Source organism: Pelobates fuscus, chromosome 5 (assembly GCF_036172605.1).
Source record: "Pelobates fuscus isolate aPelFus1 chromosome 5, aPelFus1.pri, whole genome shotgun sequence".
NCBI lineage: Eukaryota > Metazoa > Chordata > Amphibia > Anura > Pelobatidae > Pelobates > Pelobates fuscus.
Genome location: NC_086321.1, coordinates 39,231,660 through 39,520,017, shown reverse-complemented (window position 1 = coordinate 39,520,017; position 288,358 = coordinate 39,231,660). Strand labels below are relative to the sequence as shown.

Sequence of the window (288,358 nt, the reverse complement as noted above, 5' to 3'; positions counted from 1 at the left end):
TCCTTGCACCAGTCATGAGTTTATTGATTCACTGTACTGGGACTTTGCAAATTAATTGAAAGTCATAAACACATACTTAATATTTGCTCCAAGTGAGTGCTGCTGCTACCACTTTTGCGCTAACTACCCTATTACTGTCCAGGGCCGGCCCTTAGACCAGGTCTTAGAAGGAAAATTGAATATGAAGGACCGGGCTTCATAAAAATCATTCACATCTGGGAACCAAGGTTTTCTGAGGACAACTAGAAACAGCTCATTCAAGATCTTGATGAAAATATTTTCTTCCGAATGTATTTAAAGATCTGTGTTTTGCACTCCTGTCTTAACTTCTTTTCCGAGAACTTAGGAGTTATCGGTGATAGGCAAGAAGAAAGATTTCACCAGGATATCTGAACCATAGAAATACCAAGGCAGGTGGGATCCAGAAATAATTGGTGACTACTGATGGCTGGCTGGCTCAGAAGGAAGAAACCTCAGCACATAAAATAAAAAATTACTTCTAACTTCTGTAAAAGGTTCTTGTACGTTTTCTTTCTTTCTTTGCGTTTCAACATTATTTAATTTGTTGCTTTATATTTATTAGTCTATAATGATGTTCCTAATTTGTTTTAAGTTTAATCCTTTTTTTAATAAGTTTTAAGTTTCAATTTAATAGACATTTATGTTATGTAACATTTTCATTGATAAATGATTTAGGATAGGCATATATAGTCTGCAAATATGTATGAGTAATAGAAAGAGTAGTGACATAAAAAACTCAACACTACAGAAGAGGAAAAGTCGAGCATCACAATTTGAAATACAAAACATATACAACGTGTGGGGAGAGCATAAGACTATAGGGAGAGGGAGGTGAGTAAAGAAAAATTGGACAAAAAGCCCCTAAAGTGATATAGAAGTCACAATGCACACCAAGGGTGATTATTCCAGGGGCATGCGACTTGCACTGACACTACAAAGTCAAACTCGGGAGGAAGGGAGTCATAGGAGATGATAGAAGATTCCAAGAACCTTTCCCCTATAGAACCTACACATCGCCATAAGTATACTCTGGCCCTAAAAGACTCTATCAAAGGGATATCTTTGACCTCCACTAACCACTCTGAAATTGTAGGTGAGGATTCCAACTTCCAGTCTCTAGGAATGACCACATTAGCTGCATTAAGCAGGTGCTATAGAATAGATTTATTATTTATTTTGTTATATAGAGAAATAGGCATCCTAGTGTGGTGTAGGAAGATCGAGGCAGGTGAGGTGGAGGTCTTCCCTGCAAGACTTCTTTAATAAAAGCAAGTACACCCTTCAAAAACTCATTAAAGGACCACTATAGACACCCAGACCACTTCAGCTTAATGAAGTGGTCTGGGTGCCAGGTCCAGCTAGGGTTAACCCATTTTTTTTTATAAACATAGCAGTTTCAGAGAAACTGTTATGTTTATAAATGGGTTAATCCAGCCCTCAAATCCTCTAGTGGCTGTCTCACTGACAGGCGCTAGAGGCGCTTGCGTGATTCTCACTGTGAAAATCACAGTGAGAGCACGCAAGCGTCCATAGGAAAGCATTGATAATGCTTTCCTATGAGACTGGCTGAATGCGCGCGCAGCTCTTGCCGCGCGTGCACATTCAGCCGAATGGGAGGAGAGGAGGAGGATCGGAGGAGGAGAGCTCCCCGCCCGGCGCTGGAGAAAGGTACGTTTTAACCCCTTTTCTCTCCCCAGAGCCCGGCGGGAGGGGGTCCCTGAGGGTGGGGGCACCCTCAGGGCACTATAGTGCCAGGAAAACGAGTATGTTTTCCTGGCACTATAGTGGTCCTTTAACACAATGACAATGGAGCCATATGTGGGGGAAAGTTTGGCAAGCATATTGGTACCTCCAACACTTGTCGGTCATACGTGAAAAGTTTGAATGGAGTTTCAAAAGCATGTGGTACTATCTGGTAAGTATCTTATATTAGGCTTTCTGAAACTTCGATGTAAAGGCTTTCTGAAACTTCGATGTAAAGGAATAGTGTGAAATAATTTGACAAATGTCAACCACAAAAGGGATATTCGGATCTGATTCCCATTGCCTAATAATATATGGCTGGGAGGGTTCAGAGAATTTTGTGAGGGTTGTGTACACAGTGGACATGTTGAGTAGGTGCTGTATTTGTGCATACAATTTCAAAAAGAGTTAGGGATCTAAAGACAGAAGAGGAAGGGGTAATGGAATGGAGAAAGTGGGTTAGTTGGGCATACCTAAATTGTGTCATAGGGGACCCTCTTCATAATGAAAAGGTAAATTACATTATCAGAAGTGATATAGGTGATGCAAACTGGATTTGGGTGATAAAACTAGGTGGACAGTCAGGATTACCCAACAGGAGTACCATAGGGGACTGACCCTCACCATTCTCTATTCTGAAAGTAAGAGAGACAGACACATTTGTATTAATTTCATAAGTGTATTTATTGATATTTGAAGTACATAAATTAGTATTTAAAATTTTAAAAAACCTGTGCGTGCGCAATGCATTACGTGACAAACCTTTTGAACCCATGGGTGAATGTTCACTGAAGTTTTTGACTGTTAAAAAAACTCTTTACCTACATCCATTTGGTATAAGTTATTATATATTAGACCAGTGTTTGTTTATGTATTGTTGGTACCTGTCCAGCAGATGACTCTCTGTCCCCTGGGATCTCTAGTCTGGAGCTTTAAATTATACTGTATGTTGTAAAACTTCTAGGGGATCAATTGACATATGATTACCCAATGTCCCTTGATCAAATGATACCTGTCCGTTCAACTTTAGCTGGTTTGTAATTATTTGATGTCATATGAAATATCTGAGACCCGAGGACGGATCTCAGATATCTAACAGACGCCAGACTTGGTAACACAGTCTGGTTCGATCATTACCTCGTCGACTTCAAGCGGATCTCCACCCTACACAGACCTAGACAAAAACAATGGCGACTTAATGAGTCAGTATTCCCTGAGGCAGACCTAATTGGTCACATCAGGGAGGCAATAACACGATACTTCTCAGACAACACATAAAATAAAAACACATAACGGACCATCTGAAACAAATCAAAGAGCTCAATGCTAAACACAAACTCCACCAAGACCTTGGAACATACAAGGCCTTACTGGAAGACAACTGTGAACACTCCTGACCCAAAAGAACCATTTACAACAGAAAAGATTCTACGAAGAAAACAAATGTGGCCGCATGTTGGCCAGATTGCTGCAAAATTGTAAACAAAGATTGCATATCCCCAACATTAAAACACAGGGAAATAAAACAACCCCATTCCTGGCAGAAATCTCACAATCCTTCCATGCCTATTACACAGCTCTATACAAGCCAGCGGGGTCTCGAGAGGGGGATGTGTGCTAGGAGAGAGGCGGAGATGTTGGACAGGATCCGGAAACCCTTAATGCAGGAACAGACTGAAGTACTCGAGTTGAAATTCAAGATGGAAGAATTGCAGGTAGCTATACAGAAATCTAAAATAGGAAGAGTACCAGGCCCTGACTGGATTACCGACAAGTTTCGACATGAATGCATTTCGTGGTTTATCATTTAAACCAGTGCTTTCCAAGTGGTGGTCGGTAACATATATATTTATCGTAATTATATCTCCTTCAAGAGGGATCATTGATCATTCATATAATAATCTCATTAATATATGTTAAGCAATCCGCTATTATTAGCTTAGTAATACCCCTCATGCATTACCATCAAAACATCATTTTCTTCAATCACATTAATCAAATGCACTTCGATTCTCTTATAGGATTTGTATGAAACATATCAAATATTATGTTTTATACAAATAAATCTCTGCTCATATCATGGAACGGCTGAGTTTTCATTAACCCATTAAGGACACATGACATGTGTGACATGTCATGATCTCCCTTTTTTCCAGAAGTTTGGTCCTTAAGGGGTTAAAGGGACACTATAGTCACCTGAACAACTTTAGCTTAATGAAGCAGTTTTGGTGTATAGACCATGCCCCTGCAGCCTCACTGCTCAATCCTCTGCCATTTAGGAGTTAAATCCCTTTGTTTATGAACCCTAGTCACACCTCCCTGGATGTGACTTGCACAGCCTTCCATAAACACTTCCTGTAAAGAGAGCCCTATTTAGGCTTTCTTTATGGCAAGTTCTGTTTAATTAAGATTTGCTTATCCCCTGCTATGTTAATAGCTTGCTAGACCCTGCAAGAGCCTCCTGTATGTGATTAAAGTTCAATTTAGAGATTGAGATACAATTATTTAAGGTAAATTACATCTGTGTGAAAGTGAAACCAGTTTTTTTTTTCATGCAGGCTCTGTCAATCATAGCCAGGGGAGGTGTGGCTAGGGCTGCATAAAATAAAAACAAAGTGATTTAACTCCTAAATGACAGTGAATTGAGCAGTGAAATTGCAGGGGAATGATCTATACACCAAAACTGCTTTATTTAGCTAAAGTAATTTAGGTGACTATAGTGTTCCTTTAAGTCTAACGGATTCCAACTATCCAGTTTCAATGCTGTTTCAAGAGATACATCCTTGGGAAAAATCCGATGTCAAGGTTGGCACTTGTGAGACAACCTTGACATGTAATAGTTATCCCTCATTATGTCCACAATGCTAGTGAATATGGAATGTTGGTTGTGTGTGTCTTTAACAACAGAGGCATTTGATAAGAGATTGACCATCACAGAAACCTTTGCAGCTTCTATTGTGTAGAAAACAAGTACCTTGTATACATGTTTCCACACCTAATAAATAGCAAGATTTCTGCAACAAACAACACTCTCTATGGCTTTGACACCCTTTTTTCCCCCCAGCATGGCTTAATGTGTGAGACTACAATTTAGAACAGGGAATTTAGACATGATTATTTATACCTAGTTATGTCATATGTTCACAGTCTGTCCACAAATATCCTAACAAAGGACTACAGGCTCAAAAAGCCTCAAAAGCATTTTAGAAAATGGAAGCTATTTAGTTGGCTTACAGTTCTCAAGGTAAATCACTATCAGAAACAATTAATGCTCATTCCCCCAGAGCAATGACTAAATTGTCTACACCAGAAGCAATCTGTGGAGGGTCTACCTTAATTTCCCTTAACACATTTATTCGTAGACTCCTAGACCTCAGCAAAAGCATCACTTGGGTAAATAACATCTAATGAAGACAGGCCCCACTAGGGAGCTTGATTCAATGAAATTACTACAATTAAAATGTCACTTCGTTGGTAACTGAGAAAATCACATTAAAGCGGCACTGTCATGCCGAATCCCGTTTTTTTTTTAACCCCCCTCCCGCCTCCACTACATCCAATCGACCCCCTAGTCACCCCCAAATGCCCCTAAGCCCCCCACATTACCTCTTTTTAATTCTTTATCTTCTGCCCCGATCTTTATTCAGGGCGCCGCCATCTTTGTGTGGGTAGGTGAAGTCCCTGTGGGACACGTCATCTACCCACACTACACAGACTGTGAGATTCCCGCACATGCCCAGTGAAACATCTGGACATGCGAACGGGAATTTCATCTATTCATTCATTCATCAGACAGACGAATGAATGAATAGAAAAAATCAGATGAACAAACTAACACTGAGTATCAGTGTTAGTTTGTTCGTTCAGTTTATTACAAGGAGGGAGCTACCGGCGTGCAGCTCCCTCCTTGTAATATGTAACTATAGAAGCGGCAGGGAGCAGTGCTCCTCGCCACTTCCTAAGCCCCCCATGTCCCCCCTCACTCTATGGGGGTCAATATGACCCCCATAATAGGACAAGGGAGATTAAAATCTCCCCAATGCCCCTACTCGCTATACCGCGAGTAGGGGCATGTCCACTAAACAGTGAGCAGCCTGTGGCTGCTCACTGTAAAAAAAAAAAAAAAAATGGTAATAAGGGGGGGACCTACTGTCCCCCCGGCCCCCACCCCTGCGCGGTGGGTGGGGGCCCTAATAAAACAATAAGGGGAGGGGGACCTATTGTCCTCCCCCCCTGGCCCCCACCCCTGCGCGGTGGGTGGGGGCCCTAATAAAACAATAAGGGGGGGGACCTATTGTCCCCCCCCCTGGCCCCCACCCCTGCGCGGTGGGTGGGGGCCCTAATAAAACAATAAGGGGGGGGGACCTACTGTCCCCCCCCCCTGGCCCCCACCCCTGCGCGGTGGGTGGGGGCCCTAATAAAACAATAAGGGGGGGGGACCTACTGTCCTCCCCCCCGGCCCCCACCCCTGAGCGGTGGGTGGGGGCCCTAATAAAACAATAAGGGGGGGGACCTACTGTCCTCCCCCCCGGCCCCCACCCCTGAGCGGTGGGTGGGGGCCCTAATAAAACAATAAGGGGGGGGACCTACTGTCCCCCCCCCTGGCCCCCACCCCTGCGCGGTGGGTGGGGGCCCTAATAAAACAATAAGGGGGGGGGACCTACTGTCCTCCCCCCCGGCCCCCACCCCTGAGCGGTGGGTGGGGGCCCTAATAAAACAATAAGGGGGGGGACCTACTGTCCTCCCCCCCGGCCCCCACCCCTGAGCGGTGGGTGGGGGCCCTAATAAAACAATAAGGGGGGGGACCTACTGTCCCCCCCCCTGGCCCCCACCCCTGCGCGGTGGGTGGGGGCCCTAATAAAACAATAAGGGGGGGGACCTACTGTCCTCCCCCCCGGCCCCCACCCCTGAGCGGTGGGTGGGGGCCCTAATAAAACAATAAGGGGGGGGGACCTACTGTCCTCCCCCCCGGCCCCCACCCCTGAGCGGTGGGTGGGGGCCCTAATAAAACAATAAGGGGGGGGGGACCTACTGTCCTCCCCCCCTGGCCCCCACCCTTGCGCGGTGGGTGGGGGCCCTAAATGACCCCCCCCCATCAAGGTGACTAGGGGTCCCAAGCCCCTAGTCACCCCCCACCCAAAACAATCTATCCCCTACCTACCCCCCTCACCCTAAAAATAGTGAGGGGGGAATAAAATAACTAACCTGTAAAAAAAAAAAAAAATTAAACTTACCATTTGACGTCTTCTTTTTTCTAAATTCTTCTTACTTCAGCCCCCCAAAAGGCCAAATAAAAATCCATAAACCCGTCGCACTTTAAAAAAACAAAAAAAAAAAACCGAGCGCAAACAAAAATTAATCCATCTTCACCCATGGAGGGCACGCCGCGTACTGAGCTCCGCAGGGCGGGTCAAGGCTTATAAAGCCTTGCCCCGCCCTGCAATTAGGCTTAGAACACAATGATTGGTTGGTTTAAGCCAATCAGAGTGCTCTGTGTCATTTTACACAGCGTGGGAAAATTAAAAAGAACTTTCCCACGCTGTGTAAAATGACAGATCACTGTGATTGGATGGTTTTCAAGCCATCCAATCACAGTGCTCTGTGTCATTTTACAAGCGTGGGAAAATTCCAAAGAACTTTCCCACGCTTGTAAAATGACACAGAGCACTGTGATTGGATGGATTTCAAACCATCCAATCACAGTGCTCTGTGTCATTTTACACAGCGTGGGAAAGTTCAATTTTCCCACGCTGTGTAAAATGACACAGAGCACTGTGATTGGATGGCTTGAAATCCATCCAATCACACTGCTCTGTGTCATTTTACAAGCGTGGGAAAGTTCTTTGGAATTTTCCCACGCTTGTAAAATGACACAGAGCACTGTGATTGGATGGCTTGAAAACCATCCAATCACAGTGATCTGTCATTTTACACAGCGTGGGAAAGTTCTTTTTAATTTTCCCACGCTGTGTAAAATGACACAGAGCACTCTGATTGGCTTAAACCAACCAATCATTGTGTTCTAAGCCTAATTGCAGGGCGGGGCAAGGCTTTATAAGCCTTGACCCGCCCTGCGGAGCTCAGTACGCGGCGTGCCCTCCATGGGTGAAGAGGGATTAATTTTTGTTTGCGCTCGGTTTTTTTTTTTTTTTTTTTTTAAAGTGCGACGGGTTTATGGATTTTTATTTGGCCTTTTGGGGGGCTGAAGTAAGAAGAATTTAGAAAAAAGAAGACGTCAAATGGTAAGTTTAATTTTTTTTTTTTACAGGTTAGTTATTTTATTCCCCCCTCACTATTTTTAGGGTGAGGGGGGTAGGTAGGGGATAGAATGTTTTGGGTGGGGGGTGACTAGGGGCTTGGGACCCCTAGTCACCTTGATGGGGGGGGGTCATTTAGGGCCCCCACCCACCGCGCAAGGGTGGGGGCCAGGGGGGAGGACAGTAGGATCCCCCCCCCCTTATTGTTTGATTAGGGCCCCCACCCACCGCGCAGGGGTGGGGGCCAGGGGGGGAGGACAGTAGGTCCCCCCCCCTTATTGTTTTATTAGGGCCCCCACCCACCGCTCAGGGGTGGGGGCCAGGGGGGGAGGACAATAGGTCCCCCCCCCTTATTGTTTTATTAGGGCCCCCACCCACCGCGCAGGGGTGGGGGCCAGGGGGGGAGGACAGTAGGTCCCCCCCCCTTATTGTTTTATTAGGGCCCCCACCCACCGCGCAGGGGTGGGGGCCAGGGGGGAGGACAATAGGTCCCCCCCCCTTATTGTTTTATTAGGGCCCCCACCCACCGCGCAGGGGTGGGGGCCAGGGGGGGAGGACAATAGGTCCCCCCCCCCTTATTGTTTTATTAGGGTCCCCACCCACCGCGCAGGGGTGGGGGCCAGGGGGGGAGGACAATAGGTCCCCCCCCCTTATTGTTTTATTAGGGCCCCCACCCACCGCGCAGTGGTGGGGGCCAGGGGGGGAGGACAATAGGTCCCCCCCCCTTATTGTTTTATTAGGGCCCCCACCCACCGCGCAGGGGTGGGGGCCAGGGGGGGAGGACAATAGGTCCCCCCCCTTATTGTTTTATTAGGGCCCCCACCCACCGCGCAGGGGTGGGGGCCAGGGGGGGAGGACAGTAGGTCCCCCCCCTTATTGTTTTATTAGGGCCCCCACCCACCGCGCAGGGGTGGGGGCCGGGGGGGAGGACAGTAGGTCCCCCCCCCTTATTGTTTTATTAGGGCCCCCACCCACCGCGCAGGGGTGGGGGCCGGGGGGGGGGGACAGTAGGTCCCCCCCCCCCCATCTTTAACCCCCGCGCAGGGGAGGGGGGGTGTTTATTAGTTTTTTTTTGTTTTTTTTGTTTTTTTACAGTGAGCAGCCACAGGCTGCTCACTGCTTACTAGACATGCCCCTACTCGCGGTATAGCGAGTAGGGGCATATTATTTACTAATACTAAGTAATCTTTACTTAGTATTAGTAAATTTGGCTGAAAGACCAATTTAGGTCTTTCAGCCTTTTAGTAGATAGCTCCCTGATACCGTGGGAATTAGGGAGTTATCTACTAAGCGGCTGCAAGTTGCAGCCGCGGCAATGAATAGGATCGGAGTTTCATTCATTAGAATGAAATTCCGATACGAACAAAGTACCGAATTGCATCCTAACACCAATGGAGAATTCTGTTAGGATGCAATTCGGCAGTTTTGCCGGCGTTCTGTCTAAGTGACAGGACGTTCGGCAATACTGACAGGAAGCATTGTGGGAACAGGGAGGAAAGCTAGGGATCATGGGAAAATTGCTCTGACCAGCGGAAATGAAGCACACTTTGCTCCTCCGCTGGTCAGAGCTGGTCAAGCGGAGGAATCCCATAAGACAAAGAGTCCCTACTTTGTCTTATGGTTTTAAAGAAAACTAAAGAAGACAGGAAGAAAAGAAGAACAGATCCTGAGAGAGGGGGAGAAGAGGAAGAGATTGAGGAAAGGTAAGTTCGGCATGACAGTGCCGCTTTAATTAGGTTAAACATAAATAAAAGAAAAAAAAAGAGCATGAAGTGGGGGTGGGGCCTGACTCTCAAGCAGGCCAGACGTGTTTGCTTGGAGCTCCTGCAAAGAGTAAGCTTTAACCAGCTAAATCAACTGAAAAAACCCACAAAAAGCTCTAAACCAAGCACAGACCGCAACTAACAAAGAGGAGACATTAAGAATCCCCAAAACTTCTGCATGTACAAGCATAGTCTACAGTCTGGCCGAGTGACCTACCAGGATGGCAGGCCTGCGGCTTAGGAGAGGTGGCCAATCTCCAGCCAGGTGCCGAACATCCTGAATAGACTTCCTTGGTGCCCTGTCACCCCACCTCTTGACCGGTGGGGGATATCCCGGTCCCCAGTGGGATCACTACCAAAGCCCCTTGACTTTGCCGCTCATGAAGCTGCATGGAGACTCAAAGATGGCCGCCAGCCCGCCATTTCTGTTAAGTACAGCAAACCCAGAGACCAGGGACTGGGTACAAGACTTTGAGATGAGATTCGACAAGGTCTGCCAAGATTTCTGGACCCGCATAGCCCACCGCTCAGGCACCACTACCTTACCAGTCCGAGAACAGCAACGACGACCGAGCGTCCTCATGGCGGCTTCGCCCCAGCCTGACCCAACGCACCGCGGAACGAGGCAGAGCTATGTGATAACGGGTGCAGTTAATCTGTATGATCTGAATGCGGTGTCACATGTTTATCTATTTACTTTCCTTTTTTCTTCTAACAAGCTGAGTTATGAGATTATTTTGACTGGGTCTTGCCTCTAACAGTTAGACCTGTAAATTAGCCTGTTTCCATGTGCTGCCACCCAACTTCGCTGCTTGCACGATGGTACCTCCACTCATAGCTACTTATGATGAAAAATAGTCTTCATGTCATTTTACAAAAAAATGTGCATTACCTACTATGACTTCTATCACAAACTGACGTCAGCTCCCAAGTGGAGCCGAATGCGCGTGTGCGGCCAGAGCCATGCGCGCATTTAAACCGCCCATAGGAAAGCATTACTCAATGCTTTCCTATTGACGTTTTGCGTGCTCAATGCGATTTTTGTACTGAGCATCGGGTAAGTACCTCTAGCGGCTGTCTAGACAGCCACTAGAGGCTGGATTAACCCTGCAATGTAACATAGTAGTTTCTCTAAAATGGCTATGTTTAAAGCTGCAGGGTTAAAACCTGGGGGACCTGGCACCAAGACCACTTCATTGAGCTGAAGTGGTCTGGGTGACTATAGTGGTCCTTTAAAATATTGTATGGTTGGTCAAAATCAAGGCTAGGCTAAAATCTAGACATGAGACACTCAAAAGGTGTCAGTATATCAAATGAACGTATCACACACACCTTAAAAAACTCATAAGAGTTTTATCATAGCATCCCAACAAGGCAAAAACTCATGTTAAAAAGAAATAATCAGGGGCGGAGCTAGACCACCATGCGGACAAGTCGCAGCTAACCGGAGCTCTGATCAAGAGGCCGACAAATGCACCCAATTTGCAGCAATTCAGCCAAGTTAAACGAGTACTTCAACTACCCACCCTACGGAGCACCCAGTGGGAACGGGGCGAAGGCACTATGCACTTTCCGGGCGCACTTACCGAGGCACGTCCGACTTGGGACCTAGCAGTTGATGCGGGGCGGGAGATGCGGCCAGTCTCCCAGCCCCGAAGTCGTGCAGGACACCGCTGATCCTCCCCCCCCCCTTTGGACTGGCGGGGGTCATTCCAGTCCACCACGGCATCCACACAGCCCAGCATCTGCACACACGGGCCCTACCAGATGGGCAGGGCCGGGAGGCTGCAGAGACAATCCGCTCACCTAAGATGGCTGCGGCCACATGCAAAGCGGATCCCATATACTGCGGAGAGAAGCTGATAACATGCCTGGATAGTCTCTATACAGCACCCGAATGGCGGGAGCTGGAGAGCTCAGAAGCAACACCACTACAACAGCAGACCCCAGGGGGGCGAAAGCGGAAGGGAAAACCCCCTTCTCACTGACGGAAGGGAGAACACCGCAAGTGTTGGGGCAAGCACCGCTCACGAAAACAGGTCCAAAAAGCCAATGCACAGAACCAGCTGCCACACACCAACCCCAATTCAGCCACAACCTAGGACAGAAAGATCCAGCCTCAAGAGATGGAGTGGGGTGGAAAACGTGTACAGACCCTGAATGTATTATGATGAGTGTTTTTATCTATTAATATGTTGCAAGCTCTCAGCCACAGATCACCCCCTTATTTTTGCTCTTACCGCTCAGGGCTCCCTGTAGTGCAGTAGATAAGAACAAAGATGTTGTGGTTTGCCATGAATGTTGTACCCTAGCTGTGTAGATGTCTCAAGAAGCCTGTTCCTTAATCTTGTCTCCAAGCTAACGCATAATAAGCAAAATCAAACCTGCTACTTGTTTTAACACTATCTTATACCTATACTTACCATGTCTGATACAGCATAACTCAATATTTACCTCTCACTATAAAGCCTAGACATGAATTTAACGGGACTCTAAACTATGTTCTAAAAAAAAATGAAAAATGAAAAATGTGCAGCATACTCAAATGCCATACATATGTTAAGCTTTGTCTAATTGCTTGCTTGTCACTGCTGTTGGGGCATTGACAGGATGTCTGTAAATCAAATGCACACAAAAATAAATAATACAAAAAATAATTAAAAAAATAATCAAATTGACCTTTAAAATAGAGGTATCTAGCTAGGATAGACTCTCACAGCAAAACTGTTCTCGAAGATATTGAATAATGAGATAGATTCCAAAATTCCATTAATCAGAATACTATACATTCACTACAGCACCCGTGGCAGAAAAATGGAATAAAATCCAAATAATTTGTGATTGTAAATAATATTCACAATGATTGGTACACCCAATAAAAAGTTGTTGGTAGTTGGAAAGTTGCTACAATCAAAGTGAAGTGGTGAGTACTTAGATCTGATTAAGAGTTTAGGAAAATAGCTTAATTCTTATTTAAATAGAAAAAATTCAAAATTCAAAAACCACACTGTTACAAATCGCTATTTGTAACTGGCCCTTTAAATGAGAAATTGCCCTGCTTCCCTGGATTGTGGAGAAGCATGTTTGCCAGCCTCCTGCCTCATGACTATGGCCCCTGGAAGATTGTGCCCCTGAAAACTTATTAACATTTATTGGGTGTGTATGGCCCTTTAAGAACCGTCTGGGGACATATTGTGACTTTGCTGAACAATGTCCCTTTAAGACTATGTCCCCAGACCTGTAAAATAACTTGCCCCTGGCTTTCTCCCACTTGGTTCAGTAAATAGGGCTTACTGAACCAAGTACCACACAGGCGGACCACCCAGAAGCTAAAGTGTGCAGGCAATTTACCTCCCAGGCTGTGAGGTTACTGCAGGTTAATTGCCGAGCGCTGGGTGGCCGCCATTCGGCAGCCGAACACGTGGCGGTGGCCATTTTAGTCATTCGAATGCGGTCAGCGGTGTATGCTAAAGATTCTGTGGAACCAAAATCGGCTACACATTTTGCCGAACACCGCTGACCCTTACCTTCTCCCATACTAAACTTGCAGCTCCAGAGACTAAGTCCCGTTCGAAATGGGACTTAGTTGTTTTTCGGCATGAAATTGACCGGCCGCACAGCCCAAATCTATGGAACTGTTTTGGGCAGGAAATTGTGCTTGCGGTCGGTCATAAAGTACTTCCAGCTAACGTTTGATCCACTGGAGGGATTTGGCTGATTTTTGGAAGTGTTTATGTTTGATGTATGCTGAGTCTGAATATGCAACTTTTATTGAAATTGAATGTATGGTTTTAAAGTTACAGTATGGTTTTAAAGTTACTGTATTTTTATTGTATGTAATAATTGGTTTAACTGTTTATCTGAGGGGAGGGAATGTGTGGGCTGCACCAGATGTGTGATTGGTGATTTTATGCCTCCCCCTGGGAGTGTCCTATTTGCATGTAACCTCAATAAAAGCCAGGCTGGGTGTTCCAGCATCTGAGACCTCTTCTGACCCTCAATACGTAGCCTTGTCTCGTTATTGGAGGGAACTGCTATATCACACTGGGGATTGCTATGCTCTGCATATTCCCCTGAGCTCTTAATCACTTAGCTCTTTTAAGAGCTTGTTCCTGTTACGCTCTCCTGGAGGAGAGGTCTTTCCCACACGGTCCTGGAGGACAGAAGCCGATCCAGGGTGGACGGAAGACGGCGCGGCTCCAGTTAAGCTACGGCGGTTGTGGAGCCTGCGGTGGTTGTGGTGTCGTCTGCAGTGCTTGGAGTCCTCTGAGAGCGCTAGGAGCATCCATCAACGGAGGGTACTCGGTCGGAGTAAACGGAGCTCCGTTACACACACATTCCTTTAGTGAAGGTCTAAATTATGTAACGATTATTATTGCTGGGAAGACACCACCTTTGGAACAATTATTATTCCTGGGAAACACCACCTTTGGAACGATTATTATTGCTGGGAAGACACCACCTTTGGAACGATTATTATTGCTGGGAAGACACCACCTTTGGAACTATTATTATTCCTGGGAAGACACCACCTTTGGAACAATTATTATTGCTGGGAAGACATCACCTTTGGAATGAATATTATTCCTGGGAAGACACCACCTTTTGAATGATTATTATTGCTGGGAAGACACCACCTTTGGAACGATTATTATTGCTGGGAAGACACAACCTTTGGAATGATTATTATTCCTGGGAAGACACCACCTTTGGAACGATTATTATTGCTAGGAAGACACCACCTTTGGAACGATTATTATTGCTGGGAAGACACCACCTTTTGAATGATTATTATTGCTGGGAAGACACCACCTTTGGAACAATTATTATTCCTGGGAAACACCACCTTTGGAACGATTATTATTGCTGGGAAGACACCACCTTTGGAACGATTATTATTGCTGGGAAGACACCACCTTTGGAACTATTATTATTCCTGGGAAGACACCACCTTTGGAACAATTATTATTGCTGGGAAGACATCACCTTTGGAATGAATATTATTCCTGGGAAGACACCACCTTTTGAATGATTATTATTGCTGGGAAGACACCACCTTTGGAACGATTATTATTGCTGGGAAGACACAACCTTTGGAATGATTATTATTCCTGGGAAGACACCACCTTTGGAACGATTATTATTGCTGGGAAGACACCACCTTTGGAACGATTATTATTGCTGGGAAGACACCACCTTTTGAATGATTATTATTGCTGGGAAGACACCACCTTTGGAACAATTATTATTCCTGGGAAACACCACCTTTGGAACGATTATTATTGCTGGGAAGACACCACCTTTGGAACGATTATTATTGCTGGGAAGACACCACCTTTGGAACTATTATTATTCCTGGGAAGACACCACCTTTGGAACAATTATTATTGCTGGGAAGACATCACCTTTGGAATGAATATTATTCCTGGGAAGACACCACCTTTTGAATGATTATTATTGCTGGGAAGACACCACCTTTGGAACGATTATTATTGCTGGGAAGACACAACCTTTGGAATGATTATTATTCCTGGGAAGACACCACCTTTGGAACGATTATTATTGCTGGGAAGACACCACCTTTGGAACGATTATTATTGCTGGGAAGACACCACCTTTTGAACGATTATTATTCCTGGGAAGACACCACCTTTGGAATGATTATTATTCCTGGGAAGACACCACCATTGGAACGATTATTATTCCTTGGAAGACACCACCTTAAGAGACATGATTGTAAATGGAGATTTTAGCACAAAAATATATAGCCTCCCCTGTCCCCCCTCCTGTTTGCCCTCACCCTGGAACCTTTCTTGGAGGCGGTCAGACGGGATGGGGGTATAACGGGGGTTCGAATGGGCACGGAGGAACATAAGGTAGCGGCCTACGCCGATGATATGTTATTCTTTCTGGAACAGCCCTTGATCTCGGTACCCAACCTGCTACAGGCTTTCCACGGCTTCCGCCAAGTATCCAATCTGAAGCTCAACCTCGACAAGTCAGAAGCTATGCCGTTAATGGTGCGCTGGGAAGCTGCGATACCTTGGCACCTGGTTGCCGAAAGACCTGACACAGGTATACCAGCTAAACTTCCTACCTCTCTTCAGGAAAATACAACAGGACCTCCAACGCTGGACGACACACTACATCACCTGGTTCGGCCGTATTAACGCGGTCAGGATGAACGTGTTGCCGCGGTTGCTGTACCTCTTTGCCACCCTGCCAATATCAATCCCACAATCATTCTTCAAATTGGTAGATACGGCTGTACGCGGGTTCGTGCGGAACCATAGACCATCACGCATCCGTAGATTGGTCATGGAGCGACCCAAATGCAGTTGACGATAAGTGCACACACGTAGGCATAGGAACCAGAAGTCACACAGACAGGGGTCCTCGGACAAACCCAGACCCACAAACACAGCTAGCCGACCCGACACGGAACCCCACTAATACAAGACTCACAGGGGGCGACAAATATCCCCCCCCATTAATGAGCCTTTGACCAAACACGCTCCGCGAGGTATAGAGGCCAGTACCTAACGCTGTAACCCCCGCACGGACAGAGCTTGACCACAGACTAGCTTGACAAAGGCATCAAAGTACTAAGGAGATATCCTAGCAGAGACGAAACAAGAGCTTAGATGATGATAATAGGGGGGAGAGGGTTACATACCACCAATCAAAGGTGCACGCAATTGAGGCCAGGTAGACACCGACTGAGACCGACACGCAACAAAGGACAAGACGACCTAGCTAGAATTGGTTTCCTGAGAAACGTTCCTTAACAATGTTATAATTGCACACTTGAAGTAACCATGTTAGCACTTGTTACACACAAATCTCTGTCTGTCAATTAAGCTATGTGATATTGTTGATAATTTGGAAAATCAATAAAATATGATTGACAAAAAAAAAATATATATATATAGCCTCATATACTGAAGAAAATGCCAGGTATAGAATATAATATTTTGTCTTTGAATATTAAATAGAGTCCAATATATAATAGTATTTTCAATGTATCAACAATTTAACCATTTGAAGAAAATGTCAGCTATGGGATATATATAATTGCCTTTGAATATTCCCAATAATTAAAAAATATAATAAGATTTTAGATTAATCAACCATCCAGATATCTAATAAGAGGATGGGGCTAGATTTGTAAAGCAGTTCTAGGTAGGTACACTACAGTGGGATTGCCATTTGCAGAGTATAAAAAAGGTATAGGAAGAGGGTTATTAAAACCATGAGCTGTAGCTGGAAATTCTCGAGCATTATCCTGCTCCCCTGTACTACTTCAAGGCAGTCACGAATATTCACTGCATCCACACATACATACTGCCTCCTATGAATACATCAGTTAATGAAATTTAAAATCATATTATAAAGAAATGTATGAAATGAGAAAAAGCCACCAATATTAGTCAGAATAACAGTTTGTTTAATCAATTGTACAGTAACAATAGTTGGGGGGAGCGTGAATGTAGTTGTATCAAAGTTAAACAATTTCAATACTGGTCCAAACGGAATTTTGCCTAAAAAGAGAACTCAGGGAAAACAAAAATGAAAGGGATAGATCATAAACCAAAAATCCAAAAGGGATCCATAGACCAGAGTGCTGTATAATCCTAATTAAGCAAAATATAGAAGGAAAAAGAAAAGCCTTCATTTAAGTCAGGGGTGTCCAAACTTTTTTCAAAGAGGGCCAGATTTGATTGAGTGAACATGCGTGAGGGCCAACCATTTTGCCTGACATTCTTTGAACCATTAACATTTAATGCGAATGAACTATTTTATGCAAAGTTTATTGCAAACGGCATACTTTTCATTTCATCTCTTTATTCTGTCTCAGATCTCTTTCATTTTGTCTCTTTACTCTGTCCCTTCTCTCTTTATGTCCTTCTGTCCCCCTGCATTCTGCCAGTCTGCACCTCTGTACTCAGTCAGTATTCTGCCCCATCTTTTTTCTGTCAGTCTGTAATCTGCCCCTCTGTATTCTGACAGTATTTATTCTGCCCCTCTGTATTTTGCCAGTCTGCACCTCTGTACTGTCTGTATTCTGCCCCTCTTTATTCTGTACCTTTTTATTCTGTCGATTCTCTGCAGAGAGAAGGAACCAAATCCCGCGAATCCCATGATGTCCACAAGATCCCGTGACGTCCAAGAGATCGCAAGAACGAAGATTGAGGTCACGGCACGTCCATCTGCGTTCTTGCGATATCTTGGCCCCCCAGTGAATCCCCGTGCGCCACTCAGGGCCACGGCGTTCAAAGATCCAGAGATCCCAGGGGTCCTGAGCGGTGCTCGGGGATTCACTGGGGGCCACAATAGGTAGATTAGCCAAACTACCTGTGGGGCCGTATTAAACCATAACGCGGGCCGCAATTGGACCAGGGACCGGACTTTGGACATGACTGATTTAAGTGAAGGGTCATCAATCTATGGATCCATAGGCATTCACGTTGTCTCAGGAGTCTGTCAGTCTCTGCATCTCTCGACTCGTTTGACCAAATCCAGCCCACAAAAGCATAGCCCTTTTGAGTTCCCTTAATGGTGCACGCTCACATGTCTAGAAATAGGGGTCTTAAGACTGATTCTCTCTCTAAAGGGAAATAAAGTTTTTCCCACAATAGTTTTTTTCCCTTAGTATAAGCAGCAGTACATATATTCCCTCACTATATTTTGCAATGAAAATTTTATCCATGTTACTAATGTTTTATTTGATACAATCATTCATCCTTTTTCATTTCTCTGCCCGCTTTGAACTTTGAAATCCAGTAACAAGCTATATATTTTTTAAATATCTAAGAAACGATCATGCAAAAAAAATACAGCATGCATATTAATGAGCTTAAACCCGATCAAATGCATTAAACTGGTGTTGTCCAAAATACCCATTTAAGTATTTGGATTTACTTTGAGTTTTACTTTGAGTAGTGGCTCCCTGGAAGAGAAAGCTTATTTATTACTCGACAGTCCCAGGTTAAGCCAGACATGCCATCATAGCCCATTATCTCCCCTCTGCAAGTGACTTCTCTTTCTTACCCAAGCTGTCCTCCAATAGATGTCAAATGAGACCCACTGCAGCTCCACCTAAAGTGGTGAAGTCCATATGGCTTTCTGAAGCCCTAGCTACAGCACTACAGAACTTTTCAGCCCCCTTATTTCCCATTTCTATTCAGTTTCAAAACAACTAGCTAGGTATCTAGAGCTTACATTTAATTATTGTTGACATTCAATAAAACTTTGATTAATATAAAAAGGTAAGGTAGCCATCTCGTTGCAATCATTTGGTCGGATGGCTGCCTGTGTGGTACTGCAATAGTCAATGACTATTAAGCCATTTTTCTATATAAGATGCATAATATGGTGCTAAGCATTTTTCTCCCATTATCCAGGATGCTAAATCCCTGATACCCAACAAAAGTGATTTAATGAACATCAACCTATTCAAAACATCTTCCACAATCTCATTGAACACCAGATAATTTTTCAAAACTGGATTACTACGTTTTTAGGTGGTTTTGGAAGAAGGCGAGGTAAATTGGTACTTCCTGCTATCTGGAAAAAAAAAAAATGTAGTTTGTTTTCCTTCTGGAAAACTAGTGCACTATATGCCATTCAGGAACTGTACGGTGTCTCAAGATTACCGAACAAGTTTGGAAGACTAATGGTAGCCTTCAGATGAACATATATAAGTAGTTTCAATTGTTTGGACCATCACCATGAGACACGCAATATACACTGTATTTATACTATGTAAAAAACACTGTAATGGAATGTTTATATTGTGTATGATATATTATAGCTTCTCATTTAACCACATCACACCATTAGGAGGTGCAGTTGCACCCTAACTATACTGGCAGTTAGGATGCATTGACATGTCCTAATGTTTTGGTGTAAGCAGGGTTAAATCAGGGAGTACTAGATATTAAACAGTACCTCTGTCAGCTGGGGTTATTTTCAGTGGTCTCACACTGATAGATGAGCCGTATTTTGCGCTTAAAGCTAGCAATATATAAAGCCCTTTAAATGAGGATTTAAACCCCCACTGACTGCAATGCGGTTAGAGCAGGGTTTAGCTCTCACACTAGGAGACTACAATATCAATAGATGGGGGGGGGGGGGGGGGCATTTTAGTGGCCAGAGACTGACATACGCGCTGTATGCATAGTGCAAAGTAAGTGACGCTACAGCCATTAAAATTCAACGCTTGAAAGTTTGTGAGTAGGATTCAATCACTGCTCTCATAAGGGAGTCAAATGTATCATTAGATACTCAAACTGAGTGCTAAATAAAGCAATGAGAACGCCAATCGCGCTCATCAACAGCAATTCTAAGCTTGCAGCTCTTCAGTAGAACAGACAGGGTCATGTCATATATATCAGACAACTCTCTACAGTTGTAACCCTCTGCTATTATCAGTATTCATTGACAATTTTCTAAATGTTAGAGGTTGGGTTAGTGTTAGGGGTTAAAGTCAGTGTAGACTTGGTGTTATAGTGAGGGGGTTAAGGCTGGGTTAGGGATAGTGCAGGGTTATGGTTAGGGTAGTTATATGGTTAGAGTTGCTATAGCGTTCGGAGTGTTTGGTATAGGGTTTGAGTAAGCTACCAAAAATGTATTTAGCTCCTATGAGGCATTTACCAATCAGGACTGATTCATCAATCTATTCATTTAGTTCTACTTGATGTGTAGATATTATAATAAGCATAAATATGAAAAAAATAGAAATATATATTTATCCCCCCCCACATTTTTAACATGTTATTCACATGTAGTGTTGTGTTAGGTATACATACAGGATATTAAAAGAAAGACCAAAAAAAAAACCCAATATACAATATGTATGGGAGTCTTAAAGAGAAATCCTTAAACTACAATTAAACGAACATATAGTGCAAATTCCAGGTTTCAAGGGGTCAAAATATTCGTTTGTGCTGAGTACTTGTATACCAAAAAAACTCGCAATTATAGTAATATACATAATTCTTAGTTTGTTATGGTTTGTTCTTGTTCAGTTTCTTCCAGTGCTATAGCCCGTTTGAAATCACTATTTTGGGGTTCAAACACATCATAATAAATATTGAATTTGTCAGAATTCCGTCGAACATAGAGCAAGTCGTCCACCGAGTAGAAGTCATCTTTCCCTGCCCAGATGGTCAAGCGGTACCTGCAATGAGCACACAATTATTGACTGTAAATGCTGAAGCTGAGTTATTTGTACTGCCCTCTAAAAATAACTGCAGCTCAATAAGGCTTAATCTGAAATGCAATAAGTGTTCTAATCACACTACGGTCATCATTTTATACAGGTAAAAAAAATAAAAAAAGATTTTACTATATTTAGGGGGGGCAAGATAGTGTTTGTCTTCCTGGCCCTACAGTGTTCCTATAAAAATTACTGTGGTATGTTTACATTGCAGGGTTTATAGGCCTCTTTAGCGTGTCACTATATGAATAAAACCCTATGTTTGTATTCCTAACACCATAGTGTCCCTTTAAGATCACTCCCAATGCCATGAATACTGCTTTAAGTTTATCTGAGCATATCGCTTCTGCTCACAGTTTTAATATTGTTAATTTCTTAGTAAAAGATGGGCAACTTACCCTTCATGGCTCAGATTTGCATACAAGCTCCATAATCATGTTGCAGATAACTGGCCTATTGTCTTCCATACTGCGACTACTGCCATTGTCTGTTATTAAAGGGACACTCTAGCGTTGGGAAAGACTCCATTGGCTTTCACAGCCAAATGAACATGTGAGTACGGCTTTACATCCTTTCCTCTTGAAAGAAAAACCAGTGTACACGCATAAGATGTCCTGTACAATGGAGGGCAGGATTTGTTCTCATTGGTTACAAGTGGAAACGTAGTATTGCCTACTGTATCTCAGCTACTTCCTGGTTTTGGCTGAAACCTTATTATATTCTTGAAGGAGATACATTGTAAATCAAAGTGTTTCTTACCTATCAGATTTCTTCAGCAGCCAGTGTAATTGATCCCATGACTGGCGAACCAGGGCGGCCCTAACTGGGAATGTCACGGGTTGGCTCAGCGCCTTACAGATCTCCTCCATTTCTCTTACCATCTCCCAGCTGTAGCCTACAAAATGAGCACATTTACCAAAAAAGGTTACATTTTGCACTTATTGAGGTTCTATAAAAAGAGAAATTATTGTATGAAGTTCTACAAATTAAACGATCCCCATGGAATAAAGCACAAAAAAAAAATCTGTTGATTGCTCCACTGACCTACCACACAGAATTGTTACATTCACATAATCTACTATAAATATTGCACCTACCACTGTAAAAAAATAAATTCAATAAAACACATACAGAAAGCAACATCAATGGTCTAGCAAAGTTCAGCAAAAGTAGAAATGACAACGGTTTCCATGGTGATTGCTCCACTGTCAATATACTGCCCCAGGAAGAAGTCTGGCACATGGTGTAGTACGGTCACTGAAGGTTAGACACTTTCATCCTTCATAATGCAGGAGTGTAAATTTCTCTACACTGCGTGCAGAATTATTAGGCAAATGAGTATTTTGACCACATCATCCTCTTTATGCATGTTGTCTTACTCCAAGCTGTATAGGCTCGAAAGCCTACTACCAATTAAGCATATTAGGTGATGTGCATCTCTGTAATGAGAAGGGGTGTGGTCTAATGACATCAACACCCTATATCAGGTGTGCATAATTATTAGGCAACCTCCTTTCCTTTGGCAAAATGGGTCAAAAGAAGGACTTGACAGGCTCAGAAAAGTAAAAAATTGTGAGATATCTTGCAGAGGGATGCAGCACTCTTAAAATTGCAAAGCTTCTGAAGCGTGATCATTGAACAATCAAGCGTTTCAGTCAAAATAGTCAACAGGGTCGCAAGAAGCGTGTGGAGAAACCAAGACGCAAAATAACTGCCCATGAAATGAGAAAAGTCAAGCGTGCAGCTGCCAAGATGCCACTTGCCACCAGTTTGGCCATATTTCAGAGCCGCAACATCACCGGAGTGCCCGAAAGCACAAGGTGTGCAATACTCAGAGACATGGCCAAGGTAAGAAAGGCTGAAAGACGACCACCACTGAACAAGACACACAAGCTGAAACGTCAAGACTGGGCCAAGAAATATCTCAAGACTGATTTTTCTAAGGTTTTATGGACTGATGAAATGAGAGTGAGTCTTGATGGGCCAGATGGATGGATTGGTAAAGGGCAGAGAGCTCCAGTCTGACTCAGACGCCAGCAAGGTGGAGGTGGAGTACTGGTTTGGGCTGGTATCATCAAAGATGAGCTTGTGGGGCCTTTTTGGGTTGAGGATGGAGTCAAGCTCAACTCCCAGTTTCTGGAAGACACCTTCTTCAAGCAGTGGTACAGGAAGAAGTCTGCATCCTTCAAGAAAAACATGATTTTCATGCAGGACAATGCTCCATCACACGCGTCCAAGTACTCCACAGCGTGGCTGGCAAGAAAGGGTATAAAAGAAGAAAATCTAATGACATGGCCTCCTTGTTCACCTGATCTGAACCCCATTGAGAACCTGTGGTCCATCATCAAATGTGAGATTTACAAGGAGGGAAAACAGTACACCTCTCTGAACAGTGTCTGGGAGGCTGTGGTTGCTGCTGCACGCAATGTTGATGGTGAACAGATCAAAACACTGACAGAATCCATGGATGGCAGGCTTTTGAGTGTCCTTGCAAAGAAAGGTGGCTATATTGGTCACTGATTTGTTTTTGTTATGTTTTTGAATGTCAGAAATGTATATTTGTGAATGTTGAGATGTTATATTGGTTTCACTGGTAAAAATAAATAATTGAAATGGGTATATATTTGTTTTTTGTTAAGTTGCCTAATAATTATGCACAGTAATAGTCACCTGCACACACAGATATCCCCCTAAAATAGCTATAACTAAAAACAAACTAAAAACTACTTCCAAAAATATTCAGCTTTGATATTAATGAGTTTTTTGGGTTCATTGAGAACATGGTTGTTGTTCAATAATAAAATTAATCCTCAAAAATACAACTTGCCTAATAATTCTGCACTCCCTGTATAGTGGATAGAATTTGGGCTTTGCCAGACAGCTGCACAGGGCACAGGTTACGTAGCTGAGAGCACTAGTATTACCAGGCTGCCGAAGAGGGCGCTATCCTGGTTTCTGTCAACATGCCACCGCAGGAAATGTGGGAGGGGGGACAATTCACTATAATCACAATCGACTGTAAGGCCCAGGCAACAATGAATTTGCAGAAAATGTTGTGGTGGCTCGCCGTACATAGAAAACCACTGTTCTAGAATAATTTCTGAGCAGACGTGCTTCCTCTTGTTGCGTTCTGAAGCAACGTAGAGCTGGCTGCAAACTTGAAGATGGTGAATTTTGTTAATTACTCCAAAACTTTTTTTTAATTGGTTTGTGAATAACTCCCCAAATTAACCTTCAGAGTAAGAAAACCAAAAAAACAAAACAAAAAAAACACGCTGATTAATAAAGACATTTGTACAAGGGTCACTTAGAAGGTTCTGTAACTATTTTAAGCATGGTCCATTCGCAGACATCTCTAGTTTAACGGACTCTGTAGATTGACGTATTTAATAATGTAATATTAAACATATGACATGGAGGATAGGTAAACCAAAAGGACGCAATATAAAGAAATAGAAAAATAAATCTATCTTGACTGCTTTTATTTCCAATTGACGTGCATGCATTGCCATCACTATGTAAGCAACACACTTTGCAAGAATGAGAATGTCCTCCACAACATATTTGATAGGCGCCCTTTACAGTGTCAACAAGAACAGCAATTATAATACTTCAACCACATCAAGGACAACATTTGCCCTGTAGAAAAACAGAAAGAAAAGGAATATATAAAAAAATAAAAAAATAAAAAGGATGTGCATCTATCTACTTGTATTTATTCAGCGAATAACGTACACACTGGGGAAAGAAAATGAAAGTACAATTTGTTGTGGATTTATAAATTCTATAGAGGTCACATGACATAGCAAAGTATAAAATAAAATAAAAAAATGGAAACAAAGGGGGGAAAAAAAAGTCTAAAACCAGATAAAATAGGTAAAAGGAGTTCTCTAGTAAATACTACTCTGAAACGGATGTACAGGGATACCATATAAAAACAATATAGGCGTTATCTCAGATAAGAATCTAACTTGAACCATTGGCAAGTAGATGGTAAATTGGATCAATTGTACGACTTATTTCATATATAGTCACTGAAGGATCCCTGAAACAGATTAAACGTGTCCACTTCTAATAGTTCTTTAAATCAGATGTGGCACATCAGCCTAAAGATACATACACAAAAAATGCTACTTCCAGCAGTGACACAGACCACTAGAGAGTAACAGGGGCAATATGTAGTGTATCTAAAAAAAAATATCAAAAGAGATAGAAAACATCATGCTCTCCTTAAAATGTAACGTTTATTTTAAATGCAAGATTAAAAACATTTACAGGTTTTCTCTGCTAAGACTGTATATTAAGGAACTAAGCCCCTAGGTGTGGTGATTGCTCATCTGCTTACATTCTCCATCCCAGCCAGTGTGTGTAAACGGGAGTCTTTGATAAATCACTTACTTTAGGGATTCGCTTCCCAACTGGGGGTATGGGGTGCATCCCAAAATATTTAAAGGAACACTATGTTAAACATATTTTCAGTATTAGAATGTGTTCTTTTTCTCGTTTTGAATACTGCCCCTTTTTCTAAAATTAAATGAGGTGTGTTCTTTGACAGGTGGAAAAACGTTGCCATTTTGCATCAACAGAAATGTTTTACATTGTCGTAGTAAAGGGACAGCATATACACACCAAAACCACTGCATCATAAAGATAAACAATATATTTAGTTGGTTTTGCAGTTGTATATTTTATTATATCCTCTCCTGTGACATAACAGCTATTGTATGAGATTCTTGGGTGTTATGGGTTGTAACGCCCAACCTTCAGTTCAGCTTTTCTCTGATACGACTGACCTTGTGGACAATCCTCTCCCATAACCCTAACACTGTAGCTTCATTCAATTCCCATATTCCCTCAGCAAGTGTGAATCAAGTAGAGGAATATTGGTAATGGAAACGTGATCGCCAATGGAATAACTGTTAAAGCTACCGCACTCTATATGCATCTAACCTGAAGATTTTTGGGGAGTGGAGGAGGGTTGGGAAGATGCAGAAAGGAAAGGAAATATCATTAGATACAGGTTTTTTTTTCCGAGAATGGGACTGGAACTGTAGCTAACATAGGAAAAATGGAAAACAGGGCAATTAACTAGGAAATGATAATAAAAAACAAACAACCCCCCCCACCACCTCCCACAAATATATGTGTCAGTAGGAATGATACAACATAGGGGGGTTTAAGTTGAGGGGGTTTCAGGTAGAGGAATTAAAAGAAATTTAAGAATTACATTTAACCCGCATCCAAACCAGACAAGTAAAATTTACCAGAATAATGGGTAAAGCGGAAAAATCACTTTCCTCTATATTTGTGTCGACCAGAGGTCTCAGATTTTCGTAGCTCGATTTATTATTATTTTTAATAATAAGTACATTTGCATGCATTGCTGCTAGTGCAATGGATAAATGGCGCTTTTTGTATGTTTACATTAAGCTCCCATAATGTGTCCTATGACCGGTACACTATAAGCGAGTCATAATCACAAGTGATCTACTTTAAAAAGATAGCACTTGAGGGTAAACGTTTCCGCACCTTCATTATGTTTATCAGGATACCATTTGGTGGTCCAACCCAAAGATAAGGTGAAATCAGCGAAAAATGAGGTTACAGTATCTACGAATTCTTTGCTGTCCACTGGCTTTGCCCTTCCACCTGGTCCTTCAAGAATGTCAGCATTAATCCAAACTGGTTGCTTTATCTTCGGCTTTAAGGCTTGTAATATCTGCATTGATGGCAGCACAGATTCCAAACTCAAAAGAAGAAAAAAAAAAAAAACATTTTTTAAAAATTACAAAAAATAAAAATAAAATATAAATATATTGTCTAGTAGATTAAATTTATTTTGAAACGTAAGCTTTAATTGGGTACATTTATTTATTTTTATTTGATGCATCAGCTCTCCCACTCAATTCCGTGGATAGCTCTACCGAGTACTAGTAACTCCAGTGCTTTTTACTCTTAGTCTTAGAAGAATGTGGGCTGTAGTTTTGATCACAATTAAAACTTTAGAGAATATAGTGTTACATCATTTCTATTTAGAGTTTTAAGGCGATTTTCAAACAGATTAATTTCAAAAATGACATTTTTCTGTTTGACTGAAACTTTCACAAAAACACCTACAGTTTCTGCATCTCTCTCTGCAAAACGATTTCGTTCTGCCCACATATTCTTAAGTTAAGAAACCTGTCAACGGATTGAGATAATTTAAGAATAGAAGTAACAGTCTTTACAGCAATCGTCTCACCTTTGAATTTTCACAAAAAGCATTTGGATCAGATTTTATTTATTAAATAAGACTGCTGCCTAGTGGGATTTAAGAAGGTACGTATAAAAATGGAATGTACGAATGTACTTGGTAGTATGGATAGGAAATAAGAGGGTCTGTAAAGGTTAGTAAATTGCATGCTTACAGATAATAAGTTACTGAAAAGGCCATAACGCAGCAGCATAAATCCAAGCAATTTACCAACATTCACAGACCCTCTCATTTCCTCTCCTTACTATAGGAAAATACCAAGTACATTCGTACATTACATTTTTATATGAACCTTCTTCTTCACGATTATCAACATGAAAAAATATATTCTTTTAAATTCATTTTAATTCTGCGCTTTTGTTTTGGTCACGAAGAAAAAAAAAATATTTACTTAAAGGAACACTATAGTCACCTAAATGACTTTAGCTAAATAAAGCAGTTTTAGTGTATAGATCATTCCCCTGCAATTTCACTGCTCAATTCACTGTCATTTAGGAGTTAAATAACTTTGTTTCTGTTTGTGCAGCCCTAGCCACACCTCCCCTGGCTATGATTGACAGAGCCTGCATGAAAAAAAAAAACTGGTTTCACTTTCAATCAAATGTAATTTACCTTAAATAATTGTATCTCAATCTCTAAATTGAACTTTAATCACATACAGGAGGCTCTTACAGGGTCTAGCAAGCTATTAACATAGCAGGGGATAAGAAAATCTTAATTAAACAGAACTTGCAATAAAGAAAGCCTAAATAGGGCTCTCTTTACAGGAAGTGTTTATGGAAGGCTGTGCAAGTCACATGCAGGGAGGTGTGACTAGGGTTCATAAACAAAGGGATTTAACTCCTAAATGGCAGAGGATTGAGCAGTGAGGCTGCAGGGGCATGTTCTATACACCAAAACTGCTTCATTAAGCTAAAGTTGTTCAGGTGACTATAGTGTCCCTTTAAGTGTAAGCAACGTCTGAATTAGGATTTTTCATTTATCCTCTACAAAATTATGGGGAAAATGAAACACTGTAGTAGGTATACTTTACTTTTGCTCACATACAGTAGGCATAACAAAAATGGTTTAATGAATGGTCACCCTGCTGGTTGGTATTTGTAAGGGTCCTGATGTCATAACCACCAGTACAGCGTACTAAAAGTGAAAACACCATATAAAAAAAATAAATAAATAAAAATCAGCACTTGAGCATAATGCCTGCTTGCAGTAAATATAGGGGCACTTTAAGCACCAAAACAACTTCGTCTAAATTAAGTTGTTATGGTGCCAGGAGGCAGTCTTACCTCAACGTGTTAGACTGTTCTCGAACAATTTAATCCCATAGTTGCCTCCAGCAAACAAACAAACCAAAAAAAATATTTTCCAATTAAGCCATTTAAACTTCATTATAATTTTCCCCAATTCCACTTTCAGTGGATAAACCCAAACATTACTAAACACGACTGTAACTGTATGATCCAGAAACATGTTCCGTCAGGCAGACTGAGCATCATGGGATATGCAGTACACAGACCTCCGGAGTGCCATGATTAGCAGTCAGAGATCTAGATGTATATGTATGTTTACAAGCAATCGAACATTTTGAATGCTATATTTTAGTCTCCGTGAATGACTGGTGTTTTTTTCTATTTTAAATAAAGCTTCAAACCATATCTATCTAGATTTGTTTAGAGGAGTTACAAGCAAGTATTGGAGGCTACCGAATCACTGACCCTAGAGGGCTCAATAATTTAAGACTGACTGCGTTATGGAAATACACAAGGAGAGAAATTAGAGTACATTGCATATTCAAGTCAACTAAATTGCTACATTAAATATGTGACAGCTTGAAAGGTGGTTTCAAACAGTAATTTAATGAGAATTGTGAGAAGGTCATTGTGCCCTTATACTGTGCAAATTATGTGACCCTTTGCCATTAGGGGGTCAGAAAGAACAATTACTTTTTCAGACACATTCGGAAGACTCACATGACAGGAAAGAGTTTAATCAGCATACACTATTTGGCCCTGCTGCAGTTGCCGTGAGAACAGCCCAAAAGCATGGCTACATGATAAACTGAAGGGAAGCGTGTCATTTTTTTTTATATTTTGGAAATAAACTAGTTTAGAAAAAAATATATGTTTTTTTAATATTTGTTTCATAAGTGGAGTACAACAGTGCTGAAAAAAAATGCAATAAAAATAAATAAAGAGAGCGTGTTGTTTGGTATTATTAAATGGTTACTCCAAGCACCAAGACAACTACAGTGATCTGAATTGGTCATGGTGCCTGCAGTCTGTATGTGCGGCATTTCCATGAAATGCTGCACATGTTGAGTTTAGATCATATGCTTCTGTGGTGGGAGCCATAAAAATAATGAGGGGGGGACCTACTGTCCTCCCCCCCGGCCCCCACCTCTACGCGGTGGGTGGGGGCCATAAATCACAATGGGGGGGGACCTACTGTCCTCCCTCCCACCCCTACGCGGTGGGTGGGGGCCATAAAAATAATGAGGGGGGAACCTACTGTCCTCCCCCCGGCCCCCACCCCTGCGCGGTGGGTGGGGGCCATAAAAATAATACAGAGTGTCTGGAGGGAGTATCTGCAGTAACACAGTCTGGGGGGAGTATCTGCTTGTAACATTTATATGCACTGAAAAAATAAAATACAAAATAATAATAAAAAAATTGAAAAAAAAAATAAAAAATGAATGCAGCTTCCGAATGAATCTTAAATGGATGCTGTCCAGGAGGTGGGAGGGTCTGCTGCTGATTGGCTGGAATGTGTCTGCTGAATGTGAGGTACAGGGTCAAAGTTTACTCAATGATGACAAATAGGGGTCGGACCGAACATCGCATATGTTCGCCCGCCGCCGCGAACGCGAACACGCTATGTTCGCCAGGAACTATTCGCAGGCGAACCGTCCGGGACATCACTATTTACAGCTCACAGATGTCCCTCATTTGGAGCGACAGTCACAGTAAAGGTTCCATAAGGTGCTTAGAATATTTGGACGGTATCACAGAGCTGCACAGTAACAACACACATAGAAATGTGCATTTTGTGTAAGTATCACAGAGCTATTTATGTTTTGAGAGATCACCTTCCCCCCATCAGCAATGGCACTGCTGTATTCCATACAGTCTTGAAGCCAAGTATTCCGAAGTTGATTTACCTCCCAGCTGTTTTAAGATGATCCTTTAAATCATATTATATGCAGTTATGCACTAAAACCTTATAGATGACTCACTCATTATTGTGGCTTGCATTACTGTTCTTGTACAAGCGGCTCTTTTTTGGTTATTGATTTGATTGTTACCCGTGTCAAAATGTATAAACAAAATGTATAGTCATAAAGCTGTTCACTGGTCATATAATTAATCATGTTACTGCACGGCAAAAATTAAAAACAAACGTACACTTTGTACGGTTTTGTGGCATGTGGTGGTCATCTAATTAAAGGCTTATATGGTAACCCAACATTTAGCAAGAGAACTACATAAATATATATGTTTGGCAGCCCCATCTTTCAACTAAAGGTAATTCAAGAGGCAATCTAGCCAGGTGATTAACTGTGACCATCTTATACTTATAAATAAGAAATTAACAGTTTTGAGAGATATAAAAACATCACAAGAGCTATGTATATATCGAATTTAAAAGAACACAGAGCATCTTGTGAAAAAAGGATAACTCAAGTTATAGGCAATTTCCAATGTTCTATTTGATGGTGTAGATTCCAGAGAAGTGACAGTCCCTCATTATTATTATTATTATCATCGCCCTTTATATAGCGCCAACAGATTCCATAGCGCTTTACAATATTATGAGAGGTGGGATTTAACTATAAATAGGGCAATTAGAATAAATCTTACAGGAACGATAGATTGAAGTGGACCCTGCTCAAACGAGCTTACAGTCTATAGGATTATAAAAAAAGTTTTGAAACAAGGAATCAGTATCAGAAATTAGATCTTCACATTTTCTAATACTTAACTGTAAACTAAAAAAAAAAAAAAAAAAAAAACACTTAAAATGAGGGCATTGTTCGTGCACTACAGAAAGGGGTATCAACATGTAAGTTGGACTGGAAGCCCAAAAATGTAAAAATAACCTATTTTTATTATTTTCTCCAAGGTTATACCTTTTGAAATCAATCTTGATGCCTTTCTTAGTTGACGACACACCATCCAACCATTGCTGCAGAGTTATATCACTGTCCGTTTCCGGAGGATGAGCCATGATTGGTTCTTTGTTACCGGATCCACGCAGAATGACATCTGCTTCAATCATGTGAACGTCACCTGCGTAACAGTAAAACATTTTTTTTTTTAAATTTACAAATTTTTTAAAAAAAATTTTCAGGGCTCCTTTGAACTGGGAAATCCAATGACTCCACAACTTCACGTACTTTTGTAAGGATTTATGATAACTAGATGTTTAGAGGGCTCTAAAAACAACTTCTATTTGCAAAATGTATTTTCCATGTGTAGTTTCTTAAATTAGCCCAAATTCCAAATGCATATTTATAGCTTGGGTCTAAAAGATTTTTACCATCGTCGAACTAAGAGGAACATGAAAGTATACTTTTTTTTGCCTATAGCTCCATCTGCTGGACATTTGTGAACACTGTTTACTTGAAGGAATACTAAGAGCACCATTAACACTACAGCACGCTGTAGTGGTTATGGTGCCCCGATTCCCTCCTACTGTACATAGTCAAACTGTTTTGAATAATTTTACCGATTACCTGGGGTTGGCTGGCCGACACTCCTTACCGTACCACCACTACGGTTCTTGGTTGGATTATACCAGTAAGACGTGTTTGAACTCCTATGTTTATAATGCTCACCTCTGCGCCTCTCGGAAGCATGGCCTCCTTTGCGATGGTCTAATCCAACGTTCCTCAGAGAGGAGCATTGGGAACCTGATGTGCATGTGAGGCAAGTTTCCACGTCACTTAACGCGCCTCTAGTTGCCATCAGGAAGACAGACATTAGAGATGGATTTAACCCTGCAATTTAAACATATCAGCTTTTTAAAAGAACTGCAATAATTTAAACTGCAAGGTTATAAGAAAAGAGCCATATAAATGAAGTGGTCTGGGTAACTCTAGTGTCCCTTTAACTATACTAATACATGAATGCTGAAAGAAACGTGGTATAAACAGTTTGTTAGCTGCAGTTTGGCATCCTAACACCCACTAAATCACACATGAGGCGAACAGAGTTTTTCTAAAATTTACACCAGACATTCATTACTTCACCTGTGCTCCCGCTGGACCTCTACACAGGATGTGAAATAAATTAAAGGGAAAACCAATATCTGATGATGTGGCGGTATTGTTGTGGGGTGTGGAGCGGTGTGGCCACTTCAAATACATATTATTCAAAGTCTACAGTACGCATTACAATACTGGGGAAATCCTGTATACCTTCTTATGTGTTAACATGATACAAACAATCCAGTAAGTGTGCGGGGGGCAGGGTAACTTCTTCTGGCCGTTATGGGTCCGGGGGTCAGGGGACGGCCGCCGCCATCTCCCCCTTTTTTGTTTTTTCTCTTTCTGTCTCTCTTCTCATCTTCCCCTTCATATCTCTCCTCCTGTGCTGCCTTCCCTTTCCTCTCCCCTAAATTTATACTTAGGCTAGTGCTTTGAAGTAGGAACGTGGCAACTCTTATGACAATAGCCACAAATGGCCTCAAGATTAACTGATGAGTAAGAGAGGCATGATTGGTCGGGGCGACGTATAGGCAAACGTAGATGCACAGGACTTGTCTCCAACGACATCACCTGTGCATGCTGCCTACTTGATACGGCTGCCTGATACCTCCTAATATGCAGAAGATAAAGATCTAGTTGCCCAATGTTGATTGTTTGTCTATTCTAACACAACCCATGTATCTTGATTATCATTTTTACTTGCAATGCTGCATTATATTGTATATCTATCTTTTCTATGTAAAAAATAAAAACTAAAGATTGTCAAAACATTTTTAAAAAAATGATACAAACAAGGTCAAGTTAAAGGGTATTTTTTTTTGTTTTTGTAAAGGGCTGCAAACTGGAAAAAAATAGGAAATAAGTAAAAAAAAAAAAAAAAAAAAGAAAAAAAAAAAAAACTTACCCAACCAATACAATAACGGTTATAGCACAAACACACACATCAAGACCACTAAATTATGCTGTAAAGGTTTTGGTGCTTAGTGTCCCTTTAACCCCTTAAGGACACATGACATGTCTGACACGTCATGATTCCCTTTTATTCCAGAAGTTTGGTCCTTAAGGGGTTAAAAGAAGAGATTCTTAGACGAGACAGGCTACATTCTCCATATGGAAACTCCCTAGCCAACGTTGCTAGTACTGGCTAGGGAGTATAGTAACAGAACTTGCCCAACAATATTAAACAGAGGCCATGCTCAGATGTGAGGGCTCTTAAATTATTGAAGTGATCATAGTAAAACAATTTTAATATTTTAAAACAGGAGACAATCGTTATAAATATTCTACTTATTTATATTTCAGCATTTTCTGCTATATGCATCAACATTTCTTAGTAACAAAATAAAACCCTGGTCAAATATAGTTCTGTATGAATTGTCTGAAATTAACATTTCATATGATTAAAAAAAAAAAAAAAAGCATAGGTATTACAGATTTTGTTCCTTTTTGCAAACAGGATGAAGGCAAAGTGCAGGCAAAAGTAAATCTCAATTAATCTCTAATGCCACCGCTTCCTAGTCGAGACATAATGTAGTACATTTTTACTATTTTGGCAGAAGTGGCCAAAATAGTAAAAAAACAAAAGCTAGCATTTAGTAATTGTAAAAATAAATAAATGTAAAAAGAAAACACACAGAATGAGGAAGACAGACAGATCTATAAGATTAGGCAGAAAGAGGCTAAGCAAGTTATAAGAGCTTCCAAGTCACACACAGAAGAGAGAAACTTTTTTGAGATACATAAATGAGAAAAGGAAAGTATAACAAGGATTAGTTATATTAAAAACAAAAGAAGGAAGGTATGTAGAAGAGGTTAAAGGTCTAGCTGACTGCCTCAATGAATATTTATGATCAGTATTTACAGATGAAAATGAAGGAGAGGGATCTCAGTTTAAGGGACCCTCCAGGTACCCTCTTCCTCCCACCCCCCCCATCCCATGTTGCTGAAGGCATGAAAAACCCTTCAGTGACTTACCTGAGAACCCCAACCTATGTCTCTCGGCGGTGGTTTCAGGTCCGCCCACGCTCCTCTCCTAATGCGCATTAGACCTCTCCATAGGAAAGCATTGAAAATGCTTTCAATGTTTTCCTTTGGGGAACTGAGCGACGCTGGAGGTCCTCACAGAAAACCTGTGCTAGAAACCAGGAAGTGCCCTCTAGTAGACGGCCAGTAGCGGAAGAGTTAACCCTGCAATGTAATTATTGCAGTTTATGAAAACTGCAATATTTACAGTTGCAGGGTTAGGAGTAGTGGGAGTTGGCACCCAGACCACTCCAATGGACAGAAGTGGTCTGGGTGCCTGGAGTGTCCCTTTATGAAAAAAGACAAATGAATTTACAGAGGAAGAGGTTCTATTTCAACTGTGAAAAGTAAAGACAAATAATTTGATGGTGCCTGATGGGATACACCCAAAGCTATTAAAAAGCTTAGTGGTGTACTAGCAAAACCATTAACAGATGTATTTAACCAATCATTGTTAACAGGAGTAGTCCCAGACAATTGGAAGTTAGCAAATGCTGTGCCCATTCACAAGAAAGGTAGCAGCGAGGAGTCGGGCAACTATAGGCCAGTAAGCCTTACTTCAGTAGTGGGGAAAGTGATGGAAACCATGTTAAAGGATAGGATTGTTGAACATCTAAAAACACATGGATTTCAAGATCAGAGACAACATGGGTTTACTTCAGGGAGATCATGCCAAACTAATCTTATTGATTTTTTTGATTGGGTAACTAAAATTATAGATCAGGGTGGTGCAGTAGACATTGCTTACCTAGATTTCAGTAAGGCTTTTGACACTGTTGCACATAGAAGGCTTATCAATAAACTGCAATCTTTAAGTTTGGATTCCAATATTGTTGAATGGGTAAGGCAGTGGCTGAGTGACAGGTACAGAGGGTTGTAGTCAATGGAGTATATTCGAAGCAAAGTCGTTACTAGTGTGGTACCTCAGGGATCTGTACTTCTCTTTAATGTTTTTATTAGTGAAATTGCAGAAGGTCTTGGTGGTAAAGTATGTTTTTTTTTGCTGATGATACTAAGATATGTAACAGGGTTGATGTTCCAGGAGGGATAAGCCAAATGGCAAATGATTTAGGTAAACTAGAAAAATGGTCAGAGTTGTGGCAACTGACATTTAATGTGGATAAGTACAAGATAATGCATCTTGGACGTAAAAACCCAAGGGCAGAGTACAGAATATTTGATAGAGTCCTAACCTCAACATCTGAGGAAAGGGATTTAGGGGTGATTATTTCTGATGAATTAAAAGGTAGGCAGACAATGTAATAGAGCAGCTGGAAATCCTAGCAGAATGCTTGGTTGTATAAGGAGAGGTATTAGCAGTAGAAAGAGGGAAGTGCTCATGCCATTGTACAGAACACTGGTGAGACCTCACTTGGAGTATTGTACGCAGTACTGGAGACCGTATCTTCAGAAGGATATTGATACCTTAGAGAGTGTTCAGAGAAGGGTTACTAAACTGGTTCATGGATTGCAGGATAAAACTTACCAGGAAAGGTTAAAGGATCTTAACATGCATAGCTTGGAGGAAAGACGAGATGGGGGATATGATAGAAACATTTAAATACATAAAGGGAATCAACACAGTAAAGGAGGAGACTATATTTAAAAGAAGAAAAACTACCACAACAAGAGGACATAGTCTTAAATTAGAGGGATAAAGGTTTAAAAATAATATCAGGAAGCATTACTTTACTGAGAGGGTAGTGGATGCATGGAATAGCCTTCCAGTTAAAGTGGTAGAGGTTAACACAGTGAGGGAGTTTAAGCATGCGTGAGATAGGCAAAAGGCTTTCCTAACTATAAGATAAGGCCAGGAACTAATTAAAGTATTTAGCAAATTGGGCAGACTAGATGGGCTGAATGGTTCCTATCTGCCTTCACATTCTATGTTTCCTTGTAAATGCAAATTGTACAAAATACAAATGTTGCGGTCTTCTGTCCAAAAGTGTTCACCTAATAGGGTGTAACTAGTGACTTAGAAAGGTGTATTGCTCCTATTTAAAAACTCGTGTGTGGGTTCTAACATATAAACGGTATACTCACTCTGTAAGGCTTCTTCTAATTTTGCCTTGCTGTTTGCTGCGTGATACCAAGTTATTTCTAAGCCATCTTTCTTTTTTATTAGCTTTTCACCAAGAAAATAGTCCAAAATGTTTTCACTCCATGAGCCTAAAAAAATAAAGATTGTATTTTATAATCTATACATTGCTTTATTTACAGTCAGATGCAGGTTATTATGTTGCCTTAATTACAAAATCTTATAGATAGAAAATAACGCAGCCATATGTCCCAAGTCTCCCGGATCTAGTAAGACAGTCTCAGTGCGGTACCCGACGTCTTGAGTTGTGGTGTAATTTCTTTAGTATTCCGCTTCTCAAGAACAACAGATACAATTCCATACCTCTACATGTATGCCCCCTGGAATCAAGCGGTTTTCCAATGATGTATAGATGCTGTTAATGCACATCGTCACTGAACTGAATAACGTTGCGGTTTCACTTCTGCATTATCAGTACAAATCAATCCAAATTTGGACAGGAAGGATAAGCTGAAAGCACTGGGCTATCCCTTCCCCATAGTCATAGTCACCCTTATTGTTCAGATTTGTACGGACTTTCTAACTAAAGAGACAATGAAGGCACTATAACTATTTGACCTAATTGAATTGTTTATGGTGCCTGGAGTCCCCTGGTACTGCCTCTGCTTCAGTGTTACATTATTTTCAGCAGTTTAACACAGAATAAGGGTCCATGACTTCCCATAGCTCTGCCCCCACTAGAGGTGTGGCTAAGACAAAGATTATACACTTCCTTCTTGCCATACCGAGTCATGCTAGCAATGCAAACTGTGATAGGCTGATTCTGGTCAGCTGACACTCTCAGCCAATCACAGCTACCCATTGCTGCTCAGGCTAACGCTTCCTCATTAGCCTAAGAAACGCAGGTGGTTGAGCTGCTGCAAAAACTTGTACTAGCACTAAAACACCCTAAATGGGAAATTGGTGCAAGGGGTCTCCAGACACTGCACCACTTAAAAAAAGAGATGAAGCAGTTGCAGTGTCCCTCTAATTGTATATTAAATTAAATTGTTCATATTAAAAGCAATGTTCTAGTTTTGGACTCCTCAGAACACAGTATTCGTAAGAGCACAGACTTATAGGAGTTCATTTATAAAGTGCCAATATGTTTCTCTGTGGTAATCCAGAAAATCATTTATGATACAACACACAAATGCACTTGATTGGTCCACTGAAAATTGGTCACTGTGGGGAAAAAAAAAAACACTGTCTTTTCAGGAGGTCTGTGGGTTCCTGGTGGCTACATTATAAACACTTGAAAACGTTAGTTCATAAAAGGGCTTAGCTCATTGGCTGAGGGTGTCAGCTGATCGATCTCAGCCAATAAGCGCTCAGGAACACAAGTTCCTGCTTAGGAACATCCGGCTCTGTGGAAGTAGTAGTGGAGACAGGAAAAGGCGCCCAGTGGACCCTGATAAGAAATCAAACTATTCAGCAATGGGGCACTACTGGCCGGCACCATGGCATCTACACAGTTTAACTGGTTTTGGTGCTCTGAGTGTTCCTTTAAATTGGAACGGCAACTGTCTGGGGACTTTGCTGTATTTGCAAAGACCCCCAATAGTGACATTTTCGCTGGGGGGGGGGGGGGGGGGGGAGGGGAGTCCGGTGAGATTTACCTTTCTCAATCTATGCCTTGTGAGCGCAGCCATCTTGATCCAGCGGATTCTCTTCCAGGTAGACGTTAGTGCTGTATTCTCGCGCATGCACAATAGTACAGCATGAGGTCTATGGAGGATCTTACAAGACTGCGGTATCCTCCATAATCATAACCAATTCTCTGCAGCAGTCACTGGTGGTGGCTGTCCGGTTTGACACTTAGTCAGGCGGAGGAGAAATACAGAGACAAAGTAATCCCTACTTTGTCTCTGTAGGTCTATTGACTGGGATGGAATTTCAGTGAAATTCCAACACAGTTAAAATACAGGTGATACTCGAAAAATTTGAATATCGTGCAAAAGCCATAATCAACGCACTTATGACAAATCACAGCTTGAACTATCTTGCTTTGCATGTAATGCGTCTATCTCATGAATTAGTTTCCCCTTTTACATTGCATTATTGAAATTTTGCACGATATTCAAATCACCTGTAAGTACTACAAAACTTGACAAAGACCTATTGTTGGGTTGAAACGATGCTGGCTTCACGGTGTTCCATATAAACGTGCCTTATTGAGCATTGGAGTGCCTGGACCTTCTTTCTTCTACTTGAATTCAACGGTTTAGGGTTTGCGCTAGCCCCTGGTCACATGAATGAGTGCAGTTTCTTTACTATTTTGTGTTATAAAAATTCTACCTTTATGAAATACTCATTTTTCAGCGTGTGGGGAGTGACAGTGCCGCTTTAACACTAGTTATAGGTGATTTCAGAGTTTTATTCCATAGTGTAAATGCCAGCGAAGAGACAGTTCTGTTTTAAAATGTTCTGCTATAGTCTGCTCCAAACGGTTATTGTCCTGCTACGCAGAAAAAAAAATAAACCTACACCTGCCTGAATTAAAGCGGCATCACAGAGACTATTAACATGGGATTCAATACAGCAGGATCCTGTTTACCTGTACACATATTTGGATGTGAATCATCAATGGGTGGAACTACACACATACTCCTGGTGCCATAATAACTGCATTAGACAATATAGTTTTATAGTCAGATCTCACAGCAAGATACATTAGAAACAATAAGTAGAAATACTACATTAGTTTCCCATTTAGCATCATGCCCCCATGAAACCCCATATTAATATATATATATATATATATATATATATATATATATTAATATGTGGCTATTTTTATCTTAAGTTTACTTTTAAGTTCATCCCATCAGTTAGGAAAATAAATCAACAGGATATCACAGAAAGGAATCTGCCAAACAGGAATAAGCCTATACATACACTACAACTCCCACGATGCTATGCCAGCATTAATGAAGCTAAGCATGCTGGTAGTGGTCATTGTAGAATATCTAGAAGGATTATATAACATTCTCTCCATGTGTTCTATAAAGTAAAGCAGCTAGTTACTAACAGATCCAGCTTACCCCGGGTCCCCTCCATAGCTCTGCCTTCCAGATCTACACTAATCAGTAAGAGAAGCACAAGCACTCCGACTGCAAGGCTCACAATCCCCAGGAAAGGCAGAGAGCAACGACTACAGCTCCTGAGCCGAACCATCCACACTGATACAAAGTAACAAGCGTGGAACACGTGATCCTCAGGAAGAGGGAGCAGGCAGAACCAATCGTGTGATGGGTTTCAGTGATTAATCCCATACCGACCAATCACAGCACGCGTTACAGTCTATAGGAATGAGAGGTGTGCAGGTAAATGTATTGTAAGCACAGTCACTATCACTGTGCTGTATGGGAGCAAACGGGCATGAATTATATTGACCTGCTTAGTGTGGGGTGTTTATTATATAGACCTGCTTAGTGTGGGGTGTTTATTATATAGACCTGCTTAGTGTATGTGGAGTGTAATTTATTATATAGACCTGCTTAGTGTGTGTGTAGTGTAATTTATTATATAGACCTGCTTAGTGTGGGGTGTTTATTATATAGACCTGCTTAGTGTATGTGGAGTGTAATTTATTATATAGACCTGCTTAGTGTGTGTGTAGTGTAATTTATTATATAGACCTGCTTAGTGTGGGGTGTTTATTATATAGACCTGCTTAGTGTAATTTATTATATAAACCTGCTTAGTGTGGGGTGTTTATTATATAGACCTGCTTAGTGTGTGTGTGTGTGTGTGTGTGTGTGGAGTGTAATTTATTATATAGACCTGCTTAGTGTGTGTGTGTGTGTGGAGTGTAATTTATTATATAGACCTGCTTAGTGTGGGGTGTTTATTATATAGACCTGCTTAGTGTATGTGGAGTGTAATTTATTATATAAACCTGCTTAGTGTGTGTGTGGAGTGTAATTTATTATATAGACCTGCTTAGTGTGTGTGTGTGTGGAGTGTAATTTATTATATAGACCTGCTTAGTGTGGGGTGTTTATTATATAGACCTGCTTAGTGTGTATGTGGAGTGTAATTTATTATATAAACCTGCTTAGTGTGTGTGGAGTGTAATTTATTATATAAACCTGCTTAGTGTGTGTGTGGAGTGTAATTTATTATATAGACCTGCTTAGTGTGTGTGTGGAGTGTAATTTATTATATAGACCTGCTTAGTGTGTGTGTGGAGTGTAATTTATTATATAGACCTGCTTAGTGTGTGTGTGGAGTGTAATTTATTATATAGACCTGCTTAGTGTGTGTGTGGAGTGTAATTTATTATATAGACCTGCTTAGTGTGTGTGTGGAGTGTAATTTATTATATAGACCTGCTTAGTGTGTGTATGTGTGTGTGAAGTGTAATTTATTATATAGACCTGCTTAGTGTGTGTGTGGAGTGTAATTTATTATATAGACCTGCTTAGTGTGTGTGTGGAGTGTAATTTATTATATAGACCTGCTTAGTGTGTGTGTGGAGTGTAATTTATTATATAAACCTGCTTAGTGTGTGTGTGGAGTGTAATTTATTATATAGACCTGCTTAGTGTGTGTGTGGAGTGTAATTTATTATATAGACCTGCTTAGTGTGTGTGTGTGTGTGTGAAGTGTAATTTATTATATAGACCTGCTTAGTGTGTGTGTGAAGTGTAATTTATTATATAGACCTGCTTAGTGTGTGTGTGGAGTGTAATTTATTATATAGACCTGCTTAGTGTGTGTGTGGAGTGTAATTTATTATATAGACCTGCTTAGTGTGTGTGTGGAGTGTAATTTATTATATAGACCTGCTTAGTGTGTGTGTGGAGTGTAATTTATTATATAAACCTGCTTAGTGTGTGTGTGGAGTGTAATTTATTATATAGACCTGCTTAGTGTGTGTAGAGTGTAATTTATTTTCCTGGCTAATCATGGCAGCATCACTTATGGGTAGCTCCGCCCCAATCAGGAACAGGACAGGAAAAAATCAATTAATCAGACCAGGCTGGGTATAAAAGGTCCCTCCTCCTTCTATCCCACAGTCTTTTTTCCTGTCCTTTCAGGACATTTTATTTTGGGCCACCTTCCCATGTGTACCATGGGCCTCCAGATGAAGTTCAGCCTCTCTTCATCTGAAGAACTCAGTAAACAGCCTGCACGGGCAGGACTAACTGAGTTTAGTACAGATTAGTATCTGTACTATATGGGAGAGATCTATATTAGGAGATTATGATGTGGGGTCGGCTGTTGCCTTAAAAATTTCCCCTTATGACATCCACCCCCCCCACCTGATCTGAGGTCAGTGTTTTGGAGAAGCCAGGGTAAGTTTTTTACTTGTATATCTCTTTCTTATATTCTTATGGACTGGGAGAACAAGATCTGAGTCTTGTTCTAAAATATTCTCGGATCATCTATCTGTTTCCTCGGTCAGTTTGTCCTTACCTTCATGCTTCATTCTGGGTATAGATTGACTGGCAGGGACTGTGTCTTTCTCCGATCCTGCTCTTCTGTGTTCGGATTGCTGGCGCATGCGCAGAGCGGCCGCCGGACGCCGACGGTACTGCGCATGCGCGGGATAGTTGCGCGCTTAAAGGTATATCGCGCCAAAAAAACGAAAATTCTGAAATCACTCAAAATTGATCCTTGCTTCTTCCCTGATCATCTGGTAACAAGGAAAGCTGCCCTTTTTCTCCAGAATCTGGTTTTTAAGGTAAAAATCCTACTTTATTTTATCTTTAATTTTCTCAGTTTATTTTAAAATTGGTTCTGCAATAAGCGTATTATTTTCTAGATGGCTTCTCCCTCTGCCTCAAGATCTCGCTCTAGAAGACATAGGTGAGCCGCATATATTCTTTTATAATAAGGGGGGAAAAGAGTGCCACTACAGGCCTATAATATGTTTCATATTGGCCTCTATTTCAGCCCAGAAAAATCTCAAGAATTATCTCCCAGAAAATATCGAGAAAAATCTAACCGATGTACAAACTGCAACCAAGTGGCTCCTCCAGGGAATAATTTGTGCAGATCTTGCCTGACGGAAGCAGCGAAAGACAGTTCCCCACAGACGGACTTAAAGAAATGGATATCGGAAGCTATTGCTGAAGGGTTTAAAGCCTCTAATAAGACGACTATCTCTAAACGTCCCAGAGTAGAAAACTATGTGGAATCTGAAGAAGAGTCTGATATGATGGAAGACTATTCCGAGGAAGAGGAGGATGAATATGACTCAAAATCGCTGGATTCCAGGTCTGTAGATAAACTGGTTTGTCTTATCAGAGACACGTTGAGAATCCCTGAAGAAAGCAAGGAGAAGAAGGAGTCCGACAGATACTTTGAAGATCTGAAGCCTAACAGACCCTCTTTTCCAGTTCATTCGGCCATCAAGGAAGTCATTGCTGAAGAATGGAATAGACCTGAGAGCAAGGTAACTCTAAAGAACAAAATTCCTAGACTATACCCGTATGCTCCTGAGGATTGCAAACCATGGATGTCGGTTCCGAAAATTGACGCAGCGGTCATTCACATGGCAAAAAGAACGACTCTTCCTATAGACTCAATGGCATATTTAAGGGAGCCAATGGAAAAGCGATTAGACGCCGACCTGATTAAGGCATACCTGGCATTGGGATCAGCATTACACCCAGCAATTGCCCTTACCACCTTGTCCAGAGCTCTTAAGATATGGGTGAATAATCTAGAAGAAGATATCTCTGGGGGAGTCCGTAGAGAACGCCTATTGGAGGGTCTTAATGATTTAAAACTGGCCACAGAATTCTGTTCTGAAGCTTCCCTGGATCTCACTAAAATGGTAGCCAAAAGTATGGCGCTGTCTGTAGCCTCCAGGAGAGCATTATGGCTTCACTCTTGGGGGGCAGATTACGCCTCTAAGGCCTCTCTATGTGCGCTCCCTTTTCAAGGCGACCTTCTTTTTGGCAAAGTACTGGAAGATGCTATCCATAAAGCAGCAGATGGAAGAAAGGCTTTTCTACCTCAAGGGAAAAGAAGATATGGGGCTTCCTACGGGAAGGATAAAAAATTCAGAGACCGATCCTTTCGAGACGTCAGAGCATACAGGCCCGGAAGAGAATACTCCAGGAACTCTAATTGGAGAAACTATCAGTCAACTTCATCTAAACCGGTCAGAGGAAGAGGATCTAGACCAGCTAATAAAAGCTTCTGAACGTTTGCTGGCCCAGCCAGATGTTATAGGAGGCAGACTTCGCTTCTTTTATCCGGTTTGGGCCAGAAGTATTCAAGATTCTTGGGTTCTTTCTATCCTCAAGGAAGGATACAAGATAGCATTCAAAGAATTCCCATCTCTAACCTCCTTTGTCCGTTCAAGAGTGGCAAAAGGAAGAAAAGAAGTTGCTCTGAACGACATTATTTTACAACTACTGCGGGATCAGGTCATAGAGGAAGTACCTTACGAAGAACTTTACAGAGGCCTCTACTCTACTATATTCTTGGCCCCAAAACCTCAAGGGAAGTGGCGGCTAATTCTGGACCTAAAAGTTCTGAACACTTATTTAGTTCCAAGAACGTTCAAGATGGAGTCCATTTCCACGATCCTGCCCAACATCAAGACAGGGACCTGGATGACTTCCATCGATCTCAAGGACGCCTACTATCAGATTCCGATTCACATCAGTCATCGCCGGTTTCTGAGGTTTTGGATTTCGGGCAATCATTTCCAGTTCAAGGGTCTTCCTTTCGGATTAAGCCTGGCTCCCAGAACGTTCACAAAAATTCTAGTTTCTCTGGTGGCCTTTATAAGAACGAAGAACATCGAGATTTTTCATTATCTGGACGATTTCTTAATCGTAGGTCCTTCCAGCCAGATAGTAGAGGTCCATACGGCAATGACCATCAAATGCCTTCAAGATCATGGCTGGCTGATAAACCCCAAGAAGAGCTATTTGGTGCCTTCTCAGAAGATGATATTCCTGGGAGCAAACATAGACTCAGTGAATGGCCTGGTATCTCTGTCTTCAGACAGAAAAGATCGTATAATAAAAAAGATCAGAAGCATGCGTCAAAAGTCCTTTGTCACAGCAAGGGAATTCATGAGCCTCTTAGGGTCCCTTACGTCCACGATTGGCCTAGTAAAATGGGCCCAATGGAGGATGCGACCCATTCAAAGACACTTCCTCCTACAGTTCAAGAAAAGCTCCGAGAATTGGGATCAGAAGATTAATTATCTCCCGAGGATTTCGAAAGAACTACACTGGTGGACAAGAGAAGAACACCTTCTTCATGGGTTTCCCCTGGAAGAGCCGGTCTGGATGACCATAACTACAGATGCCAGCCTCCTGGGATGGGGAGCACACTTGAACGACTCAAGGATTCAAGGAGCTTGGTCATGGAAGGAGTCAAAACTTCACTCAAACTTAAGAGAAATGAGAGCTGTTCTCAAGGCATTAATAGGGTTCCGTCCTCTAATAAGGCATGCCTGGGTAAGGATACATACAGACAACAGAGCTGTGGCATCCTACATAAATCATCAGGGAGGCACTCGAAGCTATTCTCTACTGATGGAATTATCCCCGATAATGAGGTTTGCCCAACTACGTTTACTAGGCCCAAAAGCGGTATATCTTCCAGGACCAGAGAATCTTTTGGCGGATTACCTCAGCAGAACAAGGATTCTCCAAGGAGAATGGAAACTGCACCCGGATTTGTTTCACTTAATCACCCTGAGGTGGGGTGTACCCCAGATCGACCTGATGGCTTCATACCGGAATACTCAGGTGAGGAGGTATTACTCCCTTCATGCAGATCACCGAGCTGTAGGACAGGATGCCCTGTCTCTTCCATGGGAATTCGATCTGGGGTACGCGTTCCCTCCCCTACCTATGATTTACCGGCTACTGAGGAAAGTATGGAAGGAAGGCCTCAAGGTCATTGCCATTATCCCAATCTGGCCTCGCAGACCTTGGTTTCCCCTTCTAAACAAGATGAGCCTGGAACCTCCTTGGCCTCTCCCTCTCAGCCCAAACATCCTGACTCAGGGACCAGCAGTTCATCCCAACCCCAGCCAGCTGAAATTGGGGGCATGGCTCTTGAAAAGGAGAGACTTCTAGCTCAAGGGATCTCAGAAGCTGTGGCGTCTACGCTCCTTAAATCCAGAAAGGTATCAACCTCTTCCTGCTACCATAGGATATGGGAAGTATTCCGTTCCTGGTCTCAAGTTAATAGTGTGGATTTTCTTCAACCGTCTAACATCGATATTCTACACTTTCTTCATACAGGTCTGGATAAGGGACTGAGTCTTAGCACTCTTAAAGTCCAAGCTTCGGCTTTATCTGCTCTCTGCTACAAGTCCTGGGCATCTGATCCTCTAATTGCCAGATTCTTTAAAGCTACCATCCGCATAAGGCCTCCAAATAGGAACTACTCTCCTCCGTGGAATTTACCTATGGTACTGGAGGCGTTGTCTGAAAACCCCTTTGCTCCATTAGATCAGCTGGGTCTAGCCTTATTAACATATAAGACATTATTTCTGGTGGCTGTCACTACGGCAAAGCGCATGTCTGAAATTCATGCATTTTCCTGCGATGAAAATCACTTTCAAGTGTTCCACGACAGGGTGATCTTGAGACCTAGACAAGAGTTTCTACCTAAAGTCGTCTTGAATTTCCACATCTTACAGGAAATTGTTATTCCTTCCTTTTATCCTTCTCCTTCTACGCCAGAGGAAGTGAAACTTCATGATTTGGATGTCAGGCAGTGCCTGCTTAAGTACATAGAAGCTTCTAGTCAGTTTCGGAGGTCTCAACAGCTATTTGTTCTACCGATTGGATCCAGGAGAGGGGAGGCAGCCTCTACTTCCACCTTGAGACGTTGGATTTCCAATACCATAGTCAAGGCTTATCAGTCGAAAGACCTGGTTCCTCCTAGTAGGATCAAATCACACTCTACGAGGGCCTTAGCAACGTCATGGGCTAACTGGGCAGAGGTTCCATCTGAAGACATCTGTAAGGCAGCTACGTGGTCTTCTCCTCTCACTTTCATCAAACACTATAAACTGGATTTGGCTTCTTCCTCTACGTCCTTTGGTAGAGGTTTTCTGTCCTCTGTTGAATCTATCTAGAATAAACTTATTTCAGCATCATCTGGTTGGATGTGTTTGTTTTGTTTTTCTCCCACCCTATGGTGAAGCTTGGGTATTACCCATAAGTGATGCTGCCATGATTAGCCAGGAATACGGAAAATTTTATCATACTTGCCGTAATTTTCTTTTCCTAGCTATTATTCATGGCAGCATCAGCGAACCCCCCCTTGTTTTTGTTATTAGCTTTGGGACTAGACTGTGGGATAGAAGGAGGAGGGACCTGTTATACCCAGCCTGGTCTGATTAATTGATTTTGTCCTGTCCTGTTCCTGATTGGGGCGGAGCTACCCATAAGTGATGCTGCCATGAATAATAGCCAGGAAAAGAAAATTACGGCAAGTATGATAAAATTTTCCGTAATATAGACCTGCTTAGTGTGTGTGGAGTGTAATTTATTTTATAAACCTGCTTAGTGTGTGTGGAGTGTAATTTATTATATAGACCTGCTTAGTGTGTGTGGAGTGTAATTTATTATATAGACCTGCTTAGTGTGTGTGGAGTGTAATTTATTATATAGACCTGCTTAGTGTGTGTGTGGAGTGTAATTTATTATATAGACCTGCTTAGTGTGTGTGTGGAGTGTAATTTATTATATAGACCTGCTTAGTGTGTGTGTGGAGTGTAATTTATTATATAGACCTGCTTAGTGTGTGTGTGGAGTGTAATTTATTATATAGACCTGCTTAGTGTGTGTGTGGAGTGTAATTTATTATATAGACCTGCTTAGTGTGTGTGTGGAGTGTAATTTATTATATAGACCTGCTTAGTGTGTGTGTGTGTGTGGAGTGTAATTTATTATATAGACCTGCTTAGTGTGTGTGTGTGTGGAGTGTAATTTATTATATAGACCTGCTTAGTGTGTGTGTGTGTGTGTGGAGTGTAATTTATTATATAGACCTGCTTAGTGTGTGTGTGTGTGTGGAGTGTAATTTATTATATAGACCTGCTTAGTGTGTGTGGAGTGTAATTAATTATATAAACCTGCTTAGTGTGTGTGTGTGTGTGTGTGTGGAGTATAATTTATTATATAGACCTGCTTAGTGTGTGTGTGTGGAATGTAATTTATTATATAAACCTGCTTAGTGTGTGTGTGTGTGTGTGTGTGGAGTGTAATTTATTATATAGACCTGCTTAGTGTGTGTGTGTGTGTGTGGAGTGTAATTTATTATATAAACCTGCTTAGTGTGTGTGTGTGTGTGTGTGTGTGGAGTGTAATTTATTATATAGACCTGCTTAGTGTGTGTGTGTGGAATGTAATTTATTATATAAACCTGCTTAGTGTGTGTGTGTGGAGTGTAATTTATTATAAAGACCTGCTTAGTGTGTGTGTGGAGTGTAATTTATTATATAGACCTGCTTAGTGTGTGTGTGTGTGTGTGTGGAATGTAATTTATTATATAGACCTGCTTAGTGTGTGTGTGTGGAATGTAATTTATTATATAGACCTGCTTAGTGTGTGTGTGTGGAATGTAATTTATTATATAAACCTGCTTAGTGTGTGTGTGTGTGTGTGTGTGTGTGGAATGTAATTTATTATATAGACCTGCTTAGTGTGTGTGTGTGGAATGTAATTTATTATATAAACCTGCTTAGTGTGTGTGTGTGGAGTGTAATTTATTATATAAACCTGCTTAGTGTGTGTGTGTGGAATGTAATTTATTATATAAACCTGCTTAATGTGTGTGTGTGTGTGTGTGTGTGTGGAGTGTAATTTATTATATAGACCCGCTTAGTGTGTGTGGAGTGTAATTTATTATAAAGACCTGCTTAGTGTGTGTGTCGAGTGTAATTTATGATATAGACCTGCTTAGTGTGTGTGTGTGTGTAATGTAATTTATTATATAAACCTGCTTAGTGTGTGTGTGTGTGTGTGTGTGTGTGTGGAGTGTAATTTATTATATAAACCTGCTTAGTGTGTGTGTGGAGTGTAATTTATTATAAAGACCTGCTTAGTGTGTGTGTGTGTGGAGTGTAATTTATTATAAAGACCTGCTTAGTGTGTGTGTGTGTGGAGTGTAATTTATTATATAGACCTGCTTAGTGTGTGTGGAGTGTAATTTATTATATAGACCCGCTTAGTGTGTGTGTGGAGTGTAATTTATTATATTATTATTTATTTATTTATTTATAAAATATTTTACCAGGAAAGATACATTGAGATTTCTCTCGTTTTCAAGTATGTCCTGGGTCCACAAATCATTGCATTGTTACAGTTAGTGTACAATAAAATGCAAAATTAATATACAATATATACAACATTTATAAACATTTATAAAAACATAAACATTTATCATATATAAACCTGCTTAGTGTGTGTGTGTGTGTGGAGTGTAATTTATTATATAGACCTGCTTAGTGTGTGTGTGGAGTGTAATTTATTATATAGACCCGCTTAGTGTGTGTGTGGAGTGTAATTTATTATATAAACCTGCTTAGTGTGTGTGGAGTGTATTTTATTATATAGACCTGCTTAGTGTGTGTGTGGAGTGTAATTTATTATATTATTATTTATTTATTTATTTATAAAATATTTTACCAGGAAAGATACATTGAGATTTCTCTCGTTTTCAAGTATGTCCTGGGTCCACAAATCATTGCATTGTTACAGTTAGTGTACAATAAAATGCAAAATTAATATACAATATATACAACATTTATAAACATTTATAAAAACATAAACATTTATCATATATAAACCTGCTTAGTGTGTGTGTGTGTGTGGAGTGTAATTTATTATATAGACCTGCTTAGTGTGTGTGTGGAGTGTAATTTATTATATAGACCCGCTTAGTGTGTGTGTGGAGTGTAATTTATTATATAGACCTGCTGTGTGGAGTGTAATTTATTATATAGACCTGCTTAGTGTGTGTGTGGAGTGTAATTTATTATATAGACCTGCTGTGTGGAGTGTAATTTATTATATAGACCTGCTTAGTGTGTGTGTGGAGTGTAATTTATTATATAAACCTGCTTAGTGTGTGTGCGTGAAGTGTAATTTATTATATAAACCTGCTTAGTGTGTATGTGGAGTGTAATTTATTATATAAACCTTCTTAGTGTGTGTGTGGAGTGTAATTTATTATATAAACCTGCTTAGTGTGTGTGGAGTGTAATTTATTATATAGACCTGCTTAGTGTGTGTGTGGAGTGTAATTTATTATATAAACCTGCTTAGTGTGTGTGTGGATCGTAATTTATTATATAGACCTGCTTAGTGTGTGTGTGTGTGTGTGTGTGTGTGTGTGGAGTGTAATTTATTATATAAACCTGCTTAGTGTGTGTGTGTGTGTGTGTGTGTGTGTGTGTGGATCGTAATTTATTATATAGACCTGCTTAGTGTGTGTGTGTGTGTGGAGTGTAATTTATTATATAGACCTGCTTAGTGTGTGTGTGTGTGTGGAATGTAATTTATTATATAAACCTGCTTAGTGTGTGTGTGTGTGTGTGTGTGTGTGTGTGTGGAGTGTAATTTATTATATAGACCTGCTTTGTGTGTGTGTGTGTGTGTGTGGAGTGTAATTTATTATATAGACCTGCTTAGTGTGTGTGTGTGTGGAGTGTAATTTATTATATAGACCTGCTTTGTGTGTGTGTGTGTGTGGGGAGTGTAATTTATTATATAGACCTGCTTAGTGTGTGTGTGTGTGGAGTGTAATTTATTATATAGACCTGCTTAGTGTGTGTGTGTGTGTGGAATGTAATTTATTATATAAACCTGCTTAGTGTGTGTGTGTGTGTGTGTGGAGTGTAATTTATTATATAGACCTGCTTTGTGTGTGTGTGTGTGTGTGTGTGGAGTGTAATTTATTATATAGACCTGCTTAGTGTGTGTGTGTGTGTGGAGTGTAATTTATTATATAGACCTGCTTTGTGTGTGTGTGTGTGTGTGTGTGGGGAGTGTAATTTATTATATAGACCTGCTTAGTGTGTGTGTGTGTGTGTGTGTGTGTGTGTGTGGAGTGTAATTTATTATATAGACCTGCTTAGTGTGTGTGTGTGGAGTGTAATTTTATTTTCCTGTCTAATCATGGCAGCATATACACATGGGTTAGCTCCTCCCCTACAGCCGATAGGACAGGAAAACCACCAAGGTTTTAAAAGGAGGCTCCATCCCTAAGGTCCTTAGTCTTTTTCCTGTCCTACAGCCCTTAGGACGTGAGCAATTTGCTCCCTTTACTTACGGACATGTATGTTTTTTATCTTCATTACTTTATTTGCCTGTTTCACTGTAGTACATTAAGCAGTTGTGCTTTTATGCTGTGATGCATTTAAGCTTTGATATCTTTAAACTAGTGCATTATACAGCTGTACCTTATTTTTAAGATTGTGGTACATTATGCGGTTGTGCTTTTACTAGGAAGCATTTAGGCTGTGTTGCATTCATTTAAATTTGCATTTATTACTGTTTCATGTAATGCCGCAAGTCATTGGAAACTGCAGTACATTTGGGAAACTGCAGTGCATTTGAAGACTGATATATTGATACCGGAGAAACTGACGGAAGCCAAGCACAGAGAGATGGACACAGGTTTCTTCAGGAAGGAAGAGATTCTTTATTGGATCACCGATCGGGACTCAGAGGGACTAGCGTCACCAAAATACAGCAAGTTCTGAGCCCCGGACAATAGTGCAGGCTCCTTATATAGGCACATAACTCCTCCCATATTAAGCTCCACCCGCACATTCTCTTAACCAATCAACACAATAAGAATTAACTTCCTGCTTGACCGCATGGCTTGTCCAGCACAATGGAGGAGGGGAATACTATATCCTGTATTCTTGCACATGCTCCGTACACTACTGATCGTATCTTGCCTCGTGCAACCAACTGATCGATACGTCAGCATATGCACGTACACATGCCACGTGGTAATCTCGGCCTACTAAATTTATTTTTACCGAGATTCCACCACATTCCCCCCTTTGATGCCTCTTGATATTTTACAATTACTTGAGGCATCACTTAACCTTAGTTTTGCTTACACCGCAAGTTACCTTGAACCAGACCAGACTTATCTTATGATGTGAATCTTCAACATTCATCTTCTTGCATTGGTTCTCCTTGATCTAGAGCCTTATACTTATATATCGCCATTATCTGTGCAGCAGCCTTCCTCTCTGATATACTTCCTATCAGGCTTTGCACAGACCTAACTACTAAGGGTATAAGACACGGTAGGAGTAGACACAACAGTAAAATCAGTAGGACTCCACCTACCACTGCCTTAAGCCCTCCAAACCACTCATACCAGCTACCAAACCAACTACTTGGATTGTACCCTTTCCATACCTGAGTAGGCACATGCGCTAGTTTAACCATATGGCTAGTAAGCTCAGCTATTGCTTGCCCTTCGTCGTCTATTTGAAGACAGCAATTGCTTAGGTTAAACTTCCCACATACACCTCCCTCTACTGCCAAAAGGTAATCCAAGGCTAATCTATTTTGGTAGACTGCTGTCCTCATCCTGGTGTTATGCTTCGCTAGAAGATTGAGCGCTTGTGATGTTTCATTTGTGATAATCTCAACCACCGCCTGTAATCTTATAATACGGTTGAGCATATAAATAGGGGTTCTATAACCAAAGGTACCATCCTCAGCCCACGTGGCTGGCCCATAATAGTCTATGATACGCTGGGGAGGCCATTCATTATCTTCCCAGGTACCTATCTCTATGGGTCCCCTTTTCTTCCTATGATTCACATCATACACTTTAACACCTAAAGTCTCACCTGTTTCAATCGGTAACAAGAAGAAGGATGGTTTGAGCATACCCAACACACATGCCCCTTCCCAGTCCTGTGGCAGCTCCGAATAGGCTTTCTTACCACAGATCCAGTACAAATTTGCTGGGGCTCTCCAGGTAGATGTGATAGATCAAACCACACGTCCTTTAAATTGGCGTATCTAGCAAACGGGTTAGATGGTTCTGAGACATTTGAAGCCGACCACCAAGTTGTATTCTTTGTATCATCATCATAAGCTTTTTGCCCTAGACAAGTTAATTCTCCTACAGAAGTATTATACATTATTCCTTTCCTTGCTATGCAAACATAACCTATGATGGAGGTCTTTAATCTCCACTCAGATTTACCTCTAACACTCATATGATAATCGGCTTGTGTAGATATTAATTGGTCAACTGCCTCAGAACCGGACATTACCTCCTTTGCTTCCCAAGGCCATTGGTCTCCCATGTTAGTACCTCCACACACATAGCAGTTGGTAACATTGACTACCGGCAATACTTTCAGCTAGGTCAATGAACAGGTTTTTAGCATTATGGGGGATCTTGTTATCTATACTCATCTCTTCATAAAAGGAATGGTATACTTGATGAGTCTGGGAGGATACCGTATCAGTCTCTATCCCTATAAACAATAATGTCCCAGGATCTAAACCCGTCCCGTATATCTGAAACCCAAATATATTTCCATACTTATCTAGGAACTTGTCGGGGTTATTAATAAGTATATGGACTGGGTTGCATTCCATAGACTTACAATATGGGCTAGTCGGCAACTTAGTTACTATCATGTCTTTATCTACTGTCTGTCCCCAAGTCGCCCACCCCACACAAGACCAATATGGACAAAAGTTATAGTCTTTATTTGGGCATCTAGGACTCACATATTTATTTTTACTACTGGGACAAATGTATTTATCGTTAGACCCATACGTCCTCTCCCATCTAAGATCCCCACATACATTCCACGGCTTTCTACCACTCGATATCGCTTTACACGCATCAAATAGCAGAACACCCGAAGAATGTACGGATTCTAACACCGTCTTATTAATTAGGGTCCCCTGAGGATCTCCATTCCTGAGAGTCAACCAAATTGTACGAGGTTGATACTCTGGACTGAAGCACTTAGGTTCTCCTACTCCTAAATGGCACACACTATAATCTATATTTAAGTATCTACATCTCGATACATCTCCTTTACACTCGTATTGTGAATGCCAAATTAGGGTTTGGGAAATATGGTTACCTGTTCTCGTAGTCTTAATGCATACCTCACAGCTAGGAGTGTCGGTACCTCTACCTTCCTGAATATAAAAACACATATAAATAAACACAATCAAAAGCACATCTTTCGCCGTCATCCTCAGTCTTCGTCCGTGCGATGGAGCCTCAGCTTCCAGGATGTGAGGGCTGCAGGGAATGGAGTTCTGCTCGTCTTCACAGGTGTCCCTTCGAGACTTTCCTGGCTTATACACTATGTGATGGTAAGCGGACAGGCTTTATTATGGCCTTCTCACTCACACCTGTAACAATAAAATTTATAATCCACAATAATTCCTCGTTACTCCGACTGAGTAGTGCGTTTCAACCGGATCTTGCAGGGATTCTCTGGGTCTGCTGTAACTTGCCAAGAATCAACTGCTGCTGGTTTAACCCTGGAGTGATGTATCCACGGAGTCACTTCTGCTACTTTTATCGCTGTAGGGGTAGACAAAAGAACAACATAAGGACCTCTCCACTTGGGCCCTAACGGTACATTATTCCACTCTTTAATCCACACTTGGTCTCCTGGATGATAACTATGAACAGGGGGATATATATTCACAGGTAATCTATCTTGTACCCATTTCTGTACCTCCTCCATAGTCTTACCCAACTCTACAACCTGCTGCCGGGTAATTCCTTCTCCCAACTGACTCAGTACGGGAGGTGGTCGCCCATACATGATTTCAAAAGGAGAGAGGCCCATCCTTCTGGTAGGGGTACTGCGGATTCGCAATAGAGCTATAGGTAAGAGAACGTTCCACTTAAGTTGGGTTTCCTGACACATTTTAGCCAACTGGTTCTTTATAGTTCTATTCATTCTCTCTACCTTACCAGAACTCTGGGGTCTATATGCAGTATGAAGCCTCCACTTTATACCAAGCATATGAGTCAGTTGTTGTAGGCACTGATGAACAAAAGCTGGACCATTGTCCGATCCTATAGAACAGGGTAGTCCATATCGGGGTATTATTTCTCGTAGCAGGAATCTTACAACTTCTCCTGCTTTCTCTGTACGAGTAGGACATGCTTCTACCCAGCCTGAATAAGTGCACACAATTACCAGCAGGTAACGATGTCCACCCGATTTAGGCATCACGGTAAAGTCTATTTGTAGATCGGACATGGGGAGTCCCCCCATAAACTGGACTCCTGGTGGTTTTACTGGTCCTTGTCTTGCATTATTTTTAGCACACGTCACACATCTGCGTACAATGGCCTGAGTCAAGTTGGACAATCTTGGTATGTAGAAATGTTTCCTGAGAGATTCTTCAGTACTGTCTCTCCCAGAATGTGTCCCGTTATGATAATTTTGGACAATTTCTACCGCTAGCGATGCTGGTATAACTATTCTTCCATCTTCTAGCTGATACCACTTGTTCTCCAAATACTTTCCCGGTTCAGTCTTTAACCACTCCTCTTCTTGAGCTGTATAAACTGGAGTCCATTGGGACAGTGGAGTTGGTATAAGAGCAGCTATATGCCCCACATACTCCTGTCTTCCTGATTCAGCAGCACGCTTAGCTGCACTATCTGCCATCCGATTTCCCTTGGTTACATCACCATCTCCTCTCAGATGCGCTCGACAATGTATGATACCGACTTCTTTCGGCTCCCACACTGCTTCCAATAGTTGTAGGATTTCAGCTGCGTATTTGATTTCTTTGCCTTCTGAATTCAGTAGTCCTCTTTCTTTATACAAAGCTCCGTGGGCATGAGTGGTTAAGAACGCATACTTAGAGTCCGTATAGATATTCACTCTTAAACCTTCAGCCAATTGTAACGCTCGTGTTAGTGCTATTAACTCTGCCTTTTGTGCTGATGTTCCTTTCGCCAGTGGCCGAGCTTCTATCACCTTGTCTATTGTTGTTACTGCATATCCTGCATAGCGGATCCCTTCTTTCACATAACTACTGCCGTCGGTGTAATATTGAACATCGGGGTTCTGGATGGGAAAATCACGAAGATCTGGTCTACTTGAAAATACTTCATCCATTACTTCCAAACAATCATGTTGACTTTCAGTAGGTTGTGGCAAAAGGGTAGCTGGATTTAAGGTGTTTACAGTCTCTAAATGCACTCTTGGGTTTTCACACAACATTGCTTGATACTTGGTCATACGGCTATTACTAAACCAATGATTTCCTTTGTAATCCAACAACGTCTGTACTGCATGTGGGACTCGTACATAAAGTTCTTGACCCAGAGTGAGTTTATCGGCTTCAGCTACTAGCAGGGCGGCTGCAGCTACGGCTCTTAGACAAGGTGGAAGTCCGCTGGCCACTGCATCCAGTTGCTTAGACATGTAGGCAACAGGTCTTTGCCATGATCCCAAGTACTGTGTCAATACTCCCACAGCCATTCTTCTCTGCTCGTGTACATATAAGTAGAATGGTCGTGTGTGATCAGGTAGACCTAATGCTGGGGCACTCATCAAAGCCTTCTTTACATCTTCAAATGCCGTTTGCTGTTCTTGGGTCCATAAGAAGGGGTCGTGCTCTGTACCTTTGATGGCTGCGTACAGAGGTTTTGCTAGTATCGCATAGCTGGGAATCCATATCCTACAGAAGCCTGCTGCCCCCAAGAATTCTCGCACTTGTCTTCTATTCTTGGGTATTGGTATTTGGCAGACAGCTTCTTTTCTCTCTGGCCCCATAATCCTTTGACCTTCAGAGATATGGAATCCCAGATACTTGACAGTTGGCAAACACAACTGAGCCTTCTTTCTAGACACCTTGTATCCTGCCTTCCAGAGAATGTGTAGTAGATCGTGCGTTGCTTGCTGACAGATTTCTTTTGTAACTGCTGCTATCAACAAGTCATCTACATACTGTAACAATACACACTCTCCTGGGATGGACTCGAAATCCAGTAGATCTTGACTTAGGGCTGAACCAAATAGGGTAGGTGAATTTTTAAACCCTTGGGGCAGTCTTGTCCAAGTCATTTGGCGTTTTGAGCCCGTTACAGCATTCTCCCATTGGAAAGCGAAAATACATTGACTTTCTGCGGCAATTCGGAGGCAAAAGAAGGCATCTTTGAGATCTAAGACTGTGAAGTAAGTAGCCCCGCCCGGAATTAAAGCAAGCAGGTTATATGGATTGGGTACAACTGGATGTATACTAACAACCGCATCATTGACTGCTCTTAAGTCCTGCACAGGTCGATACTCATCTGTACCGGGCTTTTGAACAGGCAGCAATGGGGTGTTCCAGGGGGAAGTACAGAATTTTAGGATACCATACCGTATGAACTTATCCAGATAGGATTGGATGTTCTTCTTAGCCTTCTGCGGGATGTGGTATTGTCTTAGGCTTACTGGATAAACCCCAAGTTTCAGTTCAATTTTTATAGGTGGAATATTGCGGGCCAGTCCTGGTGGGTTGTTCTCTGCCCAAACTCCTGGTATGTTAAACAATGTCTCATCACTCCTAGGGTTTTGGCTAGTCAACACTGTATAAAGTCGCCACTCTTCTTCCTTTGGTACGGATAAAGTCATAATACCTGAAGGTCCATTAAACTTTAAAGATGTTGTTCCATTTGGTAGGAACGTAATCTGCGCTTGTAATTTTGATAGCATATCACGTCCCAGCAATTGGACTGGACATTCAGGCATATAAAGGAATTGGTGTTTTACTACGTGGCCTCCCAATGTACAGAGTCGACTTTTAAGAACCGGTCTTTCAGCACTTCTTCCAGTTGCTCCTATCACAGTAATAGTCCTTCCAGATGGAGGAGCAACCAGATTAGTCACCACTGAATGTTCAGCACCAGTGTCGATCATGAACGCACTCCTTTTCCCCCCTATTGATACATCGACCATAGGCTCCGCTCGACCAAGGGGGATGGAGCCCGGTCGGTATCAATAGTCCTCCATGACCGTGTCAGCCAATCCTACGAAGTCCCTACCTTCTCTATCGCGGGACCTTTGCGCTGCTGGAATATACCTGTCTTCCCTAACACTTCCTCTGTTCCCATTACTCCCTCTATAACCATTACTCCCTCCGGGGCCTCCTCTACCTCTCGCTCTGCCTCTAAAATTTCCGTAGCCTGCCCTGGGTTGGTCTCTCTCGTACTGCTCTCTTTGCGGACATTCGTTCCTCCAATGCCCTTCTTCCTTGCAATACGCGCACTGATCCCTACTCAAAGGCTCCCTACTCCATCTATTATTGCCTCTATCTGGGCCCCGTTTATCTACGCCTGCGATCGCTACCGCTAGCATATCAGCCTTTTTACGCATCTTGCGCTCTTCCTCTTTCTTACTTTCTGTATCCCTGTTCATATAGACCTTATTTGCTACTTCCATTAGTTGGGTGATGGACATACCTGCAAACCCTTCTAACTTTTGTAGCTTGCGCTTAATATCTCCGTATGCTTGGCTGACAAAGGCGGAGTTAACCATTCGGGAATTGTCTGCGTCTTCCGGATTAAAGGGGGTATACAAGCGGTATGCCTCCAATAATCGGTCATAAAAGACACTGGGCGCTTCATCGCTTTTCTGAATCACCTCAACTGTCTTCGACATGTTAATGGCTTTCTTTCCTCCGGCTTTCATGCCAGCAATTATAGCGTCTCTATAGGCTCTGAGTTGAACCATATCAGCACCATTTACGTTCCAATCGGGATCAGTGTTGGGATAATGTGTTGCGGCCCATGCTGCTGGATTAGCTTGGTTCAAAGCACGGGCTCTATCTTCTAATGCTTTAATGGCTGCTTGATTTATTCTTGTCCTTTCCTCATTGTTAAATAAAGTCATTAGTAACTGCTGGCAATCAGCCCATGTCGGATTATGCGTCTGTACTATTGAGGTGAACAGATCAGTCATGGCTTGTGGTTTCTCAGTATACGAGGAATTATGGGTCTTCCAGTTTAAAAGGTCGGTAGTGGTAAATGGGACATATACGAAGACTGGGTCAGCGTGTGCCATTTGACCTGCGGCATCGATATAAGCTGACCCGGGATTTAGGCGAAGAGGCATCTGATAGTGCTTTAATTGTTGGGCACCAGTCAACTGTCGGGTTTGGATAGGGCTACGTAGAGAGGCGTCAGTCATGGGTTCCGGTCGGGGAGAGATAGGGTATGGGGATGTGGGAGGTTGGTTTTGGGAAAAGGTCGTAAATAAAACACTTCGAGCCGAGCTAGATGAAGCTTGACCGGAAGTCTGAAGTGGCGCCAAATCAGGATATTCGTTTTTAATGGGGGTGGGTTCTGGTTCCGGAAGGGGAGATTTAGTACGAGGGGGGGTGGATCCTGTACTGGAGGAGGAAGCGGAAGTGGATGAGGGTAATGAGGGGAGGGGTGCAGGACTTCCTGCGTTTGCGTCACTTCCTCTTAACGGAAAGTAAGGGGGCGGCAAAGGGATCTCGGACTCAGGGGGCGTGTCCAAAATGGGCCTAACACCGGTCCTAGTGGACGAACAAGTCCTAGCTACCATGAGGCGACACTGCTCCTCGTGGCATGTCTGGAGCCATTTTGGCGAGTCATTTACGGCCTGTCTCCAACAGTCAATATAAGGAAACTGGCCGTAAAGTTCAGGCCTACCTGATACAGCCACGTGTAAGCGCTGTACCAGAGTTGGATCCAAACTGCCACGTGGTGGCCATGCCGCAACCAAAGTAGGCCACTCCCTAGTACACAAAGTGACCAAACGTACAGGAGACATCTTTACCCCAAAATCACAAACTTTGAATCCCTTTTTAAAATTCTTAACCATACATCCTAAGGGATCCGGAATCGTTGACTGCGACGCACCCATATTAAACAATGGAACGTCGTCGACAACGATTACTATACACGCGTACTATTCAACAACCACACCCGTTTCCTCTGGCAACAGCGCCACGTGGTACGGTTACCAAGTGAAACGTACACAATAACAATAAACACTCAGGGAATTCCCGTACACACACAGCTGTTACACCAGTCACTATATAATCAATATTATGCCCTTTGGCGTAACTATACAGTCACCCACGCTATAATTCTCTATATACGAATTACCCGTCTATAACACACCCCAGTAACATCGTCTTTTACAAATAGCGGTTACAGTACGGTTAGCATAGGTCAAAGCACAAGTTAAGGTCACAATACAATTATTAGTGGTTATGGTGTTAAACATGCAATGGACGACAATGATTAGTACTTATTATACAATGTCAGTAAATATACAGGGTTATGGTACCGTGCACTATAATACAGCAACACACTATTAACACTCTCGCTAGACGGCTGAGCTCGCGCTATCTAACAAGATATACACTTTACTAAACAATCGCTAACACATTTACAATTCCCAACTAAACTATTGGCCAGTACCTTGAATGGACTACCTAAAACTATATACACCCGTTTTGGTTAGCCACACTGCCCAATCACCACATATATAGCGAGCTAGAGAACCGAATTTACACAGGCGCCTCTTAGTCGCACTATACAACGAGCTAGAGAACCGAATTTACACAGGCGCCTCTTAGTCGTACTATCAAAAGTCTAGTGGGTTCCAAATTTACACGCCTTCCCACTTAGCCCAGATAGGATGAGAACTAGCGAACCGAATTTACACAGGCGCCGCTTAGTCTCCCGGTCCCTCCGACCTAGCGAACGTAATATACACCCTAGAACGCTAGTCTAGACAAGACACCGGTGTCCGGCTAGGGCTTATTTTACACCAGAGCGCCCTGCCTGACTAACCAAATCAAACGGTCTGACTAAAGAGCGTTCGATCGAGCGGTGCGCCTTCGCTCCTTCCCTCCGACAGAGGGGGCAGATACAGATTCAAAAACCCCTTTGGGCCTACCGCACAATCGGTATACCCCTAGCGGGTCCTGCCGTCTAAAACAGCAGTTGTCTTACCTCCTCGTTCCTGAACCTGAGTTCACACTCATCGACGGGGACACCCCAGCACTTATCACGTAGAGGCCGATGATCTCCTGGACAACAGACCAGTGGCGCCGAGACGAAGGGAGGTCCACGCAGAAGTTCAGGGGTGCAGCCGTAGAGAACGTGGGCAAAGATAGACCGTCTCACGCCTCTGCCTCTCAGCTACCGTTGAACGATGAGCTTCCCGGCCAATGCACCAAATGATACCGGAGAAACTGACGGAAGCCAAGCACAGAGAGATGGACACAGGTTTCTTCAGGAAGGAAGAGATTCTTTATTGGATCACCGATCGGGACTCAGAGGGACTAGCGTCACCAAAATACAGCAAGTTCTGAGCCCCGGACAATAGTGCAGGCTCCTTATATAGGCACATAACTCCTCCCATATTAAGCTCCACCCGCACATTCTCTTAACCAATCAACACAATAAGAATTAACTTCCTGCTTGACCGCATGGCTTGTCCAGCACAATGGAGGAGGGGAATACTATATCCTGTATTCTTGCACATGCTCCGTACACTACTGATCGTATCTTGCCTCGTGCAACCAACTGATCGATACGTCAGCATATGTACGTACACATGCCACGTGGTAATCTCGGCCTACTAAATTGATTTTTACCGAGATTCCACCACAATATTTTAAAAACTGTTAATTTGGAAACTGCGATACATGTTTTACCTTGAGGCCTTTAGACTGTGGTGCCTTTAGCCCCTTAAGGACACATGACATGTGTGACATGTCACGATTCCCTTTTATTCCAGAAGTTTGGTCCTTAAGGGGTTAAATTTTGACTTTTTGCACCTGGTTGCCTTTTAAACTTCCTTGCAGGTTTTTTTGTTATCTATTTTGCTCCCCCTCGGTCCCAGTGATTTATTCCCAGTTCCCTGGGTGTTCAGGGGCCATGTAGGCTTCAGACAGTGTCCTTTCCCTGGTCTCTAAACGGCAAACACACTCGGAATAGGCCCACATGTATGCAGTTTGTGCCTTAATGGGCCTAATACAGATGACTTGCATTGTGGGAAGACAAGTTGTGGCAGACCTGTTTAGTGTGTGTGGCAGAGGATCTGCACAGACCGGCGCGGAGGAGAAGGGAGCTGACAGGAGCTGCAAGAGAGGTAAGTGCTCTCTGACAGCCCCTGCACACGCTGCACTCATACACACACGCGCACACACGCTGCACACACACACACACACGCAGACACGCTGCACTCATACACACACGCACACACGCTGCACTCATATACACACACACACACACACACACACACACACACACACTGTAAATAAATATTCAATTAATATAATTTTTTTTAGGATCTAATTTTATTTAGAAATTTACTAGTAGCTACTGCATTTCCCACCCTAGTCTTATACTCGAGTCAATACGTTTTCCCAGTTTTTTGGGGTAAAATTAGGGGCCTCGGCTTATATTCGGGTCGGCTTATACTCGAGTATATACGGTATTTAGTTATTGTTATTTGTCAGATGTCTGATTCTACACCAGGATCTGGTTATGAGGAGAAAACAGTGGAAGGAATCGGTTATGCACTGACTTGCTCCAGAAGGTTGTCGCTTCAGCATGACCTATCACTGTGCAGCCACATGACATGCGGGCAGGGCTTACAAAGTAAGTTCCAGAGGCCTTAGGGGTAAGAAAAGAGACCAGGCTTTACCCTGTGGAGTAAGTTATTTCCAACCCCAGAACTACACCACCTAAGTTGCACACTTATGGAACATAGGTGGACGCAGACCTGTCCAAAATTTTACGCCTACCATTGCAGGAGGCCAGCCAGCTGTGACTTCCGCTGCTGTTTCTCTACAAACATGAAATATGTGATTAAAGATCTAAAGGCTACTATGGAGAGAGATATGAAAAGCAAAGATTGAAGAGGCAGTCTAAAGTCTTCATGTTACAACTGACTTCTTCACAGAAACTTCCCTAGATGTAACTAGGATATTCTCTGGATCAAATGGCTTTATCTATAGCAGCTAAGAAAGCATTATGGTTCTATTTCTGGGATGATGACTCATCCTCCAAGTCTGCCCTCTACACCATTCTATTTAAAGGGGTGGTGCTGTTTGGGGAAACGTTGGATAATTCCATTGAAAAGGCGAATGAGGGCTGCAAGATATTGGTACCTTAGGATGGAAGTTCCAAGGATCCCAGCTCCTCATAGTCTGACCGGAGAACCTCCAGTGACCAGTATTTCTGAGATACATGGAGCTACTGGCCCTGCAGGGAATACTCCAGAGGTGACTCATGGCAGTTGGTAAACCTGCCTTTCAAGGTTCTAATGGAGCTTTAAAGCAGTCGTTTTGCTCTTCAGCAATGAACATATCTCCTCCAGTACGAGGAGCCTCATTTTTCTGATCACACATACCTGGGCTCGTCATACTCTGGAGGCTTGAGTGGTATCCAGGGTCCAGATTGATATAGACTGGAGTTTTTTCTTCAGGCACAGGAGTCTCCATACCACCAGGAGTATTAAGACCAATGAATCAAAAGGTAAAGCACTGAAGGAAGACTCCTTCTGGATGAAGAGGTGATTTTTTTTTTTTTTGGTCCCTGTAGAATATTGCATATTCTGTATATTCCTATTCAAATACATATTAAGGTGTGGCTGTATAATGGGTAAAACAGATGGTGTTTCCTATTCTGTACCATGAGGTCTCTGGAATTTGCTGTATAAGAGATTTGGGGTGGTCTTTATATGGAGAATTTCCTTATATGGCTATTCTAAACTACATGTTATGACGTAATTTGGGCTATAAAGGGCAGAGGACAAAGGACCACGCTCTCTTGCCTTTCCTGTTTTGATCTACTCTCTGCTATGCTGAATTGCTGATACTAAGACGACTCTCTGTAACTCCATTAAGACATACCATCTGTTAAGTATATTATGATTTGCTATTGAAGTAGAATAAATACTTATTTTTTATAAAGAACGTCAGATTGCGTATTAATACTTTTCAATAATATAGACATATATTATTGTGGCGAGCATTTGGCCCAAGACTATATATATATATATATATATATATATATATATATATATATATATATATATATATATATATATATGACTTACTAAACTAAATAAACACACAGGCAGTTATTACAGTCCCAGAACAAGAGCAGTTCCAGGGACAAGTTTCGCCTCTCTTCTGGTGCTAAGAGGAAAAGCACATGAAAGCCTACACTGGACCTAAGAGGGGCCAACAAGAGGCTGAATGTCAGAGTTTTCGGGATGGAGTCAATCAGATCCATATCTCAAGCAATCTGGAAGGATAATTTCCTTACCTCTATATATCTCAAGGATGCTTACTTTCAGTCCAATCTGCAGAAGAAATCTTCTGCATTAGCTCAGAAGAGAACTTCCTTGTTAGTGCCCTACCATTTGGCCTCAATCCGGCCTCAAGACTCTTTATATGTGCTTATAGTGTTATTGAGAGTCCAGAACTCCACCTGGTTCCATTATCTGGAGGATCTACTTCTGATGGCCTTAGACCCTCAGAAGGCAAGCACACATAGGTATATAGTTCTTTCATAACTCCTAAAGTTTGGCTGCTTGATGAATATCAAGAAAGCCGTTTCACACCAGCTCAGTGGTTGACATTCCCGAGTGGAAAATTCTATGCTCTGCTTTTCCCTATCTCGGGAACAGTTCCACAGATTGTAAAGGTTTTCTCTCCCAGTTTCTTCATTTCTGCTTGGTAACAGCAAGAAAATAGATGCAACTACTAGGAATCCTGGCTTCCACCAGCAGACTTGTCAGATGGGCCCAATGGCATCTCTGGATTCCTTACAGATCCTTCCTATCTTGATCTAACAAGAGAGAGATTATTGGAGCCAGCCACTTACTATGTCCCCATCAGTGGAGTTACACCTTACCGTGGCAGCTGAAAGAGGGATTAGATCTCTGAGTTTCCAGTGAACAGAACCTCATTGGTCAATTATTAGCTCAAATTCCATTTTTTATAAGATTGGTTGCACAGTGTTTGGACCATGTTGCACAATATTTCCATTCATTTGTATGGAATGAAGTCATTTTCAAGGCTCTTCTTCACTTCAGAGGCTTGCTGAAGAACGAGTGGGTCCAAATTTGCTCAGATATTAATGCAACTGTATCCTATATCCTATCAAGATGGGTCTCACTGATACGTATTGATGGAATTCCAGCCCATAATGATCAGGGCACAGAAGAAAAAACAGTGGCTCAGAATACAATGGCTGTTTGCTGGAGCCGAATAACTGTGGACAAGATGGATTGGCAACCATGTCCTGACGTATCCTCGGGGTTGACTCAGATTGTCTGATACCCTACGTAGATCTGATGGCCATTTCTTGGAACTACCAGGTCCAGAAGTATTTTTTACATGCTAGGACCAGAATGCTCAGGTTCAGGATACATTGACTCAAATTTAGAATTTTAGCCTGATGTACATATTTTCCTGTTTTCGACTTTCCTAAAAAGGCAATGCAAAAGGTGACAGTGGAAGACCGTGTCGACTCTAATTCCTATGATGAATAAGATGATTCTGGAACCTCCAAGGGAAATTCCAGTACGTCCAGATCTATTACAAGGCACCATGACACACCAGGATCCTCAAGTTCTGTTGTTGATGCAGGAGTTCATATTAGTATAGGCATCCCTGAGACGGTCATTGAGATCCTCTTACAATCCTTACAGGCTTTACTAAGCTTGACATGCTTTTGTCTGTTGGAATAACTCCTCGTTCAGGCCTTGAAAGGTTCTGTGTTATAACACTCTAGAGGAGCACTTAGCTGCACGTCTTGTCTCATGGGTACGTCTCATTGTGCTCCTGGGACAGGGGGGGAGTGGGGGTTGCGTGCGTGGGTTGTTCTATGTGGCTTCATGTCCCATTACTGTTGTGTCAGTAGTGGGTTATGGGTGGTTGGAATTGCCGGGGAGAAGGCATGTGGGGGGTAGTGAAGGACAGGGGTGTGAAAGGTGGAGGAGGGGGGGGTTAGACGCGGGGTGAGGTGTGAAGGGTTAGGGGCATTGGCGGATCCAGGGGGGGGGCAACGGGGCAATTGCCCCCCCCGAGAAAATATTGCTGCCTGAGGCTCTCCCCTGCCGGCCCACGTAGGGCTGGTGCTATCCAAGCACCAGCCCTGCTGATTGCCTGAACGGACCGGAGATCAGTGATCTCCCTCCCCGGCCCACACAGGCAGATTGCTGGGCGGCCGGCAGGGGAGGGAGTGAGAGAGAGAACCCGGGGGAGCTCTTACCTGCAGCTCCGCCGGGTTCTCCTCTCGCGAGCACGGAGCGTTACCATGGCAACGCTCCGTTCTCGCGAGAGTGAACTCTAGCCTGAGCTGCAGGTTAGAGTTCACTCCCCCACTAGAACCACCAGGGAATGGAAGAGAAAGCAATGTCTCCCCCTCCCTCAGCAAAGGTAAGAAGGGAGGGGGGACATTAGCTTTATTTATTTAATTATTATTTAATAATGAAAACAAAAATATATATATTTTATCTGCCCCCCTATCCCCTCACACACTGCACCACACAGCCCCCCCTTTACCTACACAGCCCCCCCCTTACCTACACAGCCCCCCCTTACCTACACAGCCCCCCCTTACCTACACAGCCCCCCCTTACCTACACAGCCCCCCCTTACCTACACAGCCCCCCCTTACCTACACAGCCCCCCCTTACCTACACAGCCCCCCCTTACCTACACAGCCCCCCCTTACCTACACAGCCCCCTCCTTACCTACACAGCCCCCCCCTTACCTACACAGCCCCCCCCTTACCTACACAGCCCCCCCCTTACCTACACAGCCCCTCCTTACCTACACAGCCCCCCCTTACATACACAGCCCCCCTTACATACACAGCCCCCCTTACATACACAGCCCCCCTTACATACACAGCCCCCCTTACCTACACAGTCCCCCTTACCTACACAGTCCCCCCCCTACATACACAGTCCCCCCTTACATAAACAGTCCCCCCCCTTACCCACACCCCCCTTACATACACAGCCCCCCCTTACATACACAGCCCCCCCTTACACACACAGCCCCCCCTTACACACACAGCCCCCCCTTACACACACAGCCCCCCCTTACACACACAGCCCCCCCCCTTACACACACAGCTCCCCCTTACATGCATAGCCCCCCTTACACACACACACAGCCCCCCTTACACATATCCCCCAATACACTCACTGCCCCCCATACACACACACAGCACCCCTCACACAAAAACACACTGCGCCACTCACGCACAAACACACTGCTCCCAATACACACACTGCACCATTTACACACAAACACACTGCTCCCAATATACATATTGCTACCCCATACATACACTGCACCCCTCTCACACACGCACTACCCCTTCATACACATACTGCGACCCTCACACACACTGCACCCCTCACACACATACACACTACAACCCCTATCCCGGCAGACATGGGTAAGTTATCAAAAAATTTTTAAACAGTTTGACTACTTACTCTGGGAGGGCGCCACAGCAACTCCTGGCACCAAAACCACTACAGAGAGCTGTAGTGGTTATTGTGCCTGGATTGTTTCTTAAAATAATCTGCCAGTGCCCCTCCCGAGATTAGCTTCTGGATCCGCCACTGGTTAGGGGTAGATGAAGGGGGTCCAAACCCAGGTCCCCATCCTAGCTCCCCACACCCCCAGGCGTGGTGTTTCGTTGTCGGTTCCCATCGGGGCCAAGACCCTCCTGGCTTCTCCGGGGGATTGTGTGTCTCCCATACTCGCAGAGGGGGAGGCGAGCCACTGGAGCCAGTGGTACAAAGTGTCATGATAGCGCTGTATGTGCCCTGCCGCTGAGAGGATTAGCTCCTCAATGCGTCTGATGTCATCCATTCTCGTAATGTCGGGGACGTGGATCGTTTCCAGTGTCCCGGGATAAGGCTACGTGCCACGTTTAGTAGGTGCGGAATCACTGATTTTTTAAATCTGTTTATGGTAATTGTGGTTAGTTGGAGCAGGTAGGTTTCAGGTGTGAGTTGTAGGTTCGCATCCGTCGCTAGCACTGCGTGGATTGCTGCCCAGAAGGGTTTAATGAGTGGGCATAACCACCAGATATGGAAGAGGGAGCTTTGTGTGAGTGTAAACACTTTGGTCCATTGTTCGGCTGAGAGTCCTAGGTCCCTTTCCCAGTATCTAGTGAAGTAAGGGAGAGGTGCATCAGTGTGAGGTGTGGTTTGCAAGTGTTAGAGAAACAATATTGCGTGCGGTGGGGCTTGGGGGTTCGTGCAGATGGCCCTGAAAGTATAGAGTGCTCGTGATGCGGAGTCAAGGCAGGATATGTTCTTCAGAAATCTCGTCAATTGGTGGTATCTGAAGCCAGGTGTGTGGGGTGTGGGGTATTCGGCACTAGTTCTCCAAGAGGCGTGATCGTGCCCTGTTTGTACACGTCCTTCAGCCTACAGGGGGATGGTAATCCCAGGGCCGTGGCGTAACGGGTGTCCGTCGCTGAGGGAAATCGTGGGTTATGTGATAAGGGGCATAGAGGTGATAGCTCCAGGGCTATGTCCTCGTGCAACGCCATTCTCCTCCAGACAGTCATTGTGGCTGGCACTACCTTCTATACCTACCATTCTCTGGTTCCAGGGAAGTTCTAGCAGCCATATTACAAGCGCTGATACATTCCAACCCCCACTTACACACACACACACACACACACACACACACATACATATATTCCAGGTAGATACATGCACAGTGACACACACATACAGGGCCGGGCTGGGATGAAAATTCAACCCGGGCAGTTAGTGGCAGAGCAGCCCACAGTGAGGGGCGGGGGCCAAAACATGGGCGTGTTAATAGTGTGTGTATAGAGTAGTTTGTGTATAGAGTGTGTTAATGTATAGAGGTGTGGCGTGTATAAAGGGATATAGTGTATAGAGTGTGAGTGCAGGGCGTGTAGTGTATGTTTAGGGGATATAGAGTTTGCACTTTGTGTATGTGAGTGAAGTGTGTGTGGTGTGTGTGTATAAGGGTTATGGAGTATGTGTAATGTATTTGTGTGTAAGTGCAGGGGTTTAGTGTGTGTTTTTAAAGGGGGACCGAGTGTGCGTAGTGTGTTTGTGAGTGCAGGGGGGGTGTGTTGTGTAAGTGCAGGGGGTGTAGTGTGTCAAGGGGAGCATGCTGATGACGATCCCTGGTGGTCCAGCCAGTAGGTTATTCGGTCTATATCTACACAGGGTACGGAGCATGCTTCTCCCTCTCACGGGCGCTGGTATTACCGAGCGCTGCCACGGGTTACCATGGCAACGCTCTGATAATATCTGAGCTCGCGAGAGACAGACAGTTAGGATGCACGGATTCACAAATCTTTCCTCCGGCCCGTGAAGGGATAGTGAACCCTCCTAGGGCCAGTGCAGCTCTGCATGGGCCAGCAGGGAAGATCCTGTGATCTTCCCTGTCGGCCTCGGCCTATGCCCATCGCGACCCACCGGGCATTTGCCTGGTTTGCCCGACGGCCAGTCTAGGCCTGCGACACATAGATATGTAAACACACACAGAAATAGGCAAAACCTATATCTAGCTATCTTCTTAAGGGCCCATAGGCAGCTATACTGGCTACGTCACTAGTAGTTCTGTATTTTTGCAGGGATAGGAGTCTAAAATCTTGGCACTGTCCAAGCAAATTCAGGACAGTTGGCAACTATGGATCTTGCCAATGTATTTTACATTGAATAAATACTGCAGAAAAGAGCAGCAAATTAAAACAAAACTTATTTTTGGATGAGTAATATGACCTTTATTACAAATAAAATAGTTTTATTATACAATGATTACATTTTACAAAATGTCTAAACCCCTCCTTTCCCCCCCAAAGATATTAAGCCTAATAACTATTCACACTGCAGTTAGCCCTAATCCTTAAGGCAAAGTACTTAACCAGAGACAGAAGAGTACAGCATGTCCAACATGGTAAAAGTTGGTTTGTTTCCGTTTGAGTGGATACATTTGGGACGATGGAGATATGTTTTAATTTGTAATCTGTCCTAGCGCTCTCAGCCAACCATTGCCAAAAAGAAATGGACAGGACACAGAGGAAGAGAAACAAGGCTGTTTGAAATAGCCTTGGCGATAGGGTAGCAAGAACGTGTCATACTATCAGTAAACTAAAACAAAAGAAAGTAATACTCGAGTGCCAACAACAGAATTCACTGTTAAAATAAAATAAATTTTTAAAAATAACAGCAGGATAATTTTCACTAATTTAGGTCAAAATATGCAATACTTTTGTCAATTCTTCACAAGCTGTGAATACAGTCTATTGGGTACATTTAAAGTACAGTACTTAAATATTGACAATTATGGAGCATTTAACACATGACTCTTATCATACTGTGCTGCCTTTTACCAGACATGCAGATAACGAAGCCATCTACTTATTTCATGGTTTTTCAGACAAAAAAAAAAAGAAGCATTTAAAGAAACCATCATCTGTCAGAACTTTTCAACATAATAAATTGTTCAAAGCAATGACCAATCCTAATCAAGAATACAAAGAAATGTAATGACTTGCAATGACAATTAAGAATGGTGTAACACTGTTAACTAAGAAAACAATGGAACAGGTTTGGCAAATACACCCGTAGGGTCTATTACAATCTAATGCATTCTCCTGCATTCAAATTGTGAAAAGTCCTCTTTGGCTCACTGTATTGGGTCACAGTAATACAGTAGATCAATTCTATTATTAAATGGATCTCATTGCTGTGGTGAGATGTATTTCAGAATCGCTGTTCTCAACACAGAACTCAAACCAAATTGCAGCTGAATTAGAATTTCCCTGATACAAAAAGAACACAAATGTAAGTAAATGATTTTTTTATTTGTGTGAGTTGTTAGGGTTGAATTATTCTTATAGGGTTAAGAGGATGGGGGGATTGGGGAAACATTAGGGTGACTTGAGATTACAAAGGTTTATAGGGATATTCACTGAAGTGAGAATTGTCAACAATTAAAATTCAATTTAAAATGGAACGTAAAATCAGGCAAACTACAAGCATAACTGCCTAGAAATTTGTTTTATTTTACCTAAATTTGAAATGTACCGTGAATTCACTTTAAATTTCCAACCATTCCCACTTTAGTTAATAACCCTATTTTATGTACAAATCTCTTGGTCTGTATGAGGGGGGATTGGAACATCTGAATGAAGGCAATTTGTTGTTTTTGTGTGTGAATAGTCTCATCTCCGACATCATATAAAGATTTAGCCAATTTAAACAGACAACGGAACTGCTGTCACATGGAAGAGCAAATTTGGATGAAGCCGTGTTTGTCTTGTGTAAATAACTAAATATTTTAAAACAGTCAAACTGTGTCAACCGAACACCTTTTTGGTTGCTGCTTAGCGTTTAGTGAGTAGATCTCAAACGTGTTTAGACAGGAGAAACATTTAAAACTTAGTATGGCCATTGTATTTCAGACACACTAAGGCAGCGGTTCCCAAAGTGTGGGTCGCGACCCACTGGTGGGTCGCGCTGACCCACACATCCAGGGCCGCCGGGGAGTCAGGCAAGCAGACCGACACCAGGAGGGAGCCCGGCGGCTTGCCCTGTATGCCGCCGGGCTCCCTCCAATCAGTCTGCCCAGCAGCTCCGGTCTGCAGCTCCGCCGGGTGCAGAGCTGCAGACCGTGTGATAGAAGTCTCGCGAGCTCCCAGAGCGTTACCATGGCAACACTGGGAGCTCGCGAGACTTTTATTACATGGTCTGCAGCTCAGCACCCGGCGGAGCTCAGACCGGAGACCCACCAGACCACCAGGGAGACACTGGACCACCAGGGATGTCTAATGAAGGTAGGGCACAGAGCCCAAACAATGCCCCCACCCCACCCCAATGAAACCCCTTCTCTACCTAACCTCCCCACTGTAACCCCTTCTGTGTGCCAGTGTATGTATGTGTGGATGCCAGTGTGCATGTGTGCCAGTGTATGTATGTATGTGTGTATGTGTGCCAGTGTATGTATGCCAGTGTATGTATGTGTGTATGCCAGTGTATGTATGTATGTTAGTGTTTGTGTGCCAGTGTGTGTATGCCAGTGTGTGTGTGTGTATGCCAGTGTATGTATGCCAGTGTGCCAGTGTATATGTATGTATGTATGCCAGTGTATGTATGCCAGTGCATGTGTGTATGCCAGTGTGCCTGTGTATGCCAGTGTGCCAGTGTATGTATGTGTGTATGCCAGTGTATGTATGTGTGTATGCTTGAAGGGGGGCCCAGACCTTGAGCTGTGTTAGGGGCCCCAAAATTTCTGATGGCGGCCCTGCCCCCACTGTAACCCCTTCTCTGCCTACCCCCCTACTGTAACCCCTTCTCTCCCTGTATGCATCTAAAGCAGATTGCCATTGTATGCCAATTGTATGCATCTAAAGCAGATTGCCATGGTATGCCAATTGTATGCATCTAAAGCAGATTGCCATTGTATGCATCTAAAGCAGATTGCCATGGTATGCCAATTGTATGCATCTAAAGCGGATTGCCATGGTGTGCCAATTGTATGCATCTAAAGCGGATTTCCATGGTGTGCCAATTGTATGCCTCTGAAGCCGATTGCCATGGTGTTCACTTTTTAAAATACGCATTAAAAGTAAGTGGGTCTCGAAAAATTACCGTTTTTGAAAAGTGGGTCTCTGCCCATAAAAGTTTGGGAAGACCTGCACTAAGGCATTCATTACTAAAGCCTGGTATCCTTTAGAGTTCGTGAAACAACTTAAAAACAGATACAATGTATACATGACATATTAGATGACAATGCACATATAAATGAGGTATATGATGTATAGTATTAACCCTTTCCTGATGTTATGGCGTGCTATGCCGTCTTACAAAAGGAGGGTTTTAATGCTGTAAGGACATACTTACCATCCCAGTCAGATCCAACTGGGTTGTCAGGCAGATCACCAACATAAAATTAATGAAATAACTTAATTATGTATAAATCATAAATAAATATACACTTAGAATATATATAATTTCCAAGTGTATAATTTGTTTTATTAATTTTACATAAGTTTGTGATTTTATTACTTATGTATTCGGGAACCTGCTTGATAACCCAGGCAAAAAGCAGAGAGAATTTAATTTGCATGCCCTGTATATTTGACTCCGTACATCCTGTACATGGGGTGGGAGGGGCATCTATTGGACACGAGACAACGCTGAACTCAAATACTAGTGTTTCAGAGCAGTAAAATGTATAGTAACAATATTATCAGTGAAAGTGCAGTTTGTGTGAAAAATGCAAACAAAACAAAAACCCATAAAATATGAACACTTACTTTGGCCAGGGTTTGTGACTACCCTGGGTTGCCTACTTTTGCAAATGGTATGCCATGATGGGGGGGGGGTACGATCTTAAAGGTAACATAGGCCCAGAAAACGAATCTGGCAAATTTCAATGTGTATAAACTGAAAAGAGGAATGTACTATATTGGACCCTGTAACTTTCCAAAATCCTATAAAACCTGTACATGGGGGATACTGTTGTACTTGTGAGACAGTGCTTCAAGGGACACTATAGGCACCCAGACCACTTCAGCTCATTGAAGTGTCCTGGGTACAGTGTCACTATTGCACTCAGTGCTGCAATGTAAAACATTGCAGTTTTAGGGAAACCACAGAGCTTCTGAAATGTTACCGGACTTTTGGTCTGCTGACACTGAACGCATGAGGACACCCAGTGTCAGCTATTTCCCTATAGGGAAGCATTGATTAATGGGGGGGCGGCCTAATGCGCGTGCAGATCCTGCCACGCATGCGCGTTATCATCCCCTTGTCAAGTGATGTCGGAGAAGGTAGAGCCACAACCCAGTGCAGAGATACATTGGCGCTGGGATGAGGTAAGTAAAAGGGTTTTAACCCTTTACTCTCTGTGGCAGGGGGTGCAAGGGAGGGGGGCCTCAGAGGGAGCTATGGTATTCCTGGCACTATATTATCATTTTAACACAAATCTGTCTATTTTACTACAGTAATAGCATACAGTATTTTTACATTCACAGTTAAAATGCCAAGCAGAACCTGGAAATTAACATTTAAATTCTCACACTTTTTTTTTTTTTTTAGGGGTTGTCCCCCTGCAGTCAATCTAGTATTTCATATTAAATTGCGTTCCAAATAAAAAATATTTGATGTGATATGAAAGCCCTGTTTGTCCTGAACAAAATGATATATAATAAGTGTGGGTGCACTTAACCCCTTAAGGACCCATGACATGTGTGACATGTCATGATTCCCTTTTATTCCAGAAGTTTGGTCCTTAAGGGGTTAATATGAAAGAGGTACATTATGGTTTAACAGACATATAGCTCACATTCTAGGTTTTGTTTGGGTTCAGAACAGACAATTGACTCTGTCCTTAAGGGGTTAAATTCAGTGAATATCTAGCATTTACTGTGATACAAGAGGAATTTAAACATCAGTCATGTTTTTCAGAAAACCGACTTGCTAACGCTTGTCCATTGCGAACATATCGATTCCACAGAAAAGGGATATACACATAAGATTATGTGGTACCTATGGGTATATGCCTTTTATATTGTGTGTGTATGTGTTTATAGAGGTATGACAAGCAAAAACATTATTTTAAGCTTACATTTGAATGCAAAGTATAATCATATTAATACAGTCAATAAAGTACCATAATAAGCAAAGATCTTGGTGAAACCCATTGCAAGAAATACTAATCCCACAGCTTCACCTAGTGGACAGGTAGAGCAACTGCCTTGCAACTATTTTGCTTAGATACAGTTTATAACTAGTTTGAACAACAGAGGAGGGAAGCAATATCAAGACACACCCAATACACATTTCTGAACAATTGGGGAAACCTAGATAAAAAAAAAATGGTGAACACGCTAAAAAAAAAACTTCCAACCTAATGAAAACATGCATTTTTTTTATTGGGAGTATATATAAAAAAGGCTTAAAAGGCTGAAGATCTGCAGCCTTTGCAAACACTACCCTACTTCCCCAGCCCATGGTTTCTGTGGCTGTCCAGTCACACACTTCCCAGTTAGCAGTCATTTGCCTGCCGGAGTTTAGCTCCACTAAGCTTAGTAATCAGGAAAGCACAAAACCAGTTGTCTTTTTACAGGCATTGTGGTGTAACAAGTTGAATTTATAAAAGAGACATTTTCTATTAAAATCTGTATTTATTTATTTTTTAGTAAAAATTAAGAAAAAAAAAAAGCTAAAATATTTTAAGGTGTTTGAAGGGTTCCTTTAAGTTCCGAAGAGGAACCAAGAATGAGGTTATACAGAATTCCTCTATTTTCCCTTAAGTGGAATATTAATTTCTCAACTGGTTGGACAGACTGATAGTGATGTATGAGAAACTAATTTAAAAAGGTACATATGATCAATGTTTGATACTTATGTCTCAAATTAATAAAATGTATCATGTCACAATTATCATGTGGCATAACTGATACTAGATTGTTTGGAATATTGTTTTGCCATAGTTATGTTAATGTGTGATTTGAAACAAGAAATTGGTGTGTACTTTGAAATGTTGGGTGTAGCATATTTAATGGTAGCTGGTTGAGGCTTGTGAAAACCCCATACTTGCATTTTGGTATTTTTCTATATAAACATATAAATATTACTGGTTGGTGTTTTGTTATAATAAATTATAATTTTGAATTTATAATATGTTAGTGGACTGTCATCATTGTTGCAATTATACTGAGCTGGGGTAAAATAACAATTTTTTCACGTCCCGAGGAAGCCGGGTATCCGGAGAAACGCGTAGACGTTGGCACCGGGGGGGAGGGGCAAACTGCGCCTTGCACAAACACGCTGGATTCCAGCTCTGGGAAGCCTGCACTTCGGCTCCAGCCACATCCTTTGAGGACAGCCACCCCAGCACTTTATTGATTACGAGCCTAGCAGTGAGTAATGGCGGAAGCCGTGCCTTACTCACAACTCTTTTGTGCAAGAGTCAGTTTGTTAGCAGTTCTAGCTATGTGTTTTTGTAAACTTGCTTCTATGTATTTGTATTGCATGTTTTAATTATCTGAGCTGATAAATCCTTTACCTAAAGTTTGTTAGAATTAAGACACTGCTTTATGGTATTTCCTTAGCTCTCTTTGTTTGGGGTATAATATCTGGGAATACATTTAATACAATCTGCACTATTATTTGCTCTTTTTATGTTTTTTTCCTACATGCTTTGAGAGATCTGTGTATGGAAGACTCTTTCCCGGAGATTAAGTATTGCTTTTTGTTTTACTTAAACCTTTCTACAGCTGTAGAGATTCAGGGGGAGATTGCCTAAATGGTCACTTTTCAACAAATTGCTCCACTCTTATTCCTCTTTTTCCTTGTTCAGAAAAAGGTTAATGATGATGGCCTTAATTTCCTCTGATAATGCACCTTAGCATTGTGTATCATAGTACTTTTCTTTTTAACTAGTGACCAGAGGAGAGTAAAGGCAGGTGGGCAAGGGAGGGAGTTGGAATATGATGTCACTTCAGCCTCAGCCTCACTAAACGGTGTGCGAGGGAGCACGGCAAGAAGATCACAGGAAGGTGACAGCAGCTACACTGTACCCCATCAAAAGGATCCATTCCAGAGGCTGGGTGGACTTAAATTAAAGCCAAATAATTCTAATTTGTGAGTGTGTGTTACCGAGTGCGAGTCAGTCACTGAGTGTGTCTGTTTAGGGGGCTGCTCCCCCTCCAATAGCATGTGAAAGGTGTTTTTACTCATCTATTTTTCCACATCATGACGGTCTCGCCCTGGCTGGTCCCACCTCCATTGGTGGAGAAAAATACTGATCCTCTCAGCCAATCCAATGCATTCCCATAGGAAAGTGAATAAACAGTTTGGTGAGAGCATACAAAGTAGTGTATAACAACACACACACATGTAAGTTACCATATAACAGGATACAACCTAAAAACAAAGGAAAACAAATCATAGTATAACCTGTATAAGTAACTGAAAAAAATAAAAAATAAAATGGTCCCACACGTGGTGCTGAGCTGTATATTCCCATAGGAAAGCATTGGGAGGTTATTAAGAATGCACAGCTAAACGCCGTACTGCACCAATCAGCATCTCCTCCTGAGATACATTGATTTATTTATTTAGCTCCTGACTGATTCCTCTTCTGCAACAGTCACTAGTCTGATACTATCCTTACCTTTTGTGTCGTTTTACCCCACTCCCTCTAGCATGTAAGCTCATTGAGCAGGGCCCTCAACCCCTCTGTTCCTGTGAGTCAAACTTGTCTGGTTACAACTACATGTATGTTCGTCCACCCACTGTAAAGCGCTGCGGAATTTGATGGTGCTATGTAAATAACATAATAATGATAGTTTAATGCATCTCTATGAGGAACATTCAGCGCCTGGGCTAGGAACCATCTCTAGTGGCCACCTGAGTGACTGCCACTAGCGGTAGTTCTAGAAACCAATGTAAACTCCGTCTATTCTCTTAAAAGTTACAGACACCAGAACCAGTACATTAAGCACTAGTGGTTCTGGAGACTATAGTGTCAATTTAAGAATGGTATTTTTATCGTTGAAAATAGCTGTTTGTTTTAAAAAAAATCCTGGCTCCTAGATTTAAGCCCTGCTTTAAGGTTTCTTTTATCTTAGGGCAGCTCTGGGTTATATGATCATACTGCATCATTTTCAATGTATTTATATAACTATTAAGATTTAAGTTTTATTGAAGAAGCTAGATAGAACTTTAGCAGAGAAAACCTGGAAAATTTGTAGTGCATCAAGTTGCCCAAAGTTCTTCCTAACACTTAATGTTAGCTAGTCTTTTGACTTAGGAAGTTTCTAGAGAATGCAGCTGATCTCTCCAGACTCCAATGATGCATTTTTGATTTTGTAAAGCTGCCTTCACTGTCAGGCTCCAGAATTTTTTACTTTTTTTGCCAGTTGTCCTATTTCATTCTTATTTTTTCCAAGATAGAATATTAGATAAATAGCTGCGTTTAAAAAAATTACGAGCTATGAATTTTCAGAAGACAGGTTTGATGCCATAAAGCGCACATATTTGCACTTATTAGTATTGCCATTTATATAGTGCCAACAGATTCCGTAGCGCTTTACAATATTATAAGAGGGGGGATTTAACTATTAATAGGACAATTACAAGAAAACAGGAACGATAGGTTGAAGAGGACCCTGCTCAAACGCGCTACCAGTCTATAGGTGACACTATTAACTCAAATGTATTAATTATTAAAGTGCTATCTAGCTTAAAGAACACAGGAACCTTCAAGATCAACCACATATTCATAAATTCAATCAATATGTACAGGATGGAGGTAAATATCAAATTGGAGGAAGATGAAAGTCCCACCATTCTGGGTATTCATGGGAAGCAATGCATGCACAATCATTTTTACAAATCTTCATCATGAAAAATGAGAATTAAGTTGCTGTATCAGCCCTAAACCGTCCACAGCTCAGCTACGTTAAACTGTTGACCTCACATCAATGGAGATCGCTTACAAATCTGGACTTGGGCAGTTCATTCACATTTATAACATTAATATAAGAGTTAGGGTTCAGTAACAAAAATGGCTTCCTGAGTGAAATGGAAACAATAAAAAAAAATACTTAACAGCTGGAATTCAAAACCAAATACAACTGGAAAACTCTCCTAGCAGAACACAAGTTAATTATCAAATAAGTTAAATGAATCAGTGATTGCACATCTTTGCTCAGCTTTTACAATTTAATGAGGAGAGGGAAAGTAGTGCTTTTTTGCTGATGTAAGAGTCATGCTACCATAATGTTGGCTGAGCGTTGTTAGGGGGCTATTCAATAAATAGAGAGTTGGCTTTAGTACATTTTGTCCTTTTTTTTTATTTTTTAACTAACTTCTCTTTAATTCCTCTGTTTGTTTTATTCACCATTAATAGAACTTAGGCCACATTGAACAGACTGGATCTCTGCTAATCTGAAATAGATCTCACTAAAGCAGTGACATTTCTTTAAGAATTACTTCACCTAAAGGGTAAATGTACAGGAACCGAACGTCAGCCAAACTTCTCTACAGTGATTTAAATGTTTTTTTTTTTTTTTTTAATAAGAGTGTATGTTTGTGTTAGGGATCGACAGATTATCGGTTTTACCGATCTTAAATCGGCCTATATTCGGTATAGTATCGGATACCGATACTGCCAATAATACCTCCTGAGACCGCCGGGCTCATTACAAGCCCCCCGGTCCTCGGAGGGGGGGGCAGCAAGCTGTGACTTATCTTTCCAGCAGCTCCTGCAGCTCCCTGTATAAATCTCACAAGTCCCACGGGTTACCATGGCAACGCCGTACGCAGACCGCAAGATTTACACTGGGGTGCTGCTGTGAAAGGTAAGTCACAGATTGCTGTTGCCCCCCCCCCCCCCCCCCCCACTGCTCAGTCCATGCCACTGGACCACCAGGGAATGACATCGCACGCGCGCGCCCCCCCCCCCCCCCCCCCGCCAAGTAACAAGTAGGGAGGGGGACCCCCAAAAAATGTAAATATATAGAACATATAAATATTAGAAATTATAATTAAAAATGCCCCATTTTACACAAATTACTTCTATTTAGAAACACACTATATAATGCAGTGTTTTTGTGTAGTGTATATAATGCAGAGTGTGTGTATTTAATACACAAACACTCTGCATGCATTATATACACAATATACAAACACACACACACACTGCATTCATTATATATATACACACACACACACACACACACACACTACAAACACTCTGTATTCATTATATACACACTATACAAACACACACACACACTCTGCATTCATAATACACACACACACTCAATTCATTCATATTATACACACACTCTGCATTCATTATATACACCATATACAAACACACACTCCGCATTCATAATATACACACACTATACAAACACACACTGCATTCACTTTACGCACACTACACACTGCATTCACTTTACGCACACTACACACTACATTCACTATATATACACACTACACAAACACACACAGCTCCCCTGTCTAAACACACTGCATCCACTACATGTGGCATGTATATTTTGTGCATTTACCTTTAGAAATAGCTTATTTTTTCCAAATGGTAAATGTACAGAATATCGGCGAGTTATCGGCTATCGGCCTGAAGGTTGACAGATTATCGCTATCGTCTCTAAAAACAAATCAATATCGGTCGATCCCTAGTTTGTGTAAAAGTAAGGTGTGAGAGGGATTTACGGTTGGATAATCATCATAGTGCAGTGAGGTGCAGTATAGGGTTACTTAGAGTTGGATCGGCTTAACTTTATGGGTGTATTACGCTCAGTCAGTGTCAGAGGAATTCGATTAAATGAATTAAGGATATTAGGCTGCAATTGGGCTGTTTGTGAATAGCCAGATTATAAACCGGGTTATTCACAAAAGTGAGAGTTGCTAGGAATTCAAATGTAAAGCCAAAATAGCACAATTAAAGCATAGCTGACATGGCAATTTTTTTCAAGTTTGGCATCTCTCGTATAACAATTCTCACCTTAGTTATTATTATGATATTTATATAGCGCCATCAAATTCCGCAGCGCTTTACAATGGGTGGACGAACAGACATGTAGTTGTAACCAGACAAGTTGGACACACAGGAACAGAGGGGTTGAGGGCCCTGCTCAAGGAGCTTACATGCTAGAGGGAGTGGGGTAAAATGACACAAAAAGGTAAAGTGGCCAATAATGAAATAGATTTGGCAGATTATAACAATTAACCTAATGGAAGTGCATGCACAGCTGAAATAACCTAACTTGCAGATCTCCTGAATTTTTAGTGTTCTGTTACTTTCTGTTCCAGCTACAGAGAAAATACATTTGAAAACCAATTATTACATATATAAAATTCTACAAATCTCAAAAACTGCTTTTGAATAAACAAAGTGTGCTGCAACTGTGCTTGACACGGAACACTGGATAATCTGGAACTAAAACAATTCTTCTAGGTTCCCTTCTGACAAATGATTACACATGAAAATGTGTGTCCTATTCAGTATTTTATATAACCAAAAACCAAGCACAATATATACATGACAGTCTGTATTCATACAGCCATCTCAGAAAAGCATATAAAAGTACTCAGAAATCAATCACTTTCATTTTATTTTTACATGTGGATATTTCCAACCTAGACATGATGAGCAGAATACATAATATTTAAATCTAATACAAAAATAGATGCCCTTTTCTAAATTATTGCTTACACAATTATAAATATAAAGTAACACAGTCATCTATTCCAAACAAACAGATGTATTGTGTTTTGCATATAAAGTTATTAAAATGCACCCTTTGGCTCAGAGATCTGTTATTCTGTGGTTTTGAAGGAATATAATATATATAATCCCGTCCAGACAGTTAGATTGCACATAAATAGCGATATATATAAAGTGGCGATCAGAACTGCAAATCAAATGAAAATCCTTATAGCCAAAAATCAAAAAAACGCAATACATGTACAGATGCAGCTATAAATAAATATCTGTATTTATATCTTTAATAATTATAAATCACAGGAAGCACTTACCACTTGAGTGTGTAAGAGATGCTTTAAATGGGTTCAACATTTTAAATAGTAGGGATTTTAAGTTGCACTTTCATTGTAAGGAGTTGCCTAACTATAAAGATTTCATTCAAACTCTTTGCGTGCCTTAGTTGTGGTCAGCATTTACAAAGCAATGAAATGGGAACAGCTCTGGTACTAAGAGCATTCATGGTACCAGGAGACTGTCATTATGAAAATATATACATATCAGACTAGGGGGATGGTATATTATGCTGTTAAATGTGTGCCATTCCTATAATCATTGTGATCATCAGCCATTTAGGTCCTACTGCAATGCATTATATGCAGTAATAAAATTAGTGTTGCATTGGATTCAAATTATATATCACATCTAGTCGTTTTCTGGATGTTTATATCACAATTGCAATGGGAATATTATTTTAAAAAGTATCTAAATGTCAAGAATGGTACTTTTTTTTTCTTAATTTACTAATCCATTACATGTTTTTATTTTTAGATAAGGCAATATTTGGTTCTGATATTGGTGCCCCATTGATTGTTTAGCTATTGTAGGTGTTTATCAGTAATAAAGATGTAACTGGAATACAAACATTACAGACTTAACCACTTGTATTATAAGAATGAAGCCTATTTCAGACTTTCAATCAAGTAGAATATCAGTTCCATCACCAGAGGCAAAATACTGGTATCGGATGTTCTGTTGTGAATAACTGGGATGAGGGCACTGTCAAGGTCGTTCAAGTAAACCTGAGGGAGAAGTTGACCACCTGAGCCAGCACGATATTCCACCTAGGTAGGGAAGAAATCACAAGAGAAAAATATGTATTCTATAAAACAGTCATGGAATACATTCTATATGGATCCATCAAGTACAAATGTAAATATGACAAGGCTCACTACTTGATTAAATTATCATTTAAACTATTAATCTTCTATATTAGGATTCATCATGATGTCTTCAGAAGTCCAAAAGGTCATGTTCCTCTTTAAGTTATACTTATCCAGATCTGTCAAAAAACCCTGAGAATTACACTGCAAGGTCACAATCAATATCGGGAGGGGAGGAAGCTGGGGCAAAGAATTGTACTTTTAGGTCTCCAAATCTCCCACTAATCTCAGGCAATCCAGAACTTTTACATCCCTGTGCTGCTCTGAGATTATACTCCTACAATGTCCGTCAAACTGTGAATTACGGGAGACCAAAACAAAAAGATATAGGCTATACAACAAGGGCAGTGAAAACGGACTCATTTATTGAAGTGTAGAGGAGATTCACCATTCAAAACAAATTTTGGATGTCTTTTTAATCATGCATAGGGAACAACCACTGGCATTTCCTTATAGAGCAGAACACCTTCATGAGTGAATGGTTTACTAACATTACATCCAGTGTGCAATGGAACATGATCCACTATGCAGTACAGGCTTTGAAACCATAATGTACGCATATAAAGAATGAACACACACGCATTGGCTTTGGACTTCCTTATTGACCTCCGCTGGGGCCAAAGGAATAGTAGTGGAAACCCACTTCCAAGTGGCCAGGTCTCCCAAGGCACCAAAGGATATTCCTCGAGACCTCTTAATGCTGTTCCACGCAGAGGCGTACAAGGCCACTGTGATGGCCGCAGCTTGGGCCTCTCCAACATATGTATTTTAGGACTTTCCTTCTATAGGGACTTCTCACAATCTACTATTGTCTGGAGGCAAACGCTTTTAAGGGAAACCATCATTGTCTACAGATGGGGACCCGAATGCAGGTTAACTGTCCCTCATGGCAGCAAATAACTCCAGATCTCTGTTATTTCAGGAGCAAATGCCTTTGTCACTGCTTGGGACTTTTTTTGTCTAACTACTGCCTCCTCACTGTGTAGCCGCAGTATCAGCAGGACACAGCAGGATGTCCAGCCATTCTACCTTGCAAAAAAATACCCTACTTCAACAGAGAAACAAGCTTAGGCCGTTACCTGAGCTTGAGGTTTTGAGACCCTATTTTAAGCTGCTTTTCTTACCCAAAGTTTGTTTTTACTTTTTAGTTTGAATGCTTTTCTTTTATATTATTATTGTTGTTCAAATGGGCGTGCATTATATTTGAAGGACAGTCAGAGCCTAATCTTACCTGTTCTGCTTCTCCTACAGGAGCAAGCCCTCTTCCCCACTACCCTGCATCTGACTGAGCTTTGAGGAGAGACGATTATATTTTATACAAAATACAACGTGCTATTAATTCTGTATGTTGTAAAAAGCATTATGGCTAGCTTATCATACTCTCGCACATATGCTAAAGATTGTGTTTAAATGTATGTATTGCATATGATTCTCTAACCGTATATGTCCTCATAATACAATAAAAATAAATATGGCTTAAATGAACCTACATCAAGGTTCCTTTTCAGGAAGTGTTTAGTAAAGCTGTGCAAGTCACATGCAGGGAGGTGTGACTAGGACTGCTTAAACAAAGTGTTTTAACTCCTAAATGGCAGAGAATTGAGCAGTGAGACTGCTATACACCAAAATTGCTTCATAAAGCTAAAGTTGTTTGGTGCCTATATAATCCCTTTAATGGGAGCAGTAGTTCTACAAAACCTTTTGGCCACACCTGTACATATATAGACCCATAATATAGTATTTTATTATTTATATAGCGCCATCAGATTCCGTAGCGCTGTACAATGGTATGGCCCGTTCATATAGTTGCTTCGTTCCAGGAAGACCTATAGCTATAGCAGTCACCACTTAACTTCTACATGAACTTTTAAACCTCTGCTAAAATACTGCATTCTAGAACACCTATACAGTAACACTGTCCCTTTTTGGTATTTCAGAAAAATAAATGCTCATATTGATTGACAGTTTAAATATATCATAAAACAAAGTAAGGACAACTCTGTATTATGGGCAGAGCCAATGTTAAAACAAGAAGCTGCTACCACTAATTTTGGTAAATTCCCAGCAGCCGTTGCAGTAGATGTCTGAGGAAAAAGACATCTCACAGGCTACACATATAATGTGTACATGTGCAAAAGTACAACAGTCACAAGGACGAAGCATCAGAAGGTCTCCATACAGAATACGGCCGCACCCACGAGGGAGAATTTGAGATAAAGTGCCTGTTTGCTTTTCCCCTGGGCCACTGTACAAACAAGGGAGCATTTCACCAAGTGTGGGTCTTTTTTTCAAAATGACAAACCTACTTTTAAAGAAATCAGTGGTCTTTTCCAAGTGAGAGGAGGAGGTAAGAGGAGTTAAACATTGCATAAACAAGCTTAGAGAAGCACTATAGGGTAGAAATACAAACATGTATTCCTGACCTTAGTGTGTTAAAAACACTGTTTTGCCCCCTTAAGTAAGTTGTTTACTCACTTTTATTCCAGCGCTGCTTCATCCCCAATCCGCCTCCTTGGCTGTCAATTCTGTTGATCTCAATCTCCATGCTTTCCAACTCTGGACAATCAACATCTCCTCATAGAGATGCATTAAATCACTGCATCTTTATGAAGAATGTTCAGTGTCTCACGTCCGTGCACACTGACCCATGAAGCACCTCTAGTGGCCGTCTGATTGACTGCCACTGGAGGCGTCCCAGGGCAGCAATGTAAACAGTGCCTTTTCTCTGCTGTGTTTACAGCAAAAAGTCTACAGGGACATGCTGTAGACAACAGAACAACTATATTAAACTGGTGACTATAGTGTCAGTTTAAGATTAAAAATAAACAAAAAGTTATTTCCTCCTGTCACTGCTAGACGGAATCCTGTTTGTTTTGCATGTCATATAAATTACCATATCAATATCCATGGAAACTCTCAGGCCTATCTTATACATCCCAGTGTTCTTCAAGGTCTTAATGTGTGGGCAGAGGGCAGCACCACAGGCAGTGGCTACTTCCTTCGCAAACTGTGAATGTGCCACCACACTGGTCGATTCACGCTCCCTTAGTAGATAGAAGACCTAGATTGAAGAAAAAAGTGGGTACAGGAGACATTCAGACGATTAACAAAGAAAGTGATAACAATAAAATACAATTCACAAACATCAAAAATACTTTTCTACTTAAGGCAAGGAATATAAAATACATTATAAAAAGCAGCATAATAAAAATAAATATATAAAATAATCTATGAACCCAATCATTTCATTAAGACAAAGTGGTTTTAATGTTTAGACGATCTCTTTAAATTAAATGAAAAATACTGTTACTTATCAAATACTATACAAAACTTGGTTTAAACACAACTTCTACTATGCCAGTATGTATATATATTTTAACTTTTATACTTTTAGTCGAACAATGCAAATACAATCGTATACATCAATTTAAACTGATAATTGTTACCTCTGTGCATTTGACAATTTTATTGTGGGCTTCGAAGTCTGTTTCCTGACATATCCTTTCACTGGGAATGCCTTCCATTGGTTGTCCATCAATCGGACTTATGACTCTACAAATTTAGAAAGAAAACAATGTAGTGAGCTGTAGCTTGCATGTCTGATAGCTTTTGTATTGCTGATCACCGACATTCTGATGTTTCCCCTAAACCGGTTATTAGAAGCCAAGTAGTTAACAGACATTTAAATAAATCCAAAAATTTCATTAACAAACATTAGCAAAGATATAGACAGACATATTCGAAGCAGGATCATAGAATGGAAGCCAGAGCACACATAGCTGCTACTAATGTAATCCATAATCTAAAGTTAAGATTTCTATAAAAAAAAATTCCACAGATCTGTTATAGCAACTTTAGAAAGACAGTTTCTGATTAGCTACGTCATGAGGTATGCAATAAGTGTTCATTATTACCCTTTGTTTTGTTTATCGTCTGTGTCTGCCCAACAAATAAACACCTCTTCTGTCAAGTCTCCACAATCGATTTTTCCACATGCTATTCGGAAATCCTTCTGGTCTCTCAGAGCTTGTCGCAAAGCTTCCATAGTGTCCTGCGTTATTTGTACCATCAATCCATCTAATAAATGCATCGAATTTTGAGCATGTAAGAAAATAAATGTAAACTTGAAAATTAGCCAAATCCATTCCTATTTTTCCTCATCAAAATGGCACTCATGAGAGTTTATACTCCAACCAAAAACATTCATTTTAAAGTGGTTTATAAACCAACATTTCCAGTACAGTGTAATGCTGGGAGCTAATGTGCAAATCACGGACTCTGAATGTCTGTCATCACATGGTCTCTGCAGTTTTTTTTTGTTTTTTTAAATCAGAAATCATTTACTGTTACCAAGGCTTTCACATTGTGATACAAAACAAAAATCACTGCCTCCATTCTGAAACACTGGCAGATCTTACGGTTTTAAACCAAATTATGCAAAGATATTTAGAGACAGTGAAGTAACAGATCAGGACAATCCCACAAACACATTGATAACTCAGACCAGCCTTGTCTGCAGCCCTTTTCTTGCACAGTTTACAATCCGTACTCCTCACAGTTCTTGCCATCTACCAGGACACGCTTGATGCAAACTGCACTGGACAACTGAAGGTACTTAATGTTATTCCTACCATGTCCCCTGTAACGTACTGGAAATGTGTTGAAGCTGGGGGCAAACCTGGTGACCTATGCACGGGGAATGTTTCTGAAACCTGACAAAAAGCTGGAGACGTTGGGTAGGCAAAATTAAAGTAGCACAGTCATTTGTTGGGTGTATGGGTCTTTAAACAGACCCTTCAGATAGACATGTAAAATCGCATGGGGACATATAGGGAGGAAGGGTTATGGGAATATCATTATCTGTCAGGAATTAAAGATGTATTTGGACTGGAAGATATAGTGCTAAATTAATGTGTAGATTAATCTGTATGGTCCTCAATAGATATCCTCCTATATATACACAATGGGATAGCAGACATCCCAAATGACAATTGATGGCAAATGGTAGGACGCGACAGGAAATGTCTGAAGTTCCAACGTTCATTACAGTAAAAAATAAATCAGCTTGTCCAAAAGATAACGTAGGCTTTACACTACTTTACATTACAGTTTGATTGCATTGAAGTTTCTACATAAGTTCTTCATAAAGTGCCACTTTAAATGGCTAGATGTGACAGCCATTGTAATTGTAATAAAGCAGCTTTTTGCTCAGTTGGCACATTTTACAACACGCTTACTATTCCCACTGTAGATTTTAAAATAGTCTACAATGTTCATTATGAATCCAGAGATGTCTGTTTGTCCATAGTTCCCAGTGCACTGTGGCTGCTTGGAAACATTACAATCAGCAGATATTTGTACCATGGGAAGACTTCAGCACACTAGTAGCCGGTAAAAGCCTGTGGGTCCAGCTTCTAACTGGAACGGTTTGCCCTGCCTGGTAGTGATCTAACTCCCTGTACCCCCCTCCCCCCAAAAAATAAACAAAAACACAACTGAAGTGCAATGCTCTAAGTTTTTCATTTTTTGTAATTCAAGTTGGACAAAACAAGACATTATCTCATTCTAAAGCAAACTTTCAGCAAAGTGTATAGACCAGGCAATTAACAGAGCTACAATTCCCATAAAATGATCTTCAGCTGGCAATGGTAGGACAGATGTTGGTACATCACACTGTGATACATTCTACAAGCTTGGCACTCCATGGTCTATTGTTCCAGCACTAAAAATCACATTAAAAGCAAAATGCCAGAGCAATCATGCATTATAAATATATATATTTCTTTAAGATGAAAATTTCTTGCAACTCCAGTTAGTAATACAAAGTGTGCATATACAAATACAATGGTTTAAACAGTCTTACCTTCAACAATACTGGATTTTGCAAGAAATCCAGAAGAAGTCTTCAGGGCTCCATTGAAAACAACAAAGCTTGCTCCGGTAACTAGGGGATAAACATAAAATCACATTTTCTGGTTACAGGTAGGTCATTCTCTACAACATTGGAGAACACCAACGCAGTATGGGAACTTCTCAATAACAGCACTGGCTGCATGAGGTCGGGTAAATGGTATGAGCTCCACAGAACCTCTAAATTCACAGAGGACTTCAATTTTAAGGGTAAACCAGCACAAAGTATGGCATTAGAGAATAAACTGATTTCTAAAACCATTTAAGGCACATAAAATGTTATTTTCTCCAATTGCTGATTTATGGAATTATTGAGAACATGTATACATTAACCATAGCATATCAAGGTCCAGTGACTCACCTTTTCTGGTCTTCCCGGCGGCACAGTTTGCTTGCGTTTGATATACCCCATCACTGTTTTGCACACAGACCAAGTGAGAATCCGCTTCAAGACTGAAGCTAGCACCAATACTTATGACGTGTTCATTTGATGCATGGATAACTTTAAGTATCTAGAAAGAGAATAACAGTAAGATGGTTTTGTGTTTTCATTTGGGTTCCATGTAATGAAGAATGACTTAGAATTTAATTTGACCTAAATAATTACCATTATGAACTAAGCAGCTTTGTATGATAAATGCCATAGATTTCCTCAATATATAAAATGTTAAGTTCAACATTAGAGCAGCTATGAGATGTGCAGCAATTTCTGACCAAATACTAGGAATTGGGAGATAGCTTGTCTGCCATGTCTAGCCTTCTCATTATTCTCAATGGGATGTGATCAGCCGCTTATGGGATATATGGCTCAGCACTGAGCAGCATTTTTCGTCCATCACAGAATGTGAATGATCAAGTAGCCCAGTGCATTGTATCTGCATTGCTTCTACTGTAAGGAGAGCTTGATGTATCACTTTAACAATAATAAAATAAAAAAAATAATACTTTCAATGAGAAAAACCGACAAAAAAAAATAAAAAAATCTTCCATAGCTCACGTGCATGCGCAATAATGCCATAGGTATCTAATGTGCATCGACTCAGAATATGCCTGGTGCAATTTATCATTGCAAGTGTTGGCTTATGGGAAATGGCAAGATGCAACAGACAGAACATCATTCTGCCCAGAACAATCTGAGACACAGCCATTCTTTTGTCTAATCTTGAATTTAACATAGATATGAAGGCAGCAAAAACATTTTTCATTTTTTCCTTAACATTTTTTATACACCTCAAAAATTGCCGGTGCTGCTTTAAATTGTTGACTATTTTGCCATAGCCTAGTTTAAAATAAAGTTATGATGTAATTTATTAGTAATTAGAACACTACTGTGTTTCAAAGGCTGAATTAACATCTAACATGCGACAGTCTTACTTCGTTATGTCTCTTTGACGGGATCTTTATGCAAGTCTTGCCCATTTCCATATGAATCACTAGGCCATCAACGTGTGGTATGGTGTATTGGTAATTCCTAAGGTCCTGCAAAGTCCGGAAGAACATTGCTCAATTAAATACAAGGCCTACAATACACTTAAAAGTATATATTTGTGGATGAAAGCATTTTGTAATTCATTATTTTGAGGTTAATACAAGTTTTCTGGCTTAACTACTGTAAGTAGGAAAAAGGTAGAAAATAATGGTAAAATACAAAATGTTATCATTCGAAGCAAAAACCTTTCTGAACAAAAGTCAAATAATAATTTTTAAAAAGATTTTTAAAAGCGTTGCAAAGTTCGCAAAATGTAGAATTATAATTGATCCTTTGGATTTTACTGGTTTCCACACTAATTGCGATGATTCTTATACCAGGATGATGCATCTTCATGTCTACTTAATGCTATCAACATTTCCAACGAAAAACACGCAAGTTCAGTATAGTGATCAAGTTACATTTTTTTTTTTTTTTTTTTAACTCTACATTTATTTTAGCCTCTATGCAAATCATTGGGTAAGGCTTACATATAAACACATTTTCCCAGAACGTCTTTTTGGAAGCTTTGTGTATCTAACCAAAGAACATGCAACTAATCGGGAGCTAGTGCGGATTCAATGATCCTGAAGTTGTTCGCAGACATCAAGGTATCGAAAAACCATTCTTTCAGCATTCACAAACGGCTGGTTTTCAATCAGATACATGTTGCTTCTTATCAAATATTACATAAAAATAGCTGCTCCAATGGAGCAAGTACAAACCAGGAGTTCAATGAAAAGTAGGTATTTACTTACATGCATACATTACAAGATGATGTATTTCCCTTAATTTACACACAGGATATAACAAAAAACATTTTTTTTTAGAAAGAGAAGAATAATTACACACAGTACACAAGGTGCTAAAGTGATATGGATTTAAAAAGAAACTGGAATAATTACCGTCAGTAAATTAATTATAGTATGTCCTATTTCGCCAAATACAGCCTTCCGATTTCTTTGACTTGTCACAGGAGTAGGATATACTATAGGGTTACGAAAACAAAATATATACACAAATAAGTCAACAATAAAAGGGAACAGAATAAAAAGACATCTGTTAATATAATTTTTATGGACACATACTAAACATGGTAACAAGTACATGTGGGCGAAACCAACTTCGCCACTGTGAACTGGAGAAGCCTGGTTGCTCGCCTGCTGCCTTTAGAATATGGACCGGCAGCTAAAAGGGTTAATTTTGCTGTGCAGAAGGATTTATTTCTCCCTTTCTGCACAGCAGTTCGGTAGATTCCATCTACCGAACAAACAGCCGTTTTTCAACCTCCCCAGAGCCGTGGGAAGCCGGCCGGCGTTGTTAATGGGCCACCCAGAAGCTGGCGTGTGCCTCCTATTGACCTCCCTGAAGCCGTGGTTAACCGCGGCTTAACAAGCGTGTGCCGGCAATTGACCACCCTGTAGCTGTGGTTAACCGCAGCCTAATTGATTGTGGCTGGGTGGTCGCGGTTACATTCAACCGCCACACGATGGCGGTGTTCTGGAGCTCCCCGGGCAGCCAGCGCTTGCCTGCCCGGCTTTCATGTACCAAACCCGGACACTTTTGCGTGCAGGCACCGCTGAACTTCCAACCCCTGGTTCTATTCGTATGGATTGGGCGAATGCATGGAAATTCGGTAGTTTGTTTTATATGAATGCTTTAACCCAGATAGCAATGCCATGGAGCCTGTTCGTGTAATTAAAGACTTTGGCTCCATGGCAATTAAACTGTATTTGTGTGGTCTGAGTGCCATTCACCTAATAATGTGCACTCAGACCTGAGCTATCTGGGGATATGTTACATGTGTGTATTTTCTGTGCCATTCATCCTACTGTATATTTTAAAGTAAAATACTGTATTTGTATCACCATGTGCATAATGGAGTCTTGCCTTTGTCCTGGGAGATAATTGAATTACTTCTCTAATTATCTCCAGGACAGAGGGGAGGAAGCCAGGATGCATTGTGGGAAAGTATTGTGGCTGTATGTACTAAAGTGATGCATGTCTGTCTGCTGTTTCAGTCTCCCATTTGGTCCCTTAGGGGAGTGTCCACCAGATGGGAGACCTGCATAAATACTGGGCAGGTAGCCCTCAGTAAATCAGTTCCTGCTTAACCCTCAAAGAGATGTGTCGTCTCGTTCTTTGGGGGGGAATTGGATTGTATGCTGACTGCCAGGAGTGTAAGCGGATTATATGCTTTTCCTGTTCGGCTGATTCCAGGGTTCGTGTGTTTCCAGTTCGGGAGTTGGAAGATTCGTACAGTTTGGAGTTCGGGAGATTGGGGATTGCAGTAGCTGCTGGTCTATGGGAAAGGGGATTATCGCCTAAACTGGGTTTTATCCTCTTGTGTGCAAAACGGTCCGCAACAGTACATTCAAAAAATGTTCCTCATTCGCCGGAGTCAAGAGCACGAACCTATCTAACCTGGATCCCTCAACGATCCCTGTATTCAAGCCTCGACCACCTCCAGGACACTCGTCCAACATAGTGGTCACCTGATTGACCTACAACAATTCTAGCAGCGTGACTGTCGTTCCCTATGCTATATACAGTTATTCATTTTTCTTTACACTGTTGATTTGAAATGTTCTTTTCATGTGCAGAATCCCCATACAATTGCCAACTTTAACAGAGCCCCACATGCAGACACTAGTGGGTTTCATCAATCTCCTCTCCTCCCCCCCCCCCCACCATCCGATCCCATATTCACTAAAAGTATTCACAAGCTACGTTCACCAGGGTGGGGGTAATCTCCCATGGGGCACTTCGCAGCCCCACAGAACATACCATTTACTTCCAGGCAAGTCAACCTGTTTCCTCACTAGCTATATTCTTACATCAATCAGCGATCAGCCAGACTGGGTGCTGTTTACTTTTCACTACTTTACGTCTGAACCACATCCACACGTCTATTAACCTCCAAACACTTAATCTTTCACTACTAATACAGTTATAGACATGTCGGTTTATCTGTTTGTTTGTTGTTTTTTTTTTTTTAAATTGCAGATTTAGGCCATTATGCTTTTCTTTTCACACTCATTGTGTCGCTGTTGTGGCGATTAATGCTGGCTTGTCATTACTTGCACAACTAAAATAAAGAATTACAAAAAGAAAAAGAAAAAGTATGCTCATGGACCGAAATAAGTGAAAATAGCTGTGCAAACTTGATCTAAAATTACAATATAAATTTTATAAAAAATATGGAATAGAAAATAAATTTGAAAAAAACGCTCAAAGTATAGCAAATATTACCCAATCCACAAACAAATGATTAAAATAAAAATATATGCATGAAGATAGGAAGTGAGAGAGGCTCACCACCATATTCTGCTCCCAGCCTTAACATCAGACGAATAGGAAACACTTTGGCCCAAGGAACCTCTGTTTTCAGGATGATAACTCCACACAGGAAGGGGTTATTTGGTAAAGGGAGTCCACTGAGATCCTGAAATGTAGGCGTGAAAAACAGGAATCCTCCATGATCTTTGCTACCCAGAAAGCTTTCAGTAAAGGTTATGTTTTCCAGATTGCCCACATACTTTCCTGAAAAAAAAAACAAAAAAAAACAAACAAACAAAAGAGGTTAAAATAACATGTCTAATTGTAGTTCATGAATTTGAGATTTACACAGACATACACTCAACTAAATTGAAATAAGGTCAAGTTATGTTTATTAGTATTTGTAATTATTTCATTTCACAGTTAGTCGTCACAAGTTTTCAACATTATGGGGTACTTGTGTTCATTATTATTAAAAGGACACTGCAGTCACTCAATCCACCTCATCTCAATGAAGAGGTCTGAGTGCAGGGGCCCTATCATTGTCTAAACACGGAACCAACAAAAACTAAACAGAAGTAGGTATAACTACCAAACGCTTTATTCCAATGCAGATGGACAAAGGGTGTGCTAAAATACTTAAATTTCATTGTAAGAGATAATAAATGCTCATCTTTGCATGAGTGTTTTCTTTTAACATTAATAGGTTTCGCTTTACCTTTCAGTGCATCCTTGTAGATGTTTATATAAAGTTTGAAGATGTCCTTTGGCACGGTGTCTTCGTTAGCTAAGCAGGTCAATAGGACAATGATTTCTGCCTGTCCTACGCTGTGCAATCCATTGGATGCAAAGAACCAGCATTTTTCTGATGAATCTAATCGATAAACATTTTTTTTTTTTTAAAAAGCCACTTAAAACCATAGACAAGAAAACCTATAAGCAAGCATTAAGGCACAGGAACGACTTCTCATGATATAACAAAGTATACAAAGCCTGACGGGTAAAAACAGCATGCACTTCATATGTAAAGCGGTCTTGTAGCGCTGTACACTATCAGGTCAGTTATTAAATGATCTGCGTTCACAATGTATTTACAGAGTGGACAAATACAAAATAAAATCAATGTGGAATCAAATATGCATTTACACGTGTCTAGATTATAGTCAAAACTTATGTTGCAGATGCATTTTTAGTTTCTTTCTTCACACATCAAGATAGGTAACCAGCACCAGAAAAGTGGTTTTCATGACCAATTAGATACAATACTATTAAAAAGATATTGTACCAAGGAGTTTGTGACCGGGATGGTGTGATAGTGAAAGATGCACACAGAAACAGCATTAGCGGGTTAGCCAGTGACCAATACCACTGCTTAGTAAATAGTTCCTCATTTCCATGTGTTAAAACATAATTGGGAAAGAGACACGGATGCTTCTCTCTCTATGCTTTTTTTTTTGCAGATTTTATCTATCTACATCTAAATGAAAACAGAAAATTCCATCATACAAGCTAAGTTTGTATGAGGAGCCATATAACTGATAGCATGCACAATTAGTGGCAAGCATTCTCTAATTTATTAGGGGAAAAAAATGAAAGAACCATTTGAGCCAATTAGACTGCTGCTTCGAGCATTGTTAAGTCTGTTTATTAGATTATTTTTTCCAGCTAGAATTATGCAGCCAGTAAAGGAGTTGCAACCCAGGCACACAGATTCACTGTTGGAGTTTGGAGGTATTACAGTTGATCAGTGGAGCATATTTGAGCAAATACATTAAATTCAAGCAAGTTATTTTACCAAGCACTTTACAGGTACTGTGCGTTGATGTTGTCCAGGTGCCCGGAGTGTGCTTCTTGAAATGTGAGTTAAAACAGTGCAAGAAAATTTAAAAAATATAAAGTATCTAAATGTGTGCTTCTAAGGAATGGAATACCTTGAAGCATTACAGAAAGGAATGAAGGAGTAGTTTAAAGATACTTACAAGACGTGATCGTAACATTCACAAGTAGGTTTGCATTGAGGATGAATGTTAGAGGATTAGGTACACTGTCTGCCAGAAGGAACATGACCTCAGTATTAGTGGAATTTTCATTCACTAGAGGATCTGAAACTAGAAAAACGTAAAGAGATTTCATAGCAGAAATGCAAGAATTGCTTAATAAAACCTGAGCCAAAATTATGTTTATTTTTGTGGTGTTGTATTGGACAACAGTTTGATACTCATTGCTTGTTTCAATTTGGGCAATGTTTGTTACATGCTTAATAGAAAAACAATATATAGGCACTAAATATGCCCCAAAAAGTGAAAATTAATACTTATCTCAGAGATATAGTGCGACAGCCTCCCAGGTCACTACCCAGAAAGTGACCTTTACACAGCAAGAATACAAGACAACAAAGGAATTTGGGATACGGCTGTAAATATAAAACAAACAAAACAGCTTTTCAAGTTTGTCATTGTTTTGTGATTATTATTTTATTCTAACGTCCCTGAGGAAGTTCACATATAGTGAACGAAACGCATAGGACCTATTGGTATTTTATATTTTATAATTATTTGGTGGAATTTTTTTCACCTTATCAATGAAGCTGCTATTGTTTCACCATCACTGGAGTCCTGCATTGTGTATCCATCGGTGAACAACAGAAGGGATCACTTGGCCCCCCACTGCTATCGGGGGAGGCACCCTAGAGCGCTATTTTCACGAATCTTGTGAGTGCATTACATTTATACAATTTGTTTTTTTTAAATTGTATTACACTATGTATGCGTTTTGTTTGTTTTAGATTTACAGCCGTATCCCAAATTCCTTTGTTGTCTTGTATTCTTGTTACATGCTTAACCCTGCACAATAAATTCTAATTAGAAAAATTACCTCCACCCTCTCCAGATGCCAACAGGAGAGGTGGCAGACCATGGTCATCGTCTGGCAGGAGATTCACCTCTCTGCTCACGCACTTCTCGATCCCGCAGAGCATTGCGTAATCTGCAGCAGAGGACACTTGGAATGCAGTAGATGCTGCTATATTCAAAGGCGCCTGCCCGGACACAATTTCTGCAGATGCCTCTGTTGCAGGTACATCAGATACTTTTACTTTCTCCAGTGATGGTGAGGCAGTCTGTATGCAAAATCAAATTTTAAATAAAGAATTGATCTTCTGACACTGCTGACCTCTGCTGCCCTGACCTAAGTTGATTTCATGACTGTCTCCAGTCTCTTTTCCATCCAAGTAAGTTTAAACCGTTCTGTTCTGTTGAAAGGCTTTAAGACTCCATCCTATTTTATAACAATCAAAGTTGGGTCATTGAATTCACCACAGTTAAAACGTTGTGCCCAGCTGTGCAGCTTTGAGTCTTTGATGCAAATGGTTACTTCTTGAAATAACCAAATGCATCACAACACTCTAGGTCTGTTATCAGGGCCGGAGCGTCCATAAGGCGGCACAGGCGGCCGGCCGCCTTAGGGTGCAAAAATCTGAATCCCGTGCCTGTGGCTGAGGACTCTGATTTTTCACATTACCTCACTCTCCCTGCAGCCTGCACCTATCACACAGCAGATGGGAAGTCGGCCGGCCTCTCCTGATGATGTCAGGAGGAGGGGCGTGACATAGAAACATAGAATGTGACGGCATATAAGAACCATTCGGCCCATCTAGTCTGCCCAGTTTTCTAAATACTTTCATTAGTCCCTGGCATTATCTTATAGTTAGGATAGCCTTATGCCTATCCCACGCATGCTTAAACTCCTTTACTGTGTTAACCTCTACCACTTCAGCTGGAAGGCTATTCCATGCATCCACTACCCTCTCAGTAAAGTAATACTTCCTGAAATTATTTTTAAACCTTTGTCCCTCTAATTTTAGACTAGGTCCTCTTGTTGTGGTAGTTTTTCTTCTTTTAAATATAGTTTCCTCCTTTACTGTGTTGATTCCCTTTATGTATTTAAATGTTTCTATCATATCCCCCTGTCTCGTCTTTCCACCAAGCTATACATGTTAAGATCCTTTAACCTTTCCTGGTAAGTTTTATCCTGCAATCCATGAACCAGTTTAGTAGCCCTTCTTTGAACTCTCTCTAAGGTATCAATATCCTTCTGAAGATATGGTCTCCAGTACTGTGTACAGTACTCCAAGTGAGGTCTCACCAGTGTTCTGTACAATGGCATGAGCACGTCCCTCTTTCTACTGCTAATACCTCTCCCTATACAACCAAGCATTCTGCTAGCATTTCCTGCTGCTCTAATACATTGTCTGCCTACCTTTAAGTCCTCAGAAATAATCACCCCTAAATCCCTTTCCTCAGATGTTGAGGTTAGGACTCTATCAAATATTCTGTACTCTGCCCTTGGGTTTTTACGTCCAAGATGCATTATCTTGCACTTATCCACATTAAATGTCAGTTGCCACAACTCTGACCATTTTTCTAGTTTACCTAAATCATTTGCCATTTGGCTTATCCCTCCTGGAACATCAACCCTGTTACATATCTTAGTATCATCCGCAAAGACACACCTTACCATCAAGACCTTCTGCAATATCACTAATAAAAATATTAAAGAGAATGGGTCCAAGTACAGATCCCTGAGGTACCCCACTGGTGACAAGCCCAAGCTTCGAATATACTCCATTGACCACAACCCTCTGTTGCCTGTCACTCAGCCACTGCCTTACCCATTCAACAATATTGGAATCCAAACTCAAAGATTGCAGTTTATTGATAAGCCTTCTATGTGCAACAGTGTCAAAAGCCTTACTGAAATCTAGGTAAGCTCTTCTACAGACTCCCCAGCGGTCCTGGGAGAAGAGCAGTGAAAGTCATGCCCCCTCCTCCTGACATCAGGAGAGGCCGGCCGACTCCCCTGGCTGCTCGGTGCGGTCTGCAGGCTTCTGCTCCAGGCTCAGGGGTGGGTGGGTGGGGAGATTTTTAATTTATTTTTTCTTAGCCCATGCTCCCATCTACAGCCCCTGCCCACCTCTTCTATAGCACCTATACCCCTCTCAAGCCCATGTTCCCCTTTCAATAGCCCCTGTGCCCCTTTTACAGCCCCTACGCCCTCCCTTCTACAGTCCCTGCCTACCCCTTCTATTGCCCATGCGCCCCTTCCCACCCCTGCTATAGCCCGTGTCCCCCACCACAGCCCATTCTCACCACTCTACAGCCCATGCTCCCCCTTTTATGCCCCTGCCCCACTTCTATAGCCCGTTCCCCTCTTTACATCCCTTGCCCTCTCTCAGCCCGTGTCCCGTCCCCCTCTACAGCCACTGTGTCCTGTCCCCCCCCCCCAGCCCCTGCCCGCCCCAGAACTTGTCCCCCCTTGTACATACCCTATCCCCTACAACAGTCCATGACCCCCTTCTAGAGCCCCTGTGTCCCCATCTACAGCCCCTTTCCACTGAAAAGCTTTGCACCGGCCCTGTCTGTAATGGTTCCACCCATCGGTATATGATAATATTCACGGCATGACGCTCACCGTGGGTGTGCAAGGTGAGATAGGAGTAACTGGACTGGCATCTAGTGAGTGTCGTTTGCCAATACTGGCAAGCTTACTAGTGTCCGCAACTTCACCATTGGGGAGGAGACCATCTGCAAACCAAACTCTTTTTTGCTCTTTCTGGCCAGTTCCTGTAGGGATTGAGAAACTGTTATTAATTTTGACTGGTTGCACAAGCACTAGCATTTTTAGCAAAAATGCAACATTTTATTAGATTCACATTTGGTCTCAAACTACTCCTTGATTACCTAGAATCCTGAACACAGGATTATGTACACAGTATTCTGGGCTAGTTATAAAAAAAAAAAAAAATGATATATTAATATGTAAAGTGGTTCTAGTTTGGTCTTAAAGCAGGATAAGATGTTCAGCAGGACTCCAGCTGTCTTCCATAACACCCACCAGTGTGTGAATAGATTAAGCATCAGAAATGCTACTTAATAAAATAAACTGTACAATATGCTACATCCTTGCCAGAGTCTGCTATAAGCCTGTAAGAGTAATAACAAACACAAATTATTGAAACCTTAGGAAGGTGGTAGGTTGTGGGAAATGTTTTCCCATTAAGAGTGTGCAACCATTAGAGACCAATTATAAAATAAATAAATAAAACATACCTACACAGGGAGACTGATACTTTTTTGTATTGTTATACGCACTGTTCTTACATTGCTTGCCAACGGATTGTAGTATAGTATAATGCAGTAGGAATATGGTGTAATTTGTGTTTTAGGTTTGCCCCATATTGCTGTATACACTGCCTAGATTGAACCAGGTATGTTGACCTTACAGATAATGTTGGATAAAGCCACACATTTTAAGAGAACCTAGATAAAGTCAAAAAGGAGAGGTAAAAGTCAACATGTCATTTCCAGCAGATCAACCCCAGCAGAGGTTTTAAGACATTTTAAAGGACCACTATAGGCACCCAGACCACTTCAGCTTAATGACGTGGTCTGGGTGCCAGGTCCAGCTAGGATTAACCCTTTTTTCTAGAGAAACTGCTATGTTTATAATAGGGTTAATCCAGCCTCTAGTGGCTGTCTCATTGACAGCCGCTAGAGGACTTCCGCGCTTCTCACTGTGATTTTCACAGTGAGAAGACGCCAGCGTCCATAGGAAAGCATTGTGAATGCTTTCCTATGGACTGGCTGAATGCGCATTCAGCCGAGGAGGAGGAGAGTCCCCCGCCCGGCGCTGGAGAAAGAGGTAAGTTTAACCCCTTCCTCTCCATCCAGCCCGGTGGGAGTGGGACCCTGAGGGCACTATAGTGCCAAGAAAACGAGTATGTTTTCCTGGCACTATAGTGGTCCTTTAAGGTCTGTACAGAATTTAAAGGGACACTATAGTCACCAGAACAACTACAGCTTATTGCATTTGTTCTGATGAGTAGAATCATTCCCTTTAGGCTTTTTGCTGTGAACACTGTCATTTCAGAGAAAAATGCATGCAGTGTTTACATTACAGCCTAATGATAACTCCACTGGCCACTGCTCAAATTAGGTGCTTCCCGGGGCAGTGCTACACAGTGAGCAGCACTGCCATTCATTGTCTCCACCCTCTGCATGGAGACACTGAACTTTCCTCATACAGATGCATTGATTCAATTCATCTCTATGAGGAGATGCTGATTGGCCAAGGCGGTTTGACTTGTGCTGGCTCTGCCCCTGATCTGCCTACTTGACAGTATCAGCCAATCCTATGGGGAAGCACTGTGATTGGCTCAGACCACCATTTCTGATGATGTCAGCAGACAGGTCAGAGGCAGACAGGGGCACAGCCAGCAGCTGCAGACTTGAATAAGTAAGATTTTACTATATTTAGGAAGGCAAAGGGGGGCCGTATGGTTTTAACACTATAGGGTCAGGAATACATGTTTGTGTCCCTGACCTATAGTATTCCATTAAATTGTAAAAGTAACTTGATAGACTAAATGCAGCAAGACAATAAAACGATTTCAGCTTTTCATCAAATACTCTGACACTGCAGCACTGTGTGGCACAGCTCATGACAACATTTGGAGCTTTACTATAAAGTGTAATATTGAAATTTTCAGTATAATCTGCACTTTCTTGGACTATTATTCTATTTTATGGGGGCAGGAACAACCTATTTAACACATCAGAAGTGTATTCCTTTGTAAGCTTAAAAAGGACAATATAAGCACAAAAATCACTTTACCTTGACGTTACCCCTGCATCTTTGAAACCCTTCAGTTTCTGAGAAATGCCACAGTTTACATTTTCCAATTCCAATATCTGTAGTGGTTGTGAATCAAACCACAAGAGGCATCAGACTAAAACGGATTCAATCATTTCAACTGAATGTATTCTAGTCTGATGCCTGAATTCAATATTTTACATCAGGCATCAGCATGCGAAGTATGCAAATTCCAGATGCTGTGAGTGTGTGCAATGTTTACCATTGAAATGCATTGGACAAATGGATTGCGGCAGCTGCATTAATTGCAGTTTTTGCCCCATTTAAAAATGGTGGACCAATAACTGTAAACACAAAGGCAAAAAAAAAAAGTGTGTTCCTTTAGATATACTTGGGAAAAATTCATACTTATAACAACAGAAGTAGCAAGAATAATCAGACATTTTTGATTCCAAAATTGTATGTTCTAGCCACTTAGAATGTTCGCTGGATTTACCTTCAGCTCTTGGTTTTATAAGTACTGAGCCAGACACCAAAACACTAGGTGGAGAAGAATTAATTAAATCTGCCCCCTGTGCCTGCATCAGAGGAGGGATGGTAGGACAGGATACAGAGGGGGCATTGGGATTTAGGATAAGTGCAGTTGGGCTCATCATCCTTTGAAAAGCCTGTACTAAAGGAAGGAGAACAAAATAAAAGAAGGAGAAAGAAAAAAATATATACCGACTAAGCGACACGTAGCTTTTCCACTAATGCGATTACAGAAAAAAGGGGAAAGGAGGAAGCAAAGTGGAATAAAAAGAGACCACAGACGCAATGGAATCGAGTCTATGGGTTCATATTAATAACTTGTATGTGCTTACTATTACAGTAAAGGCTGATTTCTATGGACACGGTTTGCAGGACCATTTCAACACTAGTAAGTTAATAAGTAAATTGTGAGTTACCAGGAATTTAAATACTTCTTCCAGTGTGGCCTATAATTTGAAATTCGCTTTGAATTATCGGCAGGTCACACTTCGTTGGTATTCTTAGAATCAGTGTCATGGTGACCTCATTCACCTGTGTTTTTGCTCACATAAGAGACTCATAATTACAAATGCTGGGTGGTGGTTTGAAAGCTCATAATTTTGAAATAAGAAAACAGAATCAATCTGTGACAATTCATTTGGAAAGGATAAAGGGGGGTGGGGGAGGGAACCACGCGTACAAACCGGCACACCTGGTCTAAAGGACAGTGGTGTGGAAAAAGAAAAAAGAAAAAGAACTATTGAAATTTTCAAGTGCTATTTTTATTATGTTCCATTTCATTTAAATGATGTATACTGAAATATGTTAATTTCCCTGCCTTCCTGAAAGCCTCTCCCCTCTTCCCACCTTTCAGTTTTCTTTGCTCAAATGACTCATTCATATAACTGAACTTAGTGGTACGAGACGAAAGATGGAAGGTGAACGTGGGGAGACTTTTAGGCAGGGAAAATATTTAAAATATTTAAATACACATAAAGCAATGCAAAATAAAACACAAAGATTTCAGTGCGTAATTATTTTCCATGTCAGCTGTTCTTTAATAAATGTGTGTGGAATTGGGCTTTGATGGATAAACAGGTTTGACATGGGATCCTGGGAATAAGTCCATTAAGCTTCCATGTGAAATCTTAGATGTTACCAGCTAAATTCAGTACTATGACTGCAATATTATACTACACATACAAGCTTAAAATCACATTAAATTGGAATCATACTACAATTAAAATCAGATGATTTGTTTCGTGCCCTTTAAGGGGAAGTTCTACAGAAATCTAAAAATGAGTGTATAGGAAAACATGTTTTAAAAAAAAAAAAAAAACATCAGGCAAAAACATTGATAATCAGTGATTGATAGTCGTACTGTATTGTAGAGCGGTATAGTACCAGGGCCATTACCGTTCCTTACTGAATCAGATTACTTAGAAAATCAGTAAGTGAATACACCTCCATGTGGTCTAAAGCAAGACATATTATTAAAATGATGCTGTTGTAAATTGACTGGGATATGGTGCTGTTATTGTGAGCATTATAGCAATCTCTCTCTCTCTATATCTATATCTATATGACACATTCCAAGGATCACTAACAGTTTGTGTCTGGGAATGTTTCTATGATGCAATGAGATTCGATTGGCTTGGTAGCATTAGGTTACAAATTTCAATTCTGAATTCACCATGTTTTGAGATGTGAATGCAAACATTTCTGTGAAACTTGCCCCTTTAATTGTCTCTATTAGAAGATAATGATTAAATCAGGATAGTCCGACATTAGAAAAGCCAAAGAGGTTGATGTAAAAATCTGTAGATCAGCTAACTGGTGTGAGGTGTACGCTTAAAGGGACACTCCAAGCTGGAATGGACTCCCCATTCTTTAAGATTCCCAAAGAAAATTCATAACAAAACATATGAATAATAAAATAAATAAAATACCAACCTGCAGAATTTCACTATCTTCATTCTTTCTGTTAGCAGCAACAAGAATCCAGAAAATCAACTGGCAGCCAATAGTTGTTCTCAACAGAACAAAAACATGTAACATAGTGACTGCATGTGATTTCCTACAGGCAGTGCCAGGAGTATTGGTGCTGACTTCAGTGCCAGCCCTCTCAACACTACAATGCATGAATCTGAAAACTTCTACTTATAGAAGCATTTCACGTCCTGTTGGAAATCAAACCTGAATCTGGTGCTAAATTCTGCACGTTTTACCGTATTGTATTTTCCTTTTGTTTCAAAAACTGGAAAAAAAAAAGGTACAGCAGCATTTTAAAGAGGCACCATGTTCAGTACAGCTCATTGAACTTGTTGTAACATAAATAAGCTGTAGGCGCCATCTCTCTGCAATGGGTCAAAAAAAAAAAAAAAAGTTATCCTAGAGTCCTACAATCAGACCCTTCAGCTAACCCCCACTAACCAACCAACTTTCAGTCCGTCAGAAATACCCACTAGAAGGAATGCCAATGTGGAAGCCAGCCTCTGCATTATTCAATCAGCAGTGGGACTCTGCTGTGAGCACAGTTTAAGTCCCACGTTTTGACAAATTGCTCAAAACAGGGAGAGGTCCCTCACAGACTTTGTTCCATACAATCTAAAACAAGCTATAGTGGCTCTGATGCTCAGAGTGCCTCAATACGACTTATCTCACATTAAGTTTGAATATGCATACAAGTTGTCCAGGTGTCTGGAGTGTCCCTTTAATTTTCAAGAAGTATAAGTGCACAGGCAACATTTGGCAGAAAATTCCCATATTCCATAGCCACATCAGACAGCCGCAGTAATTGCTGAGAGAGTGAACGATGGTTTACCATTGATTTAGTTGTGCTCCACTGACTCAATAGGACAGAGTGCTCATAAAGTTATGAAAGCCAGAATAAAAACAAGAAACGAATGGTGGTATTCATGAAATATATTGAAAGAAAGAGAGCATCCTACCTTTTGTTATAATGTAATAGCAAACCACGCACACTCTTGCCTCTTTTTCCATGTATTGCAATTTACATCTCTGACTGCAACACACAGCACAGAAAACCTAGACAGAAATGGAAGATACAGGGGAAATGCCAATGAAACACATATTTGGTTAAAAAAATACAGGCTGATAAGAATTTTTTTCTTTTCCTTCTTACTTTTGTTTAAGACCCTAGAAAAATCAAGGACACAATCCAACTTGAGAATCGCAGGTCATGTAATTAGTATTTTTTTCCAATATACAACTACCCTTATTTACTATGAATGATAATGAATAATTAAAAATTGGAGGAAAAAAAAAAGTTTTACCTGTAATTTGTACAGGGCAAGCACAGATTAAATAAATGTGTTGGTTTAGATTAATTAGTAACCATCAGTGTTATCTACAAGAGTGAGAATTACAGGAATTAAAAGTGAATTTCAAAATAGCAAATTTAGACAATTATCCAAGTCAATTCTGTTTATGGTTTGGATATTTTGGCCTTAAATGGTTACGCCAAGTCTGCTGTACAGGTTATGAAGTGATAAGTACCCCAGCCAGGTTTCTCTGGTAATGGGTCCCGCTGGCTTTAAGGCTTCCACCAGTCGATGCTGCAGGCTGACCACTCTCAGACAATAAATTACATTCTGTGCAATGAAATTTGCATGTAATTTCCAATTTCATGTTGACTTTCCAGTAATTCTCACTTTAGTAATTATCAACTCTGTATGTGTGATAAGAGGACTAAAAAAAACAAACAAAAAAAAAAAAAAAAAAAAACATGCTTAGTCAACTTACCTTTCCACAAGCTCGACAATGATGTCTTCGTTTTGTAAATGTGAATTTAACTTTGCAATACATGCAGCTAGGAGCCTCTGAATCAGGAATCCATGTAGGCTCACACTGTCCAAGGGTAGAATTTGGATTTGTCTCTTCTTCCAACCTGCCCATTTTTCTGTTGATGTTTAATATTGAGTTGTCATTTAAAGTCAGATTTGTTGGCTTTTTCAAAACGCCGGAACTATTGCTATTTGCAGTCTCTGCTTCTGGCAAATATGGCAAGTTTACGGGACTTGAATCAGTGATTGGTTGCTCTACCATGTCCTCCTTTGAGCCCTTGTTTGCCAACTTTTCAGATGGTTGATGAAAGAGCTGTTTGGGTCTGGCACCTCCTACGGGTAATACCACATTAGCATCTGGAAGATGTCTTTCTGTTTCAGACAAATGAGGAGGCATGTCTGAACTGGCTGTACTTTGTGATTGGGCCGCGAGAGTGTTACCTTCTACTCTGTAAATATGGTGTTCAGGATGAAGTTCTGTGCTAGCCACAATCGTGCCGAATGTCTCAGAGGACGGACCTTTACTGTAAACGTCAGTGCAAGTTCTAACAGAAGCATCCATATTGCCAACATTACTTGTGAAGTCAGGTTCCAAGGTACTATCCTTGCTAAGATCATCAGTCTTTCCACTAAGAAATGCATCAAGTTCAGCATCACTGATGTAGGAGCTGGCCAACAGCAGGTCACTTGGGTCAGTCAGTAGATTTTGGTCAATGACATCATGCAAAATAGCTTCTTCAAAGTCAGTGCTATTAATATTTTTAAGGGTTGGGTCACTTGAATCAACATACTTTTCAACAACAGGCAATATGTGTGTTGCCTGATGTTCTGGATGATTTGTCTCTACATAATCAGACGTATTTTGGTACACTTCAGAATTATCAGTTGCAACAGTGGTCAGATATCCATCTTGCAAAAATTCATCTTTTTCTTGTTCATTGCTAGTTACGGTCAATGGCAAGTTTTCAACATGCGCTGAAGTTATTCTGTGGCTATCTTCATTCAGGTTATCAACTTCCTGTACATATATTCTAGATCCTTCAGTACCTGAAGATTCTATAGCATTGCACGTCAAATCATCCTTTGGCATGGAATATTCAGTTTGTTTAACGTCTTCAAATTTTGAAGATTCTGTAAAAATATTTGACGTCATCTCATTTGCATTCTCTGAGGTGTCAAAATTTTCACACAAGGGCTTTTCAGTTTCTAAAGAGTATTCGTCTTTGCAACAATCTGAATCACTGTCATCTACAGCTTTTCCTTCTTCACCTATACCCAGTGTAGAAGCTCCACCAGTAGATTCCGGACAAGACATTGCTAACATTTCTGTGTGTTCAGAAGATGGCTTGTCAATATTTTCACCTTCTTTTGATACCATGCATGCAATGTCTTGATTCAATGTATCATATGGGAGATCCTCACTTACATATCCATCAGTACTTGATGTATTTGAACTGCTTAAGGTATCAGTGCTCGATGAACTAATGGAAGCTTCTTTATCTTGATAGAACTCATCATTGAGACACAGTACTGCTTGACTATTTATCCCTTCATCTTCTGGATGTCCACCTGTAAATACGGACTCATTCTCGGGTAACAAATCAGAATCTCCAAGAGTTACACACTCTTGCTTTAATTCACAGAGGTTTGAAGACATGTACGGTTCTACAGTTGGCAGGGTGGGAAATCCAGGTTCATCAAGTGACTCAAGGTCAGAAACAACATTTTCAACCAAATGGGAGGAATCAGGCATAAAGGACTCACGGTTACTTCCCACATGTATTAAGCTGCCTGTGTCACTAATAAGATCACAAACAGGAACACCAGTCCTCCCCGCACTAAACACATCTTCATTTGATGTTCCTCCATCCACAGAAGATAGAAGATCTAGGCCAGCTACATTTTTTTCCGGATTTAATGTTGTCACATCTATCTCCTTGTCCGTAGAGCTAACAAGTGACAAACATGACTGCTGAGGACTGTTATCGTCACTGGATAATTTCAGAGGAGCAGGAAAGTCTGGTTGCAGGTAAAAGTCACCCGATGAGACCACATGTGGGTTTGGGTTGAGAGAAGCTAAAGATGATGGGCAGGTTTCCAACTCATCTGTGAGTAACAAGCAAAATATTGTAAGATATATTGTCATTCTTTCACTTTCTATATATAAAAATATATGAAACCAAGAGGGCTGCACTCTAAACAAGCATAAATTATAAGGTTGTTGCCTATGCAGGTACCTCATTTTAAGGCCCTATTTAACCTTGTACTGCAGAGAGCCCCAAGAGGAAGGATTTTCCAAGTAAGTGGATTAATCTTATAAGAGTAGGCATTAGCTTGCCAAAAATGGGTACATTTTCATTGTGACATGCTCATGCAATGTATGGTCATATAATATAACTAACCCCCATTATTTTGTATGTGTATATATCCATAAATAAAAAAATTAAAAAAAACTCCCCTGCACTCACGCTTTAACTCCTTCACTGCCTGGTACATAAGCCTGAAAAAAGTCTGTCAAGGACTGAAACGTCGACACTTCTTTGTATTACTTGATTCTTGAATAAACAGCACGATTAGAAATATTATTGAGTCCTGTGAGTGCACTTCAACAAGAACCTATATATACTTATGGTCGGAGTTTGCACCGAGGCATTTACAAGACCGGGAGCAGCGAGTGCGGGACACGTGGAAAGTTTTATATATATATATATATATATATATATATATATATATATATATATATATATCCACAACAACGTACATTCTGTGGGCTTTGCAGTTGCTGTTAAGTGAATAAGTGTATATACACACACACTTATTTTTCGCAAATATTCTACTGTGACAGAGTCGGGACCGTGTGTATATCAGTCAGATTACAAATGGCAGACTTTTGCTGTGAATGGGGGGTTTAAATACTTTCTAGTTCAGACAGACCCCCTGTTGCTGGCTAATTAAAGTAATATTTAACAATATTTTTTCCCATTGGCGGTGTATCTAAAAACTGCTTACAAAGCCTGCCACTCGCTTGTCTACAATCTTTATAAGCCCTTCCCTTCAAACCCTGCACAGTTGTTGTGTGACTGTCTAGTCACAGACTTCCCAATACAGCACAATGAGAAGTCTTTGCAAGGCAGGTGCTCTGGGCAATTGCTGCCTCTTGAGTTTAACTTCACAGAGCTAAACAAAGTAGGAAGTGAAAGGACAAGTAATAGTTGTCTACTTAAAAGCCAAGTGTGTGTAACCAGGTTAATGGATAAAAGTGCCAGTTTCTATTGAAATCTGCATTTTTTTCAAATTGAAAAAAAGAAGACAGTCTTTACGCAAAAAGCACATTAGGGGTCTGGAGTGTCCCTTTAACCCAGAAGCCTTGTAGAAGCACAGAGAGCAGTGGTGGGTCTCAGAACCAGGCTGCATGTGGAGGGTATGGACGGAACCCCGAGAGTATGTCAGTGACAGCAAAACTTTGGTGAAAAACTCTTCTGTGCTCATATTACTTGGTTTGTGTTGACTGGAAACCAGAATAGTAGCTGGTCTAGTTGCCAGTAGCGAGGGAAACCACTGTCAGCCTCCTATGAGGAGTAGACCGTTCCATTTACATTCTTTTATGTTGCAGGAAACAATTTGGCTAAAAGGGCAGCACACCCTCATGTCTAAGAGATTGTTTGTTAAATAATACTCCACTTGAAACTATTTCCTGACTATGTATTGCCCAATGACTTGGGCAAGGTTTTTTTGTTACCTGTGCTGGCTGATAATGAAGTAGAGGGCCGGGTGCAGACCTTAGAGTGCATGCTGGGAATCCTGCCGGCTACAGTCTCAAACTCACATATCTAAGACGATCCACTGGAAATGCCAAGCAGCAGGAGGAGGTGCAGAGCACCACACAAATTAAATACAGCCAGCCCACACAACACACATTACATACAGCCAGCACAGATCTCACACACACACACACACACACACACACACAAATTACATTCAACCAACAGGCATAATACACAACGCCTAGTCAGACACCACACACTATGGGGAGAACAAAGGGCAAAACACAAAATTTAAAATTTTCACAAATTAAATCCGAATAGCAAAAAGGAGGCAAAAAATAGCCAGTTGGGACTATAGCCGAGTTGGAGAATTTTTCCAGATCAGCTATCTCAGTTGTTTCCATTCTGAATTAATAACTTTCTAATTTGAAATTATTTTGTGTGGGAACAAGTAGATTGGGCTACCACTTTAGTCCCTTGGACATATAGATTTTAGAGGGGGGAAAAATAAATTTAAAAAAAAAAAAAACCCACACACTAACCAATAATTAAGAATTTAACTCTAGAGGTTCTTCCATAATACCAATATATATATATATATATATATATATATATATATATACACACATACATACACACACATATATACATACACTACACAGTGTTATTTGTTAAATTGTAAATTCAATGTTGATTTTTAATTTCAAATCAAATGAGAAAAACATTTGCCCTTTTGGCATAAAATCAGAAATTCAAATTTGAATTGCTGGCCATTCACATTTTAGTAAAGAACTAATCATTGAACCTCAAAACTGATGGGCCTTGTTAAGAGAATTGCAAACACCAAAACAGTCAAGCAGCAACTGGTCCATTTTGACATTGACAGCAGGAATGAAATACCTGCCGTTGTCTGGAGGAATTGCAAGTCAGGTACAGTTTCATTCTTGTGAAATAAAGCAAAGCTCAATAGTTTCATTGATCACTAAAACGGTCTGGTGCTTAAGTTAGGCTAGGTTCCAAATGGTCAGAAAAACTACAGATTGACGTCGTTTTGGGGCAAAGAGATAATCCCTACATTCTCTCATTTGTAAACATTCCCACTTTCGTGAACAGGTAGTGTTTACATTTGTCCTCAAGGACAGTCATTACAGGTGCTTGCTATTAGAATTCCTGCAATCCTTGCAGGACTTACATTTAGTGCCTGCATGCTCTGCATGAAGAGGTTGAATGCAACTCTATAAGAAGATGCTCGTTGGACAAGCATGGCGATGGCACAGTTGGTCCCCCGATGCTTCCTTATGAAGAAACACAGGGTTAGAGTTCTAGCCATGGCTAGACCAGGACAATATGGGATGAAAGGTAATCTTTATTTCAGGCTGCACAGAGTGGGGATGTTTGTATGTCTAACATAAGAGAGCTCCTTTAATAATAGACTGGTATATGTTGGAGTCCATTGGAATGTGGACAAAACAAGTTACATGGCGTCTTGACTCAAGACCAATATAGTGCTTTTGTTGCTTCATGTTTAAATAAAGCTTACCTTTTACAGACTCGAAAAAAAGCTTTGAATTAGCAATTCCTATTCAGAGTGCCATGAATTCATTTCTGCGGCTTCAGACAGCTTGACGATTTCTTATTATCTGCCAACTGGACTTGAGTGAAGGATCTCTTTTCATGTTGTGCCACCTTTTCCCATTTTATTTTCTAACAATTGCAATCTTATAAGATTATTCACTTAAAATGTGAAAATTCAAAGTGATTTTCAAATTTCAGGCCAAAACAGCCTAACTGAAAAACTGCTGACATTTCCGATTTAAATCGCTGTTAGCCTAAAATGTGAAGTCCAATTTGAATTCCAGACAATTCACACTTTAGTGAATCCCTTTTTGCTGCTCATCTAGATTAGTATAAACTGAAAGATATATATACAGCCTGGTGGAGACAATCCTAGACAGGGAGTATAGAGAGGGTTACGGAGATCAGAAAGGGCTTAACCCTAATAAATATGCACAGAGAAAAAGAAAGTAAAGAGGAAGGCAGGCTCCCTAGCTAGAGAAAAGCCGTCTCCTCAATACTGAGACCTCCTATAAATTATAAGTCAATATAAAAAGACTTGCAGAAAAACAAAAACTTTATTAATCATCAAAACTAAAATCTAAACAAACATCCACCCACCCTATGTGGTGTTCATGTAGAACATAGATTAAAAAATAAGGTAGAATAAACTACAGCCGGTCTAGATGCTTATAATCAAGGTTACAGCCCTGTCCCAGTATGGCAACAAAGTTGCAAATATGTAACTTTAAACATCAATAGTATCGCACTGTAACAAAATAGTGACTCCTTGAGTTATAAAAACCCCATTAATGTAGACATGTCAGTAAGGCAGAATATATAAGCATCAACCTATTGTCGAATGGTCCGTTAGACCTATAAATAGACCGGTCTAGTATATGTATACGCGTGTTTCGGCAATACACCCGCCTTTCTCAAGGGAAAAAATAAATAAAAAAATCAGTCAAATAGGTCACCTATTTGACTGATTTTTTTGCCCTTGAGAAAGGCGGGTGTACTGCCGAAACACACGTCGGGCTACCGATGCACACTTTTTGTTTTAATTTTGTAGAACATATGATTAGGTCCGTTATCAGTATGGGGGATGTGGGAGCCGGCTATATCCCTCCTACACTTCTTTATCCTATATAGACGTAGGAGATCTCCTTTGGAGTTGTTACAATAGAATCCAGATCTCCCTTTGTATATACTCCTTTTTTTTCCCCCCTCTACTCTTGTCTCCCTATCCTTTCGATTTATATGCCTTTTTATGATGATCACGGAGGGTGGTTAAATTTTCATATATTCCTCCTGCTCAGGGTTGAGAGGATTTGTGTTTAGTCACGATTAGTTACTTGTTAGAGTGGACCCTTTTCTGTCTTTTGTAGAAGGGTCCGCTCATATAACTACTTTATGGAGGATGTGGTTCGTATGAGTTACAGACTTCTGTGTATATATTTTTGAGGATCAGATTTAGGGAGATCTTATTCATGGACATATACTAGACCGGTCTATTTATAGGTCTAAAGGACCATTCGACAATAGGTTGATGCTTATATATTCTGCCTTACTGACATGTCTACATTAATGGGTTTTTTTTTATAACTCAAGGAGTCACTATTTTGTTACAGTGCGATACTATTGATGTTTAAAGTGACATATTTGCAACTTTGTTGCCATACCGGGACAGGGCTGTAACCTTGATTATAAGCATCTAGACCTGCTTTAGTTTATTCCACCTTATTTTTAATCTATGTTCTACATTAACACCACATAGGGTGGGTGGATGTTTGTTTAGATTTTAGTTTTGATGATTAAAGTAGATTGGTAATTTATTTATTTTTTAATATTGGACTGCATCAGGTTCCTCCCCCTTAGTTGCCCCCACACCCATTTATTTTGAAATATGCTTTATTTCAAGTTTTACATCAAAAAGTACTTTGTTTGGCATGGTTACAAAAAGATTCCTGGCATGCTTAATCATTGATATTTCAATAAATAGATTACAATTCAGATATACTCTACCTGTGTTCTGCTCAAAATCATCTAGAAGCTTATCCAAGTCCACAACCGCTGCTTTAAAATAATTATCCATCTTCTAATGGAGTCACAAATCTTTTTCTTTTGCACCTAAAGAAAAAACACAAAAAATAAAAAGCTAAATATATAAAATGATATCAGAAAACCAAACATATGTAAAATATATTAAATGATTCACAAATAGGCCTATATTTGCACAGAATTCCATATATATTGATTTATATGTCTAGAGAAGGATCTTCTAATCTAGGAGGATAAAAGATGAAGAAAGTTAAGAATGGTTGATATAATCTCCAACTCTACTTTTACCCATCTCAAACCTCACCTGTCCTAGTTCTGCAATTCCACCCTCTCCTCTCAACTAGACATCATGGCACCTCCCACATTTAAACGCAGCAAGCGCCCCCAACAACAACCTTGGCACACCAAGCTGACTTGATACCTCCAAAAAATGCTCCAGAACTGCGTGTCTGACTTTCTCCAGTATAAATTTATGCTGCGCTCATACAGCTTTGCTTATTCCTCTGCAAAAGTAAATTACTTCAATTCATAACGACACTCTCCCACCAACCCAAACGACTATTTCACACATTTAACTTTCTTCTTCACCCTATTGTTCCTCCTCTATCTACTAACTTGACCGCCTCAGACTTTGCAACTCACTTAATTGACAAGATCTCTACAGTCTTCTCCTTAAAATACTACCCCTAACCTCACTCCCTCGGCTGTTCTATATTCATTCACTCCCGTTACAGCGGAAGAGGTTTCTGCTCTGCTCCAGTCCTCCCGTGCCACCACCTGCTCCCTAGATCAAATTCCCTCGCATCTCATCCATACTCTGTCTTCTTCTCTTTCTCTACCTCTCACTAAAATTCTCAATCTCTCTCTCCTCTGGCATATTTCCATCGCCCTTCAAACATGCAACTGTAACCCCAATTCTAAAGAAGCCCAACCTTGACCCTAACTCCCAGTCCAATCGCGCTACTGCCTTTTGCGTCCAAGATCCTTGAAAGATTTGTGTATGCGAGATTGACAGACTTCCTCAAGTCCAACTATCTGCTAGACCCGCTTCAGTCTGGATTCCGCGCTAAGCACTATGTGGAAACGGCACTGACCAAAGTATCCAATGATCTACTCGCTGCAAAATCTTGTGGTCACTACTCTATCCTAATTCTCCTTAACCTTTCTGCGGCTTTTGACACTGTTGATCATCAACAGCTTCTTCCCATCCTCTGCAATATCGGTCTACAAGATATTGCCCTCTCCTGGTGCTCCTCCTACCTCTCCCAGCGCTCTTTCAGTGTTTCTTTCTCTGGATCTGCTTCTTCTCCCCAACTCCTCTCTGTTGGTGTCCCCCAAGGTTCAGTGATTGGTCCCCTACTGTTCTACATCTATACTGCCTCCCTTGGTAAACTCATTAGCTCCTTTGGCTTCCAATATCATTTCTATGCGGATGACACGCAAATCTACCTGTCCTCTCCTGATCTCTCCCCATCCTTCTTGACTACTGTCTCAGACTGACTCTCTGCTATTTATAACTGGATGGCTGCCCACTTCCTTAAGCTCAACTTGTCCAAAACAGAAATTCTGGTCTTTCCTCCCTCAAGTGTTGCTACTCCTGTGTCTGTCTACCTCCAAGTCAACGGTGCTACCATCAGCTCCACCACGCAGACTCGCTGCCTAGGTGTTCTTATTGACTCCGACCTCTCCTTCACACCTCATGTTCAGTCTATCGCCAAATCCTGTTGCTTCCATTTCAAAAACATTGCGCGCATCCAGCCCTACTTGACGCCAGATGCAACTAAGGTGCTGGTCCATTCCACTGTCCTTTCTCGCCTTGACTACTGTAATCCGCTTCTCTGATGAGGCTCCCTCAGCGCTGGGGACTCTCCTCCTCCTTATGATGTCATCGCGTGCGCATTCAGTCAGTCCATATTAAAGCATTCTCAATGCTCTCCTATGGACGCTGGCGTCTTCTCACTGTGAAAATCATAGTGAGAAGCGCGTAAACGCCTCTAGCGGCTGTCAGACAGCCACTAGAGGCTGGATTAACCCATATGTAAACATAGCAGTTTCTCTCTGTTTACAGCAGGCAGGGTTAATCCTAGATAGACCTGGCACCCAGACCACTTCATTGAGCTGAAGTGGTCTGGGTGCCTATAGTGGTCCTTTAACCCCTTAAGGACCAAACTTCTGGAATAAAAGGGAATCATGACATGTCACACATGTCATGTGTCCTTAAGGGGTTAATGTAATGAGTTTGGGGAACAGATGCTGTCTCTGCAGCCTTGTAAATAGTGCAGTTACGGAGAAAGGAAACAGTTTAAAATCGTAAGCACGACTGCTGTTGGCAGTCAGATAGGGGCTCCAGACTGGAATAGATTGATTACTGAATTTGACGTCTGGCATCAGCAAGTAAAGTATGTGGATGACAGATACTGTGTTCATCCAGTGCACTCCTTTATGTGAATCATTGGATTAGGAATACTTTAAAGGGACACTAGTCACCAGAACAACAACAGCTTAATGTAGTTGTTCTGGTGAATATAATAGCTCCCTTCAGGCATTTTCATGTAAACACTGTCTTTTCAGATAAAATGCAGTGTTTACATTGCCCCGATGGACACCTCCAAGTGGTCACTCCTTAGATGGCCACTGGGGGGGCTTCCTGGCTCAGGGCTGCACAGTGGGCAGCCCTGCCGTTCAGCATCCCCACGCTCTGCATGGAGACGCCGAATTTTCCTCATAGAGATGCATTGATTCATGAGAAGGTCCCGATTGGCCAAAACAGCATTTGGCCCCACCACATGACGATTTTAGCCATTTTGGTGATGTCACAAAGGAGGCGAAGCCAGCACCGGCAGACCCACGTGGCATTGGAAATAAGGTGAATTTTAAACTTTTATAGCGGGAAGCCACCTATATGGTGGTTTAAACGCTATAGGGTCAGGAATACGTTTGTGTTCCTGACCCTATAGGGATCCTTTAATCAGGGTGCAATGATATGCAGAGTAAACTGTAGGGTCGACCGATATTGATTTGTTTTAGAGCAGATACCGATAATCTGTGAACTTTCAGGACGATAACTTACCGATATTCTGTACATTTACCTTTTTTTTTTTTTTTTTTTTAAATAAACAATTTTTACACAAATCTACTGTTAACTGAATATGTTTATTACTTATTTTTTTGCCAATTGTTTTATATTAAGGTAAATGCACAAAATATACATGCCAGTCAGAATTTGTTATGTTTTCAATAATATGTGTGTGTGTGTGTGTAATGGATGCAGTGGGAGCATTTGATTAGTGAATGCAGTGTTTGCGTAGTGTGTGTGTAGTGGATGCAGTGAGTGTGACTGTTTAGTGTGTATATAATGAATGCAGAGCGTGTTTGTGTAGTGTGTGTGTAAAGTGAATGCAGTGTGTTTGTGTAGTGTGTGTGTGTGTAGTGGATGCAGTGAGTGTGACTGTTTAGTGTGTATATAATGAATGCAGAGCGTGTTTGTGTAGTGTGTGTGTAAAGTGAATGCAGTGTGTTTGTGTAGTGTGTGTGTGTGTGTAGTGGATGCAGTGAGTGTGACTGTTTAGTGTGTATATAATGAATGCAGAGCGTGTTTGTGTAGTGTGTGTGTAAAGTGAATGCAGTGTGTTTGTGTAGTGTGTGTGTAAAGTGAATGCAGTGTGTTTATAATGAATGCAGAGTGTGTGTAGTGTGTGTAAATAATAACGCTTGGAGCGCTGCCATGGTAAGCCCGATAATATTGGTCGATTCCTAGTAAATTGTATCTCGCAAAAAAGCAAAGCACATTTTAATTCACGACAGAGGCAACCTATATTCCCTCCCGCCTCCCCAAAATAGGCAGAATTTTTTTTTTTTTTTTTTTTTTAAAGATTAAGCCCCCTCGCCCCCCCCCCCCCCATTCTCCACCTCTTTGCCAAAAAAACACCCCCACCCCAGTGTAGGATTCACTCCCTCCTCCCCCCCACCCCCGTTTCAGCTCTATTGTAGGTGTGCTCTCACCAACCCTCCAGCACACTGTGAGGCCTAACAAGGAAAGACGTTCTTTTGTTTTAGGCCTCTTGCCACCTACTTAGTTTAGTTAGGTGTTATTCTTTTTTATTAATTATGCCTAGTCCTGAAACCTGTAGAGAAAGCAAAATGTCTGTTCAAGTCCAGCCACCTTATCTGTGCATCCTGCAGTCTATGCCCAATATGTATAAAAAAAATGTAATATTTCTACGAAAGAGGCAGCGAAAGAATCTAAGAAAGCTGAGGTTTCCTCTTTCCGGTCTTGGTTCCAGTCCAGTCTCCAACAAACTTTTGGTGAGATAAGGGAAACAGATATTCAAGCAGCTCAGTCATCATTAACCCCTAAATGGGACTTAAGAAGCATAAATAGAAGTGTCTTTAGACACAAGTACCGATTCCTCAAGTAGTAGTTCTTCTGAAGATTTTGATGCTTCATCTGAGAAGGATTTTGCATTTCCCCAATTAATTATCTCTCATTAAACTAGTTTCCATGTGTTTGGAAGATAATCCAGACCTTAGCAAACATAAGAAAATGAGATACTTCTTGTTCCACCCTATTCTTAAAAGATATAATGCTTAGAGAGTGGAGATATCTTTTCAAGAAGGCTTTTATTTACAAAACACTGTAAAACTATATTTTCTATAAAGGAAGAAGTCAACAAAAAATTGGAAGAACTTCTGAAAGTCAACGTGCCAATTGTAAAGTTAGGCAAGAAGACAACTCTGCCTATTGTAGTTTCAAGTGGGTTGCAGGATGCCATGAAAAAGGGTCCTTTATGGCAAAGAGGTGGAGGATGAGGAGGGACTTTATCTTTTAAAAATACAATTCATGCAACCCTGGCTATTTTGCTGCAAGATAAGGTGATATCCCTAACATTGCACTGCCTCTAATCTTAAAAGGATCACTATAGGGTCAGGAACACAAACATGTATTCCTGACCCTATATAGTGTTAAAACCACCATCTAGTCCCCCTGGGCCCCTCATGCCTCTATAAATATAGCAAACTCTTACTGTATTCAAGCCTGAAGCTGTAGATCTGCATGCTGTTTGCCTCAGACAAACAAGCAGACTGCTGACATCAGCAGAAGTTGTAGCCTGATGCAATCACAATGTTTCCCCATAGAATTGGCTGAGACTGACAAAGAGGCAGATCGGGGCAGAGCAAGCACAATTCAAACACAGCCCTGGCCAATCAGCATCTCCTCATAGAGATGAATTGAATCAATGAATCTCTATGAGGAAAGTTCAGTGTCTGCATGCAGAGGGAGGAGATACTGAATGTTTGGATGCATTTTAGGCAGCCATGACCCAGGAAGGATCTCTAACAGGCATCTAAGGAGTGGGCAATTAAGTTATCACTAGGTAAAAAGACCGTGTTTACAGCAAAAAGCCTGAAGGTAATGATTCTACTCACCAGAACAAATCCAATAAGCTATATTGGTTCTGGTGACTATAGTGTCCCTTCAAGGAAAAAGAACATTAGTGGCACTCTAGAAGTTTTGGACTCCACCTCCCATGATGCTTTGTCAGCATTATGGGTGTAAGAGCATTGTGGGGGATGTAGTCCACAACATCTGGAGTGCTGAAATTTGCCTACCCTGTCCTAGAGGTTGCTTCTTGTGCAGTTCTTGATTTACCCCTGCTTTATGAAGAGTAGCTATTTTTGGTCTTCTCTGGTTGGAAGCTCAGTTTATCCAACCAAAATCACAATCAAAAGCCAGTGTTCATTCACAAATCCTACAATTATGAGCAAACATAGGGCCATATTAAAATACATGCTGGGATGGTTTCAGAGCATCAGATCGTGTATGGCATTAGCAGATAAATGGTGCTTCTGACCAAAACAGACTGCAGATGAGTGTCCCCACAGAGTAAGGATAATAAGCCATCTAGGAGATGCACTAAAATTACAAAATAATGCACACATTAAAATAATGCAGATAAACCTTTATTTTCAAAAATAATAAAAACGATGACAGCTTTACTTTAACAAATCACAAGTCTCTTCTAACCATTTCCTGAGCTGTACAAGGACATCTCACCAATGCAGCTACGGATATACGCAATTTTATACATAATCTTATCAGATGTCATATATAAGAAGCCAAGCTTGGAATACCAAGACTAATATCAGTATGAAATGTCCATACTATGCACCTCACATCCCACCAGTATCAGCGGATACTCTCCGTGACAACATTTTGTAGCAAGAATTGAATTTTTTAGTATTTTTATTTTTTTTATACTTATTCCTTCTCTATACATAAGACAATTTCCACTCACCCCATCAAATACTGTATCTGCAGCCACATATCACATGATCAGAGCATCTGACAGCGTGATTGAGGGCACTTGTGCAGATACATGGATCAGCTTCTTCTAAAAAGTGTGGCTTGCACAATAATGATGTGTGACATCACATGCCAGCGTCCTGTATGAATACAGTGGGGGCAGCTGTGCTTTACAGAACTGATATATAGCGGTCTCAAAATACTAGATCAGGGGTAGGCAACCTTTTAGCAGCACTGTGCCGATACAGGATTGTGATGTCCCATAGCGTGCCGGTCCTATTTTTTTTTTTTTTTTAATTGAGGTGTGTATGCTGCCGTATTCTGCTTGTGTTATTTTTACTGTAATTGCTTTGTATCGTTGTATTATGCGTATAAGCAGGGTCGTCTTTAATAGTGACTGGACCCTGGGCAAAGCATTTGCTTGGGGCCCCCTGGACCCTGTCCCCCCTCCTCAGGCATGCAATCACGTCCTCCATCTCAACACAGTGGCGGACCTAAAGTAGAGAGGTGCAAGAATTTTTGGGGGTCTCCCTGTTGCACGGGTGATTAAATGGTAGATCTCCATCTGTCGTGCAACTCCAAAAATGCATTGACAGTTGGGGCTCTACCATTTACCCATGTTTGCAGGTCTGTATTTAGCACTAAGCAGTTTTTGTGTGTTTGAATGTAAACAGGTTTTTGTATGGAATATGTTTGTATGTGGTGTTGGCGTGATTGCAAGCATGTATTTGTGTAGTGTTGGTTTTTGAATGCAGGGGTGTATTTACATATAATTTTGGTGTGTAACACAGACATGTGTTTGTACGTAGTGTTGAAATTTGAATGCAGGGGTGTATTTGTGTGTAGTGTTAGTGTGTGAATGCTGAGATGTATGCACATACACACACACACACACACACAGATCTATACACACTGAAATGCGCACACACACACAGATACATACACAGACATGCTGGCATACAAACATACTGACACACACACAGACATACTGACACACACAGACATACTGACACACACAAAGACATACTGACACATACTGACACACAGATATACTGACACATACTGACACACAGATATACTGACACACAAAGACATACTGACACACACAGATGACACACACACACAGACATACTAACACACACACACACTGACAGACATACTGACACAGACATACACTTTAAAACCCCCCCTCCAGTTTCCTACCTTTCCTGCTGGTGGCTGAAGGTGTTGGGAGTTCGAGTCTAGAGCTCTTGGCCAGCCCCCCTCCAATCAGCCTACTCTTCTTTCTCTTTGTGGGAGGAAATGATGCGCGGTCGTCACTTCCTCCCAGCCTGCTGCCGAAAAGCAAGGGGCCCGCTCGCGCTGTTAAAGCGCCTCAGCGTGCGACGGGGCCCCTGCTGACAGAAGCCCACCAGGTGGTCCTTTGTGCATGGGCAACGCGGTGGGCCTCCTTAGTGTGCGGATTACCGGCCAGAGGGTAAGAAATAGTTGAGGCCAGCAGGGCTCACGGTGCAGCTGGCCAGTTTGCCCCGCGTTAAAGACGGCCCTGCGTATACGAGCTATTATATTGTATATGTTTATGAGTAGTTTATGGTATTGTGTATGATACATATGAATGTGGGCTGTGTATGGGGGCTGCTTGTGGAATTGTGTATGTGTGTGGATGGATATGTCACAGTGTGTGTTTGGTAGTGTGTGGGGGCTGTTTGGGGTATTGCATGTGGGGTTGTGTGCATGTATATGGATTGTTAGTGGTGTTTCGTTTGTGGGCTGTCCGTATTATTTGTATGAGGGGAGGGTTATTCTGCATTTCTGTGTATATCTAGCAGTGTGGGTGGCTTCCAGTGGGGACTAGGCCGGCCACGGGAATGTCAAGGATAGGAGCTGCAACAGCAACTGCGAGCTGCTCTACTACAGTGTGGATTCCTATTCAGAAGTGCTGGGAGGAAGTGATCTGAGATTACTTCCTCTACGTGCTGCAATGCATAAATTGAGGATTGTCCTTCACTACCTTTTCGGATTAGCAGATATCTGATAGGTCAGAGCCTGTTTGGCTCTAGCAGCCTTGAGTGCCGTGCAAAGACACCTCGAGTGCCGTGCATGGCACTAGTGCCGTAGGTTGCCTACCCCTGTACTAGATTATAGGGATGAGGTCTTCTCCACTAACAATGTAAGTAAACTGGTTTAGGACACATATATAGACGGGAAAGGTGTGGGCCCTGTAGCATGGAGAAAAGGTGGGCTAATGATATAGGGAGGGCACTGCACTGGCATTGCATAGGAAGGGGATTATTGAGATCATCAAGAAATGGGCTAGAGACAGGGAGTGTAAGAAAGAGGTGCAAACACACCAACCCTTCATGCGAATATAAAATACCATTCACGCACAAATATGTTTTAGAATCCTAATTTAATTCTAGAGTCAATGTGTTACATTTTGTTTCCCAAATTAAATTGTTAATATGTAACCACTGACTTATCTTTGCTTTCCAAATATGACCTTTTTTCGAGAGAAAGAATGTTTACGCAAACACAGTACACACTGCAAACCATTTTAAATTTTGCATGTATCATTTGGAATAGTGTCCATTACCTATTAGCAGAACTGCACAATTCTGCCAAACTATTCTGCAGTGCCCCCGGACGCCCCGTGCACTAAGCTCCTTTAACACTCTCATCCAATGAAGCAATTCTGCACAGCTAGGCTTAGCTCAGCGGAGCTTACAAATTCCTGAAAGGCGCCCTGGGAGGAGGCGTCCGACTGACCGCAGGGATATTGAGGAACAGTTCTCAAAGTGCTTGGCTGCTTATCCGGTTATGGTACCAGTGCACTTCTTGTCTGGCACCAGAACTACTACAATGGTATGTAGTGGCTATGATGCTTGGAGTGTTAATTTAAGGTTCCAAACATTAAAGCTCACCCCCAATGTAGGAAGATAGTCAATCTTTAGGTAGTGTATAGTAATAGTTTGAAGTGCGATGGCGTGTGGACTCTAATTTATTACTTTTTTCAGTGTCTGTATGCTGCGGTATTGTGTTACATATGGAGTTGCTTTGTAGGCTGTGTGTGCAGTTTGTGGTAATGTGTTTCATGGATATATGTGTGCGATTCTCATCTGGATAGGGCCCGTTTCAACTACGGTTTCCATATGACCAAAGTGTTTTGTTATAATTGTTTGTCTTGTTTCACCTATAGTACAGCGCTATAGAATACGTTTGTGCTATAGAAATAGATGTAATTTGGAGTTGTGTGTAAGCTGTTGTTTCTGTGGTGTTGTGTCCGTGGCGGCTTGTGGGTTGTAGTAACTGTGGCAAGGCTTTCATGTGCTAAGATCTGCCAGATAAAAGGATAGGAACAAGTGGTAGAAGGGTGTTCTGGGATCTGATTGCCCAGGTAGGGCCATTTTGGTTTGGTAGCCTGAATTCCATGTCAGTGTACTCCGTATGCCATAGGTTGCCGAACCCCCATGCTAGACACTGTAACGGTGTGCGAGTCTTTAGGGGATAAGGTAGCTGCACATTGCTGGCTTGTTCATCCTCAGAGGTTACTCTGCAGACGGAGGTTGGCCATGGTAAATAACGTTAGTCCTGTCTTGTAGCATAGATTTGAAATTCGAGTCATGCTGCAACACTGTTCAATGTTTACACATAACACACAACACTTTAGGTAGATGGGAGTAATTTTGTATCTTGTGTAATAGCACAAGATCTGTACATCAGGATGCAGATCACAGATAGCAATAGCAAACACCACGTGATTTATATTTTTTAAGTGCATCTTTGACTGGTTGAGCATTATGGAGAATTAATTCACAAATATCTGAGATACCAACTGGAACTTACTTGGTAGGTTGGTTTAAATTTTAAAGGAACGCAGCCAATAACTTGATTTATCACGTTAATATAATCTCTATGTTCATGATTCTATTTATTGATTTATACTGACATTTTTGAATATACCATTTACCTCTCTTTCTTTCTGATAGCTTTCTTTATGCACCTATGGTTGGATCGTCTGCTCTCTGATCCAGCATGTACTATTTTGCAATCATTTGTTGCTTCTCAAAATTGTGTATTGGTTCTGCCCGAGGCATTTTCTCTCAGGGGATTTTGATGACAATATTCCTTTAAGAAGTATTCATGAATTTCCTCAGTAAAGTGAGTTCAATTAAAGGGATACTAAAGTGCTTGGAATACAAAGTTGACTGACAGTCACTAGAGGCAGTCTTAACAGGTAAGTTAGTATTACTTTTACCTGCCCCTCACCCTCCTCCCCAGCGGCGATGTCACCATCGGAGGATATTGCAAATTCAGCAAAGTGCCCAGACAGCGACAATGCCATTTTAAAACCAACTGCCTAATATCGTTAGGTGCCCCTAGTGCAGCCAAAACCACTATGTGTCGAGATATAGATTCCATAAGACTTCTAAACATGTGGTGTGATCTGGCACCAAAAAGCAGCAGACCCTGTAAATCCTTCATGGATTTGTTGTTCCAGCGCACCCCACAAATGCTCAATAGGATAGCGATCTGGGAAATTTGGAGTCCAAGGCAACACCTTGAAATCTTTGTCATGTTCCTCAAACCATTCCTGAACAGTTTTGCAGTGTGGCATGGTGCATTGTCCTGCTGAAAAAGGCCATCAGGGAACACCATTGCCATAAAGGCATTTACGTGGTCTGCAACAGTCTTTTGGTAGGTGGTACAGGTCAAATTAACATCCACACGGATGCCAGGACCCAAAATTTCCCGGCAGAACATTGCCCAGAGCATAACACTGCCTTTGCCAGCCTGCCTTCTTCCAATAGTGCATCCTGATGCCATCTCTTCCCCAGATAAATGCACACTTCTTCCACTACTCCATGGTCCATTTCTGATGCTTGCAACCTTTTTGGCAGTGGACAGGGGACAACATGTGAACCCCGACTGGTATGCAGCTAAACGGCAAACTGCATTAAAGTGACACTAGACACCAAGACCACTTCAACTCATAGTAGTCTGGGTGAAGTGCCCCTGTTCCCTTAACCCTGCATTGCAGGGTTAAGACTACCTCTGGTGGCTAACTTCCATACAGCCACTAGAGGCACTACATGATGTTTCCCAAGAGTTTAACTCTGTGAAATGACGCTGGACATCCAGAGTCCTGCAAAACCGCATAAGAAAGCATTGTGTCAATACTTTCCCATGGGGAAGACCCAACGCGTTAGGAGCTCGCCGTGCATGTGCACTGGATTCCTAGTGATGAAATCAAAGGAGCCTGATCAAGCGCAGAGAGACCTTGACGCTGGAATCAAGCAAGTGGTTTTGGGGTTGTTGTTTTTTAACCCCTTCATGGCTGGGGGAGTGTGGGAGCAGAGGCAAAGGAACACTGTAGGGTTAGGTCACTCAGATCTTTTTGCTTGTCTATTTTTCCTGCTTCCAACATATGCAAGTCAAGAATTGACTGTTCACTTGCTGCCCAATACATCCCAACTCCGAGATAGGTGCTATTGTGATGATATCATCAATATTATTTACTTTACCTGTCAGTATATTTAATGTTGTGGATGATCAGTGTAAGTTAAGAATCTAACACAATTCACCATTGATGCTATAAAGTAAGCGTTAAATAGGACAGCTGAAGATTATCTGAGGTCTCTATACACCATAACTAATCACAACCTTCCAAATAGGACCAGTTCGTTTTCATTAACATCTGACCATATACCTTACAGCACATATCTACACATACCTGCAATAACTGAATATTCCAGCACAAGATGTGCTTTTACTCAAATGTGAGTCTTTAAAACTTCTCATGAATATAATTTGATTAAAATAAACATTGAAAATATAGAAATATATAGAATTTATTATTTTACTGTATTTTATTCCCTATGACAGGATCAAGCTATTTAAATTCCAACCACTGTTGATTATTTCCACCAAACGTTTCTAAAAACAAAGTTGCAAACTTCTTAACCAACATTGAAAATGAACTGATGTTAGAGCACCTATTAACACTCTAAATTAGAAGTTAACTATTAAGCCCTTTTCCTATTAACCCCTGCAATGCCTGTGACTTCTATGACATCTCTAAGTCATGTCCCAGTGTGTGCACATGAACGTATCTTAACACTAAAATGTAAATTATAAGTAAGTGGTAATAGTTCACAGGGGCCAGACCAACAATGTATTAACAATCAAGAATTTGATTGTATTATTTTGTGATTTTTAAAGAAATGTGGTGCATATATTTTAGGACTGGAACTGCCAGCAGATAAAGGGTTAAAGAGAGAATATAGTGCACGTTAATAAGATGTTAAGAAATTATAATGATACAGATGTGTGTGTGTGTGTGTGTGTGTGTGTGTGTGTGTGTGTGTGTGTATATATATAAACACATATACATATATATATATATATATTACAATTATACAGATATATATATATATATATATATATATATATATCTCACAACTATACAGATATATGTACAATGTATATATAATACAATTATACAGATATGTGTGTACAATGTGTATATATAATACGTGTGTGTGTGTGTGTGTGTGTGTGTATAATGTTAACCCCTTATACACCCAGTGTCATGGTATATTTATACAATACATACACATTATAGGAGACATACTAATAAAGGGCCAGGCTGATCCTGATCAGGGATGCCAAAGGTTGAACCACCAGCAGTTTTAGGACTACTACTCCAATGATGCCTTGACAGCCTGGAGCAGAGCATCATGGGAGTTATAGTTCTCCAGTCTGGCTGCTATGGCCATTATGACATTACACCCTTGCACCCCACACTGACACCTGGACCAGTGCCAGCATGCACCCCCAGTCTCCCTCACCTCATGGGTCACCCCGGCCTCCTCTCCCTGCTCCCCTCTCTCCTTCTTCCTCGGCTAGCTCCGCCTCCACGGCACGTGACAAGAGCCAGGCGTCCGCGTCACGTGACAGTCCAGGGCGCCCAGCGCGCGCACGGGAGCCGCAGCGCTGGGAAAAAATACCCAGGTCGGGAGGGGACGCGCCGCTAGTCCGATCACGTGACGTCGCCTGCGCACTGGCGGTGTTGTCAATGCGATCGTACGTACTGCGCATGCCCACAGCAGCAGTTTGACGTCACTTGTTTTTGTCACGTGCTGCCCATACCCTGGGCTGCTGATTGGCTGCTGTCAGTTGGTTATGGATGGAGACTGTCTCAGTCTTTAGTGGTTTCACATGATTTATGGAAATAACACCATTAAATAAAAACATTCAAAATCACTTTGTATCAGCCTGTTATAAAAAAATATATATTTTTCCATATGATGCTCCAGTTTATTTTGAATGCAATTTATATCACAGTCCAGTTCAGTCCTAATTGTAGAAAGTAATCCAGGCACTCTAAATGTTCAGAAAGGCAATTTTATTGAACCCAAGAACCAAAAAACAACGTTGCGACCCCTTAGGGCCTTTGGTCAAGCCCTTGATAAAGGCCCTAAGGGGTCGAAACGTTGTTTTTTGGTTCTTGGGTTCAATAAAATTGCCTATCTTTCTGAACATTTGGAGTGCCTGGATTACTTTCTACAATTATACTATATATTTGGTCTCTTTGGTACTGGGACTGATCCACGAGCACCCTAGGATTCCAGAGCAAAAGGCTGAGTGCAGTTCCACCACCTGTATATAGAAATCTAGTTCAGTCCTGGCACAGGCAAGGCACAGATCAGGTGGAGAGACAGGGACAGATTTATCACAGACAGGTTTCAGCATATTTCGGAATTTTTTTTCAAAGCTTGTCTATTGCCTCTTCTACTCTCTAACAGGGCATGCGCACCATTATATCCTGCAATGGAATGGATTTATTAATCTTTCCATTACTTTTTTTTTTTTTTTTAACCAAAAAGCTATTCTGTTTCATGTCTCTTTTTTTTTTTTTTTAAATAGTTCTCTAAATTTGGCTGACCTCTCAACATTTTTAAACGGACAAAGAGGGACACTTTCATTTTAGGGTTCTGAGCGGCCAAGTCGTGCTGTTTTGAGAAATTGTAGGTGACTTACAAATAATTTACGCAACTAAAATGTAATTTAGAACAAAAATAATTAACTTTATTTAGACAGATTGATGTCTAAACACATTATAGTAGGAAAGGTTTTTTGATCCTCACTTATAGGAATCCCCAAAAATACATCAGGAAGAAATCATAGGAAAAAAAAGCACATTTATTGAAGTAAAAAATGAAAATACATATGGCATACTGAAGCAGTATGTACTGCCATATGTATTTTCATTTTTGACGTCAGTAAATGTGCATTTTTTTCTATGATTTCATCCTGATGTATTTTTGGGGATTCCCTATTGTGGTGGAATCTCAGTAAAAATAAATTTAGTAGGCCGAGATTACCACGTGGCATGTGTACGTGCATATGCTGACGTATCGATCAGTTGGTTGCACGAGGCAAGATACGATCAGTAGTGTACGGAGCATGTGCAAGAATACAGGATGTAGTATTCCCCCTCCTCCATTGTGCTGGACAAGCCATGCGGTCAAACAGGAAGTTAATTCTTATTTGTGTTGATTGGTTAAGAGAATGTGCGGGTGGAGCTTAATATGGGAGGAGTTAGGTGCCTATATAAGGAGCCTGCACTATAGTCCGGGGCTCAGAACTTGCTGTATTTTGGTGACATTAGTCCCTCTGAGTCCCGATCGGTGATCCAATAAAGAATCTCTTCCTTCCTGAAGAAACCTGTGTCCATCTCTCTGTGCTTTGCTTCCGTCAGTTTCTCCGGTATCATTTGGTGCATTGGCCGGGAAGCTCATCGTTCAACGGTAGCTGAGAGGCAGAGGCGTGAGACGGTCTATCTTTGCCCACGTTCTCTACGGCTGCACCCCTGAACTTCTGCGTGGACCTCCCTTCGTCTCGGCGCCACTGGTCCGTTGTCCAGGAGATCATCGGCCTCTACGTAAGAAGTGCTGGGGTGTCCCCGTCGATGAGTGTGAACTCAGGTTCAGGAACGAGGAGGTAAGACAACTGCTGTTTTAGACGGCAGAACCCACTAGGGGTATACCGATTGTGCGGTAGGCCCAAAGGGGTTTAAATCTGTGTATCTGCCCCCTCTGTCGGAGGGAAGGAGCGAAGGCGCACCGCTCGATCGAACGCTCTTTAGTCAGACCGTTTGATTTTGTTAGTCAGGCGGGGCTCTGGTGTAAATAGCCCTAGCCGGACACCGGTGTCTTGTCTAGACTAGCGTTCTAGGGTGTATATTTTGTTCGCTAGGTCGGAGGGACCGGGAGACTAAGCGGCGTCTGTGTAAATTCGGTTCGCTAGCTCTCATCCTATCTGGGCTAAGTGGGAAGGCGTGTAAATTTGGAACCCACTAGACTTTTGATAGTTATCGACTAAGAGGCGTCTGTGTAAATTCGGTCCTCTAGCTCGCTATATGTGGTGCTTGGGCAGTGTGGCTAACCAAAACGTATGTAGATTGTTTTTAGGTAGTCCATCAAGGTACTGGCCAATAGTTTAGTTGGGAATTGTAAATGTGATAAAGATTGTTTAGTAAAGTGTATATCTTGTTAGATAGCGCGAGCTCAGCCGTCTAGCGAGAGTGTTAATAGTGTGTTGCTGTATTATAGTGCACGGTACCATAACCCTGTATATTTACTGACACTGTATATAAGTACTAATCATTGTCGTCCATTGCATGTTTAACACCATAACCACTAATAATTGTATTGTGACCTTAACTTGTGCTTTGACCTATGCTAACCGTACTGTAACCGCTATTTGTAAAAGACGATGTTACTGGGGTGTGTTATAGACGGGTAATTCATATATAGAGAATTATAGCGTGGGTGACTGTATAGTTACGCCAAAGGGCATAATATTGATTATTTAGTGACTGGTGTAACAGCTGTGTGTGTACGGGAATTCCCTGAGTGTTTATTGTGTTATTGTATACGTTTCACTTGGTAACTGTACCACGTGGTGCTGTTGCCAGAGGAAACGGGTGTGACTGTTGAATAGTACGCGTGTATAGTATTCGTTGTCAACGACGTTCCATTGATAAGTATGGGCGCGTCGCAGTCAACGATTCCGGATCCCTTAGGTTGTATGGTGAAGAATTTTAAAAAGGGATTCAAGACATGTGATTTTGGGGTTAAAATGTCTCCTGTACGTTTGGTCACTTTGTGTACTAGGGAGTGGCCTACTTTGGTTGCGGCATGGCCGCCACGTGGCAGTTTGGATCCAACTCTGGTACAGCGCTTACACGTGGCTGTATCGGGTAGGCCTGAACTTTACGGCCAGTTTCCTTATATTGATTGTTGGAGACAGGCCGTAAATGACTCGCCAAAATGGCTCCAGACATGCCACGAGGAGCAGTGTCGCCTCATGGTAGCTAGGACTTGTTTGTCCACTAGGACTGGTGTTAGGCCCATTTTGGACACGCCCCCTGAGTCCGAGATCCCTTTGCCGCCCCCTTACTTTCCGTTAAGAGGAAGTGACGCAAATGCAGGAAGTCCTGCAACCCTTCCCTCATTGTCCTCATCCACTTCCGCTTCCTCCTCCAGTACAGGATCCACCCCCCCTCGTACTAAATCTCCCCTTCCGGAATCAGAACCAACCCCCATTAAATCCGAATATCCTGATTTGGCGCCACTTCAGACTTCCGGTCAAGCTTCATCCAGCTCGACTCGAAGTGTTTTATTTACAACCTTTTCCCAAAACCAAGCTCCCACATCCCCATACCCTATTTCTCCCCGACTGGAACCTATGACTGACGCCCCTCCACGTAGCCCCATACAGACCCGACAACTGACCGGTGCCCAACAATTAAAACACTATCAGATGCCTCTTCGTCTGAATCCTGGGTCAGCCTATATCGATGCCGCAGGCCAAATGGCACATGCTGACCCGGTCTTTGTATATGTCCCGTTCACGACAACCGATCTCTTAAATTGGAAGACCCACAATTCCTCGTATACTGAGAAACCACAAGCTATGACTGATCTGTTCACCTCAATAGTACAGACACATAACCCGACATGGGCTGATTGCCAGCAGTTATTAATGACTTTGTTCAACAATGAGGAAAGGACAAGAATTAATCAAGCAGCCATTAAAGCACTAGAGGATAAAGCCCGTACTTTAAACCAAGCCAATCCATCAGCATGGGCCGCAACACATTATCCCAACACCGATCCCGATTGGAATGTAAATGGTGCTGATATGGTTCAACTCAGAGCCTATAGAGACGCTATAATTGCTGGCATGAAAGCCGGAGGAAAGAAAGCTATTAATATGTCGAAGACAGTTGAGGTGATTCAGAAAAGTGATGAAGCGCCCAGTGTCTTTTATGACCGATTATTGGAGGCGTACCGCTTGTATACCCCCTTTAATCCGGAAGACGCAGACAATTCCCGAATGGTGAACTCCGCCTTTGTCAGCCAAGCTTACGGAGATATTAAGCGCAAGCTACAAAAGTTAGAAGGGTTTGCAGGTATGTCTATCACCCAACTAATGGAGGTAGCGAATAAGGTATACATGAATAGGGAAACAGAAAGTAAGAAAGAGGAAGAGCGCAAGATGCGTAGAAAGGTAGACATGCTAGCGGTAGCGATCGCAGGCGTAGATAGACGGGGCCCAGATAGAGGCGATAGTAAGTGGAATGAGGAACCTCTAAGTAGAAATCAGTGCGCATACTGTAGGGAAGAAGGGCATTGGAGAAATGAGTGTCCTCGAAGAGAACAGTGTGAGAGAGACAGACCTAGGACAGGTTATGGAAACTTTAGAGGCAGAGCGAGAGGTAGAGGAGGCCCCGGAGGGAGTAATGGTAATAGAGGGAGTAATGGGAACAGAGGAAGTGTTAGGGAAGATAGGTATATCCCAGCAGCGCAAAGGTCCCGCGATAGAGAAGGCAGGGACTTTGTAGGATTGGCTGACACGGTCATGGAGGACTATTGATACCGACCGGGCTCCATCCCCCTTGGTCGAGCGGAGCCTATGGTCGATGTATCAATAGGGGGAAAAAGGAGTGCGTTCATGATCGACACTGGTGCTGAACATTCAGTGGTGACTAATCTAGTTGCTCCTCCATCTGGAAGGACTATTACTGTAATAGGAGCAACTGGAAGAAGTGCTGAAAAACCGGTTCTTAAAAGTCGACTCTGTACATTGGGAGGCCACGTAGTAAAACATCAATTCCTTTATATGCCTGAATGTCCAGTCCAATTGCTGGGACGTGATATGCTATCAAAATTACAAGCGCAGATTACGTTCCTACCAAATGGAACAACATCCTTAAAGTTTAATGGACCTTCAGGTATTATGACACTATCCGTACCAAAGGAAGAAGAGTGGCGACTTTATACAGCGTTGACTAGCCAAAACCCTAGGAGTGATGAGTCTTTATTCAACATACCAGGAGTTTGGGCAGAGAACAACCCACCAGGACTGGCCCGCAATATTCCACCTATTAAAATTGAACTAAAACTTGGGGTTTATCCAGTGAGCCTAAGACAACACCACATCCCGCAGAAGGCTAAGAAGAACATCCAATCTTATCTGGATAAGTTCATACGGTATGGTATCCTAAAATTCTGTACTTCCCCCTGGAACACCCCATTGCTGCCTGTTCAAAAGCCCGGTACAGATGAGTATCGACCTGTGCAGGACTTGAGAGCAGTCAATGATGCGGTTGTTAGTATACATCCAGTTGTACCCAATCCATATAACCTGCTTGCTTTAATTCCGGGCGGGGCTACTTACTTTACAGTCTTAGACCTCAAAGATGCCTTCTTTTGCCTCCGAATTGCCGCAGAAAGTCAATGTATTTTCGCTTTCCAATGGGAGAACGCTGTAACGGGCTCAAAACGCCAAATGACTTGGACAAGACTGCCCCAAGGGTTTAAAAATTCACCTACCCTATTTGGTTCAGCTCTAAGTCAAGATCTACTGGATTTCGAGTCCATCCCAGGAGAGTGTGTATTGTTACAATATGTAGATGACTTGTTGATAGCAGCAGTTACAAAAGAAATCTGTCAGCAAGCAACGCATGATCTACTACACATTCTCTGGAAGGCAGGATACAAGGTGTCTAGAAAGAAGGCTCAGTTGTGTTTGCCAACTGTCAAATATCTGGGATTCCATATCTCTGAAGGTCAAAGAATTATGGGGCCAGAGAGAAAAGAAGCTGTGTGCCAAATACCGATACCCAAGAATAGAAGACAAGTGCGAGAATTCTTGGGGGCAGCAGGCTTCTGTAGGATATGGATTCCCAGCTACACGATACTGGCAAAACCTCTGTACGCAGCTATCAAAGGTACAGAGCACGACCCCTTCTTATGGACTCAAGAACAGCAAACGGCATTTGAAGATGTGAAGAAGGCTTTGATGAGTGCCCCAGCATTAGGTCTACCTGATCACACACGACCATTCTACTTGTATGTACATGAGCAAAGAAGAATGGCTGTGGGAGTATTGACACAGTACTTGGGATCATGGCAAAGACCTGTTGCCTACATGTCTAAGCAACTGGATGCAGTGGCCAGCGGACTTCCACCTTGTCTAAGAGCTGTAGCTGCAGCCGCCCTGCTAGTAGCTGAAGCCGATAAACTCACTCTAGGTCAAGAACTTTATGTACGAGTCCCACATGCAGTACAGACGTTGTTGGATTACAAAGGAAATCATTGGTTTAGTAACAGCCGTATGACCAAGTATCAAGCAATGTTGTGTGAAAACCCAAGAGTGCATTTAGAGACTGTAAATACCTTAAATCCAGCTACCCTTTTGCCACAACCTACTGAAAGTCAACATGATTGTTTGGAAGTAATGGATGAAGTATTCTCAAGTAGACCAGATCTTCGTGATTTTCCCATCCAGAACCCCGATGTTCAATATTACACCGACGGCAGTAGTTATGTGAAAGAAGGGATCCGCTATGCAGGATATGCAGTAACAACAATAGACAAGGTGATAGAAGCTCGGCCACTGGCGAAAGGAACATCAGCACAAAAGGCAGAATTAATAGCACTAACACGAGCGTTACAATTGGCTGAAGGTTTAAGAGTGAACATCTACACGGACTCCAAGTATGCGTTTTTAACCACTCATGCCCACGGAGCTTTGTATAAAGAAAGAGGACTACTGAATTCAGAAGGCAAAGAAATCAAGTACGCAGCTGAAATCCTACAACTATTGGAAGCAGCCGAAAGAAGTCGGTATCATACATTGTCGAGCGCATCTGAGAGGAGATGGTGATGTAACCAAAGGAAATCGGATGGCAGATAGTGCAGCTAAGCGTGCTGCTGAATCAGGAAGACAGGAATATGTGGGGCATATAGCTGCTCTTATACCAACTCCACTGTCCCAATGGACTCCAGTTTATACAGCTCAAGAAGAGGAGTGGTTAAAGACTGAACAAGGAAAGTATTTGGAGAACAAGTGGTATCAGCTAGAAGATGGAAGGATAGTCATACCAGCATCACTAGCGGTAGAAATTGTCCAAAATTATCACAACGGGACACATTCTGGGAGAGACAGCACAGAAGAATCTCTCAGAAAACATTTCTACATACCAAGATTGTCCAACTTGACTCAGGCCATTGTACGAAGATGTGTAACGTGTGCTAAAAATAATGCAAGACAAGGACCAGTAAAGCCACCAGGAGTCCAGTTTATGGGGGGACTCCCCATGTCCGATTTACAAATTGACTTTACAGTGATGCCTAAATCGGGTGGACATCGTTACCTGTTGGTAATTGTGTGCACCTATTCAGGCTGGGTAGAAGCATGTCCTACTCGTACAGAGAAAGCAGGAGAAGTTGTGAGATTCCTGCTACGAGAAATAATACCCCGATATGGACTACCCTGTTCTATAGGATCGGACAATGGTCCAGCTTTTGTTCATCAGTGCCTACAACAACTGACTCATATGCTTGGTATAAAGTGGAGGCTTCATACGGCATATAGACCCCAGAGTTCTGGTAAGGTAGAGAGAATGAATAGAACTATTAAGAATCAGTTGGCTAAAATGTGTCAGGAAACCCAACTTAAGTGGAACGTTCTCTTACCCATAGCTTTATTGCGAATCCGCAGTACCCCTACCAGAAGGATGGGCCTCTCTCCTTTTGAAATCATGTATGGGCGACCACCTCCCGTACTTGGTAACTTAAGGGGGGACTTGAGTCAGTTGGGAGAAGGAATTACCCGGCAGCAGGTTGTAGAGTTGGGTAAGACTATGGAGGAGGTACAGAAATGGGTACAAGATAGATTACCTGTGAATATTTATCCCCCAGTTCATAGTTATCATCCAGGAGATCAAGTGTGGATTAAAGAGTGGAATAATGTACCGTTAGGGCCCAAGTGGAGAGGTCCTTATGTTGTTCTTTTGTCTACCCCTACAGCGATAAAAGTAGCCGAAGTGACTCCGTGGATACATCACTCCAGGGTTAAACCAGCAGCAGTCGATTCTTGGCAAGTTACAGCAGATCCAGAGAATCCCTGCAAGATCCGGTTAAAACGCACTACTCAGTCGGAGTAACGAGGAACTTTTGTGGATTACAAATTTTATTGTTACAGGGATTTGGTGCGTGAGTGAGAAGGCCATAATAAAGCCTGTCCGCCCACCGACGTATAGTTTATAAGCCAGGGAAAGTCTCGAAGGGACTCCTGTGAAGACGAGCAGAACTCCATTCCCTGCAGCCCTTACATCCTGGAAGCTGAGGTGCCTTCGCACGGACGAAGACTGAGGATGACGGCGAAAGATGTGTTGATGATAGTGTTTATTTATGTGTATTTTTATATTCAGGAAGGTAGAGGTACCGACACTCCTAGCTGTGAGGTATGCATTAAGACTACAAGAACAGGTAACCATATTTCCCAAACCCTAATTTGGCATTCACAATACGAGTGTAAAGGAGATGTATCGAGATGTAGATACCTAAATATAGACTATAGTGTGTGCCATTTAGGAGTAGGAGAACCTAAGTGCTTCAGTCCAGAGTATCAACCCCGTACAGTTTGGTTGACTCTCAGGAATGGAGATCCTCAGGGGACCCTAATTAATAAGACAGTGTTAGAATCCATACATTCTTCGGGTGTTCTGCTATTTGATGCGTGTAAAGCAATATCAAGTGGTAGAAAGCCGTGGAATGTATGTGGGGATCTTAGATGGGAGAGGACGTATGGGTCTAATGATAAATATATTTGTCCCAGTAGTAAAAATAAATATGTGAGTCCTAGATGCCCGAATAAAGACTATAACTTTGCCCATATTGGTCTTGTGTGGGGTGGGCGACTTGGGGACAGACAGTAGACAAAGACATGATAGTGACTAAGTTGCCTACCAGCCCATATTGTAAGTCTATGGAATGCAATCCCATCCATATACTTATAAATAACCCCGATAAGTTCTTAGACAAATATGGCAATTTATTTGGGTTTCAGATATACGGGACGGGTTTAGATCCTGGGACAGTATTGTTTATAGGGATAGAGACTGATACGGTATCCTCCCAAACTCATCAAGTATACCATTCCTTTTATGAAGAGATGAGCATAGATAATAAGATCCCCCATAATGCTAAAAACCTGTTCATTGACTTAGCTGAAAGTATTGCCGGTAGTCTTAATGTTACCAACTGCTATGTGTGTGGAGGTACTAACATGGGAGACCAATGGCCTTGGGAAGCAAAGGAGGTAATGTCCGGTTCTGAGGCAGTTGACCAATTAATATCTACACAAGCCGATTATCATATGAGTGTTAGAGGTAAATCTGAGTGGAGATTAAAGACCTCCATCATAGGTTATGTTTGCATAGCAAGGAAAGGAATAATGTATAATACTTCTGTAGGAGAATTAACTTGTCTAGGGCAAAAAGCTTATGATGATGATACAAAGAATACAACCTGGTGGTCGGCTTCAAATGTCTCAGAACCATCTAACCCGTTTGCTAGATACGCCAATTTAAAGGATGTGTGGCTTGATTTATCCATCACATCTACCTGGAGAGCCCCAGCAAATTTGTACTGGATCTGTGGTAAGAAAGCCTATTCGGAGTTGCCACAGGACTGGGAAGGGGCATGTGTGTTGGGTATGCTCAAACCATCCTTCTTCTTGTTACCTATTGAAACAGGTGAGACTTTAGGTGTTAAAGTGTATGATGTGAATCATAGGAAGAAAAGGGGACCCATAGAGATAGGCGCCTGGGAAGATGATGAATGGCCTCCCCAGCATATCATAGATTATTATGGGCCAGCCACGTGGGCAGAAGATGGTACCTTTGGTTATAGAACCCCTATTTATATGCTCAACCGTATTATAAGATTACAGGCGGTGGTTGAGATTATTACTAACGAAACATCACAAGCGCTCAATCTTCTAGCGAAGCATAATACCAGGATGAGGACAGCAGTCTACCAAAATAGATTAGCCTTGGATTACCTTTTGGCAGTAGAGGGAGGTGTATGTGGGAAGTTTAACCTGAGCAATTGCTGTCTTCAAATAGATGACGAAGGGCAAGCAATAGCTGAGCTTACTAGCCATATGGTTAAACTAGCGCATGTGCCTACTCAGGTATGGAAAGGGTATAATCCAAGCAGTTGGTTTGGTAGCTGGTATGAGTGGTTTGGAGGGCTTAAGGCAGTGGTAGGTGGAGTCCTACTGATTTTAATGTTGTGTCTACTCCTGCCGTGTCTTATACCCTTAGTAGTTAGGTCTGTGCAAAGCCTGATAGAAAATATAGCAGAGAGGAAGGCTGCTGCACAGATAATGGCAATTTATAAGTATAAGGCTCTAGATCAGGGAGAACCAATGCAGGAAGATGAGTGTTGAAGATTCACATCATAAGTTAAGTCTGGTCTGGTTCAAGGTAACTTGCGGTGTATGCAAACTAAGGTTAAGTGATGCCTCAAGTAATTGTTAAATATCAAGAGGCATCAAAGGGGGGAATGTGGTGGAATCTCAGTAAAAATAAATTTAGTAGGCCGAGATTACCACGTGGCATGTGTACGTGCATATGCTGACGTATCGATCAGTTGGTTGCACGAGGCAAGATACGATCAGTAGTGTACGGAGCATGTGCAAGAATACAGGATGTAGTATTCCCCCTCCTCCATTGTGCTGGACAAGCCATGCGGTCAAACAGGAAGTTAATTCTTATTTGTGTTGATTGGTTAAGAGAATGTGCGGGTGGAGCTTAATATGGGAGGAGTTAGGTGCCTATATAAGGAGCCTGCACTATAGTCCGGGGCTCAGAACTTGCTGTATTTTGGTGACATTAGTCCCTCTGAGTCCCGATCGGTGATCCAATAAAGAATCTCTTCCTTCCTGAAGAAACCTGTGTCCATCTCTCTGTGCTTTGCTTCCGTCAGTTTCTCCGGTATCACTATGAGTGGGAATCAACAAACTTGTCCTGTGGGAAGTATCATTTGATTACTGGGAGGATTCCAGCACCCAGAAGGTAACTGTTATTGCACCTATTGAACTGCTATAAGTATGATGAAAACCCTTATACCCACGCTTCTTTAATTTTGGAGTTGCGGCCACATGTATTTTGTAAGTGAGGGATTTTCTTCACTTTTCTTTCTTTTTACCACATTTATTGTAGTTTAAAGACACATTACTGAGCTGAGCTCTGTTGCACCCTCAGACACAGTGACAATGTGAAGCTTCTAGAAAAGGGGGGCATTAGGAAAGGGACAAAGGGATTTGGGCCCAAAGTAGGGACTGCCCCTCCTAAATAGAGACACTAACGAGGTATGGGTGTTTCTGTGAAACATTGACACTTTTAATGCCCTTTTCAGAACAATTTAACGAATACCAACAAATTACAGGCAAAAACTAAAGACAGCATTTCTATTACTATAGGGGTCTTTCTATGCAAACACCCTTCCCAAACTGGCATGCCTTCAGCTCCTTATGGCGTCATCACCAGGAACCACATTACTACATGGCAAGAGTACGAAACGGGTCAATGGAGCCGACTGCACGATATTCCATAAACAATGCATTGGATGATAGCACAAATGGCAGGTTGTGATGTCAGTAATTCTGCGTTTTCACAAAAGTTATCCTTTATTTTTGTCTCATCGTGTATATATCTTCTTCATGCATTGGAATTTCAAAGACATTTTAGAATATTGAATCAGCTAGCACTGGTATTGTAATAAGTGGGGGGATGTGATTAACAGCCAGACTGTATGCCAATGAAGTGTTATTGTGTTCTAATACAGGGATTCAAGCCCCCATACTCCCCTAATGGAGTCCTCTGTGAAGCACATGGCCTTTCACCAGGCAAAACCAGTTGGGTTGTTGATAAACTGCTCCTCCATTCCCTTCCAGTGCAATCCCTCAGGAGGCACTCTGGTTCTGTTACATCCTAAGGGATTGACTGAGGGAGGTGTGTCCAGCAGAAGGAGGGTTCTAACCTGTTTAAAGCCCTGTGAATAGCACATTCTCTCTCTCTTTTGAATTACCTCTCTTTGAATTACCTCTCTTCACCTTCTCTCTCTCCCCTCACCCCACTATACACACCCTCTCTCTCTTACTCTCAGCTGCTGATCGATGGAGTGGTAACTGTATCACGTGTCTATGTCTGTTATACTATGTTAATTTAGTCTACTTTCCATTCAGTCAATGACTAGTTTTAGTAGCAACATATACTAGCCTATTTCAAATGTATATGTATTGTTTATTTGTTTAATTAGCCTCTCTTAATAAATATTATTGAATTGCTGAAAGCAAGGAGTGTGGACTCTGACTTTACACTCAGTTTTTAAGTTATTATTTTGTTATTATTTTTAGTTATTAATGTTATTATTAATTCCAAGTTTATTCCAACTTGCGAGTTAAACGTTTATTACAGGTATCCATATTTACCTTTTCATGAATAGCAGTGCACCATTATTTTTCTCCTTATGGTTTCCAGGCTCCCATTTTTATGAAGCCCACCAGAGGAGGATTACACACATGTTGATTTTGGGTCTCTGTTCGCAGCAGTTGAAACAAATTTCCTTGATGAATTATTAAAACGTTTACGACATTTATTTGCAAAACATTGAATTTTGGGGAATTGAATACTTAATTGCAAAATGTAAGCAAATATGACAGATTTAGCAATATTATCTAACTCTGTTATTCTCACAACTTTTCTATATCTTTCAATTTGTTTTCAATTTACTCCCATTCAGTATTGAAGCAATAAACCAAATTTACCAATTTGAAGATGTGCAATTTTAAGGTCAACCATTTGTATCAACGATAAAATAAATCACCAAAACATTTTTCATTTAGAGCAGTTCCACCAGATATGTGACATGGTTCCTGCTTCACCACAATTTTTCCAACATCTCTCAGATGTACCTGGAAATGTTTTTTGAACCCATGTTTGTAACCTTTAGATACCACCTTTACAAAAGTTTTAAATGTACCTGCAAAATAGTCCAACCAAAGGCTTCTTTGTGAGGTGTTAAACCGTTGTCTAACACACCCAATCTCCTCTCTCTGATCTGTCCTTAAATATTGTGTCATAAATAAGAGAGCATTTAAATAAGACGCATGGATTAAGGACTCACCTGAGGAAACCTTTTCCACCTAGGACATTCTAGAACCCAGTGTTTCCCAATAAGCTTATGATTACAAAGAATTATTCAAATTGTCTGTAGTACAGTGTAAATACGGTTAATAAATAGTTCATTGGGAAACATGTGTTGAGCAAATGGTTGGTTCCAGAAATTATATGAATAATAGATGTCCTATAAACATAAACATTGCATATGATATGACCGCATGAAAAAAAACTTTATACCATATATTTTTTTAATTTTATAACAGGACAGGAGGCTTCATATTTTGCATAATCTTTCTTTACTAAAACTCCAGCAGCACAGTTTTAACAATAAAGTTTAGTGAAAAAAACATTGCCATAGGGTATAAAAGGCCCTTCCTCTTGCTTCATTTCCTCTTTCTTTGCTGCTCCAGTCAGACAGGTCAGAGTATTTTATTCTCTGCTATTGAATTTACATTTACTCTGTCAGAGCTTCTTTTCTCTGCTCATTCTTACTATGGAATTTCCATTTACTCTGTCAAAGCTTCCTTTCTCTGCTCAATCTTACTATTGAATTTCCATTTACTCTGTCAGAGTGTACTTTCTCTGGTCATTCTTACTATGGAATTTACATTTACTCTGTCAAAGCTTCCTTTCTCTGCTCAATCTTACTATTGAATTTCCATTTACTCTGTCAGAGTGTACTTTCTCTGGTCATTCTTACTACTGAATTTACATTTACTCTGTCAGAGCTTCCTTTCTCTGCTCATTCTTACTACTGAATTTACATTTACTCTGTCAGAGCTTCTTTTCTCTGCTCATTCTTACTATGGAATTTCCATTTACTCTGTCAGAGCTTCCTTTCTCTGCTCAATCTTACTATTGAATTTCCATTTACTCTGTCAGAGTTTCCTTTCTCTGCTCATTCTTACTACTGAATTTACATTTACTCTGTCAGAGCTTCCTTTCTCTGCTCATTCTTACTACTGAATTTACATTTACTCTGTCAGAGCTTCTTTTCTCTGCTCATTCTTACTATGGAATTTCCATTTACTCTGTCAGAGCTTCCTTTCTCTGCTCAATCTTACTATTGAATTTCCATTTACTCTGTCAGAGTGTACTTTCTCTGCTCATTCTTACTATGGAATTTCCATTTACTCTGTCAGAGCTTCCTTTCTCTGCTCAATCTTACTATTGAATTTACATTTACTCTGTCAGAGCTTCCTTTCTCTGCCCATTCTTACTATGGAATTTACATTTACACTGTCAGAGTTTCCTTTCTCTGCTCATACTTACTACTGAATTTACATTTACACTGTCAGAGCTTCCTTTCTCTGCTCATTCTTACTATGGAATTTACATTTACTCTGTCAGAGCTTCCTTTCTCTGCTCATACTTACTGTTGAATTTACATTTACTCTGTCAGAGCTTCCTTTCTCTGCTTATTCTTACTATGGAATTTATATTTACTCTGTCAGAATCTTGTATTCTCTGCCCATTCTTACTATGGTTTTTCATTCACACTGGGTTTGATGGATTGTCTCTATATTTGATTATCACTATTTATTTTCTTAAATTTTTCCCTTTCTCCCCTATATCCCCACCTGCACTACCTTTGCTTCCCTCTCACTATCTCCCTGTCATTCATTTCACGATCGCGGCAAGTTACCAAGATCGCGCTTATCAAAACAGGGACTGGGGCATTGGTTAGGGTCAGCGGAAGGGGGAGTGTGGGAATCCGCGTTACCGGCATTAAGATTTGCACGCGAACGGCGGCCATTTTGGGTATCGCAGACCGCGAGATCCAGGGCGGCCAGCCACCTTCCCAGACCGTGATTCACACGGTCTGGAATGCTCTCATTTCTCCTACAGGGTTTTTCAATGCCTGTCAGGAGCTGTGATATACATAGCACCATGTGTATATGTATGTGTGTGTGTATATATATATATATATGTGTGTGTGTGTGTATATATATATATATATATATATATATGTTTCACAATGTATTTCATGCATTAGGTTAGCTCAATGGGCTAATACACTAGCACACACTGTCCATATCTTATGGTTCACAGGCTCTATCCCCACTGAAGTAGATAAAATAGGAATCACCTATTTGGGTAACCAGAGAATGGGTTCACGATTTTATATCTTGTGATCTATTAATTTCTGTGTATTTTTCGTATCCACGCTGGCGGGCCGCAACTGCTAGCCGCGCTGTCGTTTTGGCGCGAACGGCGGCCATCTTAGATCTCGCACCTGCGAGACCCACGACTGCCATTTGCGCCCCTAGCGGTTATGACTCACCCGTTGGATATGTATAGTTAAGTATTTCCATTAAACAATAATTTACTGTGGAACATTGCTGATAACAAACTGCACTGTACATTAACCATTACACTGCTGCAGAGTGTCTATACAGAGGTGACCCCTCTCAGTTCGGGGTGAACCCCACTCACGCTCCTGCCAATACCATAACAGGAGTGACCCCCTATGCTGGGTGACCCCCAAGCGGAGCCATACAGCACTTGGTGCAGGATTTATTCAGGGGTGACCCCCTTTCAGATGGGGTGACCCCCCACAGGCTCAAAGAGACACAGTGCACGCAGGTTCAACATCCTGCCATACACTAACAAGATGACTCTATGCAGTGAATATCGGACACCCACACTACGACTGGGGTGATCCACGCACCTCCTTACCAAGGAGTGAGGAAATTGCAAATGTACAGGCTCCACAATTCATATATTGTTGGGTGAACCCCAAACCAAACAGGCCCTCCACCCTTGACGGGTGCGGCCCACTTATACGACCGCTCATCCCGGTCGCACAGAGGGTGACCCCCTCTTCAGGCCACTCGACCCCTTGCGACCTGAGGGTCTCGGGTCAGATAACACTGGTCAGGCCAGTCATTAGTGGAAGCCGACTGTACTACTACTCATGTACTTCAGTACCTGACATTCTCCTGTCTTTCACAGAGAGGAATACTCCACTACTTCATGTTGAGTGACTCACCACAATCACCACCATCTGACTTCCAGTCAATGATAAATTCGGCGGTGGCTGCCTCAGTGGAGAAGGCTATTGCCACTGGTGCAGATCCTGAAAACCGACACCGCAACGGCCACTGAAACGAAGACACTGACTTCCTTAGAGAAGTCCCCAGAATAAAACTATCCAAACGTAATTTTCTGTGCACTTTATTATTGGGGCGACCCCCCTTACTACTGGGGTGACCCCCACACTCAAAGATGTGCATTCACCAATGGATTACTGTGCACTTTTTTATTGGGGTGACCCCTTTATAGGAGGCGACCCCCACAGGCTCAAGTGTCACAGTGCAAGCAGGCTCATCCCCTGCTATACAATTAAGAGTCACAGTACAAGCAGGCTCATCCCCTGCTATATCATTAAGAGTCACAGTGCAAGCAGGCTTATCCCCTGCTACATCATTAAGAGTCAAAGTGCAAGCAGGCTCATCCCCTGCTATACAATTAAGAGTCACAGTGCAAGCAGGCTCATCCCCTGCTATACAATTAAGAGTCACAGTACAAGCAGGCTCATCCCCTGCTATATCATTAAGAGTCACAGTGCAAGCAGGCTTATCCCCTGCTACATCATTAAGAGTCACAGTGCAAGCAGGCTCATCCCCTGCTATACAATTAAGAGTCACAGTGCAAGCAGGCTCATCCCCTGCTATACAATTAAGAGTCACAGTACAAGCAGGCTCATCCCCTGCTATATCATTAAGAGTCACAGTGCAAGCAGGCTCATCCCCTGCTATATCATTAAGAGTCACAGTGCAAGCAGGCTCATCCCCTGCTATATCATTAAGAGTCGCAGTGCACGCAGGCTCACCCCCTGCTATATCATATGTATATATGACTCTATGCATGGTACCCACAATACGACTAGGGTGATCCACATACTCCTCACTGAGGAAGGGGAACATTTTTGCAGTAATCAGGCTCCAACACTCGTCTGCGGACTTCTGTGCACTTTATTATTGGGATGAACCCCATTACTACTGGGGTTATTCCCCCACTCGCAGATGCGCATTCCACATGGAACTATGGCCGGAGGTGCTCTAGGTGTCCTAACACATTTACACATGTACCTAGTCCATATATATAGATATATATACTCAACAGACGGAAAGGTCAACAGACGACCTCTCACTCAAGACTTTCAGCCTAGGTTAATTGCAGTGGCAACCTCAATGCAGACAACAATCCCCAATAGGCTGGGTCAGGGTCTTGCAGAGACTGTGAACCATGGTACCCCATCTGCCTATGAATTCATGAGCTACTAGGCCCGGGGCCAAGCACCCATATACAAAGGGCAAGTGCAAGTATTCCATCACGGACCCTCCAAATAATTACATCAAGCCTGGAAACAGAACCTCGATGTGCCGGAAAGTTATCCAAACAACATATTAAGGAAATCTCCGGAGACTCCACGGATTTGACCGCTGCACGGTCAGTCAACACACAGAGATCGACGAAATGGGGGTTGCCAGGCCTTCATCCACGATCCATACAATTGTAGCCACAAAACCGAGGACAAGGAGACTGTGTGTTCGACTCCGGGTCGCACGCCCTCACTCACTTCACCCCAACAACAGAATATTACTGAGACAGCTATACTCTTACATTTATCCGGTTTCAACGCTCTCATGGTGTAACCATGGGCAGCGGTCTACCTTGTAATGAAATAAGGAAGCTACCTCTACTCGAGTAGGTAGGTTAGATTACTCCGGATGGCCGAAGGATAGGACATAGGATTCCTCTATACTCCTGGGCTGAGCGTCCCAGTAGGGTAACTTAGCTCCATGAACTAATGCTTAATCTGGATACCTGGTCGACCATTGGGGGTCGAAGTCCACATCTTCCAATACCACCCCTCTACGGGTACTGGAGGACCACAAATCTCACATATGAGGAAACTTACTTATTTCCAAGAAGCGCTGGGCATTCGCTCCAGACGTCACTGATTAACTCGGGGATAATTTTATGCTCACAGTAGTCGGGAGACTACCATTCTGGCACCATCCTACAGCTTCCCCACACCTAGGTGGGTTCAATAATTAGGATTGGACGGACACATACCCGTCCAGGATAGTCACACCAGGGACCCATTTGTCCATTTTGTTTTTTCATCGACGGGACCAAACTAACCAATTCACATGTCTATCATTTAGGTACGACCCATGGTACCCAAGAAACTTTTATAACCGGTCATGGCGCCCTTTGCCACAAGGGAATCCACTACCTTACCTATCTAGACTACAAGACTTACTTACTACACACGTAATCGACAATCAGTCTCTAGGGCTGGAAGGCTTGCTGCACATACCCCTACCAGAGAACCATGATCTGGAGAAGAGACGGCCGGCGTCAAGATTACCGACAAACTACAGCTAGCCTGGGACAGATCCGATAGTTGTATTCTCCTACATTTGGACAATATCTCGGCAACCAACTACACAAAACACCTGGACGGAGTCTGGTATCGGACTCTAATAATATCGGAGGACATTTACCATTTCTAAATTACACGCAAGGTTACCCTACGACTAGGGTTCCCTCAGAAGATTACCTATATCATGAACTGGGTTTCGTGACAACGGGACTCCTTGGTCACCATCGCATCACGGACATCTGGGTGACACGCACCTCGCCACTACAGCAGAATCGAAGGGGCTCCCGATCCTATTGACTCCATTCTGGGCTATCCACTGCCCTTCCGCTGTCTCCCATTTTACGGACAACCCACAAGATACCATCGGAGACTTTGGCGGCTCATACTCCACGACAGGACTTTTCGTATGCTGCGAGGCGTCATACGCTCCAGAACCAGTATCGGAATACACTCGGTTATGGGTCTTAGTTGTGGTTCTCTCTATTCCTACGGGTTTGTCCTATGGATTTGGATACTCACTCCAACTAACCCTCGAGGAATCTCACAATCGAGACAGCCTCTCTCTCTCCCTTTGTATACTATACCTTTCACACCAGTTATGGCCACCACCTTACCGAGTGGGCACGTTGACCATTGCTCATATGGTTGCGGTGATCGATTGGTTATCAGTCATTCGAGTCATGGATGCGTCTTAGACATCCACGACGCATCTTCCTTCGCCGATGTTCATTGGCCGGGTCACGAGAAGAGAATTTCAGGGTGTTCTACTTCCTCGGACTCTTCACACATCCTGTGTTGTTCCATAGCGTTAAAAATGCAAAATATGAAGCCTCCTGTCCTGTTATAAAATTGTAGATTATGCTAGCGCAGTGTACCTATAATCTTAATTTTATTAAGGACAGGAGGCGAGTATTTTCCCACCCTGCTTTTTCCCTCCCTAATTATCATTCCTTGGGTTGTACTTCAATAAAAGATTTGAATTCAGGGGGTGTGGTTATCTCTTTATTATGTGGTTTATTTCATATCACATCTTGAAATTACGACTGCTATCTGTTATGATTTCCTAATACATACAATTTGACTATATTAATGTCTCTCATAGCTACCTATTTCGGTTAAAATATTCTTGTCTCATCTGATAAATTCCTTTTACGTAAAGTACTACGGAATAAACTGGCGTCTTATAAACAGTAATATTGATTATGCTAATAATAATAATAATAATGAGGACAAACAGTTCATTTCCAAATCCCTTTCACGTCTTTTGTTTCTTTTCAGTTTGATTCTTCTTCATGGATCAATACATGGGATCGTCTTTGAACTCTACGACAATCTTCCAGTCGGGATTTGGATCATTTACAGTCTGATTCTTCGTCGTTATCAATATTTATTGTAATAGCAGGATATGTTTATGATTATCTCGCACCAAAGAAAGAGGAAATGATGCAAGAGGAAGGGCCTTTTATACCCTATGGCAATGTTTTTTTCACTAAACTTTATTGTTAAACCTGTGCTGCTGGAGTTTTAGTAAAGAAAGATTATGCAAAATACTCGCCTCCTGTCCTTAATAAAATTAAGATTATAGGTACACTGCGCTAGCATAATCTACAATTTATTATTAACCACTCATTAAAAGGGGAAATATTCTCAGCTCAATTCTGTTTACACATGTGATGACATCTAAAACTAGAATTAAAGGGAGACTGTAGTCACCCAGACCACTTCATCTGAATGAAATGGCCTGGGTGCAGTGGCCCTGTCCTCTCAACCCTGTAATGTAAAACATTGCAGTAATTTTTTAAGAAACTGCACTGTTTATAGTGAAGGAGTTAAGTCCACTTCTAGTGGCAGCCATTTTATGACAAGCAATGGATTGGACCATTGCAGAGCCCATGCCTCCTCCGTTACATCGCAGAATGAGCAGAGCAACGAGCGAGCCTCAGCACAGGAGAAAGGCAATAAAACTAGAGGGGGCACCTATTTGTGACTATACACAGGGACATTATAGTGATAGGAATACAGTCTAAAGATATATTGTCCATTTACTTACAAAAGACATGACTATTTTATTAGAGTGCTGCCAAAATGGAGTCCAAACATGTTCACAGACAACCCTGATCATAATGGAACCATTTGTAACCTTTAGAAAGTAATACGATTCAGGGTAAATCTGCTCTCAAGATGCTGTTCTACATTAGAAGAACATTCAGTAATGCGGACCCCCTTACTCTGTGTTTTGAAACTACACTCTCTGCACACATAGTGGGAATACGACGATAGCAAGTGCCGTCTCCTCCTGAGTTAGATGAGGTCGTGAAGACTCTTCCTTATTTCTTACAAACTGTCTGCACATCAGGTGGTGGCAGATGAGAGAACGATGAACGATGCAGAGGAATGTATGCATTAAAATAAAATAAAAAAAACAGGAGAACATGTAATATTTTATTTGAAAAAGTAATAATATTGAAATCTTGGGGAAAAAATAAATTTCTAGTTATTTGCTATACTGCACATTTAAAATATCAAATAAATACTATTATTAATTAAAATGGTGTTACCAACAATGAGAATTTCCATTTTATAATACACCTTGTATATATATCTTAAATGCACAATTTGCCAACAGAATGGGTGCCACACAAACCTGTAGTTTACGTTAACTTACTATTAAAAGTTACGTTTTATAGGATTCTAACTTATACCATGAGGGGATTGAAGAATTTTATCTCATTTAGTGTAATGTGTGATGTTAATAATTGTTTGTTTTTTTTTTATTACCCCTGATTTTTCTTTCTTAGTGCTAAGGTTACAAAAGGAACACTAATCACTAAAATTAAAGTTCACTGACCATAACCGCACACAACATTTAGGGGCATGAACCTTTTCTATGCAGCAAACTCTTATTCAGAGAGATAGGAAGTTCAGTGTGTTTAAAATGGTTGATTTTGAATTTCAAAATACTGGGTTATTCACTATAGTAATAATTGTCAGGAATTCAAAGTGAATTTAAAATATGAGGCCAAAGTCCCTGAACTGGAAATATTGCTGAATTTTTCCACAATATGGCTGTCCTTTAGCTATTCTCTTTGAATTTCCAAAAGTTCTCACTTTAGCGGTAAGCTTTTTAGTCAAAGTTTATTATAGACCGGAATAATTAGCGTGCCAGATTCACTATACATTCAACTTACCATGTTCTGTAAAAATAATAATCAGATTTTTATTTCACCAAAATAACAAGCGATAAAAGGTCAAACATTGACCAATGACACTAGCATGACTCCATGAGGTCTATCTGCTAGACAGCAAATTGCAGGGAATTGAAAAGCAAATTGCAAAATGAAAGATAATTAAATAAGACGATAAATAAAGCTACTAATGCAGTGGAATTTGAGATATATCCAGAACATTTTTGTCTAGATCCATTTTTCATTGCAATAAACTGTTTTGTGAATAAATCGTTCAGATCTTTATCAAATAAAGCACATTTGTTTAAAAAGAGCACTAAAAACAAAAATAAACGTAATTTTACCTTGGAGTAGTTCCTTTTTTTTGGCAGCTAAATGTACCTGTAATTCAGACACAATCATCACTGAAACCAGATTTACCCACCGTAATGATCTATGTCCAGTCCTATACTTCTCCAAGACAAGCACTGCAGACCTATGGTGCATGCATGGCTGTAATCTGACAATGCCATGCTTCTTAAAGCGAAGTATGGAATCCAATGTTATTCCAAAGAGTATCATTAGCTTTGTGCTTTGCATGCTGAGGCTGCACACGAAGACCTCCTTAAGAAATTGAAATTCTTATGGAGGAAGCAGCTCTAGCGGCTGTCAAATGTAAACATTGTGATTCCTCAAAAACATTCTTGGGGAAAAAAGGGATATGGTCTTTGCACCAAAACCACATCATCGAGATGAAGTGGTTTGGGGGCTTAGAGTATACCTTTCAATATTACTTATTTAAAAAGACAACAAAAATGTGTCTTTAAAAAAAAGGTCTAAAATTGCTACTGGAAAGGAACCATTATTCAGAGATGAGCAAAAACTGTGCCATAAATATTTTTTACTTTAAAGTCAACATGTACTCATTATTTAAAATAACATAATTTCGGGGGGGGCGGAGCTAGCGAGCAACCCAAGCAGACGTGCGAGCACTGAGCTCCGGGAGAAATCCACTTACAAAAGACGAAATCGGCAGTTCAGAAAAGCCCAATCACTACCAACGCTGGTCAGAACACAATGGGACGCAAATCCAAACAGCTCCATAATGAGGTGATGCCGTCCTCTCAAAATATTGGCGATTTACTCCGAGCAACGCCGCGGCCGCGGCCTACCAAGATGGCGCCTGCGCGGGAAGCCTCTGAACACTCCTCGGATGACAGTATGGAGGAGACCGCCGTAGCAACGATGAAGAGAAGGAGCACTAGAGGTAAGAGTACTCCACCTCCTGAACGAATGCCGGCAAGCAAAGCAGACATCCTCCATCTGCTTAAGGAGCTTAAAGCTCAATCTGCAGCAGACGTGGCACTAATCAGGGAAGATCTGGGCGCCATGACAGCCCACATACAGGCCATGGAAGTGAATGAAGCTGCTACAACAGCCAAAATTGAAACCCTGCAACGGGAAATGGCCCAAATGAGGAAGACCAGCACTATATTGGAAAATAAAGTGGCGGCACTAGAAGACGCTAAGCGCCAACGAAACCTCAGGATAAGGGGGATACCAGAGGCTATGCAAGACCCTGAGATCACACACTACTTACGCAAATTACTAGCCTCCCTGCTACTACAAGCTAAAGCAAAATCCATCTTGCTGGAGTTTCATTTTCGCATACCTAAACCACCAAGAGCCCCAGCAGATGTACAAAGCGACCTACTTATCCGCTTTTAATCTCTCCGGGGCAAGCTACTAGTACAAGAAGCCGCCCGAGAAGCTAACACATATGAGTTTGAAGGTTCTGAGCTATCTTTCTATAATGACCTCTACAGGGCAACAGTCACATGGCGTCACTCCATGAAAGAAGTCACCCAAGTACTGAGAACCAAGAGGATACAATACAGATGGGGACCAGGGTGCAGGCTCTCTGTCAGCAATAAAGGCAAAAGAATACACATCACCCAAGCAAGTGACTCTGTAGCATTTCTGCAAACCGTGGGAATATCCCTGGAAGCCACTACAAGCACTACCTCCGCAGCAAAGACACCAGCGACCACATCCAGGGTATGGGACGTCAAGAGTATCCAACCCTTCTTCCCAAGAACGGGCGGTGCTGCAGGCACACCTCAGCCGAAAACCTGAACACCGCAAGTACATTATAACTTGGACTGCATGTCACAGATGAATACCTCTTAGGCTATCATCCTCAGACATTGCTTTATGTCCGATCCCACCTTTCAAATCTTTCTCCAGCGGGCACGCCACCCAAAATACCACCCACGAACCGCATTACCATATACCTCCCAGATTGCTCATACCCCCCAAAAGGAAGCTATCTCTAACAAGCAAATGTTAATTTGTCTTACTAAAACCATGCAACCATGAGTTAGAAATCTTATGTATAACTGTTTGTATATCACTGCACCTATGCTTTACCTAGACTGTTAGGTTTACCTGCTACCTGTGATTCTGTATGCAAAGATTGCATTTAAAAAGTAGCAAAACTATGTGAGATGATAACTGTACAAATGCTATGCTACAATAAAAATTATAAATATAAAAAAAAATAACATAATTTCTCCATTAATAACATATTACTTTTGTTACGGTTATATATACACACACACACTGTCCAATCAAATGAGGCAGACACATGTTAAAATATATGTGCTCGGTCATCAACAAGCTGGAGTCCCAGAACTGATCACCATGTGTGATTAGGGTACAAATTGTTAAAAATAAGATTTTATTTAATATTTTTTAAAACTTTGTCCGTTATGTATTTTGTGTTTCAGTGCCTTCGACCTTACAACATTCCAACTCGTGATTAGTCTTGGAGACAGCTTCTGAGGATTCCTTTTCAGGAGGCACATCCTTTAACATGGATGAAAAAGAGGTCTCAATGGATCTAGAACAGTCTATCTTTGAATCGCTGATCTCTTGTTCACTAGAACAGCTGCACGAGGTAGATTTATTAGTTAAGCAGGTAGATGGATCTGTAACATTACTTGTATCGGAGGCGTTTAAATGTTGGGTTTTGTCAGGTAACTTGGGACTAGACTGGTTTCTTTTGGAATCATCCTTGTCCGCTATAGTTCTTGCAAGCATGTAGCTCACTTTCCTCTGATGGGCTAATGCCTCTTCTTTATCGTTGAGCTGCGAAATCAAATCACCAACACAGAATGTGTTTAATAAATGGTCAATAACTGATTTAAACATAAATTAGTAACAGTTTTTATTCAATAGCTACTCCAACTGGCTGGTGCCAATGAAAGATTTGTTTCAAGAAAATCAATAAAGGCAGCAAATTGACTAAACTGAATGGCCACCCGCCATCCCCATTTTGCCAAAGTTGAACATCAAGACCATTGTCTGTGTTATTCACTACAGTGAAGGCAAATAAAGCTCAAAATTAAGGTCAAAATAGCTGAGCTGGAGTCAGTTTAGCTACTTTGCCTTTAAGTTCACTTTTAATTCACATTTGGCGGTTCGTGTCCTGGTGTGCAGTAAGTCACCTCAAGTGAGCAGTGCTGGTGGTGGGGAACTAAGGGCTGGATTAGGGGGATCTTTGAATCTTCTTTGAGAGTCAAACATTTGCAAAATGGGGGCATGTAGTCTTAGAATCTCCCTGCTTAAAGAAGCGGTCAAGTCGGGGTAAGTCTCCAATACTAAAGGATTAATAGTGTTCAGCTTTTCTTTCCTTTTCAAACCAAAGACAGGAGAGCTGGGAGCCTCCAATATTGTGAAGGTCTGGTCACTGGAATTTGTGATGAGCAGGGGAGGAGATCTTAGCCTTATTACTTTAAGTGTGCAGCTATCACGGCTATAAAATATGCTTTGAGCGTGTGTATTTTACCTGCAGTGTGTGACTGCGTGTTAGTGAAAGTTTGTACATGTTGGTATCTGTGACAATGTGATTGTTTCTATAAATCTACTTGGGAGAGTGAGTGTGTCTAAATATTAATGTCTGAGAGAGTGATTATTTGTGAGAATGTTTGGAAGAGTGTTTCTGTACCTGTAAGTGCCTTGAGTATATGTATCTGTGAATATTTCTGTTTGTCTGCAGTTATGTTTGTGTGTGTTGGTAGTTGTTCTTGGAGTGCTTGTAAGTGTGTCTGTAGTTGTATCTGTGAGCGTTTGTAGGAAAATGTATTCCAGGCTGCATTCTGCACTTCAAGTTCTTGGTGAAAAAGTAAAAGTGCCCACATAGGCACACACACCAGATGTGCTAGCCCCCCCTAATGTAGTCAACTAAGCACAGCCATACTGGATTACCACAAGCATACCCACAATTACTGTTGCCCAAATAACTCAGGGTAGGCAAGGTTTCTGTTCAGAAAGTCTAAACTTGTTTCTATCAGCCCAAATACTCAGAATTGACAGTACTTGCCTGAACCTCTGCCTTCTATCGCTCTAGCACACACAGATCATCTAAAGCAGGCAGGATTTCGCATCTACTATAGAGCCCTTCTCATAGCTTGTTGTAGAGTTGAAATGTTACATAGTTACATGGCTGAAAAGAGACTTGCATCCATCAAGTTCAGCCTTCCTCACATATGTTTTTGCTGTTGATCCAAAAGAAGGCAAAAAAAACCCAGTCTGAACCGCTTCCAATTTTGCAACAAACTAGGAAAAAATTCCTTCTTAACCCCAAAATGGCAGTCAGATGTCTCCTTGGATCAAGCAGCTATTACCCCACTAATTAGAAATTATATCCCTGTATGTTATGTTTTTGCAAGTATTTATCCAATTGCGGTTTAAACATCTTTATGGACTCTGATAAAACCACCTCTTCAGCAGATAATTCCACACCCTTATAGTTCTTACTGTAAAAAAAAAAACAAAAAAAACTTTTCTTTGCCTTTAGACTAAATCTCATTTCTTCCAGTCTAAATGTGTGACCTTGTGTCCTATGTATAGCCTAGTCCTATGTTGCCTAGTACGAGGTATAAATAAAACCTACTGTAGGCACAGTGCATAAACATGTACGGCACCACTGGCAAAAAATGCCAAAATCGCATTTCTCTTAGATATTCGAGCATGCAGACAAGGCATCATGGAACACCAAAGCTGCCACAAAACTGCCGTACAGCGGAAGTAATTTAGTTTTACATTTACTGCTGCTGCCTAATGCACCCCAGTAATCCCTGCAGTAATATTTACTGGGGTAAAGGAGATAGGAGCTAGCTGTTCATGTAAATGGGGATATTATCTTATTTAATACACGCAAGTTATACGAGTAAACTCACCAAATCTATCAGTATTTTCAGGATTTCTTGAGGTTCATCCAATGAATCTAAGTTTCTACAGTCAGCAGAAGAATTTAACATCCCCTTTAATTTCTGTCCCAGGCCTTTATAAGTGTCTTTTGTGAACAGATATCCTACAGAGAATAAAAAAAATAATTACTAATAAATAAATCAGTATTGAGTTAAGGAGAAAAGCATACCACAGTAAAACTGTATTGATTTACATTGGATTTTATAACAAAATATGTCAAAGTATAGATCCTACACAGACATTTTTACATCTAATGGTCAGATCATCAAAGCTTCACTGGTACCAGTTCATAATAAATTACGTTTGTAATAACAGATCAGAAACCCAGAATGACAACATATTAAACATCTAACCAACACCATGGCACAGCAACTAATGATTTTTATTGGCTCGTTATTACCTTCTTCTTTAAGGCGTTTCCAGCTGTTAAAACGTTTGCTCCCCTTTTTACAAAGCTTCTCGATGTCACTCAAGGGCACATGTTCGTCATTCCGTCGTTGCAACTGTTGTTCAAAGGCAATTCGAAACGCATCGGCCATCACATAAGCTTCTTCCTTGCTCTTCTTCTCCATGTCGAGCTGTTTAAAATCATACATAATGAATACAAGTGAATTGCAGGTACCATGAATGCTTTTGACATATCATATATCCCCCTAGAACAGACTGATGCCGATACCTTAAATTTTCATAGAAACTTAGGTTTATTTTAAAAAGTACACTATAAAAAAAACCAGCATCCCCCTCTACTGAATCCCAGTCCCACCCCCCCCTACTAAACCAGAGCACCAACCTCTACCACCCTGTGCCAAGTCTGATCCTCCCGCTGACACACATATTCACTGACAGACAGACACACACATACTCACATACTCGCACTTCCCTTGCAAACTTTGTTAGTGGGCTTGAAAGCATTGTTGCGGAAATAAATAATAAAGAAATAACTGGGTAAATATTTTTAAGTACTTCTCTTTTGCATACCTTTTCAATAAGAGGACCCTATCCCTGACATATACATTACAAGGAACCCACACCAGTGCATCACCTAAACATGACACTGTTATCTTGTGACCTCTTAATCTTGTGCTCCCCCACGCCACAAATTGTCACGAAACAAATACAATTCAGATGTGAAATTGCAGAGCTGGGACCTAATGTACATCTGTAATAACTTTCCCATATTTGTTTTTTAGAATTAGATAAATACTACCATATAAGTAAATACTACCATGGGAAATGCATGCAAACCACTTTATAATGCATTGATTAACAACATTTACTCTCTAAACTTGCTGAGGTCTTTCTTTCTTATTTGTTCTTTTCATTTTGTTTAACAGCAATAATATAGGATTTTCTTTTTTTTCTAACTGTTTACCTCTTGTCTGAGCTGAAGAAGTTGTTTACGGGTTGCCGCTGACATTTTGGCACAGGCACAGGGCTCTCGACCAGCACTGCACGTACAGGCCCCAAGCACTGCCAGCTGGGAAACAGAAAGCAGAATGCATTATTGATACATAGCTCCCAACATTCCAAACAGGCAACAAAGAAGACACGTAGAAACATAGAATGTGACGGCAGATAAGAGCCATTCGGCCCATCTAGTCTGCCCCATTTTCTAAATACTTTCATTAGTCCCTGGCCTTATCTTATAGTTAGGATAGCCTTATGCCTATCCCACGCATGCTTAAACTCCTTTACTGTGTTCACCTCTACCACTTCAGCTGGAAAACTATTCCATGCACCCACTACCCTCTCAGTAAAGTAATGCTTCCTGATATTATTTTTAAACCTTTGCACCTGTAATTTAAGACTATGTCCTCTTGTTGTGGTAGTTTTCTATCATATCCCCCTGTCTTGTCTTTCCTCCAAGCTATACATGTTAAGATCCTTTAACCTTTCCTTGTAAGTTTTATCCTGCAATCCATGAACCAGTTTAGTAGCCCTTCTCTGAACTCTCTCTAAAGCAAGCATGTCAAACTCAAAGTCTGGCACGGGCCACATAAACAAGGAGTTTATGTGGGCCGCAAAAAAAAAATACCTTACATTTTCATAGAAACGTAGGTTTATTTTAAAAAGTACACTATAAAACCCAGCCCCTTGGGTACATCTGCTAAACAGGCCTCTAGTGGGGTGGACCAGGCTGGAGCAGAAACTATTGCACAAGATCACATTAAGCGCACGTAGAGCGATAGCAACAGCGTGGCTGTCGCCGGAGGGACCGAACTTCATGGGAGTAATTCCCAGGATCAAGGATAGCAGACTGATGGAAGATCTAACAGCTAGGGTGAAAGGTACCACAGTAGCATTCCAAAGAACATAACAGCCCAATGGGATAGGGAGGTGAGCGAGATGAGACCCATATGGGGCTGGGAGGCATGACAGACATTCACCCTAGACAGTGGCAACAGGACCGTAATACAGGTACAAGTTTCAAGGACCGAACGCCCCCGTCCTCCGCCACGCACACCTACGTTCCCTCATCTCTTTCTAAGTGTCTATCTTTCCCTTTCTTTCCTTTTCTAATCTTCCTTTACTATCATCCCATGTTGTACATGGGACCATGCGTACGCCGGGTACGAAAGTCCGAGCTAAAAGGCTGTACAAGTACAATAGCTATAGAATGTGAGACAAAACAAATGGTACAATGTTAAAAGAACGCGATGGCTATCGGTTCTTGTCATTTTCAGTTAATTTCTCTAAAAAACATAAAACAATCCTTGGTGGACAGTAGAATTGAGCTGAGTAAAAATACATCGTACTGAATAACTTAATGTGTGACAAAGTGGATATTTTTGTTATGTACATTAGGCTTTTGCACAAGCCGACATGCTAAAACGTTTGTCTTACTGTTTCTGCCAAGATGAAAAAATAAAGAATTAAAAAAAAAACACAAAAAAAAACAGCCTCTCCCTCTACTAAACCACAGCACCCCCCAGTACTAAATCCCAGTCTCCCCCAGTACTAAATCCCAGTCTCCCCCCCTACTAAACCACAGCACCTCCTAGTACTAAATCCCAGTCTCCCCCCCTACTAAACCACAGCACCTCCCTCTACCACCCTGTGCCAAATCCGATCCTCCAGCTGACACACATTTTCACTGACAGACACACACATACTCACAGACACACACACATACTCACTGACAAACACACACATACACACACACACATACTCAGTGACAAACACACACATACTTGCTGACAGACAGACACACATACTCACTGACAGACTGAGACAGACACACACACTCACTGACAAACAGAGACAGACAGACACACACACACACACACAAATTCTTGCACACACATACTTTTCTTTATTACTCCCTACCTTTTGGAGCTGAAGTGGGGCCTCTCCCTGGGGATCTTCTATCTTCTCCTCACTGCTCCCTCGCGCAGTTTAGTGATGCCGGGTGCCGGAATAGGACGTCATATTCCGGCGCCCGGCTTCACTACAGACGGCGTGAGGAAGCAGTGAGGAGCAGGAACACTGAGCTCCCTCGCTGCATCCACTGTCCCTTCCTCCCTGGCCGGGTAAGTTTTAGCAGAGTAGGCACCTGTAATGTGGGGAAAGCAGGTGTCTACTCTGCTATAACACCAGCATGTACACGCGGCTCGCCGGGCTGCAAAGATGGTCCTTGTGGGCCACATGCGGCCTGTGGGACGCGAGTTTGACATGCTTGCTCTAAAGCAGTGTTTCCCAACCCAGTCCTCAAGGCACACCTACCAGTCCAGGATTTAAGGATTACCCAGTTTTGTCTAAGGTGTTTTTAGAAAAAAAAAGAAAAAACACCTTAGACAAAACTGGGTAATCCTTAAATCCTGGACTGGTAGGTGTGCCTTGAGGACTGGGTTGGGAAACACTGCTCTAAAGTATCAATATCCTTCTGGAGATACGGTCTCCAGTACTGCGTACAATACTCCAAGTGAGGTTTCACTAGTGTTCTGTACAATGACATGAGCACTTCCCTCTTTCTACTGCTAATACCTCTCCCTATACAACCAATCATTCTGCTATCATTTCCAGCTGCTCTATTTCATTGTCTGCCTACCTTTAAGTCATCTGAAATAATTACTCCTCAATCCCTTTCCTCAGATATTGAGGTTAGGACTCTATCAAATATTCTGTATTCTGCCCTTGGGTTTTTACGTCCAAGATGCATTATCTTGCACTTATCCACATTAAATGTCAGTTGCCACAACTCTGACCATTTTTCTAGTTTACCTAAATCATTTGCCATTTGGCTTATCCCTCCTGGAACATCAACCCTGTTACATATCTTAGTATAATCAGCAATATCACTAATAAAAATATTAAAGAGAATGGGTCCAAGTAAAGATCCCTGAGGTACCCCACTGGTGACAAGACCTTGCTTCGAATATACTCCATTGACTACAACCCTCTGTTGCCTGTCACTCAGCCACTGCCTTACCCATTCAACAATATTGGAATCCAAACTTAAAGATTGCAGTTTATTGATAAGCAGTCTACAGGGAGTGCAGAATTATTAGGCAAGTTGTATTTTTGAGGATTAATTTTATTATTGAACAACAACCATGTTCTCAATGAACCCAAAAAACTCATTAATATCAAAGCTGAATATTTTTGGAAGTAGTATTTAGTTTGTTTTTAGTTATAGCTATTTTAGGGGGATATCTGTGTGTGCAGGTTACTATTACTGTGCATAATTATTAGGCAACTTAACAAAAAACAAATATATACCCATATCAATTATTTATTTTTACCAGTGAAACCAATATAACATCTCAACATTCACAAATATACATTTCTGACATTCAAAAACATAACAAAAACAAATCAGTGACCAATATAGCCACCTTTCTTTGCAAGGACACTCAAAAGCCTGCCATCCATGGATTCTGTCAGTGTTTTGATCTGTTCACCATCAACATTGCGTGCAGCAGCAACCACAGCCTCCCAGACACTGTTCAGAGAGGTGTACTGTTTTCCCTCCTTGTAAATCTCACATTTGATGATGGACCACAGGTTCTCAATGGGGTTCAGATCAGGTGAACAAGGAGGCCATGTCATTAGATTTTCTTCTTTTATACCCTTTCTTGCCAGCCACGCTGTGGAGTACTTGGACGCGTGTGATGGAGCATTGTCCTGCATGAAAATCATGTTTTTCTTGAAGGATGCAGACTTCTTCCTGTACCACTGCTTGAAGAAGGTGTCTTCCAGAAACTGGCAGTAGGACTGGGAGTTGAGCTTGACTCCATCCTCAACCCGAAAAGGCCCCACAAGCTCATCTTTGATGATACCAGCCCAAACCAGTACTCCACCTCCACCTTGCTGGCTTCTGAGTCGGACTGGAGCTCTCTGCCCTTTACCAATCCATCCATCTGGCCCATCAAGACTCACTCTCATTTCATCAGTCCATAAAACCTTAGAAAAATCAGTCTTGAGATATTTCTTGGCCCAGTCTTGACGTTTCAGCTTGTGTGTCTTGTTCAGTGGTGGTCGTCTTTCAGCCTTTCTTACCTTGGCCATGTCTCTGAGTATTGCACACCTTGTGCTTTTGGGCACTCCAGTGATGTTGCAGCTCTGAAATATGGCCAAACTGGTGGCAAGTGGCATCTTGGCAGCTGCACGCTTGACTTTTCTCAGTTCATGGGCAGTTATTTTGCGCCTTGGTTTCTCCACACGCTTCTTGCGACCCTGTTGACTATTTTGAATGAAACGCTTGATTGTTCGATGATCACGCTTCAGAAGCTTTGCAATTTTAAGAGTGCTGCATCCCTCTGCAAGATATCTCACTATTTTTGACTTTTCTGAGCCTGTCAAGTCCTTCTTTTGACCCATTTTGCCAAAGGAAAGATAGGTAATTATGCACACCTGATATAGGGTGTTGATGTCATTAGACCACACCCCTTCTCATTACAGAGATGCACATCACCTAATATGCTTAATTGGTAGTAGGCTTTCGAGCCTATACAGCTTGGAGTAAGACAACATGCATAAAGAGGATGATGTGGTCAAAATACTCATTTGCCTAATAATTCTGCACTCCCTGTATGTGCAACAGTGTAAAAAGCCTTACTGAAATCTAAGTAAGCAATGTCTACTGCACCACCCTGTTCTATTATTTTAGTTACCCAATCAAAAAAATCTATAAGATTAGTTTGGCACGATCTCCCTGAAGTAAACCCATGTCGTCTCTGATCTTGAAATCCATGTGTTTTTAGATGTTCAACAATCCTATCCTTTTACATGGTTTCCATTACTTTCCCCACTACTGAAGTAAGTTTCCTATAGTGATGTAAATGGAGGGGTTCCCAGGGGCTCTTCCTATCGTTGAAAGATTTACTACTGTGAGTTTAATAGAGATGAAAACATACCACGCATTCTGAGGTCCTATAAAAACAGGGACACTCAGAACGTAAAGAAGGACAGAGGGAATTGGGCCCAAAACAAATTGCCTAAGGGATTGTCTAACCTAAGAATGCGAGCCTGTTCTGTAGTAACATCATCTGCTTCTCCAGATACAAAGAATCAAAGATGTACCACATGCAGAACAATACGAATACAATTGGTTTTCAGATGCTCAGAGATGAAGCACACTGCAGGCATGCCAAATATCACAATAAGGAATTTAGTCTGCATAGGAAGCCACTAGCCACTTTAATTTCTCTTCTATCCACATGGGTTTCCCTATCTTGTCTTATTGTACACACACACAAACACACACACAATACATGAGCGCACACGCTCACACACTATATTGACCTGTTTATGACTGCTCAGTAGTTCACCAATTTTGTTTTGTATAAAAGTAAAATTTGGAGACAAGATTAATTAGAAGACTATATTATATGTGCAGTAGCAGTACATCTGTATTGTTCTCCGTTACATTATGTAGTATTATATATATATACACCTAACATATTCTGCAATTCTGTACAATAAGCGGACCACCAAATACGTAGTTACAAGTAACAAGACATGTTGGATGTACAGAAACAGAAGGTGCTGCTGAGACCCCTGCTCAAACAAGCTTATAATTTAAGGGAAGTTGGGTGAAATGACACAAGAGGTAAGGGAAAGATGTATTTCGTGTATGGGAAAAGTAGGGTGGTAAACATTTTTACGGTGAAGTTTTATTTATATTTTTAGATGACACAGTTGCAGTACAGGAAGCACGGTGGGAAAAAGAGGTGTGGGGAGGGACAGCTTTTAACAATTTACTATAATATTATTACAATTTACTATAATAGTATTGCTGACATATAGCACTTTACATTTTCAACTTTCAAATGTACTGTATCTGATGTTTCCTTAATAAAATCTCATTCAGAGTATTTTCTGCTATTATTATTATTATAATAATTTAATTTCTACAGCATGTCAGTTTTAGTTATGATATATATAAATGATATCATTAAATTTAAAATGGACACTCATTTAAGTCCTTTTTTTTAGGGTTAACTACATGCCTATAATGTCCCAATTCATAAAAGTGGTGTTCTCAAGAAAGATCGGCACCTTTATGAATAGATTTAGGACCATCCCCGTCAATTAAAGCGGCACTGTCATCCCGAACTTACCTTTCCTCAATCTCTTCCTCTTCTCCCCCTCTCTCGGGATCTGTTATTCTTTTCTTCCAGTCTTCTTTAGTTTTCTTTAAAATTATAAGACAAAGTAGGGACTCTTTGCCTTATGGAGGATTCCTCCGCTTGACCAGCTCTGACCAGCGGAGGAGCAAAGTGTGCTTCATTTCCGCTGGTCAGAGCAATTTTCCCATGATCCCTAGCTTTCCTCCCTGTTCCCACAATACTTCCTGTCAGTATTGCCGAAAGTCCTGTCACTTAGACAGAACGCCGGCAAAACTGCCGAATTGCATCCTAACAGAATGAGAAGAGTTTCTCCATTGGTGTTAGGATGCAATTCGGTACTTTGTTCGTATCGGAATTTCATTCTAATGAATGAAACTCCGATTCTATTCATTGCTGTGGCTGCATCTTGCAGCCGCTTAGTAGATAACTCCCTAATTCCCACGGTATCAGGGAGCTATCTACTAAAAGGCTGAAAGACCTGAATTGGTCTTTCAGCCAAATGTACTAATACACAGTAAAGATTACTTAGTATTAGTAAATAATATGCCCCTACTCGCTAAACCGCGAGTAGGGGCATGTCTAGTAAGCATTAGGGTGGGGGCCCTAATAAAACAATAAGGGGGGGACGGACACCTACTGTCCTCCCCCCCGGCCCCCACCCCTGCGTGGTGGGTGGGGGCCCTAATAAAATAATAAGGGGGGGGGACCTACTGTCCTCCCCCCCTGGCCCCCACCCCTGCGCGGTGGGTGGGGGCCCTAATAAAATAATAAGGGGGGGGGGAACCTACTGTCCTCCCCCCCTGGCCCCCACCCCTGCGCTGTGGGTGGGGGCCCTAATAAAATAATAAGGGGGGGGACCTACTGTCCTCCCCCCCTGGCCCCCACCCCTGCGCGGTGGGTGGGGGCCCTAATAAAATAATAAGGGGGGGGGACACCTACTGTCCTCCCCCCCCGGCCCCCACCCCTGCGTGGTGGGTGGGGGCCCTAATAAAATAATAAGGGGGGGGGACCTACTGTCCTCCCCCCCTGGCCCCCACCCCTGCGCGGTGGGTGGGGGGCCTAATAAAATAATAAGGGGGGGGGGGGACCTACTGTCCTACCCCCTGGCCCCCACCCCTGCACTGTGGGTGGGGGCCCTAATAAAATAATAAGGGGGGGGGGACCTACTGTCCTCCCCCCCTGGCCCCCACCCCTGCACGGTGGGTGGGGGCCCTAATAAAATAATAAGGGGGGGGACCTACTGTCCTCCCCCTCTGGCCCCCACCCCTGCGCTGTGGGTGGGGGCCCTAATAAAATAATAAGGGGGGGGACCTACTGTCCTCCCCCCCTGGCCCCCACCCCTGTGCGGTGGGTGGGGGCCCTAATAAAATAATAAGGGAGGGGGGACCTACTGTCCTCCCCCCCTGGCCCCCACCCCTGCGCTGTGGGTGGGGGCCCTAATAAAATAATAAGGGGGGGGACCTACTGTCCTCCCCCCCTGGCCCCCACCCCTGCGCGGTGGGTGGGGGCCCTAAATGACCCCCCCCCCCCCATCAAGCTGACTAGGGGTCCCAAGCCCCTAGTCACCCCCCCCCCCCCCCACCCAAAACATTCTATCCCCTACCTACCCCCCTCCCCCTAAAAATAGTGAGGGGGGAATAAAATAACTAACCTGTAAAAAAAAAAAAATTAAACTTACCATTTGACGTCTTCTTTTTTCTAAATTCTTCTTTCTTCAGCCCCCAAAAAAGCCAAACAAAAATCCATCATACCCGTCGCACTTTAAAAAAAAAAAAAAAAAAAAACGAGCGCAAAAAAATAATTAATCCATGTTCAGCCATGGAGGGCACGCCGCGTACTGAGCTCCGCAGGGCGGGTCAAGGCTTATATAGCCTTGCCCCGCCCTGCAATTAGGCTTAGAACACACTGATTGGTTGGTTTAAGCCAACCAGAGTGCTCTGTGTCATTTTACACAGCGTGGGAAAAGGAAAATTCAAAATAACTTTCCCACGCTGTGTAAAATGACAGATCACTGTGATTGGATGGTTTTCAAGCCATTCAATCACAGTGCTCTGTGTCATTTTACAAGCGTGGGAAAAATCCAAAGAACTTTCCCACGCTTGTAAAATGACACAGAGCACTGTGATTGGATGTATTTCAAGCCATCCAATCTGTCAGGGTACCTGTAGTCTCTACCTCTGAGAGAGGTAGAGACTTAGACGTTTATCCTTCCAGAAGGGCTGTTTACTCCGTTCCTCGCGGTCCTCCCGGTCACTTACACACCGGCCGCGAGGGATCCACTTCCTTTTGTAACACGACGCTCAGTAGTCGACGTCATGACGCCAATTCGGACCGACCTGTCAGTCAATTGTCCAGACACTAATCAGGATCCGTCAGAGGCGTGACTACTCTCTAGAGCCAGGGTATTTAATAGAGCTTCCCGCATTTGCTCATTGCCCTGTCGTGGTTCTAGCCTGTCTAGTCACTCAGTGCTCTTGTATCCTAGTTATCTCTTTGGTTCCGACCCGGCTTGTTGTACTACCCTGCTTATCTCTGTTACCCTTTGACCCGGCTTGTATCTCGCTTACCTGTCTTCTCGTTCCCTCGACCTCGGCTTGTCTCTGACCATTCTCTACTATCTCTGTACGTTAGTCCGGCCATTCTAAGGTCCGGTATACGTATCTGTCTACTGTTTGTACTCTGCGTGTTGGATCCCTGTCCCGATCCTGACATTACGACAGGGCCAATGGATCCTGCAGGTACAAACAGTCAGCTTGGTTCTTCCGATCCTAGGTTTGACGCCATGGAACACAGAATGGACCAGATGGCCCTAGCACTACAGGCGTTATTGTCTCGTGCTAATAACCCACCAGAGGAGACACGTACTACTTCTATTTCCCCTGTAAGTTCAGGTCTAGAGGTAGCTACTGTAGATGCCTCTTCCCGTATTACCCCACCAGTACGTTATGGTGGTTCCCCTGAGAAGTGTCGTGGTTTTTTAAACCAGATCAGCATCCACTTCGAATTACAACCCCGCTCCTATCCTACAGATAGGGCGAAGGTTGGATTTATTATTACATTACTCGTTGAGAAAGCTCTGAGATGGGCCAATCCATTATGGGAGAATGATAATCCGTTAGTATATAATTATAATGCCTTTGTAGCTGCTTTTAGAAGAACTTTTCACCCTCCTGGTAAAAAAGTCAATGCAGCTAGATTACTGTTGCGCCTTAGACAGGAGAATCGAACACTTGTGGATTATGCACTAGAGTTCAGGTCTTTGGCGGCAGAAGTTAAGTGGAATGAACAGGCTTATATAGATGTATTTTTGAACGGGTTATCAGATGTAATCCTTGACGAGGTCGCTACTAGAGAACTTCCTGAGAATTTGGAGGATTTAATTTCTTTTATTTCTCGCATTGATGAACGCTTAAGAGAGAGGCAGAACACTCGAGATAGGACCCGTAGACCTTCCTTTAAACTAGCTCCCTCATTTCAAAATCCTGAAACCAAACCTTATGTTTTCCAGAACCTATGCAGATAGGCAACACTCACCTCTCAGAAGAGGAGAGACAGTACAGGAGAAGGGAGGGGCTATGTATGTACTGTGGAGTCAGAGGCCACTTACGCCTAAATTGTCCTAATCGCTCGGGAAACGCTCGCACCTAAGTTTCTCTAGAGGACAGGCCTTGGGTGTTTCTATTTTGTCCTCTACTCATAATTATAAAGATCACAGGCTTCTGCTACCCGTTTCTTTAACTTGGGATAAGGGAGTACTAAAAACTATGGCATTGATCGATTCCGGAGCTGCTGAGAGCTTTATCGACCAAGTTTTTGTTGCCAAACACGCTATCCCATCCCAGTTAAGGGAGACACCCTTGGCCGTTGAGGCCATAGATGGTAGACCTTTAGTTGAGCCTGTTATTTTCCGTGAGACCATCCCTGTTAACTTAACTGTTGGTATCTTACACGAGGAAGACATATCTTTATTGCTTATTTCCTCTCCTTCTGTTCCCATAGTCCTGGGGTATTCTTGGTTAAAGAAACATAACCCTATTATTGATTGGGAATTAGGGGAGATAGTCTCATGGGGTCAGAGTTGTCAAGAGAGGTGTTTACGGAAGGTCTCTCCCCTTTACTTAGCTAACACATCGACTAATTCTACTGACTCTACAGAGATACAAATACCGCCTCGGTACCTGGATTTAAAGGCGGTATTTGATAAAAAGAATGCCGATACTTTACCCCCACACAGGTCCTTTGATTGCAAGATTAATCTACTTCCTGGTACCATGCCTCCCAGGGGTCATGTATACCCTTTGTCTACTAAAGAGAACTTAGTTCTAGAGGAGTATATTCATGAGAACCTAGACAAGGGATTCATTAGGAGATCCTCCTCCCCTGCCGGGGCTGGGTTTTTTTTTGTTAAAAAGAAGGATGGTACACTGAGACCTTGCATTGATTACCGAGGTTTGAACAAGATAACCATTAGAAATGCTTATCCTATTCCTTTGATTACCGAACTCTTTGTTCGTTTAAAGGGTTCCAAAATTTTCAGCAAGTTAGATCTCAGAGGGGCATATAACTTGGTGAGAATCCAGCAGGGACATGAGTGGATGACGGCGTTCAATACTCGATATGGTCACTATGAATATACAGTAATGCCTTTTGGGTTATGTAATGCACCGGCTGTATTTCAGGATCTGATCAATGAAGTTCTTAGGGAATTTCAACATGACTGTGTTATTGTATACCTGGATGATATACTTATACATTCTAGAGAGATTGAGACTCACCACGAACAAGTCAGAAGGGTTTTGCGCAAACTTCTTCAACATGGCTTGTACTGCAAATTGGAAAAATGTAGCTTTGATCAATCCCAGATAAACTTTCTTGGTTATGTGATCTCTGGGGAGGGATTTAAGATGGATCCGGATAAACTCCAGTCCATTTTAGACTGGCCTTTACCCAAGGGTCTCAAGGCCATTCAGAGATTTATTGGATTCTCCAATTATTATAGGCGCTTCATTAAGGGATACTCTTCTATTATTGCGCCTATCACCAATATGACCAAACAGGGGGCTGACACTAAGAATTGGTCTACTGAAGCTCTTCTTGCATTTAAAACTCTCAAAGAACTTTTTGCTTCTGCACCAATTTTAGTTCACCCTGATACTACTCTGCCTTTCCTACTTGAGGTAGACGCCTCAGAGACAGGTATAGGTGCTATCCTATCTCAAAGGTTAGGTGTGGATAAACCATTACATCCATGTGGATTTTTTTCTAAAAAATTATCTGGTTCTGAGAGCAGATATGACATTGGTGACAGAGAACTACTAGCTGTTATCAGGGCTTTAAAGGAATGGAGACATTTATTGGAAGGGACCTTACATCCTGTTACTATTTTAACGGACCACAAGAACTTGTCCTATATTGGAGAGGCCAAGCGATTGTCTTCCAGGCAAGCTCGTTGGTCTCTATTTCTTACTCATTTCAATTACGTTCTCACTTATAGACCTGGTTCGAAGAATTCTAAAGCCGATGCCTTATCTCGCCAATATGAACCTTCTGCTTTATCTGAGCCGGTTTTGTCCTCTATAGTACCTAAGTGCAATATTATCGCTGACACAAGTCTCAAAATCCATTCTCCGTTGCTTGCCCAGATCATGAAGTCACAACATCTGGCACCTAGACAGACGCCTGAAGGAAGAAACTTCGTCCCTCCTGAACTCCAACTGGAGCTCTTACAGTGTTTCCACGAGAGTAAGGTGGCTGGTCATCCTGGCATTCGCAAGACATATTCCTTGATCTCTAAGGATTTCTGGTGGCCTTCTTTACGGAAGGATATTAAGGAGTTTATCGGAGCATGTGAAATCTGTACCAAGACTAAACAACCTCATACGTCTCCATGTGGTCTATTACACCCCTTGGACATTCCAGAGAAACCATGGTCCTGTTTGGCTATGGACTTTATTGTGGATTTGCCTGTTTCTAAAAGACGGACTGTTATTCTCACGGTGGTGGATAGATTTACTAAGATGGCTCATTTCGTGCCGTTACCTAAACTTCCGACTTCTCCTGAATTGGCGGAGATATTCGGGAGAGAGATTTTTCGCTTACATGGGATACCTTCCGAAATTGTTTCTGATAGAGGTTCTCAATTTGTCTCACGTTTCTGGAGATCCTTCTGTTCTCAACTAGGCATCAAATTGAACTTTTCTTCTGTCTATCACCCTCAGTCTAACGGAGCTGCTGAACGTACCAATCAAAAGATTGAACAATATTTGCGTTGTTTTGTTTCCGAACACCAGGACGATTGGGTCGGTTTGATTCCTTGGGCGGAGTTCGCACACAATAATCTCGTTTGTGATTCTACTCGTTCTAGCCCCTTTTTCATGAATTATGGCTTTCATCCTTCCATTCTTCCTTCGGTCTCTTCTTCCCAAGGAGTACCGTCGGTTGATGTTCATGTCGCCAATCTGAAGAAGTTGTGGGATCAGACTCGTCAAATTCGTCTACATAATTCCATGTTGTTCAAGAAACACGCAGATAAGCACAGAAGGGCGGCTCCAGTTTTTGTTCCTGGGGATAGGGTATGGCTGAGTACTAAGAGCATTCGTTTAAAGGTTCCCTCTATGAAATTCGCTCCTCGTTACATTGGCCCTTACAGGGTTCTGACTCGTATTAACCCGGTTGCGTATCGCCTAGCTCTTCCACCTGCCTTACGCATCCCTAACTCCTTTCATGTTTCCTTGCTGAAACCGCTAATTTGCAACAGATTTTCTTCTACGGTTTCCTCACCTCGTTCTGTTCAGGTGGCGGGTCAGGAGGAGTACGAGATCAACTCCATCATCGATTCCCGATTCTCCCGGGGGAGGCTACAATATCTGGTCGACTGGAGGGGATATGGTCCTGAAGAGAGGACTTGGGTACCTCAGGAGGATGTACATGCTCCTCGCCTCCGCAGGGCTTTTCACTCCCGATTTCCATCTCGTCCCGGTTCCTTCCGCCCGGTGGGCGTTTCTGAGAGGGGGGGTACTGTCAGGGTACCTGTAGTCTCTACCTCTGAGAAAGGTAGAGACTTAGACGTTGATCCTTCCAGAAGGGCTGTTTCCTCCGTTCCTCGCGGTCCTCCCGGTCACTTACACACCGGCCGCGAGGGATCCACTTCCTTTTGTAACACGACGCTCAGTAGTCGACGTCATGACGCCAATTCGGACCGACCTGTCAGTCAATTGTCCAGACACTAATCAGGATCCGTCAGAGGCGTGACTACTCTCTAGAGCCAGGGTATTTAATAGAGCTTCCCGCATTTGCTCATTGCCCTGTCGTGGTTCTAGCCTGTCTAGTCACTCAGTGCTCTTGTATCCTAGTTATCTCTTTGGTTCCGACCCGGCTTGTTGTACTACCCTGCTTATCTCTGTTACCCTTTGACCCGGCTTGTCTCTCGCTTACCTGTCTTCTCGTTCCCTCGACCTCGGCTTGTCTCTGACCATTCTCTACTATCTCTGTACGTTAGTCCGGCCATTCATTTTTTTTTTTTTTTTTTTTTAAAGTGCGACGGGTATGATGGATTTTTATTTGGCCTTTTTGGGGGCTGAAGAAAGAAGAATTTAGAAAAAAAGAAGACGTCAAATGGTAAGTTTAAATTTTTTTTTACAGGTTAGTTATTTTATTCCCCCCTCACTATTTTTAGGGTGAGGGGGGTAGGTAGGGGTTAGAATGTTTTGGGGTGGGGGGGGTGACTAGGGGCTTGGGACCCCTAGACACCTTGATGGGGGGGGGGGTCATTTAGGGCCCCCACCCACCGCTCAGGGGTGGGGGCCAGGGGGGAGGACAGTAGGTCCCCCCCTTATTGTTTTATTAGGGCCCCCACCCACCGCGCAGGGGTGGGGGCCAGGGGGGGAGGACAGTAGGTCCCCCCCCCTATCTTTATTTAGGGCCCCCACCCACCGCTCAGGGGTGGGGGCCAGGGGGGAGGACAGTAGGTCCCCCCCCCTTATTATTTTATTAGGGCCCCCACCCACCGCGCAGGCGTGGGGGCCAGGGGGGAGGACAGTAGGTCCCCCCCCTTATTATTTTATTAGGGCCCCCACCCACCGCGCAGGGGTGGGGGCCAGGGGAGGAGGACAGTAGGTCCCCCCCCCTTATTATTTTATTAGGGCCCCCACCCACCGCGCAGGGGTGGGGGCCGGGGGGGAGGACAGTAGGTCCCCCCCTTATTGTTTTATTAGGGCCCCCACCCACCGCGCAGGGGTGGGGGCCGGGGGGAGGACAGTAGGTCCCCCCCCTTATTGTTTTATTAGGGCCCCCACCCACCGCGCAGGGGTGGGGGCCGGGGGGGAGGACAGTAGGTCCCCCCCCCTTATTATTTTATTAGTGCCCTCACCCACCGCGCAGGGGTGGGGGCCAGGGGGGAGGACAGTAGAGCAGCATTTTTTTTTTTTGCAGTGAGCAGCCACAGGCTGCTCACTGTTTAGTGGACATGCCCCTACTCGCGGTATAGCGAGTAGGGGCATTGGGGAGATTTTAATCTCCCTTGTGCTATTATGGGGGTCATATTGACCCCATAGAGTGAGGGGGGGATCTGGGGGGCTTATGAAGTGGTGGGGAGCACAGCTCCCCACCGCTTCTGTCTTTACATATTACAAGGAGGGAGCTGCACGCCGGTAGCTCCCTCCTTGTAATAAACTGAACGAACAAACGAACACTGATACACAGTGTTAGTTTGTTCATCTGATTTTTTCTATTCATTCATTCGTCTGTCTGATGAATGAATGAATAGATGAAATTCCCGTTCGCATGTCCAGGTGTTTCACTGGGCATGTGCGGGAATCTCACAGTCTGTGTAGTGTGGGTAGATGACGTGTCCCACAGGGACTTCACCTACCCACACAAAGATGGCGGCGCCCTGAATAAAGATCAGGGCACAAAATACAGATTTAAAAATAGGTAATCTGGGGGGCTTAGGGGCATTTGGGGGTGACTAAGGGGTCAATTGGATGTAGTGGAGGCGGGAGGGGGGTTAAAAAAAAAAACGGGATTCGGCATGACAGTGCCGCTTTAAGCTTAGAGCCAGGATAGCTTCCTAATTTGACCACTGCATTACATGGTTCCACTACTTGCAACTTGGGGGGTGCCAGGGCACTTCTGCCACCAAAACAACTACAGAGTGCAGGGAACATATGTGATCTGTAACATCTTGAGTCAGATTAAAATGTTAAAAAACATGGGCGGGACCGGGCAGTCAGGCCAACCAGACGCCATTAACAGGAGCTCCTGCATTGGGCTGCCCCAGGCCGCCTGAAACTACAAATTTCCGACATATCCAAACAGAGGAAGGCATCAGCTTACCCCCGATACCGCACAACGTTCACCGCAAGCCAGGCAAGCAGGGAGGGCCGGGTCCGGACTACACTAGGCCGCGAGTCAGAGAACCAGCGGAGGCACGGGCGCAACGGGAGTCCCCGCGTGGTTCGGATGCCGACCGCCTGCACTGGCACCGGCTGCACGAAAATCAGCCAGCCAGCAACACTAGCTGTGGCCGCGGAAGGGGCTGCAACACCCACTCGGGGAGACACTCAGGTTGGGAGCAAAGAGGCTCCAACACACAAAGAGATTACAACATCACTGACAAGAGTACTCCTCAAAGACACCACCGCAACATAAGCGGAGCATGCGTGGAGAGCACTAACTAAGGGAGGCCGCTCCGGACGGACTTGGGCGCTGGATGGATTCCCCGTGATGACTGCACGCCTGCTGGAGGAGTGGAAGCCCTAGCCCCTGGGTATATGGGGTCCCCAGAGGGCCATGTCCCTGATGCCGTGAGCCCTGTGGGGCGGGCCTGCGCAGCCCCTCCGGCGGACCAGTGGCCGAGGGGGGTGCGGGCCGGCTCCAAGGAAGTGGCCGGAACCGGGAGAGACAGTGCAAGACTCTCCTCTGAGTCTTGGGTGGTGTTGGGGAGGTGCAGGGAGAGGGGGGACCGTGGACTCTAGGTGTGGGAGTCATATGGACAGCCCCTGCTCCCAAGTGCCCACAAGGCAACAGAGGGCCCTGGAGATGGACTGGGGTTGTGGCGGGGAGAACGGACAGAGACTCGGCAACCTAGGAACTGCAAGGTAGCTGTGCAAGGAGCGGCTCTTTGTGACCTGATATTAAAGACAGCCCAGCTCCGTTACCGCTAAAAACACCAAAGTTCTCAATTTTAAGGTGTTCTGCCAACTTAACTATACTGGAAAAAAGCACTACATATAATGTGTTCGCAGCCAACTGCTCTTATTAAAGAGCAAAACACAGTTTAATCTACAGCTATTGCTTTTTTATACGCTGTCATACTAAGAACATATTGATTATTGTTAGCTTTACTAATACGTGTTAGAAGATTGCTGTCAATTAACCAGTCTAAATCGTTTTTGCGCAGCTGGTAGCATTCACCTGCTTAGCCGCAGGGTATTTGATAAAAGGCACATACATACAACACACTCTGCCATAACACATGCCATATTGCCATATATAGCTTCACTGGGAGACAAGCAGCCACATGCCGCTCGCACCCACAGTGATCATGAGCCAAGCTCCGCTCAAGGCACCTAGCGCACGCATCTGGCTTGAGAAGAGCCCGCTTAACGCTCACAGACCTGAACATAACTGCGACTTAATAAGATGTATGCGATCCCCTTTGCCGCGCATTTAAGCAAGTAATGCACTCATTGACCATCTTATACTTTGCACCTGCATATAACGTGCACAACTTTTAATCATATTTATGCTTCCCTTTTATAAGTACAGTTGCTATAGACTTTTAGGTTTTATCTAAAGCAAAAACAAATCTCGCTAAGTTTATGTACACTTAATTTACTTAATTGCATGTTTACTTAACTACGTATAATAGCCTTATGCGGAAAGCGCCATCACACGCATAGTTAGACATAGGCATTGCTCAGATGACTAAAAAGCCTGCATAATGCGTTAATACGCCTGTTGAATGCCCTTGATATATCAAATCTCGCAAAGTCTATGTACATCCAATTTACTTTATTGCTTGTTTATTCTGACTTATACACCTCTGCGCAGGCAACCATATGCTATTTTTACCAATTCATAAAATGTCTGCCTACGCTTTTTTGCAACCCTTATAAACATATTCCAAAAAAAAAAAAAAAAAAAAGTTACAAAACAAATAAATAGAACACACGTAACTTAAAGAGTTTAACATCTTACCTCAAGAGCTGTTATATCCGTGAAGCTGCTTTTATCAAGAGACACATTATCTTGGAACATTTTCTGTTCCTTGACATCGAGCATTGCGAGAAGTTCCTGGCACTGCTGACCAACAACTAGGGAAAAAGTCATAAAAAAAACATTAGCGTGTTAAAATATGCCAAAGACTAGACAACATTTCAGCGTGACCTGAAAGATAATTCAAAAGAATCTAAAAGCATATCCAGAAATTATTTAGCAAAAAAATGGCAACATTCATGCCGAAAATGCACGGCCCCATGACTTGATACTCTTCTATAAATTCACATTACGAAGATTTTACGCTTACTTGCATTTTCAGACTTAAGAGCCTTCATTTCGCTGGTCCGTAGTTCGAGGGATTCTTTAAGTGCTACATTTTCACAATATAATCTAAGCGTATAAAAAAAGCAAAGAAAAAATAAACAAGCAATTCAAATTGTATATAATAAGTATTACATCTCAACAAAATGGCTGGTGTGGATAACAAACCTTATCTCACATCTCGTGTCACTCATTCACTATGAATTCACACACTTAAAGACCCCTGTGAGGGTGAAACCATTGGTCGTATTGTGTGCTTTTACCCAATAGATTGGAGTGCTGGACCCTTTTTGTCTTCCGGATACCTTGCTGGTTAACTTTGCACCCTCCATTGGAAGAAAACATTGTATTCTTGCTGCTTTTTGTAAATGTCTGATAGCTTTTTATTTATTTATTTTAAATATACAGTATTGTAGGGGGCTTATGGTGCAGTAAAACTTTTTTTTTTGCAGAAAAATTAACATTTAAAACTACAGCATATCAATATCAATGAAGTTTTTAATCTAGAACAAAGCTCTATACTTACCGGTCGTACTTTTCCTTCCACGTCTCTTCTACGTTTTTAAGTCTGACTTGATCAAACTCAATTTCCCACTGCAGCACGTTGATTTCCTGCGGTAGAACACAAAGCGTTTGTAAACAGACCACGTTTAAAGTAGATTCTATTATTGATGGCGTGTATTTGCTGGGCAGAGCTGATAGCTTTTTCAGTTCCTCTCATTGTACACCAACAGATGTTTCACACGGTCTCACAATTGGTGTTTACTTTCAGTATCCATTAACCATAAATCAAACAAATCCAGTTTGGCCAGTACTGAGACAGAAACCATGGCATGTGCAACACTTTGCCAGATCTGATGGTTATGATTATATTTTCATATCATCGCAAGCACAGAATAGGACTTATGTGTAACGACCACTTGTGCTGCAATCACTATGGACACCAATGGAATGGTAGGACACTATACATAAATATTAGATACTATATGTATATTAGAACAGACTGAAGTGAAACTACTACAAGGATTTATTTATAAATACACTTTTAGGTTACCACGTTTAACAGTCACTACTCTAAGGACCATAACTACTTTGCGTATTGCAAATCTGATGGTACCTTAAACCCACTTGCAGCTCTGTGTGGCTTACATTTGCAGCTGTCAGACAGCCCCACAATAGTCTGTCCGACAGATGGAACTCTCAGTTCCAGATTATTACGGAAAAAAAAATATTTAACAAGAAAAAAGTAAATAGCCGTTAAATCAAGTAAAACCCACTTAAAACGTCATTTTCAATTACATTTATGTTTTATCTTTGTTTTGCCATCTGGCAAGTGACTGAAACATGAAACATGATTCTCTGCAGAACACGCAGACCATTAACAATATTAATCAGGAAAAGTGTATTATATAACACGACTGCAAAGCACTGCATTCATCAAGTTACATAATAGCAGAGCAAGATTCACACGGTTTATGTGTTATATTAGCTCAGAGAGACAAATAGAATGCACAGCCAGAGAACTCTGACGGAAAACCGAGAGCTGGCTAATTCTGAGATGGACACAAGACAGGTCATTCTGAAATTGTTCCGATGCAGAGAAGACTAGTTCTAACAGAGATAATACAGAGAGATTGCTAGATCATACCTTTTCTAAAGCTCTCCGCTGCTCCTCTGCTTTTTGAAGCATAACTTTTGTGTGGCTAGTCGCTTTGTCATACATGGCCTAGAAATAAGAGAACAATCTTAATAAGCAAATTCTAACGGTTCCGTATCCAATACTTAAATACTTTAACACCTTCCTGAGTATAAACGGACATATACAAATACAATACCAATATCGTTAGTGCTATGATAACTATAATTCTAACAGCATACACAGCTGTTTCATGTTTTAAAGGACAGGGACTGATTTAAACTGAGAAATTAAAGTGGTACAGTTGCCTGGAAAATGTATTGCAGAAATCAGTTTAAAAAAATAACGTAAATAGATATTTTCCTCTTGGCAAGCTGAATTTTCTGTTAAAAATTAGAAATGGCAAAAAAACTGAAACATTAAATTATTCACCTTACGCTATTTAGAGGTCAGATGTACGGTGTGTGGATGTAAATATCAGCATCATTTTACCAACAGAAACAAACGTAACCTTCTCCAGTTCTTTATTATGGCCTGGGATCAGCCCATAGTGTGTATATTGAGATTACTGAGAACATCTGAAGATTCAATCTAATGATATTTCATTTGTGTAACAATGAACGTTGACATAGAATTGAGTGTACTCAATAATAAGATAATTTGTCTAGATTTCCAAGACTCCTTATAACGTTCCTATGAGAAACACTTCGTAATCTTTAGTTTGATCCCATTTTCTTCTGTAGGAACTCAGGAACAAGTAGCTCTCGAAGGCATTAATCAAGGCAGCAGACAGGGTATATATGTTGTGATTACATAAAGGTTGGGATTACGCCCATGATGCAATGCAGTACGGGCTGAGGTCATTTGTATAATATAAGATTTCAGGAAGGAGAGGGGAATATTTAGAACACTCAATAGGATTCAGAAATATTGTAACATGAAGAAAATTCATAGCTTTCCTCTCCTTGCACAAAAAAACAAAAAAACCCAACAAAACAGGAAATGATAACATTAGAATTCAATGATTAATATCTCACAAAATAAAATGTAGCCATAAAGGGCTACACAGGTACAGCATGTTTCCAGCACAAGGTATCAGACTAATTTACAATTTTAAAGTCAAACACGTATCTCACAAGGGCACTCACCATACTCTGCAAGATCTTCAGAGCTTCATCCTTCCCATCTAGTTGTCGCTGAGAGGCCTCTAGCTCAATCCTTAAAAGATCAACCTCCTTAAATGACAGGGAATAGATACAATAAGGCTGAATGAATTACAATGGACATGGTGTTTATTATTAACAATCTATGGAGACTGCAATTAGCTGTCAGCAATATAAATGCTAATTAATCAGTGTTAATTGCAGTGTATTTCTTGACATTGGGGTGCTGGACCTCAATACTAATAGCATGAGCTTAAATTTTAAATTAGGATCAACCTGGGACCTGGGACATGCCAGCATTAAATAAAATCAGTAACCAGAAATAAATCGAGGTGCTAAAAGTTGGTCAAATATACAGTAATTGATCATAAGGGATGTTTACTGTCATTAAACAAATATATTTAAATAATACAGTATGGTATTCTTTGGGTATAAACTATTTATCCCATAATCTCCTGATGGACAATTATGGGATAAGATCTGTCACCAAAGATGAAAATGTTATGTTATTATGTTATTATATATATAGCGCCAACAAATTCCTCAGCGCTTTATAATGGGTGGACGAACAGACATGTAGTTGTAACCAGAGTTGGACACAAAAGAACAGAGGGGTTGAGGGCCCTGCTCAATAAGCTTACATGCTAGAGGGAGTGGGGTAAAGTGACACAAAAGGCAAGGATGGTATTAGACTAGTGACAGTTGCAAGAGAGGAATCAGTCAGGAGCTATTAACAGTTTAATTGATACGCTTTTATGAAGAAGTGGGTTTTTAGTGATTTTTTTGAAGGAGTGGAGACTGGGTGAGTATCTAACGGAGGAGGGAAGTGAGTTCCACAGGAACGGTGCAGCCCTCGAGAATGAGATATCTCATCGTGGTGTGGCAGTAGGTGTGTCTGGGGATCTAAGTAGACCCCCTAAGAAGTGCGTCGAAGGGTAGCTGAAAATGTGAACAACTTTTAAACTTTTTTCAAGCTTTTCTTTAATTGGATCAAAATTTACCTAGACAACCATTTAAATTTGTCTGGTTTCAGATTTCTGAAGTTTGTTATATAACAAGATAGTTAAACTCCTTGGATAGTTTTGCAACAATATATGTCATGAATACTACAATCCTCTTCTTAGAGTGTAGAAAGAAGGAACTTGGGGATAAAAACAAAAAAACAAAACATATACAGGAACAGTCAGACGTACAGTATAACAGGTCCTTCGAGCAACTGAGCGTAACAAAACCTCAAAGAGAATGAAAACAGGGAGACTGAACGGTGAATTTTCAAGCCTCCACAATTCACTGTTTAGTATATAGACTCTACAGAGTGCAGCAAACAGACCAATACAGACAGTCCATTAAATGGACAAGTCAGAAATATGCAAGGACATTTAACTAACCAAGGGCAGCTTAGTCATTATATCCATTGAAAAGCATGAATCAATCAATAATACAAGAAAGTGCTACTCAGCAAAGCAGAATCACGACAAGTAACATAATTTATATGAGGATGCAGCTTTTGTATATTAAGATATTGCGAAATGGTAAGAGATTACAGCTGCTAATGCACCCGGTTGGAACTTTACAGAGATGTAACCAGCACAATGTGGCAGAACGGCTTTCTATAATGGATGGGGACTGCTCAGAAGGACAGACAACCTGTCACGAAGGACATTGACAAGAAGAAGGACTAAAGCTTGGATGTCCAAAAGGTAGATTCCCACATTGTGTAGTACTACAAGTCCTGTGATGCTCTGCTAGCCTTTAGAATGAGGAAGCATCATGCAAGATGTAGATTTGAAACATCGGAGTGAATCTACCTTTTGCGCACTAAAAATTAATTACACTGTTTAGGCACCATAACCACTACATGTCATTTCAGTTACGGTGCTCAGCCAATGAATGGCGCTAGAGTATGTTTGAAATTAATATTGTACATACTGACGTGCAACTTAAACTGTAGCAACTCTGGTGAATGGGGGCTATTACCTTGGGCATTCCCAATTTTCAGCGAACTGTTTTGAAACAATACGATAAACAGCCCGGGTACAGAACTATAATCTAATAGCTCCATAAACACTACATTGCCATTAAGCAGCTGTGGGGCCAATATTACTCTTTTAATAATAACAACATGAAGCAAGAAAAGTAATGTGATCGTTTTAGTTATGATATAATAAATGCTTCCACATATATAAAAATAAATTAAAGTAAACTAAAAAAAAAAAAAACATACACAAACAAGGTTCAAAGATCTTGAATTTTACATACATACATATAAACATACACATTACATCTGTTTCTGAAATATTTGCATTTGAATGTTTCTGACCATAAAAGGCCCTCATAATGCTCTATTCAGTAATTCTTTATACCCACTAGGACAGTTATTGGAATATGTATGGGAATACTGATGTAATTATAAGCAGGAGATAGAATACTGACCTCTGTCAATTCTTGAAGGCGCTGCCGCAGATCTTCATTTGATATTTCAGAGCTCGCATCTGTAATTTAACACCAAGGACAGGATTAGTTAACAGACGGTCCCAGAACAAGATTTGTTTGTGCATTTTTCCCTACATTTATAAATTAGCTGCTAAGTTCCTTGAATCCCTGCAATTAAAAGAGATAAGCATGAAAGCGACACACGCCCTTGTTGGAAAGACCACCACCTCCTATTGCCTCTGCCAGGGGTACTCACTCAGCCTTAGCATTCCAGATGTTGTTCACTATACATTCTAAATACAATATTTGCTCTTTGCCACTTTATTACATAACACAATTCATTAAAGGGACACTGCACTGCCCAAATAGGATTTTTTTTTTTTTTTTTAAAGCACCATTTGGAAGATATACCTTAAATGAAAATATGCATGCATTGTTTTGCATGGGAGGTAAATCTAAAACAGCTCGCAAAGCTAAAAAATCACGTTACACCCGTGCCTGCTGCCATTAGTTGGGGCCGAGCATGGCCAGTGCGGCACAAAGACTCCAATCCTGCCAGTGTGCTCTCTCTCCCCTTCCCTTCTTTTTTTTACATTTTTGTCATTGTCTGCGTTTTTTCATCTAGCTGTGTAAAAAAGAAATATAAGTAAAGTTCGAATAAAAAAATATCATAGAGGCAAGCACCTCACTAATAGCAGCGGCTGCCACATGGCTCCCCCCGCCCCCCAATATTCAAGCAGACACCGTACAGTAAGTGCCTGTCACGGCAGAGCCTTTCCACTGGACAGGCTACTTATTTATTTTATTACAGGTGGTCCTCATTTTACGACCTACCTGTTTTACGAAGGCTCGCACTTACGACCAGTTCTCTAGCATGGGGGTAAGTGCAAGCCGTTGTGGGGATTAGAGGGATTCCCTGCTCTGCTGCGTTCGTCTATGTTCGGGGAAATTTCAAGCGCACCAGAGCAGGGAATCCCTCAACTCCTCACTTACCAACCAAATCGTTTAACAACAGGATCGCAAGAGCGGAACCCGGTCGGTAAGTGAGGAGCACCTGTAAATTGTTTTCATTATACAATTTTCTCCTGAGGAATCTCTTCAGTAGAATATTTTATAACTCAGATAGAGAAATTCTATCTAGCATTTTACTGTAAAATTATTTTTAGAAGTCATTTTTAAAATGAATACTTTAACAAACATTGTGTAGCTAAGTTCTGTATTACACTTTGTAATTTGAATCTAGCCACACACTGGCCAACAGATTTAACTCATTAATAGGAACCTGTCTATATGGTTTATTCCCTATATATTGAATCGTCCTCATATTTTGGAGGCAATAGAGCTATATAGACATATTACTATTCAGGATTACAAATGTTTAGTCAAACCTACGTGTCCAGTCTGGTGCCCCACCAACTTAAAATGTCACCAGCCACCACTGTAAACACATTGGGTGACTCTGGAATAAAATCTCTTTCCACCAAGACAGTATCGGCCTCCTGGACATCTGTGGCAAATGTATCAGCAAACAGCGTGTAGAGAGCAGGGAATTCATCGTTATGTTACACATTCAGAACCCATTACTGATGGCATGCTCAAGTTTCGGAAGAAGTAGAATTCCGCAAAAATAGTCAAAGGGTTCATGCGGGATAATGTACACCATTTTCTACTTTGCAGCAGATTTATGAGAATTTGTCTTTTTTTCTGTTTTGTTCCCATTCAGATGTTTAGGTTTCTATCTTGCCTTGGTTAACCAGGAATATGGAAAGTGTTTTTTTCATATTTACCAAAATGACCTGTCCTTGGTTATTGTCCATGGCAGCACATAGCTTCCCTCTCATTTATTTTCATTCCATCCTATAGGTTTTAATTTTTAGTTTGGTTGCAAACTTTGGAACATAGACGAGGCATGAAAGGGAGGGAAAGCACTATGCACGTAATTTACAGCTAATTTTCTGTCCTATGGGCTAAGAGGGGAGAGCTACACATTGATATATGCTGCCATGGAGAAAAGCCAAGAAAAGTGGCCTTATGCTTCCTCCCATGGGCAGAGTTTGTTGACTACAACAAAAATGATGGCAATGGATGCAGAGCAAATAAATAAATCTATAATACAGACCACATTATCTGGTTTATTTTGAATTTAAGAACAGATATATTATGCTGAAGTTAGCTTTTGATTTGGCCAGCTTCGTGGTGAGCTTCTTCCTCGCAGGCTGAAGTCTTATTCATCTATCTTCTTATTCAAACATGAATTTTATTCATTCAAAACTTATGTAAATATCATGAACTCTGTAGTGTAAATATAACTCGATTAAAACAACATTCATATTCAAGCTATATGTCTACACATTTCTGATATCATAATAAATAATAGAAACAATAAAAACATTTTATTAGTTACAGAAATGTAGAGGCCACGTTGGTGCCATCTTTTGATACCTAACTTGGTGTAGCTCAGATTAAATGTTGTTGGATGACATAGAGGGTTGCCCAGTGTATTGAAATAAATTGAATTTTGGGTGAGCCATGATGGGTTTCATATAGGAAAACCTTGGTTACTTATTCAGAGTTGATGGTGCCACTTTGTTTCCAGTTTTTGACATGAAATTTGGTTTGGCGCTGTGGTGGAATCTCGGTAAAAATAAATTTAGTAGGCCGAGATTACCACGTGGCATGTGTACGTGCATATGCTGACGTATCGGTCGGTTGGTTGCACGAGGCAAGATACGATCAGTAGTGTACGGAGCATGTGCGAGAATACAGGATGTAGTATTCCCCTCCTCCACAATGCTGGACAAGCCATGCGGTCAAGCAGGAAGTTAATTCTTATTTGTATTGATTGGTTAAGAGAATGTGCGGGTGGAGCTTAATATGGGAGGAGTTATGTGCCTATATAAGGAGCCTGCACTATTGTCCGGGGCTCAGAACTTGTTGTATTTTGGTGACACTAGTCCCTCTGAGTCCCGATCGGTGAACCGAATAAAGAATCTCTTCCTTCCTGAAGAAACCTGTGTCCATCTCTCTGTGCTCGGCTTCCGTCAGTTTCTCCGGTATCAGCGCAGGTGAAATGTTCTTGTATGACGAAGAGGGGTGTCCGATATAGGGAACTCAATGTCAACATGTACAAGATGGATTCAAAATGTTATTTAGATGGTATTGAGGAGGATTCCGTTTACTACTTTACAAGACTCACTTTGATTGAGTCAACTTAATTTGTGTAACTAATAACATTTATTACTCTGTTTATGGTTTTCACTATTTATTATTATGTCGGAAATGTAATGTGAAATGTGGCTTGAATATGAAAATTGTTTTAAATCAAGCAGGATAAGTAAGAAATGTACTTCTATTACTGAAAAAGGTGACCAAATAAGAAGCTAACTTCAACCTGCGAATAAGAATCTGTCTGAATGATAAGCTAACTTTGGCATCATAGTAAATATGGCATCTTACCCATGCTATTTTGTCTGCACCTGCTGTATCCGCCTTCTGTCCCATTTTTAACGACACCCCTTTCTTCTGAAGCACGATTTTTTACAAGTTGATAATTTGATGTAACAGCATCATCTCCCTTCTTAAGTATGTGGTAATGGCCCCGAATATCAGATCCTTTTCTCAGTTTAAAAGTCTGCTCCGCTTGTTCCCCAGGTGCTTCGTAGAGACCTCCTGGCTTTCTTCCAAAACCCTCTCCCAAATCCCCCCCTGCCATAAAGTCTTCCTCCTCCATCTCCAGGTAATGTTCCACGGCCAGTGAATCACTCATTGCCATTGCAGAAAGTAACAAACACGTCTCTCTGTAAACACAAAGAATTGCTCAGATTTCAGTAAATTACTTTTTTTTTTTTTAAAGAAAACAGGATTAAAAACATATACATTACGTGATTTATTTGATAAATGAGACGTAGGGAGTTATTTACTAAGAATTTACATTGTAATCACCAGTCTACTGAATAAATACAGTTGATGATAAATTAGTTGTGACATCTCTTTGTTTTTTCCTAAATGACACTGTAGTAGCCTTGGCTGGGCAAGTAAAAAAGCAATAGGACACTGTGAGGTCTGCATGTATAACCTATACGGCCTGTGACATCTGTAACTATGTTCTTATGGTACTTTGTGTGTCCACTTAAGAAGATATATATTTGTATCCAGATTTAAAGAAACACTCTAAAACATGTGCCATCATGTCCATAAATGAGTTACTTACCTTTAGTCCCCCTAGCACATAGGTCTCTCTGCGGCCACCATTCCTCCCGAGGCTGAAATATCCTTACAGATAATTTCAGCCAATCCAATGCTTCGCCATAAGAAAGTACTAGGGGGCTAGTGCAAACGCGCAACAATCCCCACACTGTGCCAGTAAGCATCTCTTTGAGGCAGGATTGTTATCTTTACGCAGTGTACGAGTATAAAGACTACAAACACCAGGAAAAGCCTCTAGTGGCTGTCTGAGTGACAGCCTACAGAGGAGGAGTTAGAACATAATGTTATAATTCTCAGAAAAGGCAGCGTTTACTTTGCACCAGAACCCCTATTTTAAGGCAGTGCCAATATATAGTTATAGCATTTGTCATTTTTTTTTGAGAATATATATACCGTTATTTGCTCTGCTTTTGTGTTTTTGGAAGATGTGCGTTAAAGGGGCAACTCTAAGCAGGATAACCAGCAAAACACGTGTAGTGATTATGAATAGCATTCTTTTGAGAATACACACCCCCATCTGCAGACTAAGGTAGAAAAGCTTTGGACAAATGACACAGATGTGAATTTCTGCATTATCTCTAACTCAATGGTAGCAGAGGGGCTAATCAATTGGTGCTGGGGGATCCCTATTTTTTGGCCAATCCAGTTGAAAAGTGTTTCACAGAATATGGGGAGGACGGTGCCCAAAGACTCAGTGCACCATAAGCTTAACAATGTTATGCAGTGGTTATGTATCAGAGTGTTCTGTTAAATTAGACAGCTATTTTTGGAAGATTAAGATCTATTTTGGGAGGGATAAGATAATAGGAGTCTGCCAGCAGCCATTTATTATTCCACGAAGTAGGGAATTACCTATGAAATTTTGCCTACAAACTATCTCAATATGTCTTAAATAATTTTCTCCAAATATACACTTCTGGAACTGAGAGAATACCCTGTAACGGTTTTGCCATATACAAATCATTACACCCTCTAGCAAATGTCATCAAATGCTGCTCATGAAGAAGCATCTGATTGGACGAGATCTGCACTCACTGTACATGGGCTTCTAGTCCCCTATGATCCATTTGGATTGGACTAGAAGATGAAGGAGCAGGGCCTGGCGGAGGAGGAGCAGGTTGTTACACCATGGATCCACCTTTTACCAGCTACTGCTGCAAGCATGCAGTCAACCCAACTGCTGCATAGCTATGGCATGCCTTGGGTGGCAACATGGACAAGTTCACTGTCACCCCTTGGATTTTGGGATCTTATGTGAAAGTCTGATTTTATATCATATAATTATTAGACACTCACCAATATTTTTCATTTATTTTTTTATTCATGGGGTAGCACAGTTGATTCACTTTTAGGGAACGCATGGTTTCTTGAGGGGGCTGTGGTTTGACTGCAGATTGGTGGTACGGCAGGCTTAGAGAAGCCGAAGTAATAGTTGTCACTATATCTGTAGGCTGACCGGCCCATTTATACTGGACTTGCTTGGCTCAGGTAATAAGGGGTATCTGTACCTACCTTTATATTTGTAGCGGTAAATGGAGGCTTTGTTTAAACTGAGGTAGAGGTTGACCAGCCGAATTAGGTGCTATACTCCTTTTCAAAGATACTATTCAGCGATACAATTTTTAATCAGTGGGGTAATAGCTGCTTGATCCAAGAAAATAAATAAATCGCACTGTCATTCTGGGGGCAAGAACAAGTTTTTTTTCCCCCTAGTTTGTTGCCAAATTGGAAGCGCTCTTTTTTGGCCTTCTTTTGGATCAGCATCAGAAACAAGTGTGAGAAAGGTTGAACTTGATGGACCATGTCTCTTTTTAGCTACGTAACTATTAAGTGATTTCAGTTTCCACATCTGCAGATTAGCAGTATATGAGGTTCAGAGAAGCCGAGGTAATAATTGTCACTGTAAGAAGCAGGTTTATTCGTAGACTGACTGACCCGGTTATACTAGACTTCCCTGGCTCACATAAAAGGGAGCATTAGCCATTAACTCTATATCTGCAGTGGTAAATGTCACGGTTAATCAGGTAAAATAGGTCTCTATCCTACCATTCTAACACATTGGGGATTGAGGGTTGTTTTAGAAAATTAATTTTAACAGATCCTATACAGTCATTCGAATTATGCACAGGGTCATTCAACAAGCCCCTTTCTAAACACTTGCAGGGAGTGTAAGTGTGTTTGTGTGTGACAAATTGTACACAAAATCAATTTCAAAGCAGACACTGTAACTAACACATTCTCTTCTACACAATTTGTTCTGGTTTTGCTTTGTTGGTCTTCAGAAGGGAGATTCCTTCTTCATTATGAGGACACCAGGAGCTGCTCAATCTTTGCACCTTCAAGCCTCACTCAATAAAATTCAGACATTCTAAGAATCTAAGTAGTTTAATTCATTAAATTATAATATACTAAAAGGCAAACCGCAAAGTGTAGGTAAAATAGCTGATTTTATTTGATAAGAGTTGACAATTTAAAACCTATGAAAAGACTGAGGTAGACTATTTTAGTCTAATTCGCAGTATGGTTTTCATTTCACTTCAATTTTGTGTTTCTTAGAGAATAACCACTATAAGTGTCCCCCATAAAATGGCGATTTGGCACACTCGGATTACAAACATAGAATTTGAACAGGTCTTTGTATGCATTTGTGGCATCCAATCTTGTCACAATCTCCAATTTAACATAATTTTAGAATTTATGAAAAGCTGGTACTAGCCAGCTGAACGTTCTTATTTTTTTTTTGGATTACAAATAATTATATTTATAATAGGAATAATAAAATGCTTAAAATTATTTTAAATTGTGGGGGAAGATAAAGAAAATTTAACTAGATTTACGTACAAACATTCTTCAAAAAGCTTGCCATGGGCTACAGTAGATTGCATTTTGCCTTCACCTGCCTCTGGGACTAATTAATTAAACTCATTTACATGTGGAATGTCTCGAATAACAACCCTCTAAACTCTGCACATTTGCAACATCCTTTTTTTCCCTGGACACATCACATTTCTTCCTTACAGTCAGGTTGTGCAGGAAAAATGCTGCCCAGTTGTAGGTGACAGGAAATTAAATGGCCAAGTATACATTTTAAATTGACAACATTGATCATCTATTGATTTCCCTATCATAATGCTGCAAAATGCAGGGCACTAGGGCATCACTTTTCCTATGCTGCCCATTAGCATGAAGAACTGTACAGTACAATGATATGTATCCAGGAAAACATGCTGTAACTGGCGCCCCAATACAAAGGCTGACACCTCACACATAGCTTTATCTCCTGGAAAGCATCATGTACCCCAATCCCAGCAGCTGGTGCAATACACACACACACACACACACACATTCATTTAACCTCTTGAGAACCAGAGGGCCAAGAAACCTGTGTGGGCACTGATGGGTTAGATATAAAAGTAGGATAGCAGTTTCTCTAAAAGCTGGCTACCAGGAGCTGGAGATGGCACAGTAATGTAATATTGTTATTATTTTAATTTATTTTACTTTCAGTAATGCACAGAGTCACGTGATCTCACACCCAGAATTGTGAGAGAAACAATGTAGCAGCGATGTTTACTCTGGAGGAAATACAAGACACACACCCTGTGGGGGAGGACAGAGGGTGACTGTAATCCTCAGCATTGTGTACTGACACCCGGGGAAAGCAGAATCCAGGCACTGCCTGCTACACAGGGCTCACAGGGTAACAATGGAAATCCACCCATGTGTTCCCCATAGCAGAATGAACCCGCACAGACCATCACATAAAGTTCATTAGGAAAAAAAATCCCCAAAACTTTTAAAGAAGAAACTAATATTAAGATGAATACACTGTAACCAGGCACCAGTGTAGGAAATCCCCAGCCTTTTCACAGCCAGGAATCTTGTGCTACTTACCGGCAGGGCAGGGGGAGGTAGGTCCTGCCTGGGTCAGATCATGAGAGGAAACAGCACAGAGTCCCCAGTGCTCTCCAGGTCTGTCCCCTCCTCCCAGACACACGTGGCCTGTCCTCTGTCACATGGGGTGGGACCCAGACTCTCCTGCAGGTGAATAGAGGGAGGTAACCTGGCTGGAGGTACACTGCTATCTATACACAGCCAGGCAATCCTCAATGGTTCTGGGATATCACAATAAACCAGGAGTCCAAAATTCAAGATTCCATTATTTCCTTAAATGTAGCTTCTCTGTTCTGAAGATTTTATAATACAATTGGATTAAAGGATTACTCAAACCAAAAAAAAAAAGCTGTGTTTTAAAGGGACACTATAGGCACCAAGACCACTTCAGCTCATTTTTTTTTTTTTTTTTGGAGAAACTGCAATGTTTAGAGTGGAGTACTAAGACTTAGGGATGTGCATGGGCAAAAAATTTGATTCGGTTTGGCACTTCCGAAACTCGTGCCAAACCAAACCTTTTATTCGGAAGCATCCAAATGTCCCAATTTAAATCCGGATCGAAACAAATTTCACATGTCTACTAAGACTACATCTAGTGTCTGCCTACAAGACATCCACTAGAGGAGCTGCCTTGAGTTTCACAGAATTTGACTCGTGGAGTAGATGCTGGACATCCATGCACTTTGTATGAGGACATCCAGCGTCAGAGAAAACCCTGCGTCAGCATTACTGGCAAGGAAAATGTGCTTCGTTAAGCTTACCGTCTCTGCTAATCTTCCACGAACATAAAAAGTTCAAGCCACTACTGCTATGCAGATGACACCCTTCAGTATGGATGTACCACCTCATTTACATTATGTGATCATGTTTTCATTTCAGTTCTGTAGTGTGATCATACTCATGTGGCTTGATTCAAAAATAAAGAATATAAAAAAAGATTGTAGGAGGGACACAACACAATTCCAAAAGGTAATGTGAGGATATTTGTAATGCAGAGGTGTGAATTTTATTTTGGTAAATCACTATTTCCACACTTTGATAATCCATGTTGATGAAAAACGGGTTGTCACATGAAATGCAAAATTTATTTGTAATGCAATAGTTGCAAAAAAATATAAAGTCAGAAAATGGCAAAATAAACAAACAAAAAAAAACACTTCAAACAAATATCTCCAATAAATTCCTGCTCACTTTAGTTAGGACCCTATAAATGGCTGACTCCAAGTTTGTAGACATTGTCAGATATAAGGTGACCATGCCCTCTTAGGAACCCAGGGTGCAGTTCCCAGGAAGGAATCACAAGTAGGTGTTGTTGATTTCATCAAAGATTTATTAACAAATTATTAAAAAAACAATTATTTAAAGATAGTAACAACTATATAAAATAAATAAAATCAATAATAAACACACCCTCCGAGATGCGTATCATCTGTCCACCAGACTTTCTCAACCCACATAGTCAAGCCATGGAGTGGAGGTCTGCTGACACCTGTCAGCTTCGCAATTGGAGGCTCCATATAATAGAGCTCTTGCACCTTCCTTAACCACTGCTGGAGAATGGGCATCTGTCTTTCTCCACATCACAGGTATAAAGGATTTAGCGTTTGACATTTATAAGATATATTTTTTTTATATAGGGACATTAGAGTTTTTGTAAGATGCAGAAGCATCCTCAGTGGTTTAAATGGGAAATTTGTATCAACAATCTCCTTTATCTTTGAATTAATTTGTTTCCAATATGTAGCTGAACAAGACCACCAAATATGTAGGATGGTTCCCACTACTTCCCAGCAACAGATACAGAGTAGTAAGTCAGGAGATCTGTATGTTACGAGTTATGGCCACAACATGCAGAGTCTAGGTTAGCAGTGATAAACTGGACTGACAATGAACTTATTATAAGACAACTTAATATAGAGAGTAAACATGGTGAAATACAAGTCTAGGTGAAAAAGAGAACTTGCCGGAGTCAGCTACACAGTATATCAAACAGGTGAACAAGTCTGAAAAGGCTTACAGAGAAACTGTAACCCTTGCCAATGTCAATACCAGAAACGTCACAATGTATCAAGGACCGCACTAAAGGGTAATATAGGAACAGAAACCATGATAGGACACAGTAAATAGGGCCAGAGGAGTTTAACTACCATTATGTATTATTTGATCATGGCTGCAACCCCAAATTGTACGTGAATGGGGACAACGAGCCAAGGTGGACAAATTAGAGCCGGAAGTGATGTGACGCCTCCATTTCCCTTTTAAGATCTTGCTCCGGAAGTGAGCAGGTTCTTTTCTCTGAAATTTTCCTGAGAGTCTCTTGACCAGTACGAGGACCAGGTAAGTAACACTACATGCTTCACTGGCCCAAGTGTTCCCCTAAAAAAGAGGCGCGCTTGCATTTTGAATCCACTTTCCAAAAATGTTAGGGCATCTCTAGAGTATCTCTAGGCTTTTCTCGGAATGTGGTTACTTGTGGACTTCCGTTAATGCCCAAACGATACGTGAACAACTTAGCAGAATTACACAGGTTATGGTGCACAGAATATCCTATTTCTACTCTGCCTGTTGAGAGTATCTTAAAACGGCACACAGCCTCGATCACAGTGAAATGGACCATTTATAAATTTATAGCTGCTGCTGCTGCTGCATGGTTGCTATCACTTTACTAAACAGTTTAACTCATCATATGTGATTAGTGGGAGCGGTGGCTAGACAGGAGTTTATGGGATAAGAGGAGTCTCATAGACAAGAATGATAGGCTTCTGACTGATGGAACCTCTTACCGAGACCAGCTACAGGAACCATGAAGTTATCTTTTTTACGTAATTATTTTTTTTTTACATACTTTTTTTTATATCCAATTAAATTCATTAAAAACATGGTGTCAATGTCTATAATTTTCCTTTTAACTGTGCATAATGCCAGGTGTCCAAAACAGTTAGCAAAAGCTGTATATCTCTTGTCTGCAGCATTTGCAAGCTCTCCCCTTCTAATCCCGCCCCAATACCCACAGTAACACCCCACAGGAGCGCAGAGAAGGCTTGGAAAGGCAGAAGGAATAAGCATCATCTTTTTGGAAGATGATCGGAGTAGGCCCTTTGGAATGAAGGCAGTAAGCCATAGGCATGCTTCTCGCTGGAGAGAATGAGGATTTCTGCCAGTACACATAGCACCTTTTATCTTTCTAAAATAGACCAAATTACAGCATAAAGTAACTGTGAATGGAACTTTTCTAGCTTTAAGTAAATGTGTAATTGACTTAAATTGAATTTATAATCCCAGAAATAACAATAGTTTTTTTCAGAACTATAGGTTACCTTCTGTTCGCCTCCCTTTGGATTTAAAAAAATTTAAGTTTCTCAATATTTTGAATTTTGTTGCTACATTTCTGTACTATGCTCTTGTTTTTTCCGAGATTATTTTGGCTGCTGTTAATATGCATTTAATTACTGTTTATCTGCTTTATTTCTTATTATTTTGAAAAGCCAATAAACATGTACATTGTTTATTGAAATGCACATTATACATTCAATGTACATTGATGCCAAGTGATCTAGGTGCCTTTAGTGGTCCTTTAAGCGCTTTACATTTTTCAAAAGGAGGAGAGGCTAAATCAGAGTAAACAGGTTGCTCATAAACTGTGGCTAGGATCGCTTCTTTGGTTATATCGTGGTGCTTTATGAGAATGCTTCTCAGTGGGACAAAGGATGTCAGCTTACGGCAGACTATAGCCATTACAAGGGCCTTGTCATGCAACAGAACAACCAATTCCGGGAGAATTTGAATGCGTAAATTACTGGTCTTGGAAGTATTGCCAAAGTCCTTCACGACATCTTACAATTGTTTAACCCCTTAAGGACCCATGACATGTGTGACGTCATGATTCCCTGTTATTCCAGAAGTTTGGTCCTTAAGGGGTTAAAGGGAGACAATAAAATACCACTCTTATCTTGTAAATTAGTCTATGCATCATGGAAGGCATAAACCCTGTTTTCCAAGGCCTTAGTACAGTCTGTAAGGGAGGCAAGTTCTGTGGACATAGTGGCTAGTCCCTGGCTCGAACCTTTTAGGGACACTCTAATCACCAAAACACCTTTAGCTTAATAGAGCAGTTTTGGTATATATATTATGCTCCTGTAGTCTCACAGCTCAATTATCTGCCATTTAAGAGTTAAATCACTTTGTTTATGTAACCCTAGTCACACCTCCCTTGCATGGGATCTGCACAGCCTTCCTAAACACTTCCTATAAAGAGAGATCTAATGTTTAAACTTCCTTTACTGCACAGCCTGTTTAATTTAGAAATTCTCCTGCTCTGTTAATAGCCTTCTAGACCTTGCAGAAGCCTATTATGTGTGATGAAAATGTTAACATCTGATTGAAAAGTAAATCATTTTTTTCCAAACAGGTTGTGTGAGCACAGCCAGGGCAGGTGTGGCTAGGGCAGTATGGTAAGAAATAAAAGGGATTTAACTCCTAAAAATGACAGAATTGAGCAGCGGTACTGCAGGGGCATGATATATACACACAAAAAACAGCTTATTAAGCCAAAGTCGTTTTGGTGCCTATAGTATCTCTTTAAAGCTTCAGAGCATGGACTTGTCATAGAAATCTTGTTTCTGGGGCTAGTGCTCTCGTCTCCTAAAGCATTCCAGCTGTACAGTGGGTTTGTGTTCTGACAGCTTCATAAGCAGAACCTCTGTGATTTCAAGTGCGGTCATTTCATAGGAGCTTAGTGTAAGTTGGAGGTTGTCAGAACATTAATCTCATGCTACCATACTGAAGCAGATGGAGGATGTGTCCTATTTACACATTACATTTTTATATACACCTTGCCCTGCTATGAAACAGCCAGTACGGAACATTTGGTAGTCAAGTAAACAATATCTTTAACAATTCAATTGCATAATATTTGGAATCTACTTATTATTTATATACAATATATATATATATATATATATATAATATATATATATATATATATATATATACACACACACACACACACACACATACACGTCCACCACTAGAACTGAAAACAACAACTAGGAACAAGGTAGGAACAAAAAAAAGGTGTTTTAATTTACATACTTAAATAGTTCATTAGAGAAATTTACATAAATCAGAATTCACATCTTATTTGACCCAGCTGGTACTAACAAGTGTGCAGTTATGCAGCTTGGACACAGTAGTTCTCATCCAAATGGAAATTTCTCACAGGAAAAAAAAATAAAAAAACCAAAAAATGCAGATAAGGTTTGACTATACAAACTGGGTCTTGATAAGTCCAGGTTTTGTATCCAAATGATAAACAACAATGTACAACTTGAGCATAAAATCGGACGTCCTTACACACTGGTTCTGGGCGTGTTACATTGTAGACATTGTGAAACAGATTTATGTTCTGTTAGAACACAGCAGGAATCTTGTATTTGATAGATCTCAGTCACTCTCGTATTCCTCTATCTTGAGTTCGTCATCCTCCATAACAACTTGGGCTGCAACAGGCTGGGGCTGGCTGCATGACAGTTCACTTTCTCCCCCCTGACTAGATGGCAGAGATGCATGTTGTTCATTAATAGAGATTGACCTGGAAAGTTCATTCCTTTCTTTCCCAGTGTGTAAGTCCGTAGGATCGTCTTCTTCGCCGCTCTCAGCATCTGGGACCCCTGTGTCCTTATCAGTAAGAGCTTCAAGCTTCATTCTAGAAGAGAATATATGTCAGTACAGCCCATTGGACATGTAGCACTAGTAGAGATGCCCGGCTTTAACTAGGAAACATGAGAACTTTGTTCACACAAGTAACATCACCTAGTTTTTTTTGTTTCTTTCTTTTCTAAATGCTACCAGATTAATCTTATACTACAGAGTTTTACATGCATTATGTATTGTTCTTTCCTTACATAATTTTTTTAATAAAAGGGACACTCCTGGTCCTGGGTGCAATGCAACACACATTGTTAAAGCATTATTTTTTTACAGTTTTCTATGATCAGAGTAGAATTTAAAAAGGCACATGCAGTTTATACTCAAAATTATTTGACGGCTGATCACTTTTCGGACAGCAACCACTGATGCAGAGGGCCTGAAGTGGCTGTCAGGCCATCACAGTGAGATCTTATTGTATGAAATTGGTGCCATGGACATAAGAATTTCACTGATATGAAAGAGTGATCTCATGCATTTAGGAATAAGTGTTGCAATTCAGTTGTCAATCAGTCACCATATACAAATTTATAATTTAACATTAACTACTTAGTGAATAAATCCCGTAGAATATCCAAACAAATTACCTTACAGAATGTTTCTTTAGGGGAAGTCGACCAACATCTTGAATAAATGAGATTTGAGCTGAAAGACAGGGAGAAACAATTTAAAAAGAGTACAGTTGTTTTTATAAAACCATACACTTGTGTAAAATTTTAAACTAGATAAATTGTTATTTTTAAAAAGTATTTAAATAACTTTATCGTAGTTAAGCGAAGGTTCGTTCTATGACACATGTGCATTACCTTGATTTCTTAATGGATTTGTGAGCATTGCTAAATATGGTAAGACCTGGGTCTGAAGGCATAACGGCGAGGAACAGAAGCTTGAAAAGAGTTCTCTGGCAGCAATGCAATTTTCCTGATACTAGAAAATCAGACAAAGGGAAAAAAAAGCTTGAAAATCAAAGATGAAGAAAAACACACTCAATAGAAAATCGTTTGTATTGTATAGTAATAAATCCTCAGTGTCTCCGTAGAAATTTCTATTGCACATGAACCCATATAAAATATACTAGAGTTTCATTGTAAAGATAGACAGATAGATGTTGCGCACCACTGAACAAATATCACACAATTAGTGCAATTAAAAAGTGCAGTAGGTGATCCAGTTACACAAAAGGCATAACGTCTGGAAGAAAATAAACGTTTACCTTTTTGGAAACTGAGAGCCACTGTGGTTTGTGTAGCGGCCTAAAGCCAATTCCGGATTGACAATTGGCGAAGGCCCGAGCCCTGTTGGAATGTATGATTCCTCTGCTGGCAACCGACGAGCTGTAAACATTCAGTGTGGACCTGCTCTATGGAAAAAAAAAAATAAAAAAAAAATAAATGATTGTACATTATGTAAGCGAAGCTAGTGCATCATGACATACAATGAATGTGCAATAATAAACAAACAAAATAGCCTCTAAAATGTGATTATGGCAGCATGCACATTTTATAAAAATTGTACAAATAGCCTCTAAAATATTTTGTTTACATAGTAAACCATATTGTGTAATAGATCATGTATGCTTCTTGATTTGTAGAATAAGGTTTATAGTATTTCATGGTTTACTAGAATTCAAATGTCACTTCCTGACAAATTGCACAATACAGTAATGATTTGGCACTATAGTATCTTGCTTTTCTTTGTTAATTTACTTGTTTAGCCAAGACTTACATTCCAGTCTCCAGAAAGGACATCTGCAGCACTCATATATTCGCTTGCTCGCACCACATCATCAATATCGGAGAAGAAATCCAAGTAGTTTTGATGGAGATATAAATTGAAAAGCTCACTATACATGTGAGACTTTTCTACAACAGCCTAAACATAAAAAAGAAACAAACTAGTTATAGAGTATAAAAAAAATATAGCTTTAACAGAAGTCAAAGAAGTTAATGTGATGTAGGATTATTAAAATCTTTATTGAACTTGTATTGAATTATTGCACTAACTCCATTTTAACTGCATACTGTGTGACAAATCCTCCATTTTGTCCTCATAACCTGACTTCTTCATTTTAAAACTACATTACATGACAGAATTTCCCAGCACATCTAACACAATGGACAAAGACTGTATTTTCTATAAAGACATGACTAACTCAGAAACTGCTGAATTTCCCCTAACTTGCAACATAGTATAAATTGAAGGCCATGAGAACACGGTAGTAATGAAATGTTCTATTCATAAGAGACCTTGCACCTGACCTGACATCACTGACCGTGTAAAATGACGCTCAAGCCCCCCTTTCCACCGAGTAAGCCTTATGCTAGGAAAGATGGCGCTTGAGCCCCTTGTCCCCACCCGTGTCCAGAACAATACCACCTATTGGTGGGTGGACACCTAGCTAACCACTTAGTTTTTGAGCCAATTAATTACATTTATAGGTGGACACTAATCCAGACACTTAACAATTAATCCAATTAATGATGTTTATTTGTTATTATCTGATATTCAATGATGACGTAAAATGCCTCTTAAAAGGGCCTGCGAGCCCGCTCTTGCTTCACTTGCCAATAAATTTCCTCAAAGTTATTTTAACCTGAACTCTGTGTGTCAGACTGAATTACTTCAGCGTATATACGCAATTTAATTTTCTTAATTTGGACAGGAACAGATAGACATTTAAACATTTTGGTTTACTGCTAAAAAGTACCATAACAACTTGGCGCCCAACGTGGGGCTCCGGGCTATGTCTGGCCGGTGAGCCGTCCTAAGGAAGACGCTGTTGGACGGAGGAATCGGAGGGGAAGGAAAGGAGACTGATCACCTCCAGGTACACGGTAGAGACTTCTGCAGAGCCACCGGTATGTTCCGGCCCCTTTGATTGACCCGTCCACGTGTCTGTGACTGCTTCCCGGGAGGACATCAAAGACAGGTAATATCTTGCCCGGGGTCTCGTTACTCACTTGTTTACCTGCATTTAGTCTATCTGTTGCCTGGGTGTGTTTGAACTGTTTGCCTGTTTCCCCTTTTTAAAATAAAGGGGGGTGGACCTGCGGGGGTTTTGCCTGGGGTTCTCTGTTTCGCCTGTTTTCCCCTTTTTGAGATAAGGGGGGTGGACCTGCGGGGGTTTTGCCTGGGGTTCTCTGTTTTGCCTGTTTTCCCCTTTTTGGGATAAGGGGGGTGGACCTGCGGGGGTCTTGCCTGGGGTTCTCTGTTTTGCTTGTTTGCTCATTTACCCCTTTTGGGTTAAAGGGGGGTGGACCCGGGGGATTTGCCTGGAGTCCTGTTGCCTGTTTTACTCCTTTTAGGAGCCACGTGTTTGTGGCTGTAGGGAAAAGGGGGGGTTGACCTGTGGAAGTTTTCCTGGGGGTCTTCTTTGCCTGTTTACCTCTTTTAGGAGCCTCGTGGCTGTGGCTGTATGGAAAAAGAGGCGAGTTGGGTCTGTGGAGATTGTGTAGACTCATAGTTTCCTGGGGATCCTTCTTTGTGTCACCTTGATAGCCTAGCTAGCTTCATTGTGCACGTAACTCTGCTTGCAGAGAGGTGGTACCCTCCAGCTTTGAGCGCTAGGCTGGAGCCATTCCAATTTTTTTATTTGTGGTGTGTGGATTCGGGCAGGCATTGCTGTCTTCATCACCACGGGGTAGTGGGACTTATGAGTGGGTTTCATAGGGGCACTACGAGAGTGAGGATAGAGGTGGCCACTTCCAGTGGGCTGCTGTAACGAGGGAGGCTTACGGATCTCGGACCGGTGTCAGTTGTTTTCCGTGGCCTTTGGTAGTGAGACTTAAGGAAGTCGTTCTCCGAGCGGGGACACTACGGGGTTGAGGGAGGTGACTTTGGAGTAAGCACACGAGTAAAGGAAAGGTTTACTGTTGATTTTATTTGAACTGTGATGCATGCACTGTATTTCAATTGTATTATTGTTTTGTTTGTTTAATTAGGAGTCATTCAAACTCCTGTGTCTGTCTCTAAGGATTTTTCCTTGCCTTTTCCCTTTTCTATACTTCCTATATTATTATTATTCTATCCACTCCTATTCCTCTTGACAGAGAAGTGATTGGTCACACACTTCTCACCTCGCTCCAATCCGTGTCTACCACCTCAGGTAGGCGGATTCAGTGACTAGTCTACGTTTTGGGAAGACGCACTTGAGGGGGGACCCACCCCTTTCCCCGAGTGGCAGTCGAGCATTGTAGACGCTCTTGTTCCTTTTCCCTTGTCTATCCCTATATCTAGGACGCTGGTATAGGGGGGAGGGGGAATATGGGGCAGGAATTGGGCAAGCCCGGTAGGGGCTGGCTCGCATGTGATTTAGTTGAAGACAGAGAGGGAGAGGAAATGGTTAAAGGTGTTGAAAGAATTGCTAAAGTGTGTAAAATTGCTGTGCCTTCATGTGGTAGATTACAACCAGAAAGCTGGCGTAGATTACTGACAGAGAAGAAAGGCAAGCTCACAGATAATGATTTATTAAAGACTGCTGAAGCGTGGTATAGAGTAGCGAAGGCTATTCAGCAGGAAGGTTGGGTTGAGGAAGAAATAAATCACAAAGGTGTGAAATTGTTTGTGTATCATAATAATTGTGTTGCTGGGGTATTCCCTCAGCCAGCGCCCCAAAATGGCGCCCAGGGGATGTCTATCCCCAAGGTTCAGTCAGCAATAGGTGATAGCCAGCTGACTATGTTCCCCACTCCCAATCCTCCCGATGCCCATCCCGTCACCTCCCCTGTCTGCCCGGTCCTGAATTCTGATGGATCTTTCTTTTCCCCTTTCCCGTCCCTAACATTCCCATCATCCTCATCCATCCCTGCACCACCTTCTGTACCTAATTCTAACATCTCATCTGCCATTCCTTCCCTACACTCTCTCTCCGTTAATAACTCCGCCCTCCCATCTGCATCCACCCAGCTAACCACCCCCTCCTCCCTAACACCGACTCCTCCTTCTGCACCCACCCTGACCAATCCCTCTCCATCCTCTCCCGTAACCGACCCCACCCCGGTCCAATATCCCACCTCCTTCCCAACTCCCCACCCAACTCTCCTGCCCTCCCCAGCCTGGCCATACCCTTTCCCATATCCCATGGCCCTGCCCTATCCAAATTATCCATACCCCCTTCCCCAAGCCACTCCCCAGGTTCCGGTCATGCCCAGTCCGGCACAGTCTGCCCCGGATGTGCCCACATCAAACATGGCCGCCACTTCTTCCCTTAACCCCAATGCAACTTCCTTTCACGCCTCCAATATGGCGGCCCCCAGTCATCCAGCACCCCTGATGCCGGTGCTTCCCGGTGACTATTCATCCCGTGATTATGACCCACAAGCCACCCCTGCATCTGGGACTCCCTCCCATCCCCCGGTTCTGTCACCTCAAGCGGCCCCCTCACGGAGAAGGGCCCAGATCGTAGAAATAGAGGAGGAAGAGGATGACAGGGTATCCCAGGATTCATTGGAGGCTGCGGGAGCCTCAGCTCATCGTTCTATCGATGATCCCTTTGGACACAAGGGTCGGGGAGAACGGGCCCCTCCCAAATATGTTGCCTTTAACCCCACTCAAGCTAGTGCTTTAATGAAATCACTCCCTGACCCAGAAAAGCAGCCTATGCCTTTTTACCGAGGGATAGTTCAAATTCAAAAGACTTATTCCGCCGCATGGCGTGATTTACTGAGTATTTGTGCTATTAAAGCAGGGGATGCATATTGGCCCAGCATGGCCCGTCACCTCAGTACAGATCTGCTCTCCAGTGATGTTGATTACCCCTCCGGAGTAACTTTTTGCAACCAATTAAGAGAATGGGCTAAGGACAAACTTGCTGATCAGGCAGCTGGCCTTACTGATGTTATACAAGATAAAGGAGAATCAGTGGAAAGGTTTCACGCAAGACTGTATCAAATGTTTACAGATTTAGGATTTGATCTTACTGATAAGATCCATTCACAAATGCTGTCCGGTGCCTTTGTCCAAGGTGTTAAAGATTTCATACGCAAAGGAATCATTGCTGCACGCCCTGAATATAAGGTTGTTCCTCTGGATACTTTACTCTTGGTTGCTAGAGGTTTAGAATCTGCCCAAACCCCCAGAAGACCCAGTTCTGCTCCGCTCATGGTGTCCCGCACCACCCCTATTCCCAAAGGCACCAAACCAGAGGATGGTTATTGTTTCAATTGCAGAGCCAAAGGACATTTTAAAAGTGATTGCCCAGAACCTAAAAGAGAACCAAGAAAGCCGTCCAGGCCAGCACCGGCCCCTAAGGCCGAGACCACGGTTCCCCTGGTTGAGGAACCTGATGATTAGGAAATTGGCAAGCCTGTGTCATTAACCCCTGTCATAGCAGTGACTACAGGGGACAGGGGGGGGCCACTTGCTACAGTGACTTTACCCATTGAGGGCCAACCAACCACATTTCTTGTTGACACAGGTGCAGCCCGAAGTGTTCTGCGAGAACAAGACCTGCCAGACCCATCTTTTCTGTCAAATATTGATGTCTCTTGTGTTGGAGTGGATGGCCAGCCAAGACACAGCCCTTTAACAACTCCACTACGAGTTGGCACTAACCTGCTTTCTCGTTTTGTGGTATCCTCCACTTGCCCAATTAACCTGTTAGGCGCTGATGTTCTCTCACGCCTGCAGGCATCTATCACCTTCACTCCGGATGGACAAGTAGAAATGTCTACAACTCTATCTGATTCAGATACCTCAGCCTTATGCTCCATACCTCTGATGCTGCAGTTAGCAGAACCCCATGGGCAAGCAGCAGAACAGAGGTCCAATTTCCCAGAAATATTAATAACCCAGGTGCCTGCTCACTTATGGTCCTCAGGCCCAGAGGACATAGGTCACCTAAATGTCCCACCTGTGGTGGTAAGGCTTATTCCAGGAGCTAAATTACCAAGAAAACCACAATATCCTTTAAAACCAGCACAGGCTGCAGCCATTTCCATCCACATCAAAGCACTCTTGGAGAAGGGTGCTTTAGTGAAATGTAAATCAGAGTGTAATACTCCATTATTTCCTGTAAAGAAGAAAACTCCAAAAGGTGAGCCAGAGAAGTACAGGATGGTCCAGGATCTCCGTGCAGTCAATGAAGCAACTGTCCTGGACACCCCTCTTGTACCAAACCCGCATACTCTGCTCTCTGGAGTCCCACCATCTGCAAAGTATTTCACAGTCATTGATTTGGCTAATGCCTTTTTCAGTGTTCCACTGGACCCATCCTGTCAATACCTGTTTGCTTTCACCCATGAAATGCAACAGTATACCTGGACTGTCATGCCCCAAGGGGCCCAAAATTCTCCAAGCCAATTTGCAAAAGCCATGTGTACCATCCTTGACCCATGGCAAGCTGAACACCCAGAAGTTGTTTTACTCCAGTATGTGGATGATTTACTGCTCTGTGGAGATGATATTCCCACTACTGAAAAGTGTTCACTTAGTCTCCTTTGCTATTTGGCAGAACAAGGATGCAAAGCTTCACTCCTCAAGCTGCAGTTCTGTCAACCTTCGGTAATTTTCCTTGGTCATTGCCTATCTCAAGGTACCAGACATCTCACCCGGGACCGGGTGAGAGCAGTACTGGATATTCCACCTCCAAGGACTGCAAAATCTCTTCATGCCTTCTTAGGCCTCATCTCCTATTGCAGAGCATGGATTCCAGAGGCCTCTCTGCTTATGCAACCCCTCTATGATGCACTCAAGTCAGATCCATTTGGCCTGACCAATGAAGCTCTGGACAATTTCTGCACCCTAAAACGTGCTATTGCATCTGCTCCTGCACTGGGCCTACCAGACTATTCCAAACCTTTCAAATTATTTGTCTCTGAAAGACAAGGCCATGCTACAGGAGTTCTTACCCAAACTAATGATTTAAGAGGCCGCCAGAGGCCTATTGGATATTTCTCATGTCAAATGGACATTGTGGCCAGGGGGACCCCTTCCTGCCTTAGGGCTGTTTTTGCTGCAAGAGAGCTCATTGAAAGAACTGCAGACCTAGTCCTTGGCCACCCTCTGGTTGTTTTGGCCCCTCATGACATCTCTGCCATTATCAACCAAGTCCAGCTCAAGCACGTGTCTCCTGCTAGACACCTGCGCCTACAATGCCATCTTCTTCTGCCTGATAACATTTCCATACAAAGATGTCAAGTTCTTAATCCATCCACTCTTCTTCCACTCCCTGAGGGGGGTGTCTACTATGGATTTATCATGGATGAAACCTACATCTACCTTCTCTGCGGGTGCATTAAGAAATTGCATCCAGATTTAACATTTCATGAAGAAGATACACCTCTTTGTGAAGGCCCGGATTACGCCTTCTGTACCATGTGGTACAAGCCAAACATTACTCCTGAACCTTGCTATGAAGATGAGCTTTATCACTGGACAAAAGTGAAGCTCACTGCCCAAGACTTCTATTGTGACTCTGAAGGCAATAGCATGGTCCTGATCCAACTACCTCCAGAACTCAATTACCTGTACCGTCATTGGGATACTGCTATCCCACATGTCCCCGTTACCAAGCTGAAAACAAGATCATGGAATGATCTTGGGCCCATGGCAAAATTATGGGCCACCATGGATGAATCACAGCTACAGGAAAATGGTATTGTCAAATACCCTACAACTGATCTTCTTGAAGCATGGCCACGCCAGTTCCTGGAAGAGGAGTTTCAAGACCTGGTCATAGTGAATGATTATGACCCAGAGACACCTCATGATTGTTTTGAACAGATGAAGATGGAGACAGTGCACTTACCAACTGTGCATGATAATCCATTGCCAGATCCAGATTTTACCCTGTTTGTGGACGGATCAAGGTATGCCGATGAAGAAGGAAGATACCATACAGGGTATGCCGTAACCACAACAGATGAAGTTATCAAATCATCACCTTTACCACCAGCTATGTCTGCGCAAGAAGCTGAATTACAAGCCCTGACTTCAGCATGCAAAATTGCCGAAGGAAAACGTGCCAACATTTATACAGATTCAAGATATGCCCTGGGTGTGGCACATGACTTCGGCCTCATTTGGAAAACAAGAGGATTTCTTACCACTGCCGGTACACCAGTCAAACACAGCTCTGCAATCAAGGAACTAATGGATGCCCTCCTACTCCCTGAAGAGGTGGCCGTTCTGAAAGTGAAGGCACATGGGAAGTTGGATACAGATGAAGCAAAGGGCAACCATTTGGCTGATCAGGCTGCTAAGCAAGCAGCCAGAGATTTGCAGGAAGTGGATGAAGAAGTGTCCGGACAAGAAGAAGAAGTTCCTATTTTTGCTCTGCAAACTCTTCCTACTGATTTAAGAATTCTGCGAGAACAGCAAGCTGCAATTACCCCTGAAGAAATACAGAAATGGAAGAATAAAGGAGCTATCCTAAAAGATGGGATATACTACAACAACTTCAAATTCTGCCTTCCAAAAAATTTATATCCAGCAGTTGTCCAATGGGCACATGGACCTGCACATTTGTCAAAAGACCTAATGGCCGCCCTCATACAAAAGTATTATGAAGCACCTGGAATCACAACATTGATTAACAGCTTCTGTAGGGCCTGTGTCATTTGTGCAAAATGCAATCCAGGAAAACCAATCAAGGTGCCTGCAAAACACCTAGCAAAACCCATGTACCCTTTCCAGAGAATTCAAATTGACCATATACAAATGCCCAAGAGTGGGCCTCATGAAGATGCACTAGTGATAGTGGACATGTTCTCAGGCTGGCCAGAAGCCTACCCAGTGGCCAATATCACTGCGAAAACAACAGCGAAACGTCTACTTACAGACATTGTATGTAGATTTGGACTTCCAGAAGTCATTGAAAGTGATCAGGGCCCAGCTTTTACAGCAACAGTGACTAAAGAAATTTGGACTGCTCTAGGGGTGACCCTAGCCTTTCACACCCCTTACCACCCACAAAGTAGTGGTAAAGTAGAGCGCATGAACGGCACTCTAAAAGCCAGAATGTTAAAAATGTCACAGGAAACAAAGATGCCCTGGCCAGAAAGCCTGTCAATAGCTTTATTTAGCGTTAGGCACACACCTAGAGGGAAGCACTCACTATCCCCATATGAGATTCTATTTGGAACAGCACCCAGACTAGGTTGTTATTATCCGCAGCAGTTACAACTCCAATCAAATGTTTTAGTAGACTATGTAACTGAACTTGCAAGTGCCTTAAACAAAATACATGCCCAAGTTTTCTCTTCAATTCCAGATCCCGATTTGGATACAGGTACTCACAGCCTGCTTCCCGGAGATTGGGTTCTGGTTAAGAAATTTGTGCGGAAAAATACCCTGGAACCAAGATTTGACGGTCCATTCCAAGTTCTCCTGATCACCGCAACCTCCGTCAAAGTGGCCGGCAGGCCAAATTGGATCCACGCTTCCCACTGCAAGAAGTCTCCTGCCCCAGAGGAAGCAGATACCGCACAAGCATGTACCTCTGGTACATAATCTCCTTAATTAGTTTAATTAAGGCCCAACAGGTAGCCATTACTAAGGATGTTAGTGGGTACACCTTCTGGTATAATTCATCATGTACCCATGTGGCTACCTATACCTTTGATTATTGTGATATTGTAGAATGCCCGTTCCCTACATCACAAATTCAGAATATCTATAGAGATATCCCTCATTCAAAAGACCCATATGTTTGTGTAGTGGACAAACAATGGGGGCACAATTGTGACCATTGGGGGGCGGCGGGATGGAATGCCGGGCCTGCCTGGGGTTACAAACCAAAAAGTGCCTTATCTAAAGTAGATGACCATGGTAGATCCCTCCTCCAAAGAATGACTTTGAGAAAGCCTGGGGGGGGGGTACACCAATGAAATTAATCCTCAATATTGAGCATCCAAGTCCAACAGATGCAGACCAATATGTAATGGGAATGTATTGGAAAAAGGGTTCCTATAAAAAGTTAGGGCATTTCTACCTCAAAGATATGTGCAACTCATCTGAGTGGCAAGGGGCCACCCATATGGTCCCCAATCCATTAAAACCTCACATCCAGACCTTTCAAGACATGATGGCCATTGCTAACCCCACCTTTGAAGATACCATGGCCGCCGAAACAGGTTTTAATGATGTTAATCTATGGTTAGAATGGATGAAATATAATGCTAATAAGCATAATAAAACCGCATGCTATGTGTGTGGCGGTGCCCGGCCTCATTTGGGCACTGTGCCTTTAACCCTGCCAGTAGATATAGAAGAATGTGTTTTGAGCCTCTTTGCCTATCACTATGATTTTAACAGGTCCATATGTAGAGCATGGACAAAAGAGTATCCTCTCCTAACCAAGGATGTCAAACCCCCTGATGGTATTACAGTATATAAAGGTAATTACACTTGTTATGCTAACTATGATGGAATTGGTAAATTCTTGGGTAACTTCTCTAAAGGGTATTGCGCTACCTACAGAAATGTATCCATGAGCTTGTTGCAGTTTCATACTAGATCATTAGGGGATATTTACTGGTTGTGTGGGGATTTACAGCTAAGATCCAGAATGGACAAGGAATGGTGGGGGGAGTGTACTTTGGCTAAAGCCATCATGCCCATACACATCATCTCTGACACACACCTCAACACCCATGAGTCCAGTCACACTAAGGTTAAGCGCGAAGCCCCAGTGAAGGGAAGTTTTGATCCTCATGTTTATATTGATGCCATTGGGGTGCCTAGGGGGGTGCCCAATGAGTTTAAAGCAAGAGATGAAGTTGCTGCAGGATTTGAATCACTTTTTGCCATAGTTACCACAAACAAGAATTTAAATTGGATAAATTATATATATTATAACCAACAGCGTTTTGTTAATTATACCCGAGATGCCCTCCAGGGATTGGCCGAACAGTTGCAGGCCACATCCCAAATGGCCTTCCAGAATAGAATGGCCTTAGATATGATTTTAGCTGAAAAAGGAGGAGTATGTAAAATTTTGCCCGACACCATGACATGCTGTACCTACATCCCAGAAAACACAGGCCCTAATGGTAAAGTTACATTAGCCATAGAGAAATTAAATGAACTTTCTGAAGAGTTAAAAAGGAATTCTGGGATAAAAGATCCCTGGGAAAGATGGTTTGGTTGGATGACAGGATGGCAAAAGGCTTTAATGCATATTGGTATGGCAATACTAATTTTTCTTTTTATCTTTGCTCTTCTCTTTTGTTGTGTCCTCCCTTGTCTGAGAAAATCCCTCATGAAGACTGTTGACCAAGCGGCACCCACTTTCACACATCTCGAAGTTGATGACCAAGATTTCCAAGATCTCAACTCACCCTGTTTACCGCTGCAAACTATCCCTTTTGTTGATAAAGTGCGAGAATTCTAGGAAGGGATCAGCTTAGGGACAGCATCTGTCAGTGAATGGTAAAGACCCCGTGTGGAGAAGTGGTGGGCAAGCCACCATGGGCCACCCATGGGAGTGAAGTGTTCGAGAGCCATACTGACGATGAGTTAGCCTATTAGGGTCAGCTCTAGGGACAGACTTTGCATTAACACCTAGCTAGCGGCCACGGGGTTTCTGTGCCTTTGGGTTAACACGTCTTCTGGTACTAACAAATAAAGTTTTATCTCTTAGAATCTAACATTTCATAGGGGGGACTGATGTAGGATTATTAAAATCTTTATTGAACTTGTATTGAATTATTGCACTAACTCCATTTTAACTGCATACTGTGTGACAAATCCTCCATTTTGTCCTCATAACCTGACTTCTTCATTTTAAAACTACATTACATGACAGAATTTCCCAGCACATCTAACACAATGGACAAAGACTGTATTTTCTATAAAGACATGACTAACTCAGAAACTGCTGAATTTCCCCTAACTTGCAACATAGTATAAATTGAAGGCCATGAGAACACGGTAGTAATGAAATGTTCTATTCATAAGAGACCTTGCACCTGACCTGACATCACTGACCGTGTAAAATGACGCTCAAGCCCCCCTTTCCACCGAGTAAGCCTTATGCTAGGAAAGATGGCGCTTGAGCCCCTTGTCCCCACCCGTGTCCAGAACAATACCACCTATTGGTGGGTGGACACCTAGCTAACCACTTCGTTTTTGAGCCAATTAATTACATTTATAGGTGGACACTAATCCAGACACTTAACAATTAATCCAATTAATGATGTTTATTTGTTATTATCTGATATTCAATGATGACGTAAAATGCCTCTTAAAAGGGCCTGCGAGCCCGCTCTTGCTTCACTTGCCAATAAATTTCCTCAAAGTTATTTTAACCTGAACTCTGTGTGTTAGACTGAATTACTTCAGCGTATATACGCAATTTAATTTTCTTAATTTGGACAGGAACAGATAGACATTTAAACATTTTGGTTTACTGCTAAAAAGTACCATAACAAATGGATCTCACTGAGAGAGGCAGCGACACATTTATCCTTTGAAGCATTTAACTATGAAAAGAATTACACAAAAAAAAACAAATACACATTCTGGGTTCTTGCCACACCTGCCTATGAGCTTCACAAGCGTTGGTGGCAAAGCAGGAAGGAGGTACGGTTAGCTCTGCAGCCATTTCTTCAGTACTCTACCCTCTTTAGGGTCCCACTTAGGCTAGGTCTGCCAATTATCTTCTTTCATGGGTAGAGAGGAGGCATTTCTAGACCACTGATCTGTTTTAAGGGGGGAGCAAAGCAAACATGGCTCGAAAGTAAGAGAACAGTCAAATGAGAATAAGCCCTACCTCTGGGAGAACGAGTAGCAGATCTCTGTTATGTTCAGATAAGTGTGCAGGTAATTTAAGATATTCTGAGTCAGCAGGAATGGCTTCTCCTAAAAACACAATTAACAATATTACAATATTAATATTAAATATGACTGAAAATGTAACACTGCATTGATCAAGGTATAGATAAATAACTCTGTTTAACACAAGGAATATTTATTTTAAAGTATATAAAAATAACTTCCCATACCACCAGAGTGGAGTTTGTGAGAAATGTCCGAATCAAACCCTCAGTAACAGGGAGAACAGAACATGTGCCAAAGGAGCACAGATCTCTCTTCCTGATGGTGTTGGTAGATATATGAGATCATATTATGGCGCCCTCTGTCTTAAACATTACAAGCAGACAGGCAAATAGAAGTAGAGATTATCTGCACCATAGGTAAAGAGGTCCTTCTACATCTGTCAGATCACAAGATACCAGAAGATATATATGGGGTACAGAGCTTCCAGGCCAAAATCTCAACTGCAACACCTTTCTGTGCAGTCAATGAACACAATCAGACAGACTAAGGAATACATTATGAAGAAAACCAATACAATACCAACTTACGTTTACAATAAAGTATTTTCCCCAAGGCTCTGAACAGAAACAGAGAAGCATCTTTCCCACCAATTGCCTGAATACCCTCTGTATATTCTCCTGTTTCGGGTTTCTTTTTGGGCTTGCCTCGAGAGGTTTTCTCTGTTTTCGTTGTTTTTCCTTTCTTTTTACACCAGAAATCATTTGGCAAAGGACAATCTGCAGCCCAAACAAAAAAAACACATGTCTGTGCTGTGCTACTGATAAAAGTTGTGGAAGAACAAAGCAATTTGATATAAACATTCAGACACATACATTTGCCATAAAAAAAAACAGATTGGTTAATGTCTCTGGCTTTCTTGTGTAAATGAATTACAAAAGAAGAAGAAAAAAACAAACTCCAAAAAAGCAACAACACATTGAATATGTCTTCATTTCCTTGTGGCACAAGCACAGGGTTTCCTATGTTTAGTCATAAAGGAATGTTGAACCATGTTGGCATTAATTCTACTCGTGTTCTCTAAAGCAAACCAAGAAAAGGCATGCTACTCTCTCAGATAGGTTAAAGAGGTCTCACCACAGCCTCTGCTGTAAGTGCTTCAACACATCATGCTGGAAGCCTTCAGGATATCAAATTAAACAGACTATAAAGCAGCAACACAACAGACAAGACGGTTATGTGGCTGAGCCGACATTTTTATTAACTAATAAAATTCAATATATCATCAGCAGCATTGTGGCTGTTTGTTAAGTTATTTATTTATTTCTAACACGGCAATCCATTAGGATGGATCATGGATGACAACCATTGCACTCAAATTAAGTGCTTACTACCTTATTTGTGTCACTAAGAGATTCTTGATATAGACACATCATGTACATACAGTATGTGTGAGATCAATACTCTAAGGGTGGATGAGTAGTCTGCTCCTGGCATCGTTTTAGATCTGATCAAAGCATCATACCATATGCCCATAATTTACAAAAAGAGCCACTTTTAAGAAGTTTTCTGAATTGTTTTCCTCTAAGAAAAAGGTATTGGGCAAGGATCTTTTAAATGTACTAAAAAAAAGGAAATTATGTATATTCTGGACTATGGAGTGTAGAGTAATGGAGAGATTACTTTTGTGGGTAAAATTATCACAATATGCTGTCATTTGCAACATGAAAACAAAACATCAGATGCATGCAGACCACTGCTATAACATTTATTTTGGGTACTTTTTTTTTTTATTTTTTTTTTTATTATGAGATATATAATGTGACGTATGTTTAATGTATAGAAATATCAGGCATCATAGTCTACAATAACTGCAACACAAATTGGATTTGGATAAAAAACATGCAACTTAGTGACAGGTGACTGAAGCATAAAAATATGTTCTACAATGCAAATGTGCAAAAAGAAACAAATTCGTTTAATTCTGATGACAGGTAAAATACGAAGAGAAGAAGAAATATACATTTTAGCAAAACAAGAAAGGTTACAGGCGAAGTTGAAAAGTATAAATGTAAAGAAAAATAAAGTTATAACCCAAAACCCAAACATAAGCAGAATATTTATGTAAATTGTAATCTAGGTGACAAAGCTTTTTCATTATAGTTTTTCTATTGTGTTTTCTGTTAAAATACAACAGAATAGTTAATCTATAAAATGAAAGCAGAACTATGGAAATGTGAACTAAGGTTTTTAACTGGTAGATCTAACTAGGGATTGAGCGAACACGTTATATATGGCCACATGCGTTCCATTTACCTCTCAGAACTGAGAATTGAAGACTGTTAATGGCACTTCTGATATCCCCCGAGCACCCAGTACAGAGTAGTTCCAACGCTGCTTTATCAGGAAGAGCAAATTTACCTCCACCCTGTAAAAACAAGACATTCATATAGCTTGGATTTAAACAAACATTATAAAATCTTGCAAAACAACTTTCTCATGAAGGAAGAAAAGAAATTCTGTTTTTAATACCTGTGATGTAATACAAACATATGTAAAGTAAATAAAGGCATTCTGGACTTTTTTTTTTTTTTTTTTTAAACAACTCATTTATTAAAACTGACAGTGTAGGTACCATAAACAATTCATCTCATGTAGCTGTTTATTGTGACTGTAGAGAATTTAGGACCCCAGGTGCCTGCAGCCTGGCCCCCTAGGACAGAGTGACTATGGTAGTATTATGCTACTATTAACACCATGTGATGATTATTAACACTCCAGACTGCATGGCTTGCAGCTTATTGGCAACAACTGAACGGAGAGTTGCTCAGCACAGTACATACTCTGGGGTACAGGCCAAATTAGGAAATGTCTTCCTGAAACAGAGTCATACCTAAGGGCAGAGGTTCTAAAATAGAAGAATTTGAACAATTTCTTCAACTTAAAGGACCACTATAGGTACCCAGACCACTTTAGCTCAATGAAGTGGTCTGGGTGCCAGGTCCCCTTGGTTTTAACCCTGCAGCTGAAACATAGCAATTTACACTGCAGGGTCAATCCAGCCTCTAGTGGCTGTCTCCCTGATTTAAACCGAGTAAATCACACTTATTTGACGCTGCACATCCACACGGACCTCCGGCGTCAAAAAAGATCCCCATAGGAAAGCACGGAGTAATGGTTTCCTATGGGTGGGTTGGAATGCGCGCGCCACTGGCCGCGCATGCGCATTCGGCTCCACTCAGGAGCTGACGTCGATGGAGAAGGCGATGTCACCAGCGCCGAGGGAGTCCAGCGCTGGTTTAAGGCAAGGTTAATTAACCATTTATTCGCCGTGGAACGGGCCCTTGTCACCGTTTAGGTGACTAGGGCTCTGTAGCGTAAGTAATATATATTTGTATTCCTAATGCTATAGTGTTTCTTTAACTTTAACAGAAAATAATTACCGTATATACTCGAGTATAAGCCGACCCGAATATAAGCCGAGGCCCCTAATTTTATCCCAAAAAACTGGGAAAACTTATTGACTCGAGTATAAGACTAGTGTGGGAAATGCAGCAGTTACTGGTAAATTTCTAAATAAAATTAGATCCTAAAAAAAATATATTAATTGAATATTTATTTACAGTGTGTGTATAATGAATGCAGTGTGTGCGTATGTGTGTGTGTATGAGTGCAGCGTGTGTGTATGAGTGCAGCGTGTGTGTATGAGTGCAGCGTGTGTGTATGAGTGCAGTGTGTGTGTGCATGAATGCAGTGTGTGTGTGTATGAATGCAGTGTGTGAATGCAGTGTGTGCAGGGCCGGTGCAAGGATATTTGCCGCCGTAGGCAAAAAAAATTTTGCCGCCCCCTCCCCCCCCCATATGTCCTGACTTCCCCTCCTCCTCCCTCAGTGGTCCTTACCTCCCCACCCCCGTGTTCCTTCACTCCCCCCCCCAGTGGTCCTGACTCACCCCTCCCCTAGTGGTCCTTACCCTCCCCTCCCCTAGTGGTCCTTACTTCCCCCTCCCCTCCCATAGTGGTCCTTATCCCACCCCCTCCCTCTCATAGTGGTCCTTCTCCCCCTTCTCCCTCCCATAGTGTTCCTTATCCCCCACCCCCCCATCCCTCCCATAGTGGTCCATATACCCCCCCTCCCTCCCATAGTGGTCCTTATACCCCCCCTCCCTCCCATAGTGGTCCTTATACCCCCCCTCCCTCCCATAGTGGTCCTTATACCCCCCCTCCCTCCCATAGTGGTCCTTATCCCCCCCCCTCCCTCCCATAGTGGTCCTTATCCCCCCTCCCTCCCATAGTGGTCCTTATCCCCCCCACTCCCTCCCATAGTGGTCCTTATCCCCCCCTCCCTCCCATAGTGGTCCTTATCCCCCCCCCTCCCTCCCATAGTGGTCCTTATCCCCCCCCTCCCTCCCATAGTGGTCCTTATCCCCCCCCCCTCCCTCCCATAGTGGTCCTTATCCCCCCCCCTCCCTCCCATAGTGGTCCTTATACCCCCCCCTCCCTCCCATAGCGGTCCTTATACCCCCCCTCCCTCCCATAGTGGTCCTTAACCCACCCCCTCCCTCCCATAGTGGTCCTTATACCCCCCCCCCCCTCCCATAGTGGTCCTTATACTCCTTTTTTTGTAATTATTAATTAATTTATTTTTATTATTATTTTTTTATTATTATTTCTTATTTTATTTATATATTTTTTTTTTTCGTCCCCCCTCCCTGCTTGATATATGGCAGGGAGGGGGGCTCTCCTTCCCTGGTGGTCCAGTGGCAGTTCAGTGGGGGGGAGAGGGGGGCTGGCAGAGCTGTAACTTACCTGTCCTGCAGCTCCTGTCAGCTCTCTCCTCCTCTGCGCCGTCCGTTCTGCTCTTCTGTCAGCTCCCAGTGTAAATCTCGCGAGAGCCGCGGCTCTCGCGAGATTTACACTGGGAGCTGACCGAGGTGCTGACCGGACGGCGCAGAGGAGGAGAGAGCTGACAGGAGCTGCAGGACAGGTAAGTTACAGCTCTGCCAGCCCCCCTCTCCCCCCAGTCTGTATTATGGCAATGCAAATTGCCATAATACAGACCTTGACTCGAGTATAAGCCGAGTTGGGGTTTTTCAGCCCAAAAAATGGGCTGAAAAACTCGGCTTATACTCGAGTATATACGGTAGTACAAAGAAGACATGACAATGTGAGTCTTACCAAAAAAAATAACCTATGCAGATGTGTGGATCTGCCAGATGTGTGGAAAGTCATGGGTGTACCTTTAATACTCCAAACTGTCAAAATGTAAAATTATTGCTTCCTAGGTAAGAGGAATCTATTAAAGACCGTGTACTGTTAATAACACATACCCCACTGGCCTCTGTTGTAGCAATTCGAGTCAGTGCTTTCATCATGCTTGTTGGTGCTACTGGATTGAAACTGGAAACATATACAATAATAATGGTCAGGGTGATAAACAGAAAATTTGTTTCAGAATTCATAAATATCGATTGTCAAGGTTTCTTTATAACTGTCCATCTCTGCTTATTATAAATGTCCTACAGGCAACAAAAAAATGATACCCTTAATACCCAAAAGTATCATTATTTTATATTATATAGAAAAGTAAGAATTTTAAAAGGGTAATTTAAACATTTAAAGGCTAATCTAAACATGATCCTCTTGCTTAATTTCCCTATCAGAATATTAGCTGCATCTCAAAAGGCTGGCTCTGAAATGTAGGGTTGCTGTGCAGAAAAAAAAGAAGAAAAAAAAAAAAAACACATTCGAACCAATGCTCTAGCATAAATAAGTTAATCAGTAACTCAGTCATTTTCAAGGAAACATCGACAGGCAAATGCTCAAATTCTAGACTACTACTAGGTCCAGGAGACCGGTTTTGGAAACTCAATTTTTCCAATCTATTGTTTGCCATATTAACTCTGACCAGAGCCATGCCGAGTGGTCCACAATCACCACTGAAATTTGGGCAACTAGCGGAGTAACTATAAAAAGGTGCAGCAGCTTAATCGTACTTCAAAATAAATAAATAAATAACCCACCCTCTACTCACCTAATATTACAAACATGCAGTTCCTCCTGAATCTCTTTTGGGAATAATTTTCTCTGGTGACTTTCTCCACTCAGGCTGTCAGAGATTATAAACACCAGCGGGCATCGTCCAGTTCTTACAAACCTCCTAAAACACAAGGTATTACAGTTTGGAAAATATCATGAATTATCAGTGATTATTTTGCAAAGTCTCCAAACCTGCATAACTTACCGAAGAATGTCATGTAAGCTTGTGGGATCTCGGTAAAACTGGTTGGGCATGTCCTTGAAAAAAAAAACAAAAAAAAAAACAGGCTTTTCAAATTATAGCACAAAAGAAAAATATCATGAACAGTACACTTGGTGCATATATAAATACAGAGCTGATGTGAATATGCCTAACTTTTCAAGTTTGCTTAGCAATGTTGCATATTTCTTGTCTCCATAGGAGAAAAGTAAATAACCACAGATTTGAAAACATGATGGTGATAGAACACACCAGGGGGTTGGATGGGGGTGGGGCGGGCGGGAGGGGGGCGCCTGAGTTTTGTCCTGCCTAGGGCAGCACAAAACCAGGATATACCACTGCCTGCAGAGTGGCTGAGATCTCAGTGGAAGCAGACTTGCACTGTGTGCACTAGTAGCCTCATTACTGAAGTACCGGCACACAGTCACAGTTGTGACATGGACCAGGCCACCAGCATTCTAGGACATAGATAGCATGCCTTTAACATACCTCTCTATTCTGGAATTTGTGGCTGTGGGCAACATTAAAATATTTAGGGGTCCAGAAATTGCTCACAGGCCAGTACTTTGATACCCATGTTATACTAGCCAGGCCTTAATATGATACTCGCCCCTGTAAGCCAAAGCATACACACCAGGGGCACATTCATACTCACTAGGGCCTAATTTTCACTCACCAATGGCTAGTGGCGAGTGGAAACTTTGAGCCCTACTTGCTTAATTTGTTAGAGTTATTCTATCAGCTAGTGCAGTGTTCTCATACCCAGTCCACCAACAGTCCAGGTTTTGTCAGTAACTCCATTGGAATAAAACAGGAAAATACATAAATTATGGTCTGCTTGTGGTCCATTAAGGACTGGTTTGGGGACCACTGAGCTGGTGCACACAAAATTTGGCCTCAGATGGCAAAGGCTGGCCTAGAAAAGCCATTAGTAAGCCAGACCTATAAAACACTAGGGAGGATCCATTCTAACCATGGCAAAATTGGCCATGATGTTCCTCACCATCAACCTGAAAATCATAATGGCATAGAGTCAAGGTGGAGTTGTTCTGGTGACTACAATGTGCCTTTAACTAGATATTATATAGTGTATTACTGTAGTATCTTGTACTTGCAGCTACATGCTAATTAATTAATTTGGCTGTTAGGATTTGATTGGCAAAATTCTGAATTGTAAACCACAACTGTTTCTTGTCCCCTCCCACTCCTCCCCCCATGCTTGCCACTCCTAGCAGTAAATACCTTGATAGAACTGTTTATCTCTACTCCCTCTCTAGGCCCATTTTCCACACCATCCCTGCTGCAAGCCTCTACAATTCTACTCGGCTTAACCCACCCAGGTTCCCCCTGAATTTATAGCATGCTCCTCCAGCTGTTTAAAATGATCACTCACTTACCTCTTCATTCCCTCTATATTCTACCAATATCTGCAACTCTCTGTTTCCTTATTTAGCCATCACTCCCAAATTTCCCCTGCTACCTCTGGTCTCAAATCCCCATGGTATCCTTTAGATTGTAGGCTCACGGGCTACCTATGCACGTTGTATAAAAGAGCTTAAATGGCTAGATTTCAGCTTACGGGCAGGGCCCTCTCTACCTTTTGTATTTCTATGTGTATATTGTATGTTCTCCACTAATTGTACAGCGCTGCGGAATCTGTTGGAGCTTTATAAATACCAGTAATAATAATAATAATAATAATAATTATATACAGCTGTATTTGTTTACGGTAAAAAAACACAAAACAAAAACATACATCAACAATAATGATCTTCTTATCTCTACCGGAGGATTCTCCAACCATCTGCAGTTTGTTGTATTTGTTTGCTCTTAAAAGAAAATCTTGAAAAAGAGTGGATTGAGACTGACTGGTGAATGTCTGGAATCCAAATTCTAGAGAAGACACAGAGTAAACAATCACATCACACTGCTCTACCAATGGAGATACACAAGATTTAGGACTTCCTAGCCAGCACCGAGACTGTTAATGAATATTTATAAAAATAAAAAAAAAGCAGGGGATAGAATGTTAGGGTTTATAGGAGAGGAGAAGAGAGCAAGCCTCATGAGGTAGGAGACAATAACCATGATTATTTTTTCCAAAATCTCCACTCTAGATTATTTTGTTCAACTCACTCCTCACCCAATTACATAAAAAAAATTAAGAAATGACCCTCTTATGTTAACACATTGTGCTAGTGAGATTTCAATCTCTTCAATTTCTTTACACTGGCTTCCTGGATCTGAGGGATCCAATTCCAATTGTCGACATTAACTTACAAAGCACTCACTTAATAAAGCATCAGCAGTCAAGGTCTGGTACACAGTTTAGTGTTCAGGAGCACTACAAATGTGGAATTGGACATTGTGTTCCTTTAAACAAAATGGTAAATAGTTTATCATCAGCAGTCAAATACAATCAGCATGATCCCAATGGGGGTTTATCAAATGGCCTATTTACCTCGATCAAACACCTCTGGCTTCTCATCACGTCTGAACTCTTGCATTACTGGATTGATCCATTCCTGGATTTCAATTCCCATTTCCTTGGATAAAACCTGAATCGTTGCAGTCTTTCCACAGCCTGAAGGTCCAGTAAGTAGCAGAAGTGAACCTCCCTGTAAGGAAGGAAAATAAAAACAAAAGAGGAATGATGACTGACCAACATTAATATTTAGCCTGCATTTCCAATTTGTTTAATCTAGTCATAGTTCAGAAGGATTAACAACAACAGGAGTAACTAAAAGTGAGCCTGCAATCTACAAATAGTGTACATTAAGTAGGCATGGATTAAGTCTATACATTGTGTTGACAGAATTCGCAGCATATGTATAAATGAAAAGATGCACTTGCTTCTTCCTTGCCTCCATATAACACAGGCAATGTCTCACAATTCCAAGCACATGGATACAACTGCTCCGCACTTCTTTGTTTGCAGAAGGTAAAAAAAAATCCCAAAACACATATAGTGAAATAACTTTATATACACATTTCTTACAAAGCCACACCACTTCATGCAGAGCATACATATTTTATAGCTTTGGTTTTAGAACGTGATATTGCTATTTCCTTCTTTAAAATGACTTCAATATATACAGATCTTAGAACTCCAAATGGAGAAGAATGGCCGTGGATCACTGGAGAAGGCAGACCACAGGGAAACAATATTAACATTTCAAGTCTTAGCTCCCCTTATTAATTCACTTGCTTATGACTTGGCATTGGAAACAAAACAGGTTACACCTTGACTTTAGATTAAACTTTATTAAAACATACACTCCCCAGGACATACTTGAAAATCTCAATCTATCCTGTATGGTAAAATATAATCAAAATAAACAAACACAAATGTAACCTTTTTTTATTATTTATTTAGTAAATCTGATGCAACTAAAAGCAAATTGTGCTCAGTCACATCACCTGATGCCCATATTTTTTTGCGGTACGATTTCAAGAGTTGTCAGTCTGATCATACATAGTGATCGGTGCTGGGCACCCGGTGCGATACAGCACAACCATCATCTGTGGTGTGTGATTAGCTGGCAGAAAGCATGCCGGAAGAACCAGATCTCACTCAATAATGACATAGCCTGCCCATGGTCCGTGTCTGAATGTGCATGACTAGCTAAAGAGCTGCATGTAGCTCATTGTTCAGCATGGGGTCACTTATAGGATACCAATGCCACCCCAAGTAAGCAGATAGTGCTGGAAAATCAGCATAAGGGAATTAAACTGCCATGATCCTTAAGAACAAGACAACCATGATGGAATAATTCCATTATGTAGGAGAAAGAAATTATGATATTAAATAGCACAGGAGACAATTAAAATTGTGAGGGAAGAAAAATGCTTTTAGGGAGATGAAAAGAAATAGAATAGACCAATTATTTTGGCAATTGTCCTTAGTTTCCATTTTGATGAATAAACAACTGAATGTGAAAGTTTTTTTTTCTTCTTCTTCGAGGAAGTACCGCGCAGTCCCTTTTACCCAAATGCTAATCTGAAGAAAAACAGAAAGCTAATAAAGGACAACCAGACCTGCTTTGGAGGTTTCTGATCAATGTGAACGTTCAACCAGGATTCAACTTCTTCAACTTTCTTCTTATGCACAGCAAGGTCTGCCTGAGAGCAAAGTTACAGTTTATTTCAACTATAAACCTGAACAGATTTGTTTTATTACACAATTAATCAGTAATGTTTGGACGTGAGTCCTCAAAGGTTTCTCCAGCCCTTTTTAGTGTAAAATAAAATAATGTCTTATTGGCATTATTTTGTTGGTTCTTAACAAGAGTTTTAAACAAAGTTTAACTCGCCTTAATCCAGCCCCCAGGCAAAGCTCCCAGCACCCCCCCCCCCCATGAAACCTAGCAGCTCAGAGCACATGCGCGCATACTGAGCCCGCAAAGGGAAGGGGAAAGGGAGGTGGTGAATGGAGGCGGAGGGAGGGCGAGTGAATAAACATTTTTTTTATTTATTTTTTTAATTAAATATCAGAGGTAAAAGGAAGGGTTTACTAAGTGTGGGTGAGAGGGAGAGGAGACAAGTGCTTCTCATTTGTAGGCCCAGCCTGCAAGGGAGAAGTAGTTACATTTGTCGGCAGCTGTAGTGTGCTCTGATGACATGTGTTTTTTGTGCACAGAATTGACATTAAGAAACCAGGAACAGGATTCTGGGCTGCCAAAGTCATGTGTGCTGAGGGTGCAACTTACCTTAGCACACAATTTAAAATATCTCTGGATGTGCACTATTTCTTTCAAGCTAAAACACTGCACAAACAGACTCCTACCACCATGACCACTTGAAAAAAAGCAGACATGGCAATGGTGGTTGGAGTAACATTTTAAGTCAAAACTTTGCGTGTATATATATATATATATAAATATATATATATTTTTTTTTAATGCGATACCTTAGAAAACACAAATGTAACAACTACATTTTAATTTAGATTTACTAATGTCAGAGAGGCAGGAGAGTAGACTATAGGTAGGTAAAACTTATTTTTTCCTCCTACTTAAACACATTAACTAGCATGCTAAGCAATACTTACAAGCTTTTGTCAATACTACTGATAATTCATACTGATTAGTAGTGTATCTGGAATACCCCTTTAAATATCAGAACATTTGGATCTATGTATGAACACATCTACAGAGAAGTGGGTATTAATCCGTTTTGATCTAAAATTGGTCTCCATCCTGTTTCAGTAGTTCACATAATTGGAACAAAATATATGCATCCATTATATTGCAATGGATGAATGGGTCACAGAATTAATGCCATATACATAATAGGGGTCTCTATGATGTAGTAGCAAGAACAACTGCCATAGAAATTAGCAGAAAATGGAAATGTAAGAGATAACACAGCTTTAAGACAGTAAAAAAAAATGTAAACATTTAAAAAAAAAAAAAAAAAAAAAAACCACACCAAAAAAACAAAAACAAAAAAAACACTGACCAGCTGGAAAGAACCAACAAAACAAAGTGAAAATGATGTCACACGTGATTTAACTATATAAATATGAAATTCATGTTTTGACAGTATTCCTACAAGCTAGATAAACCTTTAAGAAACTGAAATTGACATGATTGATCCCACATGTTCTTACCTGGGTATCGGGTTTGTATTTATCAATCCAAGGCTCATTCTGTGATTGGTCTGAGCTCGGCTTAAGTTGATCACAGCTAGAAGCTGTGGAAGAAGGATTTGTTCTTTTCTTGCCATGAGCTTTGTTATCTAATAAAGACTCATTATTGTTCTTCACACTTCTTTTAATGGCTCCTGAAGAAGAGACGGTGCTTGTGTTCCCAAAGAAATCGTCAAATGATGGTTCAACCCAATCCGTGATCTAAAACCATAAACACATGACAAATAAACACAATGGGAAAAACAAAAAGGAGTGGTATGTCTGTAGCTGCAAGCAGATCCATTAAACAGTCAGCCCAAAAGATAAGTAACTTTGCAATATTTAATAATTGTTCTGGTTTATTTCGAATGTATTATCTAGATAATGCATCACAATTACTACAGCCTACTGTTGTAGTTACGGTGCTAGTAGACTTCTAGCATCTTCCCTCGGTTCTCCTCAAAAACAGTTTGACGCAAACGGAGGGTTCGTGACCCACTTACAGCCTGGTCCTTCACTCAGGAGATCAGCTGAAAGGTTAAGTCAAACTAAGCACAAAGGTGGATACGCCAGCTAACACTTCAGGCAGAGTGAGTATAAGTTTAAAGAAAGCGGTCTGTAATCCAATATTTATAAAAACAATGTTTATTCCAAAAATATAAAAATGATATCATAGCAACCTTTAGTCTAAAAAACCCTGAATAAATCATTAAAAAAAGCACATCTCCAAGGCAGTTGCCTAATGTGTTGTGTAAACCATCACTTAATCTTAGGCATAATATGTCAATATCTGCCACGATATTTAAGCACTCAAACCAACAGTCAAATAATTGGGTCGGAGAATTACCCCCGATTAACTAATCTAGGAAGGAAAATACTACGCCTCGATTAGACCGCCGATAAACAAAAATAACTTAATGGAAAACAATTATAATCATAAAAAAAGAAACCAAATGAGGAAGAACAAAATAAAACAACAACAACAACCACCCCTATCTCCCCTCAAAAACAAAACAAAAAAAACTAAGAAAACACTCCAAAACAAAGTTTTATACAATAATGGGTAATTAATATACAAATAAATAATTACAAGTCTGCATGGGACTTGCCTGGAGAGATAAAATGTATTGAATTGGTAACATTCAATTGAAATATTGACTAATTAGACAAATCAGTGTAAAAAAAACAGATCATATTGTAACACATTAAACAAACTAACTATATGCATTTGTCAAGTTAAATAAGCTATCCAGCACATTTTTATCATCAAAGTTGAATCAGAGGAATCAGTATGCAGCATGTAGACTGCATACATCAATAATCAAAACAAATAAAAATAAGAATCTATCAAATCCTAAATTAGTTTGAGACAAATGACAACTTTGACAAGGGAATCTCATTCTTAGAGATTATGGGACCTTTGTGACAATAAAAGACTAAGTGGACATAGAAGGGGATTATCCTATGTAAATGTTATGTTCTAAAATCTGTGCATTAATCGACTTACATATTTAATGGGATTGTCCCAAACTACACATCTATTGGAAAGGAATTAGGGAATTGAGGGAAAGCCAAAACATTCACAAAAACTACTAAAAATAATTACCCTAGCAGCCAAGAGGGTTCTAGCAGCAGCTTGGCTTAAAATGGAAAGACCAACTTTGCAAGAAGTATGATAACTATATCATGGATGAGCTCACAGTTAAAGACACACAATACCTACCTTTTTTTAACGTTTGGGAACTATGGAAGGAATATATCTCGAATTGATCCGGAGTGGGTCTATGAGATTTGGAAGGCTGATATAATTTTTTTCCCCTCATTTCTCTCTTTTTCTCTTTCTTTTATTGTTACTTGTTTACATTTTTAAAAACACATTTTAGAGACCAAGTTCATTGATGAAGGTTTTGACATGTGAACTTTTATAGATACTACCTGAAACGGGTCAAGTTCTTGTTAGGCGTCATCTGACATCCTCGTTATGTGTAATACAAATAAAGAATTTACAAAATAAAACCTGTGTAATTAAATATACGTTGATCTTCCCTGTACTTGGGTCCCAGAATCAGTGAGACATATAGTGGTAGATTAGTTCTAAAGACAGAAGTAGAAACAGCCGGTCTATACAATGTTGCAATATTTGGGAACATTTCGGACCCCCCAATTTTTTTTGTTTTGTTTTTTGCCATTTTCTCTTGTCACTTAAGTGGACAAATGGAGGGGCCATGCCATATGCGAGAGTATGTTAAGAGGTCTTGAAAATGTTTGTTGCTCAGGGAATCAAAACTGCTAAGGATGACCCTGCTGAGTGATCGTTCAATTTAATATTTAGTTCAACCATCTATTATATTTATAAAAGAACTAAATAGTTATATTATTACCTTTAGGAAAACACAATGTAACGTTCACATTGCATTCCGCTTACCTTTGCAGAAGTTACCTTCCTTCTATAAGATGTTTTTGACATTATCGACCTTTACAATTCCCATCAGCTCTGCTGTGCATCACACAAGATAACTGGATTAATCTGTAAAACAGGACAATTGTTATTTTTCTAAAAGTATAGGAGGATTTCTCCCTGATAGAGATTATATATATATATATATATATATATAATATCTCTATCATATAAATAGGGCTAGACTAAATTTTAGAAAACCAAAAACCTGCACAGACTAACAATGAAGAATACAACACCACTGGAACCCCAAAGGGCATGGATATCCAGGCATGTGAGTAAACATTCACGCTTTATTATTCTGATAACAACATTGTCAGCATAGCATAGTGGCAATAACCAGTGGGCAGATGTGAGTACAGAGAAGCTTACATGGTTTACAAGGCACTTCGTCAAAGACCACAGTTGCAAAGGAAGTGTCTAGTAGGTACGAAACCCACCTGCCCACTCGCTATTGCCACTATGGTGTACTGGCGTTTGTATTCATCAGATTAATAATACTTGAACTTTTACTCACCTACTAGGGTCTGCATGTCTATTCCCCTTGGGGATCCAGTATTGCTGTATTCAACAATGGGCTAAATTTAGCAAATTCAGTTTCAGTTCCCCATTTAGTAAAGAAACCCTCAGATGTTTTATGAAGGTGGGTTTTTAAGATGCAAGCATCACTTCTCACGTCATTGTAACTGGCAAACATTTATACGGACACTATACATACTACCGGTCTGGCAGCCTAGTAGGCACCATATACTGCAATGTCCCAGAGGCCAAGGCAAGTCTGGAAAGCAAAACACCACATAGAGCTGGGCTAGCCAATGTTCAGCACAATTCCTCCCTGCTGCCTCATAACAGCATTTCCATGCTAACAGACATCCCAACTCATCTTGACTGTTTATTAACCAGCAGACGAATGATGCTGTGCAGCGGTGGCCCACAACCCTTGCATGCCAGTGGCCCCGGAAGCCATTGCCAATCCTCTCCTGCCCTAGCTTATGAAACCACCAGTGAAATAACCATACATGAAAGAAAATGAACAGGATAGCATGATAGGAATTATACAGACTAGTAATTTGTTTGTAAGTGTTACTACATATGTTATGTTTGTCAACATCTTCACAGTTACACATATGCAACAACAGTAAAAGATACAATTACTCGGTAGGATTGTTTTAACTTCTCACATACATTTAAAAGAATTATGTTTATTTTGCAATATTAAATGAGAGTAGAGGAGCAATTTTATGAACTACTTCCATATCCCTTGACAATTTTTCAGATTACACAAATTCTGAAACAGACTGGAAGAACACCTTCAGACAATGACATAATCTAAATATGGTAAACATAAGTGTGCCTTGAAAAAAGAAAATTCAAGAACTACATCCAGTTTCAGAAAAAAAAAAAAACATCATTTTAATAGTGGTTTGTAAAAAAAAAAAAAAAAGTTTATTCGGCAGTCACAGGAAAGCAAATTTGTTAACAGCACTGTCAGGGAGAAAAAAAAACCACAGAAAAATATATTTATAGTCAGATAGGAAGAGTTGGAATTGCATTAAAATTACAAAGAAATAAAAAAATATATATATAAGAAAAAATATGGACGTTAATATAATTGGTATTTTTTTTGTATAATCAAGAAAAAAAAAGGGCACAGCTTTAATCTATTGCATCTTCCACTTCCCTTAGCTATCAATAGCAGTGGCTGATCGGAACAAGCATATTCTGGTGTAACAGATAGCATCTCATTGTGCATGCATGGAAAGATCTACAGGGGCTCAGCTGGATCTAACAGACCCCAGTTTAGTAGTATTGCTCACGCACCCAAGAATAAAGGTGACAAGGCTCCAGGTAGCTGAAGATGTCAAGAGCTGAAGATTGGACGGTGGATATAGATGGGAAAGAATACAGTGGGGTTATATAACAAGTGTTCTGGCCCTACTTTATCAGGCAGGATTATTCACCAATCATTGAATTCTAGCAAATTAAATCCAAATAAGTAAACTGATGACAAAAAAAGTCAAGCTGGAGAATTTGTCCAAATCAGCTATTTTTGCTTTGATTTTGCCATTGGTTTTACTCACTGATAACGTAGTTTAATGAATAACCCCAGGAGACAGGCAATTAAACATGTCACAAATCCTCCCAACAGTCCTATACGCAATACAGTCCCAGTCACACCTTGTATTATTAGGAGTAAGGTGGGGTATGAGGGGTATGAGGAGGCATAACAAGATACTTTGTAAGGCTTGAAAACTGTGGAACATAAATACTACAGGGCAGTATTAATACATTATTACTACAGGGCAGTATTAATACATTATTACTACAGGGCAGTATTAATACATTATTACTACAGGGCAGTATTAATACATTATTACTACAGGGCAGTATTAATACATTATTACTACAGGGCAGTATTAATACATTATTACTACAGGGCAGTATTAATACATTATTACTACAGAGCAGTATTACTACCTTATTACTACAGGTAGTATTAATATATTATTACTACAGGTAGTATTAATATATTATTACTACAGGCAGTATTAATACATTATTACTACAGGGCAGTATTACTACAGGGCAGTATTATTACTACAGGGCAGTATTATTACTACAGGGCAGTATTATTACTACAGGGCAGTATTAATATTCCACAGTTCTCAGTGTTATATTTGTGTTTCCTATTAGATAATTTAATTTATTCTGTAAATTTGGATATTTTCAGGACTGAATGTCAGTAATGGGAGAATCCTGTGAGCTCTCCCTCCAGTTGTAGTAATGGTCACTCCCTGAGGTAATCTCTGTCTATGGGTGTAATCTCTCTCTATGGGTGTCATGACACTGGTGGCTCTCCTGCCGCACTCTAGTGACAGCGGACTACATTTCCCGTGATGCTCAGCCAGCTGGTACAGGAAGAAGGGGTTACTGTCCGCCCACCTCAGGCCGCCAGATACCGGCTGTATCCGCCGCGGTGAGCCTCCCTACAGCCCCGGCTCCATCCTCGGCTCCATCCTCGGACTCCCGGCGAAGGATCAGGAGGGGGGCGCGGGGGATTTCCTCTGTCTCACTCCGTCAGGCGCGCGCTTTCCGCGTCACTGGCGGCGCGGGATTCTGACGTCACGGAGTTCTAAACCAAGGAGAGCTAAGGCTTTTTTTTTTTCAGTTTTGGGAAGATAAAAAAAAAAAATTGTTGACAAAACTGCCAGAGAGAGAGAGTGGACCCCGCCAGTAGTTGATTATTTTTTTATTTTAAAGAAAGTGTCTCCCTATGCACCATATTATATGACAATAAACGCTGTCTGTCTCCATGTGTAAGCTAATTGCCTTTAATTAAATAGTGTCATTGCTTCGCAGTGCACCGTCTAACTGTAAAGTACTGTATTTTCCCCACACAGCGTGTTGGCTCCGGCAATATGGCCGCCGTGTTCGGGTTGTGTTTGTGTCTCGGGTGCGGTGAGCTCGGGCACAGTTGCTGTGTGTGTGAGTGAGTGCGACCTGGAGCCCAGGCAGCACGTGCATACTGATAGCAGCAGCCATGAAGTCTCCGAACATCCTGCTCACAGGTGGGCTATCCGGGGGGCAGATAGAGGGGGCAGTCTGTATATATATATATATACCCACCAACTGGGGGTCTGACCATGGTATTGGCTGGGGGGTCTCTTACCATGGTATTGGCTGGGGGGTCTGACCATGGTATTGGCTGGGGGTCTACCAGGGCGCCCCATGTGTTCGTGGACTCCCTGACTGCCATCACATGGAAGGTCTGATAAATGTGCTGCAAGACATAAATCAATCTGTTACTGAGTGATTCCCACCTTGGTTAATGTAACAACACATGAGAGGGCATCACTTTTCATGTAATACCCATCATGTGCAAAGGGCAGCACGGTGGATCTGGCAGCCCTAGCTCAAACATGATCAACTGCCATTCCATTATAAAAACCAGCAGATATCACAGGATGATTCCTATACAGAGCAGATACTGTCACAAATAGGCTGGGGTCTAATGCTCTCCAAAATCTACAATAACCTGGTATTATATAATAGCAGATATCATTCAGGAAGGATCCTATACAGAGCAGAGACTATCATTAAAATAACCTGGGGTCTAATGCTATCCAAAATCTACAATAACCTGGCATATAACAGCAGATATCACAGGATGATTCCTATACAGAGCAGACACTATCACTCAAATAACCTGGGGTATAATGCTCTCCAAAGTCCACAATAACCTGGCATTATATAAAAGCAAATGTCACTCAGTATGGATCCTATACAGAGCAGACACTATCACTCAAATAGTCTGGGGTCTAATGCTCTCCAAAATGTACAATTAAGTGACTGGCTGAGCATTGTGTGATTTGTTGTCCATAACATCAGCAGTGTATTATTATTTGTTAAATAAATACCAAGCATCCATGAAGTGGCAGCAGTGGGTACTGGAAATCTGTGATATTTGATCTGTATTTACCCATCCCACTGCTGTTTATTGCTTACTGTGTATTGTTATTACTGATGCAACAACTTTGCAATGGAAAGACTGTGCAGAAATATTCCGTCTCAGGGTAAAGTTGCAAAGTGATCTCATAAGTGTGGTGTAAGAGCAGTTGGAAGTGACAACCATAGTTTTAAGGGGAATATTTATCAAGCCAAAACAGATACTATTGTGTGTACAAAGTGCTAAATGCTGAGACATTGTATTGATTTCCACAATGTTTGCTCTTTATTTAGCACTTTACCTTAGTCTCTAGCACCTGTTAAATATCCCCATTAGTATGTACATCGCTTTCTACAATAAGCAACACAATTTTAGGAGAGTCTACATTCATTAATGTCAGTGTGAGGAGAGGACAAAATAAATTGGAGTCGTATATTGGGAAGGCTATGGTACGGTCACAATATGTTACTAAATCCCAGTATTTAATCTGGAGTCATGATTTTTATATATCTTTGATGTTCGGCTTGTTCGTGTACAGTGATTCCTCTGTATATCGTGTGTGTGTGTGGTAGTAATTAATCATGTGTATTTATGAGAATTGTGTGAATTACATTCTGTTAGTAAGGGCGAGGACTGTATTGTAGAAAGCTCATATAGCGCCTCTATGTATCATTTGAAGGGCTGTAATGAAATGTTGGATGATGTAAAGGCATGCAAAGTCCTTTGTAATAATCCATGTGTTTCACGTTAATTATAAGGGATCAAGATAAACTGCAAAGGTTACTTAATAAAGAACCATCTCTTTCCTTCACTCCAGTTTACAGTCTTTTTTGGGGGCGGGGGGGGGGGGTGAGGAGCGAGGGCGGGAGGGCTTGAGAATTGCAGCACAGATAGATAGATAGATATAGATATAGATAGATATATATATTCATATTGTATATGTTTATATATTGTGAATATAACTATATCCATTTCAATTAAGGGGTCTGCATATGTATCCTGTTTACAATATATATTCATCACTGCGGTTTGCTGTGCATTTTATATTTTTGTTTGGAGTATCTTATTTGAGAGTAAGTGGCCTTTCCTTGTATATCCTTGAATTTTGTCATTTTGTGTTTTGTTTTTGTTTGTTTTTTCATTTTTACATTATTTTTTTGCTTTTCATTTCTATTTGTCTGTTTTATATGTACATTATTTTTCTATATGCATTATAAATGTTGGTGTTTTGCAGGCACTCCTGGTGTTGGGAAGACCACTCTGGGTAAAGAACTTGCTCTACGAAGCGGGCTGAGCTATGTGAACATAGGAGACTTGGCAAAAGAAGGTAAACAAACAAGTTTTCATATGGACCTAAATATTGCACTTCTATGCAATGGGAATAACAGGGGTGCCCTAAAGATACTCCTCCTCCCAGTTCTACAGAACTATCGAAATAAATGGAAACCAGAGCCTGTCTTCCCTAGCATGGTATTCACAATAATTAATTATACAAAATGTGTAGTGCAGATCTAGTTGTGTCTGGTGTTCTGAAGGCTTACATTTAATCTCCAAAACAGCTGTACAGAAGCTAGATGTACATCACCAGAGCTGAAAAGTGCATCGGTACCCTGCAGGGACCAAAAACAACAACTGTTTCAAAACCGCTGTAGTGGTTATAGTTCTTGGAGTACATCTGTAACTCCTCATCATTCCTGCCTTATTCCTTTGTGCCGTCCTATACCTTTTTTCAGGGTTCAAGTTTATTTTAATTAAATCCGTGTACCTTTCTAGAACGCTGTCTACAACCAGTATGGCCTTACTTAGACGGATGCCCTACTCGGGCTTCTACACTCTGCCAAATACTTTACCTGTCTTCTGATCACGCTTGCACTCTCACTTCTCATTTGCAGAACTTCTCGAGGGTATCCCATTAATTAACTTCCTACCTAGACCTGTTGGTTTACACTAGTAAAAACAAAAAAAAACTTACTTAATGATTGATTTTAGTTGATTAAATCCCTCTTGCACCACACTGCTATTTCACTTCACCCACTCCTCTCCACTAAAGTCATGTACTGTACCCCCACTTTAGGCAGTCATTTTACACAACTTGTGTAAGCAGTATTTTTATGTCCTGCTTTGTTAATAGCCTTATAGACCTAGCAGGAGCCTCCTTTGTGTGATTAAAGTTCAATTTACAGAGCAGGAGATACAAACTTCTAAACCAAGCTAACATCTGATTGAAAAGGAAACCATTTTTTTCATGCAGACAATGTCAGTCACAGCCAGGGGAAACTTGATAACTCCTATTTGACAGAGAATTGAGCAGAGAGACTGCAGGGGCATGATGTATATACACTAAAAGTGCTTCAAAATTGTATTGATTTTTATAGTGTTAATTTAACCCCTTCCTGACCTTGGACGTACCAGGTACGTCTGACAAAAAAAAAGTCTGTTAACGTCCTCGGACGTACCTCGTACGTCCGCGGCAAATCGGCACAATTTACTTACCTGGACCGGCGATCCCGGTCAGGGGGGACTGCCAGAGAGCCCAGCAGTCCCCCTGCAGCAGCTCTATCTCTCCAGGGCCATGTGATCACCATGATCACTTTTGTATACTATTAGCAAAAGAAGGCAACCCAAGGTATTGCAAATGGGGTATGTTCAGTCATTTTTAGTAGCCAAACACTGGCCAAAGTTAGTGTTCATAATTGTTATTTGCATTTTAACACACAAACAAATATGCATGCTAACTTTGGCCAGTGTTTGTGACTAAGTGGCTACTAAAAAAAGACTGAACATACCCCATATTGAATACCCTGGGTTGTCTACTTAAAAAAATTATGTACATGTGGGGTGTGATTCAGAGATTTATGACAGATAACAGTGTTACAATGTCACTATTGATACATTTTAAAAATATATATTTTGAAACAGCAATGTCCTACTTGTACTTATAGCCCTATAACTTGCCAAATAAAAGCTAAGAACATGTTCACATTGGGTATTTGTAAACTCAGGACAAAATTTAGAAACTATTTAGCACAGGTGTTTTTTGGCGGTTGTAGATGTGTTACAGATTTTGGGGGTCAACGTTAGAAAAAGTAGTGTTTTTTTTTTGTTTTTTTTTTAATTTCATCATATTTTATATAAAAAAAAAATTATAGTAAATTATATGATATGATGAAAATAATGGTATCTTTAGAAATACCATTTAATGGTGAGAAAAACTGTATATAACGTGTGTGGGTACAGTAAATGAGTAAGAGGAAAATTACAGCTAAACGCAAACACCGCAGAAATGTAAAAACAGCCCTGGTCCTTAACGGTAAGAAAATTGAAAAATGGTCTGATCACTAGGGGGTTAATTATAAAAGTGCTGAATTCTATTTTATGAAGTATCTTTTAAATAGGATACTCCTCACCTATTTCAGCAAGCTGAAGTCTGGGTTAGTACTAATTGTGTATAAATGAAGAGAACATGGGAGCTATAATTGTAGCAAAGATTACGAAGGAATCCTGTGTTAAGCTTTTTACTATCTTTTCTTTACTTTGTTGTTTTTTTTTTCACTGCACTATTCACCCCAATAAGCATTTTACATTGTTTTGTAGGAAATTTGTATGAAGGTTATGACGAAGAATACGATTGCCCTATTCTGGATGAAGACAGAGTAAGTACATGGTTTGTTGTTCTAGTGAAATCCAGCTTAGCATGATTCTAATTATTTTGTTTGTAACGTTTACTATTATTTATTCGGTACATCCATGGCACAGATCTGTTGTTTGAACAGTCCCAATTTTTTTCTTTCCAATTGTGGCTTATTTTCTGATTTCAGAAACAAATATATTAATACATATTACCCTTTGCATAGATTTTATCCTTCTATCTGTTAGGCACAGTGTCCATGTTAATGGGTCAGTGCTATGTCTATTCATTGACCTCCCATACTCGTATGACATTTTTATAAAAGGAGTTATGCTGCTGAAACAGCAAATGCCAGCTGTGCATTGCTTTTCACTTATTTCTTATGGATCAGCGATTTGTTAAAAAGCATAATGGTTCTTTGTATTATATGTTGTTTTGACTTGGCTGACCTAGGTTGGAAGCCCTAGTCCTTGTCCTGTATGTTTTGTATAATTTTTGTTTAGATATATGGAGAAGTGGTCTGGGTGTTTAGATAGTGATTTTAACACTATATGGTCAGAAATACATGTTTGTGTTCCTTTAAGTTGTTTTGGTGCTTAGAGTATCTCTTTAACATGCACAATATCTTTTCTGCGTCTAATATTACATGAAAGTCATAGTGCATAGTATAATTAGAGTAAGTAATTGGTATTCTGCAGTTTGGTCTTACTTCTTATAATATTCTGCTTCCTTTTAGGTAATTGATGAGTTGGAGGACCAGATGTCCGAAGGTGGAGTTATTCTGGACTATCATGGTTGTGACTTTTTCCCAGAGCGTTGGTTCCAAATAGTATTTGTTCTGAGAACTGATAATTCCTTGTTGTACGAGCGTCTGGAGAGCAGGTAATCACCATGGCTCAATCAGAGCTTTGTAGCCACCTTCTTTACAGAATGCACGCCTGTATTCTAAAACTTGATCATATTACTTCTCTCTGAGGATCCTGTACAAAGCTAGTTCAGTGAGCATCATGATCAAGACCTGACGCCCTCTAGTGGTGATACATAATTCTTGTTTACAATCAGGATTTATATTTTAGTGAACAGATTGTCGGGGTTTTCTCGAAAAGTATATTTTTACATAGTTATTCACTAAAGTGTGATTGCTGATAAAAAAAATAAAAGCTTGCATGTATTTTAGGCTCTTTCTGTATTTTGTAATACATGCATATAAGTAAATCCCTCTATTCAGTATTCTCCTCTCACCCTTTGGTCCCTTCTTTAAATCCTCTTTGGTTAGAAGTACCGCTTTTCCGAACAAAGTGCATGGTCAAATCCAGATGTCATGTACAAGTGACAAATGTCTAAAAAATGTGCACTAACCATGGTTTAACAACGTCCCAGAGCCATGTGGGTGACTTTTTATAATCATAGAATAAAAGTATTTTTATCAAGTAAATTTGACATTATTATAGACAACTCCTGGCCACAGGGAAGGCTCTTGCCCTTAATCCAGGCTAAGGAACTAACTTTTAACTTTCACTTTTCTGTTCATTTTCTTTAAAGGGAATTAACATGCATAATAACATTTAAATAACCACATAAGAGTGGCCTCTTTTTAAGGTTATTGTAATTATGGCATTTTATTTTAATTTTGATATATACTTATACAAATTGCATATTGTAATACATTTTTTGAACTATATAACCACAGTCATTAGAACAGAGTGAAAGTGTATAGATTAAAGCAAACATCATTTTAAATGTAGAGATTCATTCTGTGTAGTTCTCAGTGAATATTGTGATGAGATGAAGGTGTCTTTAAAATCTGCAAAAGATTGACTCATTCATTTAAATGGCATCTGCAATGCCAAAGTGACCCTAGAGTAAATCCATAAAGACAGAAACAAAATAATTTTCCTCTGTTTAACGTGGTACAACACTCTTCACGTGATGCTCGCTGCATCTCTTAAATGTTAGACATTGTTAACAGATATCACATGACCACCTAAAATGGCAAACATTGGTTTTATAGCCAGAGCAATTTACATAGATGGCATTGGAACAAACAAAACTCTACATTGCTGTGTCCCACGTGCTTCTTCTTTCCAGCCATGAAATGTCACCTTTTCATTTTAACAACTTGGATGATATATATAAAAAAAAAAATGAATTTGCTCAAAACAGATTTTATTGTACTGTAAATGTAATATGTTATTTAGAAAATAAATTTGACTTCAGCTCTTAACCTACATCTACTCTCTTATTAGAGGATACAAAGAGAAGAAACTACAAGACAACGTCCAGTGTGAGATTTTCCAGACCATATACGAAGAGGCAGTGGAGTCGTATCGGGCTGAAATAGTACACCAGCTGCCCAGCAATTCCCCAGAGGACCTGGAACAAAATCTGGATCAGATCACACAGTGGATCGTACAGTGGATCAAGGATAACAACTGAGAATTGGATTTATTGAATTTTATTAACAGAAGTAAAACTCCACCAGGCCCCCATCCCTTAAAAAAACAAACAAACAAACAAACAAACCAACAACTAATTATTTTGAACAGTGTGTATTTAATTAGGAAGAGTCTGAGGAATAGCCGTATATAGCAATAATTTATATACGCATTTATTAACTCTTGGAAGACTGTGTGTAAATACTGTAAATTAACGAATTAGAATTGATACTAACCCCAAGGCTGGACATGGCATTCTTTAACCAACTCACAGTGATGGTTTAGGCAAATCCCATGAAAGACTGGCAGTCTTGGCACATCATCTGTCATGAAATGGTTAATATAATGTGTATAGGACCCATTACAGATGTCCCATGGACTGTTTACTGTGATTACAAATGTATGTATAGTAATCATATATGTCAGGGGTTCTCAAACTCCGGCCCCCCAGATGTTGCTGAACTACAACTCCCATGATTCTTTGAATTACATAGCCAGAGAATCATGGGAGTTGTAGTTCAGCAACATCTGGGGGGCGGAGTTTGAGGACCCCTGATATATGTTAATATTGCTAGGGTTACCCACTAAACTAATTATTGCCAGACAAGCACACATTTAAGGTATAATTGCTTATCTGGATAAGTGTCTGTCTTTAGGTGTTTTTCTTTTTTTTTTTTTTTTATTTAGGCTATTTTTTGCCTAAAATTCCTCGGTCAGTCTCCAGCTGATTGAATAAACACGTGTCTTTATTTCTCCTTGCCCGATAATCCAATGCATTTGTGTTCAATTATCTTTTTGTATTTTTGCACCAGATCATAGTTTTTGGGTTTTTGGTTTGGGTAATGAGGTCTTATTTTATAGCAAGTGGCCTGATGTCACGGAATTATTTTTCCTTTGAAATGAAATAGTTCTATTTCAGCAAATAGTGTTCGCTGCATAAAAATACACGTTTATTCTTGTAAGTCTTTTGCAATTTATTCTTGTAAGTCATTGTCTTTCTTCGTGAATATTGTATATTTCAAAGTCTGCAAATATCCGGTTTGCTATCTAATTATTTTTCATGCTTTGATTTGTGCAAATTGCAGTGTTCGTTTCTCAAAAGTGACAACATGCCCGCTATTATAGAGCCCTGTCCTTTAGAAATAAACCGCAAGGCAGTTCATTGAGTACAGGGTCCTTTGGCTTTATTCACTAATGTGCTAAGTTACATTTAATTAAAAAACAAACTGCAAATATAGCCAAGTTAGGACTATAGGGGAGTTGTCGAATCCCATTGCAGCCTCAATTTAGCAATATTACTTCACTGCTGTATGATTTCACTGTATAACTAATCTGTGTGCCTGACTTGCTTGCTGTGTAACAACATAGCATTAGTGGCGGCATGTGAAGCTTTTAGATGATGGGGCCCCAGACTGATAAATTGAACTCATGAAATATTTAAATAGCTGTCAAAACAAAACGCTTCAAGGAACAGTATAGGGCCAGGAACAAAAACATGTATTCCTGACTATAGTGTTTACAACAACATCTGCTTCCCTCTCCCCTCTTAATCCCCTAAAATCTGACTTTTATTGACTCTGCCATGCGGATAATTATGTATTGGTATGCTGGAAATTATTGGGGTTATTGATTTACACTGCTCCTGTTCTGACATATGTCAGCAATTTAACTAAAGAAGTCTTTAGGATACTGTATTTGTGGACAATACAACAATGGAATTGTACCTTGAATAGTTTGGCAACAGACACTGCTTGGGTTTGGGTTAAACATTTCCCCCAGAAGGCACAAGGTACGGAGAATGGAACACATTTTCATCAGACGCGAACAGAGCCGACATTTGTAGGAAGCACACAGTGTTCCTATTGGATGATACGTTAATAACATACATATATTGTATTGTGACTGAGCTCTTCTTGTTTGTGTGTTCACGTAGAGGCTGATGGTTAAGAGCTGTGCTTTTCATGCAGCCGGAGGTGAAATCTTATAGGTTATATAAGTATAACATTTTCTATGTTTTTGTTTTGTTTTTTTTATGATCTTTTTGCTAAATCGGATAGAAACAAACATTGTTTGAGATATTACATGCAGTGAATGTATTATTATGCAATTATTATACATAGAGCAACACATAAGATGGTAAGATTTTTCTTGCACTGAATGGGCTAAACTTAAAATATTCTGTCACCTGGACTTACTCGTGACCACACTAAATCAAAGGACAGAGACAGAAACTGTACAGCTCAAATTCAAATAAAAGAGATATCACTTATTTTATCCCTCTATTACATTTCTTCTCTTCGTGCAGTGTTGTACTTGTCATTAATACCCCAACCAGATATCATGAAGATTTCAGTTCACTGATGCCCAGATCTTGCTAAATATTGATCACAAACTATTTTGACAACCAAGATGACTTGTTTAAAAGTGGCACTGTCATCCTCCCCCGAAAAAGGAATATTTCATAACGATAGAATCTTTATAAAATAAACATTTTGACTGTTGGAAATTCACTGAAATTCCAATTAAGTCAAGCGACACACTACTTTGTCTCAGTATCAAAAGTAGCTAAAGCATTCAGTAGCCACGGAATCTGAAGGACAAATATCTCCTGCCATTCTTGCATCAGCTCGATTAGAAATGTCCTCCCTTGGGGGTGTGTCCGCGACTCGAATGGCGCTAGACGTGTGCGAGAACAGCTCCGTTGGCAAGTACAGCAATTAGCCTGTTTCCACAGCACAATACTGGCCAAACAGCAAATAAAATTAAGTTTACACACGACCGAGTACTATGGCAAGTAAGCCGACCCACAAACGAAAGCAGAAAGCTACTAGTCTGCAAATCTCAGCCTTGTCACCTCCGAGCTGCCTCAGCCAAGATGGCGACTTCATGGCGTGCTCATCAGAATCAGACACCAGCGACATTACCTCTGTGTCTCATCAGCCCCAGATACAACAAACTGACGGTGATATCAAGCTCATGCTGACTGACCTTAAACAGACAGTGAGGGCAGACTTCCAAAAACTGGGCGCAAACATAAAGCAGGATATATGGGTCATCGCACACCCCATCTGGAAGACAAGATGGAAGAGGTCACTGAGGCGCACAATACCCTGGCTGACGTGTATACCGCCTTCCAGTCACAATTACAACAGAAAAGAGACAAAGATGGTGGCCTCGAGGACAGAGCCCGAGGAGATAAGCCATCCGAGCTAAAAGAGTATGTCACACAACTCTTCTGCTCCTTGATACCGGAGCTGACGGACCAGGAGCTACAACCTCCCTTGTGGCGGTTAGGCCGAAAGTATGTAAAAAGTCTTGCAGATTCAACCACATAAATGCTTTGTAAGTTGTCTTGTATAACATACACCAAGCATGTCAAACGCAAGGGACAAATAAACAAGGTTTAAGTTTATGTGGGCCGCAAAAATAAAATGTAAATTTTCACGCCCAATACTAAACCCCAGCACCCCCCCCCCCCCCATCTACTAAACCCGTGCCCCTGTTTAAAAAAAAAATGTAAAAAAAAAACAACAACCAACAAGCAGTGTCCGGAGTCCGGCCTCTGGCATACCCCCAATGTCCCAATCTGCACCTTTAAAAAAAGCGGTTCCTCACGTTACTCCTTGAAACCCTCACACTCACTGACAGACATACAGACACACATAATCACTCCAACACACACATTCACTGACCGACACACAGGCTCACTGACAGACACACAGACAGCCATACACACACAGCCATACTCAAGGACTGGGTGGGTTTCTTACCTGGGGTCTAGTGGGGCTGCAAGGCAGGGGGGCGGACAGGCAGTGAGGGAGCTCTGAGTGTAAGCTCTACCTGCTCAGCTCTCTCGCGCGCTGCAGTGATGCCGAGAGCCGGAGTGACGTATTATTGCAGCTCCGTACATCACTGTGGGGAGCTGAGCAGGGAGAGCTTACACTCAGTGCTCCCTCGCCGCGGGCCGCATAAATATTAGTTGTGGGTCGGGAGTTTGACATGGATGATGAACACCATGTCCACATCTTGATATATGACAACCCCCTGGATGTAAGCTTGCACTCCCTTCTTATTTTCTGTAACCTTTCTTGTTTGTATATTACAAAATGAATAAACTTGAATTGTAAAGAAAAGGTACTTCCTCACTTCCTACCTATATGTTACAGTGGAGCACCTGATACTTGTGGTTTTTGAACCAAATAAGGATACATTTTAAATTACAGCCTAGAGCCTGATAGAACCAAAATCATGTGGTTTTTCTAGGTGCTTTTAGGAGGACATTTGATCCCCTTGGCAGGAAAACTAATGGAGCCAGATATCTCCTTCGCTTAAGACAAGGCAATAGTTCTTTGCTTGATTACGCATTAGTATTCTGTTCCTTACCAGCAGAAGTACGTTGGAATAATCAGGCAATTGTTGATGTTTTTATGAATGGTCTGTCTGATGGTATATTGGGGAAGGTAGCCACCAGAGATCTTGATTTCTTATGTATTTTATATGACTTCTTTCTATATTTTTATATTCTATCTTGTAGAGATGGACATCTTAAAAATTGGCAAAATATAAGAGATATACCCAGGAGGTCTTCTATTATATTACCTCCATCGTTTAAGCCTGCTGATTCTATGGCCTTGGCCCTCCCTGAACCTATGCAATTGATGTTACACAGTTAAAGGATCACTATAGGGTCAGGAACAAAAACATGTATTCCTGACCCTATAGTGTTAACACCGCCATCTAGCCCCCCTGGGCCCCTCATGCCTCCATAAATATAGTACAAATCTTACTGTATTAAAGCCTGAAGCTGTAACTCTGCATGCTGTTAAACTCAGAAAAACAAGCAGTCTGCTGACATAATCAGAAGTGGTGGCCTGATCCAATCACAATGCTTCCCCATAGGATTGGCTGAGACTGACAAATAGGCAGATAGGGGCAGAGCCAACACAATTCAAACACAACCCTGGCCAATCAGCATCTCCTCATAGAGATGAATTGAATCAATGAATAAGGAAAGTTCAGTGTCTGCATGCAGAGGGAGGAGACACTGAATGTTTTGATGCATTTTAGGCAGCCATGACCCAGGAAGGATCTCTTACAGCTATCTGAGGAGTGGCTAGTGAAGTTATCACTAGGCTGTAATGTAAATACTGCATTTTCTCTGAAAAAACAGTGTTTACAGCAAAAAGCCTGAAGATAATGATTCTACTCACCAGAACAAATATAATAAGCTGTAGTTGTTCTGGTGACTATAGTGTCCCTTTAACTAAGGTGTAAAACCATATAAGAGAAGGGTTGTGTCTGTATCAGGCTACCTGATCTCTTCATTCATGAAACACCGAACACCGGGGCCCATGAGCTGGCAGGATGGTCACCAGTTGTGCGTTAAGGCAGAATAGACACTTCAACACCTGGACGGCAGCTGCCTACTCTGCAGAAATATTGTGTGTCTGGTGGAGGGCTGAAGTCAGACGGTGAGGAAGGTATACTCTTCATGATCTTCCAGCACTGCTCCCTCTGCGGTGATGCCATGAGCAGGGATATGACTCCACTGTCAATGTCCAATGTCACTCCAGCCCTGGCATCGCTAAAGGCACGCAAGGGAACAGTGCTGGAAGAGCATGAAAAAGACACGAGTGTGGTGACATTCTGTCATCAAACTAACATGGTGACCAGGGGTCATGTGATCAAGTTCATGTAGATCTTTCTTACAGGGGGATAAGCTTTACTTTGATATGGTAAGTAGGTAATTCAATACCTTTACAAGTAAGGAGAGAGATCTATCTTGGTGAACCATGTTATACTCTGTTGCTTCCTTTTCTTCCTTGGTGGATGTGATGTTGGACTTGCAGCAGTGAGCCATTACTAGATGTCAAGGCCTAACCGTGGGTGAGATCAAACGTGTGGGGAAGGGGATTACTATATAGATAGATAGATTTAAAAGGGTTGTTGCTCCGTGGGTCTGGGCTGTGTGTTTGTGATACATTTATAGTATTGTGTTGTTGCCTTCTAAATAAATACCTTTTAATGTAGACGAACCTTGTGTAAAATATTTATATTAATTTGGTGATACACCACAACGAGCGGCATACTGGAACCCAGGACAGGACCAACACCAGCTCTCCCTAACTTAGCTAGGTGGGCTGGGGGGGACAGAGGGCTGGGGGGAGAGGCACACAGAAGACTGGGGGGTGAGGAGAGGCACACAGGTGGCACACAGGGGGGTGGGGTAAATCGCTGGGGTCTAGGGTGCAAAATAGTCTATGCAGGAACTTCCCTTTTGCGGTGGTTGGCGTACCCTTGGTAAGAAGACAAACCAATCAAAAAAGTTTGGACTACTTACAATGATGGGGCACCAGGGAAATCCTGTCACCATAACCACTGCAGTGCTCATTATGGTTATGTTAGCTGGAGTTTTTCTTTAAGAGGTTTAATGAATACTGTAACCAACCCCTTGTACTTCGTAAAGTACGGTCGTTCTCACACTCCTGAACTGTTAGAGGCTTGAGTGATTATAGCCCGTTCGCTAGTTCGTACTCTCCCAAAATCCATGCAGGTCGTGGGAAAAATCAATCTTTTTTTGTTTGCATACCCAAATATCAGTCGAGACTTGATGAAGTGTTCAACTGGAATGGTTTTATTACGGCCAGATGGCCCACTTATATGCACATTCATTGTCTGATGGCCTCGAGCACTCTACCAATGAATGGCGACTGGATCGTGGCAGCAGAGGAGCGAGGGGCCTCAGAAATCAGCAAGAAGCCAGGTAAGAGGGCAAAGAGTGGCTAAACAGTGTATGCCATTACTGTGGAAACTGGCCTGGCCTCCCAGCATGGAAACAACCACAGTGGGCTATAGTGGTTATGATGCTTGGAGTAATACTTTAACGGAGAGAGTGGAGACAGCTGATTATATTATAGAAACTTTCAAGTTTATTAAAGGACCACTATAGTGCCAGGAAAACTCGTTTTCCTGACACTATAGTGCCCTGAGGGTGCCCCCACCCTCAGGGACCCCCTCCCGCCCGGCTCTGGGGAGAGTAAAGGGATAAATCTTACCTTTATTCCAGCACCGGGCGGGGAGCTCTCCTCCTCCTCTCCGCCTCCGATCCTCCCTTTCGGCTGAATGCGCACGCGCGGCAAGAGCTGCGCGCGCATTCAGCCGGTCGCATAGGAAAGCATTTACAATGCTTTCCTATAGACGCTTGCGTGCTCTCACTGTGTTTTTTACTGTGAGAATCACGCAAGCGCCTCTAGCGGCTGTCAGTGAGACAGCCACTAGAGGATTTAGAGGCTGGCTTAACCCTTATATAAACATAGCAGTTTCTCTGAAACTGCTATGTTTATATAAAAAAGGATTAAACCTAGAGGGACCTGGCACCTAGACCACTTCATTAAGCTGAAGTGGTCTGGGTGCCTAGAGTGGTCCTTTAAGGGAATTAATAATATTAAATAGTAGTACCTACTGCAAGAAACTGAGCATATTAGAACAAAAAGATAAATGTTGCACAGAGTTTTGACAAAGACAGACAGTCAGAGAGCATCATTTTGGGAGTACGCCATTCACCTCTATGTAAATCTAATAGTTTAAAGGAACGACTATCACACTAAAGATGCAGAAAACACAAACTTTTATTCAACAGTCATAATACTTAGCAACAAAGAAATACGTTTTGATTGTAATATACATGAATCATGACTACCTCCCACTCCAAACATTTTAAATGGATAAAGAGGGACACTTTAATCTTAGGGGTGTGAGTGAGAAATTTGAAGTGACTTACTACTAATAATTTATGCAACTAAGATGTATTTTGAAGAAGAACAAAGTATATTATTTACAGAGTCTGATTTCTAAACACATTATTGTTGAAATACACATTACTGGGAGTATTATAGCTGTAAAGCTCTGCTGTGCGCTCAGACACACCGTCAATTGGAGATCTAAATAAAGAGGGACATTTGATAGAAAGTAGGGACAGAGGGATTTTGGATACTAAACAGGGACACTTGGGAGGTATGTGACTAATGCCTTATACTGGGGAAAGTTGTATTAAAGGAACACAATAGAGTTATTCCTAACGCTATAGAGCTGACTAGGGCCCCATTCCGCAGCGAATAAATGGTTAATTAACAATTTATCTGCTTACCTAATACAGCGCCGGGCTCCCTCGGCACTGGTAACCTTTCCTCCTCCATCAGCGTCAGCTTCCGAGTGGAGCCAAATGTGCATGTGCAGCGAGAGGCGCGCGGGGATTCAAACCTCATGAGGACGTCCAGTGTCAAATAAGTGCGATTTACTCGGTGTAAATCGTGGAAGCGGCCTCTAGTGGCTGTCAGGGAGACAGCCACTAGAGCAGGGGTAGGCAACCTTTTAGCAGCACTGTGCCGATATAGGATTGTGATGTCCCGTAGCGTGCCGATCCTCAGGCCTGTCGCTACCAGGCAAGCAAACCAAGCAATTGCTTGGGGCCCCTGAGCTGGCCTGGGCCCCCAAGCAGGGCCGGCGCTTCCTATAAGGCTGCAGCTGCCTGAGGAGAAGGGGAGATGAGGAGAACACGTGGAGGGGGGGGTGAGGAGAAGGGGAGATTAGGAGAACACAGGGAGTGGGAGGTGAGTAGAAGGGGAGATGAGGAGAACACGTGGGGGGGGTGAGGAGAAGGGGAGATTAGGAGAACACAGGGAGTGGGAGGTGAGGAGAAGGGGAGATGAGGAGAACACGGGGGTGAGGAGAAGGGGAGATGAGGAGAACATGTGGGGGGGTGAGGAGAAGGGGAGATTAGGAGAACACAGGGAGTGGGAGGTAAGGAGAAGGGGAGATGAGGAGAACACGGGGGGGTGAGGAGAAGGGGAGATGAGGAGAACATGTGGGGGGGTGAGGAGAAGGGGAGATTAGGAGAACACAGGGAGTGGGAGATGAGGAGAACACAGGGAGTGGGAGATGAGGAGAACACGGGGGGTGAGGAGAAGGGGAGGTGAGGAGAACACAGGGAAGGGGTGAGGAGAAGGGGAGGTGAGGAGAACACAAGGAGGGGGTGAGGAGAAGGGGAGATGAGGAGAACACAGGGAGGAGGGGTGAGGAGAAGGGGAGATGAGGAGAACACAGGGGGGGGTGAGGAGAACACAGGGAGGGGGGGTGAGGAGAACACAGGGAGGGGGTGAGGAGAACACAGGGAGGGGGAGGTGAGTAAAGGGGAGATGAGGAGAACACAGGGAGGGGGGGTGAGGAGAAGGGGAGATGAGGAGAACACAGGGAGGGGGAGGTGAGGAGAAGGGGAGATGAGGAGAACATGTGCGTGTATGAGCTATTATATTGTATATGTTCATTAGTAGTTGTTATTGTGTATGATACATATGAATGTGGGCTGTGTATGAGGGCTGCTTGTGGAATTGTGTGTGTGGGTGGATATGTCACATTGTGTTAGGTAGTGTATGGGGGCTGTTTGGGGTTTTGCATGTGAGAGGCTGCATGTGGGATTGTGTGCATGTATGTGGATTGTTAGTGGTGTTGCGTTTGTGGGGATTGTGTGTATGTTTGTGTGTGGGCTGTTCGTATTATTTGAATGAGGAGAGGCTTATTCTGCAGGTCTGTGTATACCTAGCAGTGTCCTTAACTACCTCTTTGTATTAGCAGATATCTAAAGTTTCACTGAGACTCCTGAGAGGCCAGACCCTGTTTGGCTCTAGCAGCCTTGAGTGCCATGGAAAGACACCTCGAGTGCCGTGCATGGCACTAGTGCCGTGCATGGCACTAGTGCCGTAGGTTGCCTACCCCTGCACTAGAGGCTGGATTAACCTTGGCAGTTTCTTATTCCAGCGCCGGGCGGGGAGCTCTCCTCCTCCTCTACGCCTCCGATCCTCCCTTTCGGCTGAATGCGCACGCGCGGCAAGAGCTGCGCGCGCATTCAGCCGGTCGCATAGGAAAGCATTTACAATCCTATAGACGCTTGCGTGCTCTCACTGTGTTTTTTACTGTGAGAATCACGCAAGCGCCTCTAGCGGCTGTCAGTGAGACAGCCACTAGAGGATTTAGAGGCTGGCTTAACCCTTATATAAACATAGCAGTTTCTCTGAAACTGCTATGTTTATATAAAAAAGGATTAAACCTAGAGGGACCTGGCACCCAGGCCACTTCATTGAGCTGAAGTGGCCTGGGTGCCTATAGTGGTCCTTTAATATCTTGCTGGATATTACCGCTTGGTGATTTAAAGTTTGCAGGGTTATTCACTAAAGTCAGAATTGCCATTAAATCAAAGTGAATTTCAGATTTTAGACAAAATCAGCCGAACTAAAAGCATAGCTAACTTAGAGACCCTTTTCCCAATTCAGCTATTTTTCCCCCTAAAATTTGAAATTCACTTTGATGATTTCACTTTTATTTGCTATGTATGTAGGTGGATCCTCTCATGTTAAAAGGGCAGCTGGATATTATTTTCTTTCTTTTTTTTCACATTTCAGCTTTGTGACTCAGGTTTCTGTGTATGTATTTGCTTCTGAGCATGTGGTCATTTATCATCACTTGCTGCTTCAAAACATAAGCAGTCACCGTCCATTGGCTGTCTCTGGGACAGGAAGTGCTCCAGGTGAGTCACCTGCAGCCTACCTGCACGGGTGGGCGTGTCCGTGACCTCATCCTGAGGGAGGGAGGAGGGCGTCACGTGACCGAGAGAGGAAGTTGGTCTCTGGGGAGAGTGCAGATTACAGGGAGAGAGAGTGCAGCCAGGGGGTGAATGGGGGGGAGAGGAAATAGGCAGAAGTTGACACCAAAGTGATCTCTGGAAGAAGTAAAGGAGCAAAGCACAACTTAGCCAAGAGGAGAAGAGACAGCCTGCCAGCAGTGAGAGTGTTCAGAGAAGGGAGGGCAGAGAGAGACATGCCCAGAAAGTGCTGCTGATCCCTGTCTCAGCCCATACACAGCAGGTGAGTAGCCATGACCCCCTCTATCCCTCAATATAGTGTGGATTTCTGTAAAATGTCATATTATTACACCAAGCAGCAGCATGTGTCCTCTGTGGATGGCTGAGAGTGATTGTAAGAGGGAGGGGGGTGGGTGTTTGGGGGCTGTATGTTGCCCAATATTGCTAACAATTGCCACTCCAGTTACTTTGCCCATGATGCTAAACTATCCACAAAGTACACACCTGGCTTACTTTTGGTGGTCTTAATTTTATGGTGGGGTTCAGTATGGCTGAACATGGAGAATGTATTTGCAAATATTGTGATTACTATAGATACCTCAATGCCAGCTACTATATACATATATGTCTAACTGAACAATACTCTCTATGAGCAGGTGCCGTTTAATTCCAAGTTGTCACCAGCCAATATAAAAAGTCATGACTGTCATTGTATATATCCGCAAAATCTTGTATATTTGATAAATAAGTAAACAGCTTAATGTATGATTGAGGCTCACTTTAAACAGAATGTTGCTTCATAACATTCAAGTTTTATTTATTACAGCCACTATTTTGTTCTATCAATGACTGGCCCAGCATTAAAGGGGTTACAGTAAGTTCATCAAGAGGTTGTTAATCATAAACAAAAACATTTTCGTATAGGATGGTGTAGTCCAGGGATCATGTCCTAAAATAATAAATGTGGGGACAAGACTGATTTCCTTCTTAATTCTTAGTCTCATTCTTAAAGAGTCCATTAACACTCTCAACCATTCTCTGCCATCCATGCATTGATATTCTGTTGATATTGTCATTGCAGAAGAGGAACATCTGCATTAGCAACAAGTGAATAGGGGGCCAGGCCGCAGCTGCGTCCAAGACCTCTGGTTTTGGTCAAACCACTCACAAACAGTATGACCCAGAGCAGGGGTATGAAGTCTGCATCCTAATAACACCATAACCACTACAACAGAAGTGTTGCTAATGTTATTAGTTAATGGTACCCCTTTAGATGGTCTGTTTGCACACTGTATGCACGTCCATGGTTGATACCAAGTTTGTCCTTATGGTGTGTGTGGCGTACTCCCTACACATGCATAATAGGGAAGGTTCTCTCTATTCTCCTTTGGGAGAGCCAGTCCCTGTACTGGGAATGCGCCTTCCATGGTTCGACCAACACTAAACAGTGAAACAGGTTGTGTATAAATTAGTAGCGGCCCTGGTATCACCATCCTGTGATGATTGGAGCAGTTATTTGGAAATTACCTATTTATCCCACAGTCCTCTGCTGGACAGCCATGGTTTGAGAGATAAATCAGAACTGGATATTCTGCGTTATCTAAGTAACTACAGTAATATTGAGCTTTATCTGCCCCTGTTTTTGTCAAACCACTTGAAAAAAATGACTAATATGGCTCCCAAAACCTCATATCTCCAGAACCACTGTAATTAGTTAGTGTTTATGGCTGCTTACAATGCCCCAGGCTAGGCACACCTATTGCAAGTATAGTAAGTGAGCAGTGTTTCCATTGCACTCGTTCCCGATGTAGCCAGTATCACTGTTTTGTTATTGTTTTTTGTTTGTTATTTTGTTAACGTGTACATAAAGACAGTTAATGCTGTGCGCTAGGATGGTAGTGCTAGTTACCGTATAACTGTCCCCAGGTTATTTACAGTCTATTCAAACTTATGACCTCATGCGGTTACTACCGAAAAGGGGGGGGGGAGGGGGGGCACACCCGCTCGTATTAATGAGTAACTTCTCTTTCTCTTAACTCTAAAGATTGTCATTTATTCGACTTCCATTTTACTCTCTCTCTCTCCCCCCTCACCCTTAAGGATGGGGACAATTGTCTAAGTCCTGTACCTAAACAAAACCTAGAATTTGAGCTATGTTTGCTCAACTATAATTTACCATTCATATGAAGTGTATCCCACATTTATTATACATCATTTTTGTTCAGGAGAAACGGGGGCTTTCATTTCACTTCAAATATATAGATATGAAATATAACTTCATTTGAATAAAATATAAAAAAGTTTGAGAAATTATGAAATTTTGTTATTTTCACCAATATTATCTTTATTCGTTTTACTGCTCAAAAAAACACATGTGCGTTCAGCTATGTCTCACAAATACAAGAAGTACCCCCTATGTACAGGTTTTATGTGGTTTTGGAAAGTTATAGGGTGGAATGTAGGGCTTGTCCATTTCCGTCTTAATACCTGGACATTTTCTGGGCCTATGTCACCTTTGAAAGAGTATGGCAGTCTGAGTTAGGACGTGTTATTACGCCCTAATGACATTAAAGCCCATGCTGTTCAGGGCGTAATGACATGTCCTAATGGGGACAATGAGTTAATCTGAAAGGTTGGTGAAAGGAATTACAGCAATTACTTCGAATTTTTAAATTTAATCGCTGTGTGACAGAAATCCTTCTTGAAAGAATCAGAACGTTTTTGATGTTAAATTCAAGTCATTGTGGATTGCTGTCAGTGGATGAACTTTAAATAAGGGACGTTATAGTGTTAGGAATATAAATGTGTATGGTGCCCTAGTGCTGGTCTCTGTGCTGGATACCATTGGGAAGCATTAGCCACGCTGTATCAATCAAACTCTCTAAATTGAGATCCATTTGAGCTATAACAGGGTTTACTCCGTTATAGCTGCGGAAGAGCTTCTAGTGGCTGTATTCCTGACATTATTTCTCTACGTTTTATCCAGCATAACATAATGTGCTAACAATCAGATACCACCTGTCTAGTATTGTCTCGCTTGTATCTTCTGTTGAGTGCTGCAGAATATTCCGAATCTTCGTAAGCAATAAAAGGGATGCTAAATCTAAAACGTTAAATGCCCTCTGACAGCATTCGCTGTCCTAAACAGTGTAAGATTTTGAGGATCACATTCCAAAATGGAATGTCATACTTGTTTAATTATAAACAGCACATCCCCACACGATGTTGACAGAATGTGTAGGAGGATTAAATATGTATGTTTGAGAGAATTCTATGTTACTAGAGGGTTTAAATGAAAGCAATTCTTAAAGCACTCCAATTCAGCCCTGTTTATCTTCATGTGGAGCAAATACAATTGATGAACATAGATCTAATTTTTAATGTGTGGTTTTTTTTTTTTCTTCTAAGTGTGGATTGCTGAGAATTCAAAGTGCGTTCGAAATTATGGGCCAAAATAAACCTGCTGGAAACATAGCTTTCTTGGGGGATTTTCCAATTTAACGGTTTTGGACTTAAAATTATATTCACTTTGAAATCCAGGTAATTCACACTTTAGTAAATCGAGGATGAAATTCTATTTCCAAATTTTGTGTAGTGTAATTAACTTGCTACCGCACACCATTGGTATAAAATAATGAAGTTCTTTATGGGTTAACTCTGCCTCTGTAGGCTCTTTTTATACATTGCAAATTTCATAAGAAATTGGCACTTTTAGTAACTCCTCCTTTTTTTATTTTTCCTTATCGATGAAAGCTTCTGGCCAGTTTATTTGAAATATACTATTTGTATGTTTTTAAGTTTAACAGTACTGTGTGAGAGCGTGTTACTGATGAATCCATTTGTTGAAGCTAGGATTTTCTGAATAAATTAGGAGTGCTTTTTGGGGTTAAATGTAAAGATACCAGTCAGATAAGGCTGCATAGAAACATTCCGATAAACAGTGAAGTAGATCCAACCCTTTCTCCATGCATTTAGAATGTCTGTCCATTCTTAGAAATGTTTTATTGGAAAACAAATATGCAAAATGTGTAATTTTCATGGAGCGTTTCCTGGAATGAGGCTACTCATAGTAATTAATGTTGTTTGTTGGTAGCAATTAGTTATGCGCAAGAAGACTGTGGCATTTTATTAAGCCTGATTGTGACTTGTTATGGCCATGCTATGATTTGACCGTTTACCTAGGTTTTTTTTTTTTTTTAATGGGATATGTCAATTATCTTTAAAAACTGTATAATTGGTTAGCCAAACCCTAATATACCAGATACATAAAAACTAGGGGTAATTGATGAAGGAAGGCAATTCAGCATCTTATTATAGTGTGTCTCTGTCATGTTGTTTAGGAAGATAAAAGTGTAGTCTTAGATCACCATCCATTAGTGCTTTTCGTAGTTTCATGTAAGTATGATCATGGCCAATTCTTTAATAAGTGTAGAATGCTCACGCCGGGAGTAGTCCAAAGATGTGATTCAGATGTCATGGCTTGATCTCACAAAGAGCACTTTTGTACTCCTGACGCAAAATATAATTAAAAGGATCATTAACTATAAGCAAGGAGGATATATTTTATATATTTGTTCACCTTGTGACAAGAACCCCCTTTTTATTGTAATTGCTCTGAAAATTCTGTTATGAAGGGATTATAGAAAAAAATAAAGCAATAATGGCAATTGGGCTGTTTAAAAAACACTGTAGACCTATCAAATGTCAGTAACAGACGTAAAGGGTAGGAAAGTAATACTCCAAAAATCACAGAAGGATTGTCTATATCTAGCTACAATTCAAAACTAAAACCTATACAGTGCCATGTTATAAAACATATAAATATAGTCCCTCATGAGGTTATGCCAGAAATCAGATAGGAAGTATTGTTTCCTATAACTGGAACTGTTTGCTCATTGTGTTAAATAAATAGACCTCTTTAAAAAAAAAAAATCAGGTTTGTTCCTATATTCTTCAAATGGTGGTCAAACTTTGCTTTGAAATGTTCACGGTATTCAGGTGTTCTATTTTTATGTAACAATTTATTCTCTGTTTTGGTTTTTTTTCTTGTCTTTTTCTGCTTTTGTATGCATAATTGTAATGATGTAATTCTTTTTAATTTAGCAATCACCCACAAATGTCTGGCGGAGGCTCTTCAACAACAAGATCTAAGGGCAGAAATGCAAATGGACGGGGAAATGGGCGAGCAGCCCATTATGATGAGGTACCTATAGACCCACATCTCCCACGGGAGAATCTTCAGGGCTTACAGGAGTGTGAGTTGGCTCTCAGCTCAGATCCATTACCTCCACCTCCTCTTCCTCTTGCTCCCCCCTTTGGCCCTGAGTTTTATCCAAGTGATAGTGAAGATCCAGTGACTGCTCTTGAATTTAGACCTGTAAGAAGATTTATTCCAAGTTCCTGGAAAAACTTTTTTAAAGGGAAAAAAGAAGATCATCAATGGGCAGAACCTGCATCAGAACTTAACTACATTTCAGGTGGAGCAGAATGTTCACCACCACGATCTCCATCTCTGCCTGCCTCACAAACATACGGCAGAGGCTCAGCAGCAGATTCGAAAGCTGCAGGTAGTTCCTACAAAGACCCTTACGGAGGTTCAGGTGGCGGAAGCTACAACTCAAAGCGAGAAGGTGAAGCCATACTTCCTCATGACCCATATGATTCTCTGGAGCGCCAGACCCACCATACCGTGAAGACCTACAGTGAAAAAGTGGAAGAGTATAACTTGAGATATTCCTACATGAAATCCTGGCCCGGCTTGCTTAGGATCCTGGGCGTAGTGGAACTTTTGCTTGGAGCTGGTGTTTTTGCATGTGTTACCGCATATATCCACAAAGACAATGAATGGTATAATATGTTTGGCTACTCTCAGCCGTATGGCTACACTGCAAGTATGCAAGGAGGATACTATTACAGTGGGCCAAAGACTCCTTTTATTTTAGTGGTGGCTGGTGTGGCCTGGGTAGTGACAATTATTGTTCTTGTACTCGGGATGTCCATGTATTACCGGACTATCCTCCTGGATTCCGGTTGGTGGCCTCTAACAGAGTTTGGAATAAACATTTGTCTTTTTATTCTTTACATGGCTGCAGCTGTTGTCTATGTTAATGACACTAACCGCGGGGGACTATGCTATTACCAGTTATTCAATACCCCTATGAATGCATCATTCTGCCGCGTGGAAGGAGGGCAGACTGCAGCGATCATATTTCTGTTTGTCATCATGCTTGTTTATCTCATTGGTGGAGTAATTTCTTTGAAGCTCTGGAGGCATGAAGAGGCCAGAAAGAGACGAGAGTTCATAGGGCATGAGGTAAGACTGTGGGTTTACAATGAAACGGTATAAAAATCTTTGTTGTAATATTTTCATTAAAGTTTTTTTCTGTTTTTTTTTTTTTTTTAAACATAATGAGAGTTGCAACAAAGAAGCCATAATGACTTTTTAAGTGTCTGAACAAAGGACAGAAAAAAGCAAAACAATGAAACAAGGGACAAAACCTTTTTAAAATATAACCCTTTTCAAATGTAGCACTGTGTGTGCTTTAAAATTGATATATTGACAAATTTCTAAATGTAACGGATAATGAAGAGGGTGAAACGAGTGACAATTATGCAAAAGCTGACCAAAAAGGAGAACAGCTCAGCACCAGGTACCGATGTGGTCACCATTTGGGACATTTCTAATGTGGTTGGGATCTTATTACTGAAGAATTTCCACCTGTTTCCTGGCGGATGAGTATTGGTTTAACCTCAACGAATTGTATCCAGCACCTGTTAATCTGCCCCTGTTCTTACTCTTTTGTTTGAGGCTTGAATTAGTAAGCCTCGGACAGTGACACCGTTGATTGGTTTAGAACAGGGGTGCCCAAAAGGGTAGCTCCCCAGATGTTGTAGAACTACAACTTCCACGATGCTTTTAGAATGCCTTTAGAATGACAATGCACCATGGAAACTGTAGTTTTAAAACATATGGGAATCTTCCTTTTAGGCACCCCTGTTTTAGAGCATCAAAACCTCTCAGTCAATCAGTAGCTCCCAGTTCACACAATGGCTTGAGTAAAATAGGTACTTTTTCTCAAGCTGTTTTGTGAATGGAGAGCTACTGATTGACTGAGAGCGTTAGCGGACTCTCTAAATTAAATGAATCAGTGGTGCCCCATCCAAGGCTTTCTGAATCAAGAATATGGAAAAACGGCAAAGAAGAGGGCCTGATGTAACTTGAGCTAGATACAACACTTTGGGGCTAAACTGTTAGATAACTGTTTACCACTAAAGGTAAGCTGATGCCAGGGACTTCCTGGCACCATAACTGCTTAATGTTTTTCATTTTGGAGTTATGGTGCCCGGAAGTTCCCTTGACGGTTTCGTTCTGCCTTATTCCTTCATGCAGAACTTCAGTCTGTAAGAAACTTTCTTGGCACAATACTGAACATGGTTGTTATTGTTTATTCATTAGCATACCGTTTACAGATTAGCTGAATAGTTATATGCAACTTGGTTCACTGAGGGACTCGTGATGTCAAATTAATCTCAAAATGTTTTCACTACCTTGAAATATTCCACCTACGAACATATAACACTAAAAGATTTATCAAAGCAGAGCAAGTTCTATTCTTTGGCAAAGCTCTAAATGCTTTGAGATATTCCATTGGTTTCCGTGGTGATTGGTCCTAATTTAGCTTGTTGCCCCAGAATAGCAGATATTCTTGCCTTAAAAAAAATCCTCATCTCCATTATTCCTTTCATACAATACATATACATTGTCCCAGTGAATTTACATGTAGATAACAACTGCATTTTCCAAGTGACTTCTTTTCGGGCCATCATTTTAGTTGTTTATTGTTGTTAAGTGTATTTTGTGTGTGGGTTTTTTTTTGTTTATCACAAAAACAGGTTGTGTTTTTTCTTCTGATAAAAAGCACGTCCTAATTTTAAGGTTTATACACACAGGATGTTAATGCTCTGTCCATTATGGCTACATGTGACTTGGATGATTGCTTGACAAATCTGTTTTTTATTTGATAGATGAATTCTTCTCCGAATAATCCTCAGAGCTACCCACCAAAAGTCACGGTAAGAAACAGACTTCTATCACAGCATTGTTTTATTGTTGTATTGTATCTGATCTGATACTCTTTAAAGAGATGAGTAGGCACCTTAGATCAATTGCGCTGCCCCCGGCATAGTAATGGTTAAAATACCTTGTACTTGCCAGAATCTAGCGCTAATGCACATGAGGAGCAAAGGCTGATTAGGCCTTCCCCTTAGGAAAGTACTTAATTGTTTAACCCCTTAAGGACACATGGCATGTGTGACATGTCATGATTCCCTTTTATTCCAGAAGTTTGGACCTTAAGGGGTTAAAGGAATAAATAAACCATGAATTGTTAGATTTGGAAAAAATAAAGACCGCTAGCAAGACTAATGAAAATAAGCATAAAATACAAACATAAAAATATATAGGACTAGCAAATTCAATAATATAGATATGCTAAGCCACAAAAAAATGTTCACGTGTACGGCTATACTGACTTTCAGAGGTCTTTTAGCAAGTCCCACATAAATTTTGTTACGGGACATTCTATCAAAGGTATAACACCTGAGGAATTGCAATTTATAAATGTTTTCACTATACGCTCTCCCTCCTGCTATCATGGAAAGTTTGATTATTTCTACGTAACGTGAAAGCTCTTTTTGAAGCTTTATCTAGGAGGCACCTTATTTAGAAAGACCGGTTTCATGTTAGTCATCTGTTTGAATACATGTTTCTAACTTGGGGCAATTCCTCCTAAACCTTCTGAATTGACCATACAGTATATTTTCCGACCATGTTTTCTTGTGATGACTGTCTGCGGCAAGAAAATGATTACATGCAACTGATAAATACAAAACATTTTTGTCTCCGAGACTGGTTAAATATAAATTTAAGGTTATACATGTTAAAATTCAAATACTCAATAAAAGATTCTAAAAGCATAAGATCCTCCCCCACCCAAATAAAAATGCAGTCATCCATGTAAAAATATCAGTGAAAACCCTTGGAATCCCTGAAAAACACCCTTGAAAAGTGTACCTCACAAACACTCCAAAAGTAAAACAAACAAAGGGATATATACCCGAAGGAATATATGAAAGGGGGTATAAAATACATATAGAGGATGTAAATGGAAAATACAACCTGAAAATACAATATATCTATGTACCTCCTCCAGAGAACCAGATTTGTGCCGAATGAGCAATTGTTCCAGATTAAAGGGACACTATAGTCACCTGAACAACTTTAGCTTAATGAAGCAGTTTTGGTGTGTAGAACATGCCCCTGCAGCATCACTGCTCAATCCTCTGCCATTTAGGAGTTAAATCCCTTTGTTTATGAACCCTAGTCACACCTCCTTGCATGTGACTTGCACAGCCTGCCTAAACACTTCCTGTAAAGAGAGCCCTATTTAGGCTTTCTTTATTGCAAGTTCTGTTTAATTCAGATTTTCTTATCCCCTGCTATGTTAATAGCTTGCTAGACCCTGCAAGAGCCTCCTGTATGTGATTTAAAGTTACATTTTGAGATTGAGATACAATTATTTAAGGTAAATTACATCTGTTTGAAAGAGAAACCAGTTTGTTTTTTTCATGCAGGCTCTGTCAATCATAGCCAGGGGAGGTGTGGCTAGGGCTGCATAAACAGAAACAAAGTGATTTAACTCCTAAATGACAGTGAATTGAGCAGTGAAATTGCAGGGGAATGATCTATACACTAAAACTGCTTTATTTAGCTAAAGTAATTTAGGTGACTATAGTGTTCCTTTAACTCGTCTTCCCATTTCCCCAATAAGAGGTTGGCGTAACTTGGCGCAAATCTAGTTCCCATGGTGGTGATCTCTATCTGTAAATAAAAATGCCCATCATTTAAAAATAAATTGTGACTCCGAATGAAAGCTGTACAGCTGACTAAAAATTCAAACTGATAATTTCTTTCAGAGTAAGTGGCCATTGAATATTGTATAGCCTCACACCACTGTAAATGTTCAGTTACTGTGTACATGGATGTGACATTGGCTGTGACTAAAATAAAACTCTGAATTTTGGATAAAGTGTTTATAACTTGACTCGTATCAAGTAAATAAGACTTGAGTTTTTAACAAAGGGTTGCAGAAACAGAAAGGTTAGATGTTAAAGATTCAATACCAGAGGTTATTGGTCTGCCAGGCAGGTTTACTAAACATTTATGGATCTTAGGAAGGTGGTAAAATACGAGTACCCTAGGATGTTTGCATAATGGGTATCTATTACTTGTATTACAACATTAAAGGAACAATATAGGATCAGGAACCCAAACATGTATTCTTGACCCTATAGTGCTGAACCCACCATTTAGGTCCCCACCCTCCCTTAGCCCACTTAAAAGGAATTAAAGCTCACCTTATTTCCAGCATTGAACGGGTCTGATGCTGAACGACAGTGCTGCCTACTATGCAGCACTGAGCCTGGAAGCACCCCTAGTGGCCATCTGAGGAGTAGCCACTTAGAGTAGTCCCTAGGGGCAATGTAAACACTGCCTTTTCTCTGAGAAGGCCGTGTTTGCATGAAATTGCCTGCATATAATTATTATACTCACCAGAACAACTACATTAAGCTGTAGTTGTTCTGTTGACTATAGTGTCCGTTTAAGAACACGTGTCTAATATTGTGTAGGTCCACCTTGTGCTACCAAAACAGCTTTGATGCATTGAGGCCTGGACTCCACAAGAATGTGTCCTGTGGTATCTGGCACCAAGACAATAGCAGCAGATACTTTAAGTCCTACAATTTGCGAAATTGGGCCTCCACTGATTTGTTGTTCCAGCACATCCCACAGATGCTCAATCGGATTGAGATCTGGGGAATTTGGAGTCCAAGGCAACATCTTGAACTCTTTGTCATATTCCTCAAACCATTACTGAATATTTTGCAGTGTGGTAGGGTGTGTTATCCTGCTGAAAGAGGCCACTGCAATTAGGGAACACTATTGCCATGAAGGAGTGTATGTTGGCTGCAACAATCTAGGTAGGTGGTACATGTCAAAGTGCATTTACATGGATACCAGGACCGTAGGTTTCCCGGCAGAACATTGCCCAGAGCATAGCATTCCTAACACTGCTTCTGCTGGCCTACCTTCTTCCCATAGGGCATCCTGCTGCCATCTCTCCCCAGGTAAATGATGCACACACACCAGGCCATCCACCTTGTTTAAAAGAAAATGTGATTCTTCAGACCAGGCAGCCTTCTTCTATTTCTCCATGGTCCAGTTCTAACGCTCATGTCCCCATTGAAGGCACACTCGGGTGATGAACAGGGATCATCATGGGCACTCTGACCAGTGTGCGGCTACGCAGCAAACTTTGATGCACTATGTTTTCTAACACCTTTCTATCATGGCCAGCATTAGGCTTTTTCAGCCTGTGTGATCGGACCAGATAGACTTGCCTTCGCTCCCCACGTGCGTCAGTGAGCCTTGGGCACCCATGACCCTGACGCCGGCTCCGCACATGCATCAGAGAGCCTTGTCTCCTTTGTCGACCTCAGCATGGTCCTCCTAATGGACAGAGCCAGTGCTCCAGGCTCAGTCAATGGCCCACTGAGCCCCTGTTTGTCCCAGGCTCCAGGCGGCTGCCTTTGCAGAGTTGCATCAAGTATGTATATATCCCTATCTCCTCCTCCCCTCCAGGCACCTCCAAACAAGTCTACATGTTACGGGGTTGGGGGGGGGGGGGGGGAGGAAGGGAGTCAATTAAAATATAAAAAAAATAAAGTAATCTCTGCTAATCGTGGCTAATACAGATCCAGAGGGCGCTGCTCAAACGTGTTTACAATCTCTATTCCCAAACTAGTAGTTTCCAGAGCATCCATGACTATATTGAACCTCAGCAGTGACCCTTCTAATACAGGCAGCTAGCTCCACTTTCTAACTATTGTTTTGGAATGGGATTGCCTGGGAACAATGTTTGAGAAGGGAAAAGATAACAAGTTGTGTTAGTCTATTCATTACTTGTCCTGTTTCATAACTAAAGTCTGGAATGTGTCATTGTGGGTGAAAATGTACAGAATTTTACAAACTGAAATGTCTCTTTCGTCCTGCATGTGGTGCATTGTCCTTGTTTATGTACTGGTAGATTTTGTTTGTTTCTGCTCTTGCTGTTTTCTTTTTAAGTTTGCGGTTTACACCAGGAATCAGTAATACAGCAGATTCCAGCTGTGACTTGCTCCGTGGAATGGGAAACATACCAGTACTGACTTGTCATTATATGTGGCCTTTAGCTATTTTTTAAACCTATTTCAGCATTTGTTGCTTTCACATCTCCGTGTAGCTATAATCGAATAATTACTTTTTATACGGTTTAGTTATATAAAAGAGATTTTAATAAAACGAATATAATGAATTTTACAGCAAAAATCTATTCCATGCCACTCAGTGGTTCTGTCCCCTTTTTTTATTTAATTGGAATCCACATTACGTGAACATGACTCGTGCTTAATGGGACACTATAGTCACCAGAACAATTTCAGCTTATTATATTTGATAACGTGAGTACAATCATTCCTTTTCAGAGAAAATGCAGTGTTTACATTACAGCCTTAGGATAGCTCCACTGGTCACTCCTTAGATGGCTAGTAGAGGTGCTGCCTAGTATGCATCAAAACATTCAGTGTCCCCACCCTCTGCATGCAAACACTAAACTTTCCTCATAGAGGTGCATTGATTCAATGCATCTCAATGAGGAGATGCTGATTGGCCAGGGATGTGTTTGGCTTGTGCTGGCTCTGCCCCTGATTTGCCTCCTTGACAATGAGAGAGCACTGTGATTGGCTTTTGATCTAGACTTCTGCTGATGTCAGCCAAGCAGGCAGATCAGGGGCAGAGCCAGCAGTAGCAGACTGGAATAAAGGTGATATTTCACTATATTTAGGGGGGGAGGGGGGAAGGCAAGAGGAGGCCAGGAGGGGGACGGACGGGACTAGATGGTGGTTTTAACACTATAGGGTAAAAAAATTCAATCAAAAATTCAATCAAATCACTGACTTATTTTGTGATGGTTGTGTAAATAAAATGCATAGAACAATAATAATATGCTTGGAGTAGACTCTTCTCGCTGTCCAGCGTGGTTTCCATAACATTGAAGGAGGTGCTGCTGTTCACGGAGGATTTTATTTTAATTTTATAGCAGTGTCTGAAATTACAATTTGGTGCAGTAAAGAGTGATGCTAGATATTAAAGGGGGGGGAGCTGAAAACAAAAAAAAGTCTGAGTGATCCATATTAAATCATCTATTGGAGTTTACTAGAGGGTCTGTGTTAATGTGCAATAATAATTAATTGATGTGTGCTGTTCGTCTACAAATGTCTACAAATGCTCGCAGTTTAGGGAATAAGATCCATGAACTTGTGGCAATAATGGCAACTGATAGTGTAGATTTAGTCGCTGTTACCGAGACATGGTATAATGAGAAAAATGACTGGGACATAGCAATACCAGGGTACTCTTTATATAGAAAAGACAGGGAAGGCAAGAAAGGGGGAGGGGTGGCCCTGTATGTAAAGGATAGCATAAAATCTAGCCTAATAAAGGTTAGTGAGGTGAACATAGAGTCCGTTTGGGTTACGTTAGAATTTGGTAATCACACAGTAACTCGTGTAGGTGTGATTTATAGGCCCCCAGGACAAATTGAAGAGTTAGATAATTTACTAGTTGAAGAAATAGCTAAAATGACAATGAAGGGGGAAGTTATCATCATGGGTGACTTTAATCTTCCTGATGTGAATTGGAAAACAAAAATAGCTACTTGTGCCAGGAGCACACATATTCTAAACTCCCTACTGGGATTGTCTCTAAAACAAGTCGTTGAGGAGCCAACTCGTAAAGAGGCCATACTAGATTTAGTGTTAACAAATGGAGATTTGGTATCAGATATTACTGTAGGTGAAAGTTTAGGATCCAGTGATCATCAGTCAGTGTGGTTTAATATAAGAACAGTGACTGAGTCACACCACACAAAAACAAAAGTTTTAGACTTTAGAAAAACAGACTTTTCTAAAATTAGAATATGTGTAAAGGAGTCATTATCAGACTGGAGCAATTTATATGGAGTCCAAAAGAAATGGGATTATTTAAAAGTTGCACTACTGAAGGCAACAGAAAATTGCATTAGGCTTGTCAGTAAAAGCAAAAAATTCAAGAAACCACTGTGGTACTCCGCAGATGTGGCCAAAATAGTAAAAAACAAAAAGTTAGCATTTAGTAATTATAAAAAAACCCAGAGTGAGGAAGACAGAATGACCTATAAGATTAGGCAGAAAGAGGCTAAGCAAGTTATAAGAGCTTCCAAATCCCACACAGAAGAGAAAATAGCACAGTCAGTAAAAAAGAGGGACAAAACTTTTTTTAGATACATAAATGAGAAAAGAAAAGTAAAACAAGGATTAGTTAGATTAAAAACAAAAGAAGGAAGGTATGTAGATGAGGATAAAGGTCTAGCTGACTGCCTCAATGAATATTTTTGTTCGGTATTTACAGATGAAAATGAAGGAAAGGGACCTCTGTTAACAAAAAGGATAAATGAGTCATTTATTACACGTGAGTTTACAGAGGAAGAGGTTCTATTTCAACTGTCAAAAGTAAAGACAAATAAGTCAATGGGACCTGATGGAATACACCCAAAGCTATTAAAAGAGCTTAGTGGTGTACTAGCAAAACCATTAACAGATTTATTTAACCAATCATTGATAACAGGAGTAGTCCCAGAAGATTGGAAGTTAGCGAATGTTGTGCCCATTCACAAGAAAGGTAATAGGGAGGAGTCGGGCAACTATAGGCCAGTAAGCCTTACTTCAGTAGTGGGGAAAGTGATGGAAACCATGTTAAAGGATAGGATTGTTGAACATCTAAAAACACATGGATTTCAAGACCAGAGACAACATGGGTTTACTTCAGGGAGATCATGCCAAACTAATCTTATTGATTTTTTTGATTGGGTAACTAAAATTATAGATCAGGGTGGTGCAGTAGACATTGCTTACCTAGATTTCAGTAAGGCTTTTGACACTGTTGCACATAGAAGGCTTATCAATAAACTACAATCTTTGAGTTTGGATTCGAATATTGTTCAATGGGTAAGGCAGTGGCTGAGTGACAGGCAACAGAGGGTTGTAGTCAATGGAGTATATTCGAAGCTTGGGCTTGTCACCAGTGGGGTACCTCAGGGATCTGTACTTGGACCCATTCTCTTTAATATTTTTATTAGTGATATTGCAGAAGGTCTTGATGGTAAGGTGTGTCTTTTTGCGGATGATACTAAGATATGTAACAGGGTTGATGTTCCAGGAGGGATAAGCCAAATGGAAAATGATTTAGGTAAACTAGAAAAATGGTCAGAGTTGTGGCAACTGACATTTAATGTGGATAAGTGCAAGATAATGCATCTTGGACGTAAAAACCCAAGGGTAGAGTACAAAATATTTGATAGAGTCCTAACCTCAACATCTGAGGAAAGGAATTTAGGGGTGATTATTTCTGATGACTTAAAGGTAGGCAGACAATGTAATAGAGCAGCAGGAAATGCTAGCAGAATGCTTGGTTGTATAGGGAGAGGTATTAGCAGTAGAAAGAGGGAAGTGCTCATGCCATTGTACAGAACACTGGTGAGACCTCACTTGGAGTACTGTACACAGTACTGGAGACCCTATCTTCAGAAGGATATTGATACCTTAGAGAGAGTTCAAAGAAGGGCTACTAAACTGGTTCATGGATTGCAGGATAAAACTTACCAGGAAAGGTTGAAGGATCTTAACATGTATAGCTTGGAGGAAAGACGAGAAAGGGGGGATATGATAGAAACATTTAAATACATAAAGGGAATCAACACAGTAAAGGAGGAGACTATATTTAAAAGAAAAACTACCACAACAAGAGGACATAGTCTTAAATTAGAGGGACAAAGGTTTAAAAATAATATCAGGAAGTATTACTTTACTGAGAGGGTAGTGGATGCATGGAATAGCCTTCCAGCTGAAGTGGTAGAGGTTAACACAGTAAAGGAGTTTAAGCATGCGTGGGATAGGCATAAGGCTATCCTAACTATAAGATAAGGCCAGGGACTAATGAAAGTATTTAGAAAACTGGGCAGACTAGATGGGCCGAATGGTTCTTATCTGCCGTCACATTCTATGTTTCTATGTTTCGTTACTCCCTGCTATTGACATCGATGGTATTTTTTTTGTTCAGGTAAGTTTACTGTATACCTGTTGTTATTGTGGCAGTCTTGGTGTATCTGACTGCATCTTCTCGATTCAGATCAATTGTGGACATCAGCTTTGTAAATGATATTTTAGTCTTTTTATAATTTCCTGTGCCTGCTTTTGATCCTAGAAATAAGAATATAGAGATGTGACACAGTGCTATTTGTTGGCGAATTTTAATTTTGGTGTTTTTGAGGTCACTGTGTTAAAGAATCTGGCCACGTGTAGCATTGGAATGACATTTTAGTAATTAAATAAACCAATATAGCTGCCATTCATTGTTGGGAATCCAGTCATCATCGTTCTGGTATGTACTAATCTATCGGCTCCATTTATGTATCTGTATAATGAAAGGAGTAATGCTTTGCACATTTCTCTAATTACATAGAGAAGAAGCATTAAGATAAAAATCATTGATCGTAATGATCGTGGTCATTAAAGGTAAACATTAGGATTTTTGCCATAGGATAGCTTTATACAATGCTTTTTCTATGGGGTTTTGGGTGACGCTGGACGCTATGCAAAAGTCGCTTAACAGCCCACTAAAGGTGGAGTTAACCCTGAAGGGTAATTATTATTGCAGTTTATTAAAACCTGCAATAATTACCTTTGCAGGGTTAAGGGACCTCGTCTACTTCAATGAGCTGAAGTGGACTAGGTGCCTATAGTGTCCCTTTAAGATAAATCGTAGGCAGGTTTTATAAACGGTGATTTTTTTTTTTGATTTTTTTTTTAAAGAGTTTTTGGCACAACAAGGGATTCTGGGAATTCCAAGTTTTGTTTTTCTACTTGAAACAACCATCAGCTCCACTACATTTCCATGAAATCTAGGTCATGAAATCATGTATAGCTGTATTTTTGGAGCAAAAATGGAAACATAGTCGGTTGGTACAGAGAGGGCAGTAAGGGTGATCATTAAGAGAAATAACTATTTACATTAAAAACAAAAAATAAACTAACTGTAACCAAAATTACACACATTGCACTGATGGTGTCGGTGCCCCCCTTAAAACATTTTGTAGTGCTTAAGTTAAAGCAGAAGTGTCACGAGAACCCATGACTATTAAAATAATTTCTTCTAAAAATATTCTTTCCAGAAAATGGTATCGTGTCTGCTCCATACACTGCATGATATAAAATATTCTGCGTTTTCATTTCTGGATATACAAATGCTTTCATGCTTCTGTACATGGATTCGTAAAAAAAAGGTTCCACGCATGAGGGTGGAGTAACAGTTATTCTGCACTGCGAGTTGTAGCCTGTTAATTATGGAGGGGAATGATGAACATCTTATCTCATCCCATGTATGTTAGATGACGTTCACGTCAGCCATTAGGCAGACAGAGCAGATGTGCCAGCACAAAACAAGTGCAAATCAAGCAAAAACTTATTGCAGGAAAAAAAACAATACTGTAAGCCAGGGATAGGCATTGTGGACTACATACCCCATAATGCTTTTACACCCATAATGTTGGCAAAGCATCATGGGAGGTGTAGTTGAAAACATCTGGAGTGCCGAAGGTTGCCTATGCCTGCTGTAGGCTTTGCAGTCTAAATCATTACAGCCATCAGAGCATATGGTCAATTGACTATAAACATGGATGAACTGTGTGTAAACATGTATCCTCACGGTGTAGTGCTGAAATGCAGCACTAGGTATCTGGCTCCCCTCTTGCTGAAGATTAAAGGTGATTTTTCTTCCCCTTGTCTCCCACACCGCATCTAGCTGCGGCTGGCCCCACCTTTGTGGCCGAGATTATGCATTTTGATGAGCTCCTCCAATCCAATGCTTTCCCATAGTGGAACCAGCATCTTCTCAGAGATGCATTGAATCACACTAAGATAGGGAGCACCTTGTGGCCATCTGAGGGACTGCCACTAGAGGTGTCACAAGTCTGCAATGGAAACACTGGCTTTTCATTTAATGCTAACACTGCAGTGACCGGCTATAGACATCAGAACTACATTAGGATGTACTGGCTCTGGTGACTTTAGTGTTTTTTTAATGAATCCTCACACCCCCACAACCTTCTCTGTACATTAGCTTTTCTTAATTAGCTCCCATAAAACCATAAGGGTGTTATCGTGTCAAGATAGAGTGTGGGTGGGAAATAATTTAAGGTGTTGCTACCTTAAGGCTGTGAGCATACTTTCTTTTAGAACAGAAAATGACAGTAGATGTTCTAACATACTGTAATCACAATTTAAAGAGACCGATAATGAAGAGGTAGGAAAATGTAATACTCTGATAGTCCGGAAATGTTCCTGGTTCACAGTCAAAAAAAAAAAAAAGGAACAAGTGTTCATATTATAGATATTACAGTAAAATGTATTCTAGTAAATGATATATTAAAAGAAAATTAATTGTTTTACCTTTATTTTATTTCTTTGCAAATTGCATATATTCATTATATTGCATACAAACATTTTTATCTCAAACACCTTACCACAGTTGTTGGTTAGATTAGGATCAGGTATTTAGTATATATTTTGCGTTTTTATTATTTCTAGGAAAAACCGCAATAATATAGCTAATAACAGGAAAAGTTTCAAAGTATTGACCAAAGATCAATGACTCAATTACATACAGGACATTTTCCCTCTGTTATCTGGGCTGTTCTAACAACGTCCTCCAGAGGGTACAAATTGCACTGTCTGTATCCAGTTTCTGGAATATAGTAATGTAATATAAATTTCCTTTTTTTTTCTTTTTTTTTCAGCGCGATGTTGCCTTAGGTTATGACCATCCACAGGATGTTCCTGACCAACAAAGAAAATTAAAAGTGCTTGAGGTGAAACCAGAACTTCTTAATGGATACATACCTGCTGGTCATATACCAAAGCCTATTGTAATGCCTGACTACGTGGCGTGAGTATCATTTTCATTTCAGTAGTTAAAGTTAATAGGTTCCCTCTTCCCTTACTTTTATGACCGTAATGAATAATATCACGTGCCATCAGACGTATGCCTGTAACAATGTACATCTGTAAACTGGCGGATGCTTAACGTTATTGTAGATCATTTCAGTGTTGCTTTGCCATCCTTAAGGGTTCTATCTTTTTGGCCAAGCTGGGTGTTTAAAGGGACACTATAGTCACCCAGACCACTTCAGCTCAATGAAGTGGTCTGGGTGCCAGGTTCCTCAGGTTTTAACCCTTCAGATGCAACATAGCAGTTTCAGAGAAACTGCTATGTTTATATTTGGGGTTAAGCCAGCCTCTAGTGGCTGTCTTCCGGACAGCCACTAGAGGCGCATCTGCGACGCTGGAGGCATATTATGAGAAATGCTTTCCTATTGACAGATTGAATGCGCAAGCTTGACGTGCATGCGCATTCGGCTCCGCTGAAGTCGGCGGGGGAGGAGAGGTCACCAGCGCTGCATTAAGGTAAGTGGCTGAAGGGGTTCTAACCCCTTCAGCGCCATGGTAGGGGGGCCCTGAGGATGGGGGCACCCTCAGGTCACTATAGTGTCAGGAAAACTGCTTTGTTTTCCAGACACTATAGTGATCCTTTAAGTGTATTCAAAAAAAAAAAATTACAAATAATACAGAATACATCAATGTCAGCAGTGTCTTTCCTGCTGACATTGATGCTGTACACAGACAAAGGTGAATTGGGAACATGCACCTGGCACATTCATTTCTAAGTAGTGGTGCTGCTGGAAGGATCAGAATATATACAAAATACTAATTAGTGAACAGATAAACTAAAGTCAGTGTATAAGCATAGGTAAGAAGGTGTCCGTGTCCTTGCTGAAATATAGCGACTGTTTTTTGTGTCTCAGGCAGGGCCGGCGCTACCATAAAGCGTCCCCCTGGGCGCACCGGCCCTGGGGGCGCAAAATCAGGCTGACCGGAAGGAGGGAAGCGCACTGCGCTCCCCTCCAGCCAACGACCTTTTGTAGTGTGGCCGAGCGCAGCCCAGATCTTCCCGCCCGCGGAGCCCAGCCTCCTATTGCCCACCCACCGCATACTGATGCCGGAAGATGACGTCATCTTCCGGCGCCGGCATCCCTACGCGGTGCGCGAGGGAGCTGAAGAGGAAGCACACATGGGAGAGTGCTCACTCGCGTGCCTGCCAGCCAGCCTCCCTACCTGCCCACCTGCCCAGGAGCACCACTGGGCCCAGGGAATCCCTTCAGCACTCCAAAAGGTAAGGAGGCTGGGGGATTAAATGTTAAAAAAAATGTGTTAAGAGTGTGTGTGTCTGCTAGTGAGTGTCAGTGTGTGTGTCTGCTAGTGAGTGTCAGTGTGTGTGTCTGCTAGTGAGTGTCAGTGTGTGTGTCTGCTAGTGAGTGTCAGTGTGTGTGTCTGCTAGTGAGTGTCAGTGTGTGTGTCTGCTAGTGAGTGTCAGTGTGTGTGTCTGCTAGTGAGTGTCAGTGTGTGTGTCTGCTAGTGAGTGTCAGTGTGTGTGTCTGCTAGTGAGTGTCTGCTAGTGAGTGTCGGGGTGTGAGTGTCGTGTGTGTGTATTAGTGAGTCTGTTTGATGTCTGTTAGTGAGTGTGTTTGTGTGTCTGTCGCTGAGTGTGTCTGTCAGTAAATGTGTGTGTCTGTTAGCTGGTGTGTATGCATCTGTTCGTGAGAGTGTGTGTGTCTTCAGCACTTACCTTTCTCCAGCGCCGGACTCCCTTGGCGCTGGGGATCCCTCCGCCTCTCAGCTCCGAGCCCGCGCACGCATTCAAACCGTCCATAGGAAAGCATTACTCAATGCTTTCCTATGGACGTTCAGTGTCTTAGAATAGCGGAAGCTCCTCTAGCGGCTGTCAGTGAGACAGCCACTAGAGGCTGGATTAACCCTCTGTGAAACATAGCAGTTTCTCTGAAACTGCTATGTTTTCAGCTGCAGGGTTAAAACTAGAGGGACCTGACACCCAGACCAATTCATTGAGCTGATGTGATCTGGGTGTCTGTAGTGGTCCTTTAAGTGCATGTGCATCTGCATGCACTGGCGTACATACCGCAGTGGCAGGGGTCACAGCGCTGCAACCCCTGCGACCAGGTGCCCGCCGCCATGTGTTGCGGCCCCGGCCCGCGCAGAGTAAGCGCGAGGGGGGGGGGGGGGGGCCACGGATCAATTTTCGCACCGGGGCCCCATGGGTCATGTGTACGCCACTGCACCTACCCTGGTGTCTGCCGCAGGCTGTGTGGAGGGGGCGGGGATATGAATGACATCATATCCCTGCTCCCTGTGTACCACACAGCGCGGCTGGCGCCCTGTGATGGGGCTGGGCTGCAGGACAGGACTCCAAGGAACCGGACAGCATGCACCCAGGGGACAAGATTGAACTGATGTAAGTATGTAATTGTGCATGTCTCTGTATGTATGTCTCTGTATGTATGTCTCTATGTATTTATGTAGGTCTCTGTATGCCTGCATGTCTTTGTATGTATGTATGTGTCTGTATGCTTGTATGTCTTTGTACGTATGTGTCTGTATACCTGTATGTCTCTGTATACCTGTATATATGTATGTCTTTGTATGCCTGTATGTATGTATGCCTGTATGTATGTATGTATGTGTCTGCATGCCTGGATGTCTCTGTATGTATGTATGTATGTATGTATGTATGTATGTGTCTGTATGACGGTATGCCTCTGTATGTATGTCTTTATATGCCTGCATGTCTCTGTATGCATGTATGTCTCTACCTGTGTGTCTGTATGTCTCTGTATGATTATTTCTGTGTTTGTATGACCCTTATTTTAAACGAGGGTGAGGGGCACCAAAATGCATCTTCGCCTGTGTAACAAAAAATCCTAGCACTGGTCCTGGTCTCAGGAGTGCGGTATACTTACATTGGCTTTAACCCTCTTTTCAGCTGAAGAGCCACATAGCATTTATAAAACTTTGAGCTCTCGCATCTGTTTAGTAATTCTTTGGTTTCCTAAACTTTTCCCTCACTATCCTAGATACCCAAACTTAATAAAAAGTCATGCAGAGTTATTTATTAACGTGTGAAGTGTTTGAGAATTCAAAGTAAATTTCAAATTTAGGTCAAGGTAGCAACACTGAAGTCATAACTAGCTTGGGTGATTTTTCCAATTTGTATTTTTGGCCTAAAAATTTGGAATTTTGCATTTGTTCCCTACAATTTACTCTTTATCGAATGACCTGTTGGCGTTAATTGTCCCCCAACTGCTTTGTTATAATGCCAGCATGCTAATATCGGAGACCTATGTTCCAATTCTGATTAACGTACAAGGAAATACAGCCTTTATACTATGTAATTGTTTGCTTATACATTGTGCTAATGACTTCTTTCCTTGTGATTCATGACTCCGATTTATGATCAAAGGATGTTAATGGATTATATTATAATATAAGTGCCAACGTATTGCACAATACAGCACATATTGATTTAAGGATTCGTTAAACTACTCTATTGTTTGGTTTAACATTCCAGCAAAATGCTGTTTTATAGTCCTCAAAAAGAATGGATGTCAGATCAGTGTGTGTAATGAACATTCACTCGAGAGGGACTGATGGGGGCTAGTTGAGACACAATGTGGAGATATTATGGACCTCATTTACTTCAGGTCCACTCTTGGCCATAAAACATTTTTCTCCTCCTCCTCCCTTTTGCACTCTGCCCATTTTGTTGTCCACTCTCTGTTTAAATCCCTAATCCCTCTTGTGGCTGCTCCAGCCCTTACTGTATTAAAAGTCGCAAACAAAGTGCTAACTATGTACACATCGATAATTAGCAGACTTTCCATTCCTGTATAAAATACTTAATGAAACCCGAACAGTTTTGTTTCTTGAATCCTGACCCAAAATTATACAATATTGCAACCTATATAACTGATTACAACTATGTAAGTAGGTGAAACACATTGCATAGTCATTGATACAATAAAACTCTCCCTATTGTACGATGAATTGAACTGAGATTTACAGAGACTGACATACAGCCACAGTTAAGTGTATTCTCTAATTTCGTTTTTTTAATGCAGAAAATACCAGGCAATCCGATCTGATGACGAACGTGATCGGTATAAAGCTGTGTTCAATGATCAGTTCTCAGAATACAAGGAGCTTTCTGCTGAGGTGCAAGCGGTCTTAAAAAAGTTCAGTGATCTCGATGCGGTGATGAACAAACTTCCCAGAAATCCAGAAAATCAGCATGTAAGTGTTTATTTCTTAATATTCCTGGTTTATCAATATTCTTAATTGTTCACTATTAATTGTTTAGAATGTATTTTTTTTGTATGTGTTTAACACTTCTTATACAGGGCTCTTACCAGAACTCTTTACAGAATGTAGTCGTCACAGGTAAGGTTGCAGACAGAGGGATATGTAATGAGACATACTGTATCTATAGGAGGAGGAGAGAATCCTGTTCATGGGCTTTCAAAGCAGAGCTGTCACTTCTCTAAAAGTGTCAGTTCTTAATTCCTTTTCCTAGTAAACACGATTTAATTGTTTAGCAAGAAAAATAAAAATCTGAAACAGAAATCCATACTTACCTCCACAGTATTTCTGCATACAGGGCAAGTAAGCCGCCTATCACAAAACTTTACTATAGATTATACAGCCCTAGCCACACCTCCCCTGGCTGTGACTAAAATAGCCTTCAAATAGCCTTCATATAAAAAAGTTTTAGAATTTTCAAAAAGATCTTCCATCTCTGTTAATTGAACTTTAAAAGGACACTATAGTCACCAGAACAACTACAGCTTCGTTTATGATTCCCTGCGGACATTTTAATGCAAACCCTGCCTTTTCAGAGAACCTTACATTGCCGTCTAGGGACACCTCCACTCCTCCGGGTGGCCACGGAAGGTGCTTCCTGGGGCAGTGGTGCACAGTGTGCAGCACTGCCGTTCAGCGAGATGCTGAATTTTCCTCATAGAGATGCATTGATTCACTGCATCTCTATAAGGAAACCCTCATTGTCCAAGCCTGCGTCTGGCCTCGCCGCCTCCTTGCCGATTTCAGCCAATCCAAAGCATTGGATTGGCTAAAAATATATTTTGATGTCAGCAAGGAGGTGGATCGTGGGGGGAGGGGGGGGTGAGGGCTAGTGCCAGCAGACCTGCACTGGAAATAAGGTACGTCTTTCTACCTTTAAAGAGGTAAGGGGGCAGTGGCGGATCCTGGGGGTTGGGGGGGGCGCAACTGGGCAATTGCCACACACACTGCCCCACAAACACTGTCCCCCCCCATACACACACTGCCCCACAAATATTGCCCCCCCCATATACACACACAGCCCCACAATCACTGCCCCCCATACACACATTGCCCCCCCCATATACACACACTGCCCCACAAACACTGCCCCCCCATACACACACTACAAACACTGCCCCCATGCACACACTGCCCCACAAACACTGGCCCCCCGTACACTACACACACTGCCCCACAAACACTGGCCCCCCGTACACTACACACACTGCCCCACAAACACTGGCCCCCCGTACACTACACACACTGCCCCACAAACACTGGCCCCCGTACACTACACACACTGCCCCACAAATACTGCCCCCCCATACACACACTACCCCACAAACACTGCCCCCCCTACACTACACACACTGCCCCACAAACACTGCCCCCCCTACACTACACACACTGCCCCACAAACACTGCCCCCCATACACGCACTACCCCACAAACACTGCCCCCCCTACACTACACACACTGCCCCACAAACACTGCCCCCCATACACGCACTACCCCACAAACACTGTCCCCCATACACACACTACACACATTGCCCCACAAACACTGCACACCCATACACACATTGCCCGCACACACACACACACACTGCAACCCTGACATACGCTGCGGCCCTCACGCAGTCGCACACACTTCACCGCTCACACACACACTGTACCTTTCACACACACTTCACCCCTAACACATACCACTGCTCCTATACCCAATATCCCAGCAGACCCCAGGTAAGTTGTCAGACTGTTCTTAAACGGTTTGACTACTTACTCTGGGATGGGATTACTATTACACTGAGCTGTAGTGGCTATTGTGCCTGGATTATTTCTTTAAATAATCTACAAGTGCCCCTCCCGAGATCAGGCTCTGGATCCGCCACTGTAAGGGTGGGCAAGTCACCTAATCTTTGTGTTCCTGACCCTATAGTGTTCCTTTGAAGGGACACTGTGTACACTATAACCATTTAATCTAACTGAGTTTGTTGTAGTTCCTAAGTAAATGGTTTAACATTTAAAATATGAAAAAAAATTGAGAATTAAAAAAAGAAAAAAATCAGAACCTTTCAAAAAAAATATTACGTTTACTATTCGGAAGTGAAGAAAACCATTGTTTGACAACACATAAGTCCATATAAATGGCCAAGCTGGCAGCTTGTAAGGATTTCACCAAATGTGAATCTAGAGCATCTGGCAGATGACAATCTCTCTGGTCCCTCGCTAATGTGAAACCTGAGAGGTTTCCTGCTGAATTCCATGCCTGCTTTTACGAGTTCCCCAATTCCTGCAATTTTCATTCAGTCATCTCGTGGATTGTATCCCCGTGGAACTTTGTGTACATTCGGCTTATGTTTACTTTGGGATGTTTAACGGTTACTGAAGTTCTTAGTTTTATGCAAAGTGACCTCTTTTTCTCCTGAAAACATAACGTCTTTGAATCCTTTCTTCCCCAGGAATATGAGAGAATTTCAAAAGTTCTTCAGGAGTATCAGAAGAAAAAGAATGTAAGTATAATTTGTTTCCTGTAACTCCTTTGAGCTGCTAATCACATTCCTGTCCCCTCTGCGGGAGGTCCTTTTGTTTTTGTCTTGGACTCAGGATTTTATTGAACTCTACACACACACACACACACAGCTGCCTGAGAGAGTGGGGAGGGACATGGGCAGTAGTTTAAAAAAAAAATGGAAAATAGATGTTACCTGTTTGGAACGCTGGATGTTATCATAGCTAGGCACAAATTATTTAAATTCTGGGATGTGATATTTTAATTCATCCTTATTTCTTAAGAAAAATCTTTTGCAGGCCACAAGTTTGTTAAAAATGACATTGATGAAACTGTGAAAAAGTTCTAGCTAGTGAGTTGCAGACGTTTAGCACTGGAGTATCCCTTGAGCTATACGTTTTTGTTACCGTAATTTTTATTCTTCATTTTAAAGACCGCATTGTGGCACATCATGTAACTTTTCTAATGAAACTGTACAGAATCATGTGAAACGATTGCAATGTGTCAGTTTAGCTCAAATCAGTAAGAATGTAATGGGGAGAAGAATTCCTGCAGAACACTGGAACAGTGACAACCACATAGTGGCCAAATCTTCAGAAGGAATAGGGAGAGGGTATGTGGATTAACCAGAGCTGCGAGTTCATCCATCCACACGTTAGAAGTAATTCTTAATTGAACTGTTTAAAATAACTGGGGGGATCTGATCTGTATTTCAAATGTCACAAAGTGCAGCTAGGGTAAGAATAATAGTTTGGCCATGTTTATAGGATGTTGTACCTGTATGTTGTACCTGTATATGGCCCTAGTTAGGTGTCAATCCAAGGCAGGCCCATCACATATGAACATAATTTTTCTTTTGACCACAACAGAGAACTGTTTGGATTTTCGCCATATGCAAGGCATGTAGTGAGTGGCATAGCAGTGCATTAGCTTTTTTCTGGTAGTATTATTATTTTATATAGGTCTGTCATTCTATAGTACTGTGCACTGAACCTGTTAGGCAGGCAGTAACCACGGGTGACACGCTTACAGTCTAAAGAGACTTCATGACATCTACATGGATGTCAACCTCACCTGTCACTGTTTTATTTATTTTCTTTCTCTCAAGTGTAATTTTTTTTATAAATGATAAAAATAGAAAATAAAATTTGCTGGCAGAATTCCGTCATCCATCCTTTAAAACAGTAAAAAAATATTCTTTGTTTCTAAATGTATCCAAACATTCTCTTTGGAATGATTCTCTAGCATCAGCCAAATCATTCTATTAAAAAAAAAAAAGTGAATTTTAAACTTTCACTGCCCTTCCTGTAAAGATTACAGCATTATTTGTTTTACTTGAAACCTCCCTTTTTTTTGTTCCCAAACAAAAAGACATTACCTTAGTAACTGTAAACCCCCCCTGGGACTGAAGTCCCCAGCTTACCTACTTCTTTGAACTCTGACTATATTTAAATGCAGTCATAGTATTCCCTGGAAAGTACTTTATTTCAAATGTAAACCGCTGTGGTGCCTGCCTGTGGATCCTGCAAAGGCTATGTAGTTACACACATAAAACATTTAAAAAGTATCAATTGCCTGTGTTTGTGTTTTGCATCATACCCCTTGCAATGTAGTTTAGTTTTATTTTATTTTTTAAAATTTATTTATATTTGCTGTGCATGAAATAAGTCGCATGTCAACAATGCCAAAACAGCATTCGCAAGCATTTTGGAAGCAACTAGCAAGTATTCGTTAACAGTTGTATAGCATTCAGAGAAAACGCACAGTTTTTAAAGTTGATAAGACGAGCTAAATACAAGCTGGATAATTACGTCTGTCATAATGAATTACTTTGTCGTTTAGTAACAATAGCTTAACATTAATATTCCGGGGGGCGGAGCCAAGCCACGGACCTGATCGGACGCACATTACAAGAGCTCCGTACACAGCCTGAAAAACGGCATCAAAAACGCTTTTTACCGCACCCGACAGCCGGATCCACTTACCAGACGTTGACAACAACGATATGGGACGAAAGACAAAGAAACTTAAGCCGGAAAAGCAGAGACTGGGCATGAATATTGGCGACATGTGGCGCCAGGCCCAGAGCGGCATGGATCCTAAAATGGCCGACTTCTCAGACAACGACACAGAGATCTCTGACGACCTCTCCCTAGGAATGGCAGCGGGTTACCCGCAGGAACAGAGACCCCTCGGGCACTTCACCTCTCACCCAACCTCGGCCCCTGTGACAACAGCGATCATGAAAGATCTGCTCGCAGACCTCCAGCGCACACTCCAGGCAGATATGGCCCACATCCGAAAGGACTTACTAGGCCTCACCACCCGCATGGGGGCACTTGAAACCGACACGCACCAAAATGCCCGGCAGACGGCTCAACTCCAACAGTCAGTCCAAGATTTGCAGCGACAGCAGGCAGCCACAGACCTGCGTTTTGCAGTAATGGAGGACCAGAGGCGAAGATCAAACCTCAAAATCAGAGGAATAACAGAAAACACGCCGGAGACAGAGCTGCCTCACCTGGTCCGGCGACTTCTCACGGCACTACTGTCGCCTAAGCAGGCTAAACTGGTAGGTCTGGAGGGGATATTCCGCCTACGAAAAGCGGCAAACGCACCTATCTCAGCACCGAGAGACCTCCTGGTCAAGTTCCAAAGCGGCAAGGACAAAGCAGCCGTCATGGCCGCAGTAAGGAACCACTCACCCTACACATTTGAAGGCCTGTCGCTCACGTTTTACGCCGACATATCTGGCGGTACCATGGCATGGAGAAGATCGTTCCAACCCCTTACCACACTTCTCCGGTCCAAAGGCATAACGTACAGGTGGAATATACAGCGTAAGCTGGAGATACTACATGGCACTACAACTCATTTAGTCCGGGACTATCAAGAAGCAAGGGCCCTTCTCCCCACTCTGGGTTTACCTGAGGACGCTCTGACCATGGCACAACCAGGCCCACAAACGACGACCCACACCTGGAACCCGGCAACAGTAACCCCGTTCAAGCCTCGGGGAGCGACTTCCGCAACATACGCCGAGACCACTACCTGAACCTCCCCAGAAGGACAGCAGACCGAGCACACACATAATCTGGCAACGGATCTTACGAACTTACCAGTATATATAAAATTTACCGTACATAATGCTTCACACTGCATTTCTTGATCTTTGTATAAGGTTGTCTTTGTTTTCCTTCCCCGTTTTAAACTGTTTTTCTGCTCATGTGTTTGCCTGGGCGTTGGTGTGGCCCTCGCTGCCCCTGTGTGTGGGGCCTGCGGCAGGCTTGCCCCGGGCCCTGCACACAGGGGCTGCGGAGTGGTGAGCATCTGCGTACAAGAAGGGCAACAGACTTTCCAGGCACTAGACTTAAAGTATCTTAGTCTCGCCCAGATATAATGCTGATATGTAATCTGCCCCTATGAGGACCCAATCTTGAACCACCACCATCCCCAATAGGAGTACCCTCTAAGGGACCTAACTTATCTTCAGCTAACCTATCACTCATGGTCTATTTCTTGGCTTACATCCCTATACAACACTGCAGCCTTGTATGACAGCCAGGACAGCATAAAAGCGTAGACTCCCCTACTATATTCAGGGGACAGTACTCGACTTAGATGCCATATACCACCTTAGACAGCTGTACCCTGTGCCATAGTAAACATAACCTTACTACACCTAGCATACACATAAAGATCAGATAGCGCTGTCACGCCTGGGGATGCACATTAGATTGCGTTCTTTTTTTATTTATTTTTTTATTTTTATTTGTACTTTTACTTTCCAATCAACCTAACAAATAGGGCACCCCTCAGATGTTCAAGCGGGGGACACTAGCACCTCACAAAACATCAGTCTGTTAACCTGCGTCCACACTTCGTTTGCCATACCTTATAACTAACATGTTTGACTTAACTATTGTTGAAACTACGTTAAAATATAAAAAGTGCTATGTTTTCGATAAACCACACAACTGTTAATAACTGTGAACTTAAAAACTGGCAATAGCTGTTGTGGCGTTGCTGGTAGCGTTGTATTTATCGTGCACAATAAAATAAAGAATTAAAAAAAAAAAAAAAAATTAATATTCCGTGTGTCTACGCTTTTGTATAACTGAGGGCCCTGTTTCTGCCTGCGACTACGGCCGCGGGTGATTATATATTAAATGGCGTCCAAGGACATCTGTGTGGCTAGGCTATCTGACTCTGCGTCAGTTGTGGGAGCAGCCAGACAATCCCGCATCGCGTTAACGCCATGCTGTAAAGTAGATGACTCGTGTGGGTCCGCTCGGCCAATGCCCCCCTTCGGTAGGGTATTTGCTCTAGGTAAGCTGGTAACATGGTGATAGCTGGGATAGTGAGTCTATCCTGTCTGAGGGCTGGGTTCCTGCCAATGTGTTTAGAAATAGTGATCCAATCTTGCTTATGAGACATATTTTATACATTGCAAGATATCACAAAAAATTATGAGCTAATGGATATATATTATTATTATTTATATTAGGATAAATATTAAAACACTAACAGTGCATCACATATCTAAGTTGTTGTGCTGTACCTTTGATGTAGGTTACATTACCCATGTCAAAGCAAAGATGAGGTGTTTAGTGGCTGGCTGCTAATTGCAGGTTACGCCTGCCGAGAGAGGATATGGGCACTTGTGTAGTTTGAAGCAGTGCGAGAAGAGGAAAGTGCTTAAGAGGTCATGCGGCTTGGCTAACTAGGGACATATAAAATAAAATAAACATATGAACTGTGTACTCGCTGAATGTAGAAATCTGAGTCCTATTCTGGAGATTACTACAATGTCCCGTGAAGTGGTGGATTGTATAAGCATGGCCTCAGCTCCACACGTCCTTCGGTCTTTCTCCTCTCAGCCTATGCCCTCAGGCTTTACCGGTCTGTCCAGCATGGCGGTAGCTTGCCAGTCCGCGGTTCTCGCGCTTGGTGAGTGAATGTCCAGCCCCGGTCGGCATGTGGGGTGGCTGAGAGGTGGCCTCGTTGGTTTTGCCACGTAGCCTAGGACTGGTGGTGGTACAGTGGGGTGCGGTACCTCACGGCAACGGTGGGCAGGACATATGTCCGCGGCTTGTTGTCTTAGCCGATAGTGTCGTTTCCGTAGCTTTCGTCGCTTTAGTGTAGTCTGGTTAGTGCGGGGCATCTGTCGGCTCGTAGGAGGCTTTCCAGGCCGTTCCTTGTTGCGTGCTCGGTCTCCCTTGTCTAGTTCCCGTATGTCTGCTGCTCGCCTTGCTCGGTTGAGCAGCGTCGCCCAGAAGCTGTCGAATATGGCTCTCAGGGTGCCTGGCACCTTGGTCTTAGAGCCTGCTGAGATAGGCTGTGGCAGTGTCAGACTTCGCGTTGCAGTGTCCTGTGCTGCCGCCATCTTGGATTTCTTCTTTCCCGTGTGGCTTTGAAGTTTTGCAGGGCTCACTGAAGTGTCCTCAAGGACCGGGATAATCCCCACCAGTCCATGGAATCTTGGCTCCGGACTCAAAAGCTCTCGACATGCACGTCTAGTCCGCTTGAGAGTCAGGCTCCACCCCCTGTAGTTTAGTTTTTTTCACTACAAAATGAATACTGTGAGTTCCTTTTCAAATCTTGTGACGTCTGGCTGAAAGTATTTGTGACATCTTCTTATTACAAGAAATCTCATTGCTTCATATCCTATTAATATGAGACTATCAGAATGTGACCTACATGTAAAATCTGCAAACAGAGTCAAGAGATCGCTGTTCCCTCCCTGTAGATACGGCTGGATGTTTATACCTTCAGCCTGTTCCTAACTGTGCATGCACATATCTCTACACAGCATTTGTTATTGACCTTGACCTATTTATTGTATATATCTCTAATTTTGTCAATTACCATTATCAGCTATGCAGAATATCATTCTACAAATATTTTTTTTCCCTTACCAATCAATTCAGTTTTGTATAATAGAGCATTATAGACTACAATAGTTTAATTATTATTTTTTTGTGAGTATTCCAGTGGAATAAGTAAAATTAGCACTTCAATTAATTGCTGGAGATCCATATACATACACTTCTTTAGGATTATGCACCTCTGCTAGGTTATCTTCCTTCATTTTAAAGGGACACTCTAAGCACCATAACCCCTACACTGTACGGTGCCAGGCAATGGTGGCTGGTGAGTGTTTACATACGATGGAGCGCTAGACTGGACCCTCAGGATTTTACTCCGTTCCCTGATGCTGTTACCCAGTAAAAGCCCTAGATGAGAGGACAATTCATAATACATCTAAGATCTAATGCAAAGCTAATTGTCCAATGTCAAAAATCCTGTTGGAGCAGCCTAATCTTGTCCAAGAGAATAGGGCATTTTTTTTCCTTACAAAAATACCCGAAAATTCCGACATTGTCTCAGTATCTCCAGCCATCAATAAGCATATGGGAAAGAAACTTTAGACTGAATCATGACAGACATAACATGTTTTTTTTTTTTTTATCAGTAAAAACAGGGGAGATGGAGTCCTGGAGGCGCTGTCATTACTGGCCAGCCACCACTGGTGCTTGGAGTCCCCTGGTGCCATGCTATGTTTTAAGTCAATTTTTTTTTAAGCTACCGTATTTTTCGCTCCATAAGACGCACCTCACCATAAGACACACCTAGTTTTTAGAGGAAGAAACCCAGAAAAAAAATATTCTGAACAAACTGTCCCATAGTGTTTCTTACTATGGGACAGTTTGTACATAATATTTTTTTTCTCCCCTGTCCCATAGTGTCCCCCCCTCCCATAGTCTTCTCCTCTCTCCCATAGACTTCATCCACCCCCTCCCCATAGACTTCATCCACCCCCTCCCCATAGACTTCATCCACCCCCTCCCCATAGACTTCATCCATCCCCTCCCCATAGACTTCATCCACCCCCTCCCCATAGACTTCATCCACCCCCTCCCCATAGACTTCATCCACCCCCTCCCCATAGACTTCATCCACCCCCTCCCCATAGACTTCATCCACCCCCTCCCCATAGACTTCATCCACCCCCTCCCCATAGACTTCATCCACCCCCTCCCCATAGACTTCATCCACCCCCTCCCCATAGACTTCATCCACCCCCTCCCCATAGACTTCATCCACCCCCTCCCCATAGACTTCATCCACCCCCTCCCCATAGTCTTCATCCACCCCCTCCCCATAGTCTTCATCCACCCCCTCCCCATAGTCTTCATCCACCCCCTCCCCATAGTCTTCATCCACCCCCTCCCCATAGACTTCATCCACCCCCTCCCCATAGACTTCATCCACCCCCTCCCCATAGACTTCATCCACCCCCTCCCCATAGACTTCATCCACCCCCTCCCCATAGACTTCATCCACCCCCTCCCCATAGACTTCATCCACCCCCTCCCCATAGACTTCTCTCCCATACTGTCCCCCTCCCCTTGTCCCATAATTACTTGCCTGTCTTGTAGCGTTGGCCGGCAGCACAGGGCGCACCGCGGTAGTGGAACTTGAATTTCATGTTCCGGTTTCCGGCGGGACTGAAAGGAAGTGCGCACTCAGGCCGGCCAACGCTGCAAGACAGGTAAGTAAAGCTTCATATTCGCTCCATAAGACGCAAAGACATTTCCCCTCACTTTTGAGGGGAAAAAAAGTGCGTCTTATGGAGCGAAAAATACGGTATTTCAGTCCTCTTAACATACAGAGCAAAAGCCTTCTGCATTAAATGCCTTTAAAACTGTTTGACTCTTCATTTTGGGATTGCCCCAAATAAATTATAACGCCTTAATCACTACAGTATGCTGCAGTGGTTATGGTGCTTGAGTGCCCTTTTAAAAAGTTAAACTGCGTAACCCTCTCCAGCATTCACTAGCTCTTTTTGAGGTTATTTTCTAAACCAGGATTTATGGAGACTTGGCAAGAGAAATGCACATTTTTAGACCAAAACAGACAAGTTTTAAAAAGTTTCCAATTATGCTATATTGGCATAAAAAGTGCAGTTCCCCTTTAAGTTCTCCACAATCACCAGTTTGTGAATAACCTTGATAAAGAATCCCTGCATCAAAAGCCATAATAAGATGTGGAATGGTATAAACATTTTTTTTTTTATTCGAATGGTGCTTATTGTCCGCCCATTGCCTATCTTGCCATCCAATAGCTCTCTCGGTAATGCCAATCTCCATTTTTATCTAAGCACTGCTTTCTGAGGTTTCTATTGAAGTATTTGTGATATGTTGTGAAGGCTTTTACGTCTTATTTTACAGGACCCTACATTTTTGGAGAAGAAGGAGCGTTGTGATTACCTGAAGAACAAACTTTCACATATTAAACAAAGGATTCAGGAATATGACAAAGTCATAAACTGGGACAATGGATATAACTAGCTTCCTATAAGAGACCGTATATGCCTTGGATGTAAATAAAATGCTGACCTACATAATTTTACCATAATTTGGATGCTTTACAGTATTGAGATTTTTGTTTTCCTCCTGAATAAATGTTTTTTTACAGCTCTCCTTCATGTATAAGAATTGGAATGTATGACCTTATTAGCTGAAATGAGTATACCGTAATCCACTGTGTACAGTTGCCTGGACTTCTATGATGCTCAATACCTGTATTCTCACAACAATCTCATGGACAGATACTATTATATTTTCACTTTTTTTTTGGCTTAAAAGCTACCGATGTTTAAATAGGTGAAACCGTGACCGTTGAATATATAATGGCTTCTCTGTTTGCTCTCATCATCTACTGCTGTCTAGGATTTGGGTGTGATGGGAGTTTGTCCATCAGCCTCTGAAGAACCACAGCTTGTTTCATTCATGGTCACCAGGAGTGTGAAAACCGTGTACTATCTGTAAATACCATTTTATAACATAACTGTGTAAAACCTAGTGCAATCTATAAACGTGACACCAAGTAAAGTACACTAATTCTTAAAAATAAAATTTCTTTTAAAGTGAAGATCTATTTTTTCCCCCTTCCCTAGGCTCTACTGAATATCCCAGCTTTAATCTCTATACAGTATTTCATTCTCTGCCTGCTTCTCCACTGAATGAACGATCAACGAATCAGTCAAATAAATTCTTCTTGCTTCTGATCAAAACTACATGCTTATTTAGCCCCCTATTATTTAAGCCCTAAAGAGCTGCTTTCTTACAAGCTTTTAGCTAAATTGCAGCATAGTAAGAAAATATGGAATGACTATATTTTGGAATTTCGACTAAGCCCCCATTTGCTGTGAGAAATTTCAGGTGAATTGTGGTCTTACTCAGAGTTTCTCATAGCACTGAAGAGTTAGGCCTGGACATACCAGTGATTCCAAACTAAGTCCAGGATATAGGTAGTTCCAAATTCCGTTCCAATGCACAAAACACTGAATTGTGGAGTGCCTTGAGAATTGTGTTGGGACCTAGTGTTCTAGGCTTCACATGGTGTCTGCTCTACGGGTAACATGAGACCACACACCATAGTGAGTTCCTGTGAATTGAATAATGGGTGAGTCTGAATTACGGGGGTTTAAAATTTTCTGCGGCACAAGAGTAATCATCTTGGTTTCACTTGTACCAATTAGTTCTTTAAATGAAGGGAGTGTGGCATTTCCAGTGGAAGAGACTTTTTAATGCAATGAAGTTATGCAGCATAATGGGGTTAATTCTGAGCTGGCCCAAGATATGTTGCTGTTTTGTTCCAAGAACAAAATGCCTCTCCCACCCAGTATCCCCTGAAAGTACTGCTTGGATCCCATGGACATACCCAGGCTGGTTATAAGTTTGTTTAGCTGAGCTGGAAAAATAGTTTAATATTTCCACTTGCAAATTTTAGACCCTAGCAAACGACTCACCAAGTCTCCTCAATTCCTGGTTCAGTGAAAAGGGTCCTTTTGGCTCTTTTGTAACAATGTGCTGTTGATTGTTTTGACCTTCTTATGTTTCAGTTTGGCTATTCTGGCCTCAAATATATGAAATGTAGGGAAGTACCCTAACATTGTGGCAGGTTTCAGCCATATCCAACTCGGATTTTCAAGCATAACCATGGTTATGTGTCACCTATGCCCAAAAACGTTTTATATTTTATTTTAGGGGTCAGTAATATTTTAGGTGTATGGCGACCTGGAAAGAAAATGCTCCCTGCTTCTAAACCACCAAAGAAAAAATAATTTTAGTACTACTGAGAATTCACTACAAGATCACCTTGTGCTTACTTTAAAAATATGACGTTCTCTTACTAGTCAAGAGCTACTGCCATATCTACCATGTGCAGCACAGAATGAGTGGAGTTTGATGATAATCAAATGTTTCAATAGGTTACAAGTAGAGCAAGTGAGAGTTTCAGAATAGGGTTTGAGGAGTCAATAATTTAAAAAGAAAATGTTTTGTGTGTGTGTTAAATAAGGAACCAATTTTATTGGTATTACATACAATGAGTGCTTAATGTGTGGAGGTTTGCTTGACTAGGTACGGAAGATGACATCTTTTATATGAGCTCCATTTGCCACTTCGCAAATTCGGGCTCTTTCAATTGCATTGTCAATAATTCTGCACGAATGTTCTCCTTGAGCTGCTCAAGTGTACATGGTTTGCTCTTGTACATCCTCTCCTACAGATATCCACCCACAAAGTAATTGGGAGCTGAGAGATTTGGAGAACATAGTGGCCAATTAATCAGGAAATTTCTTGAAATTATCTGCACCTCGAACAGTTGTAATTTTCAAAATAAAATTCCACTATTTTTTGCATGTTTCTTTGTGAAATTACCCGTGATAAATCTCCCAAGACTCAGTTATAATATGCGCATGCAACAAAAGAAAAATTGAAATTGGTCTTGATAGAGGTGGACGATGTGAGACTGGTTCCTTTACTTTCTGTGTGAGCTGAAATGATGAACAGTGTGTTAAAAAGAAAGAGAAAAGGGGGCGGAGCCAGCTACTGAACCGACAGGTCGCATCCTCAGAGAGCTCCCGGCGGAATCGACTTTAAAGACCCTAAATACTGAAAAATCACCCCCAAAAAAGCCACGCTAACTACCCACGTAGGAAGCAGACATGGGTAGGAAAAGTAAGAAGCCTAAGCCCGACCTACCCCGGCCGGGCGCCAGCATAGGAGACTTGTGGAGGCGAGCACATGGCGCACACGAACCAGAAATGGCCGCCTACATGGAGGGCATCGAGGACTCCGACGAATTACTCTCTGAGCCAGAGGAGCTATATCAGCCCATGACAAGGGCATCGGAGAAGCCCGATCCGAAGCCTGCCACGCCACCTGACTCGGCCCCAGTCACCAAAGCTGAAATGAGGGAGCTGCTGGCGGAGCTTCGCCAGAATATCCAGGAGGACGTGGCAGGCATGAGGAGGGACATAAAGGGCCTCACGGACCGCATGGAAACCGCGGAGCAAACCACCAACACACACACTGGGCAAATGGCCGCACTCCGACAGGAGATGAATCTACTACAACAGAAACAAGTGACAATGGAGCAAGCCATGGCTGCTATGGAGGACTCACGACGCGCCCAGAATCTTAAGGTTAGGGGCATCGCCGACTCAGTCCCGGACTCTGAGCTCTCACCTTGTGCGGCGCCTATTAATCACGATTCTGCCGCCAAAACAGGCCAAAGGAATAGGCCTTGACGGCATGTTTAGGCTCCCTAAACCACCAACGGCCCCACCAGCAGCAACCAGGGATCTGATAATAAGATTCCAGAAGCGACAAGACAAAGAAACAGTAATGGCCGCAAGCAGGGGCACCGCACCGTTTAGCTTTGAGGACATGTCATTATCATTCTTCTCAGACTTCTCCAAGGGGACTATGGCCTGGCGCTCTACTTTGAGGCCTTTTACCGCCTTGCTCCGCGATCGGGATGTTAAATATAGATGGCGCTCACCGCACAAGCTGCAAATATACCACGGAGACGCCACATACCTCATAGCGGACCTACAGGAGGCGGAGACCCACCTCCCTGCCTTGGGATTACCGGCAGATGCCATACAGCGACGCCACACAACCTACAAGCCACACAGATGGAACCCGGCTACCTCCAAGCCCTTCGTTCCGGGTTGTCAGGATCGGGACAGGGATCCAACACGCAGAGTACAAACAGTAGCCAGATACGTATACCGGACCTTAGAATGGCCGGACTAACGTAAGTAGTACAGTATAGAATGGTCAAAGACAAGCCGAGGTCGAGGGTAACAGAAGACAGGTAAGCGAGAGACAAGCCGAATCAAGGGTAACAGAGATAAGCAGAGTAAGGTAAACAAGCCGGGTCAAAACCAAAAGGGATAATAGAATACACAAGCACTGAGTGACTAGAACAAGCTAGAACCACGACAGGGCAATGAGCTAATGAAAGAAGCTCTGTTAAATACCCTGTTCAGAGCAGTAACCACGCCTCCAAGGCGTCCTGATTGGTCCTGCAGCCATTGACTGACAGGTTGTTCCGGGGGAGTGTCCTGATGACTACTTCCTGCCTAGATGCTGTAAAAGGCAGTCACTCCCTCGCGGCCGGCCTAGCATGACCGGATAGACCGCGGGGAAGGGAGCCATCAGACCGTCTGGATGGGGGAACAGCTAAGTCTCTACCTCTTTCGGAGGTAGAGACCACAGGTACCCTGACAGTACCCCCCCTCTCAGATACGCCCACCGGGCGGAATGAACCGGGACGAGATGGGAAGCGAGAGTGATACGCCCTGCGGAGACGGGGAGCATGAACATCCTCCTGAGGTACCCAACTCCTCTCCTCAGGACCATATCCCTTCCAATCAACCAGATATTGTACTCTCCCCCGGGAGATTCGAGAATCAATAATAGAGTTAACCTCATACTCCTCCTGACCCTCCACCTGAACGGGGCGAGGAGGGGCTATTGTGGAGGAAAATCTGTTACATATGAGTGGTTTCAGCAATGAAACGTGAAACGAGTTCGGAATGCGTAAGGTATTAGGAAGAGCTAAACGATACGCAACTGGATTGATACGGGTCAGCACCCTGTAGGGTCCAATATAACGAGGAGCGAACTTCATGGAGGGCACTTTTAAACGGATGTTCCTCGTGCTCAGCCATACCCTATCACCTGGAACAAAGACCGGAGCCGCCCTTCTACGTTTATCAGCGTGTTTCTTGACCAACATAGAGTTGTGCACAAGGATTTGTCGAGTTTGATCCCACAACTTCCTCAAATTGGCAACATGAACATCAACCGACGGCACCCCCTGGGAAGGGGAATCCGAAGGAAGAATAGACGGATGAAAACCATAATTCATGAAGAAGGGGCTTGAATGAGTAGAATCGCAAACGAGATTGTTGTGTGCAAACTCCGCCCAAGGAATCAAACCGACCCAATCATCCTGGTGTTCAGAAACAAAGCATCGTAAATATTGTTCGATTTTCTGGTTGGTACGTTCAGCAGCTCCGTTAGACTGAGGATGATAGGCAGAAGAAAAGTTTAATTTAATACCAAGTTGAGAGCAGAAGGACCTCCAAAAGCAGGAAACAAATTGGGAGCCTCTGTCCGATACAATTTGAGAGGGTATCCCATGTAGGCGAAAAATCTCCTTAGCGAATATCTCTGCCAATTCGGGAGAAGACGGGAGTTTAGGCAGGGGAATGAAGTGTGCCATCTTAGTAAACCTGTCAACCACGGTGAGGATAACAGTCTGTCTTTTAGAGATAGGTAGATCGACAATAAAGTCCATGGCCAAACAGGACCATGGTTTTTCTGGAACCTCCAAGGGGTGCAGGAATCCACATGGAAGCGTATGGGGTTGTTTGGTTTTAGTACAAACTTCACATGCAGCGATGAACTCCTCAATATCCCTCCGCAAAGCAGGCCACCAGAAGTCCTTAGAGATCAACGCGTAAGTTTTGCGAATACCAGGATGTCCCGCCATCTTACTATTATGTAAACACTGTAAAAGTTCCAGTTGAAGAGCAGGAGGAACGAAATGACGGCCCGCAGGAGTCTGTTTAGGTGCTAGATGTTGCAACTTAATGATCTCGGACAGTAATGGAGAATGAATCCTGAGATTCGTATTAGCAATGATATTGCATTTCGGAACTATAGAAGAAAGAACTGGTTCAGGTACAGTAGAAGGTTCATATTGGCGAGATAATGCATCGGCTTTAGAGTTTTTAGAACCAGGTCTGTAAGTCAGTACATAATTGAAGTGAGTCAGGAATAAGGACCAACGAGCTTGTCTAGAGGATAAGCGCTTAGCCTCCCCAATATAGGACAAGTTTTTGTGGTCCGTCAAAATCGTAATAGGGTGTAGGGTCCCCTCCAACAAATGTCTCCACTCCTTTAAGGCTTTAATGACTGCTAACAGTTCCCTTTCCCCGATGTCATATCTGCTCTCAGGCCCAGAAAATTTCTTAGAGAAAAAACCACAAGGGTGTAACGGTTTATCCACCCCTAACCTTTGAGACAGAACAGCACCAACTGCTGTCTCAGAGGCATCGACCTCGAGCAAGAAAGGCAGAGTCGTATCAGGATGGACTAGAATGGGAGCCGAGGCAAAAAGTTCCTTGAGAGTCTTGAAAGCACCAAGAGCTTCCTTAGACCAGAACTTAGTATCAGCCCCTTGTTTGGTCATATTGGTAATAGGCGCAATGATAGAGGAGTATCCTTTAATGAAGCGCCTATAGTAGTTGGAAAAACCAATAAACCTTTGGATAGCCTTGAGTCCTTTGGGCAAGGGCCAGTCTAAAATAGATTGGAGTTTTACAGGATCCATTTTAAAACCCTCCCCAGAAATCACGTATCCAAGAAAGTCTACCTGAGACTGATCAAAACTGCACTTTTCCAATTTGCAATATAGACCATGTTGCAGCAGCTTGTGTAATACCTTTCTGACCTGTCTATGGTGAGTCTCAATCTCCTTAGAGTGTATTAGTATGTCGTCCAGGTAAACAATAACACAATCATGCTGAAACTCCCTAAGTACCTCATTAATCAAATCTTGAAATACTGCAGGAGCATTGCATAGTCCAAATGGCATAACAGTGTATTCGTAATGGCCATACCGGGTATTGAATGCCGTCATCCACTCGTGACCTTGCTGGATTCTCACCAAATTGTAAGCCCCTCTGAGATCTAACTTGGTGAAGATTTTGGAGCCCTTAAGACGATCAAATAACTCGGTAATCAGTGGGATAGGATAGGCATTTCTGACAGTTATTTTATTCAAGCCTCGGTAATCGATACAAGGTCTCAGCGTGCCATCCTTCTTCTTAATGAAAAAGAACCCAGCCCCGGCCGGAGAAGACGACCTCCTGATGAATCCCTTTTCTAAATTCTCCCGAATATACTCCTCTAGAACCGAGTTTTCCTGAACAGACAAAGGATATACATGGCCCCTCGGAGGCATAGTGCCGGGTAGCAGCTTAATCTTACAGTCAAATGACCTGTGTGGAGGCAAAGAATCGGCATTCTTCTTGTCAAACACTGCCCTTAAGTCTAGGTAAAGGTCTGGTATTTGTCTTTCTGTGGACTGAGTAGGATTCTCCGGTATGTTAATATTAGCTAATGGAGAAACCTTGCACAAACACCGATCCTGGCAGCCCTGGCCCCACGAGAGTATCTCTCCTAACTCCCAATCGATAATAGGGTTATGTTTTTTCAACCATGGGTACCCCAGAACTATGGGAACGGAAGGAGACGAAATGAGCAGAAGAGATAAATTCTCCACGTGTAGGATACCAACATTTAAATCAATGGGTACGGTCTCACGAAAGATAACAGGGTCTAGTAGTGGTCTACCATCTATGGCCTCAACGGCCAAAGGTGTCTCCCTTAGCTGGGATGGAAAATTGTTCTTACTAGCAAAGGCTTGGTCGATAAAATTCTCAGCAGCACCGGAATCTATCAATGCCATAGCCCTTACTACTTCCTTCCCCCAAGTTAAGGAAACTGGTAGCAGAAGCCTGTGATCCTTATAATTAGGAGTAGAGGACAAAATAGAAACACCCAAGGCCTGTCCTCTAGAGGGACTTAGGTGCGAGCGTTTCCCGGGCGGTTAGAACAGTTCGAGAGTAAATGACCCTTGGCTCCACAATACATACACAAACCCTCTCTTCTCCTGTGCTGTCTTTCCTCCTCAGAGAGGCGGGTATACCCTATCTGCATAGGTTCAGTAAGCAAAGATATCGTGGAGTCAGGACTTGGAAAAGCAGGAGCTAACCTAAAAGAAGGTCTCTGGTTCCTCTCTCGAGTGTTCTGTCTCTCTCTTAGACGTTCATCTATACGAGAGATGAACGAAATTAAATCCTCTAAATTCACAGGGAGTTCTCTGGTAGCAACCTCATCAAGGATTACATCAGATAGGCCATTCAAAAATACATCCATATACGCCTGCTCATTCCACTTGATTTCTGCCGCCAGAGACCTGAACTCTAGTGCATAATCCACCAGTGTTCGGTTCTCCTGTCTCAGGCGCAACAGTAATCTGGCTGCATTAACCTTTCTACCTGGAGGGTCAAATGTTCTTCTAAAAGCAGCTACAAATGCGTTATAGTTATAAACTAATGGGTTATCGTTCTCCCATAGTGGGTTGGCCCATCTCAGAGCTTTCTCAATGAGTAGGGTGATAATAAATCCTACTTTTGCCCTATCTGTAGGATAAGAGCGAGGTTGCAATTCAAAGTGGATACTAATTTGGTTTAAAAAACCACGACACTTCTCAGGAGCCCCACCATAGCGTACTGGGGGGGTAATGCGAGAAGAAGCACCCACTGTGGTTACCTCTAGACCTGAACAGACAGGAGAAACAGGGGTATTACGTATCTCCTCTGGTGGGTTATTGGCACAAGCTAATAGAGCCTGTAGCGCAAGCGCCATCTGATCCATTCTGTGATCCATGGCTTCAAACCTAGGATCAGGAGCAGCCAGCTGACTGTTTGTACTTGCAGGATCCATTGGCCCTGTCGTAATGTCAGGATCGGGACAGGGATCCAACACGCAGAGTACAAACAGTAGCCAGATACGTATACCGGACCTTAGAATGGCCGGACTAACGTAAGTAGTACAGTATAGAATGGTCAAAGACAAGCCGAGGTCGAGGGTAACAGAAGACAGGTAAGCGAGAGACAAGCCGAATCAAGGGTAACAGAGATAAGCAGAGTAAGGTAAACAAGCCGGGTCAAAACCAAAAGGGATAATAGAATACACAAGCACTGAGTGACTAGAACAAGCTAGAACCACGACAGGGCAATGAGCTAATGAAAGAAGCTCTGTTAAATACCCTGTTCAGAGCAGTAACCACGCCTCCAAGGCGTCCTGATTGGTCCTGCAGCCATTGACTGACAGGTTGTTCCGGGGGAGTGTCCTGATGACTACTTCCTGCCTAGATGCTGTAAAAGGCAGTCACTCCCTCGCGGCCGGCCTAGCATGACCGGATAGACCGCGGGGAAGGGAGCCATCAGACCGTCTGGATGGGGGAACAGCTAAGTCTCTACCTCTTTCGGAGGTAGAGACCACAGGTACCCTGACACGGGTGGACCCACCCGCGCAGCACAGACTGTAGCCACCACCTGAGAGCTCCCAAGGGACTGCTAGGCCTTACTGGCCACTAATACCATTTCATTGCTTTCCCTTCACACAGGTCTATGGCATTCGTTCAGCTTTTGTTTTTGTATATAGTTCTACTTGATTTACTTTTACTTTCATTCTTGCCTATAATTGCCTATGTATGTGCAGATAGCTTTAACTGAGTAGGCTTTTATGAATCGGGCACCCCAAACAATGTCTAAGCATGCCTTAGATCCTACCTGCCTTAGTGACCCATACTCACGGGCCCACAAGCTAGGCCTGAACTCTCCTCATTCTAAACAGGCCCATACTGTATTTCTTGGTAGGAATAATGCCCAGTAGAGGTAACGAGATTACACGCACGACGCTTCGCTTATTTAAATAATAATTTTTACTAGCATATGTTTACTCATAATAACGTTACCAAGCTAACTTATCGCTACAATAAACGACAGGGGGTACCCGGGCATTAGCAAGTACGCGCCCGCTAAGTTTATGCTATATTGTCTCAATTCATTTTTATTTTTATTGTTTACTCTTTGCATGTCTAGGCTCGCAACCGTACTACTGGATTTTGCTATATCGAAGCCTAATGAGTATAGCCTCACTAGCTAGTACCTACCCACCTTAACCCTAGCAACGGTCAAATCTTGTTGTATTACCTTTTTAAAAAATGTGCATATCAGACAGGAAAGCCTATAAGTGTTATGTCAATATACAATCTACGTTTTATCTCAACAAAACTTAAAATTTGTGCCGTATATTCCTATGCCATGTTTGAAATATTGTATGTTAACGCTTACGACTGCTATTGTGGCCAAGTAAGCCTATTGTAACACCTTGCACAACAAAAATAAAGAATTAAAATAAAAAATAAAAAGAAAGAGAAAAAAATTGAAGCCATAACTTTATATCTAGTTGCCCTTAAATATGATTTGCCTCTGAAACACACACGCAGTTATTTTCTAATCTGTAAATTGTTAGGAATTAAAAAAAAAAAAAAATCACATTTTAGGCTAAAATAACTTATTTGAAATAGAATTTCCAGGTCTGCTAATTTGACCTTAAATTTTGATGTGAAATCTCTGTAGTGACTTCCAAACAGTTAACCGTTTAACGTATAACGTGGACAGTCTTTATGGATAAATAACTGCTAGCATGGATTCTACTGTCATGTCTGAATCACATATAGTTGATGGATGTCAGAACTGCATCGTGTTATATAATCTACACATATGCAATAAAAAAAACAAAATGACCCCTTCACAAATTGTAGCACTATATGTATTATACTTTGAGGAACTGTCACTTCTGTTGAGTGTTTTACTATCCATCATATAAAACCAGCTATTACTACACTTGTTCTGCATTTTGTTCGTACAATGTTTTTAATATTTCACACACAAGAATTAAACTGCGCACCACGGTATTTCAAAATAATGGGAGAAAACAATTAAGTTGAAAGGGAAAAAAAAAAAAAAGAATTGCATAGAGTACAATAGGAACAAAGAAGGTAAAGCAAAACTGAAATGCATCCCGTAGCATTGACAACGGGAAATACCAGCTGCAGATACACACTCATCATTAATGCATAGTGACTGACAATAGGACAAAAATAGATCCGATACCCAGTAAATCTCAATACCTCCTGGAAAAATGACAGAAGTCCTATCCGCCACATGTTGGTGGACAAAGAAAGCGCGGGGTGCTATACACTGTGTAAATCAGGGGGTCCTCAAACTCTGGCCACCCAGATGTTGCTGAACTACAACTCCCATGATTCTCTGGCTATCTGTATAATTCAAAGAATCATGGCAGTTGTAGTTCAGCAACATCTTGAGGGCCACAGTTTGAGGACCCCTGGTGTAAATGGTACTGTGTCAAATTAGAACCATAAGGCTTATGCCTCCTGGATAATTGGGTACTAAGGAGGGTGCATACGGTAATCTGCCAGACTGTTCATTTTGTGGACAGTATTATGTAAGAGTACTGATCACAAGCCAGACAGATTTTAGAACGTGGTACTGGATCCCAAAACATGACAGGACAGTGACAGCTATGTGAGTACTGTGTAATTTATGCGTTTTCTTTTAGCATTGTGTCCTTTCCGCATTGGGTATGATTTACATTACACCAGAATTGTTCTTAACTCTAGATTAGTGTTGATTACTCACTCAATCAGACTTGTGTGGCTGTAATCACCTTCTCTCTCTGATTAAATTTACTTTTGATAAGTAAAGTACATACTACATTCTATGAAAGGTGGCCCAGTTGTCAAACTGTTGACTTAAAATGTTCAGATTAGATTACAGTAAGTGACTGGAGAAAGCGTACCTGATAGTGTATAGTAATGGTAATTCTATTAAAAATAACAAAAAAAACTGTGGTGTTCTGTATTTAATTAGAAAAGAAAAGTACAATATGGCAAAATTTTGAAAATAATTTGAAAATAATTAAAAAGCAGAAAGCACAATATGTAACTATTTTAAAGGATCACTATAGTATCAGGAAAACAAACTATATACTCCATCTTTCTACTGCTAATACTACTCCCTATACAACCAAGCATTCTGTTAGCATTTCCTGCTGCTCTATTACATTGTCTGCCGCCCCCCTCCCTTGGCGCTGAAGGGGTTAAAACTGAATTTAATCCAGCGCCGGGCTCCCTTGGCGCTGGTGACCTCTCCTCCCCCGCCAACGTCAGCTCCTGAGTGGAGTGGGATGCGCATGCGCGGCAAGAGTAACTTAGACACTTTAACAAGTGAGAAGAATCTGAATTTTGGCCTCATAAAAAAAATTGCAGAAGACCCTTAAAAATTCCCTGCCTTTAAAAAAAAAAAACCCTTACATCTATCTACTTTATGGTTTTATAATGATTTATGGAAAGACTTTGTCGGATGACAGTGCCACTTTAAAGGGACATGGTCAACAGTGTAACCAGGACAGCTCAATGTAGTGGTCACGACATATTGTGCAATAGTGGGAGGTATTAACCAGGGACATCATGCCCATTGGAGTGGGTGTGTAGTGATTATAGTGTGCCATTCAAGGCTGCCTACGCGCAGAGTGCTGTTGAAGCTCTCTCTTGGGCTCAATGCCCTAACTGTAGTTTTCACACTGCAAGCGCTGCTAATGGTGCACTAGCACTGAACGTTCTGGCTACTGTTCTGTGCCGTTCCCAGGTGCGGGACCAATGGGAACAAATCTGGCAATGGTGGAGCAGGATATTGAAATCTGGGGTGTTCCATAAATGTGGGCCGGTTAATATGGTCATATTTACACACGCCCATCACTCTCAGCCTTTTGGTGCCATCCAGGTTGAGCAAAACTGACACTGATAATGCAGAGGTGTAAATTCTGCAGAATTAAGGTGAGGGAGGACGCGGGGGTCTGGGTGCCGGGCAGAACCCTGATTTTGTCAAACCACCTGCAATCTGTTTGACAAAGAACCAGAGGGACCCTTAACAACATCATCATTACAAAGACATATAGTGATTAGGTTGCTTAGAGTGTTCCTCTGAAGGAACCCTACTTGAATTCCTAACTCTTTGTGGTCCCTGTTCCTAGTAAAATACATGCCTCCCCCCACCCACCATCCCCCACAATTGTTTGTGATAAAAATGAATTAAATACATTATTACTTAAATTATTTCCAGCACCACGGCTCCTGCTGTGCTCCTCGCTTCTCCAAAGCTTATTACGTCATTACACGATTGTCCATCCAATGATTCTCATAGAGAAGCAAAGGAGACCTGATGTGCATACGTGGCGATAAACATGCGCGCTTCCAAGCTTTCCATTAAATCAATGCTTTCCTAGCGGTTTCTGCATCACGTGACAAAGTTTTACTACAGTGCAGTGGAAGCACCTCTAGTGGCTGTCACTGTCCGTAAGACAGTCACTAGAGGTGGACTTAACCCAGAAATGTAAACATTACTATTTCTAAAAAACAGCAATGTTTACATTGCAGGGTTAAAATTACAGGACCACTGCGCCCAGACCCCTTCATTGAGATAAAGTGGCCTGGGTGACTTTACTGGTACTTTAATTTCTTAGCGCTAAACATACCTGAGTAATTGATATTGCAGTACTTGCTGGCTGAGAGCAATAGGAGCTTTAGCCCAGCAACAGCAGGGGTCGTCCATAACCAGCCCTGTTTCTGGCCAGTCCCAATATTTTGAATATCAGTGTTCTAACAACAATTGTGGTATGCAGCCAATCCCTTAAAAAAATATCTTCTCTAACACGTTTCCACCTTTCAAGCCCACAGCAGGCACCAGAACGCCCTCAGAGTTATGTCTGGCAGACCTTCAACTCATCTAAAACTTTCCCAGGCTTCTCCCTGATTTTTGGCATTTTCATTAATTATAATTTATAAATACCTGCAAAGTTGCCCATACGGAACATAGACTCAGGACGTGAAATAATATAGAGAGCATGTTATCAACAATATGCCTATTGCATCAGACAAGGTTATTTTTTCCTCGATATAATATCAGTTTGGACTGGACATTTCCTGTTTTATGAAACCCGAGGAACAACATCCGTTTTACAGGAAGAGAAAATACTTTCAAGTACCTCAGAACTAAAACATCATGAAAGATTAGACAAAAGCATTTGTGGCAAGGAACTTTTAAAATATATATATATATTGTGACAAAATATCCAAGATCCACAGCATTCAGTCATTCACCAAACAGCAAATTCAAGGTTCACAGAATGTAAAAATAATGGGGGTTAGTAGTAAGAAACGGAACAAGTCATTATTATTATTATGTTATTTATACAGCGCCAACATTCCGCAGCACTTTACAATGGGTGGACAAACAGACATGTAGTTGTAACCAGA

The 288,358-nt window shown here is 41.7% G+C and overlaps 6 protein-coding genes and 1 pseudogene across 7 annotated transcripts; 2 read left to right on the top strand and 5 right to left on the bottom strand.

Moving 5' to 3' along the window:
- Positions 1–6,057: 6,057 nt before the first annotated feature.
- On the bottom strand, positions 6,058–6,203 carry LOC134613192 (small Cajal body-specific RNA 11; annotated as a pseudogene).
- A 14,359-nt stretch (positions 6,204–20,562) lies between these two features.
- On the bottom strand, positions 20,563–39,777 carry FAM151B (family with sequence similarity 151 member B). Its single transcript, XM_063456771.1, has 6 exons — positions 39,608–39,777; positions 36,530–36,655; positions 31,385–31,544; positions 26,535–26,752; positions 21,765–21,900; positions 20,563–20,966 (listed from the first exon to the last, which is right to left on the bottom strand). Exons 1-6 carry the CDS (start codon positions 39,738–39,740, stop codon positions 20,786–20,788), a joined length of 954 nt encoding a protein of 317 aa, XP_063312841.1. The 5' UTR covers positions 39,741–39,777; the 3' UTR covers positions 20,563–20,785.
- A 40,915-nt stretch (positions 39,778–80,692) lies between these two features.
- ZFYVE16 (zinc finger FYVE-type containing 16) lies at positions 80,693–125,271 on the bottom strand. The gene is made up of 17 exons (XM_063453723.1): positions 125,176–125,271; positions 111,988–112,092; positions 104,604–106,750; positions 103,790–103,886; positions 98,148–98,299; positions 95,553–95,796; positions 94,658–94,786; positions 93,397–93,552; positions 92,718–92,942; positions 90,305–90,387; positions 89,306–89,410; positions 88,293–88,443; positions 87,885–87,965; positions 85,936–86,098; positions 85,468–85,573; positions 84,915–85,082; positions 80,693–81,922 (listed from the first exon to the last, which is right to left on the bottom strand). Exons 2-17 carry the CDS (start codon positions 112,055–112,057, stop codon positions 81,761–81,763), a joined length of 4,239 nt encoding a protein of 1,412 aa, XP_063309793.1. The 5' UTR covers positions 112,058–112,092; positions 125,176–125,271; the 3' UTR covers positions 80,693–81,760.
- A 24,729-nt stretch (positions 125,272–150,000) lies between these two features.
- CCDC125 (coiled-coil domain containing 125) lies at positions 150,001–185,249 on the bottom strand. Its single transcript, XM_063456770.1, has 12 exons — positions 185,156–185,249; positions 180,512–180,852; positions 177,056–177,114; positions 174,608–174,694; positions 173,472–173,549; positions 172,350–172,435; positions 171,810–171,892; positions 171,482–171,597; positions 154,084–154,188; positions 153,112–153,289; positions 152,681–152,814; positions 150,001–150,587 (listed from the first exon to the last, which is right to left on the bottom strand). Exons 2-12 carry the CDS (start codon positions 180,825–180,827, stop codon positions 150,207–150,209), a joined length of 1,623 nt encoding a protein of 540 aa, XP_063312840.1. The 5' UTR covers positions 180,828–180,852; positions 185,156–185,249; the 3' UTR covers positions 150,001–150,206.
- A 4,960-nt stretch (positions 185,250–190,209) lies between these two features.
- RAD17 (RAD17 checkpoint clamp loader component) lies at positions 190,210–221,943 on the bottom strand. The gene is made up of 17 exons (XM_063453724.1): positions 221,865–221,943; positions 218,889–218,990; positions 216,446–216,685; positions 214,873–214,956; positions 213,296–213,452; positions 212,591–212,727; positions 210,820–210,872; positions 210,610–210,735; positions 209,906–209,975; positions 206,894–207,005; positions 205,168–205,356; positions 204,573–204,661; positions 192,587–192,733; positions 192,075–192,221; positions 191,668–191,788; positions 191,449–191,506; positions 190,210–190,859 (listed from the first exon to the last, which is right to left on the bottom strand). The coding sequence occupies exons 2-17, from the start codon at positions 218,928–218,930 to the stop codon at positions 190,598–190,600; spliced, it is 2,034 nt and encodes a 677-aa protein (XP_063309794.1). The 5' UTR covers positions 218,931–218,990; positions 221,865–221,943; the 3' UTR covers positions 190,210–190,597.
- A 445-nt stretch (positions 221,944–222,388) lies between these two features.
- On the top strand, positions 222,389–230,393 carry AK6 (adenylate kinase 6). Its single transcript, XM_063453722.1, has 5 exons — positions 222,389–222,490; positions 224,603–224,695; positions 226,963–227,021; positions 227,733–227,878; positions 229,243–230,393. Exons 1-5 carry the CDS (start codon positions 222,463–222,465, stop codon positions 229,430–229,432), a joined length of 516 nt encoding a protein of 171 aa, XP_063309792.1. The 5' UTR covers positions 222,389–222,462; the 3' UTR covers positions 229,433–230,393.
- Positions 230,394–240,135: 9,742 nt separating this feature from the next.
- On the top strand, positions 240,136–274,951 carry MARVELD2 (MARVEL domain containing 2). 2 transcript variants are annotated; one of them, XM_063453720.1, is made up of 7 exons: positions 240,136–240,347; positions 245,168–246,377; positions 248,090–248,137; positions 259,051–259,199; positions 263,284–263,455; positions 265,965–266,015; positions 274,249–274,951. In XM_063453720.1, exons 2-7 carry the CDS (start codon positions 245,181–245,183, stop codon positions 274,366–274,368), a joined length of 1,737 nt encoding a protein of 578 aa, XP_063309790.1. In that variant the 5' UTR covers positions 240,136–240,347; positions 245,168–245,180; the 3' UTR covers positions 274,369–274,951. The 2 variants fall into 2 exon arrangements, with proteins under 2 accessions (XP_063309790.1, XP_063309791.1); XM_063453721.1 differs by lacking the exon at positions 240,136–240,347 and adding an exon at positions 241,235–241,255.
- Positions 274,952–288,358: the final 13,407 nt, after the last annotated feature.

Excerpts from the sequence above, each read along its gene's own strand:
- FAM151B (XM_063456771.1), bottom strand. The coding sequence starts at position 39,740 with ATGGTTCGGCTCAGGAGCTGTAGTCGTTGCTCTCTGCCTTTCCTGGGG. Across the intron at positions 31,545-36,529 it reads ATTAGAAGAAGCCTTACAGA|GTGACGTTCACATGATTGAA; the intron begins GTGAGTATACCG and ends ACTGTTACGCAG. Across the intron at positions 20,967-21,764 it reads CTGCTGAAGAAATCTGATAG|GTACCGCTTGACCATCTGGG; the intron begins GTAAGAAACACT and ends TGCTCATTGCAG.
- AK6 (XM_063453722.1), top strand. The coding sequence starts at position 222,463 with ATGAAGTCTCCGAACATCCTGCTCACAG. Across the intron at positions 227,022-227,732 it reads CTATTCTGGATGAAGACAGA|GTAATTGATGAGTTGGAGGA; the intron begins GTAAGTACATGG and ends GCTTCCTTTTAG. Across the intron at positions 227,879-229,242 it reads TACGAGCGTCTGGAGAGCAG|AGGATACAAAGAGAAGAAAC; the intron begins GTAATCACCATG and ends CTCTCTTATTAG.
- CCDC125 (XM_063456770.1), bottom strand. The coding sequence starts at position 180,827 with ATGGCAATGAGTGATTCACTGGCCGTGGAACATTACCTGGAGATGGAG. Across the intron at positions 172,436-173,471 it reads AGCGGAGAGCTTTAGAAAAG|GAAATCAACGTGCTGCAGTG; the intron begins GTATGATCTAGC and ends GTTCTACCGCAG. Across the intron at positions 171,893-172,349 it reads TGGAAGGAAAAGTACGACCG|ATTATATTGTGAAAATGTAG; the intron begins GTAAGTATAGAG and ends TTATACGCTTAG.
- RAD17 (XM_063453724.1), bottom strand. The coding sequence starts at position 218,930 with ATGTCAAAAACATCTTATAGAAGGAAGGTAACTTCTGCAAAG. Across the intron at positions 210,736-210,819 it reads AGCTTACATGACATTCTTCG|GAGGTTTGTAAGAACTGGAC; the intron begins GTAAGTTATGCA and ends CTTGTGTTTTAG. Across the intron at positions 204,662-205,167 it reads GAAAATACTTTATTGTAAAC|GAGAAGCCATTCCTGCTGAC; the intron begins GTAAGTTGGTAT and ends TTGTGTTTTTAG.
- MARVELD2 (XM_063453720.1), top strand. The coding sequence starts at position 245,181 with ATGTCTGGCGGAGGCTCTTCAACAACAAGATCTAAGGGCAGAAATGCA. Across the intron at positions 246,378-248,089 it reads GAGAGTTCATAGGGCATGAG|ATGAATTCTTCTCCGAATAA; the intron begins GTAAGACTGTGG and ends TTTATTTGATAG. Across the intron at positions 259,200-263,283 it reads GTAATGCCTGACTACGTGGC|AAAATACCAGGCAATCCGAT; the intron begins GTGAGTATCATT and ends TTTTTAATGCAG.
- ZFYVE16 (XM_063453723.1), bottom strand. The coding sequence starts at position 112,057 with ATGGATAATTATTTTAAAGCAGCGGTTGTGGACTTGGATAAGCTTCTA. Across the intron at positions 93,553-94,657 it reads GAATGTTACGATCACGTCTT|ATTCATCAGAAAAATGCTGG; the intron begins GTAAGTATCTTT and ends TTTATCGATTAG. Across the intron at positions 81,923-84,914 it reads TTTCCATGGATATTGATATG|GTGGAATATCGTGCTGGCTC; the intron begins GTAATTTATATG and ends TTCCCTACCTAG.